Below are 288358 nucleotides of genomic sequence, written 5' to 3' on the forward strand. Positions count from 1 at the left end.
AGCCGTGCTTCAGCTGGCCCCTTAACAAAAATGTGTACTAGTTCAGTAATAATGGACGTCATACTAAACTCCGAAATATACAAAAGAAACTAAAATTAAAAATCATACAAGACTAACGAAGGTACCTAGAAGAAGAAAAAGGTATTTTTGTTCAAAGGGTGCCGGTGTACACTCTCTGTGTCCATAATTTACATGAAATATTTGCCGCTGTACCTTGTCTGTTCTATGAATTCTTACCCTGAGTTTTCTATCTGTTCCATGTCAAGAAATCTCCAATGGACCCCCTACGGCACCCATTAGTAGTGAAGTATTTGATTTCAACAAATTTATGACCTTCATGTACGTGTTGCTGAGAACACGACCATGTACCAAATGCTGTGGAATCATTTATTTTCGTGGGTACCAATTTTCGTGGATTAAGGAAAACTTGCATGTTCGTAGATATTTAATTTCGTGGTTTTGCCGAAGTCTGCATACAAGCCTATGGAAAATTTGTCATTCGTTATACATTTAATTTCGTGGTTTACCTATACCCACGAAATCCACGAAAATTGGTATCCAACGAATAATTATGAGTCCACAGTGGTCAATATTAATCGTCCGTGTAATTTTAAAGGAGGAGAAATTTTTTTTGTGGGTTCGTGTTGCTCATTCTTTAGTTTTATATACAAAAAAAGGTTATGTGGTATATGCCAATGAGACAACTATTGACAAAGTTCAAGTCAAGGGTTTAAGCAAAGACGTGCAACATAACGGCCTCTAACAATAAGTATAAAAGGCCCCGGTACGGAAAATGTGAACCAATTCAAACGAAAAATGAAACAAACGGCCTGATTTACGGGAACAAAATAAACGGAAATCAGTTATAACAGACAGAAACACAAGACAACTGAATAAAAGGCTGCGGACTACAAGCAGACACTTGCAGGATGTGGCGGGGCTAAACATATGTTTGTGAGCATTCAATCCCCTCATAGCCTGGGGCAGTGGGGTAACAGCACAACATAAAAAAACTGTAAAAAATAGCTTTTGAAATGGCTACGCAAATTAGCACGAATCCCCCCATAAAAAAAAATAGGTAAAAACATATTTGAATGCCCATCTGGTTTATTCTGTCTATAGTATCTTGTAAAGAATTTGTTACTGCATTCTTTATTATTTAGAACATTTTCTCTATTCTTTATACTTTTTTCCATAATTATCTGTCCTTTGTATTTCAGCACCTCATTATTTTCTATTCTTTACTTTTTTTTTGTTTCATTCTTTATATTTTTTTGTCATTGTTCTATACTCTGTAAACCCCACCCACGCCCTCGTATATATGTAATTTTTCGATAATGAAAGATTTCCAAAATTATAATGCCAATTTGCCTTTTGTGTATTTTTTAGCATTGCTCGCAAGTGTCAATGGTTTAAAATTAAGGCAAATGTATAAAAGTGATAGTTTAGCAGGTCTTAAAAATCCTTCAGATGTCTCTTTGACACAGGATATACAAAACAGAGTTCCCATCTTATGGTACTATTGCTGTGTTTCAAGCATAAAGTACATGTAAGAATCCCACACAAAAAAAAACTTTTGATATTTGTTTGGTTTTTATGGTTTCGAGGCTTGTTGAAATGACACCTTAAAACACTGAATATGACTTCCTAGTCAATAGTTTTTAATTACAACTCTATCCAAGCAAACATCTTAAAATTCAGAGTTAGTTGCAGCTGGTTCAATTGTTTACAAGAAGTTCTTAGAATTTTCTGTAAATCATCAGACATGGGAAGCATTATTTCACAGAAATGAATGAAAAAAATCAATAGAGTTTTTCATGTTTTTTTTTCTCTTTGAAAAGATACTTTATTTAAAAAATTTGGCTGAAATTCTGTCACGGATGATATCCAAGCGGGTAAAACGAACAATGTCCATTGCGAGTCATTTCTATTTTAACTGCATCTACAAAATTGTAGCTGCGGTAACTCATTTGAACTCTTTTTAATATTGAACACATTTCAGTGGGAGGGTTGAGCACTCACAAACATATTTGGCCTTTGGTCGGGTTGGTGTCTCTTTGACACATTCCCAATTTCCATTCTCAACTTTATTAACCGCGGCATATCTTTAAGTGCCTGTCACAAGTCAAGATTCTGCAGTTCAGTGGTTGTCGTTGGTTCGTGTCATATTTGTTTTCATAAACTGTTTTGTTATAAATTAAGCCGTTAGTTTTCTCAATTTAGTTGTTTAATATATTTCATGTCGGGGCATTTAATAGCCGACTATACGGTATGGATTTTTTTCTCATTGTTGAAGGCCGTATACGGTTGGTTATAATTGCTTACATCCACTTCTTTTGTACTTTGGCGGGTAGTTGTCTAGTTGACAAACATACCATATCTCCTTATTTTTATTTTAACATTAACATTATTCAATAATGAAGATTAGAGAAGAAATATTTAAAGACTTTACAATATCCCCCTCTTTGTAAAATTGACCACATTAACATTATTCAAAAATGAACATAGATTAAAAAAAAATCTCACTTAAAGATTTGCTCACCATCTGCTTAAACATTTAAACGAGTTTGTACAGCAAAAATCGTTTGTTGCATTTTAATACTTATATCAAAAACAGAAAAAAATACCCGGATAGTTTCTACAACTTAGTAATATTGTGGTTTAACAGAATGGATAGTTCCAGTAACTGCAATGGTAAAAAATGTATATAATTTAAATGTTCGTTGTTATAATTTTAACGTAGTATTAATGCATAGAATTTGAGGGGAGTGGATAAATTTGAATAAGGCATCTGTTAAATAATGGGAGCGCTTAATATTCAATTGTCGTCAGAACCACGTAACATAATCACAATTCCGATAACATGCATGTTGTTGTTGTACGTCCAGTGGCAAATATAACCGTTAATTTGGCAGTGAAAATGCCGGGGTTAATCATGCTTGAAATGTTTAAATGTAACCAAAAAGAAGTTTTACTCTTAAGTTCAAGACATACAATGCGGAATCCAGAAATGTTTTTAATTATACGGATCTTTTTTTAAACTTTTTTGTTTCCTTTCTGATGTATAATAGGAAAGAATGAAAAATACTTTCAGATTGCTTGAATTGCTATTTAACTCATTTAAAAAATTCATACAATTTTTGTTCGTTGTATCATTGACCAAAGGGGAAGACGAAATATGGTTTGTGCATGAACCACTGTTTTCTTGTTTAATTCTATCTCATCTATTAGAATGGTTTGGATAAAGAACCACATTTTGTTTCCGAAATGACTTATATAATTGAGCACATCCTTATTAGTTAAATAACTTAGACTAAAGTGTTACATGCCTGGTAAATAAATCTAGTTGTATCATCATTTCATTTTTCTACATTAATATTTATCAAACGAAAAACACACATAATTCAGGAAAATATATGCATAAATATTTTATTGATATCTCTCCTGAGGTACACAATAAATATCCTTTATCCCGCCGCAAGAATGACGAGTGTGTCGAATGGTTTAAAAAAATAAATTTTGTAGATTTTTTGTCTGATTGTTGATTCAAGTCGAGAAAATTGATATTTTTGTTCCTGATTGCTGCTTCTAGTATAGAAGATCGAAATATTTTTTTCCTTCTACTTATTGCTTCAAGTAAAGAGGAACGATAGAATTGTTTTTCCCTGATTGTTGCTTCAAGTACAGAAAACTGATAGATGTTTTTCTTCTTCTGATTGTTGCTTCAAGAAATGGATTATTTGTTTGATTGTGCTTCAAGTAGAGAAGATCGATTGAATTATTTTTTTTACCTACCATTACCAAATAAGGTTTCTCATTAAAACCGACCCATCATATCAGTATATTGCAATCAGTTCATATTATCGACCTTAGTATGCATGTTCGATAAATTCTATGCATGGTTATCTGACGTCTGACAGTTCTTTTCAAGACTATCATGTTGAAAAAGCATCGTATGTAATTCCCAACAGTGGCCGATATTAGAGTGTTAGAATGCTTGTTTTCCATGGCAGCTTATATATCTACAAATTTATCTTATAAAAAGTTTTTTTATGGACCTTGATTGGTAGTGTGGGACTTTTATTAACGACTTGTATAAACTATATGCACTTCTTAGAACTTGGTTTAGTGTTAATCAAAGTTAAACAGTATATATTATTTGGCATGAACATAATTATTATTTACCAAATTGAACTTAATTATAAGAATCTGGAAACAAACTACTTGTATATCTCATGTTTGTTGCTTAAGTTGTCATATCAATCCATTTCCTAATATTACCAAGCACATTTTATATGTTAAATACTCATGAATTAGAATGTATTGAAATAAAAAAAATATTCCACTAAATGTAAAAAAAAGTAATAAAAACCCCAATCAGATGCGGATCCAGGATTTTGAACCCTGAACAGTTGGGGCAGGTATGGACAAAAGGTTCAAGCTTGGTACAGCTCTGAATTTTGATTGTGATTAAATATTTGACATGCACAGCACAGGTTTCTGCCACAGAATGAATTAATGTGGTCAAAGAACTGAAAAATCTGAAATTGGATTTTACCTTTTATGGTCCAATATCCAAAATCTAAATCCATGGTTAGAATCAGCATATCCAAATGCACCAAGAATTTAATTTATCTATTTTGTAATGGACCATAATATCCAAGTATACCAAGAATTTAATTATAATTCATTAATGGACAATACATATTCACTTCATAAAAAAAATCGTAAGGGTTCGATGGAACCCAGTGTCTTGCCTTCTTTTGTGGATAACAACAGAAAGAAGGATCGCTATGTTTCGCTTTTGCAACAAAAGTCTCAGGCTCACCAATAATGGGGAAAAATTTTGTTAAAATTTTCCTCTAGATTTTATCTTTTGATTGTAAGAAGCTTCTGTCCAAGTTTGGTAAAAATCAAGGATTGTTTATGAATCTTATAAATGTTTTGAAAAATTTAACTGCAGACTGTATGTAATATTAACTGGAACAAAACTAAGTCCATTCATAAGTTATATAGGGAAAAATAGGAAATACATTTTTACAAAATTTCCTTCTAGATACTAGCTTTTGATTATAAATAAGCTTCTGTCCAAGTTTGGTACAAATCCATGATAGTTTAAGAAATTAATCAAAATTTTTAAAACTTTAACCACAGAGTGAATGTAATGTTAACTGGCAAAAAAACTAAGCCCATTTATAGGTAAAATACTGATAAACCGGATTTTTTTTTTACAAAATTTACTTCTGGATACTATCTTATGATCATAACCAAGCTTCTATCCAAGTTTGGTAGAAATCCAGGATATTTTAATAAAAAATATTAAAGTTTTAAAAACTTTAACCACAGAGTGAATGTAATGTTAGCTGGCAGAAAAACAAAGACCATTTATAAATAAAATACAGATAAACAGGTTTTTTTTTACAAAATTTACTTCTGGATACTATCTTATGATCATAAACAAGCTTCTGTCCAAGTTTGGTAGAAATCCAGGATAGTTTAAGAAAGTTATTAAAATTTGAAAAACTTTAACCACAGAGTGAATAATTGTGGACACCATCGACAACAGAATGTAGGATCGCTATGTCTTGCTTTTGTGACAAAAGTCGCAGGCTCAACAAAAATGTATATATAAATTAATGTGGATCTATTTGATAATGGGGCTAAAAATTCAATACACTACAAACTGCTCCGAGTCTGAAAAGACCAGTTTTTGTGCTCGACCAGTAAAGTCGAGCACACATTTTACTCGACTAGTCTCGACATTGTCTCGACAGTACTTAACTGTACTTAATTGTACTCGACTAGGTCTCCACTTTACTTAATTAGTCTGATTCAGTACTTGATGATCTTGGTGTAGTCTGAAATGGTCTCGACCAAGGCTCGACCAGTCTCGACCTATCTCAACCAGTCTCGACTAGTCTCGATTCAGTCTCAACCAGTCTCGACCTGTCTCGACTAGTCTGGACCTTCAAATTTAGTCTTCACTGGTGTAAATCAGCTCATCTTACTAAATTATACACTGTATATAGATCTTACAAAATACCAGTCTATTTGGTAGTTTGATTCATTACTGTGAAATGAAAGAATTTAATTAATAGGTAAAAAAAAAGATTAAATTCAGATAGGCATCTATAATTTTTTTTATAACTTTTTCAAATCAACTTGGATTTTCATCAAACTATGAAGCTATCTTAGTAATATATTGATCTTACTGAATCCCAGGTCATTATGTAGTTTGATGTATTGCTGTCAAATTTAAGATTTAAATTAATCTAGGTTAAAAAAGCTAGGATTTGCAGTTCGGACAAAATTCAGACAGTACACTTTAATATTTTTTATAACTTTTTCTAATCAACTAGGATTTTCATCAAACTATACAGCTATCTTAGTAATATATTGATCTTACTGAATCACAGGTTGTTATGTAGTTTGGTGTATTGCTGTTAAATTTAAGATTCAAATTAACCTAGGTAAAAAAAGCTAGGATTTGCAATTTTTGACAAAATTCAGATAGTACACTTTAAATTTTTTATAACTTTTTCTAATCAACTTGGATTTTCATTAAACTATACAGCTACCTTGGTAATATATTGATCTTATTGAATCACAGGTCCATATGTAGTTTGGTGTATTGCTGTCAAATTTAAGAATTAAATTAATCTAGGTAAAAAAGCTAGAATTTGCAGTAAGGACTATATTCAGATAGTACACTTTAATTCTTTTAATTACTTTTTCAAATCAACTTGGATTTTCATCAAACTATACAACTATCTTAGTAATATATTGATCTTACTGAATCCCAGGTTGTTATGTAGTTTGGTGTATTAATTGCTGTTAAATTTAAGATTCAAATTAACCTAGGTAAAAAAAGCTAGGATTTGCAATTTTGGACAAAATTCAGATAGTACACTTTAATTTTTTTTATAACTTTTTCAAATCAACTATGATTTTCATCAAACTATACAGCTATCTTAGTAATATATCAATCTTACTGAATCATAGGTCATTATGTAGTTTGGTGTATTGCTGTCAAATTTAAGGATTAAATTAAATTAGGTAAAAAAGCTAGAATTTGGAGTTAGGACTATATTCAGATAGTACATTTTAATTCTTTTAATAACTTTTTCAAATCAACTTAGATTTTCATCAAACTATACAACTATCTTAGTAATATATTGATCTTACTGAATCCCAGATTGTTATGTAGTTTGGTGTATTGCTGTTAAATTTAAGATTCAAATTAATCTAGGTAAAAAAAGCAAGGATTTGCAATTTCAGACAAAATTCAGATAGTATACACTTTATTTTTTTTATAGCTTTTTCAAATCAACTTGTTTTTTCATCAAACTATACAGCTATCTTAGTAATATATTGATCTTACTGAAACCCAGGTCATTGTATAGTTTGGTGTATTGCTGTCAAATTTAAGAATTTAATTAATCTAGATAAAAAAAGCTAGGATATTTGAAATATATCTTTTATTATAATTTGGGATAAAATATATATGATATAGTTATATAATTTCTTAAATGTTTTATCCCTTTTTTATATATATAATATGAATATATCAAAAAGGGATCAAACTTTAAAGAAATTATTAAAATATTTTTTCTGATTAGTGGTGATGTATAAAGCAATACCTCCTGCTTGGGGAAACTTATTAAAAAGATCACACCTACCAGAGAGTTTTAAATTCTAAATAACATTCATTCAAATTGCAACATCCTGTTAAACTTAAATTGCAGGGCTTTTTGAATTCACTAGATAAGTAGTACACAAGTTTAAGAAAAGTAGGGCTTTCTTTTTACCTGTAAAACTCACTTGTACTGAGGTAATTAAACCATATTAAAGTGGTTCTTGTATGCCATGTCTTTAAATTTGACAAAAATTATTTTTAGATATGATTAAAATACATTTTTACTGTAACTTTGGAACACATTTCCTTTTTCAAAAGGTTATCAAGGATTGTTATGAAAGTTAATGATATGAAATTCTTGTTTTAACAAAAAAAGGTGTCTTTTTTTAAAATTTCATAACCTTTTTCAAATCAGCTTGGTTTTTTATCAAACTTTTCAGCTATCTTTATTATATATTTATCATGCAAAAAAACAGGTTGTTTTGTATATTGGTGTATTACTGTCAAATTTAATGACCTAGTTAATAGGTAAAAAAAGGCCAAAATTTTCAGTTTTGACAAAATTCAGATAGATACCTATAATTTAGATATTTAAATTTGACAGCAATAAACCAAATTACCAAATAACCTGTTTTTTTGGAAGAATAATATATAATAAAGATAGTTAAGATTTGGATGAAAATCCAAGTTGCTTTGAAATAATCTAAAGTGTACTATCTGAATATAGTCAGAATTGCAAATTCTAGCTTTTTTGAACTAGATTAATTTAATCCTTAAATTTGACAGCAATACACCAAACTACATAATGACCTATGATTCATTAAGATCAATATATTACTAAGATAGCTGTATAGTTTGATGAAAATCCTAGTTGATTTGAAAAAGTTGAAAAAAATTAAAGTGTACTATCTCTATTTTGTCTGAACTGCAAATCCTAGCTTTTTGGACCTAGATTAATTTAATTCTTAAATTTGACAGCAATACACCAAACTTCTTAACAACCTGGGATTCAGTAAGATTAATATATTGCCAAGGTAGCTGTATAGTTAGATGAAAATCTAAGTTGATTTGAAAAAGTTATAAAAAGAATTAAAGTGTACTAACTGAATATAGTCCGCACTGCAAATTCAAGCTTTTTTGACCTAGATTAATTTAATCCTTAAATTTGACAGCAATACACCAAACTACATAATGACCTATGATTCAGTAAGATCAATATATTACTAAGATAGCTGTATAGTTTGATGAAAATCCTAGTTGATTTGAAAAAGTTATAAAAAAAAATAAAGTGTACTATCTCTACTAATTTTGTTTGAACTGCAAATCCTAGCTTTTTGGACCTAGATTAATTTAATTCTTAAATTTGACAGCAATACACCAAACCTCTTAACAACCTGAGATTCAGTAAGATTAATATATTACCAAGGTAGCTGTATAGTTAGATGAAAATCTAAGTTGATTTGAAAAAGTTATAACAAGAATTAAAGTGTACTATCTGAATATAGTCCGAACTGCAAATTCAAGCTTTTTTGACCTAGATTAATTTAATCCTTCAATTTGACAGCAATACACCAAACTACATAATGACCTATGATTCAGTAAGATCAATATATTGCTAAAATAGCTGTATAGTTTGATGAAAATCCTAGTTGATTTGAAAAAGTTATAAAAAAAAATAAAGTGTACTATCTCTACTAATTTTGTCTGAACTGCAAATCCTAGCTTTTTGGACCTAGATTAATTTAATTCTTAAATTTGACAGCAATACACCAAACTTCTTAACAATCTGGGATTCAGTAAGATTAATATATTACCAAGGTAGCTGTAAAGGTAGATGAAAATCTAAGTTGATTTGAAAAAGTTATAAAAAGAATTAAAGTGTACTATCTGAATATAGTCCGAACTGCAAATTCAAGCTTTTTTGACCTAGATTAATTTAATCCTTAAATTTGACAGCAATAAACCAAATTACCAAATAACCTGTTTTTTAAGTATAATAATATATAATAAAGATAGCTATAGATTTGGATGAAAATCCAAGTTGCTTTGAAATAATCTAAAGTGTACTATCTGAATATAGTCTGAATTGCAAATTCTAGCTTTTTTGACCTAGATTAATTTAATCCTTAAATTTGACAGCAATACACCAAACTACATAATGACCTTTGATTCAGTAAGAACAATATATTACCAAGATAGCTGTATAGTTTGATGAAAATCCTAGATGATTTGAAAAATTTATAAAAAAAATTACAGTGTACTATCTGAATATAGTCCGAAATGCAAATTCAAGCTTTTTTTACCTAGATTAATTTAATCCTTAAATTTGACAGCAATACACCAAACTACATAATGACCTGTGATTCAGAAAGATCAATATATTACTAATATAGCTGCATAGTTTGATGAAAATCCAAGTTGATTTGAAAAAGTAATAAAAAAATTAAAGTGTACTATCTGAATTGTGTCCAAAATTGCAAATCCTAGCTTTTTTGACCTAGATTAAATTTGACAGCAATACACCAAACTAGATAATGACCTTTGATTCAGTAAGATCAATATATTACCAAGGTAGCTGTATAGTTTGATGAAAATCCAAGTTGATCTGAAAAAGTTATAAAAAGATTTAAAGTGTACTATCTGAATATAGTCCGAACTGCAAATTCTAGCTTTTTTTACCTAGATTGATTTAATCCTTAAATTTGACAGCAATACACCAAACTACATAATGACCTATGATTCAGGAAGATCAATATATTACTAAGATAGCTGTATAGTTTGATGAAAATCCTAGTTGATTTGAAAAAGTTATAAAAAAAATGAAAGTGTACTATCTCTATTTTGTCTGAACTGCAAATCCTAGCTTTTTTGACCTAGATTAAATTTGACAGCAATACACCAAACTACATAATGACCTTTGATTCAGTAAGAACAATATATTACCAAGATAGCTGTATAGTTTGATGAAAATCCTAGTTGATTTGAAAAAGTTATAAAAAAAATTAAAGTGTACTATCTGAATATAGTCCGAAATGCAAATTCAAGCTTTTTTGACCTAGATTAATTTAATCCTTAAATTTGACAGCAATACACCAAACTACATAATGACCTATGATTCAGTAAGATCAATATATTACTAAGATAGCTGTATAGTTTGATAAAAATCCTAGTTGATTTGAAAAAGTTATAAAAAAAATTAAAGTGTACTATCTCTATTTTGTCTGAACTGGAAATCCTAGCTTTTTGGACCTAGATTAATTTAATTCTTAAATTTGACAGCAATACACCAAACTTCCTAACAACCTGGGATTCAGTAAGATTAATATATTACCAAGGTAGCTGTATAGTTGGATGAAAATCCAAGTTGATTTTTTTTATCTATTAATTAAATTCTTTAATTTCACAGCAATGAATCAAACTAACAAATAAACTGGAATTTTGTAAGATCTTTATTTAATTTAGTTATATGTGCTGATTCATACCAGTGAAGACTAAATTTGAAGGTCCAGACAAGTTGACAGGTTGAGACTGGTAAAGACTGAGTCGAGACTGGTTGAGACAGGTCGAGACTGGTCGAGCCTTGGTTGAGACCATTTCAGACTACACCAAGATCATCAAGTACTGAATCAGACTAATTAAGTAAAGTCAAGACCTAGTCGAGTACAATTAAGTACAGTTAAGTACTGTCGAGACAATGTCGAGTAAAATGTGTGCTCGACTTTACTGGTCGAGCACAAAAACTGGTCTTTTCAGACTCTGAGCAGTTTGTAGTGATATATGACTACACAGTTAGATTTGTTATTCTCATCAGATTTTGTCAAATGTCTTATCGTTTGTAGTTGTAAATCTTGTTTTTTTCTGATGTATTCATGTGTTATGGTAAAGATAATTAATCACCCAGTTTATTTATTAGATTTTAGTTTGGGTCAACTAAATTTATACGATATATTTGGTTTACAGTTTGATTTAGAAGAAACACCTACATAGCTAGATAATACAATTATTTATCTAATTACTACCACAATTTTATATTAATTAGTATTGTAATTTTTATTGTTATTAATAAATGTTATATGAGTATTACAAACCTAATCTTGAATTCTATCCTAATTCTATCCTATTTTGGGGAAATTTTTAGAAATTCAAATGTGACATCACTTTGTGCGTTGATTTCCTTGGCTAACTCGGCTGTAAATTTTTATGTGCTGGTTTATGTTGTTTTATGTATCCGTTTTTATTCTGTAGTTAGTCACCACTTCGGTGTTATCATGTATATCTATTATATAGTCATTTTTATAAATTTACTGTGCAAAAGTATGAATTATTCTAAATACTAAGGATTTTCTTATCCCAGACATATAACCTTAGCCGAATTTGGTACAACTTTTTGGAACTTTTGGTCCTCAATGCTCTTGAACTTTGTACTTGTTTTGGCTTTCGAACTTTTTTGATCTGAGCATCACTGGTTAGTCTTGTGTGGACGAAATGCGCGTCTTGCGTATTAAATTTTAAACCTGGTACCTTTTGTTAGCTATTATTCGTATGTTTCTCTGTCCTATATGTTCTCCCATTTATTTGTATTGTAGTCCTGTCATGTAATGTTGTCATTTTAATGTTATATTTAACATTGCCATAAAAGAGGGAGGTTTGGCTAGCCACAAAACCATGTTCAACCCACCATTTTTTTCTTAAAATGTCCTGTACCAAGTCAGGAAAATGGCCATTGTTATATTATAGTTCGTTTCTGTGTGTGTTACATTTTAATGTTGTGTTTCTGTTGTGTCGTAGTTCTCCTCTTATATTTAATGTGTTTCCCTCAGTTTTAGTTTGTAAACTGGATTTGTTTTTTTCTCAATCGATTTATGAATTTCGAACAGCGGTATACTACTGTTGCCCTTATTAAGATTCAGTATACCAAGGAACTCCATAAATTCAATTTTTGTTAAAATTTGGACCAACTTGAAAATTTGGCCAAAAATCAGAAATCTTAAGACATGTTTGGATTCAGTATATCTAAATACCATCAGAATACAATTTTAAAAAAAAAATATTAAGATTAGTAAGATTAATTTTGGACCTTAATGTGGACCAATTGGTAAACCAGACACATAATCCAAAATCTTAATTACATGGTTAGATCTAGTTTATCAAAAAATTTGTAAGGGTTCCGCGGAACCCAATGTCTCTCCTACTTTTGCTGTTGTCTATGTTTTCAGAGTGAATGTAGGATAGCTATGTCTCGCTTTTGCGACAAAAGTCGCAGGCTCAACAAAAATGGGGAAAAAATTATTAAAATTTTTCCTCTAGATACTATCTTTTGATTGTAAGAAACTTCTGTCCAAGTTTGGTAAAAATCCAGGATGGTTTATGAATCTAATAAATGTTTTAAAAACTTTAACTGCAGACTGTATGTAATGTTAACTTGAAGAAAAACTAAGTCCATTTATAAGTAATATAAGGAAAAACAGGAAATAAATTTTTACAAAATTTCCTTCTAGATACTAGCTTTCGATCATAAACAAGCTTCTGTCCAAGTTTGGTGCAAATCCAGGGTAGTTTAAGAAAGTTATTAAAATTTCAAAAACTTTAACCACAGAGTGAATGTAATGTTAACTGGCAGAAAAACAAAGTCCATTTATGAGTAAAATACAGATTAAAAGGATTTTTTTTTTACAAAATTTACTTCTGGATTCTATCTTATGATATCATAAACAAGCTTCTGTTCAAGTTTGAAGGAAATCCAGGATAGTTTAAGAAAGTTGTTAAAATTTCAAAAACTTTAACCACAGAGTGAATGTAATGTTAACTGGCAGAAAAACAAAGTCCATTTATGAGTAAAATACGGATAAACAGGAATTTTTTTTTACAAAATTTACTTCTGGATACTATCTTATGATCATAAACAAGCTTCTGTCCAAGTTTGGTAGAAATCCAGGATAGTTTAAGAAAGTTATTAAAATTTCAAAAACTTTAATCACAGAGTGAATATTTGTGGACGCCACCGGTGATGCCAGACAACAACGACAACGCCGGAATGTAGGATCGCTATGTCTCGCTTTTGCGACAAAAGTCGCAGGCTCGACAAAAACTCCAAGAATTTTATTTTTGTTGAAATCAAATAAAGTTTAGTTTGGGACCCGTTTGGACCTTAATGTGGACCAATTTGATAATTGGGCCAAAAATCAAATATCTGAATACACAGTTAGCAGTCTACACAATATACTTTTGAATCTAAAGGCCCAAAGCTAAATTTTAAGAAAATTGTAGTTAAAGATTATATTGGCCTGTGGAGATGATTTTTACAGGCCAGAAAGAAGTTTTATAAACCTGGGATGGTGGGCCTGTGATTGTTTGCGAAGATCAGGTTTGATCCAGCGTATACCAAAGAATATGAATTAATTCAATTTTTGTTGAAATGAATAATAAATTTAATGTTTGACCCAAAATCAAAATCTAAATACATTTTTATATTCAGCATACCAATAAAAGCCCTTGAATTTGTTTTTTATGCCCAGCCTAGGGGCATAATGTTTTTTGGTCTATGCGTCCGTTCATCCTTCTGTTCGTTCGTATGTCCCTCTTCAGATTAAATTTTTTTGTCAATATAGTTTATGATATGAAGTTGAAGTCCAATCAACTTGAAACTTAGTACACATATGCATGTTCCCTATGATCTATCTAGTTTAAATGCCAAAGAGTTTTGACCCCGATTTCGCGGTCCACTGAACATAAAAATGATAGTTGGTAGTACACATCTTTGTATTCTGGACACATTCTTGCTTTTTTTTTAAAAATCAAACTTAATTTTGGACCCTTTGGACCTTAATGTGGACAAATTAGGAAGCCAGGTCCATAATCTGAAATTTTAATTACATGGTAAGATTCAAAGAACCCCAAAAAATCAATTTTTGTTAAAATAGAATAAAGTTTAATATGGACCCTGTGGACCAATTTAAAGGTAAAAAATCCAAAATCTAACAACATGGCTAGATTCAGCATATATTAAAGATCCCCAAAAATTTAAAACCCCATTGAAATTGCTCAAGAAATAAGCAAAAATGTTAAAAAAGAATTGTTTTCAGCTCCTTTTCAACCCTCAAAATCATTCCTACCATTCCTTTTTTGTTATGGAACCTGTTGTACAATTTCATAAAGATCCATAGACTTTTGCTCAAGTTATGTTCCCCAAACATGAAAATCCTAGTTTTTGCCTCTATTCCTAAATGGTTTGGGCCATCACCCCCAAATTCAATCATAACCTTTATTTTGAAGTTTGGAACAATTTCAGAAGAACATTCACTTATACATCAGTTTTTGTCCTGAAATAAGAAAAATACTTGTTTTTGGCCCCTTATTCCTAAACAGTTAGGACAATAACCCCCACCCCCCTCTCCATTTTAATCTCTAGCTTTCTATTGTGGTATGGGACCTTGTGTGGTCTATTTCATAGAGATCCATACATTTATACTCGAGTTATTGTCTGGAAACCAAATGACCTCGGACGACGACACTGACAAGGCGATAACATTATACAACCGCATTAATTTAGAGGTTGCATGAAAGCAGGTAGAGTCAGATGCATCGAGATGTATCTTCAAGACACAAGCTTTACCCTGTTTTATAGAATAAAAATTAAACTATAAAAATAAATAATACAACTTATGATTCCCATTAATATGAGTCAAATGGCTGTGAAATGAAAATTCCAATGGAGACATTTACTTAGCAAAAAAAAAAATGCATCTACTGTACATGTACATGCAGCTGTAGCCTTTTGCTAAAGATGTTCATTGCCAGCATGATTTTCTGTTCTGCTAATCCACCAATCGTCTATGGAACTTTGCTGTATTATGCATACCAGTGGATTGAGAAAAGTGCAGCAGATTTTACAACAATACATGCTGACTGTCACCATGCTCAAACCAGTGAATTTGCATTTCATTGATACACAAAACTTCAAGTCTCACTCTGTTGAAAAAATTAAAATCATCATTATAAACAACTTATATACAATTAAAAGAAATACTGTAGAAGGTTCTATTTGTACATGTATAACAACAACACTTTAAGGAATGCTCCAGTAATTTATTGAGATCAACATGTTTTGATGGCTAGACCACCTTCATTAGGATAAAAACAAATAATAAAATCCTGCTGATGTACAAAATCAGGTTGAGAAATTAAAACCTCACAATCTTGCTATGGTGAGTAACGATATAAATAGCAATTGAAAGAGAAAGTGAAAGTAAGTTAGTATATATGGAAGTAAACTATAAAAAAAAAAATATAATGTTTTTGTTGTTAAAATGTTTTTTAAAATTATTCTGCCATCAGTGTGTTAGCACTCTTGCACAGTGGAACGAATAATAGAATTATTATCAGTTGTGTTCTGTGTAAACTTTGTATTCAATTAATGTCTTTATTTCCAAATATCATGAAGATAGACAACATTTCATTACAATTTAGACTGGCTTCCCTTAGCCAGAGGTACTACTCTCAACGTGTCTGGATTGCTGTAAAAGAGGGACGAAAGATACCAGCTGAAAGGACAGTCAAATTCATAAATCGAAAATAAACTGACAACGACATGGCTAAAAACGAAAAAGACAAACAATAGTACACATGACACAACATAGAAAACTAAACAATAAGCAACACGAACCCCACTAAAAACTAGGGGTGATCTCAGGTGCTCTGGAAGGGTAAGCAGATCCTGCTCCACTTGTGGCACCTGTCGTGTTGCTCATGTTATAACAAATCTGGTAAATAGTCTAATTCGGTAGGTCACATTCATGAAAGGGAAGGGGATTGTAGTTACAACGTAAGAAACGTATCCGATATCAACTGTGAAATGGTTATTCCATAACGGTCAACCAACTCGTGATGGCGTCTGTAAAATTTACGAAGGGATGATTTCAACTTCATGGAAGGGGGGATTTTCTATTTATCTATTTTTACTTCATTATAAAGCCAGGATATACATGTATATTCATTTTCTATAGTGCTTCTTAATAAGGTGCTAAATATAATATAATGTGCCAACATACACATGATACAGGTAGTCTAGCTATGACTGCAATTTTATGAAACATTTGTTTAATGATTTAATTAAATGAAAATGATGAATGTCTTGTGTGTGTTGTATAAAATGTGAGTTTTACTGTGTTTGTTTGTATTTTTCATTGGTATTATATATAGTGACCGTATATTGGGCATTTTTGGGAAGGTTGACACATGGTTGAAATCTTACAAAACATGTTTAAACCCACCACAATTTTTAATTCTAGTCAAATCGGCACCTGGTTAAATCGGCACCTGGTCAAATCGGCACCTGGTTAGGCTGGTATAGTCAAATCGGCACCTGGTTAAATCAGCACCTAATGTAGTCATTTCGGCACCCATGTAAAATATGTGGAATATGCCTATTTTTTTCATTAAAATGAAGGTGTTATCTACAAATATTGACTTTAAAACATCTTTGTGGATTTTAATATGTTTTTTTGTTGTTGTTCAACTTAATATGTCTTCAAGGTATTGGATATTTGTTATGCATGTTTTGAACAGTTGAGATCTTGCATGGCTGTTGGTTTTAATGCTGTTTAAACCTTCCTGACAGGGAAATGTAGGTATAAGAATTATTCATTTTGTCCGTTTTATTTAGAGATGAATATTTTGCATGCTCTTTGGTTCATGGTTAATTGAACTTTATAAAAGTTCCAACTTTTAGTTGAAGGGGATGTCACCCGTATTACAGGTTCTGTGCTACCAGCCTGAACATTTTTCACACTGTATTGCCTCTTGTCTTGGCCTAACTACTTTGGTATACTTAATACAGCCGTCGTCTGACATTGTGATAGTGATGAGGGGGGCTCATAGTTTTCCCTTTTATTGGTTCTAATTTTCTCATGATTTAATAACAGCTTGGGTAATGGCTTTATTGTTTCTTATTTAAGTTTTTGAAGAAAAAACATCAATAACTACCTGTTTAGAGTTAAAACAACAAACATGTTAATTGTTTAATTGATAAAAGTTATTACTTAATTAATTAAAAAGAAAACTAATCAAAACATCAGTCAAAGAATGTTGAGAAAACTTCAAACAAATTAACTTATGTATTCTAACTGCTTAATGATTAACATGTGATGATTTTTTTTTATCGATTTAATCACAGGCACTCGTCTCAGAAAAAAATTCCTATATACCTTTAAATAACAAAACGTACTTAACTCACGATTTAAAAAATGTCAGCCGGAGATTGACATACTTGGGTAGGATTGCTATGGATGATTCCGACAACAAAAGTAGGCGTGTTATACACCATTGTGAAGATAAATCAATTTAGATTTACGACATAACAAGTTTTAGTGGGGTTGACAGCCGAGAAATTGGCATATAACGGAATTTCGCACCGGCTGACATTTTTCTAAATCGCGAGTTAAGTACCTTGTGTTATCATGGTTATATAAAGGTATATAGGAATTTTTTTTCTGAGACGAGTGCCTGTGGATTTAATTGATGAAATAAATCCCACCTAAATTTTGTTAAACCTAATTAGAAATTGAGTTTATACATATGAATAATTATTTATATTATATCAATTATTATCTGATGCAGATTTGACTTTGAATAGTGCTGATTTGACTTTAAATAGATGCCGAATTGACCAGGTGCCGATTTAACCAGGTGACGATTTGACTTTTTCTTTAGGTGCCGATTTAACTTGTATCCCACAATTTTTTGTCTGTCCGATCAGAAGCCTCTGGTCTTTGTCAGTCTTGTATGATAGTTTTTAATTTTGGTTCATTTATGTGGCATGTGTATGTTTTGGAGTTTAGTGTGACGTCCATTTTGGCTAAACTATCACACACTTTTGTTTTGCCCGCCTCTGGATTTGCGATATTTGACATGTCTGATGTCTATGCCAATAACTAACAGTTCACTTCAATACACCTTATAGCTATTCCCGGCTGACCCTAGAATCTGTCCCACTTGAATTATTGACGTCAATCGTCATACAACATTGTACAACAATCACTTTTACATTTTGCGTCAAATATTTTGTATTAGGTCAAAATTTTACTGGAACCTGTGTGTAGTACAGTAATGGTGGACAAATAGCGATAAGGTATATGGTTACATAAAGACTATAGACTTTACAAAAGTGAAGTTCCCAAACTTCTTTCCCCTCCTTGTTTATCTTTTTTGGTACCTTCTCATGATCAGTTCTTGTCACTAATATTACATGTAGTGAGGCTGCAAAAGTCACAATGGGTGTGTATTTTGAGGTGTAAAAAGCTCCACGTGGACATTAGTCATTAAAAAATTATCATACATACATGTACTATAAATCATTTTCATATGAAAATATACGAACAGCCGACTGATCTTGAAATGTTTATTCCCTGCATCTAAAAATTATAGCTCAGACGATCACCTAGTCTTCTTTTAAATTGTCTACAGTTATAATTCGCAGATATACAAGCTCCATGTTGTTCCTCTCAGATCCAATCATGAAACTTATTCAACTTATGTGATTGCATCCAAAGGGAAATAACTCGAAATGGTATTACAATGTACTAAAAGATGGCTAGCAGAACCGATCTCAAATTACGACAATGCGTTTTAGCTATAAAAAAATCAGAGAGGGGGTATAACAATTTACATTTATTTCCCGTGCCTGAGTGATATATGAGTTTGTTTACCCAAGAAAAATCATATTTCACGAGGGCATTGCCCGAGGGAAATATGACTTTTCGAGGGTGAACAAATCTTCATATCTCACGAAGCCAAGGGAATTAAATGTTTTATTCCACTGCCTATACTTTTTTTTTACTTCTGAATATAAAATTTACATGATTGTTTTCTTATTCGTTTTGTTTAACTAAACACAACATACACAATGATAATGAGTACTGCTTTAAAGTTAATTAATTAATTATTTATTCTATTCTATTTGTTTTTAGATTTGAAATATTTTTTTAAATAAACCCTATCAAAATAATTTATTTAAACACTAATCGCAGGTAACGTCGCATAAGGCAATCCCGACGTTCAGAGGGGAATATGAAGTTTTGTTCGACATCACGTGTGATAGTTTCAACCAATCAAATGTTGATTTCGCTATCAAAATCAATATGCAGTGGAATAACAACATTTATTATAAAATACAAGTCATGGTTTCTAAATTCTAATTCAAAGCCAATTACAAATTGTAAATAAATCATGTACTCCTTGATAGTATCAATTATTGCATAGACATGTATAATGTAAGGGAATGACCATTCAACTTTAAAGGAATAAAGAGGTGGAGATGGGGGTATTTGGGTGTAATGTTTTTTTTCTTAAAAAATATATTCTGATCCCCAATATGATAGCTACAAGTACGTTGAAGCTAAACAGTAACAAAACATGATTGTTTAATTTCAGTTCAATTGTCAGAATGCAATTTAAGATCAGCAACCATAAATTACATTTATCAAAAAATTGTTGACTCCTGTCAGCAAATATTAAAAATAGAGTTTGTTTCGCAAAAAACTTACGATTAAGATTGATCGTAAGTCATGAACAATTCAGTATACTTACAAAGTTTTTTTTGTGAAACTGACTCCTGGCTTGTATAATTAGGTCTTTCCATTTTTCTGTCGAAAGACCTATTGTATTTGTTCTGATTTTTTTTCTTTCTTCAGCCTAATTTTGTTCTTGCGATAAATATTTGTTTCGCAATATGTTGCTTAGATATTTGTATATGATATCGAACAGTTTATGCACCTTTGAAATTTACCCTGCGTAAAAAAATACTTTTCTTTGTAGGAGTTATCTCCCCGAACAATGTTTTCCTTGTGACTGCATCTCCTCCATAACCGTAAAAGAAAGCGACAAATTTATTTTATAAAATTGCTCGTTATATCCTTGGCATGATTTGTCCTAAGCGATATGAACACTCCATATGAGAGTTATTTCCCCTTATGTATTTGATATAAGTGATATGCATTTCTATCTTGTAAACCATAAGTGATAGAGACCTAGGATCTTTTGATTTGAGGTTCTTGGTCCAAAAAAATGAAAATTAGGTCAAGGTAAAAGGTCAAGGTCATATTCTAATTTTTGAATTTGGATTATTTTCACTTATTTCCAAAAACCGTATAAGATATAGACAAATTAGTTTTACTAAATTGTTAGTTGCGACATGTCGTAACACGTAAATTTCGATTGCAATGGTACGTTGAACGTAAAAGGGAGTTTTCTCCCCTCTTGTATTTAAAAATATGCGTATCGTGATATAACTCATTAACCAAATATAATTAAGACCTATGGTCTTTCGATTTGAGGTCCTTGGTTAATGACCTTGAAATTGATCTCAAGGTCATAGCTTAATTTGACGTTCTAGATTTTGACCTTTGCTTTTACTTCATATGTTTATATGATAAAGCCATGAGACTTTTTGCAGTAGGTTTCAAACCATTTAACCTTGAAAAAAAACAACCGGATGTGACCTTGTGTTAACCGGAAGTAGTTTTTTTTTTTGTACTTTATTAATATAAAAGTATATAGAACCAGATATTTTTGGAATCAGTGTCAAGTAAATATTCAAATAGAATCGGAAGTAACATTTTTCAAACCGGAAGTAACAAATTATCTCCCTTATTTAAAAAAAAAATTATATAGAAACCATATATTTTTGGAATAAGCGTACAATAAGCTATCATTTGACGATTGAAATGACATTTTAAACCTAATTTTACTACTTTTAATATTAAAATACATGGTTTTTGGTGGAAAGACCTTCAATTGTTCTCTGAACAATTGGTTTTTAATTATGTTGTGCTTTTCCATTTCAGTCATAGGATATTGAAAGACAAATTGAACCATACATGAGTGATGGACATTAAATAGAGAATCTAAGCAGACAACATAATACCACTTCATATGTTTCCGACAAAACCATTGGAAGAAAACATAACAGTTTTGAAGATAAAAAAGCACTTTTCATCCAAAACATGGCAGTAACTGAAAGATTGCATTACATTCAAAAGAAAAGAGGAATTGTTTGGTGTTCAAAACCGACATTCACTAGCTGCCACATTGCAGTGTCATTTGTTTGCGATTGCTGCCTTACCAATAAATAGTGATCCTTGGATATTAAAAGATGAGTTGAAACTTATACCAGTAATGGACAGTAAATAGAGAATCTTAGCAAACAGCATAATACCACATCTTATGTTTTCAATAAAATGTTTGGATGGAAACAATACTATTTGGAGGATGAAAAAGTAATTTTCATCCAAAGCAAGGCAGTTACTGAAAGATATAATTAAATCATAAAGGAAAATGGCAAAGTGAAATGTTTGACTTGCAATTTAACCTACATCATGTACTGCCACATTTGTATCGGTTGTTCGTGATGACTGTCATTCCAGCAAATATTAAAACATATTATTTAGTAACCTATCTATAACGTAATTATTTTATGTTTTAATAACGTTGGTTGTTGTTGTGAATTTTAAGTAAAATTTTTAATTTACATGCAGCGTCATAATGATAAAATTGGTATTTGAATGAATTTATAGTGTTTAATTGATATGATAGAGTTTTTACCTAAATATCATTTTTGAAAAACATTAGTTTTTATAATATAAATTTAATGTTTAATAAAATCAACATATACTAATTCAATGTTTAATTACTACACATTCTATAACTTAATGTCCCACACTTGTGACATTATTTTTTAACCAAGAAACTAAGATAGCATTCATTTACAAGTTGTCTTATGTATAAATGCACAATGAAATATTTCCGCATTTTGATTTGCAAAAATAAAAAAAGTTAAGTAATAAGTAACACTGGCAAACTAACTCATTCAGTTGTATAAATATGCATTTCTTTCAAAATGTCAATCCTCATTACCTTGTTCTTATGTTGGTGCATAATTTTTTTTTATCTTTCAACATACAGCCATGTAGGTTTTTATGACTTATAAAAGAAGAAATTATGTACTCACTATGCTTAAAGTCTGCATTTTTTAACTCCCAAAGTATTCCATGATGCTTAAACACATTACATACATTGTATTAGTTTAAAATGACACAAAAAAACTTAAAATTTTTATGTTTTAATAACATAAGTGTAAAATTAAATTCATAATGTTTTATTAGCAATGTTGATCTGACTTAACCAAATGTAACATTAAAATATTAATTTTTCATTTATATAAAATTATTACTTTTTAAAAAATAGATTGACAAGTTCAACGACTAAATAAAGTTTTTTTTAAATATATTTTTAAAACAGTATGTCCCATCTTAAATAATAGTAAATCACACACTTATTTTGAAAATATAATTTTAAAAGCAAAATTTACATCAACTTGGGGAGATAATAAGCCAATTTCAGTATACCAAAGTCACCTTCAGTTTCAAATAATAGCTAACTTTACACTGATTCCAAAAATATATAGTTTCCATAACCTTTTTCTTCAAATAAGGGAGATAAGTTGTTAAAAGGTTACATCTGGTTGACATTTTCAATGTCATATGTCTTCCAACCTTATTTTTAAGACCCAATGGCTCTATCATGTATAAATAATGAGATAGAGTAAAGGTCAAAATATAGAACGTCAAATTTACCTTTGCCCTTGAATACATTTCATGGTCATAAAGCAGGGACTTTAAATCAAATGACCCCAAGTCTCCACTATAATATCGGAAATGAGTTCTATCCCAATACAGCTAATTTTAAGTATAAGAGGGGTGGAAAGTCCCATCAAAAGTTAACGCACCCTTTATAACTAAAATAACATTTTGAGACATGCTGCAACTAACAAAATAAGGAGAAAAAATTGTCCATACCTAATCATGCTTATGCGGTTTCTGAAAAGAAGCAAATTTAAGCCAAAATCAAAATTTATAACCTGACATTGACCTTTGACCATGAACTTATTCACTGAAATAGGGCAATAACTCCTTAAGTGGTCAATTGACAATTTTGGTCATATTAACGTTTTTGTAGATCTTACTTTGCTGAACATTATCGCTGCTTACAATTTATATATATATATCAATAATAATATTCAAGATAATAACAAAAAACTACAAAATTTGGTTAAAACTACCAATTCGGTTGCAGCAACCCATCAATGGGTTGTTCGATTCGCCTGAAATTTTCAGAGCTGATAGATCTAGACCAATTGAACAATTTCACCCCATGTCCGATTTGCTCTAATAGATTTAGTTTTTGAAATATAAGCGAAAAACTGCATTTGACCCCTATGTTCTATTTTTAGCCATGGCGGCCATGTTTGTCAATGGATCAAAACTTCGGATACAATTTATAAACAAGATACCATAAGGCACATTTATTTAAAGTTTGAAGGTAATTGGCCCAGTAGTTTCAGAGAAGATTTTTAAATGTTAGCAAGCTTAATGAACAAATTGTGTAAAATTGTCTTTAACGGGCAATAACTCCTTAAGGAGTCAATTGACAATTATGGTCATATTAACTTTTTTGTAGAACTTACTTTGCTGAACATTATTGCTGTTTACAGTTTATATCTATCTATGATAATATTCAAGATAATAACACAAACCTGCAAAATTTCCTTAAAACTACCAAATTTAGTGGCAGCAACCCAACAATGGGTTGTTCGATTCGTCTGAAATTTTCAGAGCTGATAGATCTTGACCAATTGAACAATTTTATCCCAGTTAGATGTGCTATGAAAGCTTTAGTTTTTGAGAAATAAGCCAAAAACTGCATTTGACCCCTATGTTCTATTTTTAGCCATGGCGGCCATGTTTGACGATGGATCAAAACTTTGGATACAATTTATAAACAAGATACCCTAAGGAATATTTAGTTTAAGTTTAAATGTATTTGGCCTAGTAGTTTCAGAGAAGAAGATTTTTTAAATAGTTTACGACGACAGACGACGACGACAGACGACGGACGACGACGGACGCCAAGTAATGGCATAAGCTCACTAGTGGCCCTTCAGGCTCTGGTGAGCTAAAAAAGCGTATTGGAGATGGGACAAGAAAAACAAACAATAACAACAATTTTGTCTCAATCATTTTCAGATTGATCATACGCATGTGTCCCCCCTTTTTTGTAATTGTTTATAGACAAGATTCGCCCCCATTTTATAGATTGTTGCCTAACTATTCAGGCTTATACATATATTGATGAGAACAATATATATTTTAATTATCTAACACTGAATTATCAATTAGAATGGATATAAAAGTCGTAGGATACAGATGTCAGGCAATTGTTAACGACGATCGTTGTTTCTTCTTTCAGGAATACTTTTGTTTGTTGAAGTCGTTATTTCATATAATTGAATAAAAACTTACATTAATTTACGTATTTCAATCATTGTAAACCATTATCCGACGGCTAAATGATGATATAGGTCATCGCTTGGACATCCTCCATTTTGTTTTAAAACGAAAACAAACATTCAAATGCCCGGATGTGTATATCTTTTTCAAGCCGATCGAAAACCATGCATATATATGTCAGGATCGATTATATATCTTAGACTATTTCTTAACGGATAAGTTCCGATGCTTGTTTGAAGTATCAAAAAATGAAAGATATATTAAACTATCATTTGAGTGCAAATTTCATAACATATATATGGGGGAACCAATAATTAATCGTGATTAAAGTTAGTGTACACTTTAACTCGGTTTGTACCGATTTGGTGCAAAGTGACATATATAGAAAAATGGGGGTATGTCACTTCAGAAATCAATATCTTTCTTATTCCTCAATAGTTTTTAACCACCAAGACCGTTTTGTGATCGCAATATATCGATCCTTCGTGTGGCATTAGTTTGACATTGCTAATATTTATACTTTTTTTTTTTACATATACCTAAAGTTAAGGTGTACAGCTCAACTGTACAGTATACTGAGGTGTACAGTTAATGTCCATTTGTACCCCCGAGGTGTGCATCTTACTACCCAAATGTAGGTATATATATATATATATATATATATATATATATATATAAATATATATATGTATTTTATTTGTGTAATTGAATTAATCTCTGTACTGATTAATCCACACTCCCATAGATTTGTATGTCATGTGCTGCTATTTATAGGCACTTATAATATATATACATATATACAAATCTAAATTGAAAACAACGTTCAAACCTATGATTGCGTTGGATAAAAACCGCAATTTTTATACATGTGCATGCAAAACAAAATTCTTGTTAGAGGGATCTAAATACAGCACAAACAACATTTTCCAAAAGACCAAAAAAGTGAAAAAGTATATTTTAACAAAACGCATTTGACTAACAGGTCGAACAACAAATGTTCTTAAATCCTGCTGACTGCCATTGGCGATTGCCAAATAAACGGATCACAAGGTGTAATAAATGGATCTCAACTATAAATTTAATACCAAACAGAAAACAATAAACTCGCGGCGAAGATGGTATACCGCAAACAAAGGTGCAAAGATTTTTTGTACACCATATCCAGATTTCGACAATTAATGTCTCTTCAGTGATGTTAGGAATCGAAACGGTTATTGGAAGGCCACATAATTTTCCTCAATTTAGGATAGACTCTTGAATTTTGAGGAGTCAAAATAGGATGAACGGATCATATGAACCCGATGGCAAATATTATACACGCCCAAACGAAAAAATATAAACAAGTCTAAATTGAAAACAACGTTCAAACCTATGATTGCGTTGGATAAAAACCGCAATTTTTATACGTGTGCATGCAAAACAAAATTCTTGTTAGAGGGATCTAAACACAGCACAAACAACATTTTCCAAAAGACCAAAAAAGTGAAAAAGTATATTTTAACAAAACGCATTTGACTAACAGGTCGAACAACAAATGTTCTTAAATCCTGCTGACTGCCATTGGCGATTGCCAAATAAACGGATCACAAGGTGTTATAAATGGATCTCAACTATAAATTTAATACCCAACAGAAAACAATAAACTTGCGGCGAAGATGGTATACCGCAAACAAAGGTGCAAAGATTTTTTGTACACCATATCCGGATTTCGACAATTAATGTCTCTTCAGTGATGTTAGGAATCGAAACGGTTATTGGAAGGCCACATAATTTTCCTCAATTTAGGATAGACTCTTGAATTTTGAGGAGTCAAAAAAGGATGAACGGATCATATAAACCCGATGGCAAATATAATACAAGCCCAAACGAAAAAATATAAACAAGTCTTAATTGAAAACAACATTCAAACCTATGATTGCGTTGGATAAAAACCGCAATTTTTATACGTGTGCATGCAAAACAAAATTCTTGTTAGAGGGATCTAAATACAGCACAAACAACATTTTCCAAAAGACCAAAAAAGTGAAAAAGTATATTTTAACAAAACGCATTCGACTAACAGGTCGAACAACAAATGTTCTTAAATCCTGCTGACTGCCATTGGCGATTGCCAAATACACGGATCACAAGGTGTAATAAATGGATCTCAACTATAAATTTAATACCCAACAGAAAACAATAAACTTGCGGCGAAGATGGTATACCGCAAACAAAGGTGCAAAGATTTTTTGTACACCATATCCGGATTTCGACAATTAATGTCTCTTCAGTGATGTTAGGAATCGAAACGGTTATTGGAAGGCCACATAATTTTCCTCAATTTAGGATAGACTCTTGAATTTTGAGGAGTCAAAATAGGATGAACGGATCATATAAACCCGATGGCAAATATAATACAAGCCCAAACGAAAAAATATAAACAAGTCTAAATTGAAAACAACGTTCAAACCTATGATTGCGTTGGATAAAAACCGCAATTTTTATACGTGTGCATGCAAAACAAAATTCTTGTTAGAGGGATCTAAATACAGCACAAACAACATTTTCCAAAAGACCAAAAAAGTGAAAAAGTATATTTTAACAAAACGCATTTGACTAACAGGTCGAACAACAAATGTTCTTAAATCCTGCTGACTGCCATTGGCGATTGCCAAATAAACGGATCACAAGGTGTAATAAATGGATCTCAACTATAAATTTAATACCCAACAGAAAACAATAAACTTGCGGCGAAGATGGTATACCGCAAACAAAGGTGCAAAGATTTTTTGTACACCATATCCGGATTTCGACAATTAATGTCTCTTCAGTGATGTTAGGAATCGAAACGGTTATTGGAAGGCCACATAATTTTCCTCAATTGAGGATAGACTCTTGAATTTTGAGGAGTCAAAATAGGATGAACGGATCATATAAACCCGATGGCAAATATAATACAAGCCCAAACAAAAAAATATAAACAAGTCTAAATTGAAAACAACGTTCAAACCTATGATTGCGTTGGATAAAAACCGCAATTTTTATACGTGTGCATGCAAAACAAAATTCTTGTTAGAGGGATCTAAATACAGCACAAACAACATTTTCCAAAAGACCAAAAAAGTGAAAAAGTATATTTTAACAAAACGCATTTGACTAACAGGTCGAACAACAAATGTTCTTAAATCCTGCTGACTGCCATTGGCGATTGCCAAATAAACGGATCACAAGGTGTTATAAATGGATCTCAACTATAAATTTAATACCCAACAGAAAACAATAAACTTGCGGCGAAGATGGTATACCGCAAACAAAGGTGCAAAGATTTTTTGTACACCATATCCGGATTTCGACAATTAATGTCTCTTCAGTGATGTTAGGAATCGAAACGGTTATTGGAAGGCCACATAATTTTCCTCAATTTAGGATAGACTCTTGAATTTTGAGGAGTCAAAATAGGATGAACGGATCATATAAACCCGATGGCAAATATAATACAAGCCCAAACGAAAAAATATAAACAAGTCTAAATTGAAAACAACGTTCAAACCTATGATTGCGTTGGATAAAAACCGCAATTTTTATACGTGTGCATGCAAAACAAAATTCTTGTTAGAGTGATCTAAATACAGTACAAACAACATTTTCCAAAAGACCAAAAAAGTGAAAAAGTATATTTTAACAAAACGCATTTGACTAACAGGTCGAACAACAAATGTTCTTAAATCCTGCTGACTGCCATTGGCGATTGCCAAATAAACGGATCACAAGGTGTAATAAATGGATCTCAACTATAAATTTAATACCCAACAGAAAACAAAAAACTTGCGGCGAAGATGGTATACCGCAAACAAAGGTGCAAAGATTTTTTGTACACCATATCCGGATTTCGACAATTAATGTCTCTTCAGTGATGTTAGGAATCGAAACGGTTATTGGAAGGCCACATAATTTTCCTCAATTGAGGATAGACTCTTGAATTTTGAGGAGTCAAAATAGGATGAACGGATCATATAAACCCGATGGCAAATATAATACAAGCCCAAACGAAAAAATATAAACAAGTCTAAATTGAAAACAACGTTCAAACCTATGATTGCGTTGGATAAAAACCGCAATTTTTATACGTGTGCATGCAAAACAAAATTCTTGTTAGAGGGATCTAAATACAGCACAAACAACATTTTCCAAAAGACCAAAAAAGTGAAAAAGTATATTTTAACAAAACGCATTTGACTAACAGGTCGAACAACAAATGTTCTTAAATCCTGCTGACTGCCATTGGCGATTGCCAAATAAACGGATCACAAGGTGTTATAAATGGATCTCAACTATAAATTTAATACCCAACAGAAAACAATAAACTTGCGGCGAAGATGGTATACCGCAAACAAAGGTGCAAAGATTTTTTGTACACCATATCCGGATTTCGACAATTAATGTCTCTTCAGTGATGTTAGGAATCGAAACGGTTATTGGAAGGCCACATAATTTTCCTCAATTGAGGATAGACTCTTGAATTTTGAGGAGTCAAAATAGGATGAACGGATCATATAAACCCGATGGCAAATATAATACAAGCCCAAACGAAAAAATATAAACAAGTCTAAATTGAAAACAACGTTCAAACCTATGATTGCGTTGGATAAAAACCGCAATTTTTATACGTGTGCATGCAAAACAAAATTCTTGTTAGAGGGATCTAAATACAGCACAAACAACATTTTCCAAAAGACCAAAAAAGTGAAAAAGTATATTTTAACAAAACGCATTTGACTAACAGGTCGAACAACAAATGTTCTTAAATCCTGCTGACTGCCATTGGCGATTGCCAAATAAACGGATCACAAGGTGTAATAAATGGATGTCAACTATAAATATAATACCAAACAGAAAACAATAAACTTGCGGCGAAGATGGTATACCGCAAACAAAGGTGCAAAGATTTTTTGTACACCATATCCGGATTTCGACAATTAATGTCTCTTCAGTGATGTTAGGAATCGAAACGGTTATTGGAAGGCCACATAATTTTCCTCAATTTAGGATAGACTCTTGAATTTTGAGGAGTCAAAATAGGATGAACGGATCATATAAACCCGATGGCAAATATAATACAAGCCCAAACGAAAAAATATAAACAAGTCTTAACTGAAAACAACGTTCAAACCTATGATTGCGTTGGATAAAAACCGAAGTTTTTATACGTGTGCATGCAAAACAAAATTCTTGTTAGAGGGATCTAAATACAGCACACACCAACATTTTCCAAAAGACCAAAAAAGTGAAAAAGTATATTTTAACAAAACGCATTTGACTAACAGGTCGAACAACAAATGTTCTTAAATCCTGCTGACTGCCATTGGCGATTGCCAAATAAACGGATCACAAGGTGTAATAAATGGATCTCAACTATAAATTTAATACCCAACAGAAAACAATAAACTTGCGGCGAAGATGGTATACCGCAAACAAAGGTGCAAAGATTTTTTGTACACCATATCCGGATTTCGACAATTAATGTCTCTTCAGTGATGTTAGGAATCGAAACGGTTATTGGAAGGCCACATAATTTTCCTCAATTTAGGATAGACTCTTGAATTTTGAGGAGTCAAAATAGGATGAACGGATCATATGAACCCGATGGCAAATATAATACAAGCCCAAACGAAAAAATATAAACAAGTCTAAATTGAAAACAACGTTCAAACCTATGATTGCGTTGGATAAAAACCGCAATTTTTATACGTGTGCATGCAAAACAAAATTCTTGTTAGAGGGATCTAAATACAGCACAAACAACATTTTCCAAAAGACCAAAAAAGTGAAAAAGTATATTTTGACAAAACGCATTTGACTAACAGGTCGAACAACAAATGTTCTTAAATCCTGCTGACTGCCATTGGCGATTTCCAAATAAACGGATCACAAGGTGTAATAAATGGATCTCAACTATAAATTTAATTCCAAACAGAAAACAATAAACTTGCGGCGAAGATGGTATACCGCAAACAAAGGTGCAAAGATTTTTTGTACACCATATCCGGATTTCGACAATTAATGTCTCTTCAGTGATGTTAGGAATCGAAACGGTTATTGGAAGGCCACATAATATTCCTCAATTTAGGATAGACTCTTGAATTTTGAGGAGTCAAAATAGGATGAACGGATCATATAAACCCGATGGCAAATATAATACAAGCCCAAACGAAAAAATATAAACAAGTCTAAATTGAAAACAACGTTCAAACCTATGATTGCGTTGGATAAAAACCGCAATTTTTATACGTGTGCATGCAAAACAAAATTCTTGTTAGAGGGATCTAAATACAGCACAAACAACATTTTCCAAAAGACCAAAAAAGTGAAAAAGTATATTTTAACAAAACGCATTTGACTATATATATATCATGAAAAGACATGATAAACAACATACCATGTAAATATGCAGGAAGCATTTGTAAGGTAAGAACTAAATGACAAAAGTGAAAGCAATTAAGAATCGATTTCTTCTTCTTAAGGTTAAAAAATTGAAAATGCAAATGCATATATGACACAGGTCAATTGGTTAACATATTAAGATTTTGTTAAAGAATAAAACACCACAATGTACTAAGAACAATACTAAATGGTCACTGAATCTATGAAAGACCAGAAGAAAGAACTATACAGCAAGCAAGCACATGGATTTCCAAAGAAAATTACAAAAGCAAAGGATATTACAGAAACAATAAATGAAAAATAGATGATGTTAAACCCCCGGGGATAAGTGTTCTAAAAAGTAAAATAACAAAAATACCGAACTCCAAGGAAAATTTTAAACGGATAGTCCCTAAGCAAATAGCAAAATCAAAAGCTCAAACACATCAAACACATCAAACACATCAAACGAATTGATAACAACTGTCATATTCCTGATTTGGTACAGGCATTTCATGTAGAAAATTATGGATTTAACCTGAACCTAGAAGACTCCTCAAAGAAATAAAAATATGTCCTGTCTATTCAACTGTGAGACAAACATAATCTTCCAAATGCAGAATTAGTGTGATGTTTTCTAAACAAAACATTATATACATTCATTTTGATGATAATTCATACCTATAAAAAGTCCCTCCGTAACAAAAAAAATAGTAAAATTAAAAAGGGACCCTTTACGAACGCCTAATTTAACTATCGTTTTTTTTTCTGCTTCTGCTGCACGCCTATAACATTACTGTAACAGATAAAAAACTGACAAATTGAATCATCAATGATTAGAAATTTATACTTTCAATCATGATTAAAAGTAGATTTATTTTATTTTTTTTTAAATGCAGAAAGCGATTTATTAAATTTATTCATCAGACGAACCATATGATTGGTAACAAGCCGATCGGTATTGTCTGAAAAATCGTCGTTGTAGGACTCTTCGCATGAAGATATAATGTCTTTTTCTTGTTTATTTTCCAACCAAAAAGGCTCAGATTGATGAGGTCAATTGTCTTAGGTTGTCGGTAATCGGGAAAATTGCTGTCAATACCGTCCATAGTGTAAATGTGCAAAAAAGTTATTGACATCATCCAGTTTGAGACATCTGCTCAGCTGGAAATCCGTAACGTAAGCACGATCACGTGATCGTTGTCTAATTAAAAATCATGAATTATGACAAGTGCTGGATTCTCTGATCTAAAAAAAATGCCGATTTATCAGGTTTTGACTTTTTAAGATTTATTTAAAAAAAAAATCATGTCACGTCTCCTTTAATCGTGCTCGTTTCAATAAAACTAGGAGGAGTCTAGTTAACAACGGATAACAAGTCAGGTTATCGACGAAATGCAATTCAGGATAATTCCTCTGTTCGAACCATTGACTGATAGATACTGATGCCTCTATGTTCATATCCTAAATTCAGCCGCATCGCCTATTACCGAAAACGTAGTCATTGTATTTAGTAACACCCCTAATTATAACAATACATAAGTCAAATTCTACATCGCCCAAGTAAAAAAAAAACGTTTCGAATAAATTGAACTCGGAATTTAGTATTTCTTAAATCTGTTATCAAATCAAAGTTCCTATAAAAACAACACAATTTAGTTCAAACATATTTATTGTCCAGAGAACAATGAATTTTACTGTCTAGAAAACAATGGCAATTGGGTCAGACACAAGTGTTGATCATATTGTCATTGTTTTTGTTACAATTCAATAAATCTGACAAACACACCATGATACCTGATTAGGAACAAGCACATGCACATATAATGCAGAGGGGTTTAACTGATTACAAACACCATCCTCTCTTTCATAATCTTAATCTCTTAAATAACAAATAATACGTAAATGAATATACTATTAAAATAAGAAAAAAAATCACGTTTGTCATACAATTAAAAAATAACGTTATAAATTTCAAGCGTCTGAAGCGCTTTTTGTGGAAATATCGGATAATAATAACACAAGTTGATTTAGTGTACAAATGAGATTTATCAACCAACAGGTATGAAGAGCTGTGATGCATTTGTGATAGTAATGACTCAAATGAGATGTATAGTAAATGACATGACTGCAACCAAGCAAGTCCACAGAATAGATATATACGGCAAACACGATGTTCCTCAAAGATAAACTTCTCCAATTAGAAATGTACGGGAAGCTATATTAAACCTGACTTTGTAAATTGGTAGCTCCAAGGGTTGAAATGTGCAATTTAAAATTATAGCATCAGTAGGAGCCATCTTTCCGACTAAGAAAAATTACTTGTGACACGGTTTGATTCTTATTCACTAGCAAAATACTTAAAAAATGGTTGAGACATTAAAGGTTGATAAGTCGTCATTTAAAAAGGTTATTATCCATAATTTGAATATCTTATAACTTCAACACGCTCTCAAATGTATCTGAATGGGGTCGTCAGTATTTAGCATAAAAAAATATATTTAAAGCGCTTATGTAGACTGTTATTATGATGAAAGAAAAACAACATCGAAGGAATTCCCCCCAAAGAGAATGATGTATTTGTAACCCTATACTATTTAACAAGTTCGTGAAACTGAAATATACATCTGACTCAAATATATTATATCTTTACAAAACCTTTCATATGGTTGAAAATGGAATCTGCAGTATGTTGATTAACTGATGGCTTTTCTACAGAAGAATGTGTCATACTTACAAATATCTCATTAACTATAGATATCGTAAAACGATAACTACACACCTGCATACCCCGTTATGATATCATTTAAATGCTAATTCTTTTTAAATCGTTTATCATATCATCTTATAAATAAGGCATTTCAAAAACTACAAATTTACTGGAAACAGAAATAGTTAGCGAAATTCATAACGTGCTGTTATCATTTTTTTTTTATATAAATCTTGTGATTTATGATTTATCGTTACATATATATATCACATGAAAATTAACTAAAGGTATTCGATGACAAATAGTCAATGGTTTGTTAATAATTTTGCAGAGTCAAGTTTATTTCGTCTCTAAAAGAGAATTGTGTTTTGTATTAGCAAAATATTAAGGTTTCTAATCTTTAATTTACAAAAAAGAAAACAAACAAAAGGGAATATTTACATATTTCAAAAATCACTACTAAAACAAATGTGTGATTTCCTAAAAAGTCGGTTAATGGAAAAATTTACTGAACCGTTTGTCGTATTAACTGTACTTTTCTACTTTTCTGCGCGTTTTTGTTATAATAATGCTTTATTGATTTTTTAAATTTTTTTGGGCAAACAAAAAGAAGCTATGCTGGAGTTTTGGAAATAACCTCTAAGATTTGTTTAACCAAGCATTTAAAATAATTGTGCAATTTTAAACGATATTTTCACAACTCCAATATCTATCTTTTTATAACAGGACGTAAACAAGAAATGTATCAAATTTAAGGTCTCCTTTGAAATGAAATGGTTGAATGTATGTTGCACACATATTGATTCAAACTATTTCTTATTGCACTTGTTTCGTACTCAAACGCTCATGCTGTATAATATTTTGTCATGGTTTATTTTCAACAATATTCATCAAATCAACGTCCTTTTTTTATCAACTTGTGAATACATCGGTCTTCCTGTTTATTATTTTCCGAGCATAAAGAGATGTCAGAAATGGGCATATGGAGCATGAAATTAAAGTATGTTTTATGTAATTTTGTAATACATATATAATGAAATTAGCACCTTAACAAATCAATCACAGTAACACTCAGAACAATATAAAGTGGAGGAGAAATTCTAGATCAAAATGTATGCTGTAGGCCATCATTCTTAAAGAAAAGAACTCCATCCTTAACTCCATATTATACACATTTTTTTTACGGATGTAAGTGCTAAACATTTGCAAAACGGACGCTTTGTACCCTGCACGGAAATTATACGTATAAAATCAGAGTTTTTTCGCATAAAGCGAACATTTTACGTACGTTATAATGATGATTAATGAATGTAAGAAATGTGCTTAACAAGCGTCAGACATATTCTATACAAACGTAAGACATGCGTTTAACAAACATTGAAATATACGCTTAATAAACATTGAAATATACGTTTCACAAACTGAAAAAATTGGTGGCAAAAATGTACGTTTTAATAGATATAAATAGGCATCCAATTTATTTAGATCATTGATAAAAAGTAAAACAACAAAAATACCGAACTCCAAGGAAAATTCAAATCAATCGGAAAATCCCTTAACAATTGACAAAATCAAACGCTCAAACACATCAAACGAATGGAAAACACTCGTCATATTACTGACATGGTACAGCTATCTCCATATGTAGAAAATTGATGGATTAAACCTGGTTTCAAAGCTAGCTAAAACTCCCACATGTATGACAGTCGCATAAATTTTGACAACAATGTGTAAACAAAACAAACATACATAATAGGTAAAAATGTCAAGAATAGGGGTACAGCAGTCAACATAGTGCTATATCTTAGTCATTATGAAAACAAACAAATATGTCAACAAAGAAAAACAAAATGACATACAGACAAAGCACATACGCAAAAATGATTTGATTTGATTTTTGATTTTTGGTGTTTTAACGCCACTTTTAAGCACCGCTTTTGGGCTATTTCGTGGCGGCCAGTTTTTTTGGTGGAGGAAGCCGGATTGCCCGGAGAAAACCACCGACCTTCGATAGGAAAACTGACAATCCTAGTCAATTAAGATTGGAGTCGAGTGCACCTGCACGAGCGGGGTTCGAACTCACAACCTCAGTGTTGACTACGCAAAAATGAAAGACAAGAATAAAAAAAATGACTACAGCACAACAACACAATGGGTATCTTCATGCAAATATCCAAGCTGTAATATGTCTGTTTTTTTGCATGTTAAACGTAATTTTCATTAGTGGTAAGAAATGTCTGTTTTATTACGAACTAAATTAAGACGACACCAGTTTATCGATTATCAAATCTCGTAGCTCTATTAATTTACGATAACAAACGAAAACTGGGGAACTCGCATTAACACACAAAGGAGCAAGACCGGGTGCGTCGACAGGGTAAGAGTTTCTTTGTATGCATGAATCAACCGCCGTAAGAATTCATACTCCGTCAAAATGTAACAATCGGGAATAGGACATAATCGGTTATCTTCACATCAGGTGGCTGTACAACTATTTAAATATATAAGACCGCGAAAACATGTCGCTAGTGAGATGGAACTAGTGCAACTGTGAAGACTGTCTCAATTGAGTACTGATAAGATATAATGGTATTCGTGCATTTAATGGGAGAAGGTATTAAAATTGAAAGTGGTATTATATATAAACTGGTCTGAGGTATAGACTAATCCATGAAGCAGCGCTCTTTATTTTGTTGTAGGTATAAAATTAAATTCAAACTTCACGCATTGATGCATACTTTTGTAATATCTTATTTTATGACCAAAAAGTAATTTTTATTTTGCATTTAAAATAAATTTTGTCCTTGAGAAGACACATCGAAACACGATATTTAAATACTTTGTGCATTTATTGTAATGCAGTCTGCTTACAACGAAATTATACTTGTATTAGGATATTTAAATGCAAATGACCGAGATTATACGTACTGTCAGCAAATTCAGATAAAAAAATTTTCATTTTGGTTCTTCCTTGAATTTATTTTTACATAAATCATTTGCATATGAAGTAATGGCTTCTTGAACAGGTTATTTCCCACATGAACAATTGTATTCATATAGATTCTACCACTGCATCGAGTGTGATACGATATTTATCCACTCTAGACAGTAAAATTTTCAAATTTAAAACGCGAGGCTCGCCGAGCGTTTTAAATATTTAAAATTTAACTGTCGAGAGTGGATAAATATCGTATTACACGAGATTTGGTGGTGGAATCTGTTTCTCTAATGATTTTCTAACAATATGCAGGCAAAGTTATTCCTTCTTTTCGAATGATCTGCAAAAAGATGTGTTCTTTCTATGTGACGTCATCAGACATGGTCGCCTTTTTTCATGCCGTCACAATAGGAAATTCAGAGGAAAGCAAGAACATTCGACGTCATAATCGGATTTTAACCGATGATGAACTGAGATTAAACGAACCACACGTTGATTAAATTTTTTTTATACAATGGGTGCAGAAAGGAATAAATTGACGAAGAATTAGAGAAACATATTTAATGTGATCTCAATGTAACTTATTATTCACATAAATGGTTTTTACCAATCACAATTTATATTTTCCAACCTTAAAGGGTCGCAAAGCAAGTAATTTTTTTCATATTAGTGTTATTAAAGTTTATTAAACTAAGATTCAGTTGAGACGATGTCAGTCATCTTATCATCGACTTTAATTTTCTCTTTTAAAGTTAGTCGGTGATTTTTTTTGATTTTTTTTTGATTATTTTTGTTGGCAATGAAATATAATTAAAGTCAAAATATTTTTAGGTTGAAATGAGAAATTCAGTTCTTATGATTGATCAAGCCATCAGTATCCGACATCCATTCCTATAACATTGAAATAAATTGTACATAAATGACACAGTAAGTAATTTTTTTCGATATAATTTAACAACTCTTTATAATTTCATGTACACTACAGTGATTATGCATTTTGCCATGACCACTCTCAATAATAGGCACAATTGCACACTCCACTCATTTTAGAATAATGTTGGGTCACTCCTTAAGTATAAAGCAATGTATACTAAAGTATTAAACAATGAATGTATTTAAATAGGCACTCGAGCTTGGTTAGTACTTGGATGGGTGACTGCCCGGGAATATATCAGGTGTTGTAGACATAAAGAAATACCGACCGTGCGAGGCCCTTATTGTTAGTCAATGTCGTTAAACACCCATAGCAGTTGTTTAACGCATAGCTCTGATTATTGTCCGGGTTTGGCTTTTCTTTTCGTCCTTTTTATAGTGCGTGATAACACTTTGCGACGGAATTCGATGTTTGCTGTACTACCGTTCATTTCAACGCACTTTATGACAACACCACTATACCAATCAGAATGCATTTTTTGCAATGTTTTAAGAAATGCTTTTACTTTGTATCCATGTATTATTTGTAAAACATTAAATGTTTTAAAAGGGCGTATTTTCTGAATAAAGTCAATAATTATGAAGACTTTTGACTCCCAAACTTTCTATTGCCTTAAATACGCAAATAAAAGTTCCGAATACTATACCAATATAAAACGACATGTTTTTAAAATTATAGCAAAACTTTTGGTTGACAAATTTTTTTTCATTATTGCAAAAAATTAACTAAAAATAATTGTCATTTTCTCCCTACCCAGTTTACCCCTATTACTTATTATGATGTGCATCGGTTATAGTTTTTGAAGCTTACGCAATTTGATTGAATTAAGTTATTATTAGTTTACCTTTAAACTGCTTATATTTTGATACACGTGTATTGATTAAATCAGAACATGCATGAATGTATACCGTAACTTAAATGACCTTCAAACTGGACACAGGACGAGTCCATATTATTTTTTTTTATCAATGAAACTAAAGGTATGAGAGGTAAGAATTGCCACTTCTAATATTTTTACAAAATTTTCCACGTAAAGAGTAGATAAGTTATTTTTAAAGGCCCATTCCAGAGAAAAAATGGAAAGTTTACACATCAGATGTTTTATTTTATTACACAAGTATTTTTCGAAGAGCAATGCCGAAATCATTTTACGCACGGCTACGCCAGGTAAAGTTATTGTTTATCTCAACAACAAAAAAACATTTTTCAATCTCATTATAATATTCTAATTACAATTATTCCCAAACAAAGGTAGTCAGTAAATAAAGTCAAAATATGTCCGATCTGCCCATTTTTGGACATCAAAATTCAATATGATCGTTTTAAGGTCAATTTCGACTACCTCACAAAATTTCTTAAGCCACTATAGTTGTATCAGTTCTTCAACGTTTGTATTAGGTTTTGGCCTTTCAAATATTTTGGCATCGAGTATCGAGTATAAAGAGACATGATTTGATAAAAGTGTACATCTGGTGCAATAAAATTGGTACCATTACTGTTAAAACAGATCAATATAACAAAAACAACATCCAAACTATATGCACTTGCCCATAATGGGCATGTAGAAAAAGCTGTATGTAAAAAATAATTTCAATTTATACATTGATTATGCATAACAATATTTCCAGTAAAGTATGCCAAAAGTCACTACACACAGAAGCCACCATTTTTTGTTGATGAAAACAACACATATCGTCGCAGAGCTTTTAAAATGTCGCATATGACTTGTTTTAATAAATCTTTTTTTTCAACCAACCGGCTTGGCGGAAAGAATCTCTGATATTCCAAAATACTAAACATTTAGGCTTATTAAAACATTTTAAATAATCATGTGACAAAATTGCCCATCTCAATTGCTTGTAAAGTTTGCTTCCAAAATGTTGTATAATGGCTTTGGAAATCAAAAACTTATTCATGTCTTTATTTCTTTGAAACTAATGTTCGTTTTTAGTGCCATCCAAATATTCTGAGTTTTATTTCAAAACCATTTACAAAAATGTTCAAGTTCACATACGACTTTTTGAAAGCAAACATCTCAACCAAATTTTCAAAGCCTATTTATGAGATTTTGTTGTTGTTGCAAAAAACGTAATTTACTATATTTGGAAGCCATATGCCTAAACTGTTCATTCAATATTTTCTAATTTAATTAAGAGGGATGTCCAAAAACAAACTATGTGAATTTAATTTTTTATACTGCATTTAATATTTGATGTGGTGACCAATTTTAGATATTCGATCTATCTAATATTACTCAAGTCGGTTCTTCCTTTAATAATTATGATGTTGTTTGCCTTTTACACTTATGATTGCTTTTATTTTTTTGCTGGTCTTTTATTTTATTATTACGAATGTGTCTGTCTTGTATTTTTTCTTTTTGGGATGTTCAATAGTCAAATTGCTTTCACTACAAATTTACCAGATTTTGAAATAATTTTTTTTGTAATATTTTATTTTTCATGATGAAACATGTACCAGATTTTGAAATGATCATTTTCATTGGATTTGCCTGAATTTTGTCTTACCATTATCAAAAGTATGAAAAATGTCTGACTTTGTCAGAGCAGATTATTAATATTCTAAATTGTCTGAACAGATTCTGAGCAAAGTCATTTTGTCTCGACATAATCTCAATGTACTTAATTCTTCTGAGCAAATTCTCAGCATACTAAAGTTCTCCAAATCATTTGCGGTGGACTCTGTATATTCTGTAGAACGGAGTTTAATAGAGGTCAAGATTTAATACACTTGTTTTAAGTAATACATGTATGATGAAATTCGGGAGTGCGGATTGCTGGATGAAAATTTAGGCGATCGGGAAATGATGGTAACCCTTTTATGTAATGAGCTCTTCCCATAGTTTTTAACCCTAGAGCTTTCAAACTTTGCAAAATATTTGTACCATGTGCTCTCCTTTTATTGATTCATTTCGGATTTATTTTACAGATTTGAAGAGGTTGAAACTTCGTGATTCACGTATGATGAACGTATGACCAATATGACACCGTTGTTTCACGAGTCCAAATGAAGCAGATTTAAGCAATTATGGTCACAATAAGAGCTTTAAAAGGCTCCGAAACTGCATGATGTGTAACGGCCTGATTCATAATAAAACAATAAACGAAATCCAAATATTGCAGAAACCAACACAGGACAACCACTGAACTACAGGCTCAAGAATCAGGACGGGCATATATAGCATGTGGCGGGGTTAAACGTGTTTGTGAGCGATCAATTCCCCCTAACCTTAGTCAGTGGTGTGACAACAGAACGTAAGAACAAACTAAAAAACAGTTGGGATTGTTTGAATCATCAGATCGACACAAAGCTCAAAAAAACAACTTGCATACAAAATAAAGACACACACCCTTTACATGAAAAGTTAAAAACTTAGTGTTTAACAACAAACAGAGAGATGAAAATGTAAAAAACTGAACATTCCATTATCGGAATTTCGGGTTTGTGTAGGACACGCTATAGGATGCTTAAACATATAAAAAAGAAGATGTGGTATGATTGCCAATGAGACAACTCTTCACAAGAGACCAAATGACACAGAAATTAACAACTATAGGTCACAATACGGCCTTCAACAATGAGCAAAGCCCATACCGCATAGTCAGCTATTAAAGGCCATGAAATGACAAATGTAAAACAATTCAAACGAGAAAACTAACAGCCTAATTTATGTACAAAAAAATAAAAAAAGAACGAAAAACAAATATGTAACACATCAACAAACGACAACCACTGAATTACAGGTTCCTGACTTGGGACAGGTACATACATACAGAATGTGGCGGGGTTAAACATGTCAGCGGGATCCCAACCCTCACCATAACCTGGGACAGTGGCGTTACGGTACAACATAAGAACGAACTATAAAAAATCAGTTGAAAAAGGCTTAACTCATCAGATGGATACAAATAGAAATACATCTAACAAAAATACAGAGTGGACGTGGCCCGGTACTTGTACATCCCAACAACAAAAAGACACTAAGTACAGATCTGAGAGTACTTGAAGTTACTGACAGCTAGTTCAAAGCCAATAACAACTATTAAAAAAATCATGCATCTATGACTTAATTATCAATCATTACACATCCAAAATCCAATAAATTTAGTGTAAAGACGTCATAAACAGTCAGAGAAAAACATGACCTTGTGCAATGCGACGATACAGGTACCGACAGATTGTAGATCCAAGAATGTGCATATGTATATAACAATAATATTTAGTTTGCTTTTAATTTACTGATAACAAAATCAATATTAATATTAATAAAACAATACTCAAAGATCTAATTACAGTGTTGAATTGATAACCTTCTAGAATACGTTTACTTAAATGATCGATAAGTTTACCAGGATCGTTTCTAAATTTCCGGGCATAGTAAGCAACATCTCCGTAAAAATGAGGATGTGCTATCCCGTTTGAAATAAGTTTTCTACAGGTACAGCCAAACTTCAAAACCTAATCTTTATATCTATGGAAGAATTTAGTAAAGGTTTTAATTAATTTGTGGTAACAAAATCCCGGACTTAATAATTTACCAGTAATACATAGATTCATTAAAATCGAAAACGTCACAACAGACACGGGCATAGCGAACGAGTTGTGATATATATACACCGTAAGATGGTGCAAAAGGAACATCACCATCCAAACAAGAGGCTCTCAAGAGCCTGAATCGCTCACCTGTTATTTTTTTTGCTTAAATCTTTCATCAATGATCATTTTTGCTGTTTACCCATATGTTCTTTTTTAGCCATGGCGGCCATGTTTGTCGATTGCATTAAAACTTCGGATACAATTTATAAACTAGATATCCTAAGGAACATTTAGATGAAGTTTGAAGGTATTTGGCCCAGTAGTTTCAGAGGAGAAGATTTTTAAATGTTAGCAAACTTGATGAACAAATTGTGTAAAATTGTCTTTAAAGGGCAATAACTCCTTAAGGAGTCAATTGACAATTTTGATCATATAAAACTTTTTTGTAGATCTTACTTTGCTGAACATTATTGCTGTTTACAGTTTATATCTATCTATAAAGATATTCAAGATAATAACAAACTAGAGGCTCTAAAGAGCCTGTATCGCTCACCTTGGTATATGTGCATATTAAACAAAGGACAAAGATGGATTCATGACAAAATTGTGTTTTGGTGATGGTGATGTGTTTGTAGATCTTACTTTACTGAACATTCTTGCTGCTTACAATTATCTCTATCTATAATGAACTTGGCCCAGTAGTTTCAGTGGAAAATATTTTGTAAAAATTTACAAAAATTTACAAAATTTATGAAAAAATTGTAAAAAAATGACTATAAAGGGCAATAACTCCTTAAGGGGTCAACTGACCATTTTGGTCAAGTTGACTTAATTGTAGATCTTACTCTGCTGAACATTATTGCTGTTTACAGTTTATCTCTATCTATAATAATATTCAAGATAATAACCAAAAACGGCAAAATTTCCTTATAATTACCAATTCAGGGGCAGCAACCCAACAACGGGTTGTCAGATTCATCTGAAAATTTCAGGGCAGATAGATCTTGACCTGATAAACAATTTTACTGAGTCAGATTTGCTCTAAATGCTTTGGTTTTAGAGATATAAGCCAAAATCTACATTTTACCCCTATGTTCTATTTTTAGCCATGGCGGCCATCTTGGTTGGTTGACCGGATCACCGGACACATTTTTTAAACTAGATACCCGAATGATGATTGTGACCAAGATTGGTTAAATTTGACCCAGTAGTTTCAGAGGAGAAGATTTTTGTAAAAGTTAACAGACGACGCCGGACGACGACGACGACGACGACGACGGACGACGGACGACGGACGCAAAGTGATGAGAAAAGCTCACTTGGCCCTTCGGGCCAGGTGAGCTAAAAAGGACAAATAACAATAGGGAACGAAAAATCGTCCCTTTTGTCGTAAATTTTAGTGTGGAGTTTTCCTCGAGCATCAGTGAAGAGACATTTATTGTCGAAATGCGCATCTGGTGCAGAAAAAATTGGTACCTTTAATGTTATTAAACATGTTCATTTGAAGCCTATGGAAACATTAGAGAGAAAAAAATGAACCAGACTGTAGGACTTTGTGCAGGTTACAGATAGAATTATATTGATAATTTAAGCTACCAAACATTTTTGGTTATTATTAGAAGGTAGTATGATGCAATAAATGCGAATAAACTTATATGTGAGTATTGATTGTAATTAAACGTATAATCAAGATAATGTACAAATGTTGTTGAAAAATGAAATTTTGTCTAATCAGCAAAATAATTGATATGACTAAACGTAGAAGTGAATTATTTGACCCTTCTTTTTCTTTACTTTGTATTATTTTAAAGATATAGTAAACCGTATATAGATGGAGTGAAATTAATCTTTGTGTTATAGCAGAGATAATTATCATAGTTCAGATTTTAGTCTCCTGTCCAAGGAAGTCCATGTGAATCTGTAATGCAAAAATTTGATCAATCCTACTTTTTATATTTTAGTCTCAGGTAATTATAAATTGATGAGACATTTATACACAGAAATTTCATACCCAGACACCTTTCATTGTGGTATGTGTCAGACTTAAATTATAAGTCTCCAACATAAGAGTATTATTTGTAAAATTATAGTACTGTCATGTCAAAACTATTTAATCGTTAACATTATATAATCAAAAACTACTTCAAGAGTATGGAATTACTTTTTAAATTATTCTGCTTTAGAGTATTCACGCGAATTTGTCATCTCATTTTGATCTAAACGTCGAACAGTTTGAAAATGACTCTTTATAATCTAAATAATGTTATTTTAGAATTAATGAAATGATATTGTGAGAAATCAGTTATGTCATACATAATTACGGATGTTGCGATATTATGTTGATCATTGAACTTGCAAATCATTTATTAATACAAGTATAACGATAAGTATGAAACCCCTTAGTTAATGGAAACTTTTACATACATTAGAATGTCATTCAGATCATTCAGATATTCTTTTTTTTTTTTGTATTCAGATATTCTTACAGACTTTGCAGCTGAATTTGAAATGTTTATATATATAAAGCAAATTAAAAGATCTTGTCATAATAACACTTTTCTTTTTCTATTTTATAGCTATCATTGTGTGCAATTACAATTTTTGAACAAATAGTTAGTGCTTTACGAAAATCTTGATATAATTGATAAAACAAGCTCGTTTTTTATATAGATTAGACTGTTGGATTTCCTATTTAAATTGTTTTACACTAATCATTTTGGGGCCCTTTAAAGCTTGCTGTTCGGTGTGAGCCAAGGCTCCGTGTTGTTTTCTTTTTACACATTGTGACTTGGATGGAGAGTTGTTTCATTGATACTCAAACAATATCGTCTTATTTCTATTTAACTTTATAAATTTCAAATTTTTTTATGACTGATTGATTGATTGGTTGTTGGCGTGTAACATCACTTTCAGTACTATTGACTATATCGTGGCAGTCAGTTGTTATTGGTTGGGCTTCCATCTACTTCATACGTTAAACTGTCCAGCCTGGATAATGCTCTACGCTTCCGGTGGGTGCAAGAAATCGAGTAATTTTATCAGATAAAACGAAAAATATAAAGCAAGTATTTAGGTATGAAAGGAAATAATAAAGAAAAATGAAAAAAGAAAAGAGGGTACTAATCCGGCTTTCATGGCGGTACCGGAGAAATAATTTTCGCTGCATAGCTTTAGTCAATCATTTGACTTATGATTTACTTCAAATTGAGGGTGGAGGTGGCTGAACAGATAAGAAAGAGAGTGATAAAATATTCCTCTTGAAGGATACAAAAGAGGGAGCATCCGCTACTGTCGCTTGTAAAGAGTTCCAAGTGTTCACTATTCTTGAAACAAAGCTGTACATGAAATTCATTGATATTGTTTGAATATTGCCGGAACTTCTTGGTATGTGATGATCTTGTTCTTGCAGACATTGGTGTGAGAAAATTGTGGCGTGGTATATCCTCAAGATCATTTACCAGTTTGCAGAATAAGGTAAGTTGTAGTTTCGTCCTTCTGTCTTCCCAGTCAAGTTCTTACATTATGCTACCCAAACTACAAAACTCAACATAGAAAACTGCGCAACATGCACACTTAAAAAAAATGGGATGCTTTTTTCATGCTGGTAAGTAAGTAGATCTTGCTTCACTTGTAACACCCCTCATGTTCCTCATGGTTAGTAGAACTTCCGCAATGAGTCTCATTCATTAATGTCATATATGAGGAAAAGAGAACGGGATAGCGGATATAAGACCTTGGCCATTATTAAACTTCCGATTGTATGACTTCAATTTTAACACTTGGAACCGTTGGTTCAATTACTTACCTGCAACCTTCAATCATGGAAACGCACGCTCTCGTATCAACTATGATATATATACTGCATATGCGCTGCTTGACTATAAATTATCACCGGTGTTGTACTCACTTGAAAATTACGACGTGTGCATCATGTGAAGCAGGATCTGCTTACCCTTACGGAGGAATATTACCTCTGAGATTTTCATTCTATACAAACTTGTTCTTCAATAATGCAATACTATTTCAAATCATTAGCTATACAATGCAATACTATTTCAAATCATTAGCTATACAGGCTTTGCCAATTCCACATTCAGTTTAAGATTATGTAATATATAATTGTCTTAAATAAGAAAAAACAGCTCAGGATATATACCATTTGCTGTTCCTTCTAAATAGAAGATTAAGATGGTCAACTATTATGTATTTAAAGTCATTTATCATAGATAAGGTAACCAAACTGTAATTTGTTTTGTTCCATTTACTTTTATAAGGATTATATCAAATTACTAACTTCAGTTCATGTTTGGTCAGTATTTATAAAGTACAGATTCTATGACACTACACATGAAAGAATAAACAAATATAATTTGGAGTTTTGGTCGAGTCACAAATTGATCAGGCAAATGGAAAATAGGGATACATTTAATTACATGATATGTTGACAATGAATTTTTACATGAATGTTGTTACATTATATTATATGGATGCACTTTAATACTGTCTTACCTGTATCATGTATCCAAACTAAAACTAAAACAACATAAAGTTACTCCTCTTTTATCATGTTCCTAAGGGCAGACCATTTTGTGTTGCCATTAAGTTTACATGTATATATGTGTATATATAAGTCTAGATTGAAAACAACGTTCAAACCTATGATTGCGTTGGATAAAAACCGCAATTTTTATACGTGTGCATGCAAAACAAAATTCTTGTTAGAGGGGTCTAAATACAGCACAAACAACATTTTCCAAAAGACCAAAAAAGTGAAAAAGTATATTTTAACAAAACGCATTTGACTAACAGGTCGAACAACAAATGTTCTTAAACCTTGCCGACTGCCATTGGCGATTGCCAAATAAACGGATCACCAGGTGTAATAAATGGATCTTATTTATAAATTAATACCAAACAAAAACAATAAACTTGCGGCAAAGATGGTATACCGCAAACAAAAGGTGCAAAGATTTTTGTACACCATATCCGGATTTCGACAATTAATGTCTCTTCAGTGATGTTAGGAATCGAATATATATATATATTAGAGCGTCTAAACAAGTGACAACTCTACGATACGCGGCTGAAAACACACATTATAATCATAATTACTCTAAATATCAGCACAATGTTAAATTTGCAAATTTGCAAAATCAAATTTTTGTTCTTAACCGGAATTCGAACTCAGGCTATTGGGATATCGAAACAACACTGCTTGCACTGTGTCCAGCGCTCTAGACCACTCAGCCACCTAGACTGAACTGAAAATTCGTTTTCGGTGGCCTAGTGTTACCTTTCTTCGTCAGTAGAATCTAGAGTTGTAACACAGTACATGATATATTAGGCATGAAGATGGACTTGATTGATATATATATATGTATATACTACCAAAAAAAAGAAAAAAACGATATCCAATCTTTTTACATAATAATTTTTATAACCAAAAGATTATGTATTGCCACTAGTTGTATTTACAAAAACAGTCGTGAGTCTTTATGTTACTGTACTGTTGTTTTTGTTTTACCGGAAAATAACGATTTTTTTTTTATTTTGAGCAGAACCTCATTTATGTCGTCCGACCAAGGGTTTTTGATTTAATGAGGGTGATTAAATATCCGGTAAACACAGGTAAACAAATGGTGATTGAAGGTGACATCCAAAAAAAGTCGGTTTCATATGCGTCGTCCACGCCAAAATGAGCGTGATAGAGCAGTGAGAATAATACAAGTAGGTATGTGTCATATTGACGTCGTAAACAACTTTGGTATTTTCAAATTGACAATATCATGAAAAATGAGTCGTATAAGACAGCTCGGTCCTGTAATGACATAAGACGTAGTGAAATGTCCGAAGGAAACGACATTATGTCAAGACTGTCGAATAGCATTCACTAATCTCAGAGATCGGTTTTTGCCAGCTACACTGCCGGACAAACACCTAGTAGCCATAATCCAAGAATATCAGCCCAAACTGTTCGTAATAGGCTTAGAGAGGCTGGTTTACGTTCACGACGTCCAGTCGTAGGAGTCATTCTAAAACAACGCCATCGGACTGCACGCCTCAGTACTGAAAACAACCTTTTCTCAACATTACTGAGAACATGCATATACATTATTCTATTTGGCGGCATTTTGTTCAAGGTTATGGTTAACTTTCTGAAATTATTATCTCACAGCGGTATACTACTGTTACCTTTATTTATTCACCCCTTATTTTATTGATTTTGTATTTACATTGTGTCATAGATCAAATTTATTCGTTCAGTGTATGTTCACTTGTGGTTATATGTCTTTTGATAGAGTTAAACCATTTCAATTGATATTTTATAGTGTGTCTTTCTATGCTGTGATGTTACACTATTGTTTTAGGTAAGGGTGAAGGTTGGTACATATTGAAACGTTTAAACCCGCTGCATTTGTTTGCACCTGTCAGGAACCTGATATTCAGTAGTCGTTTGGTGATGTGGTTCATGAGTGTTTCTTGTTTCTCGTTTTTTATAAAGATTAGACCGTTGGTTTTACCGTTTGAATGGTTTTACACTAGTCATTTTGGGGGCCCTTAATAGCTTTTGGTTCGGTGTGATTTGTTTTACAAATGGTGACGGAGAGTTGTCTCATTGGCACTCATACCATTATATCTATATAATTATATATACTGAAAAGGTATGGGTAAGTAATGTACTAATTGGCGATATTTTGTACCAGTGCTGTATATGTAGTGGCATTAAACGTACATGCAAAACGCTATTTCAAATTCCTGGTAATTTAGGTACGAGACTTTCATCTCATCGAACAGAAAACTCAAAATTCATTCTTTTCTGACTTACGCCACCGTATAGTAATTTTCTAAGTTGAAGCAGCTTATTAGAGGTATAGATGGAAAAGTAAGCACTTTATCCAACAAGCTAGACAATATAGAGGACCGTTTTTCGCGCATGATAACAGAAATAAAAACTGAGGTAGAGGTAATAAAAACTGATGTTATAAACCTGAGCTTAAAAAATTACGGGAGGACCATCTTGAGTTTGAAAAAGGTGTTGTACAATTTACAATAAATAAAAAAATAGAAATAAACAGGTTAGAAAATAAGAAGTTGGAGCTATTCAGACAAAGTCTAGACAGCAAAATTGCAAATCTGCATGAGCAAAGATTTTACTAGGAAATCATAAATGAAAAGACAACGCATTTATTTATGGAATACATGAATGTTATTATGAACATATGTGTGATGTGTTTAATACATTTTTCATTCAATACCTGAAAATTGATAAAGATAAGACTGATACCTTCGTTATTGTCAATACTCATCGTATTTTGTCAAGGCCTGCTCCTTTTATAATTCGCTGTATGTACTACGCAGACAAACAGTACGCCATGTCTAAAGGTTATAACTTGTCTGGCAAACGAATGCGCATTGTTAACGATCTACTTTCAATCATGAAAGAATCAAGGCATGGACTGGCAAAGATTGCTTACAAAATTAGGCATGAGGAACATCTGCAAGCAAGAACCAAGGTTATCGAGGCCCGTCTTCCCTTACAAATTCAAAATTTAATTGGTTAAATAAAGAGAGACTCTCTGTTGCTTACATGACTAAGCATTTTTTGGCGTCCAAGTTACCACCATTAATCTTATTTGTGAAAAATAAATTGAATATCTTTGAGATGTATTTAATTATTAAGTATATACAATGTTTACATTCTTTCTCTTGTTATTTATTTTACTTTTTACAGTGTTTTCTCCTCAACTAGTTAAGATTACAAATGTAAATGCATGTTTCTTACATACTCATTCTATATATTTTATGTTTTTTTTTAAAGTACAGTAAGTAAAAATGTGTTGAGTATACAATGTGCTAGTATTTATGCTTTCGCATTTTTTTTTTCTTGTGTTTTTGCTTAGTTTTGCTATTTGTGTGTTTGTATTTTCTTTGCTTTTCTGTGCGTAATTTTTTTTTTTGCTATCTGCTATTAGTTTATTTTGATTTGTTAATTGTTTTTGCTTTTGTTCTTTTTTAATCAGACTTATTTTGATTAAAGGGAAAGTCCGCGATTTTTTACTTATCATCTAAATATGTTCATCTTAACATAAAAAACACATTCACAAAGTTTTAAATTTATATTCTTTCTAATAACGGAGAAAATCAAGTATTTGTAACTTTTTTGGTTGACCTACGTCACTGGGTTGTGACGTTTTAACCCGATTTGTTGAATCATGGGAAAAAATAAAATCTGTTAAAGTCTTAATTGCTTATCAGAATTTTACGTAATTAAAAGCGCACAGATGACCGTTGGTCGTAGTTAATAACCACAATAAAAGAATGAAAGAAAATGAATATGTGTGTACCGTTTTGTATTGATTGAATAAAACTTCCTATATGAAGTTATCTAAATATAAATATTTTCGAATTAATTTCATAAATTATTGAGATTTTTTCATAAAATATCTATAGAACATTTTTACTGATATTGAATTGAAAATATTTTAAGTTTTATTTACCGTTATAACTTTGATAACCATTTCAATGCAAAATATTTGTGAACAGAGTGTGTATATTATTTTGTAAAGTCATTGTTTATTTCTCGATTTGAGGAGAATTCGTTTGAACTTTACCTTGCAGCATTTTAGCCTCAGGCGTACACAGGTGTGAATTCAAGCGTACACAGGTGTGAATATTGTCATTTTGAATGGATTAACAGAAAGAGTATAGCGTGTTTAATATACCCAGATGAAATACCCGATGACAATAGAGAAACAATAATTAAATTGTATAAATTAATTGAAAATTAATAACATTCAACTTTTTAATTCCGAAAGTATTACAATATTAAAATGGAACAATTTTCGATTACGTTCTATGCAATTAGCATAAAGTTAAGATATGAAGTCAAAAGAATAGTACTTTTAATCTTAAAAATTAAATGTTATATTTCCCAATTAATAATCATTGCACATCTGTTTAATTTACTTTACCGGAATTCTTTAACTTGTATTTAAATCTGGCGATGTTTAAATGCTAACAATCGTAAAACTATCGCAATTTTAAAGTTTTTAATTGAAAAAGTACAACAGTACAACATGTATGATTTTTTTAAATTTTCTTATTAACATTTCATTCTTACATAATTAAATTCATTTGAAAATCACTTAGACAAATTATTTGTGAAAAGAATACCAATTATCGTTTATTTCATTAATGAATATACATACATTATAAATCTAAGCTAATACATTAATTTATTTGAGGATTGTTTTTAGGATAGCCGTCATTAATTCAAATAAGTAATACAGTTGTTGTAATTAAAGGCATATCTTAGTAATGTATTACTGATATTGACGATTTTAGAACAGTTCGTCCAAACCTCGTTGTTCTTGAAACAATCTTTACTAGTATACTTGTAAGTTTCCTGACGCATAAACGCCATTGAGGATGAGCTCCAGAGATAGCAGACTAGTAGCGTATTTGTTTGTAAATTGGGGCAGGAGAGGCCATGCAACCACTTGTACAGATAAACAAGCTTATGTCGTCAACACTATCAGAAAGAGTTCCCATCGTCGGATGGGATATATGAAGGTTCCAAGAATGAACTATTGACATGTCTGACTCTGAACAGTTAGTAACAGGACTTAACAATGATCTATAGGCATCGACCGCTTGTTCTTGATATTTGAAACTGCATGCATATATACGTTTATGAGAGTGATTATTTATCTTGTGTCTGACGAAAACTAAATGCCTGCATGGTTATATCTTGCCATACGTTTGTATTGGTTTGGTGGGTGTTCACTCAGAATCGTAATTCAAAAATTGTGTTTGTGAGATGTAGATTCACTTCAATACCGAATTTCGTCTATATATTTCACAAGTGTATACCACGGAGAAGATCTGAAGGTATATTACTCCCATTTTGTTTGGGTGTGAACCATCGATGTTTACAGCAATATTTTATGAATAAGATGATGATGGTAGAAAGAACTATGAGCGTCATGTGGAAAATATTACATGCATGTCGGACCATGAGTTGTCAATCTGTATGAAAAGATTTCCAATACAACCATACTGAGTAGGAATTTTTACATGCTATACTCTCGTACTAGTATTACAGGGTACTTGTGTCGTTTAACTCAGACACACATCTTTTACTTTAAGAGGTATGAAAGGTTCTAAATGTATATATGTATCTTAAATGTAACAATAATCAAACGCATATAGGCAATCACTAAAATGGTATGAAGTTTTTATACAGATTTATTCTTATTTACACAATCATTAACAAACTAAATAAATTTAACAAAGTAACACCGTGACACTACGATATAACAAATGGGATACTAATTATTTTTTACCATGCTATGCAGAAACTTAACACATCAAGCAGGAACATATATATTTATATACTGTTCCCAGCATCAAGTTAGTGCACGTGAATACCAATAAGGAACGCGATGTGTGAATTTGTATAACTAAAAATATCAAAGCGAGCAATAACTTTGTCAAGCAAACATTTCTTTTCACTATACCTCTCTTTATCTCCGCTCCTTTACAATAACTATTTCGCTTTTCGTCGATCATTCTCTATATTGTTCTCTATTCGGTTAATTTTTTTTCACTATGCCACTCTATCTCCGCTCCTTTTTCCCCTGTCGTCCTAATCCTTATAAAGATAGGGACATTAGACATATATAGAAGGGGCTCTCTTATCTTCAATGAATTAATATGGATAGTGACTATAAGTGCTGCATTACTTTATATATCTGCATGTTTGCCAATCGACAAAAGCTTGTATTTGCGTGAAGAATTTTTTTTCTCAAAAATATGGTCCAGAATCATGACAAAACAATATTCATTTTACCAAAATGTTCAAAGGTCATGTTTATAGTTTTTTAAAACTTATTATCAGCAAAAATAGTGGATAATATTATTATAAGAACATCATTCATTAAAAGGTGGAATTATAATTTCAAACACACACACGATAAACAACGTTAGACACAAATATATGGTTCAATAAATGTTACCTGTGCACACCGGGTACCTCAATAAAGAGGCCATGCATGAACCTGTATTATACAATTGTGTAATACGAATTTTTAGTTGACAGGATGTCACTGGAATACCCAGGGACGTGTATCCAATATACGTCCTTGGAATACCTAACTGAATGTGTCGCTCTGACACGACATCTATCAATAATTCTGACATACCTATTATCAATTCGGGAGGAAGCCAAAATATATATATAATAAGATAACGTAAATAAAATTTAAAAAGAAAAAAAACCTATGAATTTTTCACCGAACATACCAGAAAGAGTCACACATTTAACTGTAAAGCTTAGTGTCTTTATAAGTGACCGTTCCGAATTGATCCCGTATCAATTTGATATAATTTAAAGATTAGTTAAAAAAAAAAACACTTTTAATAAAAAAAATTGAGATGTCCGATATTTCGATATTTACATATCTATAACCTGGGAATATTATACTATATCAACATATTATGTCCCAGCTAAAACCTCTTCCTAACATTGCTCCTTGTCAATAGCCGTTAAATATCATAATTAAAAAAATGTTATTTTATATCGTATAACTTTATTAATTGAAAAATTATCTTGTCTAAATACGGAACTATTCTTTATACAAATCAATGCACTTTATATAAAAGAGGCATACTAATGAATCTTCTGTAAATCAGTGATTGTTACAAGAACACTGCATTTGTCTTTCTTATAATTGAAACTGTTCTTCCTCATCAAATCTATATTTTTTTATTCAACGAGATCTTATCATATAAGGATTTGATAACTATAGCTATCAGAACTGCTAGGTTATTTTGTTATTAAAAAAGGATAATTACCATCGAATCTCCCTCGAAACAATATTGTTCAAAATGGTCTTCACACACCAACTTGTGCTTGCTATAGATGCAACTATTTGCTGTTAGTTTAAGGTTGTACAACCATGTCTGATACAATTCTTTCTTTTTTTGTGGGATTGGGAAATTTATGTAGACTTTTGTCATAACCTTGCCTGACAGAACAACCGTACGCTTGACAAGACATTTTGACACTGAATAACCGTCTACAGTAATTCCCAATTGATGATGGGAGTTTTTAACGCACGGTCGGTAAATCCCCGATTCTTTTTGTTCCTTGTGGTTTATAGATATCACGTGACTTTTTAGATCGAACATGCCGACAAGATGGCGATATGTCGAGAACTGATAGTGAATTTCAAAAATCGATTTTGATCTCTTTACATAGAGAATAAAAGTTTTTTATTTATGAACAAGTGGTTTTTTATGCTTAAAGAACAAAATATCAATTTTTCATTTTTTGGCGGAGTTTCCCTTAAACTTTACGTTTGCCTTTCGCATGTTTGGCATCAGTTTTGACAATTGGAGAACATTTTGATTTTATATTGTTCTCTATGATATATATGTACCATAGATAATAGATGCACTTATCGTTGTCAATACAATGGAATTTGATGCGACTGTCATACAAGTGAGAGGTTAAGCTAGCTATAACACCAGGTTTAATCCACCATTTTCTACATAAGAAAATGCCTGTACCAAGTCAGGAATATTACAGTTGTTATCCATTCGTTTGATGTGTTTAAGCTTTTGATTTTGCCATTTGATTAGGTACTTTCCGTTTTGATTTACCTTGGAATTCAGTATTTTGTGATTTTACTTTTTATGTATATAATTACTGTATTCTTGTCTACCATTTTTATTAATATGCCTTTTCGTGTTTCTTTGTTACATATGACGTGACTCTGTACGTATACATCCCTTCATTGTGTTATTGTATCATGGTAAATGTTTGTTTATATATTTGTTTGTTTTTATAGTGATTAAGGTAATAAGACAGTGTTGACTGCTGTACCCCTATTACTGACATTTATACCTATTATGTCTACTTGTTTTGTTCACACGTCGTTGTCAATATAATGGAATTTTATGCGACTGTCATACAAGTGAGAAGTTTAGCTAGCTATAAAACCAGGTTTAATTCACCATTTTCTACATAAGAAAATGCCTGTACCAAGTCAGGAATATTACAGTTGTTATCCATTCGTTTGATGTGTTTGAGCTTTTGATTTTGCCATTTGATTAGGTACTTTCCGTTTTGATTTACCTTGGAATTCAGTATTTTGTGATTTTACTTTTTATGTATATAATTACTGTATTCTTGTCTATCATTTTTATTAATATGCCTTTTCGTGTTTCTTTGTTACATATGACGTGACTCTGTACGTATACATCCCGTCATTGTGTTATTGTATCATGGTAAATGTTTGTTTATATATTTGTTTGTTTTTATAGTGATTAAGGTAATAAGACAGTGTTGACTGCTGTACCCCTATTACTGACATTTATACCTATTATGTCTGCTTGTTTTGTTCACACGTCGTTGTCAATATAATGGAATTTTATGCGACTGTCATACAAGTGAGAAGTTTAGCTAGCTATAAAACCAGATTTAATTCACCATTTTCTACATAAGAAAATGCCTGTACCAAGTCAGGAATATGAAAGTTGTTATCCATTCGTTTGATGTGTTTGAGCTTTTGATTTTGCCATTTGATTAGGGACTTTTCTTTTGAATTTTCCTCGGAGTTCAGTATTTTTGTAATTTACTCTTTATGTACACATGTATCTTTCGCTTTAAAAACCTGACTTACTTATCGAATGTGAAGAATATTGATCAGTTCAAAATGACGGATACATAAACAGTTACATTGTCCATTGACACATTGCCAAATATTGCAATATTACAATACATTGTTCGTGAAATACAGGTAGTAGTTTTAGTTTTTTTGTTATTGTATTATTTACAAATTCTACTTCTAGGACTACTCTTCAAAGATAACTCAGTATAGACTGCTTCTTGAGAAATGAAATACTTTTCTTTCAAGTATTAGAACAAATTAGCTAAGTAATATATCAAAAGGAAAACCAAACTTAAAGATACATGAAAAATACTGAAAAAAAGCCAGCAACAATGAAAAACTGAAAACAGAAACCTGAAAGGAACAAATTATATAAATGACTAGAATTATATATCAAGAACATATAAAAAAGGTATACAAAATTTTCTTCAATTTTTAATAATCGTATATACAACATGCAATCTGTAATGAAACATGCACATATTTGCAAGGGTGTTGTTTTTGTTTGTTTTTTTTTTTTTTTTTTTTTTTTCAGAAATGTCATATTGACAGGTATTTCATTGAATATATGCTCATAATGAAATTTAGATATTTATTCCAAACACGATCATAAATATATAATGACAATTTGACAGTGAAACTCAAAGATGAAGAAAAATCTTTCAACAGTATCCAAATTAAAAAAAAATGATTCCAGATATAAACACATTTTAACTTTCACCAATCGAAGGGAAACATTTCAAAAAATAATCATTGCAATTGAAACGTAAAGAGTGCTATACTAAAATTATCAACAAATTGAAATTCTAAAAGAATTATTGAAGAATGCAGCTTATAAACTCATGAATCTAGTTATGTTTTTCATTCAATGTTCATTTCATAATTTAAACCTTTTATCAAAGAATCATTAATACTCCAACAGAGCATAAATGGTACTTTCAGCAAACTGGTTGAGTGTGCTTTTTGCAGGTATAGATCTTATATTTTATACATAAAAACGGACTTTAAATAACAACTGCCATATTCCTAACTTGATACAGGACATTTTAGGAAAAAATGGTCAGGTTCAATCCACCATTTTTTCTTAAAATGTCCTGTACCAAGTCAGGAATATGGAAGTTGTTATCTAATAGTTCGTTCCTATGTAAGTTGCATTGTCGTTTGTTTTTTGTTGCACTTGTTCTGTTGTTTCGTTGTTTTCCTTTTATAGTTGATGTGTTTCCCTCTGTTTAAGTTTGAAACCCGGATTTGTTTTCTCTGAATCGATTTATGACTTTTGAACAGGGTATACTACTGTTGTCTTTATTTATGGCTCGCTAAATCTCCCGCTTAAATGGCAATGTTGAAAATACCGCTCAAATGACAACACTACGTGACAGGAATACAGTACAAACAAACGCATGATACTCAGCACTGAAAAATACATAAAGAAATAATAAAATAGTACATTACAACATGTAAACCGCAGAATATCAACAGACACCTCCCATGAATTTACGACAGCACACCAGGACACCACAAACGAAATATAAAACAGGCCAGACTAGATTTTTTTTAGTTTCACAGAGCTTTTACCCAAATATACCGGACATAAAGATAAAAAAATAGTTAGAGATCAGATCCCTCGCCTTATTATTTTACAACTAAAACTTAATACCTTCAGTATTGGGAGGGGTTTGTGGAAATTTAATAATTCTCTTCTGTATGATCTTGATTATGTCCATACTATTCAAGAGGTTGTAAGTAAAACTAAAGAGCAATATGCTGTTCTTGTATATAGCAGAAAAAACCTAAATTTAGTAGATTCTAGTGATAAATTGTCTATAATTAGTGATCAGTTATTTTTAGAAACAATATTAACTGAAATTGGGAAAATACAATATCAAATGCTTCATTTAAAACTAAAGAAACAATTAAATTAGAACATTTACTAGCTGAAGATATAAACAAATTGGAAAAAATATCGCAAAAAGATGAAATTTTGGAACAGATTTAAAAAAAGAAAACAGATCTAAAAATTCTCAGACAAAATAAATTGAGGAGTCAGTATTAAGGGCAAAACACAACAAATTGTGTAAATAAAACAATTCCTAAATTAATTGATGAATCAGGAAATATAATTGAAAACCAAAAACAAATTATAACTGAGGCCAACAGTTATTACAAAAAAGTTTCTTCCAAAACGGAGACAATGAAATCTGATAATTTGGATACTTCTATACCCCATAATGATAATCCAAAAATATCAGAAAGTATTAGAGAGTCATAAGAAAGGGACTTAACACTTATAGAGTTGACTGATGGAATAAAAAGAATGAAAAATAAGAAATGCTCTGGATCTGATGGATACACAAATGAATTTCGAAAAAATATTTAGATAGATATATGTAAATTTGTTCATGGATAAATTAAATATGGTTGTTATCAAGGTGAAATGTCTGTTACCCAAATACAAGGTATTATTACTGCACCTCTAAAGGTGACAAACCAAAGCAATGCATGAAAAATTGAAGTCCAATCAGTCTTTTAGATACTGTTTGAAAATATAGCATAAAGTTGCATTGCAGAAAGAATACAATCTGTTTTATTAATTTTCTTTATTAATGACCAGACAGGATTTATACCTGGTGGGTTTATTGGTGAAAATATCAGATTGATATATGATTTACAACACTAAACTAAAGAAAATGATATACCAGCCATTCTCCTTTTCATTGATTTTTTAAAAGCTTTCGATTCTATCTCCCGGATTTTTATAGAACAGGTTCTGGATTGTTTCACCTTTGGAAACTCCATGAAACACTGGGCTAAACTTTTTTTACAAAACCAAATCAGCAGTAACACAGAATAATTTTCTTTCAGATTTTTTTACACTTCAGAGAGGTTGCAGACAAGGAGATCCATTATCACTTTACATATTTTTGTTATGTGCTGAAATTTAAAAAAAAACGAAAATATTAAAGGTATTACTATTGAAGACTACGAATTTTTTATATCACAATATGCTGATGACACCACACTTACTTTAGATGGTTCCTTAGATGCATCTCTTTTTGTTTTAGAATTATTTGCTGAAGGTCTCAAGATGAATTTAGAAGAAACAAAGGAAGTACAGATTGGGGAAAAAAATTTAGCCAATATAAATTGTGTGTAAAGTTGGGATTGGAGTGGGGTTCCAACATATTTACGCTCCTGGGTATTAAATATTCGGTTGATTTACAAGAAATGGAAACCCTTATTTGTGGACCCAAACTAAAAAATAATAAGTTGTTGGTCAAATAAATACTTATCTCCAATTGGAAAAATTACTATAATTAAGTCTTATAGTTTCAAAGCTTACTCACTTATTTTTAACCTTACCAAATCTTAATAATGGGTTACTTAACCAATTTAATAATAATTTATTGACTGAAATCCAAACTAAAGTAGATGTTAAGAACGAATATGATTTTATCACATCTAATATTTGGAAAAATAAACAAATTAAGACTGGTTATCAAACCCATTTGTTCATAACTGGATTGAATAAAGGGTCTGGTTAAGTAATGATTTTATAGATAATGATTGGCATTTTAATGAACTGACAGGAATTTAAAAAACATATAATATTGATACCAACTTTCTTATATACCAGGATGTAGTTTCAGCACTTAATTCTTGTATGAAAAGTCTTGATATTAAATGTAATCAGATTTTAAAGCTTTATGGGTCAATTATATCAATTACTATTACACTATTTTTAAAATCTTCAAAAGATACAAAAGACATGTACAACGTTTTTTTAAGATAACAAATATCACATCACAGATAAAGTGGTCCTTAATCCTAAATAGACAAAATATTATCAGGAATAAAATGTATAGAATGCCATTTTATATAACTAAAAATTCAAAATTAAAGTGGCTTCAGTACAAGATCACTCACATAAATTTAGGGACAAAAGAATATCTAAACAAAATTAAAGTTATACAAAAAAATAAATGTACTTTCTGTACGGACTCAATAGAAACATAAAACACATATTCTGGACATGTCCAAAAATGTTTGACGTCTGGAAAGAACTTATGGATGGATATATACAAAAGTCTAAATTGAACTACCACATAACTTAGACATAGTCTTATTTGGGATATTAGAAAAAAATAAACGGAAAAAACTATATAAGAAACCTTTTTCATTTAATAAGCAGTCAACCAGAATTAAGTAATATTGATACAGAAATCATTGGCTACTGGAAATATCGAATTTTGCAGAAAGTGTCGATATTTAAATCTATTTAAACAAACTATATTTAACATTTTAATGTAAGCTTAATGTCAGGTATAACTTTGGCATTTATATATAGTGTCCGTTTGATTTTCTAAAATATCTTTTTTAATCTATTTCATGATATTAAAGAGAACAAATTCATATTTACCCTGATCTGTATAATTATGGTAAGTTTTCAGGTTACAAAGCAATGAACGATTTTCTATACTACAATTGCTACGGATGCATGAATTCAAAAAGATATGAACTTTAAATGACGAAAACGATTCACGTCTCTTGAGGTCCCGCCTTTAACATTTCCTTTTGGGACAACAATTTGAAGTTTTATTTGAAATTAGTTGAAGAGGATTCCTTCAGTCTCATTAATATATATAATTTCATAGTCTGCCTTTAATGAACAATGAAAGACGAATGAATTCAACATGTTTATCATAAAAACAACTTCTAAATTCCTTAAATGATCCATAGGAGATGCCTTGTGGACAATATGGCTTCGTTCAACGGAAAACCACCATCAACATTACAAAGTAGGTTTTTTCAAAGTTCTATTCTATGAACATAGTTATATCATCTGTTTGTTTGTCGATAAATTTGTCAGTCCATAACTCAAACTATGTGTTTAGGAATGATGTTGTATTTGGTCTTGGACTTTATTTAGAATAGGTCAACCGTGCCTGTAAGCAATTTCCTGATCGATAAGGTAGTCGTTTTTCTGTTTGAATATAATTTGCACATTTAATTAACTAAGCATGGATTTTGTTCTTCAATGTAATATAATGAGCGCTTTTTTTTTCTTTTTTTTTTTTTTTTTGTATACACAAAAGCATTGGTATTTTTTTAAGTGCATTGTCCTTCGTATTTCGATTATCAGATAAAGATGGAAATACTCTTTGTCTTTTATTTAAAGGTTTTCAAATGAAGACATTTACCATAGTGTAAGCACTTCTGATATGAATATTCAACTCGTTACTTTGTAGCGAATAGAAAGAAAAAAAATTCGTAAGGGTTCCGCGGAACCCAGTGTCTCGCCTACTTTTTGCTGTTAATCACAGGCTCAGCAAAAATGAGGAAAAAAATTAATAAAAATATTCCTCTCTATACTATCTTTTGATTGTAAGTAGCTTCTGTCCAAGTTTGGTAAAAATCCAGGATAGTTTATGAATCTAATAAATGTTTTAAAAACTTAAACTGCAGACTGTATGTAATGTTAACTGGAAGAAAAACTAAGTCCATTTATAAGTAAAATACGGAAAAAATGGAACAAAATTTCCTTCTAGATACTAGCTTTTAATCATAAACAAGCTTCTGTCTAAGTTTGGTACAAATTCAGGATAGTTTAAGAAAGTTGTTCAAATTTTAAAAAAAACTTTAACCACAGAGTGAATGTAATGTTAACTGGCAGAAAAACTAAGTCCATTTATAAGTAAAATACGGAAAAAATGGATTTTTTTTTTTACAAAATTTACTTCTGGATACTAGCTTTTAATCATAAACAAGCTTCTGTCCAAGTTTGGTACAAATCCAGGATAGTTTAAGAAAGTTGTTAAAATTTTAAAATCTTTAACCACAGAGTGAATGTAATGTTAACTGGCAGAAAAACTAAGTCCATTTATAAGTAAAATACGGAAAAAATGGAATTTTTTTTTACAAAATTTACTTCTGGATACTATTTTATGATCATAAACAAGCTTCTTTCCAAGTTTGGTAGAAATCCAGGATAGTTTAAGAAAGTTATTAAAATTTCAAAAACTTTAACCACAGAGTGAATATTTGTGGACGCCGCCGACGACGACGACGACGACGCCGACGACGCCGACGGAATGTAGGATCGATATGTCTCGCTTTTTCGACAAAAGTCGAAGGCTCGACAAAAATGGATTTTTTTTTTACAAAATTTACTTCTGGATACTAGCTTTTAATCATAAACAAGCTTCTGTCCAAGTTTGGTACAAATCCAGGATAGTTTAAGAAAGTTGTTAAAATTTTAAAATCTTTAACCACAGAGTGAATGTAATGTTAACTGGCAGAAAAACTAAGTCCATTTATAAGTAAAATACGGAAAAAATGGAATTTTTTTTTACAAAATTTACTTCTGGATACTATCTTATGATCATAAACAAGCTTCTTTCCAAGTTTGATAGAAATCCAGGATAGTTTAAGAAAGTTATTAAAATTTCAAAAACTTTAACCACAGAGTGAATGTAATGTTTCCTGGCAGAAAAACTAAGTCCATTTATAAGTAAAATACGGAAAAAATGGAATTTTTTTTTTACAAAATTTACTTTTGAATATTATCTTATGATCATAAACAAGCTTCTGTCCAAGTTTGGTAGAAATCCAGGATAGTTTAAGAAAGTTATTAAAATTTCAAAAACTTTAACCACAGAGTGAATATTTGAGGACGCCGCCGACGACGACGACGACGACGCCGACGACGCCGACGGAATGTAGGATCGCTATGTCTCGCTTTTTCGACAAAAGTCGAAGGCTCGACAAAAAACAGATAAATAAACTCATCATAGATACCAGGATTGAAATTTAGTATTTTCTAATCGGTGTTGAAGCGCTTTTTAATTTCTTGTAGGTATTATTGTTATTATTTAAAAAGCGACAGACGGCATTATTTTACAACATTTTATCTCATGATCAAATACCCATTTTTTATTTTTCATTTTCAAATTACTTTTCCTTGATAACGTACATAATTTTATTTACGGCTAAACATGAGTCTTGCCAATGGTTTTCCACAATTTAGTCAAAGAACAACTTATGAACATCAAGGTGTCAATTTTATTTATGTTTTTACTTTAGGGGCATTACAGACTTGATGAAAACTTAGACAGTAGTAGTTCTATCCTCATTTGATCTTGATGTGTTGATGCCCTGTTCAACAACCCTTGACAAACACCTTTTAGTTGAAGCCTCCTTCTCTATGATTGAAGCATATGGCTGTAGACATTTTGTATGGTTTATATTTCCAAATATAATTTAGTCTTACAGAACAGGTGTGTTACCTGCCTTCCCCAAATAATACAAGTAATAATGGCAAAATCAATATTTGGTATAGGAAACCCAAAATATTACACTGAACAATATCTTAAAAACACAATGTTATGTCCTGTGTAGAACCTGTGTGAGTTTGGTTGAATCATGTCAAACAGTTTGAAAGAGTTGAGGATTAACAAAGTAAGACGAACAACAATGACGACAAATGCATTCCTTCCTCACTCAGTGAGTGAGCCCCACCGTGTCACCCAAGCTGTAAGCTGTCAGACAACACAATAACAGGGACAAATACAGCAATGAACAGTGTGTATGGATTATATTTCACTTGACTGAAGCATATAAGTACATATGTCTTGTATAGTTTTTTTGTTACATACCAAAATCACACAGTTTAAGTGTTTTACGTACCAAAATCACACAGTTTAAGTGTTTTACTTACCAAAATCACACAGTTTAAGTGTTTTACTTACCAAAATCACACAGTTTAAGTGTGTCATTTTTACTGATCAATAGATTCTCTGGTTTTATATCTGAAATATAGAAAATAGACATATCATTATCATTTACTACTTTATATTTCAGTACATGTTAATTTTTCTATTCATATCAGCAATTAAACCAATACAATATACAACAAAAAAAAAATGTGTCTTGGCGCAAAATTTAAAAAAACAATGAAAATGAGAAGCCATAAAAACATACAAAGACTGAAGTCATAGCAAAACACATTAATCATACAAATAACTAATGATCTTTTCTCATTATAAATATCACTAAAGAAATTACTCAAAACTCTACGGAAGAACTAATGACTTTTCTAAATGTGGGGATGCAATAAGGGCCCTTTTCGCCCTCAATAATAGAATTTGTCAAACTTTAATGATTCATTCAGCTTTCATCTGTGAACATATAACAATGACTTTTTATCATCTTATTTCAAGGGATTCAATTAGTCTGATTGTTTTGGACATGTATATCTCTTCCAAAACAATAACTATACTAGGGTCAAAGAATTATATTATTTATTCCTTTCAAACAATTACTTTACTAAGGTGAAATGTACCATTTATTCCTTACAAAAAATTACTATTGAAGAGCCTAAGAAGTCAACCATGTATTCCTTACAAACAATAACTATCATAGGGTCTAAGAAGTATACCATTTATTTCTTTCAAACAATTACCATACTAAGGTCCAAGAAGTGTACAATTTATTCCTTACAAACAATTACGTATTCTATTAAAGGGTCCAAGAAGTCTACTTTTATTCCTTACAATTATCTAATACCATTATGTCTTTAACAAACAGTTACTATACTAGGGTCCTAGACCTAGATACAGGGTCCAGGACAAATCCCATTATGTTTCTAACAAACATTTACTATACTAGGGTCCAAGAGGTCCTAGATACAGGGTCCAAGATTATACCATTATCATTCTTACAAACATTTACTATACTAGGGTCCAAGAGGTCCTAGATACAGGGTCCAAGATGTATACCATTGTGTTTCTAACAAACATTTACTATACTAGGGTCCAAGATGTCCTAGATACAGGATCCAAGATGTATACCATTATGTTTCTAACAAACATCTACTATACTAGGGTCTAAGAGGTCCTAGATACATGGTTCAAGATGTGTACCATTATGTTTCTAACAAACATTTACTATACCAGGGTCCAAGATGTCCTAGATACAGGATCCAAGATGTATACCATTATGTTTCTAACAAATATTACAATACAACAGTTTTACACATTCCAACTGTTTTCATTGAAGATAAGTAATGTGACACTAACAATGTTTAACGATCAATATCTAACATGTTTAGTGAGATCATATGTTCACACAGAATTAAGTTTCTAATCAATTTACATCTACATTTAGTGAATAGAAGCAAGTACAAACAGATGTTATCATAAAAAATCATGGATTTTACAAAAAAGGAATTTAAAAAGCTGTCATTAGTTTTACAATGTATACATGGAGTAGTATTACATCCATAAAAATGCATTATTAAAATACCAATTACGTTTACATTTCAATCCAAACAATTTCAACTGTTACTTCCTTTTAAACATGAAGTGTTGTTGTAACTGTGAAGTTAAGACCATACACTTAGGTGTCCTTTCTGGTCTTTTTATTAAGCAGAAAAATGTCCATATCAAAATTTATGACAAATGTCCATATCAAAATTTTGGTATTGTTAAATATACATTCCTCCAAGGGGATTTCACTGAGGCTTCCTCTTGTGTTATCTTTATTTCTTAGATAAGTAAAAAGGAGATGTTGGGACAATAAAACAGCAAGTCAACAATAACAACAACAAAAAAATACATCTTAAAGTCAGCATATGGTGTTACATAAAAGACAAAAGTCCATACAATATGTTGAGATTTAGAGCACCCAAAGTCTTTTAAATGTGAATAACTTAAGAAAGATCTACGATCTATATCAACACCATATTTTATAAAAAAAAAACCTTTAGATGTAACTAACAAGATTCTTTTTTAACCCTTTCAACACTTTACACAGCATATGCAGCAATGAGGTGCACCGTCCCTATCTGCTATTCTTGGCACAAGTTTTTTTAAAATTTTTGTTCGGAATCGTTGCCCGGTATCGTGTATATATCCCCCTGGTGGTCTTTAGATTTTAGTTCATGTTAAAAGGGATATGTCCAGGTCACTATGGCACTTGAACCCAGGATACTTTCTTTGAGAAAATATCGTACCCAGCTAAAAATAAAATTGAAAAAAATATAAAGCCAAAATGGCTACATACCTTGATGAGATACTGAACGAGATAATTTTATACAAGGAAATCAAATTTTAAGGCTTTGACCTGGACGATATTAATAATACTTTGATATAATATGTAAATAAATTATAAAAAGGACGATAAATACATAAATGTTTGGGAAGATGAGAACAATGGTTGGTCCAGAATTGACACACACACAGTGACACACACTTTGTGCTCCGTCCACTGGAAGGCCGAGATTGCATAATATTGACATGGGAGAAGATCCACAACCACTTGATTTCTTTCAACTATTGTTTAATAATTCTATGTGGGACTTATTAGTGGAACAAAGAAACTTAAACACGGAGAGAAGACTTCAAAATGAGGAAATAATTAATTTGATGAAATTATCTGTAATTTACCTTGATATACAGGTTATAATATGACACAAAAGTAAGAATGAAAGTCATAATATGACTGTTGGGAATAAGTTCAACATTTCATACAGAAACCTTTTTTTTACGGAGTGTCATTTTTAATCTTTCCTCCGCATAACTCTGTTGGAGTAGTTTCTGCGTAAGGAGCACACTCCTGTATATGAAGTCCGTATAGTGTAAACATGCACGAGCATAACGTATCAATTGAGATATGTAAACACCATACGACGGAGCAGAGGGTATGTTACTGCTGAGAAAAGGGAAATTGATAATTGGGAAGTTGAAATCATCCCGTTTGTCATAGATTTTAGTGTGAACTCGTCCATCTGTGTCAACAGAGTTATGAGGAGGAAAGATTAAAAATGACACTCCGTAAATCTTATGGACACCATCACGAATTGGTTGATATATACGATGTGTCTGTTTCTAAACTAACCAATGACTTTTTTCCAGGTCTTAGATTGTGGTTTAACATCTATATCGTCTGTCTGCTAAGTACCGAAGGTGACCTATTCCCGAATATGACAGTTATAATTATTGTGAATTTCCATTTTTATACGACGTGTCTCGGTATTTTATACATCCAACATTCATGTATTTATTTTTGATGTTTCTGTTATGATTTCGGTTAGATAATGTGCTATGTCTTATCGTTTATAGACCAAATAATTATAAAATAGCCTTTCAATTCCGTCATTGTCATGATAATTTTTTTGGCTGATAATATGAAAATAAATGTATGAAGTTCAAGATTACATATTCGTTATGTAAGTGCGTCACTGTTTGTGATATCCTGTGCTTGTCTGTCGTTGATAGATGTTCGTAGTTGTTCTGCAGTTTGCATTTTGTGTCGACTATTATATTATGTGTTTGTGCGTTTCTCTGTGATGAGTGTTTGTGCTGTATTTCTGTCACGCAGTGTTGTCATTTAAGCGATATTTTTTAACATTGCCATATAAGCGGGAGGTTTGGCAAGCCATTAAACAAGGTTCAACCAACCATTTTTCTTAGAATGTCATGTACCAAGTCAGGAATATGGCATTTGTTATCAAACAGATCGTTTTATGTATATTGGCGTTTGTTTTTGTTTCACTTCAGTGTTCCTGTTGTTCCTTTGTTTTCCTCTTATTGTTGATGTGTTTGCCTAGGTTTTAGTTTGTAAACAGGATTTGTTTTCTCTCAATCGATTTATGACTTTTGAACAGCGGTATACTACTGTTGCCTTTATTCAATATTGAGGAAAAGATCAAGGTATGAAGCAGTCCTTCTAGTATCAGTAGTATCCTTAATTTCAAGTTCACTGGGATATATGAGATGCAAGTACTGACTAAAATATATAATGACAGACCTTGGAAAATATCTCTGATTCATTTGTGCACACAATTTTTATTTTTCATTGTAAGAAAACATGAGTATGTAGACTATAATAGGCATATGTTTGTGCAATGTGTTTTAGACTGAACAATAACAGAAAAAGAAACATCACCAGCCCAGTAGTCAGCACTTCTCTGTTGACATGGACCATCATTGGTATGATTATATTTAAAAATGGTTTACAAAACTTTTAATTGTACAAAATATCAAGGGCTTTCTACCCCATGAAAAGGTTTACATAAGCTGTAATTCGGGGTTTATTATCCTTAATGATCTTAAACTACGTATTTTAACTTGTTTTAGTCAAGCGTCACTTCTGAGTTTTTTTCATAGACAACACTACAGCAAAAAGAAAAACAATGGGAAGACAACAATCTAAAATGTAAAGAACGCCAAAATCAGGATGAACTTAAAATAGAACGGGGTCAGTAATTCTTGTGATTCTTGTTTTTTCTTGACAAACTCTCTATATCTCACCTGACCCAAAAAGCTAGTATGCATACAATTGTTGTCCCTCGGTTATGTTTGGTGGTCAATAACATTATAGGTACCAAATTTACTACACCATATGCACATTTTGACAATGTCTTTTTGGGCCAAAATATTTGAAAATCCAAAATCCAATTCAAACGCTGAAGAGCTAGAACAACCATAAGACGCCAAAAATATAACTAAACACTAACAAGGAATCAGAGCTATACATAAGAATGATACCTTCCTTTACTTTTTCATAATTTTAACAGCAAATTTCGATGAAGCAATATTTATCATTAATTTATAAATTGGTACGAAAATCTCCTATATACCAGACCACTTGAATATATTTGAGTAAATACTTGATTATATTTTTCTTACAGTTGACATAAGCGTTCCTTTATACTTAAGAGTTATTATGAGAGCTGTAAGCAGATATATGCTTGGGAACTGGGGGCAGCCAACCCTCGTGCCTCGTTTTGATGATCATCGTTAATCTGTTGTCAAGGGTCCTCATATTTTTCAGATATTTTTCATATTAAGTAAAGTTTCAAACTAATCAAAATTTCGGATTGGAGATTGAAAATCAGAAAAATGGAAGAGTATTTTTCTGGAGCTTCATAACGAGAAGCTATTATCAGTAGTCACTGCGAAAAATGCAACAGAAATGTGTTATTCAATGGATGAACCAGTAAACCAACATAGTAAACAGGCAGTAGAATATAAAAGAAACTAAGGACCAGTCACATGGTATGGAATAACCAGTTAATGCTACTTGAAATATATCAAGACGCTATAACTTGTAGTTGCTGGGGAAAATGCAACAGATATGTAAAACAGACAGACAGATGAACAGGGGTAAACTAGTGTTCTCCCTCTTTGGAGATTTGGTATAATAACATATGATTTATAACAATAAACTGTTGACACGGAGATACGTCTCGCCTGTCGACATTAAATTCACAAAAAGACAATATGATGGACAGCAACATTGCTAATTAATTCAGTCACTTGACCATGACCTAGGGGCAGGTACTCGAAATAGTCATCAAACTGATATGTGCTCTGATAGTTAAGCAACTTTATTGAAAATATCATTGACATATCATTAGAAGTTCCTATCAAACTAACTAAAGCAGAAAACTTAACATTGAAAATTGGTAATTATTTAAAAGTTGTTAGACCATGACCTGCAGGGAGCAGAGCCTCGAAATAGTCGTCAAACTGATGTGAACTGATAGTTATGCAACTTTTTAGAAAATATTTTTGATCTACCACAAGTAGTTCCTATCAAACTGATTTAAGCAGAAAACTTAACATTGTTGACGCCCCAATTGACAAAGACCCAGCCATCAACAGGAAAAGGGGCGAAAGATACCAAAGGGACATTCAAACTCATAAGTCGAAAATAAACTGACAACGCCAAGGCTAAAAAAGAAAAAGACAAACAGACAAACAGACAAACAATAGTACACAAAACACAACATAGAAAACAAAAGACTGAGCAACACGAACCCCACCAAAAACTGGGGGTGATCTCAGGTGCTCCGGAAGGGCAAGCAGATCCTGCTCCACATGTGGCACCCGTCGTGTTGCTCATGTTAGTACAAACACGGTAATAAGTCTAATTCGGTAGGTCACATTCGGGAAAAGGGGACGGGATTGTAGTTACATTAGGAACATATCCGCTATTATCTGTGAAACGGATATTCCGTAACGGTCAACCAACTCGTGATGGCGTCCGTAAAATTTACGAAGGGATGATTTCAACTTCACCACTTGGAACTCTTGGTTTAATAGCTTCCTTGTGAGCAGCAACCCTCTATCAAGGAAATCATGATAGGAAATACAAACCCTGGAGTATCGTATCAACTGGGAGATATATACTTTGTATGCAGGCGCTGCTGGAATGTTGCTACATAAAAATGGAAAGTTCACAATTGGGAAGCTGAAATCATCTCTTTTGTCATAAAGTTCAACCGACCCTCATTGTCAATTTCTAGATGTAAGTCAAGATATGAGGCAGACTTAACTGTATCTGTTGTATCCTTTATCTCAAGTTCGATGGGATAGATGCGTTCAACATAGTCACCAAATTTAAAATTATTTAGTTAGAGAACATCATCTATGTAGCGGAAAGTAAAGTTAAAGGATACTGCTAACTTCTTTTCTTTCTTCCTAAGAAGTTCCTGTATGAAGTCAGCCTCATATGAATAAAGGAACAAATCGGCAAGAAGAGGGGCACAGTTGGTTACCACGGGAATGCCGATTGTTTGTTGACAAACACGTCCTCCAAACGTAACAAATATGTTGTCAATCAAGAAATCAAGCATCTTGATAATGTCAGTTTCAGAGAATTTTTTGTTAGAATCAGAGTGATTTTTTACAAAGTAGGATTTTTCCCTCCCTACGAGCAGATACTTGTATCTACGCTGGCCATTCTTTTTTAAGAAACAAAGCAGGACCAACTCTTTCAATTTGTCTTTTAGTTTGGAATGGGGAATACTTGTGTAAAGATTAAAGAGTCTTAGATTGTATGTACTCTAAAAGATCTTTGGAATTTTTTAGTATCCACATCTGATTCATGCCACCTCTTGAAAAGGTAGTTTCACAATAACTATGAAGCCCGGCTTTGATTGCTGATAAAATTGATGTTAATAATTTAGAAAGAGATTTTGTGGAGCTCTTTGAAGACCCAGCAATATACCATTGTTTGTAAGGACACTTATGTAGTTTAGGTATCCAATACAGTGATGGAAGATCCAGTTCTTCATCTTTGGTTGAAATTCCAAAGGAACATAGAACAGACCTATGATTATCCAGGATTTCCTCTTTAGTAAGTGTTTTGGGGGTATATGTTGAGTTTCCAAGTGAATTGTCAATACCTAATTCATTTATCAAGCAGTTTATGTACTGTGATTTACACACAAAAACGATGTTGTTTAAGGCTTTATCTGCGGGGACAACAACATATTTGTCATGGAGGTAGGACAAGTGTTTAGCAACATTTGGGTCTTTAAAGATTGATGTAGCATGGGTATTAATAGACCCATTCAGTTTCTTAATTCTGATTTGTATCAACGACCTCACAGCCTTAATCCATTCGGAAAGAGTATCTACGTCTTCTTTCTCGCGTTTAACCCATTGCCTAGCATAATCCTCGACTGAATCCATCAGTATTTTGAAGTTGTGTATCCAATTGATGGATTTAGGCTCATGATGTTTCGGGCCTTTGGATAACACTTTTCGCAGAGAAGTGTTATTGACAATAGTTGGGTCACCAGTAATAACCTGGCCAGCCGGATTATATATGAATGGGGAACTAGCACAGGTGCAATAAGGAGGTTTAGACTTGAAGTCGTCAATATTGAGATCCTGCAACACGTGTTTGTAATTGAAAATTGCAGTTGCAATTGGTTTGGTATAGGTATAAGAAATGATAGGTACAGACTGATCTTTAAAATAGGGAGGTATTGAGTGAACTAATTTATGATGAAGGATATTGCTCAAATTGATGGCATCACGACCTTTGTTGGCAAAGGAAAGTTTAAGAAAGGATCTTTTCTCTTTTTCATCTTTTCCAACAGCTGCCTCAGACGCCGGAAAGCAACATCTATGTGTGGCCTTCAGGGAGACAAAATTAATACAACAAAAAATTAGTATCATTTTAATTTATTCATCCTTAATATAACAATGGCACATAAATATTTATGGACGGTTTCAATGTATAAATATTTGTATAGGGACAATGTTGCAGCATATAAATTAATCTAGTATGTATCAAAGTCATCTATTACAAGGTTATACTTTCTGGACTGTATATAGACATTTTTTTTTGCATTTAAAGAGAAAACTGTCAATGTATAAATTCAATGCTTATTTCCTTTCAAAACATCCTGAGATACTACTTCAACAAATGTATTGATGTTTTTACTCATTAGATTTAATGTCTTAAAAATAAAGAGATACCAATAATGTATATAGAGAATCAGTATAACATACCTAAATGATAATACATGGAAAATGCTGCAAAAGATACAACAGTTGTCACTGTGTTAGAAAACAGTTTACAGTAGTTCTAAGGTTTAAAGTGATATGTGTAACTGAGTATAAACTAAAGGAAAAAGTACTTGTAGAAATGTAATACTAAAATCTCATATGAAACAGAATAAGAACCTGAGTTAAATTCATTCGAAAATAATATTTCTTTCTGATTAATCTCCAATAAAACAAGTTGTAAAATGCTATCTCACTAAGTTATAAGTTTTTAGATAATATTAAAGCAATGGATCCTTTTTAACTGAGGTAGAATCACATACATATAAATTATAATACTGAAGATTTCCATAAACTGAGTATACTGTGTGTAAATATAATGCTTGTTACTATAGATCAGTTAGAATAGAGCCTTTTAGAAGTATCAGTCCATAAATGAATCATGCATCTATGAAATAAATAATAAACTGTTAAAAAAAATATATGTTACGAAGATGTGGGGTATGTGTCAATAAGACCGCAACCCTAGGGAAAAAAAATCTTGAGGGCAACATACAGTCTTCAACAAGACAGGTGACTTTACAATATGTCAAGTTCAAAACATCCAAGTCCTAAAATTAAAAAGAAACAATAAATGACCTGCCATTAACAGATATATTTTTCCAGAAATGACCTTGGTATCATTCAGATCTAGTATGTGTTAACTGATGAATATATCAAAACAATTTTATCACAATTTTCTTATGGCCTTTGCTTGTCATCAGATAACCTTAAAATAGGTTAAAAGTAGGTCAGCTATACTGAAAATATTATTTGATTTGTGACTACAAATATGTCAAACATGATTCATATATGGAGTGTATCTTCAAAATGATGCTGCTTAAAATTTGTCCCCAAGTTTGGTTCAAAGATTACAAACATTTTCAATCTATAACACTATCAGAATAAGGAAATTTATAAAACAATAAAATTCATGGCCATTTTACAAATAAATAAAAGCAACAATTTGATATGATAAAACAAAATATAAAACTGTATAAATTCTATATCACATATGTCTATTAGGTACTATTATCAAAACACTAGATGCTGTATAAAACTGATATCACAAGATACAAGTTAAACACTGGATGGTGTATAAAACTGATATCACAAGATACAAGTTAAACACTAGATGTTGTATAAAACTGATATCACAAGATACAAGTTAAACACTAGATGTTGTATAAAACTGATATCACAAGATACAAGTTAAAGCATTTCAGCAATAATGAAATAAAATGAACACAATTCATATATCTGTACAAATTATCTGCATACATGATGGTCAATGATGGTCAGTCACAGAAAAATTTAGTGACAATTTCAGTTCACAGGAAATCATTACACAATGTGGAAAGAACAAGTTCACTTTTGGGGATATATGGTTAGTAATTTCAACTTCATCATGTACCCGTATACCAAAAAGGCCACAATTTGGTTCTTAAATGAATCCATTTCAATAGCCACAAATTGATGCTATGTTAAAACAATCTCTTCAAAATATACATCATGGGATTCAAAACCAGCACATTTTGGAGATGTTGTCATTATATGTTGATTTTTTGCATTTAATGGACCTAAGAGCTTTAGAACCACAACCTAGGATCCAAAATGTTCTGTGACAAAATTTTTAATTGTAAGAATAATGAAACTCCACTATTTCATTATGAAATCAATAATATTTTTTATCAAGGAAGGAGAGACAATTTAGTCCACTTCATGACATTATCACTAATTTTACAGAGAGCTCCACATAAATAGCACTTTTTTCATTACCTAAAATAGCTCTCTATTTATAATCTTAAATAAAAGAACAGAGTTCCAATGTCCCCCGCATTGCACATATTTTATCTATCCAAGGTACAAGGGCAATAACTAAATAAAACACTTTTTTTTTGGAGCGTTATTGAGGCCATTTTCCATAAATTTAATATTTCCAAGGGACATTACTCTTTTAAAAAAAGTCGATCGGCCACCATTAGAGAACTTGTCCGAGATATTGCTGATATTTACCTAAGTATAAGTTTTATAAAAATCTGGCAAGAATTGTACCTGTGAGAGCGCTAATGAGGCCATTTTCCATAAATTTAATATTTCCAAGGGGCATAACTCTTTTATAAAAAAGTTGATCGGCCACCATTATATAACTTGTCCGAGATATTGCTGATATTAACCTATAGTACAAGTTCTATAAAAATCTGGCAAGAGTTGTCCCCGTGAGAGCGCCAACAAGACTGGACGGACGCCCGGTATTTCCATGTCCCCCGCCACACGTTATGCTGGGGACAATAAAGTGGTCAAAAATGCTCTCCTAAATATTTCAATTCAGCCTTTAACGACTTTGTTTATTGTGACTAAAAATGAAATAAAAACAGTTATTACAAAAGTATGAGATCACTTGAATTTTCTTCCTTCTGAGATTCACATGCCTTTACTTAAATGACCAAGGGGTTGTTCTCTTCAAATGAAAAAGAAAAGGATATGGTGTATAAATTTATGACACAAAATCACTACTCATACATAAAAACACCATAACAAGGAAACAGCATTATGATTGCTGTTCTTCATCTCAAAGTCACAGTCAGGTCTTCATCATAGAGCAAAAACAATCACTTCGCTGCAATTTTAAGACAGCCCCTACATTGATGCATTGGTTTGAGTAGAAGTTCTGATGTCAGGTATGCAGACAATTTTATACATTATATTTCAAATTTCCATCAAATGTTTGATACAAACCCAAATTGGATGTAGTAAAATAAATACCAGCATATAAAAGTATTGATATTTAAATAAAATAAAGGTACTTATCCATGGTAAGAATCTTAATTTAGGAAATTTTCTCTACATTCTTTTGTAGTGTGTATCAATCCATTAGATTTGACAATATTATTACAATATACTTTGGTAATATATACTTTATTATAGAAATGATATTCTCCCTCCAATCATCAGTCTATGATACAATCACTTTAATACTATCATACAATGAAGGCTGTTACAAGTCAATGTACTAAAGTACATAAAAAAGAGGCAAATATTTCCCATTTGTTGTTAAACTTTGATTCTTTCTTTTATAATCTCAATATAAGTGGTTCATAATATAGTATCAGTATACTAACATTGTTTTAATCACAGAAATTTACATTACTTTTACTCCAAATATGGTAGTGTTATTGTTAGTAATTGTCAAAAAAGGTTATCAAAGTTCCAATACTTGACCATCTCCAAATAATGCTGTACTTTCTCTCAAACAGAAAATAGCTTGACCATCTCCCAATGGAAAACAGCTTGACCATCTCTCAATGAAAGATAATTCTTTACCATCTCGGACCCGAAGATAGCTTGACCATATCCAAATGGAAGATAGCTTGAAAATTTTTAAATAGAATATTAAGGATTTTTATATTAACAGTTTTAATCAAGTTCTTTTTATTTCTCTTTACAAAATTTGGTAAATTGGGTCAGGCATTTACAAGAAAGATCAGTTTTATTTGATCTTATTAAGATTTCTTTCCTGAAACGACGTTCCTTCCTTCATTTGTCCTTGCTGAACATTCATTCTACTACAAAACATATGACATACATTTAAGTGTTATCCCTGCCTCTATAATCAATGTGTGGTTTGCCCTTTCCACTTTTTAAAGGTCTTAATTCCCCCGGTTCTCGTGGTGAGTAAAAGTCCTGATTATCGTCTAATACGGACCCAGGCCTAGATAACCAGCCTGGTCTAAGGTCCACCCCTGTAAGGCGTGTGTCTGATTCAGATTTATTGTGATGCCAAACTTGGTCCATCCCTGTCAATGTTGATTGATGGGTATTTAGATGTAGTAGATGAACTCCAGATGATTTTTGTAATGGTTGTAATCGAGGATTCTGTAAGTATAAGAATAATGGAATTCATTATAAATAATCATTGATGATACTGTTGATCTTTTGTAAATTTATACCAATGTAAATACAGGGATCATTATGAAAGACGATGGTCAGTCACTCCACGATGAATTTGAACACCAAATTGTTAGTTTCTTAAAACCTGTTATGAATACTCATACACGAACATGTGTTTAGTTCCTTCAGCATATTGAACAATTAAAACAATTCAATTTAAAATGAATTAATACTGTTCTTTAGTACTGTAATATGAATTAATACTGATCTTTAGAACTGTAATATGAATTAATACTGTTCTTTAGTACTGTAATATGAATTAATACTGTTCTTTAGTACTGTAATATGAATTAATACTCTTCTTTAGTACTGTAATATGAATTAATACTGTTCTTTAGTACTGTAACATGAATTAATACTGTTCTTTAGTACTGTAATATGAATTAATACTCTTCTTTAGTACTGTAATATGAACTGTTCTTTAGTACTGTAATATGAATTAATACTCTTCTTTAGTACTGTAATATGAACAAGCATTCTGAGAGTATTGCATGGCAATACATAGTCCCCTACCGGGTAAAAATTCATTATACTGGAACAAAAAGCTAACTTGTTATATAACTTGTCATGGTGTAAACAAAATCAAGTCAATATCTTCAATCATGACTAAAAACAGTGTGGAAAACTGATTAAATGAGTGAATTTTTCAAGTCCAAGGACCATAACTCTGCACAAAATTATCAGACCGAAACAAAATTTCGAACTTGATCTGTATAACTTGTCATGATAAAACTATATAGATATAAGAAGATGTGGTATGAGTGCCAATGAGACAACTCTCCATCCAAGTCAAAATTTATAAAAGTAAACCATTATAGGTCACAGCACGGTCTTCAACACGGAGCCTTGGCTCACACCGAACAGTAAGCTATAAAGGGCCCCCAAAATTACTAGTGTAAAACCATTCAAACGGGAAAACCAACGGTCTAATCTATATAAAAAACGAGAAACGAGAAACACTTATGAACCACATCAACAAACGACAACTACTGAACATCAGATTCCTGACTTAGGACAGGTGCAAACAAATGCAGCAGGTTTAAACGTTTTAATGGTACCAAACCCTTCACCCTTTTTCTGAAACAATAGTGTAACATCACAACATAGAAAGACACACTATAAAATATCAACTGAAATAGCTTAACTCAATCATATTAACACCATTGAACATACACTGAACAAATAAATTTGACCTATGATACAATGTAAATACGAAATAAATAAACTAAGGGAAGAATAATAAAAGTAACATGTTATATCGGTATGAAATGTTAAACAATTAAAGAAAAACAATCTGCTCGAACAAAAATATCAGCCGTTTGCAATAACTTTAAACACAGGTAAATGAAAATAATTTTGTTGTAAGGTATATGTATACAGTTCCAATAGAGAAAGGAAATATACCAATTATCAATCAATATCTTCAAGCATGATAAAAAAAAAGTGGGGAAAACACTTTAACATTAGATATGATTAATAGTTCTCTAAAATTAGATATGATGTAATACAGTGTATATCTATTTTTCAAATTATAATCAAATATAATTAATAGTTCCAAATATTTTTTCTTTTATTTGTCACAAACTAATATAGATTTGTAACTTATCTATAAAATGTCAACAATTTTTATCTACACAATGTAATGCAATATATACATTAATAAAAATAGATTATTATCTAATTAAAGGATTTCACTTCATAATTTTTTTTTATATATATATAGCATTCAGAAAATTAGTTTATACAAAATAAAAAACAAACCTGCCAAAAAATTCTTCAAATAATTTACCAAAGAATGTCTTTTAAAAAATGAGTTATCTCCCTTTGTACAGAAATATGGTTTAACATAGTACTCTAACATTAGATATGGTCCAGAGTTATGGTCCATAACTCTGGACTAAATCATCAGACCGGAACAAAATTCGAACTTGATCTATAACTTGTCATGGCAAAACTATATACCAAGTATCAAATCAATATCTTCAAGAACGAAGAAAAAAAGTGTGGACAGCTGATTTGCCGGACTGACGGATGGACAGACGGACGGACAGACAGACGGACAGAGTGCAAACCTAAAGTCCCCTTCGACTTCATCGGTAGGGGACTAATTAATACTCTTCTTTAGTACTGTAATATGAATTAATACTCTTCTTTAGTACTGTAATATGAATTAATACTCTTCTTTAGTACTGTATTACCTGAGAAAAGTTTGAAGGAAATATTTGTTTAAAGACTGGACATAAAGTGAATGTTATATAGCCCCCAATCCTAGAAATAAAATATCTTTTAATCTTAACAATACATGTATCATTTTTTGTTAGAAGCTTATGTAAAGTGTTGGGAATAAACATTTTGACAAATCAAGAATGCCACTAAAATTCTGTACAAAACTGGAGTTCTAATTTCAAAATGTTATCATATATGAGGTTTATCACTATGAGCCTTAATCATCACCTTGTCTATTGGTGTCTTTGTTCTTTTCCGTAGTGATATTTGTTTGCCGTATTTGCTTTCATACATATCCTTTGACATGTAATCTCTGTTTTGTAGAGGTTCTCTGGCAGATATCTGAGCCTCACAGGAATCCTCATCCATCTGATCAAAATCTATCCGACTTGTTGTCCGTGACGGATTAAACCGACTGGTTGGAGTTACTCTTCCCATATTATCATTGGCTAATATCTGAAAAATCAATACACAAATACTGTCTACAGGAGGCTAGAGAATTGTATTTATGTTCTCGTCACCTATCTCCTTGTCCTTCAACTAGTAGCGCCAAGGGGCAACATCTTCCCAAACATTAAGAAAGATGAACTTTCCTTAATAACAAACTCAATAGAACAGTATTGGTCCTAATGTACAAAACCAAATTCTATGCTCATGTTCATTTCAAAATATAAAATTCAAATTTAAATAAACTGCAGGATCCTAGTAAACTGAATCATTAATCTGCAATCATTTAGTGTAGCTTGTAATGACAAAGAAATCGTTCAACTCTAATTTAGATTGAACTGATTCAAGTATAAAAGAAGAATCTATTTCTTAGAAATTTCTAATACTTTATAGCTCTTGATAGTTTTACCATAAGGAAATTGGTAAGATAAAACTCAGTAAATTTTAACTCAGCAAATATATACCACTTTACAGTAGCCATTTTGATTGATTGCTGTAAACATCAGAAGATTTTTTATTCAAGACACCATATGTTTCTTGCCCAAACCTTTTTTAAAGTGCCACCTTAAAGGTTATAAACCAACAAATGAAAATGAGGGACACAAAGTTATGCCAATAATTACTAATGTTACTTTTAGGTCAAGTAAGCTAAACAGGACTGCCAAAGAAAACAAGATCATTTTCTAATCACAAGAATTGCTGATCCTTCCTAAGAATTAACTTGCGATGAATGTCACAAAAAAACTTAAAAGAGAAAAAATTCATGAACATTTCAGTACAAGTTATCTAGGTTTTTTTGTGAAAAGAGCCTGTGTGTTCATCTAGGTTTTTGTGGTATTTCCTTTTCTCAGTGTTTAGCTTTCAGTTTTTATTAGTGTATTCAGTCTTTTCATTATTTTATTTAGAGCTTTGTGCTGCCCATTTTCATTATTTTATTTAGAGCTTTGTGCTGCCCATTTTCATTATTTTATTTAGAGCTTTATGCTGCCTATTTTCATTGACTTAAGGTGTTTGATTGCACCTTTGGTATCTTCTCTGTCTTTTTTTGTCTACGAAAGTGAGAATCACGCTAGATAAAACAAATACCTGTAAAAATTTCTTTTTCTTTTTTTTCTTGGCAAGTTGATGCATAACAGAACCTGAATGTAGTTCCGTGTTTTCAACAGGTCGCCTAAAAATAGATATTGGTAAAAGTGTTATCAACAATTCGCCTAAAAATAAATATTGGTAAATAGTTCACAATGTACATTAATAGAAAATAAAATACCACACTATACTGTTTTCAATCACATTCAAATTTAAAATAAGGTTTTCAGATAATGTTTAAGTTAGCTGAAGCTTAATGGCACAATTTTACTGTAACATCGTTAGATAAAAAGTTTTAAAAAAAAATAAAATATGATTTTTTTTGTTTTTTATTCCAAACATTTATAAAAGCGGAACTGTGAAATAATATTTCCAGTATCTGCAGTCATTTTGGTTCAAATTTGCTTAAAAACATCACTGATGTATTATTGGCTTGCAAGTCAATAATTCAATCTCATTTGAATCTGTATTCATACAAACTTCATTTTGTTATAAATCAAATATGAGAATTTGAGTGGAAAGGGTGAAGATGAATTTGACAACTAATGGCCTTGAAAGTGATGTCATGATTACAATTTGTCAGATTTTAAGGGGGAAAAATAAAAGTTTATTTTCTGGCTCTTTGTTGCAAAATTAAAATAATACAGCACAAGTACTACACAAAACAAGTATTCAGTAGTTCGTCGTTTGTTGATGTGGTTCATAAGTGTTTCTCGTTTCTCGTTTTTTATATAGATTTTTTAAAACATCTTTTTTTTTAACCAATTTTGACTTTGCCTTTCTGTCATGATACATATATATTTTTATGCTATGTAACTGTCTGATTTATAATTTTTTATATATTTTAGTTATGCTGTGCAATCATAGCAAAAACTTGTCTGTTTATAAGATGTTGATATGTTAGGAACCTGTTGTTCAGTGGTTGTAAACCGTTTGTTGATGTGGTTTATGAGTCTTTCTTGTTTCTCGTTTTTTATATAGATTAGACCGTTGGTTTCCCTGTTTGAATGGTTTTACACTAGTCATTTTTTGGGCACTTTATAGCTTAATGTTCGGTGTTAGTCAAGGCTCCATGTTGAAGGCCGTACTTTGACCTATAATGGTTTACTTTTTACACATTCAATGGAGAATTGTCTCATTGGCACTCATACCACATCTTCTTATATCTATGATATGTTAGTTGTGTAAATAGCTACCATGAAGTCTCTTGACCATAAGTTCTATTATTATAGGTCGTCTGTGATGTCACTGGTTCAGGGTTCAGGTTCATGTATTTTGTATGTGGTCTAGCTTGAACTGCTTGATTGGTTGGTTCTCTGTGGAAACCAATATCTAGAACAAACAATAAACTATATCATTATGAAGCCTTATAAAAACTATGAGAAGGAATTTAACATAAGTAAGAGTTAACATATCTGTGTATTACATTCTAGCAATATATATACAAGTTATATATGACTATCATAACATAAAATTTAACAACAACAAAATATCATCAAATGCCAAAAGTGAAACAAAATAAAGTTTGCTAAACCCTGTCTTACACCTATGTATTATGTGATATAGTGTAAATCATGCTGTACAGCTCAGCATAGGCCACATCACATACTAAGTAATATGTGATGAGCTGTTGGAATAGGTCACTTTTCCAAGCTTCATAATTATATGAAAAGGGGCGAGAAATTTTGATTAAATACATGATAAGGTTGCTGATTATATCCTAAGTATCTGAAACTTTTTTGAAAGGATGTGAAAGGATGTGATTAAAATTATTTGTTAAATGATCTGACATTTATCAAGTCTATTTTAACTGTCCTTGGATATAGTAATATAGCTATGTGTTTATTTTATTCAAAAAATATATGATAAGGAATGTATTTTGGATTTTCTAAATCTGTGAAAAGGGTGGCATACCTGATTTTAAATCACTCTCCCACAAAACGATTAAAGTGCCCCCCCCCCCCCCCCCCCCCCTTTTACCCCTTATATTTAATCCTAAAGACAAATAGGGTTGATATGAACTCCTGCAAAGATTTCAGTAATCTGATTTCTTGCTTAAGAATGACATTTGTCCTATAAAGTGCATGCATATAAATATCTGGATATTTCTTCTACAGTTTAACAAAAAGATTACTAATTATCAACTAAATTACTTTGATGAAAAGTGACTACAACGATGATCCTATTAACATAGCATGGGTAATAATGTGTTGTCTGTCAATGTTTAAATTCTAAACTGATAAGTATGGATACTATACAAAAATATAATATAAATGCTCTAAAATAACTCGAGTATTTCATCTTAGATTAGCTAATATCTCATTGACATATTGTACAGCGTTGACGGCCCTCACATTCTGTTTACAATATTATAAATTAATATTTTTTTAAATGCTAGTTCTTGTAGTTCAAGAAACATAACAATTTTAAAAGGTTAGCCTGAAAAAGCAATATTTATGTAATTCCTTGAAGGCAATGTATTAAATGACTGCAGGCAGTAATAAATGGTAACTCCTAATTCTACAAAGCATCTATCAATATTTGGTGCAAGGCAAGATAACAGAGACTGGCCAAATATGTCATAGTAGTTCTGATCTACTGAAGCAAAGCATCAACATCAAGGATGGAGAGTGCATTATTAAATACAGTAAATATATAACCTGACTACTGCATTTTATTGTAATCAATAAAATATGTCTCTTCTAGAACTGGGCCTAGCTACATGATTGTAGGTAAACAGCCATAAAATGTAACCAAAAATAAATAAAAATTCTGCAAATGTAATCTGTTGTTTGAAGTCTTACATTAAAGTTAACCTTTATCATCAAAAAATTGGACTTTGACATACAACTTAACCTTTATCACCAGAGGATTGACCTCTTGCATTATACTTAGCATTGAACACCAGGAAACTGAACTATTACAAACAACTAAACCTTTAACACCAGTGGATTGACCTCTTGCACTAAATTTAGCCTTGAACATTCGATAATTGATCTCAGACAAACATATAAACTTTAACACCTTAAAACTCTAAATTAAAGATTACAAAGTATCAGAACCAGTAGCACTATGAAATATGATTCATGTAACTTTCTTATCTTATGTCACATAGTCATTCTCTCTGAAATACATTTAAAATCAGTATCTCAGAACAGCTTAAGGATGCTCATATTGAGATCGAACTTTTATAAGGCTAAACCAATGGCTCTTAGTCTGTAAAACTGACAAAGAAAAAGATGAGTAACTTTATCAAAAGGTGAACATTGATCATTCTCAATATAAAGATAAAATTCAAATTTTACAGAAAGAAATGTGCCATATATTATATATATAGTAAAGAGAACTTCTAAAAATATAAGGGATGTATCCAAGAAACAGAATATTAGTTCTCCCTGACAGTAGTGTTAAATTAATTATCCCCACTTCCAATAACTGATTGTAAGTCATCATTCAATAGTTTCTCCCTCTTTCCTTAGATACATTTCATATTTACCCACAATGCTAAGTGTTACAGATCCTGAAATTACCAAATAAACTACTGTGATAATTCATATCATTAGTATAACCCATGTCTTTGTTAATACACATAAATCTTACTCAAATAACTAACTCTTATTGATAAAATTAAGTTTGGTTAACAATCAACAGCTGTTATCAAAAGAACATTAAAAGTTAGAGTTAATTTGAACAACAAATCAATGTCTACAGAAGCAAGTCTGAGGTTAACTCAAATGAAGAGTTTTGTTGACAACAGTATGTCAGGTTAACTCAAATGAAGAGATTTTGTTGGCAACAGTATGTCAGGTTAACTCAAATGAAGAGATTTTGTTGGCAACAGTATGTCAGGTTAACTCAAATGAAGAGATTTTGTTGGCAACAGTATGTCAGGTTAACTCAAATGAAGAGATTTTGTTGACAACAGTATGTCAGGTTAACTCAAACAAACAAATCTTGTAAGCACAAGAAAGAGTAGGGTTAACCTAATCAACTAACTAACTTAAACATCTAACATATGTTAACATCAGTAAGTCTACAATTAAGTTGAACAATCTACTTTTCCTAACATAAATGTAAAATTATCCAACTTTACAAATCAAATCTTATCAGCAAAAATAAGCAATTTTAACTGAGACCATAATCTCCTGTTAACACAAGTTAGTATGTTAGTTACTTGAACACTTAACTTCTATTAACACTAGTAACACTGGGGTTTACTTGAACAAATAACTCTTATCAACACAAATAAGTTTGTGGTTAAACCGAGACTTTTTCTTGTTAACACATGTAAGTCTGTGGTTAACTCATATGACAGACGTTTGTTAACAAAAGTTAATCTGGAATTGACTCTTGTTTACAAAAATGAGTCTGTGGTTAACAAATAACCAACTCATGATAACAAAAGTAAGCTAATAGTTATTAAATTACTTAGGCATGTTAACATAAGTTAGTCTGTGGTTAATAAATAACCAAGTCATGTTAACATAAGTTATTCAGGGGTTATCAAATAACCAACTCATGTTAACATAAGTAAATCTAAAGTTACCAAACAACCAACTCAAACAGCATTAGCAAATATTGGGTAAAGAAATAACCAACCCTTGTTAACAGTAAACAAATAACCTCCTCTTAATAACACAAGTTAGCTTGTGGTTAACAACCAATCAGTTCTTGTTTAACCAAAATATCTAATTTGCTTGACCAATCAACACCTTTCAACACAAGTTAACCCAACAAATGACTGACTGCTGTAATCACAAGCTGGTCTGTTATATACACTAATGACTGACTGCTGTAATCACAAGCTGGTCTGTTATATACACAAATGACTGACTGCTGTAATCACAAGCTGGTCTGTTATATACACAAAAGACTTGACTGCTGTAATCACAAGCTGGTCTGTTATATACACAAATGACTGACTTCTGTTAACAACAGCATGTGTGTCATAAACTAGAACTACCAATTCTTGTGTACACAAGTTAATACAGTGAAACTTGAACAGTCAACTCTTGTGTACACATGTTAATACAGTGATAAACTTGAACAATCAACTCTTGTGTACACAAGTTAATACAGTGATAAACTTGAACAGTCAACTCTTGTGTACACAAGGTAATACAGTAATAAACTTGAACAATCAACTCTTGTGTACACAAATTAATACAGTGTTAACTTAAGCAGACAAGCTCTGTTGGCATGTGTATGGCAAAAGTTAGTTTATGAACAACCAACTGTTGTAAACCCAAGAATTAAATAACTTATTCCTATTGATTCATTGATAATGAATTGAATTAATTTATAAACTTTAAAAATAATAGCACAATGTATATATTCATTTGGAAACAGTCCTGAAAATCTAAACAAAAATATCTATATCTGATAAAAAGATCTAAGTTCCAATAAAGCAATTCTACAAAGCACAATCACATAACATCTATTTTGTTAAACTTATGTCATGTGATCTATCCCATAATCCAATGATCCTAACTGCACAAAACAGAGAGTAGAACAAAAAGAAAAGGAGTGAAGAGTTTCAGATCAATACTGTGCAGAAAACAGACCACAAAATGACTTCTTTTTTAACAATATATTCTGAAAAGGGATGTTACTGAGTGGTCAATCTTAATTTGAAATCAAGATAAAGAAAGAGAAAAAGATTATGCAAAATGCATTGTCTGATATTAAAAATTATCAACAACTTAATACAATATGATTTTTTAAAGTAAAATGTATAATATTATTCACTTTGAAGAAGTCATTGTTGTGAACAAACATCTGTCAAAATATACCTGGTGTTGGACTTCTTGGTGAAGTATATTCCCTCATTGTAACACTCCCATCTAAATAAACATATCAACCATTAACAATGTGCACTTCCAACTTCATGTGAAAAACGTTACTAGTGTAAAAGCTGTGAAACAATCTCTGACATTGATTGGTCCAGAGATTGAATAAGTTTCAGTCCCTTTCAATAGGCTCTGTGACAAACATTTAGACAAGGTCCTTGTCAAAAGATCCATGGCTACACAGTTTTGGTCATGTAACTTAAATTGTAGATATGGTATTGGTGATTCCTTTTGCTGTTAAAAGTTTCTGTCTATCTTAAATAGTTTTCAAAGATAATAAGAAGTAATACTATGATTTGATGAAAATTGTCATTTCAGTGCAAAAAGTCCCTCCTTAGGTCAATTGATGGTTTGAGTCATTTAATTATTTATTTTTAGATCTTGTATAATTACTTATTTCTTTTGCTGTTTACAGTTTATGCTTATCTTTTAAATTTACGAAAATAATAAGCAAACACACTGATTAGTGAAAAATCATCATTTAAGTGCATCAACTCCTGTAATAGAGTCTCCACTTTTGGTTAAAGTAATATTGTAAATTTTAATATTTGGAATACCTAATCACTTTCTTGATTATAGTTATTTTTCTATCTATTATATAGTTTTCAAGTTGAAGGCAAAACCACAAAAATGAGTAAAACTTTTTTTATTTAAGGGCTATAACTTCTATAGAGATAATTGTTGTAGAAGTGAATAAAAGGTAGATCTTTACATTCTTAACAATTTAAGCTTGTCATATTTTCTGCATCCATGAAAGTTTTCAAGATACTACATAACTACTAACATTGTACCCTTTTGTTAAATTTTTGGCCATGACTGTAATTTTCTTTTATAAACCAAATTTCAATTTACAGACAATAATCAAAACATTCCCATGATCAATCATGTCAAGTTTGGTTTAAACTGGTTCAGCAGATCCCGAGGAGATCTTTGAATAACTAACGAAGCCAAGTGATGACAATAGCTCACATGGCCATAAGCAGTTAAATGAGCTGGAAATGTCAAGTAAACCCTATTAGCTTGTGAATTCAACATGCCAATTGACTGAAATGTACCCCTGTATCTAGCCATTCACCATGCTGACAAGACATTGAAGTTAAAACAAATACACTCTTTACATTGTGCCTTTCAAGCTAGCCATTCACCAAGCAGACACAAAATGTATTATAAAATTAAACCTAGTGTTTTAGATCTGTTAAGAGCAGGAGGCTGGATTTGTTTTATAGACACTGCAGGCTGTGTACCTCGAGCTGTCTGGATATTCTGAACATTTTTCATTATAAGAATTTCACGAGCTTGCTGAAGGTTGTCGTCTATTTTGAAATACAAGAATAAATAGTGAAATCAGTTTCTCTAGGCAAATTAAAATTAAGCTATGTTTTATGTAATGAAAACAAGAGACACAAATTGTTGCAGTTGGCTTCATTCTGACTTCATAACTACAACTGTTTATTAATCTAAGTACTGTTTCTTTAAAAACAAATATAGGGTCACTGAACTTCTGTACATATTACTTACAAATTATTAGTCAACAGACAACTGACCTGTTGGTTTGTATCAATAGGTACTAGTGCTGTATGTAAGACATCCTTATTTCATTAGTATTATTAAAGGAATTAGGTCACTGGAATGTATTTGTTATGAAGGAACTAATAATAACTATATATGGCACTAGAAAAGTAGCAATTCAAATTTAATAAATCATATGAGCAAAATAATATAAAATAAATTAATTAAGGTTTTTTTGTAAATTCTAACTGGACAAAAAAAGATAATTTTCCAAAGTTTATCTGGTTTCCCCCACCTACCATAGTACTGGTTCCTGCTGCGTTTGTTGACCTGCATTCCATTCCCTCCATAGTTTATAAAGCTACTCTCTCTATACTTGGACTGTTGTATGTTTGTGTCTTGATTTTGCAACTAATATCAAATATAAAAAATCAGTATTTAAGGCAAAATATAGTGTAAATTGTTCTGTGGAACCCCTTGTCTTGCCTGCTATTGCTGCTGTCAAGGTAGAAGTGTAATATTCACTGCCAAAAACTAAGTCTTTTTTTTTAAGTAAAATAAGGAAATCTTGAAACTTAATACCTCAAACTCAATTCAATTAAAATGAAAGTGAGAATAAAATAAAACAAAAAAAACAATCCATGCAAATATGATGTTTTAAACAATTTACTGACCTAATTGCTGTTTCTGGCAAAAAATCGTCAGATTCTTAACTAATTAAATCTAGATAGCGATTATTTTCTATGCAATTAACTGAAAGGCCACTCTCACCTCACTGCAAAGTATTGTATGAAGTTTGGCCACTGGCTCTATACATGTTGCTGAGACACAGTTGTGTAAACAAATATCTAAAAGCAAGTTAGGACTGAGTGTGCAAAGATTTTTTTCATTGTGCTTTGTAAACCTAAAATGTATATACGTCTTTCAAATTCGTGCATTTTCCTGTAAATTTTCTGATGTAACAATGCTTTACGCACAGTAAGAACCAATTGTTCCATGAAGTTGTTTAGGCTGATTGACGTCATGTCAGCCGGTGTAACTCATTCATGAGATTGGTGTTATATTTGAAGGAATTTTTGAGTTATCTCCCATTGTCCACTGACTCCATGTACATTGTAAGAAGAACAAATAGATATTCATTCACTATGAAAAAGAAACTTTGTAATGTGTGTAATTTGGTAAACTCAGTATCTCAGTAGGTTTTAAACTGTATCCGCGTGAGAAAGAGAATAGAATGCTTCATATCAAAAGACGATGATGTCATGCTTTTGAATTTACCAAGAAGATCTCGAATTTAATCCTTTTTTTTATTTTTGAGGTAAGAGAGTCCTGCTTTGCCTTCAACATGTACTTACTTTATAAGATTTACAGATAATCTGTCTGTAATTGTCCGTATGAAAGATCCTTTACAACTTACATTAGCATCAGATAATCTGTCGGTTATTAACTGTATAAAAGATCCCTTACTACTTACTTTAGCATCAGATAATCTGTCTGTTATTGTCTGTATAAAAGATCCCTGGTGTGGTTTTTCCTTCTTACGACCTAATGTACTTGACTTTATTCTTTGGAGTTCTTCTTGCATAGCTTTGTCTAAGAACTGAAACAGAAATATAAATGTTAATATTTCTAAATCCTTTCATTTTGTTTTGAAATTATGTAATTGCTGAGGACTAAAATTGCAGTTCTCTCTGGCAAAAAAAAATCTTAGATAATTGTGGCTATACTGGTTAGACCTTTTTGGGTTTTGATGCTGTTCAATGTTTATAAATTTTGCTTTCTGATAGTTTATCTCAAGGATACCTGATGAAAGTTATTATTTTTTTATCAGTATCTGGCTTTTATATCTTATCTGTTAGCCAATGTATCACTATTGAGACTGTTGAGTCTATAAGGAGCCAATAAGACAACTGTCTATGGATATGTAACTTGATGGTTATGGTATCTAGATCTGGTAAAGAACAATACAAAACAAAATGTCTGAAATCTAAGTGTCTGAAATCTAGCAAATTGTAAATCCTATACAGCCAAGAGATTCAACAAAAGTATTTGACTTATCCGATGTTTAAGTCATCCAAGGTCACGAGCTCCTTCCATATTTTTCCCCCATTTCAATAGTAATTGTGTATTGTCAACCTGGTATGTTAAGATGGAAGACGTATTTTATATTTCAATCCATCTGCATAGATAGTACATGCTATATTAAAAAAAAATATTATTTCATAAAAAAGGAGACAAAATATACACATCAGATATTTACAAAGATGAGGAAATATAAAATACAGAAACAAAAATTGTGGAATGAAACAAACCTTTGCAGGTGCGTGTATTAAACTCTCCTTTGCCACTATCTGTTATAAAGTTTTGGGTCATATATTTTTTTTATCAGTTTTGTTAAAATTATTAAATTTATTTTCTTGGATTGGGTTTATAAACTCATGCCGTAATTATCTCAGGTAAAATGTGTTCCACAAATATAAATTTCCACATGATCAAACATCGTAGGTGTCCACAAAGAATAAGATTTAGTTGACATTCTGATTGTTATACAAACATATTGACTTACTTTTTTCCTTTCCTGCTGAGGACTGCCATGTTTGTCTGCCAGAGTATTCGGAGCTTGAACATTAACGGTATAAGTGGAGGGTTTATTAGTAGATATGTAAGTATTATTAGTCCTGCCATCTCTAGGCGTTGGGGGAGGCTGATCGGGAGGAGTACTGTCTTTAGGTTTATATATTCTAAAATCTAAATCTGGAGAAGTCTTTTTCTTGAGGTATTTAGATTCTGTAAATGAAATGTCTAATTCTTCAGTTGTTGGTGTACTACTGCTGTCCTTGGACATTGTTTCGTCTTCACTAACGTCCGTCCGTGATTCTAACGACACATTGTTGAAGTATTTGAATTCAGCATTAGTTCTATCTAACTGATACATCTTTTCTGTTTCAAACTTATCTACATTGGCTTTAGAATCCACATTTTCTATGGTAAATTTTTTATCTTTTGGTGTCCGTGGTATAATTGATTTTGCGGGAGGAGAGGCTCTCCCATTTTGCACTACTACAGACTTTTCAATGTTAAACATTTTTTCCTGTTCCATTTCTCCATTCATATTTTCTGATTGACTAGCAAATGTAATTCCTTTCTGTTTAGCAGAATTTTTGCGTTTATCGTCTTTTTCCATCATTTCTATATCAATTCTGACTTTGGGTTCACCATTTTGTTTATCAGCGTTACTTTTTGACACATTTTTAGCCTGTTTGATATATTTACTTTGTGCCGGTGTAGGAGTATATACATCTTCTTCAGTGTCCATTTTCTCTTCCTGTCGTTTGTTAAGGTCCTCATTATTTTTGGGTCCTGTTCCAGGTCTTGTCATACTTAAATTTTTCAAATTTTCACTACAAACACAAATATCAAATATTATATCTTACATAACATTAGGACTATAATGACAATATGTACATACCTATATTAGCTAGGGTTAGGGTTAGTTGTGTGGATACAACCTGGAATTTGTCAAATTTCCAAAGATAAATGGACAATTTCCCTGTTACAAACATCAATTATTTCAGTACAAAACCTGATTTCATCTACATTGTGGCCTTCAATTTCTTAAGGGGACCCAACCCATATGGGGCTGTAATATATTAACTACTATTCTCAGCCCTTACCTAACACTATCCTTAAAACATAACTTTAACTCTAAATTTAACCCTAACCCTAAACTCAACCATTACTCTATAGAAAATGGTTCCTGTAAGGAAATAAATGTCCGTATTATGATTCTGTATAACCTTAATACCTAAAATGACCTCTGGTTTTTATCTTTGGCAGAAAAGGATTAACTTTATCCTAATTTACACAAGTCAAAACAATAATTTTGCACTTTTTGGGTCAGGGTTAAAACAAGAGTGATAATTAATCAATAAAAGTTCCAGGGAAAACAGCAAGATAGTTGTTAAACTGCTTTTGCCTAAATCGGTAAACAATTTGTAGCTCCAAATAAGACTAAGATGGTCACAGAAAACTGTAAAATCTTAATTAATACATTGTATCTCTATTTGTAATCATTTGATGAAAAAAAAGATTCTATGTGAGACAACATTTATTGTATCCAATTATGATCATGTAAAATACTTAAAAAAAAAAAATAGAAATAATTCAATAATAAACAATTATAACTTAGTTGTTGAGATAAACTAAATAAAGATTAACGAATGAGTAGAAAGTCTGAATATTCTAAAGATGTTGACAGATGTTCTAAAGTGAAATAATATTCATATATGGACAAAACAAATATTTAGAAATTAGATTTGCATGTTTATTGGGCAAGTGACTTTCTGTTGCTTTTTCGTATATCATGTGTATAATATAAAAATAAGGAGATGAGGTATGATTGCCAATGAGACAACTATCCACCAAAGTTCAAATACTGTAAATTTAGAAATTATTGCAATGTTTTTATTATTGTGAAAAATGCGACAGGGTTGTAATCGCAATAATTTAAACTCACATTTTGGATTTTTTTAAAATGAATGAAGCGGAATTTGTCTCAGTATCCCAAAAATAATAATCGCATTTTGGTCTAAAATGACAAATTCGCAATAATAAATGCACACTTTAATTTCTGAATTTACAGTAACTATGTTTTTGTTGAATCAATTATTCTAATGCAATTTTTATGTAACAATTTTTTTCATTGGCTAAAAGTTACCGTCAAATCCACAGTTGACCAGTCGTAACTAAGGAGGGACCCGCCATTTTGAATTCATGGATAAACAAATGTTCGATTACTACAATATTATCGAAAATAAAACAGCACCTACCTCAAAATCGCCGTTTTGATGTGATTTTATCCAAATTTGAATCGTAGAAGTAACGAAATAACCTTCAGTTTGTAAGTTTTTATTTGTATGACTCATGTTTAGCCATGACGTCTTTGCGCCAAAATCATTCATGAAGTTTCGCGGAATTATTGTTTAAATTTCAAATTTATACATTTTTTCAAGCTCTAACGTATTATTTCTTTTTGTAATGCATTAGAATCGGAATAACAGTACTGTAGTTGAAGAGTTGCCACCATCAATTTTGATTTGACGGTCGCAAATATCCGTTTTACTGTCTCTGCTACGCGTCGCCAGTAAAACTGCGTTTGCGACCATCAAATCGCCAATTGACGGTGGCAACTCTTCAACTACAGTACAGTTATTCCTTAATTCACCTTTTTTCCTGTCTTGTATTTACATGTTGACTTTGTAAGGGGAAGCGACTCTTATTGCAACTGTTTTCTACTGAGCCTGATCAGTGAAGTGTGTTCGAATAAATCATTCTTGCATGCTATTACTAATTGTTAGTACTGAACCACTGACTTGGCTATCAAAGTCATTCTTACATATCGTTTCTAATTTCTTAGAAAATGCTTGGTCAGTTGAGCTACACTTGCATGACTTACTGAAATATTTAGCCGGTCACTTTTGCATGCTGTTTTTTTTTTTTATATTTTGAAGGGTTGATTCACTAACTTTAATAGTCAACTAAGTCACTCTTGCGTTTCTTTTGTTATAAATTTTATTTTCTGACCTCATCAGTGTGTTTTTTCTCTTTCTTTACTAAAATACAAATATTTACCTGTTAACTTGGTCAGTCAAGTCACTTTTGCGTTTTTTGCTAGCACTATGATTGTTTAAACGTTTAATGGTAATGTGTTGATTACGATTGAGAAGTTGCTGAGTACGGAAGGCAGGATGTTGAAGGCAGTCATCAATAGTATATCTATCTCCAGGTTCTAGTTTTAATGTATTCTGTTAACAAACAAGGAAATCATTTCATTACAAATCATGTTTTCTAAAAAATATGATCTTGAAATAATATTTATATATAAAGATTTGCGCAACAATATTAATACAAGACGGTAATATACGAAGAGGATGTTTATAGATTTTGTCCTTATCTGTACAGTATCCGGGGTTTATTTTGATGCATAGACTTGTTCCTTGACCTAATTCCACCTCCCCATTGCAACATCAACACCCCTGTCACATAACCTCACCTTCTGCAGCCAAATCAACATCCCTATGTCATATAACCTCCCCATAGCAACCAAATCAACATCCCTATGTCATATAACCTCCCCATAGCAACCAGATCAATATCCCTATGTCACATAACCTCACCTTCTGCAGCCAAATCAACATCCCTATGTCATATAACCTCCCCATAGCAACCAAATCAACATCCCTATGTCATATAACCTCCCCATAGCAACCAGATCAATATCCCTATGTCGTATAACCTCACCTTCTGCAACCAAATCAACATCCCTATGTCCTATAACCTCCCCATAGCAACCAGATCAACATCCCTATGTCGTATAACCTCACCTTCTGCAACCAAATCAACATCCATATCTCACATAACCTCCAAATAGCAACCAGATCAATATCCCTGTGTCACATAACCTCCCCATAGCAACCAGATCAATATCCCTATGTTGTATAACCTCTCCTTCTGCAACCAGATCAACATCCATGTGTCACATAACCTCCTAATAGCAACCAGATCAATATCCCTGTTTCACATAACCTCCACAAAGCAACCAGATCAATATCCCTATGTTGCATAACCTGCCCATAGCAACCAGATCAACATCTCTATGTCTTGCATAGGTTTTTTTTTTTTGGTAAAAAAAGTTTTGTAATAAAATTTTTATCTTATTATCAGATGAAAAGCTGACACTAAATTTGATCTTCTATAAAACAGTGAACTCTTGCTTTATTTATAATCTTACCTCCATAAAGTCTATCAAGACACCACTGAGTATTCCTTGGTAGCGTTTCTGTATCGTCTGTGGCCTGACTACAGAAGGAAACTGAAAGTACAACATAAATCATGATTACAGGTATCCTTGGTAATGTTTCTGTAATGTCTGCGGCATGACTACAGAAGGAAACTGAAAGTACAACATAAATCATTGTTTCATCTGTGGCAGTATCAAAGTTTATAGTATAAATAACATCCTTTTTTTGTTAGTTTTCTCAAACAATTTTTACAGGTTGTACACTTTCTTACCTTAAGACCAGAAAATCGAGGATTTGTGTAGAACATTTTCATCTGATCTGGGGTCAGCTGTCCCATGATTTTCTGTATAACATATAACTGGTCAATTTCACTCTCTCCTGGAAAAAGAGGTTGGCCATCACTGAGTTCCCCCAGTATACAACCTATGGACCATATGTCAACAGGTTTACCATAAGCAGCACTGAAAGATAAATAATCAAATATAACAGATTTATCTCTCCATAAAGCATAAGATAAAAAACGTTCAATGGGGTTTGTTTTTATAATTTAAAAACCAGTAATTACCATCTGAAATTCGTCTGCTAAATTGACTGAAAAGATAATAGACAAAATAATATATATTTGTAAGTGAGTGAAATCTACTCACACTGTTAGGTTGTACCTTTATTATTCGATTTGAAATTGTTTGAGTTAGACGAAAAATATTTCTTTTGGGCAAGCTTTATTTAGTTTATTTGTATGTGTATCTTTTGTATTGTGTTATATGAATATTTTTGTGTGTATATTATACTTATTTATTTATGCATGTATGTTAACTCAAGCTGCCAAAATTAAACTATTACTGGTTTATATCTTCTTTATTTGAAAAATTCATACTACCATATATGTTTTTAATCTTTCCAGAAATACTGCAATACTTGAATGTACCAAAAATATTTCTAGGGTATTGATTGTTACACCTCTTCTTCTATGTGATGACTTTAACAGAACTAAGTTTTCTTCACATTGAAATTATTACACTGGTTTAAATACTAGCGAATATACTAGTCAGTTACCCAAAAAAACAAATATTTCAATAAACTGGTCTAATTTCCAGAAGATGGCCATCAGTTTGTAAGCTTGATAAGAAATAATAACATGCCACATATTATTCCGACAGAAAAGGCTTGTACCATTGTGTAGAGAAATAAATGTAGATTAACGATTTATCATAAGTTTTATTGGGAAAGACGACCGTGAAATAGAAAAAAATCACACCAAGTGTCGTTTCAGTAAAATGCCAGATGAGTACCTTGTATTAAGTAAAAGGGATACAAGTTTGTACAAATAATAGATACACAAATATTTTTTTTGCTTTATTTGTACTTGTACAAATAAAGTTTCCTGTTACCCTGCTTCCATGTTGGGCAAGCGGTAATGTAGAAATTTCTTTTTGTGTTACAGTTCATAATGGGTTCTCTTCGCAGTTCGTGTTTAAGCTATGTCGATTTCTTTGAAAAATCCGACAAAATGATGTGGATTTAAACAAGTAAAGCTATAAGTGCAGGGTGTAAATTGCAAGATAAATATAAAATGTATTTTTACTCAGCAAGCCTCGTTTTTGGTCCTGTTTCTAAATATTGTACAAATAAATATTATACTTTCCGACAATGAACATATATTGTATATTAACAGAGATAATTGCCTGTGTTATATCTATGTAAAAGTTCTACAGACTTGTACCATACTGTTGTGTATGCAAATTCAAGTAAATTTTGTCAGCCTTTTCAATACTGTAAATTCAGAAATTATTGCAGGGTTTTTATTAATGTGAATAATGCGACTGTGTGAGTATCGCAATAATAAGAACTCGCATTTTGACATCTGATACATAAATAAAAAGTAAAATAACAAAAATACCAAACTACAAGGAAAATTCAAAACGGAAAGTCCCTTATCAATTGCAAAATCAAAAGCTCAAACATATCAAACGAATGGAAAACAACGGTCATATTCCTGACTTGGTACAGGGTGCTATAAACAGTTTCGTATAAAAAACTAGGGGTTATTCCCCGACTAAAAATAACCATGGAGGGAAATCCCTTTTTATTCATATAATTGGTGAAAAAGTATCATGTTTTTTGTATTTGATTGTATAAATTAGTTAATTAGCTTTCAATTTAAACAGGTTAAATGATTAAAATAATCTTAAAAATTAGATTAAATATACATGTTTTGAGGGGAGACAACACTGTAAACATCCTTTTGTTTTGGCAGTGAAAATTGAAAACTTATTTGCAGCCACTGTAGCTCTTTTCGAAGCAGGAAACCGTACCCTGAAACATGATTTTTGTTAAAGGCCAGGTAAAAACCTATGAATTTCATACAGTTTTGATTATGGGAAATGTGCCTGTATCATGTTTACATGGGTATGCACATGAGCTGATTTCAGGTTTTTTATGTTCAGATTAGGCAACTTTTTCCCCATTTTCTCTGGATAGAACTTTTTTACTATACTAAAAGTACACTATATTTTTATTTAAATATAAAGTAGAGACAATTCTGATTCCAGTGATATCTAGTTTTATACAAGTATCTTTATTAACCATTCCACCACTAAGGGTCACTTAGACATGGTCCCTTAAAATATGACGTCATAGAAAAAAACTGTTGATTGCACCCACAGGCATTTCCTTATGTAGAAAATGGTGGATCAAAGCTGGTTTCACAGCTAGCTAAACCTCTCACTTGTATGAAAGTCTCCTAAAATTCCTTTATATTGACAACAATGTGTGAACAAAACAAACAGACATAATAGGTATCTGTATACAAATTTTCCTGAAATCACAATAATGAATCTTGCATTTTAGTCCATTCTTAAAAAATCGCAATAATAAATGCACACAATCATTTGTGAATTTACAGTATTGTGGTCTATCAATACCTAAGTCAAGATTTGTCAGCCTTTTCGATATTGTGATCTATCAATACCTACGTCAAGTTTTCAGCCTTTTCAATATTCTGGCCTATCAATACCCAAGAAAAGTTTTGTCAGCTTTGTCAATATTCTGGCCTATAAATACACAAGTAAAGTTTTGCATCCCTGTGCCATATTGCAGCCTATACCTACTCAAGTAAAAATTCTGGAGACCTGTGCCATATTGCAGCCTATTCCTACCCAAGTAAAAGTTCTGGAGACCTGTGCCATATTGCAGCCTATACCTACCTAAGTAAAAGTTCTGGAGACCTGTACCATCTTGTGGCCTATACCTACCCAAGTAAAAGTTCTGGAGACCTGTACCATCTTGTGGCTACATAATCTGTATATACACCAACTAATCCTGCATTTATACTGCGAGCAAAACCTAAAACATTCAAATAGAGTCATCAACCTTTCCACCATTATTACTACAATATTATCTAAAATGTGACAGTTAATAAAATGAAAGAACAACTTATGAACATCAAGGTGTCAATTTTATTTATGTTTTTACTTCAGGGGCATTACAGACTTGATGAAAACTTAGACAGTAGTAGCTCCATCCTCATATGATCTTGATGTGTTTATGCCTTGACAAACATCTTTTAGTTGAAGCCTCCTTCTCTATGATTGAAGCATATGGCTGTAGACATTTTGTATGGTTTATATTTCCAAATATAATTTAGTCTTACAAAAAAGGTGTGTAACCTGCCTTCCCCAAATAATACAAGTAAGAATGGCAAAATCCATATTTGGTATAGGAAACCCAAAATATTACACTGAACAATATCTTATAAGCACAATGGTATGTCCTGTGTAGAACCTGTGTGAGTTTAGTTGAATCATGTCAAACAGTTTGAAAGAGTTGAGGATTAACAAATTAAGACAAACAACAATAACGACAAATGTATTCCTTCTTGTCGCCCCAGCTGTAAGATGTCGGACAACACAATAACAGGGACAAATACAGCAATGAACATTGTGTAATAACAATGACGACACATGTATTCCTTCTTGTCGCCCCAGCTGTAAGCTGTCAGACAACACAATAACAGGGACATATACAGCAATGAACATTGTGTAACAACAATGACGACACATGTATTCCTTCTTGTCGCCCCAGCTGTAAGCTGTCAGACAACACAATAACAGGGACATGTACAGCAATGAACATTGTGTAACAACAATGATGACACATGTATTCCTTCTTGTCGCCCCAGCTGTAAGCTGTCAGACAACACAATAACAGGGACATATACAGCAATGAACATTGTGTAACAACAATGACGACACATGTATTCCTTCTTGTCGCCCCAGCTGTAAGCTGTCAGACAACACAATAACAGGGACATATACAGCAATGAACATTGTGTAACAACAATGACGACACATGTATTCCTTCTTGTCGCCCCAGCTGTAAGCTGTCAGACAACACAATAACAGGGGCATATACAGCAATGAAAATTGTGTAACAACAATGACGACACATGTATTCCTTCTTGTCGCCCCAGCTGTAAGCTGTCAGACAACACAATAACAGGGACATATACAGCAATGAACATTGTGTAACAACAATGACGACACATGTATTCCTTCTTGTCGCCCCAGCTGTAAGCTGTCAGACAACACAATAACAGGGACATATACAGCAATGAACATTGTGTAACAACAATGACGACACATGTATTCCTTCTTGTCGCCCCAGCTGTAAACTGTCAGACAACACAATATCAGGGACATATACAGCAATGAACATTGTGTAACAACAATGACGACACATGTATTCCTTCTTGTCGCCCCATCTGTAAGCTGTCAGACAACACAATAACAGGGACATATACAGCAATGAACATTGTGTAACAACAATGACGACACATGTATTCCTTCTTGTCGCCCCAGCTGTAAGCTGTCAGACAACACAATAACAGGGACATATACAGCAATGAACATTGTGTAACAACAATGACGACACATGTATTCCTTCTTGTCGCCCCAGCTGTAAGCTGTCAGACAACACAATAACAGGGACATATACAGCAATGAACATTGTGTAACAACAATGACGACACATGTATTCCTTCTTGTCGCCCCAGCTGTAAGCTGTCAGACAACACAATAACAGGGACATATACAGCAATGAACATTGTGTAACAACAATGACGACACATGTATTCCTTCCTGTCCCCCCAGCTGTAAGCTGTCAGACAACACAATAACAGGGACATATACAGCAATGAACATTGTGTATGGATTATATTTCACATGACTGAAGCATATAAGTACATATATCTTGTATAGTTTATTAGTTACTTACCAAAATCACACAGTTTAAGTGTTTTACTTAACAGAATCACACAGTTTAAGTGTTTTACTTACCAAAATCACACAGTTTAAGTGTGTCGTTTTTACTGATCAATAGATTCTCTGGTTTTATATCTGAAATATAGAAAATAGACATATCATTATCATTCACTACTTTATATTTCAGTACATGTTAATTCTTTTATTCATATCAGCAATCAAACCAATATAATATACAACAACAAAATGTGTCTTGGAGCAAAATTTAAAAAAACAATGAAATGAGAAGCCATAAAAACATACAAAGACTGAAGTCATAGCAAAACACATTAATCAATAATAAAACCTGTCAAACTTTAAAGATTCATTCAGCTTTTGTGAACATATCACAATGACTTTTTATCATCTTATTTCAAGGGAATACAAATAATTAATGATCTTTTCTCATTATAAATATCATTAAAGAAATTACTCAAAACTCGACTGAAGTACTAATTTCTTTCTAAATGTGGGCCCTTTTCGACCTACAAAATTAAGTAATTTGTATCTCAAAAACAATTATTACTTATGTGGAAAGTTCAAACTGTAATCTCTTTGAAAGATCATGAATATTTACACAGATTTTATAGTCAAAAATAGCAAAATTTAATTTTTTTTCTAAAAAGAAATTACAAAATCTGCATATTTTCACCCCTGTTTGCTAGTGGGTAGTATCGATCAAATTCAAGTACCACAAAAATATTTACATTGTGATATGTAATTTATTTAGTTGGTACTTGCATGCGCTCTATATTGCAGGTGCAAAAACTATGTTTAAAACAATAAAAATCTTTGTTTTTCACAAATACACATAGAAGGGCCTTTTCCTGACATCAATAATCCTTAATAAAAGATGTAAAATAAAAGAACAGAGTTCCATTGTACCTCGCATTGCACATATTTATTTTTTTGGTTTTTTAAAAACTTTTTATAAATATCTTAGAGAAACGAAGGTTTGAAAGCTCTAACAATGTAACTTTCCATACAATTAATATTTCCAAGGGACATAATTCTTTTAAAATTGTTGATGGGCACTGATTTTCGAAATTCTCAGAGACATTGTTGATACAAAATAATAAACCTTTGATATAAATTAAATACATATCTGAGACAATACTGATTTAAACCTATGCTATAAGTTTCATAAAAATCTGGCAAGAATTGTACATGTGAAATGCTTACAATGCAATTTTCAATATCATTAATATTTCCAAGGGGCAGAACTCTTTTAAAAATAATTGATCAGCACTGATTTTTGTACTTGTCTGAGACAATGCTATTATAAACCTATGCTTCAAGTTTCATGAAAATCTTACAAGAATTGTACGAGTGAAAGCATTTACAATGCAATTTTCCATATCATTCATATTTCCAAGGGGCATAACTCTTAAAAATAATTGATCAGCACTTATTTTCGTACTTGTCTGAGACATTGCTATAAGTTTTATAAAAATTCGGAAAGAATTATACATGTGAAAGCACTTACAATGCAATTTTCCATATAAATAATATTTCCAAGGGCATAACTCTTTTAAAAATAATTGATCAGCACTGATTTTCGTACTTGTCTGAGACATTGCTATTACAAAACTATGACATAAGTTTCATAAAAAATTGTCATGAATTAAACATGTCAAAGCACTTACAATGCAATTTTCCATATAATTAACATTTCCAAGGGTCATAACTCTTTTTAAAAATAATTCATCTGCACTGAATTTCAAGCTTGTTCAAGACATTGTTGATATAAACCTATGATATAAGTTTCATAAAAAATTGTCAAAAATTGTACATGTGAAAGCGCTAACAAGACCATGACTGACACCCAGAATTTCTATGTCCCCCACAACGTGTCGCACAGGGGGAAATAAACTGATATCATGGCAGATTGACTACCATTAACAGTGGGAAAAAAATTTACTTATAAGAATAATGACCTAAAATTGTAATTAGGTCTGAAATTGTTTTCTTAAAAGACAAAATTTCTAGCAATAGCTTTTTTATCAAAGCAATCAGAAATCTCAAATGATAGACTTTACAATTTAGATGATGATGATGTTGGATGACTGTTTATTATTTAGACCTATAATAATGTATCTATGTTACTATCAATACACCGATGTTGACTAGCTGGTTTAACAATAGAATCAATAGAAATGGCTTCTAATTTCATTATTTTAGTCTGGTTGTAAAGTTAATTATCTAATGATGTAAATAATTAATCAATCAGCACATGATAGATCATCTTATCTGTAAAACCAATTGATTCAAGTCAACAACTAATTACTGAGGAATATCTATAAGTCATTCATTCAAATCTCTAAATTTCTACCACATTCTCAAATAAGATAAAATTGAAATGTATAAAATGGTCTGAAGGTCTATATAAGATGCCCTACATTGAAATACAACTGATTGACTAACAAAGAATGATGGGATGGATGAAAAAAGACAACATGGTCTAAGTAATATGCCCTGCAGCCTGATACAAGGATATAAATAGCATTGAGATAAATCCCGGTAAACACATAATAAGGAAATTCTAATATGACAGTATAGGGAGTGATTTTAAATACATTAGTTGTTTGTTTAACAACCAGTGGCTGCTGACATTTAAATACAAATGAAATAAGTTCTTTGAACTAGACAATTTTTTACTGGTTATATTGTTTGACTCAAACACAGGCACATTTTGGTTATGACATACTGCAACATTTCTGCACTTTTTCCAATTTTTTTTAACCACATACTAATTATAAAGAAGAAGTTTTATTTTCCATGAAGCGTCCAGTGCATATAACTTGAAAAATAACATCAGAATCTGTGTAATATCTAAACGGCAGCTAACAAAACAGGATATATAAAATCTGCCTTTTATAAAAGCTATTTGAAACTCAACTTGACATATAATCAATTTCACTTTTATGTTCGTCCTAAGGTATAACTGTATTTCCCATGATCCTCTGACAAGTATAACAAAGACACTTTATGAATTCAATACTTCAAAGAAAAAACAAAACCTAATAATCTAAAGATTAAATTCAAATTACACTGAGAAAGGATGTATAGTTCTTGCATTTAACAATATATCCTATGCATTTATTGGTATTTACAAATCAATAAACTTGTAACTTGCTAGTCATTATAATTATGCCCCATGTAAAGGAATTTAAATAAACCTGAAAAATGCACAGAGATTCTAAGTGCAAATAAGATATATTGTTCTTTACCTAACCTTAACTTGAGGAGCAAGTGTAAGTTCCTGCAATGTCTCAGTCATGTCAGTAGTATAACTTAGTGCAAATGAGATGTATTGTTCTTTACCTAATCCTAGCTTAAACAGCTAGTGTAAGTTCCTGCAATGTCTCAGTCATGCCCGTAGTATAACTTAGTGCAAATAAAATATAGTGTTCTTTACCTAACCCTGGCTTAAACAGCTAGTGTAAGTTCCTGCAATGTCTCAGTCATGTCAGTAGTATAACTTAGTGCAAATAAGATATATTGTTCTTTACCTAACCCTGGCTTAAACAGCTAGTGTAAGTTCCTGCAATGTCTCAGTCATGTCAGTAGTATAACTTAGTGCAAATAAGATATATTGTTCTTTACCTAACCCTGGCTTAAACAGCTAGTGTAAGTTCCTGCAATGTCTCAGTCATGTCTGTAGTATAACTTAGTGCAAATAAGATATATTGTTATTTACCTAACCCTGGCTTAAACAGCTTGTGTAAGTTCCTGCAATGTCTCAGTCATGTCTGTAGTATAACTTAGTGCAAATAAGATATATTGTTCTTTACCTAACCCTGGCGTAAACAGCTAGTGTAAGTTCCTGCAATGTCTCAGTCATGTCTGTAGTATAACTAAGTGCAAATAAGATATATTGTTCTTTACCTAACCCTGGCTTAAACAGCTAGTGTAAGTTCCTGCAATGTCTCAGTCATGTCTGTAGTATAACTTAGTGCAAATAAGATATATTGTTCTTTCCCTAATCCTGGCTTAAACAGCTAGTGTAAGTTCCTGCAATGTCTCAGTCATGTCAGTAGTATAACTAAGTGCAAATAAGATATATTGTTCTTTACCTAACCCTGGCGTAAACAGCTTGTGTAAGTTTCTGCAATGTCTCAGTTATGTCTGTAGTATAACTTAGTGCAAATAAGATATATTCAGTCATGCCAGTAGTATAAATCATTCATGATAGCTTACCTCGATGTATGATATCTTGAGTATGGCACCATTGTATGGCTTTACACAACTGGTATGTGTAAGTTTTAACTTTTTCAGCAGGTACACCATTTGGCATGTCTTCTAGAAGTTCTAACATATTCTATAAATAAACAACTGATTTTGTAAGACATGGGCATCAGATCTTTGAAGAACAATTTACTGTGCTGAACTTATGGATCCTTTAATATTACTGCATACAACAACTTGTAATTGGAATATTCATTATCAGGTATGCTATAGAACAAAAGTCTGGGAAGCCAATACCTAAAAAATGGTAAGAATATAAAAACTCAAGATACGGCTTTGGCGGTTGTGTCGTAGCATGCAAACCTCATATGTATATCACATTTACATGTTCCTTTCCTGATATGCATGTAATATTTACCACCAGACATTAATCACCAATTCATTATCATCAAATTTTAAAGGACAGATATAGAACAAATCCAGGCCATCTTTGGTCAACCCTATATGCCTGGAAAGTTACAACCTTAGTTTTAGAACAATAACTCATAATAAAATGAACAATATATGATTGAAGTTATGCCAATACCAAAGCATTGACCAGTAAACCGTACCCCTCACAACGTACAATCTATCATCATGTACCCCTCACAACGTACAATCTATCATCAGGTACCCCTCACAACGTACAATCTACCATCAGTAGTACAGATCAGGTGGTTGTAAACTGTACCCCTCACAACATACAACCTATCAACAGGTACCCTTCACAACGTACAATCCATCATCAGCAGTACAGATCAAGTGGTTGTAAACTGTACCCCTCACAACGTACAATCTATCATCATGTACCCCTCACAACGTACAATCTATCATCTGGAACCCCTCACAACGTACAATCTATCATCAGGTACCACTCACAACGTACAATCTATCATCAGCAGTACAGATCAAGTGGTTGTAAACTGAACCCCTCACAACGTACAATCTATCATCAGGTACCCCTCACAAGGTACAATCTATCATCTGGAACCCCTCACAACGTACAATCTATCATCATGTACCCCTCACAACGTACAATCTATCATCAGCAGTACAGATCAAGTGGTTGTAAACTGAACCCCTCACAACGTACAATCTATCATCAGGTACCCCTCACAAGGTACAATCTATCATCTGGAACCCCTCACAACGTACAATCTATCATCATGTACCCCTCACAACGTGCAATCTATCATCAGCAGTACAGATCAAGCGGTTGTAAACTGTACCCCTCACAACGTACAATCTATCAACAGGTACCCCTCACAACGTACAATCCATCGTCAGCAGTACAGATCAAGAGGTTGTAAACTGAACCCCTCACAATGTACAATCTATCATCAGGTACCCCTCACAACGTACAATCTATCATCAGCAGTACAGATTAAGTGGTTGTAAACTGCACCCCTCACAACGTATAATCTACCATCAGGTACCCCTCACAAGGTACAATCTATCATCTGGAACCCCTCACAACGTACAATCTATCATCATGTACCCCTCACAACGTACAATCTATCATCAGCAGTACAGATCAAGTGGTTGTAAACTGAACCCCTCACAACGTACAATCTATCATCAGGTACCCCTCACAAGGTACAATCTATCATCTGGAACCCCTCACAACGTACAATCTATCATCATGTACCCCTCACAACGTACAATCTATCATCAGCAGTACAGATCAAGTGGTTGTAAACTGAACCCCTCACAACGTACAATCTATCATCAGGTACCCCTCACAAGGTACAATCTATCATCTGGAACCCCTCACAACGTACAATCTATCATCATGTACCCCTCACAACGTGCAATCTATCATCAGCAGTACAGACCAAGCGGTTGTAAACTGTACCCCTCACAACGTACAATCTATCAACAGGTACCCCTCACAACGTACAATCTATCATCTGGAACCCCTCACAACGTACAATCTATCATCATGTACCCCTCACAACGTGCAATCTATCATCAGCAGTACAGATCAAGCGGTTGTAAACTGAACCCCTCACAACGTACAATCTATCATCAGCAGTACAGATCAAGTGGTTGTAAACTGAACCCCTCACAACGTACAATCTATCATCAGGTACCCCTCACAAGGTACAATCTATCATCTGGAACCCCTCACAACGTACAATCTATCATCATGTACCCCTCACAACGTGCAATCTATCATCAGCAGTACAGATCAAGCGGTTGTAAACTGTACCCCTCACAACGTACAATCTATCAACAGGTACCCCTCACAACGTACAATCCATCGTCAGCAGTACAGATCAAGAGGTTGTAAACTGAACCCCTCACAATGTACAATCTATCATCAAGTACCCCTCACAACGTACAATCTATCATCAGCAGTACAGATCAAGTGGTTGTAAACTGCACCCCTCACAACGTATAATCTTCCATCAGGTACCCCTCACAAGGTACAATCTATCATCTGGAACCCCTCACAAGGTACAATCTATCATCAGGTACCCCTCACAACGTACAATCTACCATCAGTAGTACAGATCAAGTTGTTGTAAACTGAACCCCTTACATTGTACAATCTATCATCTGGAACCCCTCACAACATACAATCTACCATCAGTAGTACAGATCAAGTTGTTGTAAACTGAACCCCTCACAACGTACAATCTATCATCAGGTACCCCTCACAAGGTACAATCTATCATCAGGTACCCCTCACAACGTACAATCTACCATCAGTAGTACAGATCAAGTGGTTGTAAACTGCACCCCTCACAACGTATAATCTACCATCAGGTACCCCTCACAAGGTACAATCTATCATCTGGAACCCCTCACAACATACAATCTACCATCAGTAGTACAGATCAAGTGGTTGTAAACTGTACCCCTCACAACGTACAATCTATCATCAGGAACCCCTCACAACGTACAATCTATCATCAGGTACCCCTCACAACGTACAATCTACCATCAGCAGTACAGATCAAGTTGTTGTAAACTTAACCCCTCACAACGTACAATCTATCATCAGGTACCCCTCACAAGGTACAATCTATCATCAGGTACCCCTCACAACATACAATCTATCATCAGGTACCCCTCACAACGTACAATCTATCATCAGGTACCCCTCACAACATACAATCTATCATCAGGAACCCCTCAAAAGGTACAATCTATCATCAGTAGTACAGATCAAGTGGTTGTAAACTGTACCCCTCACAACGTATAATCTATCATCAGGTACCCCTCACAACGTACAATCTATCATCAGGTACCCCTCACAATGTACAATCTATCATCAGTAGTACAGATCAAGTGGTTGTAAACTGTACCCCTCACAACGTACAATCTATCATCAGGTACCCCTCACAATGTACAATCTATCATCAGTAGTACAGATCAAGTGGTTGTAAACTGAACCCCTCACAACGTACAATCTACCATCAGTAGTACAGATCAAGTGGTTGTAAACTGAACCCCTCACAACGTACAATCTATCATCACGTACCCCTCACAACATACAATCTATCATCACGAACCCCTCACAACGTACAATCGATCATCATGCACCCCTCACAACATACAATCTACCATCAGTAGTACAGATCAAGTGATTGTAAACTGAACCCCTCACAACATACAATCTATCATCAGGAACCAATCACAACGTACAATCTATCATCAGTAGTACAGATCAAGTGTATGTAAACTGAACCCCTCACAACGTATAATCTATCATTAGGAACCCCTCACAACGTACAATTTATCATCAGGAACCCCTCACAACGTACAATCTATCATCAGGAACCCCTCACAACGTACAATCTGTCATCTGGTACCCCTCACAACGTACAATCTTCCATCAGTAGTACAGATCAAATGGTTGTAAACTGTACCCCTCACAACGTATAATCTATCATTAGGAACCCCTCACAACGTACAATTTATCATCAGGAACCCCTCACAACGTACAATCTATCATCAGGAACCCCTCACAACGTACAATCTATCATCTGGTACCCCTCACAACGTACAATCTTCCATCAGTAGTACAGATCAAATGGTTGTAAACTGTACCCCTCACAATGTATAATCTATCATTAGGAACCCCTCACAACGTACAATTTATCATCAGGAACCCCTCACAACGTACAATCTATCATCAGGAACCCCTCACAACGTACAATCTATCATCAGGAACCCCTCACAACGTACAATCTATCATCAGGAACCCCTCACAATGTACAATCTATCATCAGTAGTACAGATCAAGGGGTTGTAAACTGTACCCCTCACAACGTACAATCTATCATCAGGAACCCCTCACAACGTACAATCTATCATCAGGAACCCCTCACAACGTACAATCTATCATCAGGAACCCCTCACAATGTACAATCTATCATCAGTAGTACAGATCAAGTTTATGTAAACTGTACCCCTCACAACGTACAATCTATCATCAGGTACCCCTCACAACGTACAATTTATCATCAGTAGTACAGATCAAGTGTATGTAAACTGTACCCCTCACAACGTACAATCTATCATCAGCAGTACAGATCAAGTGGTTGTAAACTGAACCCCTCACAACGTACAATCTATCATCAGGTACCCCTCACAAGGTACAATCTATCATCTGGAACCCCTCACAACGTACAATCTATCATCATGTACCCCTCACAACGTGCAATCTATCATCAGCAGTACAGATCAAGCGGTTGTAAACTGTACCCCTCACAACGTACAATCTATCAACAGGTACCCCTCACAACGTACAATCCATCGTCAGCAGGACAGATCAAGAGGTTGTAAACTGAACTCCTCACAATGTACAATCTATCATCAGGTACCCCTCACAACGTACAATCTATCATCAGCAGTACAGATCAAGTGGTTGTAAACTGCACCCCTCACAACGTATAATCTACCATCAGGTACCCCTCACAAGGTACAATCTATCATCTGGAACCCCTCACAAGGTACAATCTATCATCAGGTACCCCTCACAACGTACAATCTACCATCAGTAGTACAGATCAAGTGGTTGTAAACTGAACCCCTTACAGTGTACAATCTATCATCTGGAACCCCTCACAACATACAATCTACCATCAGTAGTACAGATCAAGTTGTTGTAAACTGAACCCCTCACAACGTACAATCTATCATCAGGTACCCCTCACAAGGTACAATCTATCATCAGGTACCCCTCACAATGTACAATCTACCATCAGTAGTACAGATCAAGTGGTTGTAAACTGCACCCCTCACAACGTATAATCTACCATCAGGTACCCCTCACAAGGTACAATCTATCATCTGGAACCCCTCACAAGGTACAATCTATCATCTGGAACCCCTCACAACATACAATCTACCATCAGTAGTACAGATCAAGTGGTTGTAAACTGTACCCCTCACAACGTACAATCTACCATCAGGAACCCCTCACAACGTACAATCTATCATCAGGTACCCCTCACAACGTACAATCTATCATCAGGAACCCCTCACAACGTACAATCTATCATCAGGTACCCCTCACAACGTACAATCTACCATCAGTAGTACAGATCAAGTGGTTGTAAACTGTACCCCTCACAACGTACAATCTATCATCAGGAACCCCTCACAACGTACAATCTATCATCAGGTACCCCTCACAACGTACAATCTACCATCAGTAGTACAGATCAAGTTGTTGTAAACTGAACCCCTCACAACGTACAATCTATCATCAGGTACCCCTCACAAGGTACAATCTATCATCAGGTACCCCTCACAACATACAATCTATCATCAGGTACCCTTCACAACGTACAATCTATCATCAGGAACCCCTCACAAGGTACAATCTATCATCAGTAGTACAGATCAAGTGGTTGTAAACTGTACCCCTCACAACATACAATCTATCATCACGAACCCCTCACAACGTACAATCTATCATCATGTACCCCTCACAACATACAATCTACCATCAGTAGTACAGATCAAATGGTTGTAAACTGAACCCCTCACAACGTATAATCTTTCATTAGGAACCCCTCACAACGTACAATTTATCATCAGGAACCCCTCACAACGTACAATCTATCATCACGAACCCCTCACAACGTACAATCTATCATCATGTACCCCTCACAACATACAATCTACCATCAGTAGTACAGATCAAATGGTTGTAAACTGTACCCCTCACAACGTATAATCTTTCATTAGGAACCCCTCACAACGTACAATTTATCATCAGGAACCCCTCACAACGTACAATCTATCATCAGGAACCCCTCACAATGTACAATCTATCATCTGGTACCCCTCACAACGTACAATCTTCCATCAGTAGTACAGATCAAATGGTTGTAAACTGTACCCCTCACAACGTATAATCTATCATTAGGAACCCCTCACAACGTACAATTTATCATCAGGAACCCCTCACAACGTACAATCTATCATCAGGAACCCCTCACAACGTACAATCTATCATCAGGAACCCCTCACAACGTACAATCTATCATCAGGTACCCCTCACAACGTACAATCTATCATCAGCAGTACAGATCAAGTGGTTGTAAACTGTACCCCTCACAACGTACAATCTATCATCAGGAACCCCTCACAACGTACAATCTATCATCAGTAGTACAGATCAAGTGTATGTAAACTGTACCCCTCACAACGTACAATCTATCATCAGGAACCCCTCACAACGTACAATCTATCATCAGGAACCCCTCACAATGTACAATCTACCATCAGTAGTACAGATCAAGTGGTTGTGTATGATACTGATAATAATGTGTATGATATATGTTTCTGGATAACTGTCATCAGATTTACACAAGACAAAAAGTCCTTGGAAAAATGGTATCAAATCTCCAAAGTACCAAAATAGAACAACCAAAGAAGCCACCTAAGGTAAAATGTTACATAAAGTTGTAGCCATAGTTATAGTGCAGTTATTTACTTTATAAACTAATTAGTACAAAATGTATAATTTTAACCTTGACAGTACAAAGCACTGGCTATTGGGCAGATGGTGCTCTTTAAACCTTTCACATTCAACTAGGTTTTCAAGCTCCCTCCCCTGACCATCATAAATATTCAAATACTATTCATTGGTTGTCTCTAAATCGCTGTTTCAGAATCTAATGCATTCTGGGTAATATTTTTAAAAGCGTACACCAGAACATCCTAAACAATGAAAATTCAATCAATGGTGCGACATTATTTTCATTTTGGTGTAACAATAAAATTACCCATTGCCCTTTAGATTCTGAAACAGCAAATTCCACAATATTCTCCTGTTATAAGGTTCCCCAACTTACCCTCTCTACGTATTCAAACACAAAATACAGTTTCCCTCTTCTTCTGAAAGCTTCTCTTAATTCCACAATATTCTCCTGTTATAAGGTTCCCCAACTTACCCTCTCTACGTATTCAAACACAAGATACAGTTTCCCTCTCCTTCTGGCAGCCTCTCTTAATTCTACAATATTCTCCTGTTATAAGGTTCCCCAACTTACCCTCTCTACGTATTCAAACACAAGATACAGTTTCCCTCTCCTTCTGGCAGCCTCTCTTAATTCTACAATATTCTCCTGTAATAAGGTTCCCCAACTTACCCTCTCTACGTATTCAAACACAAAATACAGTTTCCCTCTTCTTCTGAAAGCTTCTCTTAATTCTACAATATTCTCCTGCTATAAGGTTCCCCAACTTACCCTCTCTACGTATTCAAAAACAAGATACAGTTTCCCTCTCCTTCTGAAAGCCTCTCTTAATTCTACAATATTTTCTTGTTTCAAAGTTCGCAGCATGTTCAGTTCTCTCTCTGTAGTTCTCTTAACATCATCATTATCTAAAATAACAAAGTTGGGGGAAGCCATCAGATATATACAATTCAGTATATTTAGAATTGATAATCAAATAATTGAAATGTGGAAAATCTCAAACGGTAATTGAAGAAACAACACATTAACTCACAATGCTTGTGGCACATGAGTGATTCATCAATGTTGTTCAGTCACAAGTTGAATATTTTTTTATAATTAATTTTTTGGCTTACTTATTCTTGTTATTACATAAGTTTTTAAACTAAATAAAGTAGTAAATACAAGGTTTCTTCATGTTCTCAGTTGGTTTTATTGCCACTTTCTTTTTAGAACATCTTGACAACTCATATTGTATAATGTTGTAGCAGTGAAAATACATGTGAAATATCAACCTTTTATTTGACTGAGGTACTTCATTTTAACCTATGTAATAAAAGCATTTTTGGGGGCCAGATAATATATTAAGTTTTATTAACCTAAGATCTTAACTATATCTTTTAAATGTAATTTATGGTTCATAAAATATTTTAAACACAAACAGTCCAAGTTTATTGGGTTTTTTAAAAGTTTGAAAAGCTTCCTATAAGCCTATGTACAAACAATGTTGTTATTTAATATTAGGAACAACCTCTGACTTACAACAGTGAGAAATACATAACATCAATAGAAAATCACTTCAAACAAAGAGACTATTAATCCAAAGAAAGTGATTGTGGTAATACAGTGTATAAATCTGATAGGTGACCTTTAAATCGTTGTTTTACACACAAATAATCAGACTGTTCTTTAGTTACTGGATAATTGACACTAAGGTACTCTGCTTAACTTCAGGCAAAAATCACTCATTATTTTCTTCCAAGATAGTCCCTGGTTACTCATTGGGACTACAGGAAAAATAACTTTCTTCAGTGAAAGGCAGTTAAGTTAACCTCACAGTAAACCACATACAACCATTGAAGAAAGACTATTACAGGAAAAATAACTTTTCTTCAGTGAAAGGCGGTTAAATTAACCTCACAGTAAGGCAGTTAAATTAACCTCACAGTAAACCACATACAACCATTGAAGAAAGACTATTACAGGAAATATAACTTGTAATAATCTGACAGGTAGAGTTAACACAGTATGAGTAAACCATATGCCACCTTTGATTGATTGATTGTTGGTTGCTTAATGTCCAGTGCATATAACACCACTGAAGATATACTACTATCATAGTATTCTACTAACATCCATTTACTCTTTACACTTTTTATAAAACGATGTAGTGATTTTGATATTTTCCATAAAAATATCTAATCTAAATGGAAGTCATTCTGGCATGATCTTAAAAAAAAGTTATTTTGACAAGTCCCCTATAAATACCAATTTAAATATGCTTCATGATCTGTACTTGAGAGTTATCTGTTATATTTTCCAGTGACATTAGATACAAATTATAGGGTATTAACTTACCTTCGCTGTCTTTAAATTTCTTTACTGCCACCATTTCACCTGACTCCTGGAAAGAAACATAATATACTCTCACAAATAAATAAAAATAGACAAGATTGCTAAAATGTCCTCTCCCCCCCCCCCCCCCTCAACTGTATGAATGAGGAATAAAACTGTGTGTACAATAGTCAAAATATGGTCTGAGTCCCTTAACTACCATGAAAATGGTCAAATCAAAATGACAGTATATAAGGATCAACAACACATGATGGTCAACAAAAACCTACAAAGTATGAGAGCTTTCTGTCAAATGGTCTCAGAGGAGTTGTGTTAACAAGGTGTCAATGTTACAATACTCAAATAAATATGAGAGGCTCCAAAGTATTTCATTCAAACAATCAATGTGTCTTAAAGATACAAAGTCACCTAAATAAATTGCATCAAAACCATCTGAAACAATCATCTGCTGTCATTTGGGATCCAAGATGACTATAGACTTGAGCTCTCATACTACCAAAAAGTGTTATTCATTTGTACTGTATTATTTATATGTGATATTCTGTTGTTCATTTGTCTTAGCAAAAAAGAAGTACTCCACATAAATAAACTCTTAAAAGAAAAAATCATTTTGGATATTCACCTACTGAACAAGGTCAGGCCGCAATTAAAAATATCTTTGTTTCCCCTTACCCTACCCACCATTTTGGAAGTGGGTAGGTAGGTAGGCTTTTTTTTTTTTTTTTAGAGAAAATCCCTGAAATATATCTAACACACAGGAAAACACAGAAAAACAACAAATTGAACTTTATTGATACTAAAACAACATACTGTATAACGTAATATGCATGACTAGAAGACCTTACAATTTCAGACTAGAAAATGTTTGTAAATATCAATGTCTTTGTGATTTAGAGTAGACCACATATAAATTGAGACACGGTTCTATATTTTTCTTATAGTTTTATTAATTCAATTGAAAATATAAAACCCCAACGAGACTGCTACCTAGTAACATTCGATGCAAAAAATATGTACACTTGTTTTTCATTTAAGGAAATACTAGAAGCCACAAACCGTGATCCAAGCGAGTATGACTACGTCTATTAAGACTTATTCTAGAAAACTATGAATTTACTTTTAACAATAAACTTTACCATGAAACCTTGGGTGTGTCTATGTGCGGATCAGTATTCGCTGAGTTAGCAGACCTTACAATGTTTGTTAATTCTTGAACACATTTTACAATGCTTTCAACACAGAGAAACAAAATGATAATGATAGTTAAAGTTCACCTACGAATTTTCCTGTAATGAAACAATATTCTTAGACACTGTCATAATTATACAAAGGAGAAAGATTCTTTAATGAAGGCATAGTATGATACAAGACATTAAAACCAATATCAAACCAACTGAAACATATCAATATCTGCACAGACACTGCTCACACCCAAAAAGTGTTTTCATTGAACATGTTGAAAGGATTTATCAAGGGTGAAGTATTGAGGTATCTCAGAAACACAAGCAGCAAAACTGATCTTAAAAAACAGTAAGAAGCTCAAACGAGGATATCAAATATCTGAAATCAACAATTTTTTTTATCAAACACAAAATACAGAAAGGGAAAACTTGCTAACACATCGCCCAGCGAAATGGGAGCAACCGCTAGTAATGTTAACAAAATTCAACCCATCTATACAGAAACTAAAAATATAATAATGAAACACTGGCATCTTATTTCACAAAACCCTGAATGTGTGACCATATTTAATCATCAGCCCATTATAGCTTATAAAAGACATAAGAACTTACAAGAACTTTTATCAAAGCATTATCTGGTATAGTCATCTCGACTTTTCACAACACAATATGATACTGAGCTCGATAAAAAATCAACTACTATTTTATCCAAAGACAACTAGTGTATGGTCCAATATCACTTACGAAATGAAACAAAATAGCATAAATAGCACGCCAATATACAACTTATTGAGTCAACCACTGATAAAGGCGAACTCAGGGATTTACCACAAACACGGCAGAAACACCAGGCCTAACATTTAAGCTCAAGGGTGAGCTCGGATGCGCAATCGTAACTACTCGGCCATTCTCGCAACGCATTTTGTTATTGGGAGGCGTAGCTAGAATGGAAGAGTAGTTAAGATTGCTCGGATGCATTTATTTAAAACATTATTCCATTCCAATTTCAGTATCCTTGCATACGTTGTTTACCCTTTGCTGCAAACACACGGGCGACAATGATTTCGCGGAATGTTGAAAATACAAGGAAACGAAATTGAAAAAAACGAACTTTTGAGCGAAACGAAAAAAAAAAAAAAAACAACAACGTGATTTTCGAAAAAAATTATTTCAGTCGGCAGATTTTTAGAGGGTCGGTCGGGTAAGGGGAAACAAACTTAATTTTAATTTTGGCCTCACATGAAAGTAAGTCTGTTGAAAAGTAAATATTCTATCCCAAGTGAAATCTTTACCATAGCATATTCTATATACATAACTACACATTTACCCAAGTGAAATCTTTACCATAGCATATTCTATATCCATAACTACACATTTACCCAAGTGAAATCTTTACCATGGCATATTCTTTATCCATAACTTCACATTTACCCAAGTGAATTCTTTACCATAGCATATTTTATTCAGATTAAAAGAACATCTGATTGACCATGAAGATTTAAAATTATTTAGTGTTGACAATCACTTCTTATAAATATTGTTGAATGATTTTAAACTTTCGTCTCCTGCAAAGAACTAGTTGATAACCTGTCATTTATCATCATGATCATGTTAAATAGAAAAGAGAAGGATTTAAAATTGTACTTGAAATACAAACTTTTTCAATTAAGTTTTAAAGAATTGTCATGATTTTCTTCATCCTTTGTTTCATTTCATAAAAAAATGATATAAATCTTGTGTAGCTTCCTCCCCTGAGCCTCCATTTCAATACCACTTTATTTACCTATTCTCAAACAATAAATAATTGGGAGTAAGAATGATCCAAGTTATAGATATGATCATAAATCATAAGTTTATTATAGTCACAATAAATAGGGAAACACCCATTGAGACATGTGTTCATTTTCATATTAAGTTGACACTTGTTAGGATATCAAATGTATTCTTTACTGTGATTTCTGATATATTTGGAGTAAAATTGTTTAATCTATGAATCGCATTAGAGGGAAAGGACATGTTCATTAATCTGATTGTATAGTAAGGATGGACATGTTCAATTAGTCTGATTGTATTGAAGGGGATGCACATGTTCAATTAGTCTGATTGTGTTGGAGGGAAAGGACATGTTCATTAATCTGATTGTATAGCAAGGATGGACATGTTCATTAATCTGATTGTATAGCAAGGATGGACATGTTCAATTAGTCTGATTGTATTGGAGGGGATGCACATGTTCAATTAGTCTGATTGTGTTGGAGGGAAAGGACATGTTCATTAATCTGATTGTATAGCAAGGATGGACATGTTCAATTAGTCTGATTGTATTGGAGGGGATGCACATGTTCAATTAGTCTGATTGTGTTGGAGGGAAAGGACATGTTCATTAATCTGATTGTATAGCAAGGATGGACATGTTCAATTAGTCTGATTGTGTTGGAGGGGATGGACATGTTCCATTAGTCTGATTGTGTTGGAGGGGATGCACATGTTCCATTAGTCTGATTGTGTTGGAGGGGATGGACATGTTCAATTAGTCTGATTGTGTTGGAGGGGATGGACATGTTCCATTAGTCTGATTGTGTTGGAGGGGATGGACATGTTCAATTAGTCTGATTGTGTTGGAGGGGATGGACATGTTCAATTAGTCTGGTTGTATTGGAGGGGATGCACATGTTCAATTAGTCTGATTGTATTGGAGGGGATGCACATGTTCAATTAGTCTGATTGTGTTGGAGGGGATGGACATATTCAATTAGTCTGATTGTATTGGAGGGGAGGGAATGTACCATTAGTCTGATTGTATTGGAGGGGAGGGAATGTACCATTAGTCTGATTGTATTGGAGGGGAGGGAATGTACCATTAGTCTGATTGTATGGAGGTGATACACATGTTCAATTAGTCTGATTGTGTTGGAGGGGAGGCACATGTTCAATTAGTCTGATTGTGTTGGAGGGGAGGGAATGTACCATTAGTCTGATTGTATGGAGGTGATACATATGTTCAATTAGTCTGATTGTGTTGGAGGGGATGCACATGTTCAATTAGTCTGATTGTATTGGAGGGGATGCACATGTTCAATTAGTCTGATTGTATTGGAGGGGATGCACATGTTCAATTAGTCTGATTGTAATGGAGGGGATGTACATGTTCAATTAGTCTGATTGTGTTGGAGGGGATGCACATGTTCAATTAGTCTGATTGTATTGGAGGGGATGCACATGTTCAATTAGTCTGGTTGTATTGGAGGGGATGCACATGTTCAATTAGTCTGATTGTATTGGAGGGGAGGGAATGTAGCATTAGTCTGATTGTATTGGAGGGGAGGGAATGTAGCATTAGTCTGATTGTATTGGAGGGGATGCACATGTTCCATTAGTCTGATTGTGTTGGAGGGATGGACATGTTCAATTAGTCTGATTGTGTTGGAGGGGAGGGAATGTACCATTAGTCTGATTGTATTGGAGGGGAGGGAATGTACCATTAGTCTGATTGTATTGGAGGGGAGGGAATGTACCATTAGTCTGATTGTATTGGAGGGGAGGGAATGTACCATTAGTCTGATTGTATGGAGGTGATACACATGTTCAATTAGTCTGATTGTGTTGGAGGGGATGCACATGTTCAATTAGTCTGATTGTATTGGAGGGGATGCACATGTTCAATTAGTCTGATTGTATTGGAGGGGATGCACATGTTCAATTAGTCTGATTGTAATGGAGGGGATGTACATGTTCAATTAGTCTGATTGTGTTGGAGGGGATGCACATGTTCAATTTATCTGATTGTATTGGAGGGGATGCACATGTTCAATTAGTCTGATTGTATTGGAGGGGATGCACATGTTCAATTAGCATGATTAGTCTGATGTATACTATTATGTTTCTAACAAACAATTACAATACTAGGGTCCAAGAGGTCCTAGATACAGGGTCCAAGATGTATACCATTATGTTTCTAACAAATATTTACTATACTAGGGTCCAAGAAGTCCTAGATACAGGGTCCAAGATGTATACCATTATGTTTCTAACAAACATTTACTATACTAGGGTCCAAGAGGTCTTAAGAGACAGGGTCCAAGATGTATACCATTGTTTCTAACAAACATTTACTATACTAGGGTCCAAGAGGTCCTAGATACAGGGTCCAAAATGTATACCATTATGTTTCTAACAAACATTTACTATACTAGGGTCCAAGAGGTCCTAGATACAGGGTCCAAAATGTATACCATTATGTTTCTAACAAACATTTACTATACTAGGGTCCAAGAGGTCTTAAGAAACAGGGTCCAAGATGTATACCATTGTTTCTAACAAACATTTACTATACTAGGGTCCAAGAGGTCTTAAGAGACAGGGTCCAAGATGTGTACCATTATGTTTCTAACAAACATTTACTATACTAGGGTCCAAGATGTCCTAGATACAGGGTCCAATATGTATACCATTAAGTTTCTAACAAACAATTACAATACAACAGTTTTATACAGTCCAACTGTTTTCATTGAAGATAAGTAATATGACACTACCAATGTTTAACGATCAATATTCAACTTGTTTAGTGGGATCATATGTTCACACAGAATTAGGTTTCTAATCAATTTACCTCTAGGTTTAGTGAATAGAAGCAAGTACAAACAGATGTTATCATAAAAATCATGGATTTTACAAAAAAGGAATTTAAAAACATGTCATTAGTTTTACAATGTATACATGGAGTGGTATTACATCCATACGAATGCATTATTAAAATACCAATTACGTTTACATTTCAACCCAAACAATTTCAACTGTTACTTCCTTTTAAACATGAAGTGTTGTTGTAACTGTGAAGTTAAGACCATACACTTAGGTATCCTTTCTGGTCTTTTTATTAACCAGAAAAAATGTCCATATCAAAATTTATGACAAATGGACAATAGTTCTTTTTGGTATTGCTAAATATCCATTCCTCAAAGGGGATTTCACTGAGGCTTCCTTTTATGTCATTTTTATTTCTTAGATAAGTAAAAAGGAGACGTTGGGACAATAAAACATCAAGTAAACAACAACAACAAAAAAAGAAAAGAAAAATACATCTTAAAGTCAACACCATATTTTAAAAAGAAAAAACTTTTAGATGTAACTAAATAAATTCTTTTTAACCCTTTCAACACTACACAGCATATGCAGCAATGAGGTGCATAGTCCCTGGCTGCTATTCTTGGAACAAGTTTTTTTTAATTTTTATTTGGAATCGCTGCCCTGTATCATGTATATATCACCCTGGTGGTCTTTAGATTTTAGTTCATGTTAAAAGGGATATGTCCAAGTCATGATGGCGCTTGAACACTGGACACTCTCTTTGAGAAAATATCATACCCAGGAACCCAGCTAAAAATAAAACTGAACAAGAATGTGTCCATAGTACACAGATGCCCCACTTGCACTATCATTTTCTATGTTTAGTGGACCGTGAAATTGGGGTCAAAACTCTAATTTGGCATTAAAATTAGAAAGATCATATCATAGGGAACATGTGAACCAAGTTTCAAGTTGATTGGACCTCAACTTCAGCAAAAACTATCTTGACCAAAAACTTTAACCTGAAGCAGGACAGACGGACGAACGGACGGACACACAGACCAGAAAACATAATGCCCCTACTACTATCCTAGGTGGGACAAAAAAAAATAAGAAGTCAAAATGGCTACATGCCTTGACAAGATACTGAACAAGATGATTTTATACAATGAAAGCAAAATTTTAAGGCTTTGACCTGGATGATATCAATAATAACTTTGATATAATATAAATTATAAACAGGACGATAAAGACATAAATGTTGGGGGAGATGAGAACAATGGTTGGTCCAGAATTGACACACACATGGTGACACACCCTCTGTTCACAGGAACTCCAAAGGTGGAGTTTGCATAATATTCACATGGGAGAAGATCCACAACCAATTGATTTCTTTAAACTATTGTTTAATAATTCAATGTGGGACTTATTAGAGGAACAAACAAACTTATACGCGGAGAGAAGACTTCAAAATGAGGAACTTATTAATTTTATGAAATTATCTGTAATTTACCTGTATAAACAGGTTATAATATGACATAAAAGTAAGAATGAAAGTCATAATATGACTGTTGGGAATAAGTACAACACTTTTCATACAGAAACCTTTTCTGTATCTTCAAAAATAAACTAGAGGCTCTAAAGAGCCTGTATCGCTCACCTAGGTCAATGTGCATCTTCAACATTGGACACTCTTTAACATTATGGATCAACTAGAATAGAATTAATTGAAAAAAGCCTACATAACATCACCATCAAGGAATTATCCTGTATTAAGCCTACATGACATCACCATCAAGAAATTATCCTGTATCAAGCCTACATGACATCACCATCAAGAAATTATCCTGTATCAAGCCTACATAACATCACCAGCAAGGAATTATCCTGTATCAAGCCTACATAACATCACCATCAAGGAAAGGAAATGTATCAAGCCAACATAATATTACCATCAAGGAATTATCCTGTGTCAAGCCTACATAACTTCACCATCAATGAATTATCCTGTATCAAGCCTACATAGCATCACCATCAAGGAAAGGAAATGTATCAAGCCTACATAACATCACCATCTAGGAATTATCCTGTATCAAGCCTACATAACATCACCATCAAGGAATTATCCTGTATCAAGCCCACATAACATCACCATCAATGAATTATCCTGTATCAAGCCTACATAACATCACCATCAAGGAATTATCCTGTATCAAGCCTACATAGCATCACTATCGAATGATCAAGGAAAGGAAAATAACAATAAGAAAGGAAAACTAAATGTTGGCATGACATGTAGGAAGCAAATCATGTTAAATTCTAATGATCATTTTCACAGAAAATAATTTCTGGTTGATAAAATGTCTTTTGAATATTATAAAAGTCTGAATTATTTACACAATATGGTGTCCATCATTGATCTTTCAAGCGCTATTTTTGGGGGTCTTTATGAAATAAACCATAGTTGTTTTCAAAGCATTATGTACTTGTTTATAATAAATATAATATTGTTATTACATGTACTTTCAAAACATGTAACATGCACTTCCTTAATAGCTTAAAAAGGAGCTAAGTGTCTATGAATCAAGACATGTAAATATAAATATTAATAAAAGAACAACCCATATAAATATAAATATTAATAAAAGATTGTTAATCTTACCTTGTGACGACATTTCAGTACCACTCCGTAGGCTCCTACAACAAAAAGATAAACCAATATATAATACCAATTCAGAGCGAACCATAAAAATAGAATTTCCATACTAATATATAAGCAAGCGTGCACATGCTGAAATATCTAGCCTAGGTAACTTTACTGATTATGATTTAATTTTATGATGAATGTTTTTTAAGATCAAAGTCTTACAACAGGTATAACATAAACTTTATATTATAAAAAATCCATTAAATAAGGTCAAGGTTCTTTTAATCCTGTGAGACAGACAAGTAGACATTATAATAATTCTATTCATCAAATATAGTTGATCTATTACTTATTGTATCTGAGAAACAGATCTTATTCACAAAAATGTTACATTGGCCAATGAACCATGAAAATAAGGTCAAGGCTCTATCAACTCTTCCAGATGGACATGAACATATTACAATCATTCTATTCATCGAATATAGTTAACCTAGTATTACTTATAGTATCTGAGAAACTGACCTAAATCACAAAAACTTAACTTGATCACTAGCTGAAATATGGAGTTAGGTCAAGATCTTCTTCCACTCCAAATATTTCCACCTTATAATACATACCTTCGCCTACGACTCCTAATATTTCGTACTTGTTCATCACATATCATGTATTACTGTCTAGCCACACCATGTGTAACATTTCAACATTCTGTAAAAGTGAAATAAAGCCTATTATGAACCCTCCTAGTAAAGATACATGTTTAATCATTAAAGGACCAAACTCAAAAAGGTACAGCCAAACACCTTTCAAGTTTGTTCCTAGTGCATGTTTAATCATTAAAGGACCAAACTCAATAATGGAACAGCCAAACACTGTTCTAGTTTGTTCCTAGTGCATGTTTAATCATTAAAGGACCAAACTCAATAATGGAACAGCCAAACACCGTTCAAGTTTGTTCCTAGTGCATGTTTAATCATTAAAGGACCAAACTCAATAATGGTACAGCCAAACACTGATCAAGTTTGTTCCTAGTGCATGTTTAATCATTAAAGGATCAAACTCAATAATGGTACAGCCAAACACCGTTCAAGTTTGTTCCTAGTGCATGTTTGAGGAGTTTTACATGTTGCCAGAATGAAATCTACAAGTTATTTGTAACCATTAATAACAACTCCCATTTCCCCCACCACCATGACCATACACAATTGCAGGTAGTTTTCAAGATTATAGTCAATAATGCAAAAATATGTATTTTAAAAGCAACATCTCCTGTAAAGCCATTAATATTTTCACCATAACTTATTTGTAGATCTCTTTAACAAGAAATCACCAAACAAAATTAGCACCCTTATTGTTTAAGGTTTTTTTTCAACTCATCATGACATGAATTTGAATGTCCCTTTGGTATCTTTCACCTTTCTTTTAAATATATATATAATATAAAAAGAAGGTTGTTTTACACGTCATTTTTGGGGCCCTTTATAGCTTGCTGGTTGGTGTGAGCCAAGGCTCTGTGTTGAAGGCCGTACTTTGACCTATAATGGTTTACTTTTACAAATTGTGACTTGGATGGAGAGTTGTCTCATTGGCACTCATACCACATCTTCTTATATCTATGTGGTATGATTGCCAATGAGACAACTCTCCACAAGAGAGCAAAATAAAACAGAAATTAACAACTATATGTCACTGTACGGCCTTCAACAATGAGCAAAGCCCATATCGCAAAGTCAGCTATAAAAGGCCCAAAAATGACAAATATAAAAAATTCAAACAAGAAAACTAACAGCCTAATTTATGTACAAAATAATGAACGAAAAACAAATATGTAACAGAGCAACAAACGACAACCACTGAATTACAGGCTCCTAACTTGGGACAGGCACATACAGAATGTGGCTGGGTACAACTCGTTTGAAGGTGCCAACCCTCCCCTAACCTGGGACAGTGTCAGTGGTGTAACAGTACATCATAAGAACAAACTATAATAAACAGCTGTGCCATGAGCGCATGATACACCCGTCATCTTGTGTGTGAGCTTTTATGCAATAATCATAAATAGTTTCTGACATACGACGCGACATGCGAAAACCCCCCTTTTTTTTTACAAAAAACTCAATATCTCCAAAATAAAATTTTGAATCAAAACCAAAAAGTATACAGATCTTAAAATTAATATAACTAAGAAGTGTGTAAAATTTTAAGCAATAATCATAAATTGTTTTTGAGATACGGCGCGACATGTGAAAAACCTCCTAATTTTTTTTTTTTAAAATCAATATCTCTAAAATAAAATTTTGAATCAAAACCAAAAAGTATCCAGATCTTTAGATTAATATAACTAAGAAGTGTGTACAATTTTAAGCAATAATCATAAATTGTTTTTGAGATACGGCGCGACATGTGAAAAACCCCTCCCCCTTTTTTTACAAAATACTCAATAACTCAAAAATAAAATTTTGAATCATCACCAAAAAGTATACAGATCTTAAGATTAATATATCTAAGAAGTGTGTAAAGTTTTAAGCAATAATCATAAATTGTTTTTGAGATACGGCGCGACATGAGAAAAAAAACACACACCTGTTTCAGTTACTAAGTCCTGTAACTCAAAAAGTTTTAATCTTATTTTCACCAAAAAGTATACAGATCGTTTGACCATCATAAGAAACAACTATGTTAAGTTTCAGGAAATTTGGATAAGTCGTTCTCAAGTTACGGTGCAACATGTTTATGCCAGACAGACGGACGGACAGACGGACGGAAGGACAGACTGACAGACAGACAGACGACATTTGTATACCATAATACGTCCCATCTAAATTTTGACGGGCGTATAAAAATCAGTTGAAAAAGGCTCAACTCATCAGATGGATACAAATAGAAATACATCTAACAAAAACAGAGTGGACATGGACGGGTACTTATACATCCTCACAACAAAAAGACACTAAGTACAGATCTGAGAGTACTCGCAGTTACCGACAGCTAGTTCAAAGCCAACAACAACTAATAAAAAAAAAATCATGCATCTAAGACTAAATAAGACAATATTTGCTATTTACCCTTATGTTATAATTTAAGCCTTGGCTGCCATGTTGGTTGGTAGGCAGGATCATAATTTTCAAACAAGATAACCTTAGAAATGGTGGCCTAGTTTTGTTGAAATTCGTAAAACAATTTATGAAGTGAAGATTTAAAAATATAAGTTAACCAAGATGGACCAAGACATGCAAATCCACAATGGACTACAGACATGACAGACATTAAGTAATGCCAATAGCTGCATGGCAATAGTTTGTGATAAAAAACTATCCTTGATAGCATCAAATACCAGTAAAATAAAACCTTAAAAGCCGAAAGGGAGGTCACATCTTTTTAAAAAGTATAGTGAGTTTGATATTGATTGATTGATTGATTAGTGATTTCTTTATGCCACATCAGTGAGTTTAATAAGTGAACAAAATGTTCCTGATTTTACAGGTTGTGAGGACTGCCAAAACTTACCCCAAGGGCCAATACACTTGTAAAAGGCTCTAAAAGACCTGACCCACAGAACTGACAGGCTAAGTTACTTAAAGTATGTTTAGCTTACCACAAAAGAGATAATAGCCTATTTAGGGTCCTGAGGAGTTTACAGAAAAGGTCCAAATACACTTGATTGTTTTGAGGATATAGTCCTAAGGGATGTGAATAAAGACATTCAATACCGTAAGAACATAACCAATTTAAACAAGTGAAGTCAATACAGATCTTTGAATGAGAGACAGAATATTTAATCCTGACCCCAATCAAACCTATACAATTATTATTATATGTATGACTGTAAACCTATACAATTAATATTATATGTATGACTGTAAACCTATACAATTATTATGTAAAACTATACAATTAATATTATATGTATGACTGTAAACCTATACAATTAATATTATATGTATGACTGTAAACCTATACAATTATTATTATATGTATGACTGTAAACCTATACAATTATTATTATATGTATGACTGTAAACACATCTTTCTTGATTTCAATTAAAATATTAATATAGTATCTCCAGCACGTCCAATATAAAGAACTACAACTGAGCGTTCAATGAAATATTCTATTCAGTCAAAGGAACAGTTCAATTGAAAACCTTGTATGTCTTGTTGAAATTGAAAGCTATTCACTGCTCTACTTTAGAACTAAGCACAGTTAGAATCAATTGTTAATCTACATGCACTGTGTCGATGTATCAAAAGAGTGAAATCATTAATAATTTAATAACTTTTTATTAACAACCAATATAAATAGTTGTCAGGGTATTATCTGTAAGAAACAGAGTCTTCTGGTTTGCATGGATAAATAGCCAATTAATTGATAACCTCGGTTAATTAATAATTTGCTATTATCAACAATTGAATCATTCCCATAAAATATTGTAAATAAATAATAGTACTTACATGTAAGAAGCTTTATTTAAAGTTGGTATTGTACGTACAAATCAAGTAGACACAACATAAAAGTCAGCTTTTAACCCACATATTTCAAAAAGATTTCTGAATTCTTATTTATTTTTTTATGACACTGTTTAAAAATGTTCGGTACTTAATTAAATCCTCCCAGAAAACCAAAACATTATAAATCATGTATAAAACATTAAAAAATAGAGGAAAAATCAATATTGAGTTCCTTTATGATACAACAGACATTTCATGGTAAATAAAGATTGTAATGTACATGTAAAGATTATATGTATGTTCATTGGCTATATAGAAATCTATGTAGAACACTTACTGTGATAAATATGTTTTTTAAACTGTTGTTCAAGCTTTGCTTTACCATAGAGTGGTAATTGTAGGAATACTTTGGTGCTGTGGTCGCATAAAACAAACATCAATCAATCAAGATAGAAGAGACGTTTATCTTTCAGGGTATAACTTTAAATAAGGAATGGTACTGACAACATAAATAAACTTAAGGATTTTCTAGGAGCTCTCAGGACAGTATATTTCTTCTCTTGCTTGTTAAAGAACAATTTTTAAATGGGAGACAATTCTAGCAAAGTAAAATTATACCTAGATCACCTGTGAATAAAGGGAGATGTCAGAGTGAGACAACAACCCTACAACACAGAAAATCAAAAGACAAACTAGGTAAACGTATGGTCTTCCACAATAAAAAAGTGTCTTTATAAGCTATAAATCACACCTAGTCAAGAAAAAGTTGTGAATAAATTTGACACAGGAGACTATCAAAGATTTGCCATCAACCAATGGTACATTTCCTTCAGAATAAAAAACATAAAAACATAATTATTGTCTGTTTGAGGTCTGTAAATCTTCAAATGCAAATTATGAAAAATCTTATTTTCATTTGCCATATTGTTCATAATTATTTCACAAAATTTTTAATTGTCATAAACTGTACCTCTCTCTGTATAGTTTGAATTGTGAAATACATGATATTTACTGCAGAAACCTTCATATGGGCATCTTTCTCATATAATAATAAAAAGTTGCCCATAAGGTTTTTAGAGTAAATACGTATTTCACAATTCAAGCTATGCAGAGGGAGGTACAATTTATGACCACAACAGCCAGTCAATTGTCACTTAGTTAGCAGTACCATTCAATCAAATTCAAATGAAAGACCTTTGACCAAGATGATTCACATTTTAATGATACTGTTAAGAATTAGAACAGGTGAACAATTGCTGTTATGGTCAATGCATTCATTCCTTTACCTTTCATTAACCTTGTTAAGAAATGTTCAACATCAGACCCAAGAACTAATGGAAAACTTTTTAATTACTAAAGCAAAATTCAGACATTGTCAGAGTATGTATATATACTACATAGATAAATAAACAGTGCAAAATAAGCAATATAAAAAAAATTTCTGATTTTAAATCATTTATTTAATAGATTTATAGAACTCTAACAAACTATATTGACAGACACTGACCTTCCAAATGGCATTTACCAAAATCACTATGTTATTAAAAAGGTTACAGGTTTTTATTTTCAAATACTCTCTAATGAATATGGTCCACCTTAATTACAAACTTAAGAACAATTTTTTGTTAAGTTGAACATCATGAACATGTAGACAATTTATAGTTCTAACATGAAATACAAACTGTATTGATATGAGACTGTTAAGTTTTAGATTATCTGCGATATATAAACAGTGGGGTAAGTATAGATAATAAATACAATATGTTCTGTTTACTGGGAGTAAACTTAACCTTTTAACCTCTATTCTTCAAGTTGTAAACCTTGTTCAAAATTAATTCTGAGATAAATTACACAAGTCCAGTTCTAACTTATAATAGAACTGGTAGAAAACAAACACAATTATTAAGAAGGTTCATAGGACATTGGCACATATTTAGGTCCAGTCATATCTAACTGGACCACATGCATGCATGTTAGGAAAAACATGATGTGTTTTTTTTGTTTGTTTTTTTTTTATCTCAACACGGTCACATTGTTGTTACTCTAAAATGAAACAATACCAATACCATATCTTGACCATATCTTAATTATGCTAAACAAAAGAACAATTTTTTTCAATTTTTTTATGATGCATTTTTGTGAAGCACTAACACTAAAAACAACAGTTTTAAGCTTTCAAATCAATTATACTTGACAGATGTTAATTTGACCTTTCTCACAGTAGTGAAGAAATCAGGAATGAGAATCTGGTCTTCTTTTACTTTAGGTTCCCAACCCTATATATATCTACATGTACATATAAACAAGTCTAAATTGAAAACAACGTTCAAACCTATGAATGCGTTGGATAAAAACCGCAATTTTTATACATGTGCATGCAAAACAAATTTCTTGGTAGAGGGGTCTAAATACAGCACAAACAACATTTTCCAAAAGATAAAAAAAGTGAGAAAGTATATTTTAACAAAACGTATTTGACTAGCAGGTCGAACAACGGACGTTCTTAAACCCTGCTGACTGCCATGGCGATTGCAAAATAAACAGATCACCAGATGTAACAAAATGGATCTTAATTATTACATGTACATATATATATACATACATATATATGTACATCAAGTCTACAACCTAACACCAATCCATAAATTGTTCCATAGGCATACATGTACCTAACCCTAACTGTTAACTGGAGTCAGTTTCACAAAAAAACTTACGACTAAGATTGATCGTAAGTCATGAACAATTCAGTATACTTTTGATCAATCTTAGTCTTAAGTTTTTTTGTGAAACCGACTCCTGAACCCTAACCCCAAGTGTAGGGACCACTAATGTAAAGAAGGCAGAGAAATAAAACCTTTTTGTGGTATACAATGTACACACCCAAACTCAGAGCTTGCAAAGGACAGCAGTCAGATAGTAAGAAAAACAGTCAAACATTTGTTAGTGTTCTCCCAGTATTTTAAAAATATTACCATACAATTATAAATAACACTACTTCCCAAAAATGGTACCATGTTTGTTTGACCAAAGTCAGTTCACCCTCATTTAAAATATAAATTCTTAATTATTATTATGGCAAAGTATACGCAATTCGACAATATTTTGGATTTTGATGAAATTTTTAATGTATATAGAACTAGTTGAACTGCATCTGAATATTGAAAAAATTAAACATATATCAGTGTTTTCCCAAGGATTTTTCTATAGCACTGTAGTAACTTAAGCACGGGCAAGTAAACTAGGTAACCTTTCAGGTAGAGACTTGATATAACATTTGTAATGCAATGTTGGCTATATTAAAACAAATTTAAAAAGATTTGTATTTATATTGATTGATATGCAATGCCAGATAGAAGACTGACATGTCAGTAAGGCCCTGCTTACACATTTTTGTGTGAAATACAGCAATTCATGTTCATGGGTTGTCACTTTTTATAAATTTTGACACCAGCAATTAATTCAGGATATGTTCTTGATAAATATCAGTTTTGTTAAACTCATAGCACCAGGGCCCATGCTACTGAAATCTTAAATTTCTTTTAGTATTCCAATTCTAGAAGGTGCACTGATTTTTTTACATTTTGTTGTATAAAAGTTTTCAATTTGATGACTTTGATATGGATGGACAGTGGAATCTGTAAAGGAGGAATCAAGATATACATGTAGTATGGTTTTTATGGAAGTTGACTGAATAATTTCCAGAGAGAGGCATTGAAAATGCACTTTTTCAAGAGGAAAAAAATAGTAACTCAGGGTTCTCACTAGGATATTTTTATGTTTTCTATGTTATTGTATATAGATATAAGAAGATGAGGTATGAGTGCCAATGAAACAACTCCCCATCCAAGTCAAAATTTATAAAAGTAAACCATTATAGGTCAAAGTTCGGTCTTCCACACGGAGCCTTGACTCCCACCGAACAGCAAGCTATAAAGGGCCCCCAAAATTACTAGTGTAAAACCATTCAAACGGGAAAACCAACGGTCTAATCTATATAAAAAACGAGAAACGAGAAACACTTATGAACCACTTCAACAAACGACAACTACTGAACATCAGATTTAGGACAGGTGCAAACAATTGCAGCAGGTTTAATTGTTTAAATGGTACCAAACCTTCACCCTTATCTGAAACAATAGTGTAACATCACAACATAGAAAGACACAATATAAAATATCAATTGAAATGGCTTAAAGACATATTAACACCAGTGAACATACACTGAATAAATATGTATGCCGACTTTGAATAAAATTTATTTACTTATGGGGAGTCCTGGGACTCATCACTTTTTGTAATGGTGAGTCCTAGCCAATTCTGACGAGTCCATAGCATGTCGTTTGTTAATATGAATCTTCTTATTTGGCTTATTGTGCTAATTGAAATGAATGGAATGATTTTTTTAACACCATGAACACTGATTAATTCAGATTAATAGTACATTATGATTATAATATATACAACAAACAAATCTTTGTTAACTGAATCCCGGCTCTAACATTAAATGTTTGGAGTTTTCAACCCGAATAAATCAGTCGTTATATTATGATCTAGGATAACTACATTAACGCCTGAATGCATAGACAATGAAAATTGTCAATCAATCATTCGGAATTAGCTCGGGACTTACCTATCTCGATAAAACTGAGCTGACTGCTGATTGGTCACCTCTCCTACAGGGCACCAATCAAAATCCAGAATTTGTGAAGAGTTTTTAGCGTGTAAGGAATTCAGGCCTTTGCTAGTAGGAGAGATTGATTACGATGAGGGGACTTCACTATTTGGGTTAGGGGTTTTCTCATTGTTGAAGGCTGTACAGTAAATTGTAGTTGTCTATTTGGGTTAGGGGTTTTCTCATTGTTGAATGCTGTACAGTAAATTGCAGTTGTCTATTTGGGTTAGGGGTTTTCTCAATCTTGAAGGCTGTACAGTAAATTGTAGTTGTCTATTTGGGTTAGGGGTTTTCTCATTATTGAAGGCTGTACAGTAAATTGTAGTCTATATATGGGTTATGGGTTTTCTCATTGTTGAAGGCTGTACATTTAATTGTAGTTGTTTGCATCTTTGCTCTGTCTTCTGAGGATAATTCCTACCACATCCCAATTTATTATTTCATATGTAGTTTTTTATAACTAACAAGTGCAACTGTTGAATTTACTGTGATTATTAACAAATTCTTTCATCTATCTACAGTGAAAAATGCTCAGAAATCTCCAAATATGATTGAGAAAAATCTTTTAGTTTATAAAAATAAACAAATATTTCAATTAAATATTTCTTAACCTCATAATGTTTCAAGTTTTTTTTTAATGAACATTTTCTCCTGCTAATTGCATCAAACTTGTTATAATCCCCTTAATCACCTACATTGTTTATGTTACATAATTTAATTATCCATTTGAATATATACATGTATATATTGGGTTGCAAACATTTGATAATAACTTGGCTTCTTCGACACATTTATTGCCAGTAAGAGGTAAATGTGCTTATGTAAACAGAATTCGATCTTCTTGGCATTTATCAAATTAACGTAATTCAATCATATGATCATAATCATTTTCGACTCAATCAGGATTATCATTATGCATAGCAATGAATGAAAACGAAAATAAATTTCCAGTAAAAATATTGACAAGGAGCAACTTTCAGCTACTTATGATAGTGAATGGATGATTCTGATAACAGGATCAGCTAGTGATATCAAGATGCGTCCTGCAGACACAGGGGTTCATGAAATAGCACGTCCAGACAGAAAACCATTTGTCCAGGACGTGTATATGCGCCTTAAAGTGAACCCAAAGTAACGAACTTTTATATAAATAGGTGTTCATTCTTCATTGCAAAAATTACATTTCCTGTATTCAAATATACATGTTAAAATACCTTATACTTTTAAGTGGCGATATAATGGGAAATAAACATGAACAAATACATTTTATAGTAGAAAATGCTAACGTTAGTTATGCATTTTTTTTATTATTGCTTCAAGCAAATCACTAATAATAGTAACTTAAATTAATGACTAATATCAGAAGATTAGGACAATGATTTTACAAGTAAAATTGACCCTGCTGGCATTTTTTATACAGTACATCGTATTAATCCTTAATCATTCATCTTTGACACATAATTTACTGAATAATTGTAAGTCATGTGGATCAAAGGTAATGAGTAAATCTATCATTTCTATATATCAACAATCTAAGATACTATTGAGGTCAATTATGTAATATAAGAGGTGTTGTATTAAATAACTGAACAGACACTTTATTACACAACTCAATGGACAATTCTTGACCTTAATTTGTCTTAGGAAAGAAAGGGAACAACAGTATTTCAAATAAGTGTGGGAATCCACTTTGTTATCAATACACAGCTTGTACCAAATTTTATTCAATTATTTACACATGCAAAAAAACTGATAAAATACTTTCCTACTTGTAATTAACTGCTTAAATCTGATATGTATTTCTTTACATTAATTCAAAAATAGTAATGTTTTACTGTGCGTATTGCTGTGTGTTTGTTTATTCTACATTAGCTAGAGGTAAAGGGGGGGGGGGGGGTTTGAGATCTCACAAAACCTGTTTAACCCCGCCGCATTTTTGCGCCTGTCCCAAGTCAAGAGCCTCTGGCCTTTGTTAGTCTTGTATGTTTTTTTAACTTTAGTTCATTTAAAGTTTCAGAAGTTTAGTGTGACGTCCATTTTCATTGAACTAGTACACATTATTGTTTAGGGGCCAGCTGAAGCCAGCCTCCGGGTGCGGGATTTTCTCGCTGTGTTGAAGACTCATTGGTGGCCTTGGGCTGTTTTCTGCTCTTTGGTCGGGGTTGTTGTCTCTTTGACATATTCTCCATTTCCATTCTCAATTTTATACATGTATCTTGTAAGTTTTGATTTACAAAATACGGGTTATGTACTTCTCGTAAATTTTATGATGGTATGATACTAAACCCCTACATGCCCTAACGGGAGGGATTGTGCTTGATTTTCATATGATGAAGACATAATCTTTCAATCAGTTTAATTGAGGTCTGGAACTGGCATGTCAGTAACTGCTAGTAGTCCTTTGTTAATTTATGATGATCATTGTCATTTTGCTTAGTTTCTTCTGCTACCTATTCTAACAAGGGACTCAGACTTCTTTTTAACTGAGTTTTACTGTGCGTATTGTTGTGTTTGTTTATTCTACATTGGCTAGAAGTATAGGGGAGGTTTGAGATCTCACAAAACATGTTTAACCCTGATGCATTTTTGCACCTGTCCCAAGTCAGGAACCTCTGGCCTTTGTTAGTCTTGTATGTTTTTTTAATTTTGGTTCATTAATATGTTTCGGAGTTTATTTTGATGTCCATTTTCTCTAAACCAGTATACATTTTTTATTTAGGTGCCAGCTAAAGCCTGCCTCCGGGTGCGGGATTTTCTCGCTGTGTTGAAGACCCATTGGTGGCCTTGAGCTGTTCTCAATTTTATTAAAGGTACTTTATGCAAGTGTATTTAAAATTAAGTAGCTGTTCAACCACTCTTTTTCTAACTTAAGGGCAAATATCAAAATGGTGTCTATTCTTCAAGTCATAAAACACATCAATACACCTTATCGCTAATCCCGCTTGACCCGAGAATCAGTCCCGCTCGAACTTTTGACGTCATACAACAATCACTTTTCCATTGTGGCGTCAGATATTTTCTATTATGACGTCAAAATTTTACGGGAACTTGTGTGATGTCCAGTAATGGCGGACAAATAGCGATAAGGTGTATAGTTTCATAATAATATGTCTTCTTCAGAAATCTGAACCATGTTAATGTAATACTAATAGAGAACCTATGTTTCGTGACAATATTACTACAGCATTACAGACATACTTTCAAAGGAGGATCAAGTAACCTTTAGTCCAAATGAACTGAAGTACCAACAGAACAATACTGTCCAGCATCTATAATTTTGCAAAAATTAACTGAAACCAAACTAAGTATGTTGTTAGCCATCCAACGCCTTTTCAAACAATGAAACCTGTATTCTTTCTTGTTGTCCCATATGGATTACAAACAAACATTGTGTGCGTCTACTTACAAATATTTCGTTTTGTTTCCTTCGTGTTTCAAAACATGTTGGAATACTGCACAGTATCAATATTTTTATTTAAACTTTCGCACTCGCAATATCTAGGTAAAATTAAAATTCAAGATAAAGCATGAATTTAACAATCGGCCTATAATCCTTAACGGCTACATTAGCTGATGAAGACTCTTATCCTTTTAAATAATACAAAACTTTTGCATACAACAGTAAATTTACTTTTTACGAACTTTCTTGTCACCTGTCCGCCATTAATATTTTCCTTGCCAACATACCCATAATGCAATGTGGTTTACACTTTGACCTTATGTCAGATAAGGTCATATTCTTTTTAGCTACGGCTTTTGGTACGTATATGGCATATTAATTACATAATAGATCATACATAATAAGTGTTGTAAACAATGACTATATTAATATGTAATATTATAAACAATGACTATGATTTAAAGACATATTGACAATTCTATAGAGTTTGCTCATCTTTACGCAGGATCAAACTGTCTGAAATGAAAGAGGAAGTCAATCTTAGGATTGTATATGAATTGTTATTTAATAAAAAGTTTATATTATTTTCATTTTTTTCAAATTTTGTAGGATCATCGATTATATTTGAAACTTTTTGGTAAAATATGGCCCTTTTAGTTGAGTATTTTTCACAATGTAAAAGAAAATGTTTTTCATTTTCAATTTGACCCGAATTACATACAGAGGAGTATCTCTCATTTCTGGGAATATTTAGATGTCTCCCTCTTTCAATCATCAGTATAGGAGCACTTATACGGATCTTACATATTGCAGCTCTGTCACTTCTGTTTCTTAAAATATCAACATAGGGTGGTCTTCGACCCAATATGTAGACGCTCTTGAAAAAGTTTAACTTCTTAGATTCAAGTATATTTGCATTTTGAACTTGCAAACATTGGTCATAGGAACTTCTTAAAGAAAAAAGATTTAAGGGGAGGGTTGGGCTCCCGCTAACATGTTTAACCCTATGTGCCTGTCCCAAGTCAGGAGCCTGTAATTCAGTGGTTGTCGTTTGTTTCTGTGTATCATATTTGATTTTCGTTGATTATTTTGTACATAAATTAGGCCGTTAGTTTTCTCGTTTGAATTGTTTTACATTTGTCATTTCGGGGCCTTTTATAAATGACTATGCGGTATGGGTTTTGCTCATTGTTGAAGGCCGTACGGTGGCCTATAGTTGTTAATTTCTGTGTCATTTGGTCTCTTGTGGAGAGTTGTCTCATTGGCAATCATACCACATCTTCTTATCTTTATAATTAGTAGCATTTTTATATGGTATGTCAGTTGTTTAATGTATTTGTTTCAGCTTTAAGTTAAATGAAAAATATTCTTTTTCATTTCATTAATAGTAATTTAATATGGGACAAAAAATATGTATATATATATATATATATATATATATATATATATATAGTATAATAGTCCCAGATTTAATACAGAAAAATTTCTTGCTAAATATATTGAGAATTGGGTCTTTCATCAGAAATGTTCTCAGATCTTTATTTTGAGTCCTTTGAGTCACCATCATGTATTACTTGTGAAGTTGATACGGAATATTTATCAACAAGGTCTTGGTATCTTCCGATGAACTTTTTTTTTTAAATACGAGACGTTCTTTGACATAACCCTGGTTCATCAACTTTCTGCTCAGACACTGATGACGTTTTATAAAGTCTGAGTAGTAGCTGCAAACTCTTCAATACCGAATGAGTTGTGAAATGTATATCCCATATGCAGGTAAAGTTGGTATATTACTGCTAAGATGGGGGAAATTTAAAATTTCAAAAAATAAAATCGCCTCGTTTGTCATAGATTCTGGTACTGAGATGACCATTGATGTCAAATTCGAGGTATAAGTCTAAAAATGAGGCGAAGGAAGCCGTATCTGTTGTTTCTTGTTCTGGAGGATATATCAATGGAACTCAATCAGAAAAGTCTGAATTATGAAAGAACATCATAAATATATCTGAATTATAAATTAAATAATCTGGCTTCTTTGATATTCTTGTTTTTTATAAGTGTATAAGTATGAATGCCGACAATTTGTTGAAAAAGTCTACCTCCAAATTCAACAAATATGTTGTCAATAAGAAACTCTACCATATTGATCACTTGTTCCTCTGTGTAGCATATGTTTTACCTTTTGTTCACTATTAACAAAATATGCCGTATGGTATTCCAAAGCAATGAATGTAAAGCGTATGCTACCATTTTTATATTGAAAAGCATTATGGATTATTTCTTTTACACGATTTTTCAATTTCACATGGAGAATGGAGGAATACAGGGTTGAAAAATCAAAATTTTTATTAAAATAAATTTCAGAGAAAGATCGATATTTAAAATTATCCAGAAGTTCTTTAGAGTTTTTCAGAATCCACATATGGTTTATACCACTACGAGAGTAAATAGTTTCACAGTATTTCTGAAGACCCTCTTTCACTGCGGACAGAATTTTTGTCAATATAATGGACGACTCCTTTGTAGAACATGCAGATGATTTGGTAATGTACCGTTGCTTGTACGGAATTTTGTGAAGCTTGGGTATCCAATACAAACAAGATAAGTCCTCAGATTTGTTGTTCAAATGTAATAGTCAATGAAGCCACGAAGGACATACGATTAGCCAAAATCTCATCCTTGTCAAATGATATTTTTTTGTATGTGAAATTACCTGAGTGCTCATTTATTCCTAATTATTTTACAAGACACTCATAGTAGTGCGATTTACATACAAAAATAATATTATTTGAAGCTTTGTCAGCAGGAACAACAACATATATATCGTGAAGAGATGACAGACATTTCATAGCTTCTTTGTCTCTAAAAACGGACTTTGGTCGATCATTCACACAGTTTTTCAACCTATGAATTCGACGTTTTAACAGAGACCTGATTGATTTGACCTATTCTGACAAAGTGTCCAGTTCAACTTCTTCTCGTTTAGCCCATGGCGTAGTCCTCAATGGAATCCATTATTATTTTGAATTTGTGGTTCCAATTGATGTGTTGGGGTTCTCTGAACTCAGGACCATGGGATATCACCTTTCGGAGATGGTCATGTTGAAATATGTTTAGATCCCGAGTAATAATATGACCAGAGGGGCAGAAAATATAAGGTGAGTGGGAACAGTCACGTGTCAGAGGTTTTTTTTTTTTTTGGAATTCTTCTAAATCAAGGTATTGCAATGCTTGCTTATAGTTAAATACTTTAGGTACAATGGTTTTGGTGTAACTGTAGGATACAATAGGAACAGACTGATTTTGACATCAATTCCTTTATTGAAAAAACGAACTGGAAGGAATTTCCTCTTTTCATCATGTATAGGTGCCGATCTTACTGGTTTAAAAAGACGGAAAAGAGCTATATCACAAATTATACTGACCAGTCTGTATATTGGATGTATTTATGCATCCCTTGTCAAGTGCTGCATAATCTATCAAACATTTAAGAAACTGGCAGTAAAAAAATAATAGTTCTAATGTTATGTAATCCTAGCGGACGATGAAGATGTGAGAGCAGGTCATCAAAGCTTCCAGAAGGCGATCTAAAAGAGGGACGAAAGATACCAGAGGGACAGTCAAACTGATCTAAATTTGGAAGCATTTTTCACATTGGGCCGATAATATTAAGCTCATGCGTTGAATTAAAAAACGAATTTCATCGTCGACAGAATTCTTACACAAATTTACTATTTAAGGAACGACTGTAATATTTTTTCTGTCTATGAAGAAATAACATCCAAATGGGGTTATTTAAAAGTGTGCACCACATTTTTGAGGTTATTTCGAATAGACGGAAAAAATATTGCAGTCATTACTTATAATTTATTTCAAAATTCCATTTTTATTGTGTAAATCATGAAAAAACGTTCGTGACGTCACGGTCACATGACAAAATTATGTCTATGAACTGATTTCAGCCAATCAGAAGACGTGTTACATCTAAAATTAAATTACCCACTAATATCTAAATAACAACATCTGTTTTGAATGCACCGAAATAAAAGAATTCGGAAAGAATTTTCAAATTGCTGGTATTGTTTTTTTTTAAATTAGAATATTTTTGAAAAAAGACCATGTAATTATTGATGTTTTCAATTCTGACAACCGTTAGTTTTAAATCATTGTATTCTACAGGCAACCCGAGACATATATACACATATATGTGAGAAAATTAATAAAAGATAATAACGGTTTCAATTCATCACATTTACTAGCGCTTTCACTGCTTTTGCAGATCTTCAGGTAATGTGACTTGTATACATAAATGTTATACAAAACAATTGATTGACGTTAACAATAGTATGACGTTAACAAATACAAGGGAGACTACTAATGTCATTTAAAAATTTGAGTAAAGTCTTTAAAATATTATTTAATGAAAAAATAGAATATTATTTATCATTTAATCCCGATTTGAGAATGTTTATCCTGACCGTCAATATATTACTATATATTATAAAAATCCTTATTATTTCTTAGTTGCATAACAACAATGTCAAATATTTAATTTACTTATGTCTTGTTACAATGCATTATGCGTTACGATGACAATACAATACAATACAATACAATATTTTTATTGTCGATCAAGGACGCCCTAAGAGAGCAGTATAATTACAAATAATTTATTACAATGATTATTATTAATTCTTAATGATATATAATGACAAAATATAGAATAGAGAAAAAATAAACACAAAAGAAAAAGCAAAACCCCAGATATGTATATGACATGTATACTCAGACACACGTATGTTTCAAGTTCTAGCGATAGAAATGTTCATTATTAGTACTTAAATCTTGTGCATAAATAGCCAGAGCCTTTCCTTTATCCAATGGAAAGGCTCTAAATCATTAAGCCCGATGTAAACAAAGCGCTATTTTCGAAAATGGCCGATGAATGAAAACAAAGTTGAAACCCCTGGTTAATGACTAGGTCTCTGCATTTTTTTCAGAGAAAAAGAGAGGGAAGTTATGAAAATAAAGCTTTGCGAGACAAAAACGTTGATTGTTTAACACATATATATTAGGAAAAGATTAGAAACCTATTAGAATGGCTGAGGATAAACCTGAATACTTGTCGGCAGAAGCACTTCGTAATCGACTGTATCACAGTCTTCGTGATAAAGGGGCTGTAGACACGATAAAGGTATACATTTGAATAGATGAACTCATGAACAAGCAATACACCAACTATACGTATGGAATGTTTAACTGAGCAATTTCAGGAAAGAAAAACCATTTTTTCAAATTTAGGCGGATCAACATGTGTGGACATGTTACTCCGTGCATTTATGACCCTTATTATGCAGAATTTAACCTAAATTTATCTGGTGCATTTTGACATAGTCAATATTGATATAAACCCTAGAAATATGCAGAGAAAATTATACCTTTATGACTTATTTTTTTCCTGGCAAGAATTTCCATAGAGCGTATATAATTTGAAGAGACATCTTGCCCTAATTACACATGTTCTCCCTGGGTCCATTAGCCCTAATTAAAAGATATTTATTAATATTGATGGTATCTAAAAAGCTATGCAGATATATTTTATATATATTAAAGAAAATAATGAAAATACAGATATCTTAAAATTCATGAAAAAAGCCATGGTACATTGTACATGTGTAATATTTAGAAATTAATTGGTTATTATTTCAGAGCAGTGATTGGTTTCATTGTTACATTTGTTTTTATTCAGAATTGATTTTGATGATTGTTGATTGTATTGCTAACCAGGTATAATTATGAAGTCTTTGATCGCCTTGGTTGTCTGGTGGAGCATGTTGGCCTCGAGTGTTGGGGGTTGTGGGTTCAAACCCTGGCCATGTCAGACCAAAGACTTTGAAATTAGTTTTGCTGCTTCTCCGCTAAGCATGCAGCATTAATGAGTAAGAGCAAAGGCTGGTCGGCTCCGAGTCAGAATAATGTCCCATACATGTGATGGACTGTGAAACTCAGATCAGGAGATTGGGAAATTTTGGTCAGGAGATTAGGACTCAGATCAGGAGGTTTTTTATTGACATAAATTTTGTTGTAAATGTGACCGTATGATATAGAAATTGTCTTTTAAAGTGTATTTTCTTCAACTTTCCATCCAAATGTAATATGTTTATAGTACCCTTGTAGCCTTTTTATTTGAATGATATCTTATTGCTGAAAAAAATTAATGAGAAGATTCTGTTTCTTGCTTTGTTTTTGATAATTGATTGTTGACTGCTTGTACATGTAAATACAGGGCTATGACATTTTCTTTGTGTATAGTTTTGAATTCATGTTTCCATCTCCTTACCATTGCCATTAGTATAGATAAATACTGTCAGTTTGGATCTTGTTGAGCATGATGAAAATTCGATTGGAGTGTGAAATAGCTAGTTAATTTTTTTTTGCTGAGTTGAAATTAATTAAATGTTTTTTTTTCGGCATCAAAACCACCCAATATTGGCAGTAATGTTGTGACAACAACATTCCACTTTTCTATCATTGCCGGTATTTCCCTTTAATCATCCTTTGAGTGTGCCATAGACAGAAGCCATATTGATTAATTAATATTCTATCACCTGAGCAGACACCTGTTTATTATTCAATCAAACTATTATCATTGTTACATGTAATTAGCCGCCGGTGAGGTCAAAATCAGTGTGTAATGTCAGTTACACCGGATATGTTTAGTACTCTTGGGTTTTTACCTCTTCAATAATAAACATAGTAAAAAATGATCAAAAATGGCAGTTGAACATTTTCATTCATGAAATATTTCATACACAGGATTTTTTTCTCTTCAACGGGAGGACGGGAGAAGACCCCTGAAAACGGGATTATTGTACTCCCGTCGGGAGGTTCACATGTATGGTGTCCGGGTAAGGTGACATGTCTTCCTGCAGACTGTTACCTTGTGAACTAGCACGTTAAAAATCCGGCTCAGCATGTCGGTTTAGTTCAAAGCAGGATTAACTTGGAAAATTGAAATGGAATAAACTGGTTTTTCTGAGGGGGTGGGCTTCCCTTTTGGTGTCTCATACATGCAGTTCAGAGGCCTAAAACTTCCAAAAATAGTGTAAACCCATGGGCGTATAACTACTGATTGTTTTTATTTTTGAAATACACATTGGGAACGACTGCTTATGGTTGCAGGTCCAGTTGAAGCCAAAAATCAGGAATAATCTGGAAATTTCGGATTTTTTGTGCAAATGACCTTCCATAGACTGCTTTACTCAGATCAGTTTCACTCGGACCTCAGCACTTGTGGTTTTTGTATTCACTGGGGTGTCGGTAAAACGTGAAGTACTAACATTGAACTATGGTAACGTTTAATTCATAGCGCTGTAGTGAATGACATTATTGTATAGATTTCATAACTATCACGATGATTAAACATATTTTACAATCACAACATATTTATTGAGATTCCACAACATAGGGTCTATTCTACATGCAGACTGCAGTGGGATACATCTATCAGCATCCCTCTGTCTTCCAGGTCAAGAAATAGGATGAAAATCATCAAAATTGACGCTTTTTGTACCTGATGACCAATAGAAACAGTGACCATGTCCATTCACTCTCTTATGCAACCCTATATAAAACCACTGAAAATGAAAAATTACTTTGAGGTGAGGAAAAAAATGTTCAATCAGATCATTACTTATAAATATCTCAGTTCCTTGTTACTTCCCAGAGAAGTTTTTATTGTCATAGGTGATTAATTTGGCAACAAAGTAAAATAAAGTGTTTTCATCCTGTTTTATGATACAAATATTAACCTAAACAAGTTTGTCATTTACTGACTTAGATAGTCCATAATTGTAAACACATTTTTACAATTATGCATAATTTGAGTTCTGTAAGTCGGAACAAAAAAGGCTTGTTTATGTCTGATCTCTGACTGATGAAATAGCATGTCTGCTTTTCACTCCTTTCAAATTCGGGGTATATCTTTCATCAGTTTTCAGATATATGTATTATGAAACTGAAAAAATGAAAATATTTAACTTTTTTTCAGAGTCAGTTGAGAAACAAAATAGTTGAAGAGTTACAGCAATCTTATAAAGGTCACTTATCAGTCAGGGATCTCAAACTGCCAGATGAAGGGTCTTTACTACATAGAGCAGCTAACAGTCTAGTTGCCGATCACCTCAGAAGTTGTCAGTATGATTACTCATTTAGTGTGTTCCTTCCTGAAAGTAGAACAGCTAAGGACAAGGTCAGTATAAATAGATCAATACTACACATCTAACAGTCTAGTCACTGATCACCTCAGAAGTTGTCAGTATGATTACTCATTTAGTGTGTTCCTTCCCCAAAAGTAGAACAGCTAAGGACAAGGTCAGTATAAATAGGTCAATACTACACAGGTAACAGTCTAGTCACTGATCACCTCAGAAGTTGTCAGTATGATTACTCATTTAGTGTGTTCCTTCCCGAAAGTAGAACAGCTAAGGACAAGGTCAGTATAAATAGATAAATACTACACATATAACAGTCCAGTGGCTAATCACCTTAGGAGTTGGCAGTATGATTACTCATTTAGTGTGTTCCTCCTGAAAGTAGAAAAGCTAAGGACAAGGTCAGTATAAATAGATCAATACTACACATCTAACTGTCTAGTGGCTGATCACCTCAGGAGTTGTCAGTATGATTACTCATTTAGTGTGTTCCTTCCTGAAAGTAGAACAGCTAAGGACAAGGTCAGTATAAATAGATCAATACTACACATCTAACAGTCTAGTCACTGATCACCTCAGGAGTTGTCAGTATGATTACTCATTTAGTGTGTTCCTTCCTGAAAGTAGAACAGCTAAGGACAAGGTCAGTATAAATAGGTCAATACTTCACAAGTAACAGTCTAGTCACTGATCACTTCAGGAGTTGTCAGTATGATTATACATTTAGTGTGTTCCTTCCTGAAAGTAGAACAGCTAAGGACAAGGTCAGTATAAATAGGTCAGTACTACACATCTAACTGTCTAGTCACTGATCACCTAAGGAGTTGTCAGTTTGATTACTCATTTAGTGTGTTTCTTCCTGAAAGTAGAACAGCTAAGGACAAGGTCAGTATAAATAGATCAATACTACACATCTAACAGTCTAGTCACTGATCACCTCAGGAGTTGTCAGTATGATTACTCATTTAGTGTGTTCCTTCCTGAAAGTAGAACAGCTAAGGACAAGGTCAGTATAAATAGGTCAATACTTCACAAGTAACAGTCTAGTCACTGATCACTTCAGGAGTTGTCAGTATGATTATACATTTAGTGTATTCCTTCCTGAAAGTAGAACAGCTAAGGACAAGGTCAGTATAAATAGGTCAGTACTACACATCTAACTGTCTAGTGGCTGATCACCTTAGGAGTTGTCAGTATGATTACTCATTTAGTGTGTTCCTTCCTGAAAGTAGAACAGTTAAGGACAAGGTCAGTATAAATAGGTCAATACTACACATCTAACAGTCTAGTGGCTGATCACCTTAGGAGTTGTCAGTATGATTACTCATTTAGTGTGTTCCTTCCTGAAAGTAGAACAGCTAAGGACAAGGTCAGTATAAATAGGTCAGTACTACACATATAACAGTCCAGTGGCTGATCACCTAAGGAGTTGTCAGTATGATTACTCATTTAGTGTGTTCCTTCCTGAAAGTAGAACAGCTAAGGACAAGGTCAGTATAAATAGATCAATACTACACATCTAACAGTCTAGTCACTGATCACCTCAGGAGTTGTCAGTATGATTACTCATTTAGTGTGTTCCTTCCTGAAAGTAGAACAGCTAAGGACAAGGTCAGTATAAATAGGTCAATACTACACAAGTAACAGTCTAGTCACTGATCACTTCAGGAGTTGTCAGTATGATTATACATTTAGTGTGTTCCTTCCTGAAAGCAGAACAGCTAAGGACAAGGTCAGTATAAATAGGTCAGTACTACACATCTAACTGTCTAGTGGCTGATCACTTTAGGAGTTGTCAGTATGATTACTCATTTAGTGTGTTCCTTCCTGAAAGTAGAACATTTAAGGACAAGGTCAGTATAAATAGGTCAATACTACACATCTAACAGTCTAGTGGCTGATCACCTTAGGAGTTGTCAGTATGATTACTCATTAAGTGTGTTCCTTCCTGAAAGTAGAACAGCTAAGGACAAGGTCAGTATAAATAGGTCAGTACTACACATATAACAGTCCAGTGGCTGATCACCTAAGGAGTTGTCAGTATGATTACTCATTTAGTGTGTTCCTTCCTGAAAGTAGAACAGCTAAGGACAAGGTCAGTATAAGTAGGTCAATACTACACATCTAACAGTCTAGTCACTGATCACCTAAGGAGTTGTCAGTTTGATTACTCATTAAGTGTGTTCCTTCCGGAAAGTAGAACAGCTAAGGACAAGGTCAGTATAAATAGGTCAATACTACACATCTAACAGTCTAGTCACTGATCACCTCAGAAGTTGTCAGTTTGATTACTCATTTAGTGTGTTCCTTCCTGAAAGTAGAACAGCTAAGGATAAGGTCAGTATAAATAGGTCAATACTACACATCTAACAGTCTATTCACTGATCACCTAAGGAGTTGTCAGTTTGATTACTCATTTAGTGTGTTTCTTCCTGAAAGTAGAACAGCTAAGGACAAGGTCAGTATAAATAGGTCAATACTACACATCTAACAGTCTAGTCACTGATCACCTAAGGAGTTGTCAGTTTGATAACTCATTTAGTGTGTTTCTTCCTGAAAGTAGAACAGCTAAGGACAAGGTCAGTATAAATAGGCCAATACTACACATCTAACAGTCTAGTGGCTGATCACCTTAGGAGTTGTCAGTATGATTACTCATTAAGTGTGTTCCTTCCTGAAAGTAGAACAGCTAAGGACAAGGTCAGTATAAATAGGTCAGTACTACACATATAACAGTCCAGTGGCTGATCATCTAAGGAGTTGTCAGTATGATTACTCATTTAGTGTGTTCCTTCCTGAAAGTAGAACAGCTAAGGACAAGGTCAGTATAAATAGGTCAATACTACACATCTAACAGTCTAGTCACTGATCACCTAAGGAGTTGTCAGTTTGATAACTCATTTAGTGTGTTCCTTCCTGAAAATAGAACAGCTAAGGACAAGGTCAATATAAATAGGTCAATACTACACATCTAACAGTCTAGTCACTGATCACCTCAGAAGTTGTCAGTTTGATTACTCATTTAGTGTGTTCCTTCCTGAAAGTAGAACAGCTAAGGATAAGGTCAGTATAGATAGGTCAATACTACACATCTAACAGTCTATTCACTGATCACCTAAGGAGTTGTCAGTTTGATTACTCATTTAGTGTGTTTCTTCCTGAAAGTAGAACAGCTAAGGGCAAGGTCAGTATAAATAGGTCAATACTACACAGGTAACAGTCTAGTCACTGATCACTTCAGGAGTTGTCAGTTTGATTACTCATTAGGTGTTTTCCTTCCTGAAAGTAGAACAACTAAGGACAAGGTCAGTATAAGTAGGTCAATACTACAGGTATCAGTATAGTCACTGATCACCTCAGGAGTTGTCAGAATGATTACTCCTTAGGTGTTTTCTTTCCTGAAAGTAGAACAACTAAGGACAAGGTCAGTATAAATAGGTCTATACTACACAGCTAACAGACTAGTTGCTGATCACTTCAGGAGTTGTCAGTATGTATTAAAGGAGATATATGTCAGGAGTTGTCAGTATGTATTGAAGGAGGTATATGTCAGGAGTTGTCAGTATGTATTAAAGGAGATATATGTCAGGAGTTGTCAGTATGTATTAAAGGAGTTATATGTCAGGAGTTGTCAGTATGTATTAAAAGAGATATATGTCAGGAGTTGTCAGTATGTATTGAAGGAGGTATATGCCAGGAGTTGTCAGTATGTTTTAAAGGAGGTATATGTCAGGAGTTGTCAGTATGTATTAAAGGAGATATAGGTCAGGAGTTGTCAGTATGTATTAAAAGAGGTATATGTCAGGAGTTGTCAGTATGTTTTAAAGGAGATATATGTCAGGAGTTGTCAGTATGTATTGAAGGAGGTATATGTCAGGTGTTGTCAGTATGTATTGAAGGAGGTATATGTCAGGAGTTGTCAGTATGTATTGAAGGAGATATATGTCAGGAGTTGTAAGTATGGATTAAAGGAGATATATGTCAGGAGTTGTCAGTATGTATTAAAGGAGGTATATGTCAGGAGTTGTCAGTATGTACTAAAGGAGGTATATGTCAGTGTTTTGGCAAGATTTTGCATATGTTGGATGATAATTAAGCATTCAAAAAAAAGTAAAATCACAAAAATACTGAACTCCGAGGAAAATTCAAAAAGGAAAGTCCCCAATCAAATGGCAAAATCAAAAGCTCAAACACATCAAACGAATGGATAACAACTGTCATATTCCTGACTTAGTACAGGCATTTCCTTAAGTAGAAAATGGTGGATTGAACCTGGTTTTAAAGCTAGCTTAACCTATTAGCATGATTAATGAGTAACAATCCTGTAACCCAATGTAATTTTTTTTCTTCACTCAAAACTGATCTCCTGGTAGCATGTTCGTATCGAGTGCGGGAGGTTGTGGGTTCAAACCCTGGCCTGGTCAAACCAAAGACTTGAAAATTTGTATTTGCTGCTTCTCCGCTAAGCACGCAGCATTAAGGAGTTAGAGCAAAGACTGTTAGGCTCGGAGTCAGAATAATGTGTCCTGGTAAGGTGATATGTCTTCCTGCAGACTGTTACCTTGTTAACTAACACGTTAAAAATCCGGCTCAGCGTGTCGGTCTAGTACAAAGCAGGGTTGATTTTCATATTACAGTAACATGTTCTCATCCTGTATATGCATATTAATTTGCCGCTAGACGTAAATCAGGCATCCATCATCCATCATCTTCATCAAAACAATTATATTGATGCAATAAATTAGATAATCTAGATAAGGGAGAAATATCTCTTTACTTCCAAAAATTGTAAATACGTTGACTGACATGAAGGAATCTGTTATCTTTCTTTTCGTGGACATTGCAGTGTTATTTACATTTGTGATATTCTTTGAATATGACCCCCAACAGCTGAAGCACTGTCATATAGTAATAAACCCTGAGAAAATAAAACCCAGATTTATAAACACACACAATCACTCACAGAAATTAACTGTTGTTTGCTTGACAAATTGCAAGTTTTATTGTAATGCAAAGTCCTGTCAGTGAGACTATATATAATCAATATAATATTTATCTTTAGATATTTCCCACAGAAGATATTCTCCAATTACTTGGTATAAGTCCTTCATCAAGGCTTTACAAAAAAATGGTAAGTTGAATTAAGTTTAGGTAAACAAAATTTCTGTAGAATTTTCCAATTAAAACATAAAGATCTGATTATCACAATGAATCCTACCATGTCTGCCAGATTGTCATATAGACATGTTTGTCTGGTAAAACATTTGTCTGGTCAGGAAAAAAAAAAGAGTTTGGGAGACTGATGTTCTAATTTACAGTAATAATAAAAGGGAATCACATTTATCTGTACATATAATTGGTGTTATACACTTGCATTACAGCAAAATAGTATTAAAAGTATGAAAACCTTCTTAACATCAGAACAGTCACTGCATACAATACATTAAGTGCTTATAGCATTCAAACATGTTAACATCAGAACAATCACTGCATACAATACATTAAGTGCTTATAGCATTCGAACATGTTAACACCAAAACAATCAGTGCATACAATACATTAAGTGCTTATAGCATTTGAACATGTTAACATCAGAACAATCACTGCATACAATACATTAAGTGCTTATAGCTTTTGAACATGTTAACATCAGAACAATCACTGCATACAATACATTAAGTGCTTATAGCATTCGAACATGTTAACACCAGAACAATCACTGCATACAATACATTAAGTGCTTATAGCATTCGTACATGTTAACACCAGAACAATCACTGCATACAATACATTAAGTGCTTATAGCATTCGAACATGTTAACACCAGAACAATCACTGCATACAATACATTAAGTGCTTATAGGATTCGAACATGTTAACACCAAAACAATCACTGCATACAATACATTAAGTGCTTATAGCATTCGAACATGTTAACACCAGAACAATCACTGCATACAATACATTAAGTGCACATAGGATTCGAACATGTTAACACCAAAACAATCACTACATACAATACATCAAGTGCTTATAGCATTAAAACATTACAAAACATGTTAATATCAGAACAATCAATGCATATAATACATAAAGCACAGGAAATGTTTATATTACAAGTTATTGATGTTCTATCTAATTTCAGGTGTCTGGTAAAAAAGATCATGCAACAAAAGGTAAAACAAATTACAGCAATGTCAAATGTATTGAAACAAAATTTAACAAGTTATAAAGCCATACCATATTTTAGATCAAAGAGGTACTGGCATAGCCAAGAATAACCTTTTAATGATGTTACTATGCTAAGGGCCCAGACATAACACTACTTCCGAATCATAAGCAGAAGTGACTTATATTTTTGAAACTGATAGGGAGAAGTGCCGAGACTTGAAAGAGAAGTGCTTGTTTGCTCCCGGCACTACAATGTTTGGTTTGAACAATAATACAAAGAGCCATATGTGTCCCATTTATTTAATAATTTTTTATATTGTTCAATTCATTCCTGAGAATGCAATTTAAGTAACAGTTGTCTCAGTTTATGCCTTAAGTAACCATGTATAGTTACACAATTATATGTTTTCCTCTTGTCAGAAAATGTTTGTTATTTTAGGATTTTTGTGGCAGATATTGTGTGAGTTATCTGCCCTTCATTCCAATGCTTCGAATGAGACAGGTGTGCAAACAGATTTAATCAGAGTTGCAGCAGTATCGTCTTTAGGTAAGTATAAGTTATCTCCCCTTTATTCTACTGCTATTTAATGAGATACTTGTTCAAATAAACCAAATAATTCAGTCGTTTCATTATGCTTACTACGATCACTTTATTAACATCTGAACAGTAAAATTGAGAATGGAAATGGGGAATATGTCAAAGAGACAACAACCCGACCATAGAGCAGACAACAGCCGAAGGCCACCAATGGGTCTTCAATGCAGCGAGAACCTCCCGCACCCGGAGGCGGATATACTTAATTTATGTTAACATACAATACAAAAAAAAAACTTGATAATATAACCTTGTCCCCTCACACTGGAATGTCTTGATTTACTTCATATATATATATATGTTAATTGCAATAAAAATGAGATGTTCGAAGTTTTCAATCTTATCTTGATATATGAAATGATATTTTTCTTAGACGAAAGGCTAAATGGTGTAGATGATTTTTACTCCTCTAAGAAAGATGAACACTTTAGAACAAGTTCAGCTGCTGTAGAAGACAGACTGATGTCATTTCAGAGACAGTTAGAGGAAAGATACAGAACAGATCTAAAATTAGAGGTACATATATTTTATCATTGATATGCATTGAACCAGAAATAGTGTGATCCCTCTCCTAAAGGAACTTAACTCATTTCTCTTGTTAGAACTATTGGAAAAGATGTCAAACAAAGCAATTGAGTAAATATAAGAATAATTGGTTTCACTGTGTGCAATCATTCAGAATTAAGAATAATTCAGTAACTTTCTATATTAAGCAACAATATTTTAAAAGACACATTTATAGCTCTGAGACAAATCCCAAAAGTGTCTCTCATCTGTATTGAGGGAAAGAAAGAATTAGTTTTGAATGTTCTTTGCCTACTCATAGTCAAATAAGTGTAATCTGGTTAATGATTTCATTGATTTGTACTGAGAAAAAGTTAGTAAAGGGATGTTACATGCCTGCTTTGAGGGAAAATAAGAGTTATGATGTTACAGAAAATGTCACTCACCTGCATTGAACCAAACAAATACAATGTCACATTATTTTTTTCACTCATGTAATGAATAATAATAAAAATTATGTGACCCATCTGCCTGGAGTAAAAATTAAGAGAAATGTATATCTGTTGCCTACACTAAGCCAAGTCTCAAGTGACTTTGACTATTAAGAGTAATGGATATCTGTTGCCTACACTAAGCCAAGTCACTTTGACTATTAAGAGTAATGGATATCTGTTGCCTACACTAAGCCAAGTCACAAGTCACTTTGACTGTTAAGAGTAATGGAGATCTGTTGCCTACACAAGCCAAGTCGCAAGTCACTTTGACTATTAAGAGTAATGGATATTTGTTGCCTACACTAAGCCAAGTCACTTTGACTATTAAGAGTAATGGATATTTGTTGCCTACGCTAAGCCAAGTCACAAGTCACTTTGATTGTTAAGAGTAATGGAGATCTGTTGCCTACACTAAGCCAAGTCACAAGTCACTTTGACTATTAAGAGTAATGGATATATGTTGCCTACACTAAACCAAGTCACAAGCCACTTTGACTATTAAGAGTAATGGATATCTGTTGCCTACACTAAGCCAAGTCACTTTGACTATTAAGAGTAATGGATATTTGTTGCCTACACTAAGCCAAGTCACAAGTCACTTTGACTATTAAGAGTAATGGATATCTGTTGCCTACACTAAGCCAAGTCACTTTGACTATTAAGAGTAATGGATATTTGTTGCCTACACTAAGCCAAGTCACAAGTCACTTTGACTGTTAAGAGTAATGGAGATCTGTTGCCTACACTAAGCCAAGTCACAAGTCACTTTGACTATTAAGAGTAATGGATATCTGTTGCCTACACTAAGCCAAGTCACAAGCCACTTTGACAATTAAGAGTAATGGATATCTGTTGCCTACACTAAGCCAAGTCACTTTGACTATTAAGAGTAATGGGTATTTGTTGCCTACACTAAGCCAAGTCACAAGTCACTTTGACTGTTAAGAGTAATGGATATCTGTTGCCTACACTAAGCCAAGTCACTTTGACTATTAAGAGTAATGGATATTTGTTGCCTACACTAAGCCAAGTCACAAGTCACTTTGACTGTTAAGAGTAATGGAGATCTGTTGCCTACACTAAGCCAAGTCACAAGTCACTTTGACTATTAAGAGTAATGGATATCTGTTGCCTACACTAAGCCAAGTCACAAGCCACTTTGACAATTAAGAGTAATGGATATCTGTTGCCTACACTAAGCCAAGTCACTTTGACTATTAAGAGTAATGGGTATTTGTTGCCTACACTAAGCCAAGTCACAAGTCACTTTGACTGTTAAGAGTAATGGATATCTGTTGCCTACACTAAGCCAAGTCACTTTGACTATTAAGAGTAATGGATATTTGTTGCCTACACTAAGCCAAGTCACAAGTCACTTTGACTATTAAGAGTAATGGATATCTGTTGCCTACACTAAGCCAAGTCACTTTGACTATTAAGAGTAATGGATATCTGTTGCCTACACTAAGCCAAGTCACTTTGACTATTAAGAGTAATGGAGATCTGTTGCCTACACTAAGCCAAGTCACTTTGACTATTAAGAGTAATGGATATCTGTTGCCTACACTAAGCCAAGTCACTTTGACTGTTAAGAGTAATGGATATCTGTTGCCTACACAAAGCCAAGTCACAAGTCACTTTGACAATTAAGAGTAATGGATATCTGTTGCCTACACTAAGCCAAGTCACTTTGACTATTAAGAGTAATGGATATCTGTTGCCTACACTAAGCCAAGCCACTTTGACTATTAAGAGTAACGGAGATCTGTTGCCTACACTAAGCCAAGTCACTTTGACTATTAAGAGTAATGGATATCTGTTGCCTACACTAAGCCAAGTCGCTTTGACTATTAAGAGTAATGGAGATCTGTTGCCTACACTAAGCCAAGTCACTTTGACTATTAAGAGTAATGGATATCTGTTGCCTACACTAAGCCAAGTCACTTTGACTATTAAGAGTAATGGATATCTGTTGCCTACACTAAGCCAAGTCACTTTGACTATTAAGAGTAATGGAGATCTGTTGCCTACACTAAGCCAAGTCACAAGTCACTTTGACTATTAAGAGTAATGGATATATGTTGCCTACACTGAGCCAAGTCACTTTGAATATTAAGAGTAATGGATATCTGTTGCCTACACTAAGCCAAGTCACTTTGACTGTTAAGAGTAATGGATATCTGTTGCCTACACTAAGCCAAGTCACTTTAACTATTAAGAGTAATGGATATCTCTTTCTTACAATTTGCCTTGTCTTTAGTCATTTTGACTGGGTGTTTCTATAAGAGAAAAGTTTGTTCTTACCTACTTTCAACAAAAATAATAGTAATGGATGTCTGTTGCCTACTCTAAGCTGCCAAGTCACAGGTCACTTTGACTGTGTTTCTATTAGAGAGAAGGTTTCACTTACCTACTTAAACAAAAATTAAGAGTAAATGATACCTTGATTACAATAAGCCAAGTCATAAGTCACTATGACTGTGCTTCTATTAAAGACTGGTTTTCATTTATCTGCCATGAGAAAATTTGAGAAATGGTGTCAATCACCTGTAATTAGGGTAAAAGTAGTCTGTTAAATTTATTTATGACTCCTGTAACCATTTTGTTAGATTTTAGACTATTTTCTATTAATTCAGCTGGCAAGAATGAAAGATAATGAGATAGCTAGGATTAAGATGGAAGAGAAAGAAACTTCAAGGAGAGAGCTAGAACAGCTCAGAAGAGAAGTATGTATTAAGGTTAATAAAGACAAAGAAGTTAGTATTCTATAAACACCTTATTGTAGTGGACCAGGTGATTACTGTCCTGGACCATCGTATTCCCATTTATCCAACACAAGAGAAGTTAGTATTCTATAAACACCTTATTGTAGTGGAGCAGGTGATTACTGTCCTGGACCATCGTATTCCCATTTATCCAAGACAAGAGAAGTGAGTATTCTATAAACACCTTATTGTAGTGGACCAGGTGATTACTGTCCTGGACCATCGTATTCCCATTTATCCAAGACAAGAGAAGTTAGTATTCTATAAACACCTTATTGTAGTGGACCAGGTGATTACTGTCCTGGACCATCGTATTCCCATTTATCCAAGACAAGAGAAGTTAGTATTCTATAAACACCTTATTGTAGTGGACCAGGTGATTACTGTCCTGGACCATCGTATTCCCATTTATCCAACACAAGAGAAGTTAGTATTCTATAAACACCTTATTGTAGTGGACCAGGTGATTTCTGTCCTGGACCATCGTATTCCCATTTATCCAAGACAAGAGAAGTTAGTATTCTATAAACACCTTATTGTAGTGGAGCAGGTGATTACTGTCCTGGACCATCGTATTCCCATTTATCCAACACAAGAGAAGTTAGTATTCTATAAACACCTTATTGTAGTGGACCAGGTGAGTACTGTCCTGGACCATCGTATTCCCATTTATCCAACACAAGAGAAGTTAGTATTCTATAAACACCTTATTGTAGTGGACCAGGTGATTACTGTCCTGGACCATCGTATTCCCATTTATCCAACACAAGAGAAGTTAGTATTCTATAAACACCTTATTGAAGTGGACCAGGTGATTACTGTCCTGGACCATCGTATTCCCATTTATCCAACACAAGAGAAGTTAGTATTCTATAAACACCTTATTGAAGTGGACCAGGTGATTACTGTCCTGGACCATCGTATTCCAATTTATCCACTATTACTGGATATCACAGATATGAATAGCTGTCAATAAATGTAATTTGAGCAAGAGTTATTTCCCTTTTGACTCATGTTTGAGGATGAGGTGCACATATTCCTTCATGAATCAGCCAAATAGAACTGGTTATACTGACTGCTAGACTTCAGAAAAGATATTTTCTGAACAAATTTAATTTATTTAAGTTGTGCTGAACCTATCACTACGATCTAGTACGAATCTCTGACTTGTTGGTTCCACATGATCAACCAGTTACATCTACAACATTGGGACAAAGGGAAATAATTCAAACTTAAATTACATCAAATGGAAACCTACATGTTTCTGAAAATTTTTGACAGATTGTACTGTAATTCAGAAATTTTTGTGATGTTTTTAATATTTACAATATTGAGATGTAATAGGTTTCGAAAAATATAAAAACTCATATTTTAGATTTTGATAGCATTATTTATATGCAGCATTTCCTGGAATCACAATAATTAATCTCACAATTTTTGTCCATTGCTCAACATCACAATAATAAATGCACACAAAAATTTCTGGTTTTACAAACTTCTTAATTACATACTTAAAAGGTCAAACTAAGAAATTTGTACTTAGTATATATGCCAGTGAGAATACTAAGAACCTAAAACAATTTCAATCTGATACTGCAAGAATTGATACCTACCTCACAATTTTTAAGGATATTTTTTTTTCATTTTAGTTGGAGAGACAGTACCAAACTAAGACAGATGCACTGCTTCTGAAGGAAAGAAATACAATGGAAAGAATTCAAGCTGAACAAACGGTAGATAATTGTTTATTAAATAGTCGATGATAAATTATGATAGTATCTTATCAATATCTTATGATTATGGAAGAAATTATATAAATTTCCCATATTTTTTTAAATAAACACAAATGGAGACAATTCAATCTCAATTATTCAAATTATGATTTTCATTTTAAAACTGTTGATAATGTTTCATTTAAATAACAAATTCTGCTAGAATAAGATCTACAAAAGTCGGAGACTTTCTAACCAAGTCACTGATAAACTCCTTTCAATACTTAAAAAGGGAGCTTCCAACAACTGCCAACAACTGCTAGGAATGACACTTTTGTAAAGAAATTAATGTAATAATTTACATGTATGGAAATGCTGCTTTTTGTGATCAAGTCAAATTTGACAGGTTCACAGCATCATCGGTACTTTAATTTTGATTTTCCTGACAAAAGGTAGGCAATTTTGCATCTAAACACAACATAATCAAGTAAGACTTGTAGGATTGGAAGACATGCAGTTTTCCAATATACCTGACATATGTCTTTGTAGGATTGGAAGACATACAGATTTCCATTATATCTGACATATGTCTTTGTAGGATTGGAAGACATACAGTTTTCCAATATATCTGACATATGTCTTGTAGGATTGGAAGACATACAGTTTTCCATTATATCTGACTTATGTCTTTGTAGGATTGGAAGACATACAGTTTTCCATTATATCTGACATATGTCTTTGTAGGATTGGAAGACATACAGTTTTCCAATATACCTGACATATGTCTTTGTAGGATTGGAAGACATACAGTTTTCCATTATATCTGACATATGTCTTTGTAGGATTGGAAGACATACAGTTTTCCAATATACCTGACATATGTCTTTGTAGGATTGGAAGACATACAGTTTTCCATTATATCTGACATATGTCTTTGTAGGATTGGAAGACATACAGTTTACCAAAACTAATTGTATCAGTGGTATTTATTGTTAATATTTTTCAATATATACTTTTAAAAAACCATCACTGACTGAAAAGCAGTGCAACATTATTAGTATTAGTTACAACGAAATTTTAAATGATTTTATACTTTCTACAGATGCATGACAGAGAGATATATGCACAGAGACAGTCTTTACTGGACGAAATAGAAATCCTACGTAAAAGAGAAGCTGAAATCAAACGAGAAGATGAGATCAATCACAGGTTTGTTACATTCTCATTAGAAATAACAAGTCATACAAAGTTTTGTTAAATTCTGATTATAAATTAAAGGTCAGAAACAGAAATCAACCACATGTTTGTTATATTGTTATCAGGAATATAAGAGATTTATCCTGCAATTGAGGAATGAAAAATGAGGCACAAACATAAAATACAGTTTTTTACTGTCAAAAAATATTTGATAAAAATAACATATTAGTTGTGATGCTAAGATTTTAAAAATAAAAAGTTCATACTACTTTTTAGTTGTCAAATTTTTTTCATGGAAACATATTTCAAATTTATCAACATTATGCTATCATTTTTATAATCATGAATAATAAATATAACGAAAACCTTTACCGCTTACAGTTAATTCTATAAATAGATATAAGGAAAACCTTTACCACTTACAGTTAATTCTATAAATAGATATAAGGAAAACCTTTACCACTTACAGTTAATTCTATAAATAGATATAAGGAAAACCTTTACCACTTACAGTTAATTCTATAAATAGATATAAGGAAAACCTTTACCACTTACAGTTAATTCTATAAATAGATAAAAGGAAAACCTTTACCACTTACAGTTAATTCTATAAATAAATATATGGAAAACCTTTACAATTTACAGTTAATTCTATAAATAGATATAAAGAAAACCTTTACCGCTTACAGTTAATTGTACAAGAAGATTTACAGAATACCTTTAGAAAAAATGTTACCATTTAAAATAAAAGGTACTTAGATTTAAGGAAAACAGACAGTAAGGGTAGTATTTCATCCTGCACAACAAAGGAAAACAGACAGTTAGGGGTGTTATTAAACCTGCACAACAGCTTTAATCCTATAAGTTAGACTGTCTATGCTTAGAGAAAGCTGGCATCATACAGCTGATTTCTTACAAGAAAGTGTCTAAGATGTTCATGCCTTGCTATTTATACTGTGTTTGAATCATTTTAATTTCATTTTATCATTTTAACAGAGAGGCCAAATTAAATGAAGATAGAGTGAAAACCAAAGAAGAAGGAGTTCGTCATCGAGAACAGGAAGTTAGAAAGATGGAGGTTGAACATGAACAGAGGCTGAAAAATGAAATGACAAAGTAGGTATACAATATGATGGAGGTTGAACATGAACAGAGGCTGAAAATTGAAATGACAAAGTAGGTTTACAATATGATGGAGGTTGAACATCAACAGAGGCTGAAAATTGAGTTTACAAAATAAAAAAATGTGTTCATGTTTTCATTTAGAAGAAAGTGAGTATTTTGTATAAAGTCCACAATGCTATGTTATAAAAGGAGTTAAATAGTAGGTTAGGTCCGGTGTTAGGGGTTCCATATCACACAAGGTCCACAGCAATGTTATATTGGTAAAAGGAGTTGTTTAGTAGGTTAGATTGGGTGTTAGAGGTCCCCTAGAGAGTGACTTTTCTGTATTAGGTCCATAGCTATGTTATATTGGTAAAAGGAGTTGTTTAGTAGGTTAGATTGGGTGTTAGGGGTCCCCTAGAGAGTGAGTTTTCTGTATTTGGTCCACAATGCTATGTTATATTGGTAAAAGGAGTTGTTTGGTAGGTTAGGTTGGGTGTTAGGGGTCCCCTAGAGAGTGACTTTTCTGTATTAGGTCCACAATGCTATGTTATATTGGTAAAAGGAGTTGTTTAGTAGGTTAGATTGGGTGTTAGGGGTCCCCTAGAGAGTGACGTTTCTGTATTAGGTCCACAATGCTATGTTATATTGGTAAAAGGAGTTGTTTGGTAGGTTAGATTGGGTGTTAGGGGTCCCCTAGAGAGTGAGTTTTCTGTATTTGGTCCACAATGCTATGTTATATTGGTAAAAGGAGTTGTTTGGTAGGTTAGGTTGGGTGTTAGGGGTCCTCTAGAGAGTGAGTTTTCTGTATTAGGTCCACATTGCTATGTTATATTGGTAAAAGGAGTTGTTTGGTAGGTTAGGTTGGGTGTTAGGGGTCCTCTAGAGAGTGAATTTTCTGTATTAGGTCCACAATGCTATGTTTTATTAGTAAAAGGAGTTGATTGGTAGGTTAGATTGGGTGTTAGGGGTCCCCTAGAGAGTGACTTTTCTGTATTAGGTCCACAATGCTATGTTTTATTGGTAAAAGGAGTTGTTTGGTAGGTTAGGTTGGGTGTTAGGGGTCCCCTAGAGAGTGACTTTTCTGTATTAGGTCCACAATGCTATGTTATATTGGTAAAAGGAGTTGTTTGGTAGGTTAGGTTGGGTGTTAGGGGTCCTCTAGAGAGTGACTTTTCTGTATTAGGTCCACAATGCTATGTTATATTGGTAAAAGGAGTTGTTTGGTAGGTTAGGTTGGGTGTTAGGGGTCCCCTAGACAGTGACTTTTCTGTATTAGGTCCACAATGCTATCTTATATTGGTAAAAGGAGTTGTTTGGTAGATTAGGTTGGGTGTTAGGGGTCCCCTAGACAGTGACTATTCTGTATTAGGTCCACAATGCTATGTTATATTGGTAAAAGGAGTTGTTTGGTAGGTTAGGTTGGGTGTTAGGGGTCCCCTAGGGAGTGACTTTTCTGTATTAGGTCCACAATGCTATGTTATATTGGTAAAAGGAGTTGTTTGGTAGGTTAGGTTGGATGTTAGGGGTCCCCTAGGGAGTGACTTTTCTGTATTAGGTCCACAATGCTATGTTATTTGGTAAAATGAGTTGTTTTGTAGGTTAGGTTGGGTGTTAGGGGTCCCCTAGGGAGTGACTTTTCTGTATTAGGTCCGCAATGCTATGTTATATTGGTAAAAGGAGTTGTTTGGTAGGTTAGATTGGATGTTAGGGGTCCCCTAGAGAGTGACTTTTCTGTATTAGGTCCACAATGCTATGTTATATTGGTAAAAGGAGTTGTTTGATAGGTTAGGTTGGATGTTAGGGGTCCCTTAGGGAGTGACTTTTCTGTATTAGGTCCACAATGCTTTGTTATATTGGTAAAAGGAGTTGTTTGGTAGGTTAGGTTGGGTGTTAGGGGTCCCCTAGAGAGTGAGTTTTCTGTATTTGGTCCACAATGCTATGTTATATTGGTAAAAGGAGTTGTTTGGTAGGTTAGGTTGGGTGTTAGGGGTCCCCTAGAGAGTGACTTTTCTGTATTAGGTCCACAATGCTATGTTTTATTGGTAAAAGGAGTTGTTTAGTAGGTTAGATTGGGTGTTAGGGGTCCCCTAGAGAGTGACTTTTCTGTATTAGGTCCACAATGCTTTGTTATATTGGTAAAAGGAGTTGTTTGGTAGGTTAGATTGGGTGTTAGGGGTCCCCTAGAGAGTGAGTTTTCTGTATTTGGTCCACAATGCTATGTTATATTGGTAAAAGGAGTTGTTTGGTAGGTTAGGTTGGGTGTTAGGGGTCCTCTAGAGAGTGACTTTTCTGTATTAGGTCCACAATGCTATGTTATATTGGTAAAAGGAGTTGTTTGGTAGGTTAGGTTGGGTGTTAGGGGTTCTCTAGAGAGTGACTTTTCTGTATTAGGTCCACAATGCTATGTTTTATTGGTAAAAGGAGTTGTTTTGTAGGTTAGGTTGGGTGTTAAGGGTCCCCTAGAGAGTGACTTTTCTGTATTAGGTCCACAATGCTATGTTATATTGGTAAAAGGAGTTGTTTGGTAGGTTAGGTTGGGTGTTAGGGGTCCCCTAGGGAGTGACTTTTCTGTATTAGGTCCACAATGCTATGTTATATTGGTAAAATGAGTTGTTTGGTAGGTTAGGTTGGATGTTAGGGGTCCCCTAGAGAGTGACTTTTCTGTATTAGGTCCACAATGCTATGTTATATTGGTAAAAGGAGTTGTTTGGTAGGTTAGATTGGGTGTTAGAGGTCCCCTAGGGAGTGACTTTTCTGTATTAGGTCCACAATGCTATGTTATATTGGTAAAAGGAGTTGTTTTGTAGGTTAGATTGGGTGTTAGAGGTCCCCTAGAGAGTGACTTTTCTGTATTAGGTCCACTTAGCTATGTTTTATTGGTTAAAGGAGTTGTTTGGTAGGTTAGGTTGGGTGTTAGGGGTCCCCTAGAGAGTGACTTTTCTGTATTAGGTCCACAATGCTATGTTTTATTGGTAAAAGGAGTTGTTTGGTAGGTTAGGTTGGGTGTTAGGGGTCCCCAAGAGAGTGACTTTGCTGTATTTGCTCCACCATGCTATGTTATATTGGTAAAAGGAGTTGTTTGGTAGGTTAGGTTGGGTGTTAGGGGTCCCCTAGAGAGTGACTTTTCTGTATTTGGTCCACAATGCTATGTTATATTGGTAAAAGGAGTTGTTTGGTAGGTTATATTGGGTGTTAGGGGTCCCCTAGGGAGTGACTTTTCTGTATTAGGTCCACAATGCTATGTTATATTGGTAAAAGGAGTTGTTTGGTAGGTTAGGTTGGATGTTAGGGGTCCCCTAGGGAGTGACTTTTCTGTATTAGGTCCACAATGCTATGTTATATTGGTAAAATGAGTTGTTTGGTAGGTTAGGTTGGGTGTTAGGGGTCCCCTAGGGAGTGACTTTTCTGTATTAGGTCCACAATGCTATGTTATATTGGTAAAAGGAGTTGTTTGGTAGGTTAGATTGGATGTTAGGGGTCCCCTAGAGAGTGACTTTTCTGTATTAGGTCCACAATGCTATGTTATATTGGTAAAAGGAGTTGTTTGATAGGTTAGGTTGGATGTTAGGGGTCCCTTAGGGAGTGACTTTTCTGTATTAGGTCCACAATGCTTTGTTATATTGGTAAAAGGAGTTGTTTGGTAGGTTAGGTTGGGTGTTAGGGGTCCCCTAGAGAGTGAGTTTTCTGTATTTGGTCCACAATGCTATGTTATATTGGTAAAAGGAGTTGTTTGGTAGGTTAGGTTGGGTGTTAGGGGTCCCCTAGAGAGTGACTTTTCTGTATTAGGTCCACAATGCTATGTTTTATTGGTAAAAGGAGTTGTTTAGTAGGTTAGATTGGGTGTTAGGGGTCCCCTAGAGAGTGACTTTTCTGTATTAGGTCCACAATGCTTTGTTATATTGGTAAAAGGAGTTGTTTGGTAGGTTAGATTGGGTGTTAGGGGTCCCCTAGAGAGTGAGTTTTCTGTATTTGGTCCACAATGCTATGTTATATTGGTAAAAGGAGTTGTTTGGTAGGTTAGGTTGGGTGTTAGGGGTCCTCTAGAGAGTGACTTTTCTGTATTAGGTCCACAATGCTATGTTTTATTGGTAAAAGGAGTTGTTTTGTAGGTTAGGTTGGGTGTTAGAGGTCCCCTAGAGAGTGACTTTTCTGTATTTGGTCCACAATGCTATGTTTTATTGGTAAAAGGAGTTGTTTGGTAGGTTAGGTTGGGTGTTAGCGGTCCCCTAGAGAGTGACTTTTCTGTATTAGGTCCACAATGCTATGTTATATTGGTAAAAGGAGTTGTTTAGTAGGTTAGATTGGGTGTTAGGGGTCCCCTAGAGAGTGACTTTTCTGTATTTGGTCCACAATGCTATGTTATATTGGTAAAAGGAGTTGTTTAGTAGGTTAGGTTGGTTGTTAGGGGTCCCCTAGAGAGTGACTTTTCTGTATTTGGTCCACAATGCTATGTTATATTGGTAAAAGGAGTTGTTTAGTAGGTTAGATTGGGTGTTAGGGGTCCCCTAGAGAGTGACTTTTCTGTATTTGGTCCACCATGCTATGTTATATTGGTAAAAGGAGTTGTTTAGTAGGTTAGGTTGGGTGTTAGGGGTCCCCTAGAGAGTGACTTTTCTGTATTTTGTCCACAATGCTATGTTATATTGGTAAAAGGAGTTGTTTAGTAGGTTAGATTGGGTGTTAGGGGTCCCCAAGAGAGTGAGTTTTCTGTATTTGGTCCACAATGCTATGTTATATTGGTAAAAGGAGTTGTTTAGTAGGTTAGGTTGGGTGTTAGGGGTCCCCTAGAGAGTGACTTTTCTGTATTTGGTCCACAATGCTATGTTATATTGGTAAAAGGAGTTGTTTAGTAGGTTAGGTTGGGTGTTAGGGGTCCCCTAGAGAGTGACTTTTCTGTATTTGGTCCACAATGCTATGTTATATTGGTAAAAGGAGTTGTTTAGTAGGTTAGGTTGGGTGTTAGGGGTCCCCTAGAGAGTGACTTTTCTGTATTAGGTCCACAATGCTATGTTATATTGGTAAAAGGAGTTATTTAGTAGGTTAGATTGGGTGTTAGGGGTCCCCTAGGGAGTGACTTTTCTGTATTTGGTACACAATGCTATGTTATATTGGTAAAAGGAGTTGTTTGATAGGTTAGGTCAGGTGTTAGGGTCCCCTAGAGAGTGAGTTTTCTGTATTAGGTCCACAATGCTATGTTATATTGGTAAAAGGAGTTGTTTGGTAGGTTAGGTTGGATGTTAGGGGTCCCCCAGAGAGTGACTTTTCTGTATTAGGTCAACAATGCTATGTTATATTGGTAAAAGGAGTTGTTTGGTAGGTTAGGTTGGGTGTTAGGGGTGCTCTAGGGAGTGACTTTTCTGTATTAGGTCCACAGCTATGTTATATTGGTAAAAGGAGTTGTTTGGTAGGTTAGGTTGGATGTTAGGGGTCCCCTAGAGAGTGAGTTTTCTGTATTAGGTCCACAATGCTATGTTATATTGATAAAAGGAGTTGTTTGGTAGGTTAGATTGGATGTTAGGGGTCCCCTAGAGAGTGACTTTTCTGTATTAGGTCAACAATGCTATGTTTTATTGGTAAAAGGAGTTGTTTGGTAGGTTAGATTAATGTTAGGGGTCCCCTAGAGAGTGACTTTTCTGTATTTGGTCCACAATGCTTTTTTTTATTGGTAATATGAGTTGTCTGGTGGGTTTGGTTGGGTGTTAGGGGTCCTCTAGAAAGTGAGTATTTTGTATTAGGTCCACAATGCTATGTTATAAAAGGATTTATTTTCGTAGGTTAGGTTAGGGATGGTACGCTACATAAGGATCTGGTGGAGCCATCATCAAGAAAACAAAATTATTTGATTTATACAAATGTCTCATTTATCATAAATTTTGGTATGAAAACTGCCAAAGATTGATAATCCTTATACCATTGTCTAAAAATGGACATCAGGTAAATAAAGACAAATCTGGATTGTGTACAGAAAATTTCTGCAGGTATTGTTTGAAATGTCATTATTGTTTGAAATGTCTATCAAGTATTGTTTCATGTGCTCTTTATAAAGTTTTACCATAATCTGATTCATAAAAGTAAAGGAATGACTTCTATGTCATTTGGTTTCTAGTGGAGAGTTGTCTCCACATCTTCTTATTTTTATATAAATCTACAATGGTTTCAGGGTTTACTATAGAGAAGATGATATACTATTCTTTTCAGTTATAGATTAGCAGAAGAGGAGCACAATGGTTTCAGGGTTTACTATAGAGAAGATGATATACTATTCTTTACAGTTATAGATTAGCAGAAGAGGAGCACAATGGTTTCAGGGTTTACTATAGAGAAGATGATATACTATTCTTTACAGTTATAGATTAGCAGAAGAGGAGCACAATGGTTTCAGGGTTTACTATAGAGAAGATGATATACTATTCTTTACAGTTATAGATTAACAGAAGAGGAGCACAATGGTTTCAGGGTTTACTATAGAGAAGATGATATACTATTCTTTACAGTTATAGATTAACAGAAGAGGAGCACAATGGTTTCAGGGTTTACTATAGAGAAGATGATATACTATTCTTTACAGTTATAGATTAGCAGAAGAGGAGCACAATGGTTTCAGGGTTTACTATAGAGAAGATGATATACTATTCTTTACAGTTATAGATTAGCAGAGGAAATATTTGTTTATTCATTGATTTAATTATGAAATAGCTTTGTTCATTGATAAGCTGGCTATTCATCTTTCTTTCTATTTATAGATAAGCTCGCTATTAATCTTTGTTTCTAATTATAGATTTAAGGTAGAAGAACAAGCTAAATACATGGAAAGAGCCCAGAATATAGAAATACGTGAGGCCAGAGTCAAAGGTAAAAAACATATTAAGATATCATTAACAGTTAACACTGTGATTGGTTGATACAAGCAAATACGTCAAGTATCCCAAACATTGACTATTTTGACTTACAGGGGATTAGAGAATATGGAAATGCTGATGTCCTTCCAACATTGTTTGTGATCTCACACCTACATTTTGGCTGATATTTCAATCAAATTCATGACAGTGGTCAGTGGGTTGCTTCAGCAAAATCTCTGACAAATTGGAAAAGCGGATATGATCCTTTCCTGCTGGAGTAGATCTGAGTAGTCATTGGAATGTAGACAGAGTTATTGTTGGTTGTGTTTTAATTGAAAAAAACATGTTTAATTTATAAAAAAAATAAAATGCTCATTAAACCTTGCAAATCAAGACTTGAAAAATTCAAGTGTCAATGGAGAAATGTCTCTTATTTTAAAACCTGCATACATCCACCCATACTTATATTCATTAACTTTTCTTTTATTTGTAGATGAGGAAAGAAGGGTAAGGGATGAAAAGGACAAAATACAAGAAATCAAGGACCAATTGAGGGATAAAACACTCAGAGTTAATGAATTAGAGGTAAAAGGAATGAAAAATCTAAAAAATTTATCATATTTATTCTAGTATCAAATCTTCACTTATAAAATGTAAATCTAAATAATTGGGTTTATATCACAAGTGGACTGTTTATTGTCCCAAGGATTGCCATAAGCCACTGGGTTCATTTTGCAACTCGTGTAATTTTAGTACTAGTAGGTGTTTAATACAACTGGGTTCATATCAGTAGTAGTGGGCTGTTCTAAGAAGGTATCATATACAGCAGGGTTCATGTCACTAGTAGTGGGCTGTTAGTCTAAGAGGGTATCATATACAGCTGGGTTCATGTCACTAGTAGTGGGCTGTTAGTCTAAGAGGGTATCATATACAGCTGGGTTTATATCACTAGTAGTGGGCTGTTAGTCTAAGAGGGTATCATATACAGCTGGGTTTATATCACTAGTAGTGGGCTGTTAGTCTAAGAGGGTATCATATATACCTGGGTTTATATCACTAGTAGTAGGCTGTTAGTCTAAGAGGGTATCATATACAGCTGGGTTCATATCACTAGCAGTAGGCTGTTAGTCTAAGAGGGTATCATATACAGCTGGGTTCATGTCACTAGTAGTGGGCTGTTAGTCTAAGAGGGTATCATATACAGCTGGGTTCATGTCACTAGTAGTGGGCTGTTAGTCTAAGAGGGTATCATATACAGCTGGGTTCATGTCACTAAAAGTGGGCTGTTAGTCTAAGAGGGTATCATATACAGCTGGGTTCATATCACTAGTAGTGGGCTGTAAGTCTAAGAGGGTATCATATACAGCTGGGTTCATATCACTAGTAGTGGGCTGTAAGTCTAAGAGGGAATCATATACAGCTGGGTTCATATCACTAGTAGTGGGCTGTTAGTCTAAGAGGGTATCATATACAGCTGGGTTCATGTCACTAGTAGTGGGCTGTTAGTCTAAGACTAAGAGGGTATCATATACAGCTGGGTTCATGTCACTAGTAGTGGGCTGTTAGTCTAAGACTAAGAGGGTATCATATACAGCTGGGTTCATGTCACTAGTAGTGGGCTGTTAGTCTAAGAGGGTATCATATACAGCTGGGTTCATGTCACTTGTAGTGGGCTGTTAGTCTAAGAGGGTATCATATACAGCTGGGTTCATGTCACTTGTAGTGGGCTGTTAGTCTAAGAGGGTATCATATACAGCTGGGTTCATGTCACTAGTAGTGGGCTGTTAGTCTAAGAGGGTATCATATACAGCTGGGTTCATGTCACTAGTAGTGGGCTGTTAGTCTAAGAGGGTATCATATACAGCTGGGTTCATGTCACTAGTAGTAGGCTGTTAGTCTAAGAGGGTATCATATACAGCTGGGTTCATGTCACTAGTAGTGGGCTGTAAGTCTAAGAGGGTATCATATACAGCTGGGTTCATGTCACTAGTAGTGGGCTGTTAGTCTAAGAGGGTATCATATACAGCTGAGTTCATGTCACTTGTAGTGGGCTGTAAGTCTAAGAGGGTATCATATACAGCTGGGTTCATGTCACTAGTAGTGGACTGTTAGTCTAAGAGGGTATCATATACAGCTGGGTTTATGTCACTAGTAGTGGGCTGTTAGTCTAAGAGGGTATCATATACAGCTGGGTTTATGTCACTAGTAGTGGGCTGTTAGTCTAAGAGGGTATCATATACAGCTGGGTTCATGTCACTTGTAGTGGGCTGTAAGTCTAAGAGGGTATCATATACAGCTGGGTTTATATCACTAGTAGTGGGCTGTAAGTCTGAGAGGATATCATATACAGCTGGGTTTATATCACTAGTAGTGGGCTGTTAGTCTGAGAGGATATCATATACAGCTGGGTTTATATCACTAGTAGTAGGCTGTTAGTCTAAGAGGGTATCATATACAGCTGGTTTTATATCACTAGTAGTGGGCTGTTAGTCTAAGAGGGTATCATATATACCTGGGTTTATATCACTTGAAGTGGTCTGTTAGTCTAAGAGGGTATCATATACAGCTGGGTTTATATCACTAGTAGTGGTCTGTTAGTCTAAGAGGGTATCATATATACCTGGGTTTATACCACTAGTAGTGGGCTGTTAGTCTTAGAGGGTATCATATACAGCTGGGTTTATATCACTAGTAGTGGGCTGTTAGTCTAAGAGGGTATCATATACAGCTGGGTTCGTGTCACTAGTAGTGGGCTGTTAGTCTAAGAGGGTATCATATACAGCTGGGTTCATGTCACTAGTAGTGGGCTGTTAGTCTAAGAGGGTATCATATACAGCTGGGTTCATGTCACTAGTAGTGGGCTGTTAGTCTAAGAGGGTATCATATACAGCTGAGTTCATGTCACTTGTAGTGGGCTGTAAGTCTAAGAGGGTATCATATACAGCTGGGTTCATGTCACTAGTAGTGGACTGTTAGTCTAAGAGGGTATCATATACAGCTGGGTTTATGTCACTAGTAGTGGGCTGTTAGTCTAAGAGGGTATCATATACAGCTGGGTTTATGTCACTAGTAGTGGGCTGTTAGTCTAAGAGGGTATCATATACAGCTGGGTTCATGTCACTTGTAGTGGGCTGTAAGTCTAAGAGGGTATCATATACAGCTGGGTTTATATCACTAGTAGTGGGCTGTAAGTCTGAGAGGATATCATATACAGCTGGGTTTATATCACTAGTAGTGGGCTGTTAGTCTGAGAGGATATCATATACAGCTGGGTTTATATCACTAGTAGTAGGCTGTTAGTCTAAGAGGGTATCATATACAGCTGGTTTTATATCACTAGTAGTGGGCTGTTAGTCTAAGAGGGTATCATATATACCTGGGTTTATATCACTTGAAGTGGTCTGTTAGTCTAAGAGGGTATCATATACAGCTGGGTTTATATCACTAGTAGTGGTCTGTTAGTCTAAGAGGGTATCATATATACCTGGGTTTATACCACTAGTAGTGGGCTGTTAGTCTTAGAGGGTATCATATACAGCTGGGTTTATATCACTAGTAGTGGGCTGTTAGTCTAAGAGGGTATCATATACAGCTGGGTTCGTGTCACTAGTAGTGGGCTGTTAGTCTAAGAGGGTATCATATACAGCTGGGTTCATGTCACTAGTAGTGGGCTGTTAGTCTAAGAGGGTATCATATACAGCTGGGTTCATGTCACTAGTAATGGGCTGTTAATCTAAGAGGGTATCATATACAGCTGGGTTCATGTCACTTGTAGTGGGCTGTTAGTCTAAGAGGGTATCATATACAGCTGGGTTCATATCACTAGTAGTGGGCTGTTAGTCCAAGAGGGTATCATATACAGCTGGGTTTATATCACTAGTAGTGGGCTGTTAGTCCAAGAGGGTATCATATACAGCTGGGTTCATGTCACTAGTAGTGGGCTATTAGTCCAAGAGGGTATCATATACATCTTGTTTCATACCACTGATTTTGTACTTTTAGTACTAGTGGATGTCATTTGCTTCTTGGTTGTTATCACTTCTATTGGATTATTCCCAGAAGTTATCATCTGCCACTTCTATAAGGATTATTTGTCCCAGAGAGTATCATATTCCTCTGGGTTTATATCACTGATAGTGGGCTATTAGTCCCAGGGGATGTAAAATGACTCTGGGTGTATATCACTGATAGTGGGCTATTAGTCCCAAAGGGTGTAATATGGCACTGGGTTTATATCACTGATAGTGGGCTATTAGTCCCAAAGGGTGTAATATGGCACTGGGTTTATATCACTGATAGTGGGCTATTAGTCCCAGGGGGTGTAATTATATTATATACCTCTAGTAGTGGACTGTTAGTCCTGGAGGGTTTCAACTGTCACTATATATATAGATATATAATTTGTCTAAACAACAGCCCAACAAACGTACTTATATATATATGTAACACAATCCTAGGTTTGAACATTGTTTTCAATTGAGACTTGTATATATATATATATATATATATATATATATATATATATATATATATATATATGTAACACTCAGAAACGTGTCCTTCCCCCCAAACGTGTCCACATGACGTCACTGAACTGCAAAACATGTCCTAATGTAAAAGGGCACCAAAGCGTGTTATTTGTATAAACACCCAAACGTGCCCAATACCCCAAATGTGTCCAATCCCCCAAACGTGTCCATATCAAGCTTAATTTTTTTCCTTTACTGGAACTATCATTCGTGTCCATATTATAAATTCGTAGGTTATTTGGTTATTGCTTTTTCATTAACGTATACTCATTTTACTATTTCATCAAAAAAATAGAAATAAATTGCTTTAGGTCTTTTTTTAACCGGCAGTATAATCTGGGTAAAAGTGCCAATATGTTCGGCTATGTTGGATGTAAATGTAAGCAGCCATACTCAGTTAATTTGTAGATATTAAATCAAATACCTCGTGTAGGGAGAATGTCACTCTCTCTGCGCATTAAAACCTGTGTAGCAATTCACTCTTTCATGGTGCCATCAGTTGTATTTTGGAAGGCAACATTCTTTTTTTTCCGCAACTTTTATTTAAAACGGCCTCTTACATAACGGAGATTGAAGTAGTTTCTTACTGAAGTCATAAAAAAATTGGTTGTTACTGGCTCTTAAATTTTTTTAGATTAAAACCCCAACTAGTGTTAATCCCGAATAACCGTAAAAATTTAGGCCTAATCCTAAATATTTCCCGGTATGATAATAAAACCTATGTACAGTATTTATTGTTAACATGATGTCGTTCAAATAATGCATTAAATATTTGGCACTGGACGTTATGTCTCTTGTTTGTGTGTCTTTAGTGATGCTCGAAACCTAAAATTTATTAAAAAACCTGATAAACAGTAAACTTTTGATTTGAAGAGTTTTTAAAATACCAGAACTGTTGAAAAAAGGGAAGTCAATTCTGCGGAAAGGCTGCCGTGCAATATTCGGTTTAATATAAAAGGCATCATCAGAATTTATTAGTACAAAATAATTCACTTGGTAAACGATTAATTCAACTGTACTAAAATTATTTGTATGTTCGCTCTAAATCAGAATGCAATACTTGCAACTTGCATTTCAGTCAAAAGTTAATTCATATGTTACAGATTAAATTTGCAATTATGATAATCATTAACAACCGGCATTGAACAAACTAATGATAATAAATGACCACTTCATCAACTGTGTCCCCCATCATAGAATTGCCGTAAACGTTATTGATGTCATTTGTACATGTATTAGCGCTAAAAGACGTGAGACGTTCTGGCGTTTAACAGTGGACACGTTTTGGCGAAAAACAATTATCGGACACGTTTGGGGGTTATGAAATCGGACACGTTTGGGCAATATTGAATATAACGGACACGTTTGGGGAGAATGGACACGTTTGGGGGAATCGGACACATTTGGGGGGATGGACACTTTTGGGAGTGTTACATATATATATAGAAGTCTATAAAAAAGACCAACCAGCAAATTTACTATGTACCAGATCGTCTAGAAAAGACGATACTGTGCAGATAAGGAAAAAATTATATAAGTCTAGAGATTTGCACGATACTAATATAAGATGGTATAATAAGAAGATGTTGTTATTAAATCGTGTTGACAAATATTTCGGCTTATACTGAAGAAGGCTATTTGTTAAGCCGAAATATTTGTCAACACGATTTAATAACAACATCTTCGTATAATACCATCTTATATTAATATCGTTGTGCAAATCTCTAGACTTATATATTATACAAGTCTAAATTGAAAACAACGTTCAAACCTATGATTGCGCTGGTTAAAAACCGCAATTTTTATACGTGTGCATGCAAAACAAATTTATCGTTAGAGGGGTCTAAATACAGCACAAACAACATTTTCCAATAGACCAAAAAAGCATTTGACTAACAGGTGGAACAACAAATGTTCTTAAACCCTGCTGACTGCCATTGGCGATTGCCAAATAAACGGATCACTGGTGTAATAAATGGATCTTAATTATAATTTTAATACTAAACAGAAAAAAAATAAACTTGCGGAAAAGATGATATACCTCAAACAAAAGGTGCAAAGGTTTTTGTACACCATATCCGGATTTCGACAATTAATGTCTCTTCAGGGATGTTAGGAATCGAAACAGTATTTGGAAAGCCATACAATTTACCTCAATTTAGGATAGACTCTTGAATTTTGAGGAGTCAAAATAGGATAAACGGATCATATAAACCCGAAGGCAAATATAATACAAGCCCAAACGAAAAAATATAAACAAGTCTAAATTGAAAACAATGTTCAAACCTATGATTGCGTTGGATAAAAACCACAATTTTTATACGTGTGCATGCAAAACAAATTTATTGTTAGAGGGGTCTAAATACAGCACAAACAACATTTTCCAATAGACCAAAAAAGTGAAAAAGTATATTTTAACAAAACGCATTTGACTAACAGGTGGAACAACAAATGTTCTTAAACCCTGCTGACTGCCATTGGCGATTGCTAAATAAACGGATCACCGATGTTATAAATGGATCTTAATTATAAATTTAACACTAAACAGAAAACAATAAACTTGTGGAAAAGGTGGTATACCTCAAACAAAAGGTGCAAAGGTTTTTGTACACCATATCCGGATTTCGACAATTAATGTCTCTTCAGTGATATATATATATATACAAGTCTAAATTGAAAACAATGTTCAAACCTATGATTGTGTTGGATAAAAACCGCAATTTTTATACATGTGCATGCAAAACAAATTTCTTGTTAGAGGGGTCTAAATACAGCACAAACAACATTTTCCAAAAGACCAAAAAAGTGAAAAGTATATTTTAACAAAACGCATATGACTAACAGGTCGAACAACAAATGTTCTTAAACCCTGCTGACTGCCATTGGCGATTGCCAAATAAACGGATCACCGATGTAATAAATGGATCTTAATTATAAATTTAACACTAAACAGAAAACAATAAACTTGCGGAAAAGATGGTATACTATATATATTTCTTTAAGGCCATTCTTTTAAATTTGCTCTCTTTAAATAATAATATGACACAATGTGAAATTTAGGTATATTTGACTGATTCTCTTGTCATTTCAGACGCAGCTGCATGAGGAACGACATAAAGACATATCGGCTACGAGACAAAATGAAGTTCTTAATGCTAAACTCCGAGATGTAAGTAAGATAGATGAATAAAATATGAAATTCTTAATGCTAAACTCAGAGATGTAAGTAAAATAGATGAATAAAATATGAAATTCTTAATGCTAAACTCAGAGATGTAAGTAAGATAGGGCTGTTTCAACTGTGGCCAATCTTTCAAAAATACAGATCCTTTGTCTAAGCTTTTCTGACAAAGATCTTAAAACAATCCGATCCCATTTCTGTTTTTAAAGAACTTTTGAGATCTCTGGTTTTGTCGGATTAATATATGCTTTCAAAAAATTGAAGGCTGAAATTTCATTGGCTGATGAAATAATTACCAGAATAGAAAGTAAAACAGAGTGTTGTTAGATTCTTGTAACCAATGCTTAGACACAGGATCTTCATTTTAATCAGATTGTTTCAGACATTGCCTGTTTGTAAGAGGTATACATGGGTTATTTCAACTTTACTTGGTGTTTCAGGTCTATTTGATTGTTTTTTCCTGAGCTGTCTCAGTACTTCAAATTGTGTACTGTGTATTCTTTTATTTTTGTGGGTTCAAATTTTCATAGATTAAGGATGAATTATATTTTCATTGATATTTGATTTTGTTGTTCATCATATTTTCTATACAAGCCTGTAGGACATTTGTGTTTTGTTAAACTCTGAAATTCTTGGTTAATCTTTTAAAAATGAGTACCCCATGAATAAAGATGAACCCGCAGTATATATATTGTCAGAAAATACTGATACACAATGTTTGTATTTTAGATGTCTGACTACAAAGTATTAAAGGAACAGAGTGTTGTTATGAAAAATGAAGTGGAGACATTAAGAACGTATGTATCCTCATTGCAATTCTACTTATATATCTTTTACAGCTGACCTAGAGACCTGACCCTAGAAATTGTTTAAGCTATTACACTCATTTGTCATCCTCTTGTCATCTTTGAACTTATTGGAAGAGGATTTCCTTTAATCCATTGTTACATTATAAATCAAATGAAGTCACATTATTGGTAGGGATTTTGGGTTTTTCACTAATGTCAGATATTTTGACCAAACAAATTAGTTGCTGTTATTAAAACAGGATAAAACATTTATAAAATATTTTGAGAAGACCAATTGCTACTGAATACTAAAGAAATATGATACAGTTTATTTTTTCTGTGAGAATTCAGGGTTGATAACCCGAGCAGACATCAACAATGGCTACCACTTTAACTAAATTACAAAATGTGAACAAAATTCAATAAATATTCTGAATTATCCTTGAAGGAACACTTAACAAAAAACCCTAGGGAGAATGATACACTTGTGATTATTGTTTAGAAGTATGGTTTATGACTCCTTCCACCACCATACATGGCTGTTATGGTTGTTAGAAGTAGAAAATGTAACAAAACAATTCAATAATTCTGGAAAATCATCCATGGTCAGATGACCATAAAACTTATTTGTGATCTTTAATAGAGAATGGTTTAGGATCCAACTGAAATTTCCAAAGTTCTATAAAAAATGGCTGCTGATGTAGTAAAGGGACATGATACATTTATATTATGGTCTTATTCTGATTTGTTTTTGAATACTCAAGCCATGATGGTTGCTGCAGTAGATGTTATTGACTCAAGCCATGATGGTTGCTGCGGTAGATGTTATTGACTCAAGCCATGATGGTTACTGCAGTAGATCTTATTCTGATTTGTTGTTGAATACTCAAGCCATGATGGTTGCTTCAGTAGATCTTATTCTGATTTGTTGTTGAATACTCAAGCCATGATGGTTGCTTCAGTAGATCTTATTCTGATTTGTTGTTGAATACTCAAGCCATGATGGTTGCTTCAGTAGATCTTATTCTGATTTGTTGTTGAATACTCAAGCCATGATGGTTGCTGCAGTAGATCTTATTCTGATTTGTTGTTGAATACTCAAGCCATGATGGTTGCTTCAGTAGATCTTATTCTGATTTGTTGTTGAATACTCAAGCCATGATGGTTGCTTCAGTAGATCTTATTCTGATTTGTGTGTTGAATCAAGTCATGATGGTTGCTTCAGTAGATCTTATTCTGATTTGTTGTTGAATACTCAAGCCATGATGGTTGCTTCAGTAGATCTTATTCTGATTTGTTGTTGAATACTCAAGCAATGATGGTTGCTTCAGTAGATCTTATTCTGATTTGTTGTTGAATACTCAAGCCATGATGGTTGCTTCAGTAGATCTTATTCTGATTTGTTGTTGAATACTCAAGCCATGATGGTTGCTTCAGTAGATCTTATTCTGATTTGTTGTTGAATCAAGTCATGATGGTTGCTTCAGTAGATCTTATTCTGATTTGTTGTTGAATACTCAAGCCATGATGGTTGCTTCAGTAGATCTTATTCTGATTTGTTGTTGAATACTCAAGCCATGATGGTTGCTGCAGTAGATATTATTGACTCAAGCCATGATGGTTGCTGCAGTAGATATTATTGACTCAAGCCATGATGGTTGCTGCAGTAGATCTTATTCTGATTTATTGTTGAATACTCAAGCCATGATGGTTGCTTCAGTAGATCTTATTCTGATTTGTTGTTGAATCAAGTCATGATGGTTGCTTCAGTAGATCTTATTCTGATTTGTTGTTGAATACTCAAGCCATGATGGTTGCTTCAGTAGATCTTATTCTGATTTGTTGTTGAATACTCAAGCCATGATGGTTGCTGCAGTAGATATTATTGACTCAAGCCATGATGGTTGCTTCAGTAGATGTTATTGACTCAAGCCATGATGGTTGCTGCAGTAGATGTTATTGACTCAAGCCATGATGGTTGCTGCAGTAGATGTTGTTATTTGTTGTTGAATACTCAAGTCATGATGGTTGCTTCAGTAGATGTTATTGATTTGTTATTGAATACTCAAGCCATGATAGTTGCTTCAGTAGATGTTATTGATTTGTTGTTGAATACTCAAGCCATGATGGTTGTTTCAGTAGATCTTATTCTGATTTGTTGTTGAATACTCAAGCCATGATGGTTGCTTCAGTAGATGTTATTGATTTGTTATTGAATACTCAAGCCATGATAGTTGCTTCAGTAGATGTTATTGATTTGTTGTTGAATACTCAAGCCATGATGGTTGTTTCAGTAGATGTTATTGACTCAAGCCATGATGGTTGCTGCAGTAGATGTTATTGACTCAAGCCATGATGGTTGTTTCAGTAGATGTTATTGATTTGCTGATGTTGGGATAATACTCATAAATGTCTTATCTGTTGAATAGTTTGTCTACGTCCAGAAAGAACCTAATTGACCAATACAGGATCCTCAGAACAACTAACCAGTTATATAAATCAAATATACTATTGCTAGGTTACTATTTAGGTTAAGTATTGTTATGAATAGAATGCATAGTTTGAGAAAAGTCAAACATTAAACTGTGGTAAATTTTGTTATATTTTTACATTAATTTTGTTCTGCATTAAAAGGAGTAGTAATATTCTATTTATAGGAGGTTGGCTGAGGTTTTAAATATGAATGAAAGAGAAAGAGGTCGTAAGTACTTGTATATTTGTATAGATTAGCTAAGTTATGTAATGGAAAAGAAAGGGACCAAGTGTAAAATCAGCATTGTACTATCCAATCTTCTCTTGAAATCTATATCTCCTCTTAAACACTTTGGTGGATTTCAATGTAACATTCAAAGCACCTTTACAACATAATTATTAAATTCCATCATGAAATTGCTATTTTGTATTTGATTTGATTAGTTTTGGAGTATTCAGTAGTATAACTAGGACTAATGGACTTCAGGGGAATGGGGGAAGGGGGTACAAAACTGTCAGCAAGTTCAGGGGGAAGGGGGTACAAAACTGTCAGCAAGTTCAGGGGAATGGGGGAAGGGGGTACAAAACTGTCAGCAAGTTCAGGGGGAAGGGGGTACAAAACTGTCAGCAAGTTCAGGGGAATGGGGGAAGGGGGTACAAAACTGTCAGCAAGTTCAGGGGGAAGGGGGTACAAAACTGTCAGCAAGTTCAGGGGAATGGGGGAAGGGGGTACAAAACTGTCAGCAAGTTCCAGTTAACAGTTAGAAAATTCCACTTTTTATGAAATTCTTTAAATTTTAGCTGCTTTTGTTGCTTTTCAAAAGAAAAAGGTCTATCAGCAGGTTTGCATCTCAAGTAGTGTTTGACATATCCATTGTTTTGTTATTTGGAAACTATTGACATCTGAACGGCTTTGGTCTTTGTTATAATGGACTACACAGCTATTCCTTTGTGCAAGTTATAGCTGACATCTGAACGGCTTTGCTCTTTGTTATAATGGACTACACAGCTATTCCTTTGTGCAAGTTATAGCTGACATCTGAACGGCTTTGCTCTTTGTTATAATGGACTACACAGCTATTCTTTTGTGCAAGTTATACTTGACATCTGAGCAGGTTTTTTTTAAGCAATAACTGATATCTGAATTTGTATGGGTTCCTTATAAATGTCAAATGGGCTGTTTTGCTGTGCATGTAACAATTGACAAATGTTGTAACCACTTTTCTGTCAGACACCTAAATGCTTAGCGCAACAAGGTGTGCATTATTGTTTTTTATTATGATGATTCAATATGTTATTTAGGACAAGAAGAATTATTACGAGAGTTAAGACGACCATCACCAGAAACCTTGATGTTACAAAGAGATTTAGAGAAGGCTAGGGAAAACTTACGTCAGGAACTGGTTATAGCTGGTAGTCAGAAAACACATCTAGAAAATAGACTACAAGAAGAGGTAAGGATCTAGTCTGGGTAGTTGTAATCAGTCAGGAACTGGTTATAGCTGGTAGTCAGAAAACACACCTAGAAAATAGACTACAAGAAGAGGTAAGGATCTAGTCTGGGTAGTTGTAATCAGTCAGGAACTGGTTATAGCTGGTTGTCAGAAGACACACCTAGAAAATAGACTACAAGAAGAGGTAAGTCTCTAGTCTGTGTAGTTGTAATCAGTCGGGAACTGGTTATAGCTGTTAGTCAGAAAACACACCTAGAAAATAGACTACAAGAGGAGGTAAGGATCTAATCTGGGTAGTTGTAATCAGTCTATGACTATGCGGTATGGGTTTTACTCATTGTTGAAGGCCGTATGGTGACCTGTAGTTGTTAATTTCTGTGTCATTTGGTCTCTTGTGGAGAGTTGTCTCATTGGCAATCATACCACATCTTCTTTATATTTTTATACGACCGCAAAACAATTTTGGGATCATATAATGGTATGATGTCGTCGTCGTCGTCCGAAGACCCATTTGTTTCCGGACAATAACTTTAGTTTAAGTGAATGGATCTCTATGAAATTTTTCTTAGAAGGTTCAATACCAAAAAGGAAGGTTGGGATTGATTTTAGGGATGATGGTCCCAACCGTTTAGGAATTAGGGGCCCAAAAGGGGCCCAAAACAAGCATTTATCTAGTTTCAGGACAATAACTTGTGTATAAGTATTTCAATTGCTCTGAAATTGTACCACAATGTTAAATACCACAAGTAGAAGGTTGGGATATATTTTAAGGCTTATGGGGCAAACAGTTTAGGAATTAAGGGCCAAAAAGGGGCCAAAAACAAGCATTTTTCTAGTTTCCGGACAATAACTTGTGTTTAAGTGTATGGATCTCTCAGACATTGTACCACAAGGTTCCATATAACAAAGGGAAAGCTGGGATTGAGTTTGGGGTTAATTGCCCCAATCATGTAGGAATTAGGGAGCAAAAAGAAGCATTTTTCTAGTTTCGAGACAATAACTTTTTTTTAAGTGTATGGATCTCTCTGAAATTATACTACAAGATTCCATACTACAAAGGAAAGGCTGGGATTGAGTTTTGGGGTTATTGCTCCAAGGGGGGTTGCAATAAGTTGGGGGGGGGGGGGGATTTTTTGTTTACAATTTTTTTAAAGAATTCATATTTTTTTTTTCAAAATTTTTCAAATTTCGAATTTTTGAAAAGTTTCAAGAAGAAATCTTCAATTGCACAGTATTGCGCAATAGATTTGTAAGATCTTTGACCACATTTATTTTGTGTCAGAAACCTATATTATGTTAAAAATTTGATCACAATCCAAATTCAGACAGTATCAAGCTTGAATATTGTGTCCAAATTTGCCCAAACTGTTCAGGGTTCGACCTCTGCGGTCGTATCAGGCTGCGCTCAGCGAAGCATTTTATTATATTGTAGACTATTGCTATAATGATTGTATTGTTTATTTAGATGGACAGAAACCAAGACTTAGTGAGAAGATTTGAAGAGCAAACAATTACTATCAAAGAAATGAACAGGGAACTAGTAGACCTAAGGTCACAGTTAACAGTTACTCATCAAGGTCAGTTAGGATGTATTATAAAGAAAATGTGGATTCATTTATTTTGTAGACATCAATTTTTCTGGATTGAGGAAATTGTATTTTGTGAATATCTGATTTTGTGGTTTGTCCAAGTTTGCATTCAAGCTTATAGGAAATTTATACTTTGTTGAACACTTGAATTGATGGTTTACCTGTATTGATGAGATCCACAAAATTTGTTAGATAACAATGAATTCCCAGTATACAGAATACATAGTTTGTGATGTCAACATGACTTTTATATATGTACCAATTAAAGTTAAACAACACTATACAAATAAATTTTAAGTGTAATAGTTTTGTATAGATAGATCTGATTGGATATGTCACTGTGTAAGTTTTGTATAGATGGATCTGATTGGATATGTCACTGCGTAAGTTTTTCAGTCTACCTCTCCATGTAACTAAATGAGGTACCATTTTGAATACCACAATTTACTGGTATGTTTCGTTTTGTAAAACTGTATCCTATTCTGACCCAAGAACTATATTTCATAGAATTTTGGATTAATTAGATTTAATTTACACATCAATAACCACTAAGATGGAATTATTTGTTAATTTTGTATGATAATGAAGAGAACCTTTTTGTATTTTAACCCTTAATACGCTTAAGAATATGGTAACTTTTTCTCTGATGCTAAATGAAAAAAAGAATCAATAAATTGAAGTAAAAAGGAATTTCAATCATAATTTAAGGCAGAATCTACAAAAGACATGCATACAAAACCTATATGTTTATTGTAGCAAATTACTGTCTATCTGAAACCATGTTTGGTTCAACCATATCAGGTAATGGTTACCTGAACAGGTAACAACAGGTGTGAGGAATAATTTTTATATAAGTTAATTAATGAGTGAAGAAACAGTTCAGACAAGTAAATAAGAAGTGAAAAATCATCAAAATGTATGTTTTCTTAGGAACACATTACTCAATTTGGAACAGTAAATCCAATGTTTTGAATAGGCCAGACTTATTATACATTACAGTTGTTGCCTGAAAAGTATTTTCATATAGATATTATTTCTCTATTTTCAGCATTAACAAATGAAGTATACAGAAAACCTGCAGATGATACAGGGTAAGTTAAATACTATACACAGGTAATACAGGGTAGGTTTTACACAATACACAGTTGATATAGGTCAGGTTATATACTATACACAGGTGACACAGATAAGAGTATATACTATCCTCAGTTGATGAAGTTTAGGTTGTACACAATACACAGGTGATACAGTAACAACAATAACATTAATGTACTGATTTTACTGGTCAGGTTATATACTATACATAGGTGATACGGGTCAGGTTATATACAGGTGACACAGGTCAGGTTATACACTATACACATATGACACAGGTCAGGTTATACACTATACACATATGACACAGGTCAGGTTATACTACACACAGGTTATTCAGGTCAGTTTATGCACTAAACACAGGTTCTAAGGTTTATAATACTATACACAGGTTATTCAGGTCAGGTTATACACTACACAAAGGTGATGCATAACAGGTTTTATACTATACACAGGTGATATCTGGTAATATAATACACACTGTTGATAAATGGTAGATTGTACACCATATACATGTGTTAGAGGGTAGCTATTAGACAATACATTAATTTCAGAAGGTATTTTGTGAGTGTATGTCTCAAATTTAGACCAGTAGTATTTTTAATGGCTAAGTTCATCTCCACTCAATTTTAAAAAAAATCTTGATTTGCTGAACCAAAGTGTATACTTATATGTACATGGATCATCAACATGATTATTTTTCATACACATCATAAGTATTGCAATGTCATGACATACACACAATCTTTATGTTAATTTCAGTGCACAGGGAGTATTTCAAGGATCACGCTCCATACCTCACCTGAGGACATACACACAATCTTTTTATTTATTTTAGTGCACAGGGAGTATTTCGAGGATCACGCTCCATACCTCACTGAAGGACATACACACAATCTTTTTATTTATTTTAGTGCACAGGGAGTATTTCGAGGATCACGCTCCATACCTCTACCAAGGATGGATTCAGATGATGACTTAGATGATGAGTTTCAGAGGTTACCGGGTAGTCAGTATGCAAGTAAACTGGCCAGTCCAAAACGACGATCACACAGACAATATGAGGAGGATGATATTATGCAAGAAATAGAGGCAGAGTATGACTTACCATCCTCTAAGCAAGGGTGGAAACTTTATCCAGGTTTTTCTGAAGATGATAGATCATCTACTGTGTCAGCAGATGTTGTAGCAGAGGCTAAATATAGATTAAAAAGTCTTGAAAGAGAGGCTCAGGTGAGAAAATAAAATAAAAAAGAAAATTTTAAAGAGAGGCTCAAGTGAGTGAAATAGATGGGAAAAAATTTTTAAAAAATAAAGAGGAGAGTCTGAGGTGGGTTTTATACATGAAATAACAGTTGAACGAGAATTGCTTAATGAGTATTCAAAAATCATGATATAAAGATTGTAAAGTGCCTCCTTATTAAGGCCCTATTATCTATGCTGGTTGTAGTTATCAGTCTGTCCATTGGTCATGTCTGTATTTTGAGTACCTCTTGGAATAATTAATGATACCTACTAGTAAGTGTTTCATGAAAAAGATTTGAATTTGATTTTTTCCTGTAAGGTCAACGTTTAAAACTTAATTAAAAATTGGCCAAAACTATTTCTGTAATCATAAATGGTTTTTAGAACCCTTGAGAGTTCACTCATAAAAAAATGCTAGTAATTTTAGCAATTAGACAGTTAGAACTTGAAAAACATTTTTTATCAAAAAAAATTCTGTTTGTTTTTGTTTTTACAATTTAAGGACAAAATATTGTGGAGTTGGAATATTTTGTATTTACATGCATTCTATACATTTGGTCTTCAATTTGCCTGTTGATGAATTTGCAACATCTCTGATAAAGGTTAGATCTGATTTTTAATATTCAGATATGATTGAAGTTACATGTGTATATTGCTAAAGCCATATAATATTATAGTTTGTTGATTGATGACAATTAATTGTTAAACTGAAGGTATGAAACCAGAGAGATTTCAGTAGGAAAAATAACTTGGTAATCAGGTAATGTCTTTACAAAAATTTATATATCATAGAGATTATCATAATAACTTTATCCATCTAATCAACCGACAAGGTCACATGATAATCATGTGATATTTAATGAAAAACTTTATATTGTAGAATTTAGATAAAGCATACAGAGATTTCCATTACAATTTAACTAATCCATCAGCTGGTCCAGACGAACAGTCAAGGTCACATGGTAGAAATGTGATAGAAAAAGAAGGTATCAATTTTATTCCCATAACAGATTATATATAAACCTAATACTTCATTGCACTGAGGGCCATATATCAGTAAATTAACTGAGCCATTCTTTTACAAAACTTCATGGCTCTAAGGGAATAGAAACATCGGCATCTAATAAAAGTAAAGACATAAGCAAAGTTGAAGTCCATATATATAGACATTTTTAAATATGAATAATCAACTTCAATCATTATCTATATGTAAATTTTATGTCAGAATTTTGCCTCATGACAAAATATCAGCAATTGTTTGACCTATATATTATCAATGAGTATCTTTGCCTGTCAATTTTACCTTTATGATCGTATCACAGAAACCTATGGTTGTCAATGAAACAGCAACCCAACATAACAATAAAACTGCATGAAAAAGATTAGAAATTTTTGTCAAGATAAAAAATATATAAAATTGACTACATTTAATACAATGTAATGTCATTTATGTTGTTCGATAAAAAACTTTAATTAGTTTGATTGTTAATCTTCAATTTTGTTTCAGTTGTATCTGAAAGTCAGAAGAGAGTAGCTTCGCCTGGTGCTAGTCCAATCCACAGACCAATGTCATCAACACCATACCAGGGTCGTCATTCCAGTCAGTTAAATGGTAAATTAAACAAATAATGTCTTTAAGAATGTTAATAAGTACAGATGATATGCAGCTGTAAAGATTCAGTTAATCATTATGGCAAAGAGTAGGATTCTTAAAATCTTATTTGATATGCCTGAATGAATACCAGTTGAAGGGAGGGAATTCAGATTCAAATTGTATTGGATATCCATCTTTGTGAAATTTTTGTTTAGAATTCTGGTCTATCCGCACTTTTCTATTCATGCATTCTGTATCTGGATAAAGGTTTGGTTACCATGCAGTTGTTCATCAACTTAAAACTTAAAATATTGATGTGAACTTTTAAAATTATACGCCAAATTAAGAGTTTTTGAAAAACTCATCGAAGATACAAGGCTTATAATTTAGTACACCAAATACTAGTTGCTACTACTGGCTGATGACACCCTCATAACAAATACCAGTCTCATAATTTAGTATGCAGACCAAGATTTCGTATTTAATTATGGATTGTATATTATATATATCATTATTATAGAATAACTTATCCAACAATTCATATATAGAAAAAAATTCAACAATTGACCGAACAACTCATAAATTCACGAATGTGCTTAACTCATGAGTTTATTATCAGTGTTGTTCGATCAGGAGTTGAATATTTTTCGATATTTTAATTCTTGGATTAGTTATTCTTTATATTACATTGGCCATGGACTTTTTGATGGAAATAAAGTAGAAAATGAAAGGAACTATATCTTTTACTACCCATTCTCAATTGTTTTGATGCAACGTCATCGGCAATGTCGTGACAACACCCATTGTTGTATGATGTCTGGGGAGTGAAATTATCAGATTTATTTCACCTGTGAAATTATTGGTTTTTATTTCACTGGAAAATTACTGTAATTCATAGCAATCAATGTAATAAATGCATACATTGTTGTTCTTTGTATCCTTTGTTATTCCTCTTTTTGAAGTAATAGTGTATTGCTGATTATTTTATAAATAGTTTACGAGAAAGACCAATCATTTGTTGACTATATTTTACAGATAGTTTACGAGAACTTACAGAGCAATCCACATCCAGGAAGGAACCACCACCCAGATTTGATATGTCTAATATGTCCGATGAATTAAATGACAGGTACAATATATATCACATGGCCATTTTTGTTTAATATCTTCTCTCGTGTAAACAATTTGATTTTCTTTTTATGCCCCACCTACGATGGTAGAGGGGCATTATGTTTTTCGGTCTGTGCTTCCGTTCATTCGTTCGTTTGTCTGTCCGTTCATCCGACAGTCCGTCTGTCCAGCTTCAGATAAGTTTTTGGTCAAGGCAGTTTTTGATGAAGTTGAAGTCCAATCAACTTGAAACTTAGTACACATGTTCCCTATGATATGATCTTTCTAATTTTAATGCCAAATTAGAGTTTTGACCCCAATTTCAAGGTCCACTGAACATAGAAAATGATAGTGCGAGTGGGGCATCCGTGTACTATGGACACATTCTTGTTTTTTTAATATTTAAGAGCAACATGATATTTTAACAATCATTGGGTTCTGGCATCTTTTAAATTTGTATAGATTGGTTATTTTTGAAAAGTTTATTCAACTCAAATCGTTGAATTTATTAAAACATTAATGGATAATTCCTCACAGAAGGAGGTATGCAAAGGGCCCTATTTAACCTGCTAAAGTTGAAGTATTACAAAATACTGGAATCTTACTGTTTAAAATAAGAATGGAATTATTTGTATTGTTAACAATCAGAAGGAAATGAAAAATAATATTCTGTCCATGTATTTTATTTTTTCAAATTCTATGGTTTTACAATATTGATGACAACGGCATAGTCTAGTGTAATATCATATTGAAGGATCAACAAAAATGTTGTCTTGAAATGTAAATAAATATATTTGAAGTTTATTATAAAAAAGAAAGCCTTCCGCTATTTGCTTATTTTTCTTCAAATTTACATCCCACCTTTTATAAGAACAGGATCTGTCCAACATTAAACAGTCCAATGATGACTAATAATGGTTTATTTTCAGGAATGGAGATGAAAGAGTTGAGAGACCAAGACCTATAACAGTGGCAGACTTAGAGGCCAGACCTGGATCACCTAGTATTGTAGTAGTCCCTGGTTCAGAGTCCAGTGCAGCTACATCAGCAATGGAAATAGGTAACCAGAAAAAGGAAATAGACCTTGTACCCCAGTTTGATGGTGGTCTCTTTATCGGATTAAGAAGCTAGATTTTAATCCCTTTTTTGTCTCAGAGCCTACATTTTTATGGCCCCGAAACAAATTGTTGGGGCCGTATAGTTTTACCTTTATCCGTCATTCCGTCATTCTTTCATTTCTCAACGAACAGTTATACAGACTTTTTTTCTAAACCTCTTTACATATTGATCTGATTTTTAGTTTGTGAGTCTACTATGATGAGTTACAGATCGAGTTTTTGTTTGGTTCTGCACTTCTGATTTTTGCCCAAACAACGGGCTATGGACTTTTGAACATTTTGTGAAAATAACAGTTATACAGACTTTTTTTCAAAACGCCTTCACATGTTGAGCTGATTTTTAGTATGTGAGTCTACTATGATGAGTTACAGATCACGTTTAAGTTTGGTTCCACTCCATTGATTTTTGCAGAAATTACGGGCTTTGGACTTTGAAAATTTCGTGAAAATAACAGTTATACTGACTTTCATTCTCAAATGTCCACTCCTAAAAATGGCTTCAAGCTTTTTTTTTTGTTAACGGGGCCATTCATGTCGTTCTGACACATCTAGTTTTTAAAGATTCTTATGAAATTTATATCAGAGGTTTATATCAGTAAGGTCTTGAATGAGTTCTGATAATAAGCGATGATCAACATTTTTTGCAGGAGTTATGCCGCATGGAAATTTAAATTTAAAGAAAAATTGCATTGTAAGCAATCTCATGCTCATATTTCTTGAAGGATATTAATAAAAAGGTTAAAAGCTTACTCTAAAAAAAGTATTAGAGTTATTGCCCCTGGACAGATAAAATATGTGCATTTGTGGGACATTGGAACAGTTCTAATATTATCTAAAGGTGCTTGAATCATATTAAGAAATCAGTTGATTATTTGATGGGATTTTCTTATCCAGTGGAAAATATTACATGATTTGAGGCAATTTCAGATCATTGAGGTTGGCTTCAAAAGTAATACCTTGTTTTGTTTGTATATTAGGTTTGTATATTAGTTTTGTATTTTAGGTTTTCAAGGTTCCAATGAACAAATTTGGTTCCTTGATGATTTGGGAGCTTTAGGTTTAGTTTTTTGTCGAGGGTTCCTTGATGATTTGGGAGCTTTAGGTTTAGTTTTTTATCGAGCCTGCAACATTAATGTTGCGAAAACGAGACATAGCAATTCTTGATTACGTTATCTGTGGCTTCAACATTTAGGTTCAGTCTGTGGTTAAAGTTTTTTTAGACATCAATAACTTGGTGACAAGATAAATTAGTTAACCTTCATTGATTGTTATGAATCTTGGACAGAAGCTAATCTTCAAGAGCAAGAAATAGCATATAAAAAAAAAGTTTTTAAATTCTGTATTTTGCGGATAAATGAACATTACACTTTTACACTGACAGCAGCAATCGCAGGCAAGACACAGGGTTCTATGGAACCCTTTACAAATTTTTTAATTCAGCTTTCTAATGGTTCCAGATTTAAAATTATGAACTCATGCCATGGTACCTTTATTGGAACAATCTACCTCAAGAACAAGTTTTTCTTTTAAAGATTATAAAAAATATATTTGCTGGAACAATAAGAAGTGGTGTATATTATTGACATATTTGTAACATTTGTGTTAACTAATCAACTAAGAAAATTTGTGAGGCAATTTGAATGATGTCAATTTTGATAAATGGTTTCAAGTTTTAAATTCAAATTGATAACCCACATTGGTTTTAGGCCTAGAATTAAATTGCTTTGTCAGATTTTTATAAAAGTTCAATAGAATACAAAACCAAATTTATGTATATTAGTTTGTAAATGGTTTTAGATTTAGATTTGGAAGCCATTATTGATACCTCAGTGTGTAAATTGTTCCACATTAAGATTAAGTATGTCACTTAAGATAATTCAGATTACCTCAGTTTGTGATTGGTTAATAAGAAGCCAGATCTTTCCAGGTTTAGTTTAAATAATTTTTCAATCTGTTTATTGTTTATTGCTATAACTGTCAGTCTTGGCTTAACATATTGTTTATTGACTATAACTGTCAGTCTTGGCTTAACATAATGAAGAAATCGGGTTTAGATTGCATCATCAATGTCATTTATAGAAAATAAACCTGACAATAATTATATTTTTCAGACAGAAAAGATATGTACCAAACCCCAACTGGTCCTGCAGGAGGGAAACTTGCTCCAATATCATTGGATAGTGCATGGAAAACACCTACCTTGGAAGAGGAATGGAAATCTAAGGAAACCAGTAATCTTCCACCATTAGGAGGCAAATTACCTCCCTTATCTTCTGATAAACCATCATTAGATGATAATTGGAAATCAAAAGAAGGTTAGTGACTTCATTCAACAAAAAATCAAAAAAAAGATGCAAACCTGTCTGTTTAATTTATTTACAACTTTTAAAGACTGAGAACAAGTATGAGCTTGACATATTTTATCATCACTGTCTTTAGTGGATTTGATCCATGCCTGTGTCAAGCAATTTATTAATAATATATCCTCAGATATTGAAAACTTTACTTGTCAAGATAAATCAAAATAAAACAAACTTTTATATACATGCATCAGAGACAAAAAATGTAAATTGCAAGAGAGTCTTCTGGTTCTTACAAAAACCAACTTTAATAATTACAACACAGAGGCAATAAATGTATATGATGAACTGGTTTGCAGTGTTTACCTTTACAGTTTTTGATTCTTGACTAGGTGATCTGAAAAAAGCTAAATTATCTATATGAATTTTAACAGATGAAATTAAAGAAGCAGAAGAAAGGCAAAGAAGGGAAGAGGAAGACGAAAGGAGATGGCAGGAAGAAAAAAGGACAAGAGAAGAAGAAAGAAAGAAACGTGAACATGAAGCTTGGGAGCGGGAGCAGCAAGAATTAAACAAGTTACAGGTTTGTTTTTAGACTTAGGAGAAGGTGATAACTTTGCAAGTAACTTGATTATTGGGATTATCATAGGAGGGGGTCCTATGATAATATCACATTTTATAGAGAGGCCAAGGAGAGGAACCTATGATAATGTCAAATCTTATAGAGTCCTAGGAGAAGGGTGTATGATAACTTCATACTTTATAGAAAGGCCTAGGAGAGGGACCTCATGGTTACTTCACATTTTATAGAGAGTCATGTGAGACAGACCTATGTTAACTTCACATCTTACAGAGCGGTCTAGGAGAGTGACCTATGATACCTTCACATATTATAGAGAGGCCAAGGAGAGTGACCAGTGTTAAGTACACATGTTACTCATTTATCTACAGGTCTAGGAGAGAGACCATATGATTACTTCACTTTTTATAGAGAGGCCTGTAAGGGACCAGTGTTGAGTTCACATCTTACTTGTTTATAGAGAGGTGATAAAGCACACCTATGAAAACTACATATAAATACTGGTTAAGAAAGGCCTAGAAAATGGACCTATGAAAACTACATAATACTGGTTAAGAAAGGCCTAGAAAATGGACCTATGAAAACTACATAATACTGGTTAAGAAAGGCCTAGAAAATGGACCTATGAAAACTACATAATGCTGGTTAAGAAAGGCCTAGAAAATGGACCTATGGAAACTACATAATACTGGTTAAGAAAGGCCTAGAAGATGGACCTATGAAAACTACATAATACTGGTTAAGAAAGGCCTAGAAGATGGACCTATGAAAACAACATAATACTGGTTAAGAAAGGCCTAGAAAATGGACCTATGAAAACTACATAATACTGGTTAAGAAAGGCCTAGAAGATGGACCTATGAAAACTACATAATACTGGTTAAGAAAGGCCTAGAAGATGGACCAATGAAAACTACATAACACTGGTTAAGAAAGGCCTAGAAGATGGACCAATGAAAACAACATAATACTGGTTAAGAAAGGCCTAGGAAATGGACCTATGAAAACTACATAATACTGGTTAAGAAAGGCCTAAGAGATGGACCTATGAAAACTACATAATACCGGTTTAGAAAAGCCTAGGAGATGGAAAACTACACACAATACTTCTTATCTTCAATTTTTATTGGCCAAAAATGTGACTTATCATACCTTCTCCTTTTAAGAAACATCTTTTGTGCTTTTTATGTTTTTATTTGAATAATTTCTCACTATTTTCCATCAGGGCAAAGATTTTGATGTGTTTGATGGTGGTGCTCTAGATCTAGAGGAGGAGAAGAAGCCAGAGTCAGAAGACAACATTGACCCAGTGATGAAACAGTACATGGAAATGGTCCAGCAGCAAAAAGACAAAGAAAAAGAGGTAAGAATCATCCGACCAACAATATCAAGACACAAACCTCAGCAGAACACAATATTCTATTTGATTAGTAGAATACTTTGCATTGTAACCCTCATATTTATGAAAAATAGACTTGTTGCATTTTGATAGTGTCATTCTTGTTGCCAGTATAATACATTTCATGGATTAAACTATTCTCCGGAAACTATATTGGCAGTTATTTATTATCAACATGTTGAATAGGTCAGATTATCAGAAAACTTATGTAAAGTGGATCTTAATGAATTATAAATGTGTGTATATCCCTTTTCCCTAGATCTTATTGAGTCTTTAATGGATGTAGGATAGATTTGATCTCAGAAACTGACAAGTGAGTTATTCTAAGATTTCCCATTTAGAATGTTTCCAACTGATATTTGTCTGAGGCATTCATGTGATGATTCTAAGGGTTAGGGTTTGGTTTAATGGAAAAGTACTGATTAATTGCTTAAACCGTGTAATAAAAACTACCTGCCTTACTATTCTATTTCAAATTTATTTCTTTAATTGCTAGGTTTTTCTTTTTTATCAATATATTATTTTTTATCCAAACAGAAGACGAAAGTAAGTAAACAAGTTGTGTTGTCATGGAAATATAAATCATTATGTATGTATCATTTGATTGGAGCTTGGTATAGTTTGTATGTCAAAGCATGTACATTACGATATAGATCATGCAAAATCACCAGTCATTGTGTGTGTCAACATTAAGCATGATTAGTATCAGTAAAGCAGTATTTTGGCTGTATAGCAAATTATCCATAGTTTTTTCTTTCATATATAAGGGCTAGCTATTCATAAATTTAATTTTGCAACATTTTCAAGGTTCATTTAATAATGTCAGAAAGCATGTATGAAAATATCATCATTGTTTTGGTATCTTAGAAGATAAAATACTTTAATTCATTATATAATAAGAAGATGTGGTATAATTGCCATTAAAACAATCGTCCACCAGAGACATAATGACCTAGATATTAGATGTCGGCAACTATAAATACAAAATGTGTGTGAATGTGAACTGAAAGTATTATGTGTGTAAATGAATTTGAATGTATCATGTGTGTAAATTTGGACTGAAAGCTTAAAAGTATCATGTGTGTAAATGTGGACTAAAATTTGTGTGTGTAAATCAGGACTGGAAATATTATGTGTGTAAACCGGAACAATGTATCATGAGTATAAACAAGGACAAAGTTTCATGTGTTTAAATCAGGACTGAAAGTATCTTAATTGTAAACCAGGACAAAGTATTATGCCTGAAAATATGGACTACAAGTATGTCTATATCAGGACTGAAAGTTTCATATGTATAAGTTAGGAAAGAAGGTATCAGGTGTGTAAACCAGGACTGACAGTATCATATGTGTAAATGTGGACTGAAAGGATTATATGTCAACCAAGACAGGATATCATGTGTGTAAACCAGGACTGAAAATTTCATGTGTGTAAACCAGGACTGAAAGTATCATGTGTGAAAACCAGGACTGAAAGTATTGTGTGTGTAAACCAGGACTGAAAGTTTCATGTGTGTAAACCAGGACTGAAGATATCTTGTAAAATGTGGACCGAAAGTATCATATTTAAAAATATGTGGAATTAAGGGTATCATGTGTTTTAGCTAGGACTGAAAGTATCATGTGTGTAAATTTGTAATTCTATAGAATCTGCACTTTAATCAAATTATTGTTTCTGTCATTAAGTATCTTTACTTTAAATAAATCAGACTTAATTTGGCTGGTACAATTATATTTTTAGTAGTACAACTAACAGTAAATAGCTGTGCATTTCCTAATATTTAGCTATTTAGTAAGACTATTCAGATTATGTATGTAGATCCTAGTACCAGCATTTTATCTCATTTGTAAGAATGAAAATGAATGATTTATTTTCTACATTTCAACATTTGGAATGGTAAAAATTGATAGCTCTTTTTCCCATTTTGTTAGGTTCTTGGGCTGTATCTACCCTTGTGAAAAACATGATATATGAAGGAGTAATTATAGTTTGTCACACAGAAACATTTTTATACAGGTGAAAGATACTACATTTTTGTAATAACTAAATATTTGTAAAATATATTGTAAGTCCATCTGAATTTGTTTGAATATAGTCAGTAAATGAAACTTAGAAGAATGTCAATACATGTATTTAGTATGACTTGGTAGTATACTTTAACTTATTTTGATGAGGATATCAAAATAATTAGGATCCTTAGATATCCCACAAGTTCTATGCACAGGTAGATTATTACATCATTTCTATTTTTAGGTAGTGAAGAAGTCAGTAGATGTATGGTCCAAAGGTCACAGACTAAGTCAGGTCAGTTTATATTGATATCATAATTATCTTCAATAATTCACAGTTTGAAGCTTTGAATTGTCTAAGCAAATAAATATTTCATGCTGTAACAACTGATATTTTTCTCTAATTCTCTAATAGGTACTTTGGTCGTGCCCCCTTATTTTTAAGATCACCTGACACTGCAGTCAAGTGTGAGCTTTTTGCCATCGATTGGCATCATTCTTTCTGTCTTTGCCGAACGGTTCATCTGTCATAAACTTTTTCTAAATCTTATCTGAAACCAGTTGACCAACTACAAGCAAACTTGGCCTGCATCATACATGGGATGTCCTCTACAAATGCTCCTTTAAATTTTGTGTGATCGGATAAAGAACTTCAACCCGCCAAAATTATAAGGTTTGATATTTTTTTAGAAATAAGGGAATGATGATCCTCTACAAACTTTCTCCTTTAATGTTGATCAGATGGCAGCCTCAGTGGCACAATGTACAAATTAAAACCATATGGAAAATCACATTCCTATAGTTGTTCATCATCAGATGAAAAAAAACATGGCTGCTAGAGGAAATCTTTGATTGTGATAGATTAGTTTTCAAACATTTCATTTTTGTCGAGCCTGCGACTTTTGTCGCAGAAAGCTCGACATAGGGATAGCGATCCGGCGGCCGGCGGCGGCGGCGGCGGCGTTAGCTAACTTCTTAAAAGCTTTATATTTTAGAAGATGGAAGACCTGGATGCTTCATACTTTGTATATGGATGCCTCATGTTACGAAGTTTCCGTCAGTCACATGTCCAATGTCCTTGACCTCATTTTCATGGTTCAGTGACTACTTGAAAAAAAAGTTCAGATTTTTTGTAATGTTAGATTCTCTCTTATTATAAGTAATAGGATAACTATATTTGGTATGTGCGTACCTTGCAAGGTCCTCATGCCCGTCAGACAGTTTTCACTTGACCTCGACCTCATTTCATGGATCAGTGAACAAGGTTAAGTTTTCGTGGTCAAGTCCATATCTCAGATACTATAAGCAATAGGTCTAGTATATTCGGTGTATGGAAGGACTGTAAGGTGTACATGTCCAACTGGCAGGTGTCATCTGACCTTGACCTCATTTTCATGGTTCAGTGGTTATAGTTAAGTTTTTGTGTTTTGGTCTGTTTTTCTTATACTGTATGCAATAGGTCTACTATATTTGGTGTATGGAATGATTGTAAGGTGTACATGTCTAGCTGGCAGGTGTCATCTGACCTTGACCTCATTTTCATGGTTCAGTGGTCAAAGTTAAGTTTTTGAGTTTTGGTCTTTTTTTCTAATACTGCATGCAATAGGTCAGCTATATTTGGTGTATGGAATGATTGTAAGGTGTACATGTCTAGCTGGCAGGTGTCATCTTACCTTGACCTCATCTTCATGGTTCAGTGGTCAAAGTTAAGTTTTTGAGTTTTGGTCTTTTTTTCTAACACTATATGCAATAGTTCAACTATATGCAATAGTTCAACTATATTTGGTGTATGGAAATATTTTATGATCTATATGTCAGTCACGCAGGTTTTATTTGACCTTGACCTCATTTTCAAGGTTCATTGCTCAGTGTTAAGTTTTTGTGTTTTCGTCTGTTTTTCTTAAACTATAAGCAATAGGTCAACTATATTTGTTGTATGGAAGAATTGTTAGCTGTACATGCCTGCCTAGCATGGTTCATCTGACCTTGACCTCATTTTCATGGTTCATTGGTCAATGTTTAGTTTACTTGGTTAATGTTAAGTTTATGTGACAGTTGTAATAAAGCTTTATATTTAGGACTATCAACATAATATCAATGATTAGTAAAGAAGGCGAGACATTTCAGCGTGTGCACTCTTGTTTAACTCTAAGGCAAATGTTTTGAAACTTTAGGTGATTTAGGTGAAAAGCCATTCATACCTAAATTTATGAGAAGTTATCTGCCGTCCAGTAAATATGGACTACATCTGTGAGTGATGCAGGCTTCCAGAGCCTCTTGTATTCTTTTTGCAATAAATAATCAGCCTTTGGAATAATTGGTTGATTGCCACTATTTAAATAGACATTTTTTTAAATAATAAAACCCTGATTAAGTCTAGATCTCTTTAGATGTCTCATAACCACAATTTGGCCATTGAAGTTTTCTGTTGTCCTGTCTGTTGACGGAGAGATATCAGTACATAATGTTTTGTTTTTGCAAGGACACTCCCATTTAATCATGACAATGTCTTTGTTTTACTGACAATGTCGTCTTTGTTTTACTGACAATATCTTTGTTTTACTGACAATGTCGTCTTTGTTTTACTGACAATGTCGTCTTTGTTTTACTGACAATGTCTTCTTTGTTTTACTGACAATGTCGTCTTTGTTCTACTGACAATGTCTTTGTTTTTATGTCTTTGTTTTACTAACAATGTCTTTGTTTTACTGACACTGTAGTCTTTGTTTTACTGTCAGTCTTTGTTTTACTGACAATGTCTTTGTTTTATGTCTTTGTTTTACTGACAATGTCTTTGTTTTACTGACACTGTCGTCTTTGTTTTACTGACAATGTCGTCTTTGTTTTACTGACAATGTCTTTGTTTTACTGACAATGTCTTTGTTTTACTAAGTAAAAGAGAAGGAAACCAAATTATTATGGTATACATAACCTATTACTTATTAAAAGTAATGAAAAGTCTCTCCCTGTTAATGAACATCTAAGAGATCCACAAAATGGCTGTTAATTCAAAAGTGAAAACTAATTTGTTAGTGAATGACTCTCTTATGCGATATATATATAAAAAAAAAAAATGCTTGTACTGTTTTACACAAAGCATTATTAAACACACATTTTATTTTGGGTTTCTTATATTGTTGTATAATATATTTTTGTCAAATTTAAAAAAAAATCATTTACAACAACAACAACAACCCCTTGAATATGTTGTAAAAGTCAAACATACAATAAAAATCCTGCACCTCGAAAAATATTAAACGAGTGACTGAACAACACATTAATTCACTAATGCATGCAGCGCATGAGTTAATTATCATTGTTGTTTGGTCAATTGTTGAATATTTTTGGATGTTTGAATTATTCGATTAGCTATTCTTTTTATTACATTGACTGTGTGGTTTTTAATGGAAATAAAGTAGAAAATAAAAGGAACTTTATTTTTTTGTACACATTCCCTAATATTTTGATGTTATGTCATCAACAATGTCTTGACAACACACATTGTTGTATGACATTAGAGGAGTGAAATTATCGAAGTTGGTTTTTATTTCACTGGGAAATCACTGTAATTCATTACAACCAATGTCATGATGATATTTATTTTGTAGGACACAAACACTCAATAACAACAATGTCTTTCTGTTACTGAGTAATTAAATATATTTATTTGCATTTTTTTAACCCACCTAGTTAGGAATATTTTTTTTCTGTTACTGAGAATACAATCTCACATATTTATTTGTAATTATTTTTGTAGGACACAGTCACCCAATCAGAACAAGATATTTCTGTTGCTGAGGAAATCAATAGGTAAGTATTGAAATAAATTTATAAATTTATAAATAATCCTAATGTGAAAAAATTTATAAATAATCCTAATGTGAAAAATGGCCCATAGGGCTATCTTCAAATTTTCAAATCTTTTCACTGAAAACAGTCTAGATTTTTGTGTGTATAGGGATTCCCTCTACAGAGATGTATCATATTGTGTTTAGAAATCTACTGAAAATAACATTTTTCTCTTACTTTGCCAATCTGAATCAATTTAAGCAGATGAACAGAATTGAAAGTAATTTATGCAATATTCATGTTTATTGTGCTCAAATGAAAGACGTAATCACCAAAATCAGTAAAAATTTTAAGATTTCTTGTTTGCTGAATTTTATAGTCCATATCTCTGCATACATTATAGAAATAAAAGGATTCTGATGACAAAAAATAACTTTAATAATATTGAATAATTAATATATAAAAAAAAAAATCAATCACCTGATTGGTTATGTTATAAGATCACATGACTTGTATCTTATTGTAAGCTTCAAATTATTATTATTTAACAGTTGTCATTAATTAGATTAAACCTATAGGAAATGAGGAAATTGACAGTTTCAGACACTAGAGTTGAAGAGACTGATATTTTTAAGATGTAAGGCCAAAATTCAAGCTGTTCTTGTCTAGCATGAACACAGCCAACGAATCAAGATTGTTTTATAATATAAGTAGTAAAGATTTAGCTATATCACCATATTCCCTAACATAAACCTTCATATATCAAATTTTTAGGGCCAATTAAGATGTTTACATCCTTATCCTTTTCATCCCATGCCATTATACCCACTGCTTGACATTTACTTAGAACAGGACAATTGAGATGATTTGAAAAGATATAATTAAAAACAGTAAATGTTAGAAGTACATATAATTCAGGCATCAAACTGTTAAAGTAAATAGTGAAACAGGAATTTTGTGAGATCAACTCCTGCCACCAAAAAATGTGGTACAATTTTTGGAATGATCTGAGTTGATTTTAATGTTTTAATGTGTTACATCACGTAATACTATTAATCTTCCTGTTTATATATGTATAGCATGATACACAGTATAAAGGATACAGGGTATGCTATATGGTACCACAGGTTGGTAACACGTGTGACACAATCACCAATAAAATCACAAATCTAATGTCCTGGTCAACATTGTAAATCACAAATCTAATGTCCTGGTCAACATTGTAAATCACAAATCTAATGTCCTGGTCAACATTGTAAATCACATCAGTCATTTTTGTCTGTGTTAGGAATATTCATTACACCATGCAAATAAACTCATCATAGATACCAGGATTGAAATTTTGTATTTGCGCCAGACGTGCATTTTGTCTACAAAAGACTCATCAGTGACAACATTTACAATCAAATAAATATTCATAACAATATGCAATCAATATCATGAATCAAATGTGGGACCTTGGTGTCCTAGTGGTCTAAGTAGTTCATCTACAGTGATCAACACAGAGGTGAATTCAAACCATGTTTTGTCAAGCTGAGTTCAACTCCCAATTTATTTACTGTGATTGCCAGTTTTCCTGGTGGTTCTCTCCTGGTACTCTTGCTTCCTCCTACAATAAAATCTGGCTGTTATGATATAGCCAATAGTGCTGAAAGTGGTGTAAATCACCAATAATCAATCATAAATCGATTGAAAGTTCATTTCACCCTGCAATCAACATCATTTAAGATATTGTCATTGTGCTCTTCCATTTGATATATTTTGGTCATATTGAATTTTAAACATTTGTTTTTTGCCAAAAAAAAATGGAATTTATAATGTTCGCTCTGCTGACTGTATATTTAATAAAATATTTTCTGGGTAGGCAAATATGACCAAAATGATTATAGTAAAAATTCAATTGTGTTCTCATGATAATTTCTGGTCACTGTTAATAGACAATCATGACCTAAATGATTGTAGTTAAAATTCAACTCTGTGATTGTCACAGGCTCTTGTTACATTCAATTTAACTCACAGATTGTGTTAATATCTTAAAAAAGATCATCAGTGTGTATCATTAATAATAAAACTGTCATTTTTATATTAGTACATCATCACAGTAATAAATGCAAGTAATATAAATCATGACGTCACATACACATCAAGTTAAATATATGCTTTATTAAATGGAGTTTAGACACATCATTAATGAATTTAACAATAAACTGCATTTCATAATATAAAACTAAGTCTGCTATTAAAGAGGTGCAATTGGTTCCCTTAGGAATGCAACATAATCTTTACGACTTATTGTCAAGAAGAACATTCAACATTCTAAATTTTACATATTGTTAAGATACTCAACACACACAGGTCATAGTAACATCTCTTAGGAAAATGAACTAATTTGAGATTTCTGCTCAGTAATAAAAACATGCATTCAAAAAAAATTCAACTGTTTGCCAGAAACATTTAATTGGCGGTTGACCTCTTATTTGACATTTTTTTAAATATTTTTCATACATCTTATCTGTTATTCCCTCCAATACAACAAACATGAAGTTTCCACTCAATATCTTGAGTATTCTTCAAAAGATTTATTAAATAACAATGCTGAAACTATTGAAGTTAATTATGAATTTCACATATTTCTTTGTTCATTAAAAATAGATAAGGCCTTGACTAATACCTAATTTTTCCGAAAAAGGAGTATAATGTCTGATTTAGGTCAAATATGTCAATTCCCACATGTTTCTGACACAAAGGAAATTTCTGCACTAAAGTGTCCATCATCCTATTTAATTATCTATACAGTTTTTACTAGTAATTAAAGAACCTTAGTGAGCGCGCTCACATACCCCACGTCCCCACATTGTCACTGGAGAAATAAAATAACTGTAAGAAAAAAAAATTGTATAAGAAAAAAAAATTGAATCATAATTTCCTGTCGATATGCACATCTACATAGTATGTCCTTATTATCTACAAAGTTTCATGAAATTCTGTTGTGTGGGTTCAGAGGAGTTGCGATGACAAACTGTTGCAGAGGTATATTGAAGCAAATAAGTTCAAAGGGGCGTAACTCCTAGAAAAAAAATTGAATCATAATTTCCTGTCGATATGCACATCTACGTAGTATGTCCTTATTATCTAAAAAGGTATCATGAAATTCTATTGTGTGGTTTGAGAGGAGTTGCGATGACAAAAGGTTGCAGTAGTGTATTGGGCAAATAAGTTCAAAGGGGCGTAACTCCTAGAAAAAAAATTGAATCGTAATTTCCTGTCAATATGCACATCTACGTAGTATGGCCTTATTATCTACAAAGTTTCATGAAATTTTGTTGTGTGGTTTCAGAGGAGTTGAGATGACAAACTGTTGCAGTAGTACATTAAAGTAAATAAGTTCAAAGGGGAGTAACTCCTAGAAAAAAAATTGAATCATAATTTCCTGTCGATATGCACATCTACATAGTATGTCCTTATTATCTGAAAAGGTTTCATGAAATTCTATTGTGTGGTTTGAGAGGAGTTGCGATGACAAAAGGTTGCAGTAGTATATTGGGCAAATAAGTTCAAAGGGGCGTAACTCCTGGAAAAAAAATTGAATTGTAATTTCCTGTCGATATACACATCTACGTAGTATGTCCTTATTATCTACAAAGTTTTATGAAATTTTGTTGTGTGGTTTCAGAGGAGTTGAGATGACAAACTGTTGCAGTAGTACATTAAAGTAAATAAGTTCAAAGGGGCGTAACTCCTAGAAAAAAAATTGAATCGTAATTTCCTGTCGATATGCACAACTACATAGTATGTCCTTATTATCTAAAAAGGTTTTGTTAAATTCTGTTGTGTGGTTTGAGAGGAGTTGCGATGACAAGAAACAGGACTGACAGACTGACGGACGGACAGACAGACGGACGGACAGACGGACAGACGGACAGACGTACAGACGGGTCAAAAACATTATACCCTCCGCAACTCATTGCATGGGGTATAATAAGTAAAACTAATGGACAATAAAGTGACTGACTCTTATCATATATTCTCTTCAAATTATATACATTTTTTAGAAAAGAACTCATTGTTTGTTTGAAAATGTAACAGCGTTGTTTAGAGCCACTTTGTCCTAATTTTTAATTGTAATATGTTTATCTTCTTCAGCAACAACTCAGAAGGAGGGTTCTCAGACTGGTGAGGTTACATTGTATATAGAATGGATTGGTTACCATAACTACTTAGTAAGGTGTCTGCAACATAAAGACTTTATGACAGAGGGAGAGAGAGAGAACTTGCAGTGAACAAAAAAAAACTGTGATAAAATTATTGTAGTGTTAAGTCAGTTAATTTTTAACATTTTATTTATATCATGAATAAATTAAATTATAAGGAATATATGCTTTATTTTTATTTTCTTAGAGTTACTGTTGATTAATTTATTTTTCTATATTGAGGAAAACATGCATTTTTTTTGTAGATATTGGATTTTGTGGTTTTTCCAAAGTCTGAATACAAGCCTACAGAAAATGTATACTTTGTTGAACATTTAATTTTGTGGTTTTGACAAAGTCTGAATACACGCCTACAGAAAATGTATTTTTTGTTGAACATTTAATTTTGTGGTTTTGACAAAGTCTGAATACAAGCTTAAGCCTACAGAAAATGTATATTTTGTTGAACATTTAATTTTGAGGTTTTGACAAAGTCTGAATACAAGCCTACAGAAAATGTATACTTTGTTGAACATTTAATTTTGTGGTTTTGCCAAAGTCTGAATACAAGCCTACAGAAAATGTTTACTTTGTTGAACATTTAATTTTGTGGTTTACCTATACCTATGAAATCCACAGACACTAGTTTCCCACAAATTACATTAATCCACAGTAGGAGAGAAATCCACGGACATTAGTTTCCCACAAATTACATTATCCACAGTAGGAGAGAAATCCACAGACACTAGTTTCCCTCAAATTACATTAATCCACAGTAGGAGATAACAGTATTATATTTGAAGATTTTCTGGCATTAAAAGAGAGGCGAAAGATACCAAAAGAACATTCAAACTCATAAGTCGAAAATAAGCTGACAATGCCATGGCTAAAAAAGAAAAAGATCAACAGACAAACAACAATACACAAAAAACAACATATTTGTTGATTTCATGGTCACAAATTGATTTTACTGGAGACATATTTATGGTCCTCTGTAAGAATCATATTTACCATTATGCACATTCTAAACCTACCTTCCACTGTAGAACCCTGCCAGAGAAACCACTTTCCCCACATCAGAAAGTGGTTAGGACTGGAAGTCTCACATGTTATGTCATGGCACTGAATAGTTTTGTGACTTATCACATCTATCTGATCAAACTTTTGAAAGGGAGGATACAACAGATACAGTTAGGCATGCTCCTCATCTTGACTTAACATCTAGAAATTGACATTGAGAGATGATTTCAATTTTCTCATTGTAAACTTTTATGCAGCAACATTCCAGTTGTTGGAGTAGTTGATCTCCCAGTTGACACAATATTTTAGATTGGACTGCTTCTTACAACTCTTAGAAAGTTTTATGAGTGCAATCTCAATTTTGTAATGAGATGAATAAGTTATATCCACCACTCTAGAAGTGAGGGCTATATAATGCACTCCCATTGTCCACCCATGTCAATCAGTTCATTCAACAAACATTCCTGTCACTCTTTTCTAAGGTACAACTTTACAGAATGACTTCATATTTGATCAGCAGCTAATCTGTAACGAGTTGTAACACGAGCATTTTTTGGATTTGTCTGTCACCTCCTTCCTGTTTGCTAACACTTTGAATATTTAAATATGTAATTGAACTTCACTACACACTGTTGATTACGATATTTATCCAATCGAAAAATTTGAACTTTCAAACTTTAAAATTTGAAATTAACTGAGTCAACATGCTCCTTTTGTATATAGCGAGAAATTAAACAAGACAAATTAAATCCATGGGTGTGATTTTTCACTTGATTTTTAATTGTAACACCACTGGTCCCACTAGTAATGCAGGAACTACTTACCTTTTAGGAACACCCAAGTTCACCTTCAGTTTAAGGTGGGGTTTATATCTAGTGTGATTTTTCACTTGATTTTTAATTGTAACACCAGTAATACAGGAACTCCTTATCTTTTCGTATCACCCAAGTTCACCTTCAGTTTATATTTAGAGCCTCCAGTTCAACTCCTCAAAACCTGATGTAAACTCCTTACATATTGATGTGTCTTGTGTTTTGCATAAGTAATTGGAATTCATTAGATTGTTCTGTTTTTTATTCCATCAGTGACAAATGTGGCATTATGCTAGAGATAGGGATACTAATTTAGGTGCAAACTATTTGTTTTAGCTAAATATTCGAATGGGAAAAGAGCTGGTAAATCCATATCTTGTATATAGGTGCCTTATGGCCTGAAGTTTCCATCTATACTCTGTTATCCATGACCTCACCTCATGTCATTGTTTAATGACTACATAAAATTAATTGTTTATGCCCCGCCTAATTGTAGGGGCCATTATGTTTTCTGGTCTCTGCACCCATCAGATTGTCTGTTCTGTATAAGGTTTAAGAAGTTTACAATGTAGTTGTATAAAAATAAGATGTGGTATGATCGCCAATGAGACAACTCTCCACCAGAGACCAAGTGACATAGAAGTTAACAACTTTAGGTCACTGTATGGCCTTCAACAATGAGCAAAACCCATACCGCATAGTCAGCTATAAAAGGCCCCTAAATGTGGTCACATCAACTTAAAACTTATTTCACATTCATTATGAGGTGAACGCTTTTAAAATCTGGAACCATATTTCATGGTTCACTGAATATAGAAATTTGATAGTGTGAATTTAGAAAATTCACTGGTTATAGTTGCAGGTTATGGAAGTTTACAATGAAGTATCCGAGAAATAGAAAAACCACAAAAACTAAACATTGTCCAGTGAACAGTGAAAATGAGGTCAAGGTCAGATGAAAACTGCCAGTTGGACATGTACACCTAACAATCATTCCATACACCAAATATAGTTGACCTATTGCTTATAGTATCTGAGACATGGACGTAACCACATAAGCTTAACCTTGATCTCTGATCCATGAAATGAGGTTGAGGTCAGGAGAACCCTGTCTGACAGACATGTAGACCTTGCAAGAATCCATATACCAATATAGTTATCCTATTACTCATAAGTGAGTATTTCACATGACAAAAAATCAGTCTCTGAACCATGGGACATATGACAGACACAAACTTCGTAACATAAGGTATCTACATACAAGGAATGAAGCATCCAGGTCTTCTACCTTCTGAAATATAAAGCTTTATACAAATAGTTTACACAGTCACCCCGCCAACAGATTGTCAGATGACAGATTGACAGATGGTTGCAGGCGAGACAAAATCCATATCTAAGAAATTTATATTGCAGCCTTCATAAAATATTTTGTCTGATTCCGGTCATAGTTTTACTCAAATCATCAATCTCTGTGTGTGTTGCTCACCTAGCTCTCTGTGCATTTCTAACAATGGTAACTCTCCAACATTGTGGACTAGAGTATAATTCATGACAAAAAATCTCTTTTTTGTTGATCTTGTATTGCTGATAAATTTGTTAAGTTAACTGTAACAGCTTCTCTCCATCTTCTTTAGTTTTTGCCCAAAACACAAAAATTTAAGGTCAATCATTCCTATAAATGGGCTCCTAATGATTTCATTAAAAGGAGTAGGTTATATGAGGCCCTAAAATGGCCTCTATTTCTAGCTAAATTTTCAAACTAGGATTTATTGACCAATATCACGATGAATCATAGCTAATACAATGACTAGATAGGAAATGTGTCTTTTTGTTAAAAATTTACCTACTTGTTCTATTCATGATGTCACAAATAGCACTCATTTTTTTTTCCACGAAAATTTAATGAAAACAGGTAAATTTCCATTGATTTTTTATCAGGAAACATATAGCGCAAGCGTCAACAAAAAAGATCTTGTAACGTAATTTTTGTTATGACATTTTACATATCTGACTTGAATATTTAGTTTGTCAACGCCTTCGCTCTATGTTTCCTAGGCCTTAATTTAGTTGAATTCATGAAGATTATGTCAAATTTTGTAGAAATCTCTATTTTTGACCTATTTGGGATGTAAAAATCAACGCTTTAAAATAAAACTTTATCAAAAATAGTTCTATTTAAGTTTCTCTCGTGTCTTTTCTGCAACTTAAAACATTATTTATCTTGAAACAATGAACTTATCAGGGCAAAATATGGCCCTTACAAAACTTACTCCTTTGACTAATTTTGGATCCTGTCTGCCATTTTTAAAGGGCAATAACTCCTTTAAGAAGTTGTCTTGACAGTTTTGACTCAAATGGACAAAAGGTCAATCTCAACATTCAAAACATTTTTGCCCCCCTCCCCTGTCAGATTTTCTAGATAATAGACATTTAACTTGCATTTTACTCCTATATTCTACTTTTAGTTGGTTGGCAGGCCGGATCATCGAACACATTTTTATACGACCGCAAAAATTGAAAATTTTTTGGTCGTATATTGGTATGACGTTGGCGTCGTCGTCGTCGTCGTCGTCGTCGTCGTCGTCGTCCGGCGTCGTCCGAAGACACATTGGTTTTCGCACTCTAACTTTAGTTTAAGTTAATGGATCTCCATGAAATTTTACTATAAGGTTCAATACCACGAAAGGAAGGTTGGGATTGATTTTGGGGGTTATGGTACCAACAGTTAAGGAATTAGGGGCCAAAAAGGGGCCAAAAATAAGCATTTTTGTAACTTCCAGACAATAACTTGTGTGTAAGTGTATGGATCTCTCTGACATTGTACCACAAGGTTCCATATCACAAAGGGAAGGCTGTAATTGATTATGGGGGTAATTGCCTCAAAATTTTAGGAATTAGGGGCCAAAAAAGGGGCAAAATACAAGCATTTTTCTAGTTTCATGACAATAACTTGTGTGTAAGTGTATGGATATTTCTGAAATTGTACTACAAGGTTCCATATCACAAAGGGAAAGCTGGAATTGAGTTTGGGGGTAATTGCCCTAAACGTTAAGGAATTGGGGGCCAAAAAGGGGCCAAAAATAAGCATTTTTCTAGTTTCCAGACAATAACTTGTGTTCAATTGTATGGATCTCTCTGAAATTGTACTGCAAGGTACCATACCTCAAAGGGAAGGCTGGGATTGAGTTTGGGGGTGATGAATCATAAGGGGGTTCAAAAAATTTGGGGGGGGGGATTTTTTTTTTTTCTTTTTTTTTCTTTTAAAATTTTCCATTTTAAGTTGGTTATTTCTGATGTATATTTAAAAGCAAATAATAATGATATGGTAGGAGATACACACCAAACAGGATGTGTAAATTATTATATAATAAGTATTGTGCAATAGCAAGAAATTTTCAATTCCACAGTATTGCACAATAGCAAGAAATCTTCAATTGCACAGTATTGCGCAATAGCAAGAAATCTTCAATTGCACAGTATTGCGCAATAGCAAGAAATATCCAATAGCACAATATTGCGCAATAGCAAGAAATTGTCAATTGTACAGTATTGCGCAATAGCAAGAAATATTCAATTGCACAGTATTGTGCAAAAGAAGATACTTTGTATAAATTGCTTATTTCTTGATCAATTTCAATGGGGTTTTATTCTTGAATTCTTGGGGTTCTTTAATATGCTGAATCTTACTGTGTATTAAGTTTTTGGATTTTGGGCCCTGTTTTTAAATTGGTCCACATTGAGGTCCAAAGGGTCCAAAATTTAACTTTGTTTGATTTCATCAAAAATTGAATTATTGGGGTTCTTTGATATGCCGAATCTAATCGTGTATTTAGATTCTTAATTTTTGGTTCTGTTTTCAAATTGGTCTACATTAAGGTCCAAAGGGTCCAAAATTAAACTTAGTTTGATTTTAACAAAAATTGAATTTTTAGGGTTCTTTGATATGCTGAATCTAAACATGTATTTAGATTTTTTATTATGGGCCCAGTTTTCAAGTTGGTCCAAATCGGGGTCCAAAATTAAACTTTGTTTGATTTCAACAAAAATTGAATATATGGGGTTCTTTGATATGCTGAATCTAACTATGTATTTAGATTTTTGATTTTTGGGCCCCGTTATCAACTTTGTCCACATTGAGGTCAAAAGGGTCTAAAATAAAACTTTGTTTGATTTCATCAAAAATTGAATTCTTGGGGTTCTTTGATATGCTGAATCTAACCATGTATTTAGATTTTGGATATTGGACCATAATAGGTGAATGTCCAATTTAAAATTTTTAAGTTCTTAGACCACATTCATTCTGTGTCAGAAACCTATCCTGTGTCAAATATTTAATCACAATCCAAATTCAGAGCTGTATCAAGCTTGAATGTTGTGTCCATACTTGCCCCAACTGTTCAGGGTTCGACCTCTGCGGTCGTATCAAGCTGCGCCCGGCGGAGCATTTTATTTATACTAGATACCCCAAATGAGTCATTTGATGTCCACTGTGTTAATGGTGTATGCGGTAGGTATAAACTATTATCATAAATGCATAGCTGTCTCATTGGCAATCATACCACATCTCCTTATTTTTATATAGGTATTTCACGAACACAACGAGGTATTATATGGCCAAAAAAAAAATCTGGTCTGTTAAACTAGGTCACTTTTTTGTCAGAAATCTGTAAAAAGGGACATTTTGGAAGACCAGGCTTGCAATTAAGTATTCCCTAGTAAGACAATCAAGTCAATATCACTTTGAGTCTGCATGGATTGGTTGCTGTAGCTACAGGGTAAAAATTGAATGACAAAGAAACACAGTTTTGACAAGTTTTTCACTTCTCACGGTCGTATTAAAATTGGAAGCACAAAAAGACAATAAACATGAAAACAATAGACACAGAGCACTGATATAAGTGTACTTGTAGCTACTGAAAGCTAGTTCAAAATCAATAACAACTAATAAATAAATAATGTTCTCCCAGACTGAAATATCCTCCTTCATCTCAATGTCATATAATTGTTGGTGACTTCCATTAAAACATAGTATATTAAATTAATCAATTTTATTGTTAAAATATCACAGATATGTAAAACACTAGCATACCATTTACATTGTTTTCAAACTTATTTACTTACAAATCAACAATATCAATATAGACATACCGGTAAGTTTTTATTGGCTGATTTTCTGTGAATCGGGAAATTTTGGCCATAGACATTCACCCTGCACAAACAATTCACTCTTCGTTTAAAGGCATTATTAAAGTTCCTGAAATGCAAGAAATGAAAAGCTATCCCTTCTTAGGTTCAAACCTGTGAGCAAGACCCAGCATGAAATAACTCAATAGATGATATTCTTCAAGATAATCATTAAATAAATCAATAGATGATATTCTTCAAGATAATCATTAAACTAAAATCATTGACTAGGAACTAACTGACTTCTGTCATGTAAATCAGTTACGTCACATTTATATCAATATAATTTGACTTAGATCTGACTGACTTCTGTCATGTAAATCAATAACTTCACATTTAAATCAATATAATTTGACTAAGATATGACTGAGATCTGACTGACTTCTGTTGTGTACATCATATTACTTCACATTAAATAATAAAATGCTTCGCTGGGCGCAGCTTGATACGACCGCAGAGGTCGAACCCTGAACAGTTGGGGCAAGTATGGACACAACATTCAAGCTTGATACAGCTCTGAATTTGGATTGTGATTAAATATTTGACACAGCATAGGTTTCTGACACAGAAAGAATGTGGTCTAAGAACTTCAATTTTTTTAATTTACCTATTATGGTCCAATGTCCAAAATCAAAATACATGGTTAGATTCAGCATATCAAAGAACCCCATATATTCAATTTTTGTTGAAATCAAACAAAGTTTAATTTTGGACCCCAACTTGGACCAACTTGAAAACTGGTCCCATAATCAAAAATCTAAACACATGTTTAGATTCAGCATATCAAAGAACCCCAAAAATTCAATTTTTGTTAAAATCAAACTAAGTTTAATTTTGGACCCTTTGGACCTTAATGTAGACCAATTTAAAAAACAGGACCCAAAATTAAAAATCTAAATACACGGTTAGATTTGGCATATCAAAGAACCCCAATAATTCAATTTTTGATGAAATCAAACAAAGTTTAATTTTGGACCCTTTTGACCTCAATATGAACCAATTTGATAGCGGGCCCACAAATAAAAAATCTAAATACATGGTAAGATTCAGCATATCAAAGAACCCCATATATTCAATTTTTGTTGAAATCAAACAAAGTTTAATTTTGGACCCCAATTTGGACCAACTTGAAAACTGGGCCAAAAATCTAAAATCTAAATACATGTTTAGATTCAGCATATCAAAGAACCCCATATATTCAATTTTTGTTGAAATCAAACAAAGTTTAATTTTGGACCCCAACTTGGACCAACTTGAAAACTGGTCCCATAATCAAAAATCTAAACACATGTTTAGATTCAGCATATCAAAGAACCCCAAAAATTCAATTTTTGTTAAAATCAAACTAAGTTTAATTTTGGACCCTTTGGACCTTAATGTAGACCAATTTAAAAAACAGGACCCAAAATTAAAAATCTAAATACACGGTTAGATTTGGCATATCAAAGAACCCCAATAATTCAATTTTTGATGAAATCAAACAAAGTTTAATTTTGGACCCTTTTGACCTCAATGTAAACCAATTTGATAGCGGGCCCACAAATAAAAAATCTAAATACATGGTAAGATTCAGCATATCAAAGAATCCCATATATTCAATTTTTGTTGAAATCAAACAAAGTTTAATTTTGGACCCCAATTTGGACCAACTTGAAAACTGGGCCAAAAATCTAAAATCTTAATACATGTTTAGATTCAGCATATCAAAGAACCCCATATATTCAATTTTTGTTGAAATCAAACAAAGTTTAATTTTGGACCCCAACTTGGACCAACTTGAAAACTGGGCCCATAATCAAAAATCTAAACACATGTTTAGATTCAGCATATCAAAGAACCCTAAGAATTCAATTTTTGTTAAAATCAAACTAAGTTTAATTTTGGACCCTTTGGACCTTAATGTAGACAAATTTAAAAAACGGGACCCAAAAATTAAAAATCTAAATACACGGTTAGATTCGGCATATCAAAGAACCCCAATAATTCAATTTTTGATGAAATCAAACAAAGTTTAATTTTGGACCCTTTGGACCTCAATGTGGACCAATTTAAAAACGGGGCCCAAAATCCAAAAACTTAATACACGGTTAGATTCAGCATATTAAAGAACCCCAAGAATTCAAGAATAAAACCCCATTGAAATTGATCAAGAAATAAGCAATTTATACGAAGTATCTTCTTTTGCACAATACTGTGCAATTGAATATTTCTTGCTATTGCGCAATACTGTACAATTGACAATTTCTTGCTATTGCGCAATATTGTGCTATTGGATATTTCTTGCTATTGCGCAATACTGTTAAATTGAAGATTTCTTGCTATTGCGCAATACTGTGCAATTGAAGATTTCTTGCTATTGTGCAATACTGTGCAATTGAAAATTTCTTGCTATTGCACAATACTTATTATATAATAATTTACACATCCTGTTTGGTGTGTATCTCCTACCATATCATTATTATTTGCTTTTAAATATAAATCAGAAATAACCAACTTAAAATGGAAAATTTTAAAAGAAAAAAAAAAGGAAAAAAAGAAAAAAAAAAAAAAAAAAAATCCCCCCCCCAAATTTTTTGAACCCCCTTATGATTCATCACCCCCAAACTCAATCCCAGCCTTCCCTTTGTGGTATGGTACCTTGCAGTACAATTTCAGAGAGATCCATACACTTGAACACAAGTTATTGTCTGGAAACTAGAAAAATGCTTATTTTTGGCCCCTTTTTGGCCCCCAATTCCTAAACGTTTCGGGCAATTACCCCCAAACTCAATTCAAGCTTTCCCTTTGTGATATGGAACCTTGTAGTACAATTTCAGAAATATCCAAACACTAACACACAAGTTATTGTCATGAAACTAGAAAAATGCTTGTTTTTTGCCCCTTTTTTGGCCCCTAATTCCTAAAATTTTGAGGCAATTACCCCCAAAATCAATTACAGCCTTCCCTTTGTGATATGGAACCTTGTGGTACAATGTCAGAGAGATCCATACACTTACACACAAGTTATTGTCTGAAAGTTACAAAAATGCTTATTTTTGGCCCCTTTTTGGCCCCTAATTCCTTAACTGTTGGTACCATAACCCCCAAAATCAATCCCAACCTTCCTTTTGTGGTATTGAATCTTATGGTGAAATTTCATGGAGATCCATTCACTTAAACTAAAGTTAGAGTGCGAAAACCAATGTGTCTTCGGACGACGCCGGACGACGCCGGACGAAGACGACGACGACGACGACGACGACGACGACGACGACGCCAACGTCATACCAATATACGACCAAAAAATTTTTAATTTTTGCGGTCGTATAAAAATGACTTAAAAAATCTTTTAAAATATTGACAAAGATCTGACTTAATAATTCACTGTCTACTGTCATGTACATCAAATTACTTCACATTTAATTAAGATCATTAAAATATTGACTAAGATCTGACTAAGAGCTAGCTGACTTTCGTAGTGTACATCAAGTTACATCACAATTGAACACATAAATCTGATTAAATGCTGCCAATGGTGTAATACTGATGTAAAGACCGATGTTTTTCCTGGGTTAACTGATGTAAAGACGGTTAACTGATGTAAAGACCTATGTTTTCCCTGGGTTAACTGATGTAAAGACCTATGTTTTCCCTGGGTTAACTGTGATATTTTCTAATCTGCTCCGTAAATGAATCAGCAATAGCGTGCCTGAAATATACAAACATTTACCACATAATTGCATGTTTTAAAAAATTAAATTTTCATACACATTATTTTTTTTTTAAATAAGGTAATTGTAGTAAAACTTAAGGCAAAGTTAACAAGAAATGGCTTTTGTTAATTTGTTTCAGTTTTTTTCACTTTATTACTTTCTACCTCTTTAATTTTTATGCTCCCAATGTTAAATATACCTAAATATGGTCTACACTATCTTATCAAAGTATAGATAAACAAGGAAGTACAGTGTTTGTAGATCAAAAAACAAAAATGTTAACAGATAAATTATCACTGTCAAACTGTTTACCAAATATGAAATCTGTTTAATTGTACTTGAGAAAAGTGTGACACAAATTTCTAATTTCATTCAACATATTGAAATTTTAAAAGTATCGGCAAACAGGAAGTATGTGCCTGAAAGATCTGAAAAGTGGTCACATGTTACACTCCTTACTGTCAAGATGCTGACTAAATATGAAGTCATTCTGTTTAGTAGTACTTAAGAAAAGTGTGACAGAAATATTTGTTTGAAAAACAGGCAGACAGACAGGCAAGGTGAATGGAATATATTCCCCTGAAAGATCTGAAAAGTGGTCACAAGTTACAGCTCCTGTGTCTTTTGTGGCTGTTGTTGCAGGTGAGACTAAAATGCTTTAAACAAACATGAATTTTACATGACAAAATACCTTGATTTATCTAGTTTAGACACAAGTGATTTGAACACAACAAGGTTTGACTGAATCTGTCATTAGAACAACATAACAGGGTTTGACTGAATCTGTCATTAGAACAATACAACAAGGTTTGACTGTCTCTGTCATTAGAACAATACAACAAGGTTTGGCTGTATCTGTCATTAGAACAATACAACAAGGTTTGACTGTATCTGTCATTAGAACAATACAACAAGGTTTGACTGTATCTGTCATTAAAACAACATAACAAGGTTTGGCTGTATCTGTCATTAGAACAATACAACAAGGTTTGACTGTATCTGTCATTAGAACAACATAACAAGGTTTGACTGTATCTGTCATTAGAACAATACAACAAGGTTTGACTGTATCTGTCATTAGAACAATACAACAAGGTTTGACTATAGTTGTCATTGGAACAATACAACAATGTTTGACTGTATCTGTCATTAGAACAATACAACAAGGTTTGACTGTATCTGTCATTAGAACAATACAAGGTTTGACTATAATTGTCATTACAACAATACAACAAGGTTTGACTGTATCTGTCATTTGAACAATACAACAAGGTTTGACTATAATTGTCATTGGAACAATACAACAAGGTTTGACTGTATCTGTCATTAGAACAATACAACAAGGTTTGACTGTATCTGTCATTAGAACAATACAACAAGGTTTGACTATATCTGCCATTAGAACAATACAACAAGGTTTGACTGTATCTGTCATTAGAACAATACAACAAGGTTTGACTATATCTGTCATTAGAACAATACAACAAGGTTTGACTGTATCTGTCATTAGAACAATACAACAAGGTTTGACTATATCTGTCATTAGAACAATACAACAATGTTTGACTGTATCTGTCATTAGAACAATTCAACAAGGTTTGACTGTATCTGTCATTAGAACAATACAACAAGGTTTGACTGTATCTGTCATTAGAACAATACAACAAGGTTTGACTATAATTGTCATTACAACAATACAACAAGGTTTGACTGTATCTGTCATTTGAACAATACAACAAGGTTTGACTATAATTGTCATTGGAACAATACAACAAGGTTTGACTGTATCTGTCATTAGAACAATACAACAAGGTTTGACTGTATCTGTCATTAGAACAATACAACAAGGTTTGACTATATCTGCCATTAGAACAATACAACAAGGTTTGACTGTATCTGTCATTAGAACAATACAACAAGGTTTGACTATATCTGTCATTAGAACAATACAACAAGGTTTGACTGTATCTGTCATTAGAACAATACAACAAGGTTTGACTATATCTGTCATTAGAACAATACAACAAGGTTTGACTGTATCTGTCATTAGAACAATACAACAAGGTTTGACTGTATCTGTCATTAGAACAATACAACAAGGTTTGACTGTATCTGTCATTAGAACAATACAACAAGGTTTGACTGTATCTGTCATTAGAACAATACAAGGTTTGACTGTATCTGTCATTAGAACACTACAATAAACATTCCAACTTAATAACTGAGTGGAAAAAGCTTAACTACCAAAAACTTACCTAAATTGAACATTGTGGAAAAGAAAAGCATTGATATGTCCTGAGTCTAATATCTGACTCGATGAAACTCACCTAAATTGTACATTGTGGAATAGAAAAACAGTGATATGTCCTGAGTCTATATACAGTGTATCTGACTTGATAAAACTCACCTAAATTGTACATTGTGGAAAAGAAAAGCATTGATATGTCCTGAGTCTAATTTCTGACTCGATGAAACTCACCTAAATTGTACATTGTGGAATAGAAAAGCATTGACATGTCCTGAGTCTATATATCTGACATGATAAAACTCACCTAAATTGTACATTGTGGAAAAGAAAAGCATTGAAATGTTCTGAGTCTAATATCTGACTCGATGAAACTCACCTAAATTGTACATTGTGGAATAGAAAAGCATTGATATGTCCTGAGTCTATATATCTGACTTGATAAAACTTACCTAAATTGTACATTGTGGAATAGAAAAGCATTGATATGTCCTGAGTCTATATATCTGACATGATAAAACTCGCCTAAATTGTACATTGTGGAATAGAAAAGCATTGATATGTCCTGAGTCTATATATCTGACATGATAAAACTCACCTAAATTGTACATTGTGGAATAGAAAAGCATTGATATGTCCTGAGTCTATATATCTGACATGATAAAACTCACCTAAATTGTACACTGTGGAATAGAAAAGCATTGATATGTCCTGAGTCTATAAATTTGACTTGATAAAACTCACCTAAATTGTACATTGTGGAATAGACAAGCATTGATATATCCTGAGTCTATATATATCTGACTTGATAAAACTCACCTAAATTGTACATTGTGGAATAGACAAGCATTGATATGTCCTGAGTCTATATATCTGACATGATAAAACTCACCTAAATTGTACGTTGTGGAATAGAAAAGCATTGATATGTCCTAAGTCTATATATCTGACATGATAAAACTCACCTAAATTGTACATTGTGGAATAGAAAAGCATTGATATGTCCTGAGTCTATATATCTGACATGATAAAACTCACCTAAATTGTACATTGTGGAATAGAAAAGAATTGATATGTCCTGAGTCTATAAATCTGACTTGATAAAACTCACCTAAAATGTACATTGTGGAATAGAAAAGCATTGATATGTCCTGAGTCTATATATCTGACTTGATAAAACTCACCTAAATTGTACATTGTGGAAAAGAAAAGAATTGATATGTCCTGAGTCTATATATCTGACTTGATAAAACTCACCTAAAATGTACATTGTGGAATAGAAAAGCATTGATATGTCCTGAGTCTATATATCTGACATGATAAAACTCACCTAAATTGTACATTGTGGAATAGAAAAGCATTGATATGTCCTGAGTCTATATATCTGACATGATAAAACTCACCTAAATTGTACATTGTGGAATAGAAAAGCATTGATATGTCCTGAGTCTATATATCTGACATGATAAAACTCACCTAAATTGTACGTTGTGGAATAGAAAAGCATTGATATGTCCTAAGTCTATATATCTGACATGATAAAACTCACCTAAATTGTACGTTGTGGAATAGAAAAGCATTGATATGTCCTAAGTCTATATATCTGACATGATAAAACTCACCTAAATTGTATGTTGTGGAATAGAAAAGCATTGATATGTCCTGAGTCTATTGTCTGACTTGATAAAACTCACCTAAATTGTACATTGTGGAAAAGAAAAGCATTGATATGTCCTGAGTCTATATATCTGACTCGATGAAACTCACCTGAATTGTACATTGTGGAATAGAAAAGCATTGATATGTCCTGAGTCTATATATCTGACTCGATGAAACTCACCTAAATTGTACATTGTGGGAAAGAAAAGCACTGATATGTCCTGAGTCTATATATCTGACTTGATAAAACTCACCTAAATTGTACATTGTGGAATAGAAAAGCATTGATATGTCCTGAGTCTATATATCTGACATGATAAAACTCACCTAAATTGTACATTGTGGAATAGAAAAGCATTGATATGTCCTGAGTCTATATATCTGACATGATAAAACTCACCTAAATTGTACGTTGTGGAATAGAAAAGCATTGATATGTCCTAAGTCTATATATCTGACATGATAAAACTCACCTAAATTGTACATTGTGGAATAGAAAAGCATTGATATGTCCTGAGTCTATAAATCTGACTTGATAAAACTCACCTAAATTGTACATTGTGGAATAGAAAAGCATTGATATGTCCTGAGTCTATTGTCTGACTTGATAAAACTCACCTAAATTGTACATTGTGGAATAGAAAAGCATTGATATGTCCTGAGTCTATATATCTGACTTGATGAAACTCACCTGAATTGTACATTGTGGAATAGAAAAGCATTGATATGTCCTGAGTCTATATATCTGACTTGATAAAACTCACCTAAATTGTACATTGTGGAATAGAAAAGCATTGATATGTCCTGAGTCTATATATCTGACTTGATAAAACTCACCTAAATTGTACATTGTGGAATAGAAAAGCATTGATATGTCCTGAGTCTATATATCTGACTCGATGAAACTCACCTGAATTGTACATTGTGGAATAGAAAAGCATTGATATGTCCTGAGTCTATATATCTGACTTGATAAAACTCACCTAAATTGTACATTTTGGAAAAGAAAAGCATTGATATGTCCTGAGTCTATATATCTGACTTGATAAAACTCACCTAAATTGTACATTTTGGAAAAGAAAAGAATTGATATGTCCTGAGTCTATATATCTGACTTGATAAAACTCACCTAAAATGTACATTGTGGAATAGAAAAGCATTGATATGTCCTGAGTCTATATATCTGACATGATAAAACTCACCTAAATTGTACATTGTGGAATAGAAAAGCATTGATATGTCCTGAGTCTATATATCTGACATGATAAAACTCACCTAAATTGTACATTGTGGAATAGAAAAGCATTGATATGTCCTGAGTCTATATATCTGACATGATAAAACTCACCTAAATTGTACATTGTGGAATAGAAAAGCATTGATATGTCCTAAGTCTATATATCTGACATGATAAAACTCACCTAAATTGTACATTGTGGAATAGAAAAGAATTGATATGTCCTGAGTCTATAAATCTGACTTGATAAAACTCACCTAAATTGTACATTGTGGAATAGAAAAGCATTGATATGTCCTGAGTCTATTGTCTGACTTGATAAAACTCACCTAAATTGTACATTGTGGAATAGAAAAGCATTGATATGTCCTGAGTCTATATATCTGACTCGATGAAACTCACCTGAATTGTACATTGTGGAATAGAAAAGCATTGATATGTCCTGAGTCTATATATCTGACTTGATAAAACTCACCTAAATTGTACATTGTGGAAAAGAAAAGAATTGATATGTCCTGAGTCTATATATCTGACTTGATAAAACTCACCTAAAATGTACATTGTGGAATAGAAAAGCATTGATATGTCCTGAGTCTATATATCTGACATGATAAAACTCACCTAAATTGTACATTGTGGAATAGAAAAGCATTGATATGTCCTGAGTCTATATATCTGACATGATAAAACTCACCTAAATTGTACGTTGTGGAATAGAAAAGCATTGATATGTCCTGAGTCTATATATCTGACATGATAAAACTCACCTAAATTGTACATTGTGGAATAGAAAAGCATTGATATGTCCTGAGTCTATATATCTGACTCGATGAAACTCACCTGAATTGTACATTGTGGAATAGAAAAGCATTGATATGTCCTGAGTCTATATATCTGACATGATAAAACTCACCTAAATTGTACATTGTGGAATAGAAAAGCATTGATATGTCCTGAGTCTATATATCTGACATGATAAAACTCACCTAAATTGTACGTTGTGGAATAGAAAAGCATTGATATGTCCTAAGTCTATATATCTGACATGATGAAACTCACCTAAATTGTACATTGTGGAATAGAAAAGCATTGATATGTCCTGAGTCTATAAATCTGACTTGATAAAACTCACCTAAATTGTACATTGTGGAATAGAAAAGCATTGATATGTCCTGAGTCTATTGTCTGACTTGATAAAACTCACCTAAATTGTACATTGTGGAATAGAAAAGAATTGATATGTCCTGAGTCTATAAATCTGACTTGATAAAACTCACCTAAATTGTACATTGTGGAATAAAAAAGCATTGATATGTCCTGAGTCTATTGTCTGACTTGATAAAACTCACCTAAATTGTACATTGTGGAATAGAAAAGCATTGATATGTCCTGAGTCTATATATCTGACTCGATGAAACTCACCTGAATTGTACATTGTGGAATAGAAAAGCATTGATATGTCCTGAGTCTATATATCTGACTTGATAAAACTCACCTAAATTGTACATTGTGGAAAAGAAAAGCACTGATATGTCCTGAGTCTATATATCTGACTTGATAAAACTCACCTAAATTGTACATTGTGGAATAGAAAAGCATTGATATGTCCTGAGTCTATATATCTGACATGATAAAACTCACCTAAATTGTACATTGTGGAATAGAAAAGCATTGATATGTCCTGAGTCTATATATCTGACTTGATAAAACTCACCTAAATTGTACATTGTGGAAAAGAAAAGAATTGATATGTCCTGAGTCTATATATCTGACTTGATAAAACTCACCTAAAATGTACATTGTGGAATAGAAAAGCATTGATATGTCCTGAGTTTATATATCTGACATGATAAAACTCACCTAAATTGTACATTGTGGAATAGAAAAGCATTGATATGTCCTGAGTCTATATATCTGACATGATAAAACTCACCTAAATTGTACATTGTGGAATAGAAAAGCATTGATATGTCCTGAGTCTATATATCTGACTTGATAAAACTCACCTAAATTGTACATTGTGGAATAGAAAAGCATTGATATGTCCTGAGTCTATATATCTGACATGATAAAACTTACCTAAATTGTACATTGTGGAATAGAAAAGCATTGATATGTCCTGAGTCTAGTATCTGACTCGATTAAATTGTACATTGTGGAATAGAAAAGCATTGATATGTCCTGAGTCTATATATCTGACATGATAAAACTCACCTAAATTGTACATTGTGGAATAGAAAAGCATTGATATGTCCTGAGTCTATATATCTGACTTGATAAAACTCACCTAAATTGTACATTGTGGAATAGGAAAGCATTTATATGTCCTGAGTCTATATATCTGACATGATAAAACTCACCTAAATTGTACATTGTGGAATAGGAAAGCATTTATATGTCCTGAGTCTATGTATCTGACTTGAGAACCGGGCCATAATTGCTCCAAACTTATAACATTGGTCCTCGGTACATAGGCATCATGGTTGGCTGCTACAATAATTATCAGACTTGGGTCCACTGGAACAGAAAAATTTCCTAAATGTGTGCACTCATCCATAACTCCTCTCATAAAATCCAGGGCATTATCTTTAAGACTTTTCCTGTCTATAGTGGATTTACCCACGGTCTCATTATCTCCCTTACATCCAGATTTCTTAACTAAGTAGTCTTCCATTGAATCTATATCAGCTTGGACATCCATTTTATCACCATGATCGTTGAAAGTATGACTGTTTCTTTCTTTCAAGATATTCTCCATTTCTGCAGGAGACTGGTTTAACTTTAAATCTTCAAGCTTGTCAGAGTAGGTTTTGACAAATTCATGTCCCATGTTATAAGTGGAACCTAAAACCTACATTAAAATATAATTCAATTTTAATATAATTTACCTGTGACTATGTTTTTTAAGTTCATCCGTTTCAGCAACATTGAACAAACAATGTTAAAAACAAAATCAAACTGTCAAGCCTTGTAATGATAATGTTCTTGAATTTACTGCAAAAAATATTACAGAGTGCAATCAATACTACTTAATTATTAATTATTTAGTCGATTAATATCTGCATTATCAAGTTATAGCCTGTTTTTCGAGTTGCAACTTTTCTCAGAGGACCTGTCACAAAACTTATGCAGATTAAACAATCAGCTTGTGTGAATGTTTCTCTGCCACAGAAACCTGTGGAAAATACCAGGGATAATGTACTCTTATGTTGTTTCAATGCTAAACATATGGAAATTTTATAAAAAATCTGCTGCCTTTCCTTTTGTACTCCTATATTTGACCATTTGGTGCTTAATACATGGAGGATTATTGCATGCAGTGCTAGCAACGATATCCCTAATGCAAGTATGTAAATAAAGATATTGGTTATAGAAATGAACTTATTCAAGAACACCTTCTAGGGTGCTGGAATTTAGTGGCTCAGCACTAGGTATTTTGGATTGTAAAAGTTGTTTAGGACATTTTGTAGACAATAAACGCTAGCACATCATGGACAAACAAGTGAGTAATCGATGTTTAAATTTTTTAACGAAAATCTCTGTAATAAATTCTGTGGGTTTTTTTTGCAAAAATCTTAGCTTTAGTAGCCACCAAATCCTTATTTTCTATTAAATGCAATGAAACATTTAACAGTACATGTATTGCTTTGAACAATGTTTCCCTTTGGTATATGTACAAAATGGCACGTCACTTTTCTTCTGTATTTTTACTGTTTTGATATTGTAGCACTTTGAATATTTTGTAATACACATGCCTACAGAAGGGGTCATTAACCTTAAATCAGTGATGAAAATGTTCAACCAAAACTTTTAACCAGGAGGGCAGGGCATAAAAATGTGATTTAAAACTTTGAAAATAACTTTTAACATTGCAATGTTTTTTTTAATGATTATATAATTTTGATAATAGAATATCTAGTTCTGATAATAGGAAACAGTCTATATTAAATGCCTCCAAAACAGAAAAAAATTATATCGCTGAGCGCAGCTAGATACGCCCGCAGAGGTCCAACCCTGAACAGTTGGGGCAAAAATGGACACAATATTCAAGCTTGATTCAGGTCTGAATTTGGATTGTAATTAAATATTTTACATATTATAGGTTTCTGAATAAATGTAGTCAAAGAACTTGAAATTGGTTATATGAATTGAATTTATATTCAATTAAAGATTTCTTGCTGTTGTGCAATAGTCCCCAATTCTTAGTAAATCTGTTGTCAGACTATAAACAAATAAAGTTCAATTAATTCTCGATGTCATATTAGAAATTTATGGAAATAAAATATCAATAGATATAAACGATTCACCAAAGTTTCATGAGAATTGGTGACAGCATTATTGAGTTATTGTCCGAAAACTGGAAAATCACCCCTTTTTTTAATGAATAAAACCCCATAACTCAGAAATGTAAAATGTAAAATTTATAAAATTCTAAAGGGAGCTTACATCAATACATACAAACAATTCACCAAAGTTTCATACAAATTGCTGAAAGAATTTTGGAGTTTTTGTCCGAAAACTGGAAAATCCCCCCTTTTTTTATGAATAAACCCTGTGACTCAGAAACGTAAAATTTAAAATTTATAAAAATGGAAAGGGAGCTCATGTCAATAGATATAAACAATTCACCACAATTTCTTGCAAGTTGGTGAAAGCATTCTTAACTTTTTGTCTGAAAACTGGAAAATCCCCCTTTTTTTAATGAATAAAACCCCATAACTCGGAAACGTAAAATCTAAATTTTATAAAAAACGAAAGGGAGCTCATGTCAATAGATATAAACAATTCACCAAAGTTTTATGCAAATTGGTTAAAGCATTTTTGAGTTAATGTCCGACATGTTGACGACGGACAGACGGACGGACAGACGGACAACGGTATACCATAATACGTCCCGTAAACGGGCGTATAAAAAATAATATAAGGCACCCTTAAGGGCATACAATACAGTTTTGATCCCACTGTGATTTTTTTACGACAATTTGCCAAAGTTTCATACAAATTGCTGAAAGAATTTTGGAGTTTTTGTCCGAAAACTGGAAAATCCCCCCTTTTTTTATGAATAAACCCTGTTACTCAGAAACGTAAAATTTAAAATTTATAAAAATGGAAAGGGAGCTCATGTCAATAGATATAAACAATTCACCACAATTTCTTGCAAGTTGGTGAAAGCATTCTTAACTTTTTGTCTGAAAACTGGAAAATCCCCCTTTTTTTAATGAATAAAACCCCATAACTCGGAAACGTAAAATCTAAATTTTTAAAAAAACGAAAGGGAGCTCATGTCAATAGATATAAACAATTCACCAAAGTTTTATGCAAATTGGTAAAAGCATTTTTGAGTTAATGTCCGACATGTTGACGACGGACAGACGGACGGACAGACGGACGGACAGACGGACAACGGTATACCATAATACGTCCCGTAAATGGGCGTATAAAAAATAATATAAGGCACCCTTAAGGGCATACAATACAGTTTTGATCCCACTGTGATTTTTTTACGACAATTTGCCAAAGTTTCATACAAATTGCTGAAAGAATTTTGGAGTTTTTGTCCGAAAACTGGAAAATCCCCCCTTTTTTTATGAATAAACCCTGTGACTCAGAAATGTAAAATTTAAAATTTATAAAAATGGAAAGGGAGCTCATGTCAATAGATATAAACAATTCACCACAATTTCTTGCAAGTTGGTGAAAGCATTCTTAACTTTTTGTCTGAAAACTGGAAAATCCCCCTTTTTTAATGAATAAAACCCCATAACTCGGAAACGTAAAATCTAAATTTTATAAAAAACGAAAGGGAGCTCATGTCAATAGATATAAACAATTCACCAAAGTTTTATGCAAATTGATTAAAGCATTTTTGAGTTAATGTCCGACATGTTGACGACGGACAGACGGACGGACAGACGGACAACGGTATACCATAATACGTCCCGTAAACGGGCATATAAAAAATAATATAAGGCACCCTTAAGGGCATACAATACAGTTTTGATCCCACTGTGATTTTTTTATGACAATTTGCCAAAGTTTCATACAAATTGCTGAAAGAATTTTGCAGTTTTTGTCCGAAAACTGGAAAATCCCCCCTTTTTTTATGAATAAACCCTGTTACTCAGAAACGTAAAATTTAAAATTTATAAAAATGGAAAGGGAGCTCATGTCAATAGATATAAACAATTCACCACAATTTCTTGCAAGTTGGTGAAAGCATTCTTAACTTTTTGTCTGAAAACTGGAAAATCCCCCTTTTTTTAATGAATAAAACCCCATAACTCGGAAACGTAAAATCTAAATTTTATAAAAAACGAAAGGGAGCTCATGTCAATAGATATAAACAATTCACCAAAGTTTTATGCAAATTGGTTAAAGCATTTTTGAGTTAATGTCCGACATGTTGACGACGGACAGACGGACGGACAGACGGACGGACGGACAGACGGACAACAGTATACCATAATACGTCCCGTAAACGGGCGTATAAAAAATCATATAAGGCACCCTTAAGGGCATACAATACAGTTTTGATCCCACTGTGATTTTTTTACGACAATTTGCCAAAGTTTCATAAAAATTGCTGAAAGAATTTTGGAGTTTTTGTCCGAAAACTGGAAAATCCCCCCTTTTTTTATGAATAAACCCTGTGACTCAGAAACGTAAAATTTAAAATTTATAAAAATGGAAAGGGAGCTCATGTCAATAGATATAAACAATTCACCACAATTTCTTGCAAGTTGGTGAAAGCATTCTTAACTTTTTGTCTGAAAACTGGAAAATCCCCCTTTTTTTAATGAATAAAACCCCATAACTCGGAAACGTAAAATCTAAATTTTATAAAAAACGAAAGGGAGCTCATGTCAATAGATATAAACAATTCACCAAAGTTTTATGCAAATTGGTTAAAGCATTTTTGAGTTAATGTCCGACATGTTGACGACGGACAGACGGACGGACAGACGGACGGACGGACAGACGGACAACAGTATACCATAATACGTCCCGTAAACGGGCGTATAAAAAATCATATAAGGCACCCTTAAGGGCATACAATACAGTTTTGATCCCACTGTGATTTTTTTACGACAATTTGCATACATGCTATTTTTTACCCAGTCAATTCAAATGTATAATATACAATATACCTTCATGTGCTACTTTTAGAGATAAATGGGAATGAAATTTTAGACATTTGGCCAAAATTTGGCTTTCTTGGAAATTTCTATCCTTTGGACAGACATACCTAACTTTTTTGTTTCAAAGATAGACACAAGCGTTTATTTGTAAAAACATCTGGAATATCTTCATTATATAAGTATGCTTTAAATATATGAAGCAATTCTTTGTAAATAATTCATTTTCATTAAATTTTCATGATTTTAGAAAAAAAAACGCAATTTTTGCTTTATATTTATTTAATTTAAAAAAAATACATCGGAGATTTGTTCATAAAAATTGGTACAAATTATCTTCATAATACTCATGCTAATGATTAAAATCAGTAGAAAAATGTATCTTTTCCCGATATGTCACAGTTTGACATCTCAAAAATAACATTTTATGTTGGCAACGTCATTATCTCCCCTGTAACTGTATCGTATGCTCTTAAGACCAACTTTCATGTTTACAAGAGATAATCATGTGTTAGATCTCTTCATAAAAAAATGTTGACCGACTATTACACTGAACATTGATTCTTTGCCAATCAGTTTATATCATGCTTCCAAGTAACATTTAATTTACTTGTTCAGGGGAGATAAGTGTGCATATTTACCTGTTCAGGGGAGACAAGTGTGCGTTTGATCTCATCAGCATAAACAGTGTCCACTGAATATTGATTTTCAAGAACCTTCCATGGTATTGACTCGCTCATTACTCCCTGAAAAAAGAATTAAATGCATCCATGAATTAAAAACAATAAGGTACTTCCATTATTACTCAATTTACTTACATTCATTCATCATAAGTTATTAAAGAGTGATTTATTATATGTATACTAGGCTTTGGATATACAGACACAGCAAGGGAGGCCATATTACCTTTGTGAAGACAGTGGAGGCTGTTGTCCATGATAAACATGGGATCAATGATATTGGCTTTGGATAAACTGATGCTGCAAGGGAGGCCATCTAAAATGGAAAAGAAAATATATTAATAGAAAATATTATTATCTTTGATTAATGGATACAAACATCAACTCAACAAAACTGTAAAAAATACAAGAGGCTCCAGGGAACCTGTATCCTTCACCTGTCTACTAGAGGCTCCAAGGAACCTGTATCCTTCACCTGTCTACTAGAGGCTCCAGGGAACCTGTATCATTCACCTGTCTACTAGAGTCTCCAGGGAACCTGTATCCTTCACCTGTCAACTAGAGGCTCCAGGGAACCTGTGTCATTCACCTGTCAACTAGAGGCTCCAGGGAACCTGTATCCTTCACCTGTCTACTAGAGGCTCCAGGAAACCTGTATCCTTCACCTGTCTACTAGAGGCTCCAGGAAACCTGTATCCTTCACCTGTCTACTAGAGGCTCCAGGTAACCTGTATCCTTCACCTGTCTACTAGAGGCTCCAGGGAACCTGTATCCTTCACCTGTCTACTAGAGGCTCCAGGGAACCTGTATCCTTCACCTGTCTACTAGAGGCTCCAGGGAACCTTTATCCTTTACCTGTCTACTAGAGGCTTCATGGAACCTGTATCATTCACCTGTCTACTAGAGGCTCCAGGAAACCTGTATCCTTCACCTGTCTACTAGAGGCTCCAGGTAACCTGTATCCTTCACCTTTCTACTAGAGGCTCCAGGGAACCTGTATCCTTCACCTGTCTACTAGAGGCTCCAGGGAACCTGTATCCTTCACCTGTCTACTAGAGGCTCCAGGGAACCTTTATCCTTCACCTGTCTACTAGAGGCTTCATGGAACCTGTATCATTCACCTGTCTATGCATTATACTAACTAATATTTCTATTAGAATTCAATACACAGTATAAATATTTGGAAGTTGAATGTTAGCATTCAGAATATAAATGTATTTAACAAGGCAAAAGTTACAGCATTTCCAAGTGCCATAGAAAGGCAGCAGATTTCCTTTTTGATACACATCCAGGAAAGGTCAGTCCCAGCTGGTTGAGCAGGAATTTAACCAAATAATTTTTTTTAGTTTTCAAATTCATGCAAGTGAAATCAAGACATAATTTTTTTTTAGTCCCAGGATCTTATATATTTATGTGACTGAAGACTCCTAGCAACTGGAATCTCTCCCTTACCAGATATTTACTCCGTCTTACTTCTGATAAATTTAGATTTGAATTTATTTAGAGAACATTGCATACATTTCCCCTGACAAGCTTTGTTCATATTTGCCAAGCTTAAGAAGCTAAAAATGTAATTTGCTTTTAGTTCTGAACAGTAACTATGTTTGACTATTGTCGCAATGATTGCCACTTGATTAAAATGGCTATTGTCTGTTTTTTAATTGTCAATGCAGTGTGGTTAAAGTATCTAGTAGTTTAAGCAAATTCTTTATGAAAAATAGTCAATATCTATACAAAAAACCCTCTGCTGCCATATTTTTCATCAATACTTAATGAAACAAATAGGTCTTTTTAGAGGACTTTTCATACAAAATCATTCCAAATTAGTTCTTTGTGTTGATCTCAAGATGTCTTTTGATTAATTGTGTTGTTGGGTTACTGTCTCATTGAAGTTATGCCCCACATGTCCTTTAATTCAAAAATGTATGATGCATATGGGATGATTCACATCATGTGTGGTCCAAATTAAGTAAAAGAAATTTTCAATAGTGAATAACGAAAGTACTTACAAATCCACCCATAGATATGCCTGTTACACCTAATGGTCCAAAGCCATGTCGTTCACACCAGTTAAATAACACTAGGGACTCTAACATGAGGGCTCCTCCCATCACAAACAGGTCACAGGTATAATGTAGACTGGACCTCCTGAAACAATACTCAGTAGTTATTAAACCTTGAAAAGCAACTATAAATACACATATATGTTTAGTAAGCAATATAGATGTAAGATATTTGTACTGAAGAGTCACTTGAAGTTTAATATTTATTACTTTTCAAAAATTTGATAAAGAATATTTTTACCCGAAAAATTGAACATCCAAATGAAATCAAAAATAAATGTATTATTGTGGCAACAACATTTCATTTTGTTAAGAAAAATCCTTGAAATATTTTTGAAATCCCCATTCAACTTTTACCATCCTTGAACAATTAAAAAAAATAATTCTTTCATACTTCTAAATAAATAAAAGTTCTAGTTGTATTATTCTTTTCCACTTAAAGTTCATCATTCAAATATTGCAAAATTTTTTCAAAATCTGACATATCACCCAAAATACATTTACTTGCAAACAAAAATGACTACAGGTAAAACTTACAACTGTCTTTTAGGTTTCCTTAAACCATCTTATCTTCAGTTAAAGAAGCCATTTATATGTAGAAGAATATGTTACACCCCACTTTGGTATACGTGTAATAGATAAACCTGTATTGCACTACTAATGTGTATCAGAAAGAATGCCTGACTGGTATCAGTCCTTAAATGAAAATTCATCAGGGGCCAAGTCTTTATTTTCATGACCTTTTCATTTGGCCTTTATTTACTTTAGGGGACCTTGTACTTTTGGGTTAGAGTAGGAATTATTTTACTATAGCCCTTTATGGGATAGGTCCCATTAAGAAAAGGAAGCCTATTTATTTTTACTTAAGTGAATAATAAAATCAACATATGTCCCACAAATGCATATAATAAATGAATCAATGAAGAAGTAAAGAAAACTGATACTTATTCATTCAAAACTTCATATCTTTCACATTTGAAAAAATGCTTCCCTGATGAAAAGTTTGTTATTTCAAATTTTGGAGGTATAATATAAAATAAAATGCAATGTCAACTTATTTGTCACATATTTTTGTTTCAGCAGCTTGGACAGAGTCTTTAGATACATAAGAAACATAAATAAGTATACAGTCCAGTGCAGGAAAAATCAGTAACATATTGTACTTGGCTGTGTAATTTGTTATTCTAATATGACGACCTATTATCTTCAACCAGTATAATTACAATATATCTACCTTAAGCGCAAACGCAGTAATACACATCAACGGCTGTCCCGCGTTACGACCAACTTATTTATACTGCCAGATATTCTCAATTTTCGACATCAAAATCCCCAGTTTACGAAGGCCAAGCTTCAGATACAATATATTTATCTCTATTCCACAGCAAAATAAACAAATCAGTCCATTTCAATTTATTTTTCATGGTAAAATTTCATAAAACAAAAATTCCGCGAAATGATGTTATTGTCTTGACATGGCAACGAAACAAGGTGACGTCACAAATATGTTTCCGTAAACAAAAAATCAAATGTAAATACCGGGCGTTTTAAAGCTTCTTGTACGCCTCAGAACGAATAAAATTACATTGGAAGAAAATATATATGTCAAAAATGCGTTTAAAAAAAAAATCATTGAATTATATAATATTACTAATATTATCAAAATTGGGTAAAACGGAACAGCCAAAACAGTATCGTATGTATAGGGCTTTCATGGTTAACAAAATTACCGAATTTGTCCTATTAGAATCGAAATAGTTCATGGCAGCCGTAGATTTGTTTTCATTTAACCATGGGTTGGGCATTTATATTCGTATTTTACCCCTCGCTAACGCTCAGGGTAAAATAATCGAATATAAATGCCCAACCCATGGTTAAATGAAAACAAATCTATGGCTGCCATGAATTATTTCTTAAACATAAGACCTAGACCTCTATAGAGGATACAAAGACTTATCACTGTAGCACAATTTCATTGTAATGTAAAGATACAAGGATACAATATGGACTTTCAAGAATTATAGATGCAATTCCACTTTCTTTCAACAAAGGACGAGCTACAACTGTTCTCCTCCTCCAGTAATACTGAAAAAAAAGACACTGAGATTCAGAAAACAGGTCTTATAACATCCTTACTGATTTTATTGTGACATGAATAGATCCATTACATGTTTTAGTCTTATATTACTTCAAATTTATAATTCACATAAATATAAATCTATCATTAAAAGTTTCAGCTTAAGAAAAAATTTAGGCCAAATAAGGCCCTTGTTGCACCTTCCTTCTCTGTATGATATATCCTACAATGAATGTCTAAAGTGAAGGTATAGTACATGGATGTTGATACATAATTAACAGTTACTGCCTTTTTGAGTGTGAAAAGTAGGTACAATACAGACATTGGGGTGTGTGTGTGTGTATAAGAGGGGAGGAGATAATACATACATGATCACCAATTCCTGTCAGTTGTTAACAAACAGGTTTATGACATCTTTAACACTCAATTGTTGTGTATGTGTAAGTTTTTGTTATTTTAGTTGTTGCTTTATGTTTTTTTTTTTTTTTGGGGGGGGGGGGGGGGAAGGGGGGAATATAATGCATACATGATCTCCTGTGCCAGCCAGTTGTAAACACACAGGTTTATGATGACTTTTCCATTCTTTTGGTAAGACCATTTGAAATCTACAATGTAAAATATACAAGCTCAGATTGTCCTGAACATGCATGAAATATTTGCCACTGGACTTTACCAAACAACATTCAATCAATAACAAGTTTAGATACAGGCTGTGCAAAAACCTCATATAGTGAGGATTACATAAAAAAGTACTATGTAAAATTTAAAGATAGATTTTTTTTTAATAAAGTGTGAGAAGATTGCTCTTATAAAATGATTTAAGAAAAAATAAAAAATAAAAATTGGAGTCAGCATACCTGTTTTCTTACAAAATATAGTGTTTTATAAAATGAAATTATCTGAGTAATCTCCCCTTATAAAGCAAAGTTTTAACATTATTGAATCAATTAAATTGTTTCCTGTTTTTGTATAAAAGTGATTACCATAAGATAAAATCATCTATTTCTGTTTCCTATTAGAATTATACAAATTATAAACATCATTATATAATATCTGGTAATTTCTATTTCTTTTGACATTTTACCAAATAAAAAGATCATTAATACCTAGCAATTTCTGTTTCCAAATGGCACTAAATTAATAACAAGCGTCATTAATACCTGGCAATTTCTGTTTCCTTTGGCATTAGACCAGGTACACACTTTTTAAATGGTGATACAAAATGTCCTTCCAGTATTCTAACATCACCTTGGAGCTCATCCTGTGAAATACATTAACAAAATAAGTCACTCATTATGGTCAGAAAAAGACATATTGCTATGGCAAAATAAGCATTATTTTTAAAGGTATAAAGTGTTTTTTTCTTGTGTCAATATCAGGAATTAAAGTATGTGGCAATTGGAACCAATTTAATACTGATATTTTTGTGGTATAAAAATATTTTATTTACCAGCTGTAACATTATGAATAGTTTTGAAAATAAAATAACAATGTAGTTATAGTGACTAAGTCTATCCACACCCTCTGGTCTCTGGTAGATAGGTGTATCATTTGCAATCATACCTCATCTCCTTATTTTTATATAAGTATCATTACAACAGATCTTTATGCAACCAATAATGTAAAGCCTTACAACAAATCTCAACACAATGATTTTAACCACTAATAAATTATGTTGTCAACAAAAGTTACCTTTTTGACTGAATACTGAGCTGGTAACAGGCATGCAAGTCAACATTTCTGCTTTTTTTATTAACTACTGTTACTTAAATAACTCTAGAATCATGTACAATTCCAAAACATATTCCCTGTTTCATATATTACCTTGTCTATAGTAACTGGGTAATCAGGAGGAACCAGTTTGTAACAGGCATCTCTATTTCCTAATACTTTCCTGAAGTCAAATATTCTTCAAAACAAAAGACAGGAATTAAAATGGATCTACATGGTCAATAAAACAAAAAACTCGGTACTGATTATTTGAAATACAAATAAAATGCTCAGCAGGGCGCAGCTTGATACGACCGCAGAGGTCAAACCCTGAACAGTTGGGGCAAGTATGGACACAACATTCAAGCTTGATACAGCTCTGAATTTGGATTGTGATTAAATATTTGACACAGCATAGGTTTCTGACACAGAATGAATGTGGTCTAAGAACTTAAAAATTTAAAATTGGACATTCACCTATTATGGTCCAATATCCAAAATCTAAATACATGGTTAGATTCAGCATATCAAAGAACCCCAAGAATTCAATTTTTGATGAAATCAAACAAAGTTTAATTTTGGACCCTTTTGACCTCAATGTGGACAAAGTTGATAACGGGGCCCAAAAATCAAAAATCTAAATACATGGTTAGATTCAGCATATCAAAGAACCCCATATATTCAATTTTTGTTGAAATCAAACAAAGTTTAATTTTGGACCCCGATTTGGACCAACTTGAAAACTGGGCCCATAATCAAAAATCTAAATACATGTTTAGATTCAGCATATCAAAGAACCCTAAAAATTCAATTTTTGTTAAAATCAAACTAAATTTAATTTTGGACCCTTTGGACCTTAATGTAGACCAATTTGAAAACGGAACCAAAAATTAAGAATCTAAATACACGGTTAGATTCGGCATATCAAAGAACCCCAATAATTCAATTTTTGATGAAATCAAACAAAGTTAAATTTTGGACCCTTTGGACCTCAATGTGGACCAATTTAAAAACGGGGCCCAAAATCCAAAAACTTAATACACGGTTAGATTCAGCATATTAAAGAACCCCAAGAATTCTAGAATAAAACCCCATTGAAATTGATCAAGAAATAAGCAATTTATACGAAGTATCTTCTTTTGCACAATACTGTGCAATTGAATATTTCTTGCTATTGCGCAATACTGTACAATTGACAATTTCTTGCTATTGCGCAATATTGTGCTATTGGATATTTCTTGCTATTGCGCAATACTGTGCAATTGAAGATTTCTTGCTATTGCGCAATACTGTGCAATTGAAGATTTCTTGCTATTGTGCAATACTGTGCAATTGAAAATTTCTTGCTATTGCACAATACTTATTATATAATAATTTACACATCCTGTTTGGTGTGTATCTCCTACCATATCATTATTATTTGCTTTTAAATATTAAACAGAAATAACCAAAAAAAGAAAAAAAAAAGAAAAAAAAAATCCCCCCCCCCCCAAATTTTTTGAACCCCCTTATGATTCATCACGCCCAAACTCAATCCCAGCCTTCCCTTTGTGGTATGGTACCTTGCAGTACAATTTCAGAGAGATCCATACACTTGAACACAAGTTATTGTCTGGAAACTAGAAAAATGCTTATTTTTGGCCCCTTTTTGGCCCCCAATTCCTAAACGTTTCGGGCAATTACCCCCAAACTCAATTCCAGCTTTCCCTTTGTGATATGGAACCTTGTAGTACAATTTCAGAAATATCCAAACACTTACACACAAGTTATTGTCATGAAACTAGAAAAATGCTTGTTTTTTGCCCCTTTTTTGGCCCCTAATTCCTAAAATTTTGAGGCAATTACCCCCAAAATCAATTACAGCCTTCCCTTTGTGATATGGAACCTTGTGGTACAATGTCAGAGAGTTCCATACACTTACACACAAGTTATTGTCTGGAAGTTACAAAAATGCTTATTTTTGGCCCCTTTTTGGCCCCTTATTCCTTAACTGTTGGTACCATAACCCCCAAAATCAATCCCAACCTTCCTTTTGTGGTATTGAACCTTATGGTAAAATTTCATGGAGATCCATTCACTTAAACTAAAGTTAGAGTGCGAAAACCAATGTGTCTTCAGACGACGCCGGACGACGACGACAACGACGACGCCAACATCATACCAATATACGACCAAAAAATTTATAATTTTTGCGGTCGTATAAAAACTTAACAAAGAAGAATGCTAGAGTAGCCATTTTCCCTACTTGCAAACAGAATTTTCCAGAAAACTTATATTTCGAAGAGGCATAACTCTCATAAATAATAATCAATTTGCTCAATTTTCAAATTCATCAATGTAAAATTTCTATATCATTTACAAGTCCCCCTAATGGATCATCCCAGATGTTGACATTCTCCTAAGGTATTGCTAATGTGAACCTTTGACATAAACTTAATCACACTATAGTGAGAACTGTGGGTGGGAGAGCACTGTTAATGTTGATTTTCCATATATCATTTACATTTCAAAGGACACCAGTCCAAAAAATTTAATCTATTGGACTTTGAAATCTTACAAGAACTGTAGGTATAAAATGTAAGATTGTCAAAGACATTGCTGATGTATACATGTACTTTTTTCATAAGGCCCAGGTGTTGTATTTATACGATCAAAATTGTGAAAGTAAACTCAACAGATTGCAAAAAATCAAAGAACTACTATGCAGAAGTTGCCAAAAGATATAGGATAAGTCTTCTCCTCTGAGCTTCTTGGGTAAGAACTAAGTAATGTTTATCATTTAACTTGGCAAAATTTGAATAAAAAATTTGATAAAACAAAACAATCCTGAACATTTTTGTATTAACTTTTACAAACAAATTCAACATCCAAGAATTATTGCTTAATGTCTTTTTTTCTGAAAAGTACTGAGTTTGAATGCTCCTTTTTAAATGAGCAGTCACTCCATAAAATGTAGATGTCCTTCCTAAGGCAAACTATTGAAATTATAAACAGTCAAAACAGAGATATGTATTGCCTGTGTAACTTAACTTTTTACAATTAAAACAGACCACCTAACTTAAGTGTAGCTTCTGCAACTATCTTAAACTTTACATACATTGTAGTTATTTTTGGGACCTGGGTTCAGCTAGACATAAACTGGGTGGATTAGTCCTTATTTCAACCCATGGCTTACTGAATGCACAATTTTTCTTCACATTTTCTATTTTAGCTCACTCTCCACAGAATATGCACACCTCTTTCAAGTTTTCTAGCTTTCCTCCACTCTTACAAATTTTATGAAACATTTGATTTCTGATCTATTAAATACAAACTTTTTCAAGTTTTCTGGTTCTCCCCAGCCTCTAGTGAAGAACTTGGTCACTATAAGTTTTCTGTACAGCTGATCAAATCTACTCATGTTTGGACAACAGTATCTCCAGGAATAATTTGGTTCAGAAGATGTTTACTTCGGTTGGGTTGACACTTCCATCAATCATGTCAATACCTGAAAATACACATCATAAGTCCAAGTTATTTTTGGGGGGTTAAGATTGCCTGTTGTCACTAACTCTACCGCTATATCTTCCAGGACTCATCTCTACCTTTGAGAGTTCATACAGTATAGCTACAAAATGATGTGTATGTGTAAAACTGTACTTTAGTTATTCTAAAAATAGGATCTACTACAGTTACAGTTGGGGGTAATACTTATAAAATGGCTTTTATATACTGTGTGTACAGGTCAATTATTTTGGTCATCTAAGGATAATCATCCTGAGTTATTCAGATTTTTTTTTAATTTCTTCTTTTCTGATAACTTTTACCATTCATAAAAGTATAACTTTGTGGACAATAAAAATCACATTTGTTTCATATATGTATTTTTAAAATACAGCCTATTTTCACGCCTCCAGGAAAAAAATTTTGAAGGTTGTTCACAGTTACTTAACATCAGTGTGCAGTACATTGATTGATTTGTCCATAATGCCACTTCAGCACTATTGTGCTATTTCGTAGAGTGAGAAGTAAGGACGTTTTACTCAAAATCATTAAAAGACTAATCAAGCAGAAAGACATATTTACAATGTTTTACATTTCCCAGGGGGAGAACAAATCATAATAGATTAGACCCTTGTAGGGTTTTATTACTGGGCTTTAATTTACCTGACGATCCACCTGGTAAAGTTATCTTTAATGCCTTTATCTTAATTACAATTATCATAATTGGTCTAAATTTTACCGTTCAGTTAATGATTTTGACTTTGTGACACCAGTGTTGTACCGAACTATAGTTTTTTTTAGAATAAGAATCATTCATTCATCCTGAAAATGTATAAAATATTTGCCACTGGAAGTTAAGCAACCACAATCAATCATTCATACATTCTGAAGAAAGATTTGAAGATGGGACCGGCTTCTGAAATTTTCATGAAATGCATGTAATATTAGTTATATTACTGTTCATTAACATGTGAACTTGCTCATGATTTACCCCTTTCGTTACTATTGATATAATCATACCCTTCCAAACCTTCCTCCTGAAGGAAACACAATTTCTGAGAAACAATACGACTCGGCCATGGAGCCAGTTCGCCATGGTCGTTTAGGCCATACTACTTTGGCCATGTAATAAAAGTCGTTTTGGTCATACTTTTATTTTATATTAAACATGTTACAAGAGATTTTGTTGTACATTTTTCAATTGATATATCTTTCATAACTTTAAAAATAACTTTATTGCACTTTTTTATTAATGATGTTATATCAAAAATAAATGGGGAATGTGTCCATAGGACACAGATGATGCCCCCACTTGCATATCATATAAAGTTATAAAGGGACATAACTGAAGAACAGTAAAAGTGACGCTACCCAAATTTGTACTTGATCTGAGTTTTGTGGTAATAAGCATTGTGTATGAGTTTCATAACATTTAGTTGAGGCAAACTTAAGTTAGAGAACGGAAACGAAAAATTCAGCAATTTTTCCATTTGTAAAGGGGCATAACTCTAGAACAGTAAAAGTGACACCACCAAAATTCAAACTTGATCTGTATTTTGTGGTAATAAGCATTGTGTATGAGTTTCATAACATTTGGTTGAGCCTTGGGGCAAAATTAAGTTAGAGAATGGAAACAAAAAATTCAGCAATTTTTCCATATGTAAAGGGGCATAACTCTAGAACGGTTAAAGTCACACCACCAAAATTCAAACTAGATCTGTATTTTGTGGTAATAAGCATTGCGTGTACGTTTCATAATATTTGATAGAGGCAAACTAAAGTTAGAGAACGGAAACAAAAAAATTCATCAATTTTTCCATTTGTAAAGGAGCATAACTCTAGAACAGTTAAAGTGACACCACCAAATTTCAAACTTGATCTGTGTTTTGTGGTAATAAGCATTGTGTATAAGTTTCATAACATTTGGTTGAGGCAAACTTAAGTTAGAGAATGGACACCAACTTTGGGACGTACGTACAGCCGGACAAGGGTAAAACTTGATGCCCCCTCCATTACAGCGGGGGCATAAAAGTTGTAAAAAGGTTCTGTAAGTCTTTTGTTTCTCTTTTCTATTTAGTTGACCGCCATAAGAGGCAACTGCCTACATGCCTCCACGTAATTTACGGTGCTGATCTTCACCAAATGAAATGAGCAAACAGGTGACAGTCTTGTATTGAAATGATTAAATTGAATAACAATCAAGTTGATTGGTTCATTATGAGTGAATCACTTAGACACTAATTTTATCACTTAGCTAATCCAATTATCTAATTAAATATACAAAGGTATCTGTAGTGGAAAAGATTATTTATATATAATAACTATTCTTAAGTCCAGTTCAGTCATTATTTTAATATTTTAAGCAAAAAAATGCATTAATTTTCTGTTTTAAAATCAATTTTTTATTGAACATTTGGCATATTAGATGTGGGGGTATATATTTCGAAGCAAAACAAAACATTAATTTTCTATTTTCAAATCAATTTTAATCAAGATTACACAATTTACTGATAACAAATAAGAACATTTCTTTTTTTGGCTGGCTCTGACGACTGTGACATTTTCTAAGTTTAATCAGGTATAATGAAATATTTACTTATCTCTTATTTTTCTATTCAAAATATTGATAGACACGGACATTAAGAAAAAAAGACATTATGAATAGAAACGACCAAGGCCAAAATGGTATAGGCCAAAACAACATGTGGCGAAACTGGTTTTTGAAAGTGATTAGCTGGACTCAACTAAAGGAGGGTCATAATGGGGGTACTTTCATGACGAATAATGGTAAAAACTCTTGCCAAATGACATTAACGGTAATTTTTGGTACATGACGAAAAAATGTACACTTTCTTTTAGAAGATAAAAAAATCGTCTGATTTTGACGAATCACATGATGAACTTTTCGAATCACAATAAGGATATTTTGACAAATAACGTTAAAATTTTCACCAATTTGACGCTAACGGTAGCCGAAAATGACCGTTTCATGCTTGACGGTAAAGGGCATTCCTACCCTCCTCTTAAAGTACTGTAACAATGAGTCTCTATTTTCAAAATTAACCATGTGCACACCCAAAAATGACAGAAGAGTCAACACGAATACTCAGCGGTAGAAGAAGCAGCATACTGGACACAAGGACACGTAGACTCGTAGTTACGCAAGATTGTCTACTGTTAAGAGTTCAGTGAAAACATATTATATATTTATCTTTTCACTTACAATAAGATCCAATAACTTGCAAAAGTCAGGTTCTCGAAATATGTTGCCATCGACAAAACACCTCTTCGCTTTAAAATGTTCAACTACAATCAATCATTTCTTTAAAGAAAAATAAGACGATTGCGGTTTGAAGGTTGGTGTAATCAATTTACAACTTCATCCCTTTCCTTAAATAAAGGCAGAAATTGCTTTCTTCAAACGTTCAAGCGATCCATGTAAGTTTTTGTCACGTGACTGACATGTGGTTGAGATGTAAACAGGAAACACATGTTACAGCAAGGCTGTCGGCTCTCCGAACTTTACCGATGTCCTGCGTTTAACTGCCGAGTTTATGAGCTTCGGTCCTTGCTTGGAAGTTGATGTTACAGAGAGATCACAAAATGTTGCAACCTATTCTTCATAATTTGAATTGTAAAAGAATTGTTTTAGCCAGTAGTTCACCTAGACGTAAACAAATACTTGAAAATATTGTAAGACTAATACAGATGACACTATGATTAGAGTAATAGAGACATAAATAAATAGAGGGTATAATAATTATAGTATATTGACAAATATATATACATGTCACGTATCATGAAATATTGTGCTCATCTATGAAAAATTTCCAGAGAAGGACAAATTTTCATTATGAAATTTTGACAATACTTACCTGTATCTGTATCTGTATTGAGATAAATTCTGCCAAATTATGTAGGCACACCTACAATGGAGTTGAATATATATAATATCCTTTACCACACAATATAATAATACGCAATGAATGTCTAATCCAATTATGAATACTTAGTAATATATCAATAAAAATGACTTCTGTACCGCCACCGTTATGTACAATTAATATATGATTTGACAATAAAAAGATAAAATTTATCTTTAATTTTAATCTGTATGCACCCATATAATAACCAAATTTATTATTGGTTGATAACCGTCTATTTGATTCGATTACAACTGATGATACCTGTGGAGATTCCCACCCTGATCATCAGCTTAATGTCATATAAAGTTTACTTTATATTTACTCCTCATGAAATATTGTTTTTCTTTTCACATTTTTGTTGTTTGGTTAGCAGTTCATACCGGTTCATATGCAGAATGTTAATAAGCTGTCTACACACACTGTCTAGTTGTCCAGTAATATTTTGAACAATTTCATTGTTACGTTTATCCACAGTATAGTAGAAAGGATTAACAATTAGCTGAACTAAGTCTACTTCCTCTACAAAGCAAGATTTTGCTAAAAGTTCACTTCCCATATCAATTATTATCTCCATCAGTCTTTTCCTGTCGGTTTCAAGTGACTCACATGTTAGTAAAAAATGTGACAAGATTTCCGGACTCTTATTACAAAGTTTACATGTTGGACTGACTTTGTTTTTATTGAATGATGCTCGATTCGATTGAAATATATATGTTCCTGTAGCAATTTTGGTTCTTGTAGGAATCCTTACAATGTCTCTATTGTTGGCTGTTTTTGTAGTGATCAATGGGTGTATTTTCCCAATAGAATATTGACAATTTATATACCGAAGAGTTGAGTACATCTTTGAGTCATCAAGAATTTTATTGGTCCAGTAGCTTTGCACTTTATTGTTTATAAAGGATTTCCATTTTGTTTTTGTTAGTGGATTGTCCAATAAGTTTTCTATAATTTCTATATTATATAACAAACAGAGTTTTTTAATATCAATGAACCAACTGTTACTATTGAAAGATTTTAATTTAAGCTGCCTTTCCGCTATTCTCCACACATTTGAAGTTTTTTCTGAACTCGTGATGGTCCCAAATAATGTCAAAATTTTGATATGTAACTCAGCTTCAATAGGTATCATGCCAGAGAGTATATAAATGGCTGGGTCTGCTGTATTTGTAGATAATGATAGTAGCTGTTTTAATAATTTCTTGTGGTATAGATTAAGAGTTGTTAGAGATTTTCCTTTTGGGATCAAAATTTCTAGTCTATAAGTAAGAATAGGTAGTACACAAGTTTTAACTAGTGAGAGAATTGTTTCTGGGTCCAAACCGTTGGTTCCATGTTGACCTGATCCCATTAAACTATATAAAGTGCGTCTTGCTTTTTTGATGTTTTCTTCAACTGTTAACTGGACTGAGTTTTTTTCTGATTTATGTATTCCAATGTGTGTTGCTGTTTTCACTACTGGCATTGGCTTATCATCCATATTCCAAAATCCTTCTCCAGTTTCTATTGTTTTCTTTACGTTTATACAGTATAACATGGTATAATGCAGTACAATTTAACATGCAGTAGACAATTTCTTTAATCTATTAACCAATGAGTATTGACAATTTTTAAAAGTAAAGATGCAAATTTGAAACGAGTGTATGTTAAAATGAATATTAGTTTGTAATATAAAATACTTACTAATAACAAAATAATTTCAGTTATGAATAAAAAAAAGTGTGCATGTGTAACAAGTTTCTGTGATAACAGTTTATGATTGCAGACTTTTGATAGTTTCTTGATTTTTTTTATTTATTCTTAGCTTTTAGACGGGACCTTTACAGCTTGTCAAATTGTTTAAACACCTATCTTTTGTTGAACACAATATGTTGCCCTCTATTTTACAAGTCCCAAAACCCTCAACAAATATTCTATGAGGTTGGTAGGTCCTGGTTTGACAAGTTGAGAGGTGTTTTTGGTTTTAAGCCACAGATTCACTGTTTAAAACAAACCCTGTGGTCAAACTGATGAATTATCTGAATTTAAACAAGAATTTTTGTTTTATTTGCCAAAAACTCATGCAATATACAGTCAGAGTTTCTGATTTTCATTGCAGGGATTAAAGTTTGAAATTGTGAAGTCAAACTTTGAAGAAAATTTGGAAAAATCTAGCTTCAGAAGTCCTGTTGATTATGTTAAAGAAACGGCTAAACAGAAAACTATTGAAGTGGCATCCATTCTTGCTGATAAACAGGTAAAGTAAATGTACATGTACCTTATCACTTAATCAGGTTGAATAAAAGTACCATATCTCACAAACAGCAGAGTTCTCTATAACTGGGGGTCATGTAGGTCCTAGCACCAAAAGGTCAATTTTGAGTGTAGTCATTGAAGTAATGCTTCTTATGTCCAACTGAAAGTTTGTGGTGGTTTTATTCTTTTTAGAGCTTTATGGTATTTAGTATACATGTAGCTCCATATCAATATTTTATATGGACCTTATATATTGACCCCTCAATTTATTTTGTCTGAAAATTCTCAGACAAAATAAATTGAGAGGTCAATATATAAGGTCAAAAACACAATGGGTAGAAGAAGGAGAGAAACCATCAAAATATTTCATGAATTTAGAGACAAAAAAATCGGTAAATAAAACAATTCCTAAATTAATTGATAAATCAGGAAATATAATTGAAAACCAAAAACAAATTCTAAAGGAAGCCACAAATTATTACAAAAATCTATATTCCAAAAATGAGACAATAAAATCTATTAATTTGAATAATGCCATACTCCATAAAGATAAATCAAAATTATAGGAAAATATGAAAGAGTCCTTAGAAGGGGAAATATCATTAATAGAGTTGACTGATGCAATTAAAAAATGAAAAATGAGAAAAAACCTGGATCTGATGGATACTCAAATGAATTCCTAATTTTTTTTTGGATAGATATAGGTACATTTGTACATAGATCAATTAAATATGGTTATAATCAATTCAAGGGCAAATGTCTATTACCCAAAGACAAGGTATTATAAAGGTGACAAACCAAAGCAATACATAAAAAATTGGCGTCCAATCAGTCTTTTAAATACTATTTACAAATTAGCATCAAGTTGCATTGCAGAAAGGATAAAATCAGTTTTATCAATCTTAATTAATAATGATCAGACAGGATTTATACCAGGTAGATTTATTGGTGAAAATACCAGATTGATATATGATTTACTACACTACACTGAAGAAAATGATATCCCAGGCATTCTCCTCCTCATTGATCTTGAAAAAGCTTTCAATTCTATACAAATACCAAATCAGCAGTAACACAGAATAATTTTCTATCAGACTTTTTTACAATTGAGAGAGGTTGCAGACAAGGGGATCCTTTATCCCGTTACATCTTTTTGTTAATTGCTGAAATTTTAGGAATACTACTTAGAAAAAACGAAAATATTAAAGGTATTACTATTGAAGACTCAGAATTTTTGATATCGCAATATGCTGATGACACCACACTTATTTTATTTTAGATGGTTCATCAGAATCCTTAGATGCATCTCTTTGTGTTTTAGAATTATATGCTGAATGGTCTGGTCTCAAGATGAATTTAGAGAAAACAAAGGTAGTTTGGATTGGGAAAAAGAAATATAGCCAAGATACAATGTGTGTAAAGTGGGGATTGGAGTGGGGTTCCAACAGATTTACGCTCCTGGGTATTAAATATTCGGTTGACTAACAAGAAATGGAAACACTAAATTACGGACCCAAACTTAAAGAGATAGAAAGAACAATGAAAAGTTGGCCAAACAAATACTTATCCCCAATTGGAAAACTCAATCACTTATTTTTAACTTTACCAAATCTTAACAATGGATTAATTAATCAATTTGTTAAAAATTTTTATTTGATTTGAAATGGTAAACCAGACAAAATTAAAAGAGAAACAATTTCTCTAATATATGAACTGGGTGGACTTAACATGTTAAATCTAAAACAATATATAAAAAGATTAAAACTAACTTGGATAAGAAGAATAATTAAACAGACTAATAATTATTGTAAGTTATTAACTTGTTCTGAAAAAATTAAATTAAATGAATTGCTCTTTGTAGGTCCAAGAACAAAGTAAGAAATCCATTTTGGCAGGAGGTTTTTAATGCTTGAACTGAACTCCAAACTAAAGTAGCTGTTAAGAACGAATACGATTTTGTCACATCTAATCTTTGGAATAATAAACAAATTAAGATTGGTAATCAAATCCCTCTGTATAAAAAATGGACTGAAAAGGGAGTGTGGCTAATAAATGATTAAATTGGTAATGATGGGCATTTAATGAACTGGCAGGAATTTCAAAAAACATATAATATTGATACCAACTTTCTTATATTTCAAGTAAACCAAAAAATGAATTTTTGTAGGGTTCAGAAATGGAAAGTGTAAAATCAATATAAGTATCACTTTTTACTACTTAAAGGTTTACAACTCACAGCGATAAATGCTTAAATCATGAAAATCAAAATTGACCTTCATTTAGTCACAGGAAACAACATATCTAAATTTAAAAAGATTTCATCAAAGTGTTTTCCAGTTATTGCGTGGACAACACTCTAAATATCAATTTTTCGCTACGAAAAGGTCTATAACTCAACAATGATATAAGGTAAAATCTTGAAAATCAAAATTGACCTTCTTTTAGTCACAGAAAACAACACATCTAAATGCATCTGATGCATCAGACTAGAAACATTTTATTAGAACTTGTAAGTTTTTGCAAATCTTTATTTAGACACATATAAGAAAAATGTCGGAAAATAGGTCTTCCGAGTAGTAGTTGGAAAAGATTTTAGTGCAGACTGTCACAAACTGATTAAATAAATGTCCCATATTACAGGAACATATAACAAAAAAATCATGAAAATTCATAACAGCATTCCTTATCAGCCATTCCTGTTACAGTGTGGCTAATACACCATATCAAGTTTAACAGACACCTGCTGACCTGGTTATAGGAGCTGATACCATAGTTACCCATGATAATGTTTGTTTTACAGACACCTGCTGACCTGGTTATAGGAGCAGATACCATAGTTACCCATGATAATATTATTTTACAGACACCTGCTGACCTGGTTATAGGAGCAGATACCATAGTTACCCATGATAATGTTATTTTACAGACATCTGCTGACCTGCTCATAGGAGCAGATACCATAGTTACTCATGATGTTTGTTTTACAGACACCTGCTGACCTGGTTATAGGAGCTGATACCATAGTTACCCATGATAATGTTTGTTTTACAGACACCTGCTGACCTGGTTATAGGAGCAGATACCATAGTTACCCATGATAATATTATTTTACAGACACCTGCTGACCTGGTTATAGGAGCAGATACCATAGTTACCCATGATAATGTTATTTTACAGACATCTGCTGACCTGCTCATAGGAGCAGATACCATAGTTACTCATGATGTTTGTTTTACAGACACCTGCTGACCTGGTTATAGGAGCTGATACCATAGTTACCAATGATAATTTTTGTTTGTTTGTTTAACAGACACCTGCTGACCTGGTTATAGGAGCAGATACCATAGTTACCCATGATATGTTTATTTTACAGACACCTGCTGACCTGGTTATAGGAGTAGATACCATAGTTACCCATGATAATTTTTGTTTGTTTTACAGACACCTGCTGACCTGGTTATAGGAGCTGATAGATATAGGAAGATGTGGTATGAGTGCCAATGAGACAACTCTCCATCCAAGTTACAATTTATAAAAGTAAACCATTATAGGTCAAGGTACGGCCTTCAACACGAAGCATTGGTTCACACCGAACAGCAAGCTATAAAGGGCCCCAAAAAACCATAGTTACCCATGATAATTTTTGTTTGTTTTACAGACACCTGTTGACCTGGTTATAGGAGCTGATACAGTAGTTACCCACAATAATGTCATATTTGAAAAACCCAGGGACAAAACTCATGCTTGTGAAATGTTAAAGCAGTAAGTCTTTATAGATGTTAACTTCTATATCATTTGGTTTTTGGTGGAGAATTGTCTTGTTGGAAATCATACCACATCTTCTTATTTTTATATGACTGTAAGATGAAAAACAATATTATTGCTATTATAGTTTATCATTTTTTAGACAGTAAGTCTTTATAGATGTTAACTTCTATGTCATTTGGTCTTTGGTGGAGAATTGTCTCATTGGAAATCATACCACATGTTCTTATTTTTATATGACTGTAAGATGAAAAACAATATTATTGCTATTAAAGTTTATCATTTTTTAGATTTATTTTTAAACTTTTGTTTCTATAAATGATGAAGCATCTCTGGATTCAACTGTTCAGAATTTATGATGCATTCAGACACATTTTTCAATAAGTCCAGGACTAATGGTATTAGTGAGAACCCTCTATATTTGATAAACCATACATTGATTACATTTGTCTTTGTTTAGTTTGCACCCAATTCCATTCAGAAAATTGCCCTCAGAATTTTCCATTAGATCATTTGAAAATCTGATTTGACCTCAAAATTTATCCACTTTGACAGTTCAAATTTGAAATTTTGAAAACAAAATACTCATTATTTATTGCTGTCATAGTCTAATTAAAAATGCTCTGTTTCAATAATATTTTCCTTTATATGTTGCCCTCCATACTTTAAAATTTGACATCCACTAAAAAAAGAATGCTATAGGGTAACACATGAATGATTTTATCTGTTAAGTACTATCCCCCTCTGATATTATCACTTTGATATTACAGGTTTAGTGGTAGTATTCACACAGTATAGAAAGCTATAGAGTAACACATGAATGAGATTATCTGTTAAGTACTATCCCCCTCTGATATTATTACTTTAATATTACAGGTTCAGTGGTAGTATTCACACAGTATGGACAGCTGTAGTATTAATAACACCTATTAACTCAACAGGTAATATCATAAGTCATTACTTAGTTTCATTTCCTTTTTTATTACAGCTAGCTCGTGGAGCAATACCATAATACTGTAAGTTGACAAGATAACTATTATTAGGACCATGTATGATAGTCAGCACTTCTGTGTCGTATGATAAGCCTAGATTGACTTAACCAATTTCAAAATTATCATGCACAGTATTTATACCAGTAAAAGGAATGTCCCTTGTGTTTTTTGTGAAATCTTGGAAAAATAATTGTGGTAAAGAAAAAAAGTATAACAAAAATACTGAACTCCAAGGCAATTCAAAAAGGGGAATTCCATAAAAACTGACAAAATCAAATGCTATCAATCAACAGAACAAGTGAAAAACAACTGCCACATTCCTGATTTGGTACAGGCATTTTCCAAATGGAAGAAGAAACTAAAGAAATAAGTTTTTGTTAAAAACTCACAAATTTTGAGAAACATCTTTTTGTGCTATAATTTAAAAAAAAAAATGCTGTTTAGGTTATGCTATTCAAAATTGATACTCAATGTCAAAGTTGTCTTTTTTATAATTCAGGTGTAGAATTTACCATGATAAATTTTGAGAGACATTTTTTTTACCTAGGATTTCATTAAAAATTGATATATCAGATTGATTCCATGTGTTAACTTTTTTATTTAATGTGGTAAAAACTTAATGTCTGCTAAAAAGTCACAAAGAGAAACATCTAATTATGCTAGGATTTAAAAAAAAATGATATATAATCCAACTTTTACAAAAAAAGAAAATGTTTTGATTAATTCTAAATTAAAAACTGTTATATTAGGGGAGATAACACAGATAATTTATTTCTATAAAAGAATGTACCGTAAATTTACCTATCTTGATAAGTAGCAAGAAAACAAGTCTGTAAACCGTTTTTTTATTTACCTTGTAAAAGCTTATTTTAAGAGCTATATCTTATCATATTCTATTTTAAAATTCTCAAGTATGATTTTCTTTCTATTCACAAAAAGTGCTTTTTCCGTGTATAACCCTCACAAAATCTGGTAATTTTGCACAGCCTTTAGCTTCAAAGAAATTTTGGCAACCCATATGTTTTATTATATTTTTGAGGTAAACTACATCTTGGCAAAGTTAGAAAACATTCTATCATTTTTAATTTAGACCCCCTCCCCCCCAAATCTCCCTTAAAGAAATTTTGTCAGAATTTTTTTGTCAGAATTTTTCATTTTTTTATGTAAAGTTGTGAAAAGATAAGATTTGTCATGGAGCATTTCACACAACTGAATTTGTATCTGTCTCAGTATTGAGAGAAGAGAAAATTTAAAAAAACAGAATTTGTTCATTTCAGTATTTAAAGGAGATAGATTGTGTCGAGAAGATGAGAGATTTTATATAACAGAATTCCAAGAATCTACAGATGTTATGATGACAAAACTTACGCCAGAAATCATTTCATCTTATGTGGATACAGGGGAACCATTGTAAGTTGGTTAATAGATGTTATATTTACAGCTAAGGATTTCGTGGGGAAATTTGGAAGTTTGATTTTTCAATCTGATTAAAATCAGATCTTTGACTTTGCTCCATATCTTTCGGTTGGCTTAAGTCTCTTAACTTTTTTACACCACTGGACCAATTTTTATTTAGTTAGGCTACTGGTGTGTAGATTTGTTTTAAAGAATATAAGTCTGCCTTTTAGGTGTCAGACCACCATTCACTCCCTCCAATTTAGAACGTATGTAAAAGTAGCCCTACTCGGAAAGAAAATAGTGCTTTTGATGTCATTGTTTACTTAAACTAACCAACAAATTTGCAGAAATGAAACTTTTGGTGAAAGAGAAATATATTGAGACCAATTTGAGCCAAAATTTATTTGTCTGAGTTTGCATTAAAAATTTAGGATTAATGCGCTCCATAGTATACTAATTTAAGATTTCCAGAAAACCAGCAGTTATTATTTGTAGTACTCGGCTGTCGAAAGGCAGTTCCTTCTTACAAGACTTTAAACATGGGTTGAAAATTGGCATGTAGAAAGGTGATACATGTACAATTCAGGATATATCTGGTTTCTATGAAGTTAAACTTAAGGTAAAATATTAAGAAAGCTGTGAAAATTGCAAAATTTGGTTGAAGAGATAGGGATTTTGAATTGGTGGTCTGACACTTATAAATTATAAAAGATCTTGTCCTCATTTTAATGCTACTGTTGTGATTTTAAAGTTTTCAGATTAGGCCTGTTCCTCAGTTACTACAAATGATATGGGACAACGTTATTTGGTGTGTAGATTGTTCCCATTGTCATTCTCAAGAGGTCAAGTGTTAGGTGTGCTTTGCAGTTACAATTCATGGAAGAATTATAGCAATTTTTTATATATGCATTCATTATGACAATATATGTCTGTCTTCCATAATGTCATATGGCCTTGATCTCATATTATGACCATGTTAAGTTGCAGGATTATTATTATTCTTCGTAGGTTATCAATACTTTTCATTCACATTTGGTGACCTAATTTGCATGCTGTACTGGTCAGGTTATGTTTTTATAATAAGGTTTAGTTCATGCATGGTAAATGTTCATGGCAGGTCAACAGTAATGAGTATTTGGATTTGTGTTAAACCCCTCCTTCCTGAAAAATGTATTATAGCCTTGATCTTGTTTCTAAACACAAGTTGTCAACTAAAGTGTTCATGTGATGCCATCATGGTATGTATTGTCTATCAGATACTGATTAATTCATTTTGGTTTATGGATTTTCATCGATGCAAAAATTTACAAAACATGTAAAATGTTTTATGAAAATTGCCTTTAAACAAGGAATTATTTGAATCTGGAATAATTTTGAATTCTGGAAAATTGATAAGAAATATGTGCTGAAAACTAACCCAAGTAAATAGAGGTAGCCATGCACACATGGCTATGGGGGGTTAGTTAGTTCATACTGAAATATCAGTGAAAGTGAAATTAACCTTAGCCATGGCTAACCCTAAATAGTTGGGTTAGTTTTCATAATACATTTCTAAACAATTTTCCAGAATTTAAAATTATTCCAGATTGAAATAAGTCCTTGTTTTAGTGTGTAGCACTGAATAACATTTGTACACATGTAAGTGTTGTCTTGTATTTACAAATTCAAAGTAAGATGTAATGGTATACAATCTGTTATAGAATAGTATACAAACTGTTGGATGGGAGATAACTTTAATGTTATGCGATTACATATTTTAAAGTACATGTATAATTATATTTTACAGGGATAAAGCAGGAGGTTAATGTATACAAAATGTTGGATGGGAGATAACTCTAATGTTAAGGGATTACATATTTTAAAGTATAATTATGTTTTACAGGGACAAATCAGGAGGTTTATGTATACAGTCTGTTGGATGGGAGATAACTCTAATGTTATGTGATTACATATTTTAAAGTACATGTATAATTATATTTTACAGGTATAAAGCAGGAGGTTAATGTAAACAGGCTGTTGGATGGGCGATAACTCTAATGTTATGCGATTACATATTTTAAAGTACATGTATAATTATATTTTACAGGGATAAAGCAGGAGGTTAATGTATACAAACTGTTGGATGGGTGATAACTTTAATATGATGGGATTACCTATTTTACGGTATAATTATATTTTGCAGGGACAAAGCAGGAGGCTATGGTATACAAGCTGTTGGTGGAACATTGATCGAAGGAATTAAAGGAGACTATTTTAATGTGATGGGATTTCCTTTGCACAAATTCTGTTGCAATGTTTCAAGAATATTTTGTCATCAGACATCAGAATAAAGTTTCTATTTTAAACAGTAGTCTATTTAACAACCTGCCAATAGCAAAACAGGATAAAGAATGATATAAAGTAGAGCAGCTTCCTCTTTTTCATTTATGCATTTTTATAGTACAAAATGTACTCTGTAAATATGCATAGAATTAATATCCTTTGGCATATAGCTGACTAACTGTGTACCAAATCAATAGACTTAACTGTGTACCAAATATGTGTACAATAAGCAATTTCTTTACCAAATTATAAGACTAACCATGATATCAAATCCCAACTCTGAAAATGATGTTTTAGAGACTAGTAAATTTAGATACTGTTGATTTGTTTATTTTCGTGGGTACCAATTTGCGTGGATTGAGGATAATTTAGAGATAACTGTATTGTATTTGAAGCTTTGCTGACGTCCATCTGTAGTTTTACTGTCGCAAATTTAGTTTACCTGGCGAAGCGTAGCGGAGACAGGTAAACGGTTATTTGCAACAGTAAAACTACCGATGGACATCCGCAAAGCTTCAAATACAATACAGTTATCTCTATTCTAATGCAAAATAAACAAATTATTCAATCTCAGTCGTTATTTCAGTGTAAATTTTCATTAAACGAAAATTCCGCGAAATGATGTTATCTTATTTGGCACCATAGCTAGCTAGGTGACGATATATGTATGCTTCCGGCATCAAATGTAAACACCGGGCGTTTTCTAGCTTCTTGCTTCAAAATGTAATAAAATTTGATAAAAAGAAGATTTCTAGGTGCAAAATGTGAGTTTTTTGCTTATTATTGGAGAAATTACATGTCAATACATTCCGGAATTCAAAATGTCGGCTTCCTTAGTTACAGACAGGGAAATAGAGAATTTCACGCTTATTGTCATCCAATCAGAAACATTTATACAGAATAATTGCATTAGAATTGTTTTTTGTTGTTGTGGATATTTGATTTCATGCTTGTGCCAAAGTGTGCATACAAGCTATAGAAAATTTGTTCTTGGTTGGATATTTGATTTCCTGGTTCACCTTTTCCCACCAATTCCACAAAAATTGTTGGTATCCAATGAATAATTATGAATCTGCAGTACAATCCATATAAAGTCAGTGATCCTTTGAGTAAACCCATGTAAAGTTAGTGATCCTTTGAGTAAACCCATGTAAAGTCAGTGATCCTTTGAGTTAACCCATGTTAAGTCAGTGATCCTTTGAGTAAACCCATGTAAAGTCAGTTATCCTTTGAGTTAACCCATGTAAAGTCAGTGATCCTTTGAGTAAATCCATGTAAGGTCAGTGATCCTTTGAGTAAACCCATGTAAAGTTAGTGATCCTTTGAATAAACCCATGTTAAGTCAGTGAGCCTTTGAGAAAACCCATGTAAGGTCAGTGATCCTTTGAATAAACCCATGTTAAGTCAGTGAGCCTTTGAGAAAACCCATGTAAGGTCAGTGATCCTTTGAGTAAACCCATGTAAAGTTAGTGATCCTTTGAATAAACCCATGTTAAGTCAGTGAGCCTTTGAGAAAACCCATGTAAGGTCAGTGATCCTTTGAGTAAACCCATGTTAAGTCAGTGATCCTTTGAGTAAATCCATGTAAGGTCAGTGATCCTTTGAGTATGAAAAGTCAGTGATCCTTTGAGTAAACCCATGTAAAGTCAGTGATCCTTTGAGTAAACCCATGTAAGTCAGTGATCCTTAAGTAAACCCATGTAAGGTCAGTGATCCTTTGAGTAAACCCATGTAAGGTCAGTGATCCTTTGAGTAAACCCATGTAGAGTCAGTAATCCTTTGAGTAAACCCATGTAAAGTCAGTGATCCTTTGAGTAATCCCATGTAAAGTCAGTGATCCTTTGAGTAAACCCATGTAAAGTCAGTTATCCTTTGAGTTTAACCATGTAAAGTCAGTGATCCTTTGAGTAAACCCATGTAAAGTCAGTGATCCTTTGAGTAAACCCATGTAAAGTCAGTGATCCTTTGAGTAAACCCATGTTAAGTCAGTGATCCTTTGAGTAAACCCATGTAAGGTCAGTGATCCTTTGAGTAAACCCATGTTAAGTCATTGATCCTTTGAGTAAACCCATGTTAAGTCAGAGATCCTTTGAGTAAACCCATGTAAAGTAAGTGATCCTTTGAGTAAACCCATGTAAAGTCAGTGATCCTTTGAGTAAATCCATGTAAAGTCAGTGATCCTTTGAGTAAACCCATGTAAGTCAGTGATCCTTTGAGTAAACCCATGTAAAGTCAGTGATCCTTTGAGTAAACCCATGTAAAGTTAGTGATCCTTTGAGTAAACCCATGTAAAGTCAGTGATCCTTTGAGTAAACCCATGTAAAGTCAGTGATCCTTTGAGTAAACCCATGTTAAGTCAGTGATCCTCTGAGTAAACCCATGTAAAGTCAGTGATCCTTTGAGTAAATCCATGTAAGGTCAGTGATCCTTTGAGTAAACCCATGTAAAGTCAGTGATCCTTTGAGTTAACCCATGAAAAGTCAGTGATCCTTTGACTAAACCCATGTAAAGTCAGTGATCCTTTGAGTAAACCCATGTAAAGTCAGTGATCCTTTGAGTAAACCCATGTAAAGTCAGTGATCCTTTGAGTAAACCCATGTAAAGTCAGAGATCCTTTGAGTAAACTTACTCTTAAATGGTATGAATTAAACACTGTAGTAATCTTTGAATATTGTTTGATTCAATATTTACATTGATTTTGTTTTTGATAAATAATAGCGTAACTAAATATGTATTGCTTTTGGTTCTATAGCTTGTCCATATTATGTACTTATATTTTGGTATTGCGATAGGTCATGCTTTTTTCATACTGTCTTTACACTCAATCTATTGAATGTGTGCTAAATGATACTTTGGTCTGGTTTATTTGTTGGTTGTTGTTGGCTTTGGACTTGATTTTGGTGAATCCTGAGCAGTTTCCAAAAAAATAGTGGTTTGTTCTTGTGTTGTGCTGTTTCAAAGCTTGACCAAGTTGGAGAGGGTTTTGAATGATTATCTCCTTATTTTATACAGTTGACAATTTCTGTACCAAATAGTAGACTAATTATAAAAAGAAGAAGATGTGGTATGATTGCCAATGAGACAACTATTCATAAGAGACCAAATGACACAGAAATTAACAACTATAGGTCACTGTACGGCCTTCAACAATGAGCAAAGTCATACTGCATAGTAAGCTATAAAAGGCCTCAAAATGACGGATGTAAAACAATTCAAACGAGAAAACTAACAGCCTAATTCATGTACAAAATAATGAATGAAAAACAAATATATAACCCAGCAACAAACGACAACCACTGAATTACAGGCTCCTGACTTGGGACACTCTGTCCAAAACAAGAAAACAATCTCTGTTGAAAACCACCATACAATTTTCATACCAACAAATAGACAAATTATACCAAACCATAAGGCAAACTTTTTACCTAACCTTTAGAAAATTGCTATGCCAAATAAGTAGACAAATTCTGAATCAAACCAGTGTACAAACTCTACCATACTATTAGACAAACTCTACCAAACCAGAAGACAAACTCTATCAAACCAGTAAATTCTACCAAACCAGGAGACAAACTCTTATCAAACCAGTAAATTCTACCAAACCAGTAGACAAACTCTACCATACTATTAGACAAACTCTACCAAACCAGTGGACAAACTCTACCATACTATTAGACAAACTCTACCAAACAAGTAGACAAACTCTACCATACTATTAGACAAACTCTACCAAACCAGTGGACAAACTCTACCATACTATTAGACAAACTCTACCAATCCAGTAAAAAAACTCTTCAAAACCAGTGGACAAACTCTACCAAACCAGTAGACAAACTCTACTGATCCATTAGACAACTCTATCAAACCAGTAGAAAAACTCTATTAAACCATTTGACAAACACTATCAAACCAGTGGACAAAATCTACCAATCCAGTAGGCAAACCCTACCAATCCAGTAGACAAACTCTATCAAACTAGTGGACAAACTCTTATCAAACTAGTGGACACACACTATCAAACCAATAGACAAATTCTACCAATCCAGTAGACAACTCTATCAAACCAGTAGAAAAACTCTATTAAACCATTTGACAAACACTATCAAACCAGTGGACAAAATCTACCAATCCAGTAGGCAAACCCTACCAATCCAGTAGACAAACTCTATCAAACTAGTGGACAAACTCTTATCAAACTAGTGGACACACACTATCAAACCAATAGACAAATTCTACCAATCCAGTAGACAACTCTATCAAACCAGTAGAAAAACTCTATCAAATCAGTACACAAACTCTATCAAACCAGTAGACAAACTCTTTCAAACCAGTAGACAAACTCTACCAAACCAATGGACAAACTCTATCAAACCAGTAGACAGACTCTATCAAACCAGTGGACAAACTCTATCAAACCAGTGGACAAACTCTACCAATCCAGTAGACAAACTCTATAAATCCAGTAGACAGACTCTATCAAACCAGTGGACAAACTCTACCAAACCAGAAGACAAACTCTATCAAACCAGTAAATTCTACCAAACCAGGAGACAAACTCTATCAAACCAGTAAATTCTACCAAATCAGTGGACAAACTCTACCATGCTATTAGACAAACTCTACCAAACAAGTAACGCTCTGTTCATTACCGGTTAATAAGTTAAATAAATTTTAGAGGATTGCAACACCATTTCATATAGCAGTCCTAAGTATGAAATCGTTCAAATTATAATGGCATATTGTTATTCTAAACTGTTTCCCAAAATTGATCGCCCTGAAGATCATAAAAAACGGTTTATTGAAATAAAGTATGTCAATAAAGGTTTTGATTTTGTAAATATTGCCGGTATTTTTAACGACCATTCTGTTAAAGAACAAATTCCGGGATATTTTGATAATACTGAGCTCCCTCTTATTTGTTATATTTACAAGAAATCTACCCGGAAATTTGTGTTTAATTATAGCCAATTGTGTAAAGATGTTAATATCAGTGAAAATACACCTACTTCATGTAATTGCAGTAATTCCGAATACATTTATGGACCCATTTCCCATGTTATAACAGGAGATCTTAACATCGTTCAAGACCGAGAGTTAAAATCAATCCTCAGTAAAGGACCTAAATATCGTCCCCCGTCAATTATTAATTGGAATGAGTGTCGTAATATCATCCACGACTCACTCCATACTTACTGTTTGAAATGGATAAAACGGGAAAAAGCTGACAAAAAATCTTTGGACTCTTTTTTTAAATCAGTAATGAACATAGTTGATATACGTATTCAACATTTTAAAGAACATTTTACTCTTAACAATAACCACAATAAACCTATTTCTCGTATCAAACATAAACTAAAAGAACTAGCCAAGGAATTTGTTTTTGTCCCGGCCGATAAAGCTGCTAATAATATTATTATTGTTTGACGTAAATTTTACATTGAGGTTCTGAAAAAAGAAATCACCAATTCACCAACATTCCAACTGACTCCATTTTCAGAAAACGACATCTGTAACAAACATAAACTTTAAGCTACCGCTTTACAAGCAGAACCAAATACAATGAAAGTCCCAACTCAGGGCCTAATCTAGGATTTTGAAGAGGGAGAAGTGACTTCTCCTTCCATGAGAGAGAAGGGAGAAGTGGTCAACTTCTTGGAGAAGCGAGATTCCATTACCGTTTCGGTTGCATCGTGTTTTCAAGCTTATCACTAAGCCTAAGGAAATTGTTTTATATTCAATAAAAGATGTACTTGCAGTTTTTTCATGTTATTGTACACAATGTATATATAGAAAGTTCTTAATAAAAAGGTTTAGACAATATATAGTTGTTATTTATTTATTGATACCATAATGTGTTCTAAATAAAATTTGTTGATTGGGACATGAGGGAGTAGCCTAGTAATATTATCAAGATTATGATGCATTAAATTCATGTGCATCTGCCTCAATTTATTTTTAAAACTCCAGAAAAATATGATGAATTTCACATGACTGGGAATTTAATTTATATCACCACTTGTCATTGTTTTGTAAAACATTATTGAATGTCCAGGACATTTATGTTAGTTGTAGTAAATTGAGATTATCGTTAAAGATTTTAAGTCTATATATGAAAATATCTTTCAATCTCCAGTTAATTATCCGATAAAGAGCTAAAATTTCTATCATTTTTTTAAAAATATCATCCATATCAACGAAGTGGTCATGAGAAAAAATCCACTGCTGATCACAAATTATCTGGTCGAGTGTCGTACGTTTGCAATCACATTATCCATCAACTGTCTTTCTACCTTTTATATTTCAATTTTTATTCAATAAATATAAAATACCTACCGTTAATTCCCACCCTTTACCTACCGAATAATAAAATTGATCGACTCGTGTAGGTATTAAAAATAAAACAAATCAGCTGAGTGATTACGTAACATCCTCAGATGAAAATCATCGTAAAACGATAACTTAAACAGACGGTCAGTTTTCCGTTTGAACAGTTTTGAAAGTTATATCCGAGGATGTTCAAAGTCGCCGTTGTATTTATTTAATTTGATCGTTTACAGTATTAGTCCTGGGTCGTTTCGAAAATCTCGATTTTTTTTTTTCCTTGTCAGCCGCCATTTTTTTTACCTGTGACACTTGTCAATCACAAGTTGTCTCCCTTTTACCGATTTTGATAGCGATTTGACTTCGCTATGAAGTCAGTCGGCCGGCGAGATTTAGCGATTTTCAAAATTCTTTGGCGACTTAAATCGTCATTTCGCCGGCAAGATTATGGCCTGGCCAACTATGTATTGGCTTCCGAAGCTACACAAAACACCTTACAAATATAGATTCATTTCGTCTTCAAGCCATTGTTCCACTACTAAATTGTCTATTCTTCTTACCAGTACACTTGGTACAATCAAAAACCTGATAATAAATTGTTCAAATAAGGCCTTCGAAAATAGTGGAATTAATTACTTTTGGAGTGTCAAGAACTCGTTGGAAGTACTTGATAAATTGCATGCATATATTGGTGATTTTGAATCTGTTCAAAGTTTTGATTTTTCTACCCTATATACCACATTGTCTCACATTCTCATTAAGAAAAAATTCACACACCTAATAAATGGGCATTTAAAAAGTCAGAATGTGAATATATATGTTCAAACTCTTTTAGGTCATTTTTGAGTAGCAATAAACAAAAAAACTATGTCAATTGGACATGCTTTGATACTATATATGCCCTTGAATTTTTACTAGATAACATTTTTGTTCGCTTTGGAGATTCCGTATATCGTCAGGTTATCGGAATTCCAATGGGGACTAACTGTGCACCACTTATTGCGGATCTTTTTTTGTATTGCTATGAGTTACAATTTATGACACAAATCAGTAAAGACCCATCGAAACAACATCTGATACACAAATTTAATAATACTTTTAGATATTTGGATGATATTTTGGCTCTCAATAATGACGACTTCAGTATGTATACTAAAGAAATTTATCCTGTTGAACTTACTTTAAATAAAGCTAATAATAACAATGACCACTGCCCTTTCCTCGATCTTGATATCTATATCATTAACGGAAAGCTTAATACTAAAATATATGATAAAAGAGATGATTTTTCATTTCCTATCGTTAATTATCCATTTTTAGATGGTGACGTTCCCTTGTCACCATCTTACGGTGTTTATATATCTCAACTTGTACGATTCGCTCGTGTATGTAACAATGTTTTAGATTTTAACGAGAGAAATTTATGTATTACTGAAAAATTATTACACCAGGGTTTTCGATATCACAAACTAGTCAAAACATTTACTAAATTTTATCATCGGTATAAGGACATCATTCGTAAATATAGCTCAACATGCAGACTTCTTATACGTTCAGGTATTTCACATCCAATTTTTTATGGAAATATTCTTTATAAAGCACAAAAATGTCAGTATTCACCTCTGAAACTAACAAAACCTTTAAATAGACTTATTAAGAAGGGATATAGTTACGATACTGTTGTCAGGTCATTAAAGATTGCATATTTTGGCGTTAATATTGATTCACTTATAGGGTCTTTGCATCGGCACTAAACACATTTATTTAAAAACCAGTTGTTGGCATGACACGGGTTATGTTCTTCTCATATATGTTATGATGGTATGATACTAAACCCCTAACGGGAAGGATTGTGCCTGATATTCATATGATGAAGACATAATCTTTCAATCAGTTTAATTGAAGTCTGGAGCTGGCATGTCAGTTAACTGCTAGTAGTCTGTTGTTATTTATGTATTATTGTCATTTTGTTTATTTTCTTTGGTTACATCTTCTGACATCAGACTCGGACTTCTCTTGAACTGAATTTTAATGTGCGTATTGTTATGCGTTTACTTTTCTACATTGGCTAGAGGTATAGGGGGAGGGTTGAGATCTCATAAACATGTTTAACCCCGCCGCATTTTTGCGCCTGTCCCAAGTCAGGAGCCTCTAGCCTTTGTTAGTCTTGTATTATTTTTAATTTTAGTTTCTTGTGTACAATTTGGAGTTTAGTATGGCGTTCATTATCACTGAACTAGTATATATATTTGTTTAGGGGCCAGCTGAAGGACGCCTCCGGGTGCGGGAATATCTCGCTGCATTGAAGACCTGTTGGTGGCCTTCTGCTATTGTCTGTTCTGTGGTCGGGTTGTTGTCTCTTTGACACATTCCCCATTTCCATTCTCAATTCTAAACTCTACCATACTATTAGACAAACTCTACCAAACCAGTGGACAAACTCTACCATACTATCAGACAAACTCTACCAATCCAGTAAAAAAACTCTTCAAAACCAGTGAACAAACTCTACCAAACCAGTAGACAAACTCTACCAATCCAGTAGACAACTCTATCAAACCAGTAGAAAAACTCTATCAAACCATTTGACAAACACTATCAAACCAGTGGACAAACTCTACCAATCCAGTAGGCAAACTCTATAAATCCAGTAGACAGACTCTATCAAACCAGTCGACAAACTCTACCAAATCAGAAGACAAACTCTATCAAACCAGTAAATTCTACCAAACCAGGAGACAAACTCTATCAAACCAGTAAATTCTACCAAACCAGTAGACAAACTCTACCATTATATTAGACAAACTCTACCATGCTATTAGACAAACTCTACCAAACAAGTAGACAAACTCTACCATACTATTAGACAAACTCTACCAAACCAGTGGACAAACTCTACCATACTATCAGACAAACTCTACCAATCCAGTAAAAAAACTCTTCAAAACCAGTGGACAAACTCTACCAAACCAGTAGACAAACTCTACCAATCCAGTAGACAACTCTATCAAACCAGTAGAAAAACTCTATCAAACCATTTGACAAACACTATCAAACCAGTGGACAAACTCTACCAATCCAGTAGGCAAACCCTACCAATCCAGTAGACAAACTCTATCAAACTAGTGGACAAACTCTTATCAAACTAGTGGACACACACTATCAAACCAATAGACAAACTCTACCAATCCAGTAGACAACTCTATCAAACCAGTAGAAAAACTCTATCAAATCAGTACACAAACTCTATCAAACCAGTAGACAAACTCTTTCAAACCAGTAGACAGACTCTACCAAACCAATGGACAAACTCTATCAAACCAGTAGACAGACTCTATCAAACCAGTGGAAAAACTCTATCGAACCAGTGGACAAACTCTACCAATCCAGTAGACAAACTCTATAAATCCAGTAGACAGACTCTATCAAATCAGTGGACAAACTCTATCAAACCAGTGGACAAACTCTATCAAACCAGTGGACAAACTCTATCAAACTAGTGGACAAACTCTACCAAACCAGTAGATAAACTCTATCAAACCAGTGGACAAACTCTACCAAACCAGTGGACACACTCTATCAAACCAGTGAACAAACTCTATCAAACCAGTGGACAAACTCTATCAAACTAGTGGACAAACTCTACCAAACCAGTAGACACACTCTATCAAACCAGTAGACAAACTCTATTAAAACCAGTAGACAAACTCTTCCAAACCAATAGACAAACTCTATCAAACCAATAGACAAACTCTACCAAACCAATGGACAAGCTCTATCAAACCAGTAGACAGACTCTATCAAACCAGTGGACAAACTCTACCAATCCAGTAGGCAAACCCTACCAATCCAGTGGACAAACTCTATCAAACTAGTGGACAAACTTTCTTATCAAACTAGTGGACACACACTATCAAACCAATAGGCAAACTCTACCAATCCAGTAGACAACTCTATCAAACCAGTAGAAAAACTCTATCAAATCAGTACACAAACTCTATCAAACCAGTAGACAAACTCTTTCAAACCAGTAGACAAACTCTACCAAACCAATAGACAAACTCTACCAATCCAGTAGACAACTCTATCAAACCAGTAGAAAAACTCTTATCAAATCAGTACACAAACTCTACCAATCCAGTAGACAGACTCTATCAAACCAGTGGACAAACTCTATCAAACCAGTGGACAAACTCTATCAAACCAGTGGACAAACTCTATCAAACTAGTGGACAAACTCTATCAAACCAGTAGATAAACTCTATCAAACCAGTGGACAAACTCTACCAAACCAGTGGAAACACTCTATCAAACCAGTGGACAAACATCTATCAAACCAGTGGACAAACTCTATCAAACTAGTGGACAAACTCTACCAAACCAGTAGACACACTCTATCAAACCAGTAGACAAACTCTATCAAACCAGAAGACAAACTCTATTAAACCAGTGGACAAACTCTATCAAACCAATAGACAAACTCTTCCAAACCAATAGACAAACTCTATCAAACCAATAGACAAACTCTACCAAACCAATGGACAAACTCTATCAAACCAGTAGACAGACCCTATCAAACCAGTTGACAAACTCTATCAAACCAGTGGGCCACCTCTACCAATCCAGTAAACAAACTCTATCAAGCCAGTGGACAAACTCTACCAAACCAGTACACAAACTCTACCAAACCAGTAGACAAACTCTATCAAACCAGTAGACAAACTCTACCAAACCAGTAGACAAACTCTACCAAATCAACGGACAAACTCTACCAAACCAGTGAACAAACTCTATCAAACCAGTAGACAAACTCTATCAAACCAGTAGCCAAACTCTATCAATCCAGTGGACAAACTCTCAAACCAGTAGACAAACTCTCAAACAAGTAGACAAACTCTCAAACCAGTGGACAAACTCTACCAAACCAGTAGACAAACTCTACAAAACCAGTGGACAAACTCTATCAAACCAGTGAACAAACTCTATCAAACCAGTGAACAAACTCTACCAAACCAGTGGACAAACTCTACCAAACCAGTAGACAAACTCTACCAAACCAGTGCACAAACTCTACCAAACCTGTAGACAAACTCTACCAAACCAGTGGACAAACTCTACCAAACTAGTAGACATACTCTACCAAACCAGTAGACAAACTCTACCAAACCAGTGCACAAACTCTACCAAACCTGTAAACAAACTCTACCAAACCAGTAGACAACCTCTACCAAACCAGTAGACAAACTCTATCAAACCAGTGGACAAACTCTATCAAACCAGTAGACAAACTATATCAAAGCAGTAAACAAACTCTAAAACCAGTGAACAAACTCTACCAAACCAGTAGACAAACTCTACATTTAACCAGTAAACATACTCTTCATCAAACCAGTAGACAAACTCTACCAAACCAGTAGACAAACTCTACCAAATCAACGGACAAACTCTACCAAACCAGTGAACAAACTCTATCAAACCAGTAGACAAACTCTATCAAACCAGTAGACAAACTCTATCAATCCAGTGGACAAACTCTCAAACCAGTAGACAAACTCTCAAACCAGTAGACAAACTCTCAAACCAGTGGACAAACTCTACCAAACCAGTAGACAAACTCTACAAAACCAGTGGACAAACTCTATCAAACCAGTGAACAAACTCTATCAAACCAGTGAACAAACTCTACCAAACCAGTGGACAAACTCTACCAAACCAGTAGACAAACTCTACCAAACCAGTGCACAAACTCTACCAAACCTGTAGACAAACTCTACCAAACCAGTGGACAAACTCTACCAAACCAGTAGACATACTCTACCAAACCAGTAGACAAACTCTACCAAACCAGTGCACAAACTCTACCAAACCTGTAAACAAACTCTACCAAACCAGTGGACAAACTCTACCAAACCAGTAGACAAACTCTACAAAACCAGTAGACAGACTCTATCAAACCAGTAGACAAACTCTACCAAACCAGTAGACAAACTCTATCAAACCAGTGAACAAACTCTATCAAACCAGTAGGCAAACTCTACCAAACCAGTGGACAAACTCTACCAAACCAGTAGACAAACTCTACCAAACCAGTAGACAAATTCTATCAAACCAGTAGACAACCTCTACCAAACCAGTAGACAAACTCTATCAAACCAGTGGACAAACTCTACCAAACCAGTAGACAAACTCTACCAATCCAGTAGACAACTCTATCAAACCAGTAGAAAAACTCTATCAAACCATTTGACAAACACTATCAAACCAGTGGACAAACTCTACCAATCCAGTAGGCAAACCCTACCAATCCAGTAGACAAACTCTATCAAACTGGTGGACAAACTCTTATCAAACTAGTGGACACACACTATCAAACCAATAGACAAACTCTACCAATCCAGTAGACAACTCTATCAAACCAGTAGAAAAACTCTATCAAATCAGTACACAAACTCTATCAAACCAGTAGACAAACTCTTTCAAACCAGTAGACAGACTCTACCAAACCAATGGACAAACTCTATCAAACCAGTAGACAGACTCTATCAAACCAGTGGAAAAACTCTATCGAACCAGTGGACAAACTCTACCAATCCAGTAGACAAACTCTATAAATCCAGTAGACAGACTCTATCAAATCAGTGGACAAACTCTATCAAACCAGTGGACAAACTCTATCAAACCAGTGGACAAACTCTATCAAACTAGTGGACAAACTCTACCAAACCAGTAGATAAACTCTATCAAACCAGTGGACAAACTCTACCAAACCAGTGGACACACTCTATCAAACCAGTGAACAAACTCTATCAAACCAGTGGACAAACTCTATCAAACTAGTGGACAAACTCTACCAAACCAGTAGACACACTCTATCAAACCAGTAGACAAACTCTATTAAAACCAGTAGACAAACTCTTCCAAACCAATAGACAAACTCTATCAAACCAATAGACAAACTCTACCAAACCAATGGACAAGCTCTATCAAACCAGTAGACAGACTCTATCAAACCAGTGGACAAACTCTACCAATCCAGTAGGCAAACCCTACCAATCCAGTGGACAAACTCTATCAAACTAGTGGACAAACTTTCTTATCAAACTAGTGGACACACACTATCAAACCAATAGACAAACTCTACCAATCCAGTAGACAACTCTATCAAACCAGTAGAAAAACTCTATCAAATCAGTACACAAACTCTATCAAACCAGTAGACAAACTCTTTCAAACCAGTAGACAAACTCTACCAAACCAATAGACAAACTCTACCAATCCAGTAGACAACTCTATCAAACCAGTAGAAAAACTCTTATCAAATCAGTACACAAACTCTACCAATCCAGTAGACAGACTCTATCAAACCAGTGGACAAACTCTATCAAACCAGTGGACAAACTCTATCAAACCAGTGGACAAACTCTATCAAACTAGTGGACAAACTCTATCAAACCAGTAGATAAACTCTATCAAACCAGTGGACAAACTCTACCAAACCAGTGGAAACACTCTATCAAACCAGTGGACAAACATCTATCAAACCAGTGGACAAACTCTATCAAACTAGTGGACAAACTCTACCAAACCAGTAGACACACTCTATCAAACCAGTAGACAAACTCTATCAAACCAGAAGACAAACTCTATTAAACCAGTGGACAAACTCTATCAAACCAATAGACAAACTCTTCCAAACCAATAGACAAACTCTATCAAACCAATAGACAAACTCTACCAAACCAATGGACAAACTCTATCAAACCAGTAGACAGACCCTATCAAACCAGTTGACAAACTCTATCAAACCAGTGGGCCACCTCTACCAATCCAGTAAACAAACTCTATCAAGCCAGTGGACAAACTCTACCAAACCAGTACACAAACTCTACCAAACCAGTAGACAAACTCTATCAAACCAGTAGACAAACTCTACCAAACCAGTAGACAAACTCTACCAAATCAACGGACAAACTCTACCAAACCAGTGAACAAACTCTATCAAACCAGTAGACAAACTCTATCAAACCAGTAGCCAAACTCTATCAATCCAGTGGACAAACTCTCAAACCAGTAGACAAACTCTCAAACAAGTAGACAAACTCTCAAACCAGTGGACAAACTCTACCAAACCAGTAGACAAACTCTACAAAACCAGTGGACAAACTCTATCAAACCAGTGAACAAACTCTATCAAACCAGTGAACAAACTCTACCAAACCAGTGGACAAACTCTACCAAACCAGTAGACAAACTCTACCAAACCAGTGCACAAACTCTACCAAACCTGTAGACAAACTCTACCAAACCAGTGGACAAACTCTACCAAACTAGTAGACATACTCTACCAAACCAGTAGACAAACTCTACCAAACCAGTGCACAAACTCTACCAAACCTGTAAACAAACTCTACCAAACCAGTAGACAACCTCTACCAAACCAGTAGACAAACTCTATCAAACCAGTGGACAAACTCTATCAAACCAGTAGACAAACTATATCAAAGCAGTAAACAAACTCTAAAACCAGTGAACAAACTCTACCAAACCAGTAGACAAACTCTACATTTAACCAGTAAACATACTCTTCATCAAACCAGTAGACAAACTCTACCAAACCAGTAGACAAACTCTACCAAATCAACGGACAAACTCTACCAAACCAGTGAACAAACTCTATCAAACCAGTAGACAAACTCTATCAAACCAGTAGACAAACTCTATCAATCCAGTGGACAAACTCTCAAACCAGTAGACAAACTCTCAAACCAGTAGACAAACTCTCAAACCAGTGGACAAACTCTACCAAACCAGTAGACAAACTCTACAAAACCAGTGGACAAACTCTATCAAACCAGTGAACAAACTCTATCAAACCAGTGAACAAACTCTACCAAACCAGTGGACAAACTCTACCAAACCAGTAGACAAACTCTACCAAACCAGTGCACAAACTCTACCAAACCTGTAGACAAACTCTACCAAACCAGTGGACAAACTCTACCAAACCAGTAGACATACTCTACCAAACCAGTAGACAAACTCTACCAAACCAGTGCACAAACTCTACCAAACCTGTAAACAAACTCTACCAAACCAGTGGACAAACTCTACCAAACCAGTAGACAAACTCTACAAAACCAGTAGACAGACTCTATCAAACCAGTAGACAAACTCTACCAAACCAGTAGACAAACTCTATCAAACCAGTGAACAAACTCTATCAAACCAGTAGGCAAACTCTACCAAACCAGTGGACAAACTCTACCAAACCAGTAGACAAACTCTACCAAACCAGTAGACAAATTCTATCAAACCAGTAGACAACCTCTACCAAACCAGTAGACAAACTCTATCAAACCAGTGGACAAACTCTACCAAACCAGTAGACAAACTCTACCAATCCAGTAGACAACTCTATCAAACCAGTAGAAAAACTCTATCAAACCATTTGACAAACACTATCAAACCAGTGGACAAACTCTACCAATCCAGTAGGCAAACCCTACCAATCCAGTAGACAAACTCTATCAAACTGGTGGACAAACTCTTATCAAACTAGTGGACACACACTATCAAACCAATAGACAAACTCTACCAATCCAGTAGACAACTCTATCAAACCAGTAGAAAAACTCTATCAAATCAGTACACAAACTCTATCAAACCAGTAGACAAACTCTTTCAAACCAGTAGACAGACTCTACCAAACCAATGGACAAACTCTATCAAACCAGTAGACAGACTCTATCAAACCAGTGGAAAAACTCTATCGAACCAGTGGACAAACTCTACCAATCCAGTAGACAAACTCTATAAATCCAGTAGACAGACTCTATCAAATCAGTGGACAAACTCTATCAAACCAGTGGACAAACTCTATCAAACCAGTGGACAAACTCTATCAAACTAGTGGACAAACTCTACCAAACCAGTAGATAAACTCTATCAAACCAGTGGACAAACTCTACCAAACCAGTGGACACACTCTATCAAACCAGTGAACAAACTCTATCAAACCAGTGGACAAACTCTATCAAACTAGTGGACAAACTCTACCAAACCAGTAGACACACTCTATCAAACCAGTAGACAAACTCTATTAAAACCAGTAGACAAACTCTTCCAAACCAATAGACAAACTCTATCAAACCAATAGACAAACTCTACCAAACCAATGGACAAGCTCTATCAAACCAGTAGACAGACTCTATCAAACCAGTGGACAAACTCTACCAATCCAGTAGGCAAACCCTACCAATCCAGTGGACAAACTCTATCAAACTAGTGGACAAACTTTCTTATCAAACTAGTGGACACACACTATCAAACCAATAGACAAACTCTACCAATCCAGTAGACAACTCTATCAAACCAGTAGAAAAACTCTATCAAATCAGTACACAAACTCTATCAAACCAGTAGACAAACTCTTTCAAACCAGTAGACAAACTCTACCAAACCAATAGACAAACTCTACCAATCCAGTAGACAACTCTATCAAACCAGTAGAAAAACTCTTATCAAATCAGTACACAAACTCTACCAATCCAGTAGACAGACTCTATCAAACCAGTGGACAAACTCTATCAAACCAGTGGACAAACTCTATCAAACCAGTGGACAAACTCTATCAAACTAGTGGACAAACTCTATCAAACCAGTAGATAAACTCTATCAAACCAGTGGACAAACTCTACCAAACCAGTGGAAACACTCTATCAAACCAGTGGACAAACATCTATCAAACCAGTGGACAAACTCTATCAAACTAGTGGACAAACTCTACCAAACCAGTAGACACACTCTATCAAACCAGTAGACAAACTCTATCAAACCAGAAGACAAACTCTATTAAACCAGTGGACAAACTCTATCAAACCAATAGACAAACTCTTCCAAACCAATAGACAAACTCTATCAAACCAATAGACAAACTCTACCAAACCAATGGACAAACTCTATCAAACCAGTAGACAGACCCTATCAAACCAGTTGACAAACTCTATCAAACCAGTGGGCAAACTCTACCAATCCAGTAAACAAACTCTATCAAGCCAGTGGACAAACTCTACCAAACCAGTACACAAACTCTACCAAACCAGTAGACAAACTCTATCAAACCAGTAGACAAACTCTACCAAACCAGTAGACAAACTCTACCAAATCAACGGACAAACTCTACCAAACCAGTGAACAAACTCTATCAAACCAGTAGACAAACTCTATCAAACCAGTAGACAAACTCTATCAATCCAGTGGACAAACCCTCAAACCAGTAGACAAACTCTCAAACAAGTAGACAAACTCTCAAACCAGTGGACAAACTCTACCAAACCAGTAGACAAACTCTACAAAACCAGTGGACAAACTCTATCAAACCAGTGAACAAACTCTATCAAACCAGTGAACAAACTCTACCAAACCAGTGGACAAACTCTACCAAACCAGTAGACAAACTCTACCAAACCAGTGCACAAACTCTACCAAACCTGTAGACAAACTCTACCAAACCAGTGGACAAACTCTACCAAACTAGTAGACATACTCTACCAAACCAGTAGACAAACTCTACCAAACCAGTGCACAAACTCTACCAAACCTGTAAACAAACTCTACCAAACCAGTAGACAACCTCTACCAAACCAGTAGACAAACTCTATCAAACCAGTGGACAAACTCTATCAAACCAGTAGACAAACTATATCAAAGCAGTAAACAAACTCTAAAACCAGTGAACAAACTCTACCAAACCAGTAGACAAACTCTACATTTAACCAGTAAACATACTCTTCATCAAACCAGTAGACAAACTCTACCAAACCAGTAGACAAACTCTACCAAATCAACGGACAAACTCTACCAAACCAGTGAACAAACTCTATCAAACCAGTAGACAAACTCTATCAAACCAGTAGACAAACTCTATCAATCCAGTGGACAAACTCTCAAACCAGTAGACAAACTCTCAAACCAGTAGACAAACTCTCAAACCAGTGGACAAACTCTACCAAACCAGTAGACAAACTCTACAAAACCAGTGGACAAACTCTATCAAACCAGTGAACAAACTCTATCAAACCAGTGAACAAACTCTACCAAACCAGTGGACAAACTCTACCAAACCAGTAGACAAACTCTACCAAACCAGTGCACAAACTCTACCAAACCTGTAGACAAACTCTACCAAACCAGTGGACAAACTCTACCAAACCAGTAGACATACTCTACCAAACCAGTAGACAAACTCTACCAAACCAGTGCACAAACTCTACCAAACCTGTAAACAAACTCTACCAAACCAGTGGACAAACTCTACCAAACCAGTAGACAAACTCTACAAAACCAGTAGACAGACTCTATCAAACCAGTAGACAAACTCTACCAAACCAGTAGACAAACTCTATCAAACCAGTGAACAAACTCTATCAAACCAGTAGGCAAACTCTACCAAACCAGTGGACAAACTCTACCAAACCAGTAGACAAATTCTATCAAACCAGTAGACAACCTCTACCAAACCAGTAGACAAACTCTATCAAACCAGTGGACAAACTCTATCAAACCAGTAGACAAACTATATCAAAGCAGTAAACAAACTCTAAAACCAGTGAACAAACTCTACCAAACCAGTAGACAAACTCTACATTTAACCAGCAAACATACTCTTCATCAAACCAGTAGATAAACTCTTCGTCAAACCAGTAGTAGACAAACTCTTCAACAACCCATTAGACAGACTCTATATTAAATCAATAGACAAACGTTTCATCAAACCAGAAGACAAACACTTCATCAAACCAATAGACAAACACTTCGTCAAACCAGTAGACAAACTCTTCACCAAACCAGTAGACAAACTTTTCATCAAACCAATAGACAAACACTTCGTCAAACCAGTAGACAAACTCTTCACCAAACCAGTAGACGAACTTTACATTTAAGCAGTAAGCATACTCTTCATCAAACCAGTAGACACACTCTCTATTAAACCAGTAGACAAACTCTTCAACAACCCAGTAGACAAACTTTATATTAAATCAGTAGACAAACTTTTCATCAAACCAGTAGACAAACTCTACATCAAACCAGTAATCAAACTCTTCACCAAACCAGTTCACAAACACTATATTAAACAAGTAAATTAACTCTTCGCCAAACCAGTAGGCAAACTCTACATTAAACCAGTACACATACTCTTCATCAAACCAGTAGTCATCCTCTTCACCAAATCAGTTCACAAACTCTACTTTAAACCTGAAGACAAACTCTTCACCAAACCAGTTCACAAACTCTACATTTAACTAGTAGAAAAACTCTACGTCAAACCAGTAGACAAACTCTACATTAAACCAGTAGACAAACTCTTCATCAAACCAGTTCACAAACTCTACATTAAACCAGTAGACAAACTCTTTACCAAACCAGTGCGCAAACACTATAACATAGCAGTAAACAAACTCTTCACCAAACCAGTGCGCAAACACTATAACATAGCAGTAAACAAACTCTTCACCAAACCAGTGCGCAAACACTATAACATAGCAGTAAACAAACTCTTCACCAAACCAGTGCGCAAACACTATAACATAGCAGTAAACATACTCTTCACCAAACCAGTGCGCAAACACTATAACATAGCAGTAAACAAACACCATAACATAGCAGTAAACAAACTCTTCACCAAACCAGTGCGCAAACACCATAACATAGCAGTAAACAAACACTATAACATAGCAGTAAACAAACTCTTCACCAAACCAGTGCGCAAACACTATAACATAGCAGTAAACAAACTCTCCACCAAACCAGTGTGCAAACACTATAACATAGCAGTAAACAAACTCTTCACCAAACCAGTGCGCAAACACTATAACATAGCAGTAAACAAACCTGATTATAACAAACCGATAAACAATATCTGGCAAACCAATGGACAAGCTCATTACCAAACCAGTGAAAAATCTCAATACTAAACAAGTGGAAAATCTCAATACCAAATTAGTGGGAAAACTCAATACCAAATTAGTGGACATACTCAATACCAAATTAGTGGACAACAAGCACAATATCAAATAAGTGGACAACTCTATGACTAAAGAGTTTTGCCTATTTTAACTGATTTTTATAGTTTTTTCTTATGTTCTTACGACAACCACTGAATTACAGGATCATGACATGGGACAGGCACATACAGAATATGGCGGGCTCAACATGTTTGCTGGCCTCAAACCCTCCCCCTAACCTGTTACAGTGGTGTAACAGTACGACATGAGAACAAACTAAAAAAATCAGTTGAAATGGGCTTAACACATCAGATCAATAAAAAGCACATAAAAACCCTAACACAAACACAAAAGACATAAAGAACAGATCTGAGAGTAATCGCTAGTTCAAAACCAATAACAACTTATAAAAAAATCATTTGTCTGAGGCGTATATATCAATCAGTAACTGTGACATCCAACATCCTATGGATTTAGTGTAAAGACGTCATAAACAGTCAGTGAAAAACATGACAATGTGCAATGCCAAAGAATTGTATCGACAGATTGTAGAACCGTGGATGTACTTATGTGTATAACGTTGATATTTAGTTTGGTTTTACTTTACCGATAACAAAAATAATATGTAGACCAATAAAAACAATGTTTAAAGAACTTATTACAGTGTTGAATTGGTAACCTTTTAAAATAAATTTAATTAAATGATCGATAAGCTTACCTGGATCGTATTTAAAATTAAGGGCTTGGTAAACAACATCACCGTGCAAATTAGGATGTCCCATCCCGTTTGTAATAAATCTTTTACAGGTACAGCCAAACTTCCAAACCAAATAGTTGTACCTATAAAAAGGATGTATTTAAAGTTTTAAGTTATTTCTAGTAGCGAAATCCATGACTCGATAATTATATTTTTGTTCATCGGCGTAGATAAACATTAAAAAGTGTTGCTTATGTGGCCATGCTATGATCCTTTTAACATTTTTCAATAAACTTCTAAGAGTATCGCTTACATCACCACATCGATACCATGGTGTAGCAGTTATCGATAAACATTTTAAAAAGAAAACCGCTTACGTCTTAGCCTCGCGTAAAAATAAGGAGATGTGGTCTGATTGCCAATGAGAGAACTATCCGCAACCATATATACGGCCTTCAACAATGAGAAAGCCCATACCGTATAGTCGGCTATAAAAGGCCCCGACGTAAAAATTGTGAAACAAATCAAACGAGAAAACTAACGGTCTGATTTATAACAAAACAACTTACGATAAACACATATGACAGACATGAACCAAAGACAACCCCTGAATTACAGGCTCTTTCAACAGTATAATGTAGCACTTCTCGAATAACAGCATATACATGTAGGAGGGTCGTAATGGGGGTACCTTCATGACGAATACCGGTAAAAAATCTTACCAAATGACGTTAACGGTAATTTTTGGTGCATGACGATAAAATGTACACTTTCTTAAAGACGATAAAAAAATCGACTGTTTTTGACGAATCACGTTAATATTTTTCCAAAAATAACGGTAACGATAATTATTTGAGACCTCTGACGAATCACGATAAGGATATTTTGACGAATCACGGTAAAATTTTAACCAATTTGACGCTAACGGTTATCGAAAACATCAAAGAGTAGGGTGTGGGATTTTTTATTTGTAAAGAAGTTTCTTCACAGACGGAAGAAGTACAATTTGATAGATATCGATATTTGCTACGCTATGCTGTTGAACGAAAAGGACTGCTTGACACATTTTGAAACATTTCAAACGAGAAAACCAAGTTTAACAGACTAATTTATACTAAAACCGGGTTTCATCCTAATTTTATCGTTGGGCTCTGTTGAGCAATGTTTTGGGGCTCCACACTCCACCGATAGGGCTCTAGGTTACACTAATGGGCTCCCGGCTCAAATCATAGGGCTCCCAGCTCCGTTGGTAGGTGTCCGGACTCAAAGTACGTGGGCACCAGGCTACTAAGGAACTGTGAAGCCCGTGTTATTATCCCAAATAAGAAAAAAAGCAAACATGACAGACGGTCATTAACGACAACCACTGACTTACTTGCATCGGAATTGGGACAGGCACATGAAGAAAAGGGGGAGGGGATACATATGACTATATCTAATATACCCCCTCTTTAAATATATCTAAGGGTAACAGCTTAGAGGGTTTTGCCTGAAGTGGCGAGAAATTTGACCTCCTTGATTAGTTTTTCTGTCTCATTTTATCGCTGGAAAAGGCTAATGCTCATTTTTCTAATTTTGAATAAAAAAATCTATTAAATGATATAGTAATTGGTAAAAATGAAACTGTTCATATTATACATATTATAAGTTAAAAAATGTCAAAATTTGTCCCTAAAAATTACAATTGAATTAAATATGATATATCTAATGCATAACTACAGTAGAACAATCATCTGTCAAGCTGGAAATTTTTTTAATGTAATAGCGTTATTCAAAATTATTTCCTTCCTATTATACAATATAACTCATTAGTTGCATATGTTAAATCATGTTATATATAAATATGATTTTTGTACCACTTCCAAATGAATTAATATATGAGTTTCAATTGGTTTTCTATATCTAAATGTTCAACGGTTCACATACTATTATAGAAATATACGATGGCGTTTTGAACTCGCTGGAAAAAGCAGAATTATAGTTTAGTTTTTCCGATTTTTCCGAAGCCTTTGATAAAGTTTGTCATGATGGGTTATTACATAAAATGAAGACCTATGGTATAAATGGTAATGCATTGAAACCGTTTAAAGCTATACTTGAGTGATAGAAAATCAAATAGTTGTTATAAAAACTTTGAAATATTTTAGCTGAAGTTCCTCATTGGTCTGTTCTCGAATCCTTGTATTTTTATAACATATATATCAACATGATCAATGTCATTGAATTTGGAGGTAGAATTTTGTAGCAGGTTGTCGACATTCCTATTGGAAATTGAGCCAACTGTGCGTCTCTCGTGGCTGGCCTTTACTTATTTTCATATGAGTCGGAGTTCCTTCAAACACTTGTAAAAAAAACAAGAAGATCAAAGAAGCTAGATCATTTAATTTCACATACAGGTATATTGATGATGTTCTTTCCATTAACAATCCAAACTTTCTGATTGGGTCCCATTGATATATCCTCCTAAATTAGAGATTGGAGAAACCACAGATACAGCTTCCTTCACCTCATTTCTAGACATATATCGAATTTGACTATAACAGCGGTCATCTCAGTATCAATCTATTTCAATTTTGAAATTATAAATTTTCCTCGCTTTAACAGCAATTTACAAACTTCACCCGCGTGTGGACTATACATTTCAACTGCATAAATCTTTCTGATGGCGTCTTTGTCATATCTGATCATATCTATTTGTATGTTTGTTTGAATTGTTTAGTCAGTTGTGTTGTATGTCTGTGATGTCTGTTTACACAGTTATGGCTGCTGTACCCCAGTTATTGTCACATTAACCCGGACAAAATCAAACGTTATCAACCAACGGAACGAGTGAAAAACAACTGTCATATTCCTGACTTGGCCATGATGTTACACTTGTCTGGTGGAAAGACATAAGCCAGTCTTGTTCCCATTGTATGGCAGCTTCTAGATCTTCTTGAAGCTTGAGGCAGTCGTTTTGAGATTTAATTTGTCGATAACTGACATCTGCGAAGAGTCTGATTTTGCTATGTTGGATGTATTCTGGAATGTCATTTATGTAATTTAGGAATGGTATGGGTCCTAGCACTAAACCCCGTGGGACACCTGAAGTGACTCGAAAAGTACTGTTTGACAGTATTCAACCCAGTTTATGCCAAAGTATTTCATTTTGTATAGTAATCTTTTGTGTGGTACCTTGTCAAAAGCTTTAGCAAAATTCATGGGATCTGTTTGTATTTTCTTGTCATTGTTTAGTGATAATTCATGTATCAGAGAGATAACTTGGGACTCACATGATCGTTTTGCCCTAAATCCATGTTGTAATTCATATAGTGTGTTATTGGTTTCTAGATGTTGCATCATGCTGCTTGCAAAAATATGTTCGAGTAATTTGCGAGCTATATATATGCATGTGAAGGATATAGGTCAGACTCTGTAGTTGCCTGTGTTGTGTTTATCCCATTTTTGAATACAGGTGTGATGTTTCCATGGTTCCAGTCAGATGTTACTTTGCCTGTTTGTAATGATCTAGTAAATATTAAAGTGAGTATGTCTGATGTTCAGTAGTTGTCGTTTGTTGATGTGGTTCATAAGTGTTTCTCGTTTCTCGTTTTTTTTATATAGATTAGACCGTTGGTTTTCCCGTTTGAATGGTTTTACACTAGTAATTTTTGGGGCCCTTTATAGCTTACTGTTCGGTGTGAGCCAAGGCTCCGTGTTGAAGACCGTACTTTGACCTATAATGGTTTACTTTTATAATTTTGACTTGGATGGAGAGTTGTCTCATTGGCACTCATACCACATCTTCTTATATCTATAAAATTGAGAATGGAAATGGGGAATGTGTCAAAGAGACAACAACCCGATCATAGAGCAGACAACAGCCGAAGGCCACCAATGGGTCTTCAATGCAGCGAGAAACTCCCGCACCCGGAGGCGTCCTTCAGCTGGCCCCTAAACAAATATGTATACTAGTTCAGTGATAATGGACGTCATACTAAACTCCAAATTATACACAAGAAACTAAAATTATGTCTGTAAATATTTCAATGTTTTGTTTTAGTACTCTGCCTGCGATGGTGTCAGGACCAGTAGCTTTATTATGGTTTAGGTTTTGATTAGTTTGTAAACACCATCCCTAGATGTTGTAATGGGTTCCATTTTGGGATGTATACTAGGACCTTTATCTGGGATGTTAGTGTTTGCTTCAGATGTGAAAGCAGATTGAAATTGTTTGTCAGTAATATAAAAATAAGGAGTTGATGTATGATTGCCAATGAGACAACTATCCACCAAAGTTCAAATAAAGTGGATGTAAGCAATTATAGGCAACCGTACGGCCTTAAACAATGAGAAAAACCCATACCATATAGTCGGCTATAAAAGGCCCCGACATGAAAAATATGAAACAATTCAATCGAGAAAACTAACGGCCTAATTTATAACAAAACAATTTACGAAAAACAAATATGACAGACATGAACCAACGACAACCACTGAACTACAGGCTCCTGACTAGGGACAGGCACATCAAGAGTGTGGCGGGGTTAAACATGTTTGTGAGTGCTCAACCCTCCCCCTAACCTGGGATAGTGGTGTAACAGCACAACAAAAGAACAAACTATAAAAATAAGTTGAAATAGGCTTAACTCATCAGATCGACACAAAGCAGAAAAAACATCAAACATAAACACGGACCGGACGTGGCAGGTTATTTGTCTATCCCTCATCCCTAACAACAAAAAAGACACTAAGTACAGATCTGGGAATACTGGCAGTTACTGACAGCTAGTTCAAAGCCAATAATAACTATTAAACAAATTCATGTATCTAAGACTAAAACAGCAATCAGTACACATTCAACATCCAATGGATTTAGTGTAAAAACGTCATTAACATGCAGTCAGAGAAAAACACGACCGTGTGCAATGCCAAAATGAAGGTATCAACCGTGAGATTGTAGTACCGTTAAAGTGCATATGCGTATAACAAAACTATTTAGTATGATTTTAATTTACTGTTAACAAAATCAATATTTATACCAATAAAAACAATATTTAAAGATCTAATTACAGTGTTGAATTGGTAACCTTTTAGAATAAGTTTATTTAAAGGATTGATATCATAAGTTTACCCGGATCGTATATAAATTTCCGGGCTCTGTAAAGACTATCACCGTAAAATGTAGGATGTGCTATTCCGTCTGAAATAAGTGTTTTACAGGTACAGCCAAACTTGCAAACTCAATCTTTGTATCTATGGAAGAATTTAGTAAAGGTAAGTATGTTTGCTTTTTCAGATGGACTTGAGTACTAGTGCAGTGTACCTTCACTTCGCAGAGGAGCTATGTCGGTGTTTTCATTTTTCTGGCTTTTAAAGTAAGAATATAGTTTTTAGGTGTATTTTTGAAGCATGGTTGATCTGGCTACTTTATTTCAATAGCAAAAATCATATTTTCTATATATTGCCGAGTTTCTCATTTCTTTCTGGAACTTGGTTTTAATTTCTTGGTATTGTTTTTTATACTTGGGATTTTCCTTTTTCTTTTTATATAGTTTGTTTTTCTTGTTGATCAGCCTTTTTAGTTGGTTATTTACCCAAGGTAGTTTTGATTTTTTACCAATCCCTTTTCTTGGAATATGCTTAGCAATACATTTTTGGGTGTTGGTTTTGAAAGCTTTCCAAAGTTCATCGAGAATCATTTCATTTTGATCTGTTAGCTGTTTGTAGGTTTCAGTGAGGTCTTTTTTTATATGGTCCCAATTTGCCTTTTTGTAGTTTAGTACTTTATATGAGCCTGTTGTTTATTTTGCGACAGGGCTAAGTTTATTTCACTGTAAACAATGTCGTGATCGCTCGCTCCAATTGGTTGTAATGTTTCTACTCTATTGACAAATGATGGGTCATACACAACAGGTCTAGAGTTCTGTCGTTTCTGGTGTTCTTGTTTACAACATTTCATGTTACACCGTATTAACTTTCCGGAAATTCAAATAGATATAGGAAGATGTGGTATGAGTGCCAATGAGACAACTCTCCATCCAAGTCAAAATTTATAAAAGTAAACCATTATAGGTCAAAGTACGGCCTTCAACACGGAGCATTGGCTCACACCGAACAGCAAGCTATAAAGGGTCCCAAAAATGACTAGTGTAAAACCATTCAAACAGGGAAACCAACGGTCTAATCTATTTAAAAAACGAGAAACACTTATAGCACATAAAAAAAACTCGGACTGTCGTTTTGTTTTAAAAAAAAACAATTCGTTTTCTATGGTTCATCAAAACTCAGTTAAAAAATTGTCAGATTTGCTAGAAGTGGGTCTCATAGAGGTCTAAGCGTGATGCGGGATTGGCCGATTTTTTTGTAAGTGTGACACGTGAAAGTCAAATTTTTTTGCGTAAAAAACATAAACGATGTCAGGCGGGACACGTGAAATTACAAGCGCTATTATTACAATGATAAGCGGGATACGGGATTCTGACAAAACAATAAGCGTGATCCGGGATCAGACCCCCCCCCCCTCCAAGAACAGTTCGTTATGATATATCGGATCGTATCCAGCCCGGTATAAGCATATTGCAAACCCACTGGACTGAGTCAATTATAAGCAGGAAAACAAATATAAATCAAAATCAAATTATTTTATGGATTATTTTATGTAAGTCGCAAGCACTGATGTAGAAAAGATTATAATTCAGCCAAGAGACAGCGCGCCGTGTAGTATAATTTCAATCTGGGACTTTTATAATTAATTAGTACATTTTATATATATATATTCAGTGGCGGATCCAGAACTTTTTGTAAGGGGGGGCCCACTGACTGACCAAGGGGGCCGCTCCAGTCATGCTTCAGTGATTCCCTATATAATCAACCAAATTTTTTTTGCACAAGAGGGGGGGCGGGCCCCAGCCCCCCTGGATCCGCCTATGATATTGGTCCCAGTTTACAAGCACTGCAAAACATTTTTGGCCACAAGAAGTCATGCAAAGTCAGCCTGGATTTCACTTGAGATTCATGTCCATGGATCTTCCAGAGAAACCAAATAGTTCTTCTATATAAAGCCTCTGTGTCTTCTTCATGAGTTTTCGAGATTTTAATATTTGTTGCTCGACATAATATTACAGCAAACATATCAATCAATCAAGATTTAACGTGTTACATAAAAGAATAGATTTCACGATTATGTAAAACAAATCACTGAAAATTTGCAAGGACTTGTTTTACGATTTTCGCTCTAAATTCTATTAAAGGTCCTCCCGAGGAAACAAAGTGATCACTGGTCAAGTTACTTCACGTCAGCAAGGTGCTCGTTGTGTTAGTAGAGGGCGCATTGATCGTAATTAATTCAATCTCATATTCATTTCCATATCGAGGCAAGTAATCTTTATTTGTCATGGCGGGACACTGAAGCGCACATGTCTACCCATCAATCACAGTTCAGAAAGCCAGATTACATGTAAGTATGAATTAGATAGAGGCCTTTTTCGATACTTTGTGACTTATTTTGTCAATTTTTTAAAAGTTTTCTGTCAACACTGTTGTCGATTTCCCATGAGGAATGTAAGTTTCACCGGGTCCATTGTGCGTTTTCAAAACATGGCGTTTTTGTTTTGTGAAGAAACAATGATATTAAGCGAAAAAATATAGTTATTCTTAGATCGCGTACTGTTTCTTAATGTGATGTTGTGGAGAGGAATACAGAAAAGCTCATTTACAATTTTCTATGATTTTTTCTAGGTTTTCTTTGTTGTCTTGCAGAAATTTATTTTTAAAATTAACAAGTTTTAGACATGACCGAGCAGAGTTCATCTCTTTCGAGACATTTGATTGGTCGAGACAAGTGTGTCACTGGATGTTTATACCGACTATTGTCATACATTTTAGGTCGTTATTTAATTTAGAACAAAAGATCATGAAAGTTTATCTACTGTTTCATTCTTGAAACACTATCAAAACCAAGTTATGAGGTTTGACAATCAGAGAATGATAAATCTAGATTAAACCCTATTCCCTAATCATAAAAATGATTAATCAGCTGATTCAGTGAGATGAGTCATTGATCCACCCAAATGGTCAGTAACCGTCCAAACAACAACCCCCACATTGTAGGTTATTGTTCACCAGGGCATTTCATAACTATTTGTTTACTATATTTAAATTTGATCTTTCAATCAGTGAGAACAATGTTAAAAGGTGGTTTCCTTTGTCACAACAAACTAGGTTAAATTTAGAACGTAGTGCTTCCTGTCTCTAATAAACAATAAACAAAGAACAGCATCAGTCATTAAGGAATAATTCATTTGAGTTAGGGTTGGTAAAGATACTATGGAAATTGTAAAAGGATAGAAATGAAGATTTATGAACTGGATGCACTATTAGTTATTGAAAACAAAAATGGTTGACATTAATTACATTGTTGGTAAGTCGATTTCAGAGAAAGCACATTTTGTTGGTGACATAATCCTAAGTGATTAAATAATGTTAATGTATAACATTGTAATATCCAAGTCAATGATGCTTGTATAAACATACCTAAGGAAGTCATCAGTGATCAGGACTAACAGTAACTTAAATGAATAAGTATAAAAATAAACACTTTTCGTCATCTATATTTGTTAGGTTGCTGAAGATCTTCATAAATGGTTGTCTTCATTATTATTGGAATCAGGAATTGATTAAAATGATAAATTACAATTTTTAATTTCTTTTTCCATTTAAAATTAATTAGTATATTTTCATTAACTCTTACCCTGATTTTTATGCCCCACCTATGTTTTTTGGTCTGCATTGTCCGTCTGTCCGTCTGTCTGTCCCGCTTCAGGTTAAAGTTTTTGGTCAAGGTAGTTTTTGATGAAGTTGAAGTCCAATCAACTTGAAACTTAGTACACATGTTCCCTATGATATGATCTTTCTAATTTTAATGTCAAATTAGAGTTTTGACCCCATTTTCACGGAATTCTAGTCACTCCGGCACTTGGTTAAATCGGCATCTAGTCAAGTCGGCACCGGGTATAGTCAATTCGGCATCTAGTCATATCGGGACCTGGTTATTTCGGCACCCATGATTATCATTATGATTTGCAAGTAAACTATTGAAGACTCCGGGTTGATTTCATATTTTTAAAAGGGGATTCCCAACCTAGGATAAAAAAGGGGGGGTTCCAACCATATGTCCCCATGGCCCATTCAAAAGCATTGATCGTAAAAAAAAAGGGGGGGTTATAATAGTAGACAGGAAATGCAGGAAAAAAACAACTTGAATAACAATGATAAAATTTGTTTTTATCCTCATCTGTGCACGGATTAAACAACAATTTGGGTAATGTCATCAAAAAATACCTGAGAATGGTTAAAACAACAAAAGGTTATTGTTTTTAATTTAGGTAAGTTCATAAGTTTTTAAATTGATAACCAATCAAAACATTATTACTTAGATATGGAGAAAACTTCAAACAGCAAACCAACTGATTATTTTTATTATATTTTTTTTTTCACTGCTTAATTACGTGTGCTTATTTCTTAACGATGTGCAAAATGTATCTTTTTTTTAACACTAAAAATAATGTTTGGTGCCAAATTGACTAGGCAAATGCCAAAATGACTTTAAAAAGATGCCGATTTGACTAGATGCCTTTTTATGCAGGTGTCGATTTGACTTTTTCTATAAGTGCCGAATTGACCAGGTGCCGATTTGACTTGTACCCGTTTCACGGTCCACTGAACATAGAAAATGATAGTGCGAGTGGGGCATCCATGTACTATGGACACATTCTTTTTAGCACTGTTAAAGGGGCATTAGCTGTCAAGTTCAAGTTCACTGATTTGACTCCAATTCTCATATTTGATTTATAACATACTTAAACTTATATCCAAATTATAAAAGTATAAAATAAACATTTAATATGCATGGACTTGATAGCGTTTGTGTGTATTTTAGTCGAGACGCCATCTATTTAACCGTCAAAGTGACCTCTGAAAACTGCCGCTCTGAAGACTGCCGACGGTCATATAACCTGATATAGACATAAATATAGATATAAATAGATACATGTGGCGAACACATGCAATTGGATTTTTCTAGGTCTGTTAGATTTCATCTTGTAGGTTAAAAAATATGCTAATCATTGTTTTTACATGTTGAAGAATGAGTTTTTGTGCATCAAATCAGTCAACCAAATGGTTTACCCTTGTTTCACTTTTAGTGTCGAAATTCTTTTCATTTTGATAGCTGAACACACCTAGTTTATGTGTAACCCATCTCTAGCTAAGGGGTTAAATTGAAGGTCCCCAAATTTTAACCTTTTTATTCCTCATATTCTTATATATATTTTTTTTAGTCTTAAATATGAAAATGTAGAAAGTCTTATAACAACAACACTTTAGGAACTGCTGCAGAAAATATATTGATCAACATGTTGCGGTGCCTAGGGCACCGTCATCAGGCTAAAAACAATACAGAAAATTGCTCCTGAAGTACAAAATTGGGTATGCATAAATTACGTCGCAATGTAATGACGGTGCCTAGGGCACCGAAACATGTCGATCAATAAATTTTCTGCAGCAGTCCTTAAAGTGTTGTTGTTATAAGACTTTCTACATTTTAATGTGCTTTATCATAACGACCAAGGGTCCGGAAACGGTCATATTTGCCAGTCATGTCCTAAGATGAAACTATTTGTCCTAAACGAGTAATTGGGATTTAGGACAAATTTTATTTTTTTACAGAAGTAATTTCGGTCTTTTCATTGACTCAATGTTTGAAATCGGATTTCTTAATCGCCATTTTGCACTTGTGATCACTTGTTATACGACCGCAAAAAAATTTTGTGGTCGTATATTGGTATGACGTTGGCGTCGTCGTCGGCGTCGTCCGGCGTCGTCGTCCGAATACATATTGGTTTTCGCACTCTAACTTTAGTTTAAGTGAATGGATCTTTTTGAAATTTGACCATAAGGTTAAATACCACAAAAGGAAGGTTGGGATTGATTTTGGGGGTTATGGTACCAACAGTTAAGGAATTAGGGGCCAAAAAGGGGCCAAAAATGAGCATTTTCTAGTTTCCAGACAATAACTGTGGAACGGTGTATGGATCTCTCTGAAATTATACTACAAGTTTCCATACCACAAAGGGATGGTTAGGATTTGCTTTGGGGGGTTATGGCTCAAACCGTTTAGGAATTAGGGGCAAAAAAGGGGGAAAAACAAGGTTGTCCTGGTTAATGGACAAATACTTTAGTACAAAACATAATTTAAAGCAGTGTAAGGGAGATAAATCAAATACATCATTGAAATTATCTCCCTTACACTGCTTTTAAATTATGTATAAAGTAATGGTTAATGAACAATAAAGATAATCTTAAACAGTGTAAGGGAGGTAATCCAAATACAACGTTTTGGTTACTTCCCTTACACTGCTTTTTAATTATGTTCATGATGTTTAAAGAAATGCATATTTATAAAGGAAGACCAGTAAAAATATCTGCAAATGTTTTCATCTTTTTTTTTTACAAAAAAATCCATATGAAAGATTTGACACTATATTTTTATTAATTCTATTATAAATTAGATTAAGTTAGCACTATGGTAAATTTAAATGGGTAATTATGGTTGCCAACTCCATTGGAAATTTGAATTGAGATTATGACCATATCTTGAGGGAAAGAATTTTTGGGGGGGAAAAAGAGGGGGGGGGGGGGGGGGGATAAAAAGAAATTGTGGGGGGCCAATTTTTTCTCATTTCAGATTTCAGAAATTAAAAAGAATTATTCTTCAAATATTATTTTTTTTTCAAATTTCAAATATTGAAAAATTTCAAGAAGTAATCTTTAATTGCACAGTATGGCACATTAGATTTGTAAAATCTTTGATCACATTTATTTATTTGTTATGCCGAATCTAACAGTGTATTTAGATTTTTAATTTTGGGTCCAGTTTTCAAATTGGTCTACATTAATGTCCAAAGGGTCCAAAATTAAACTTTGTTTGATTTTAGCAAAAATTGAATATATGAGGTTCTTTGATATGCTGAATCTAAACATGTATTTAGATTTTTGATTTTTGGCCCAGTTTTCAAGTTGGTCCAAATTGGGGTCCAAAATTAAACTTTGTTTGATTTCAACAAAAATTGAATATATGGGGTTCTTTGATATGCTGAATCTAACCATGTATTTAGATTTTTTATTTGTGGACCCCGTTATCTAATTGGTTCATATTGAGGTCAAAAGGGTCCAAAATTAAACTTTGTTTGATTTCATCTAAAATTGAATTATTGGGGTTCTTTGATATTCCAAATCTAACCGTGTATTTAGGTTTTTAATTTTGGGTCCTGTTTTTTAAATTGGTCTACATTGAGGTCCAAAGGGTCCAAAATTAAACTTAGTTTGATTTTAACAAAAATTGAATTCTTGGGGTTCTTTGATTTGCTGAATCTAAACATGTGTTTAGATTTTTGATTATGGGCCCAGTTTTCAAGTTGGTCCAAGATAGGGTCCAGTATTTAAACTTTGTTTGATTTCAACAAAAATTGAATAAATGGGGTTCTTTGATATGCTGAATCTAAACATGTATTTAGATTTTTGATTATGGGCCCAGTTTTCAAGTTGGTCCAAATTGGGGTCCAAAATTAAACTTTGTTTGATTTCAACAAAAATTGAATATATGAGGTTCTTTGATATGCTGAATCTAACCATGAATTTAGAATTTTTATTTGTGGGCTCCGCTATCAAATTGGTTCATATTGAAGGTCAAAAGGGTCCAAAATTAAACTTTGTTTGATTTCATCAAAAATTGAATTATTGGGGTTCTTTGATATTCCAAATCTAACCGTGTATTTAGATTTTTAATTTTAAGTCCCGTTTTTTAAATTGGTCTACATTAAGGTCCAAAGGGTCCAAAATTAAACTTAGTTTGATTTTAGCAAAAATTGAATTCTTGGGGTTCTTTGATATGCTGAATCTAAACATGTGTTTAGATTTTTGATTATGGGCCCAGTTTTCAAGTTTGTCCAAGTTGGGGTCCAAAATTAAACTTTGTTTGATTTTAACAAAAATTGAATATATGGGGTTCTTTGATATGCTGAATCTAACCATGTATTTTGATTTTGGACATTGGACCATAATAGGTAAATTAAAAAAATTCAAGTTCTTAGACCACATTCTTTCTGTGTCAGAAACCTATGCTGTGTCAAATATTTAATAACAATCCAAATTCAGAGCTGTATCAAGCTTGAATGTTGTGTCCATACTTGCCCCAACTGTTCAGGGTTCGACCTCTGCGGTCGTATCAAGCTGCGCCCCAGCGAAGCATTTTATTTTTGTTTATAATCCCTTTCCTGTAATAAAACTGCCACTACAGTAGTTAGATAATCCTGAGGGCCCTCCTAATATTTATATCAATGCCTCCGGGAAACATAGGCTAATGATCACATTGGCTAATGATCGCTATTCATTTTTTACCTGTGGTTTTAATTCACACCTGACAGTGATCACAAGCTCAGAATAATATCTTTAAAACATTAAAGTTCACTGACAAGTGTATTCATTATTTATTTACTTTTCATCAAAGACAGTCATCAATTCTGATTTAAAAATTAAATCTAAATTTACGTAGAAAAAAGTATTTTTTTCATGAGTAACACATGTGCTTTATTTACTATGTAATACGCATGCGTGAAATTGTCTTCAGCAAATTTAATATTTAATCGTAAAATGCAAATTGATTTCATGCTAAATTAAACAAGTGCAACTATTATCTGTTATATTCAAACACTTTTAAAGGTAATAAAATAAAAAAGCCATAAAAAGCCGGTGATTTCCTGTCAATTTGATAAACAAAACAAATCCCGGAAATGAATCCGGAATTATTCGTACTTTAAAATATCGCAAACTTCCAGTTTTAACTTTTGTCAAATCGAAAAAAACGCAAGCAATGTCTAATAACCATTTTGAGTCATTAAAATCATTTCAATTTTAGACTGTTGCCTTCCCTAAACTGTCCTTCATGGTAATGGTAAGACATTTACTTAGTAAATGCGATGAAACAGCAATACAAGTTTGTCATGTTCGTTGATGCTATGAATATAGTCAAGTTGATATCGACAATTTGAAAAGGGGCACCAACTTTTCAAACATCTCAAAATGACCGAAATTGTCTGGAAAAATTTCCGGATCCTTGATAACGACCCTGCATACCTGAGGTATCCACTTAGGGACTCAACCGTACTACAGATTCACCAGGCGTTGGTTCACTTTGTTTGTAAATTAAATATTAAAAGTTTATTCTCTGACCCTTCATTGTCACTTTCATTAATGTTGTTTAAAAAAGCCTATAGATCATTTTTCTGCAAAGCTTTTTTCAACTTTAAACTTCCCTGTGTATTCGTGAAGGCCTTTTCAACTTATCAATGTTTTACCTGGGATAGCTGCCTGTTTCCATTTCAGCATCGAAAGCCTTGATTGTTTGTTTACATTGAGTGGTATTTATAGATTGTGTTTACAGTGATTTTCCTACCCTTTTTCAAATGGGGCCTGGGCCCTAGGCAATTGGGAAAAATGTGTCGTATAACGTATGAATTGGGAAAAAATAAATCATTGTATTCCAACATATTTTAAGGATGTAGATATAAGAAGATGTGGTATGAGTGCCAATGAGACAACTCTCCATCCAAGTCACAATTTGTACATGTTATTTATTATTTCAAAAATCCAATTTTCAAACATATCAACTCAGTCATACAACCCTGAGATTTATTGCAAGTTTTCTTGTCAGTAAGATTTCTCTAACCGAAATTATATGGCATGGTATAATGTTTTCAGTGCTTAGTTCTGAGCTAGAGTCGACAACTGTCACTTATTATGGTCGCACTCAGAGTGGGATTGACGGTCAGTCTCTCTTTGTACATGAGCAGAGTTCATTTCAAGTGAATTATGCTCAGATGTTTGGGTAGAAACAATTTGTTTAGTGTTAGTACTTGAGTTTGTGGTGATTGCTTATGTGCCTTTATCCGCCACAACCACGGCTTCATCCTGTTCTACATCCGTAAAAGTAGAAACATTTTCGTTCAAAATATATCAGTCCCTGTAGTATCTTCAGTACTAATTTTGGATTTTTTAAAGCTCAACAAGTTTTTTTACAATCCGTGGCATCTTTACTTTTCTTTTATTTGCGAACATAATATTTTGAATAATGAGAGGACATGTTGTTTGTTTGTGCATGCTCAATTCACAGCAAAAAAAAAAAAAAACCCAAACTGGCAAGTCTTTGCTCAGTATGACATTGCCTGTAAAAAAACATGTACGTGTGAGAAAATAATGAAATTTTTTAGTTTTTCATGTAGGCATGTATTTACAATGTTATTCAGATAATTAAACAGCATCATCACTTCATATTATTCCATATTCTTACCGTTAACCACCACACGTCATCCAAATGCTGAACTAAGCTTACCCATTGTTAAAACTGGTTTACGGTCGAAATATGATAGTTACCTGTCTATATTCAACATGATTACACCGGGAACAGTACAACAACCTATATTTTGAACCAAATCATACGAACAATAAAATTATCAATTACCTTTCCGCTACAACTTGATTGAATTGGGAATTTTACAGGTTCAATTGGGAAAAATGTTAGGTATTTTCTGATTGGGAACGGGGCCGATATTCGGACCTAAAATAAAGGCAGGAAAATCACTGGTTTATTGCAAGCGCATGGTCGAGCCTTGTTCTTGATTTCATTGGTTTCAAGCATAGGGAACACATGTCCACCAGAGGCGATCATCAGTTAATAATACTTGCCCATCTGACAAGTACACAGCAGCTGTTACTTTCCTGAGAATGACTTTCACTTGTCCCGGGCAACTAGACAACCTTTAATTCATATCCTTGTTATCCTCCGACTTTCACTTGTTCTGAGCAATCAGACAACCTTTGATTCATATCCTTGTTTTCCTCCGACTTTCACTTGTCCTGGGCAATCAGACAACCATTTACTCATTTTCCTAGCTATCCTCTGACTTTCACTTGTCCTGGGCAATCAGACAACCTTTGATTCATATCCATATACATTTGTAATCCTCCGACTTTCACTTGTCTCAGGCAATCAGACAACCTTTGATTCATATCCTTGTTATCCTATTACTTTCACTTGTCCTGGGCAATAAGACAACCATTTACTCATTGCCTAGCTATCCTCTGACTTTCACTTGACCTGGGCAATCAGACAACCATTTATTCATTGCCTTGTTATCCTCCGACTTTCACTTGTCCGGAGCAATCAGATAACCTTTAATTCTTTGCCTTATAATCCTCTGAGTTTCACTTGTCCCAGGCAATCAGAAAACCATTTATTCATTGCTTTGCTATCCTCCAACTTTCACTTGTCCCTGAGGCAATCAGACAACCTTTAATTCATATCCTTGTTATCCTCCGACTTTCACTTGTCCTGGGTAATCAGACAATCAGTTACCTTTAATTCTTAGTCTTTTTATCCTCTGACTTTCACTTGTCCTGGGTAATCAGACAATCTTTAATTCATATCCTTGTTATCCTCCGACTTTCACTTTTCCGGGGCAATCAGACAACCTTCAATTCATATCCTTGTTATTCTCCGACTTTCACTTGTCCTGGGCAATCAGACAATCTTCAATTCATATCCTTGTTATCCTCCGACTTTCACTTGTCCTGGGCAATCAGACAATCTTTATTTCATATCCTTGTTATCCTCCGACTTTCACTTGTCCTGGGCAATCAGACAATCTTCAATTCATATCCTTGTTATCCTCCGACTTTCACTTGTCCTGGGCAATCAGACAATCTTCAATTCATATCCTTGTTATCCTCCGACTTTCACTTGTCTGGGGCAATCAGACGATCTTTAATTCATATCCTTGTTATCCTCCGACTTTCACTTTTCTGGGGCAATCAGACAACCTTTAATTCTTAGTCTTGTTATCCTCCGACTTTCATTTGTCCCGGGCAATCAGACAACCTTTAATTCATATCCTTGTTATCCTCCGACTTTCACTTCACTTGTCCCGGGTAATCAGACAACCTTAAATTGATGCCCTTGTTATCCTTCGACTTTCACTTGTACGGGGCAATCCTTTATATTTTCAAAAAAAATTGTTCAGAGATTATACTATTTATATTTTCACGGAGTGTGGTTCAGAGATTATACATGTACCCTTTATGATCCTTTAGTTTATATTTTCACTAAGTCTGTTTAAGACATTATACCCTTTATATTTTCACTAAGTCTGGTATAATCTCTGTTATATTTTCAGTAAATCTGGTTCAGACATTATACCTGTTACATGTATATTTTTTACTAAGGGCCAATATAGATAAATTGTGTGTTTCCTATTTCACCTCCAAAAAAATTAGGTAGGGTATGCAGGTATAACATTTTATTTTATAAAAACATTTTTTTTTTTCCATTGATGACAGCAGAAAAAGGTTCGATCAAATCGTTTGATGTGCCTGCTGCTTTGATATTTAGAATAGTACTTAAGTCTACAGCTTTTTTAATTTTCTGTTTTAGTTCTGTGTCAGAAATATGAAAATAAACTTTAATGCAAATTTTATGCATTTCATGGGTGGTATTAGGAATATGTTCTTGCCAATTAATTATCTTAAACCAAAAATGGCAGTGAAAAATCTGGCATTGGTATGTTATTATTGGATTGATTTAAGCAGTAAATTGAACTCATCTTACTCTAAAATTGTCAATTAACCAACAGATACAGTCTGTCCAACCTGAAACTATTCTGAGTTTTGATCCAAAGAAGCACAGGTTAAAGACGAGATTTTGTTCATATATGTACATGTATACATACTGAATACACTATTCATTACTTATACAAATATTTGAAAAATCTCGTCTTGTGTCTGTGCAAAGAAGTTGAAACAAAAACGCGTAAACTTCGTAATTTTATTCATCTATGGGTCCATCATAATGTTCTTCAAAAAGATTCATCGTGTTGTAACAAGAATCGATTTCATTCTATTTCTATGTTATATATAAATGTGATCACATTTCGCATATTTGACAGTGTTGTCGAAAAGCCTTGATTCTTGAAGCGCTTTACTTATCCATATAGGTCGTTTTGAAGATCTGTAGTATTCTAAACGAATAATCTGATCTGTACAGACAAAAAAAAATCCTGATTTTGTCAATAAATTTTTAAGGGTCGGCATCGGAAACAGAAGTAGGGTCGGGAAACCGGAAACACAATTAATTTATTTTGGCCTACGTCTGGTGCAGACATTATACCAGTTATATTTTCACTAAGTCTGGTTCAGACATAATACACTTTATATTTTCACCAAGTCTGGTTCAGACATTATACACTTTATATTTTCACTAAGTCTGGTTCAGACATAATACACTTTATATTTTCACCAAGTCTGGTTCAGGCATTATCCCCATTATCCAAACTTCAGCCATGTTCACTTTGTTAAATGAACAAATTCATCATGTTTACATTTACATTCGTGTTTTTTATGCCCCATTTAGGGGCATTATGTTTTTTGGTCTGTGCGTTCATCCATCTGTTCGTCTGTCTGTCCTGCTTCAGGTTAAAGTTTTTGGTCAAGGTAGTTTTTGATGAAGTTGAAGTCCAATCAACTTGAAACTTAGTGCACAATTTCACGGTCCATGGAACATAGAAAATGATAGTGCGAGTGGGGCATCCGTGTAATATGGACACATTCTTGTTTTGTCAATTTTGTCATGTATATTAATAAAACAAGTTAGAGGTTACAATAACATCAATATAAGTGAATAGTTTTTGAAGGAGTTCTAATAAAAAATGTAATGGTCAGTGGTCAGGATCAACATTTTATATGTTGTTTTCTCTTTGACACATTCCCTGTTTCCATTCTCAATTTTATATATGTCTTTTTAATGAGCCTTAGGTTTTGTCAGTTGTATAGATTTTGTGGCTCAGTTTATTCATCTTTTTTTCTAATTATGATTTTCTAATTATGAGAATATGCAATTTTTATATCAAAATAAAAAGATATGAAAAAATGCCAAGGATTTTTAAGCTTTAATTTTACCTTCTGTAAAAGGGTCATCTATGGCTTTGAGATGAAGAACAGTAATCAAAACACTGTATCTTTACTTATATATAGTTTTGTCAAGTGTGTGTAAGGATTTTGTTTTGTGAATTGATAAACCATCTTCCCCATTATTACATGTCCTAAAACTTCCATTCTGTGGTCTTTGTTCAATAAACATCAGGCAACTTTCCTAATAATATTAATTATTGATAAATGAGAACATGTAATTATTCATAAACATTGTCACTTGATAAAAAAATCTTTAGCTAACTATGTCTTGATGCTGTTGGTGAATCAGAAAATTCTAAACAAAGAATCATGACTCACTCTAGCTCCTGAAAATAGCACAAAGAAAAATTGAGTCATGATTGTAGTAAAAATGGTTAGAAATGTTTAATCATAAAACGGCTACTTTTACACTTAATATACTTTAATTGGATAAAATAATATGTTTTAACAGGAACAAAGACTGCTTATTTAACAATTGAAATTGAAGTGATGTTACCTTGATTAGTTGTACTGTTACCTTGATTAGATATACTTTATGCCATTTGTACAATTATATACATTTGTATTAGAAGAAGCCAGGTTTTGCATATATGGAAAGTTCAAAAAATGGAAATTAGAAAAAGAAAACATAAGCATGATTGGGTTGTAAATGCATTGGGAAAGGGCCACTGTATGGTGTTTAAAAACATGGAATATATTAATTCTTCATGTAATTTCTATATATCTGAATTGGGATTTATTGTGCATCAGTGTTCCACAGTTCAAGCCAGGGAGTAAGTGTCCCTTGTTTAAATGTCTTCCATGTCATTTGTTAAATTTTTTGCTGAATTTCAGAAACCAAAATACATTGTAAGCTGCTTTACTTTGAATATTTACCTAATTGAAATATGTGTATACCACTAAGTATTAACTTCTAAAGATTGTTGTTACACAGTGTCGGTGGCTTAAATCAAAATTAGGGGCATGTAATGTAACCTCAATTTGACCAAAACATTGAGTGAAATTTGAATGAAGTAAATTCAACTGCATTATGATTTAACCTAAAACCAAATCACATAATTTTGAACTATAAGTCGTGATAATAAACATTTTAACCGTAAGAGAAGTTCAACTATTTGTTTAAAACTAGTTACATTATACTGACCTGTACATTAAAGAAACCAGGACACTGACCTGTACATGCAAGAAACCAGGATCATTAAACTCGCACATTTTTATGCCCCCGCCGTAGCGGAGGGGGCATTAAGTTTTACCCTTGTCAGCTGTTTGATTATGATTATGTTGGTTATGGCCTTTATGGTTTAGGTATGAGGGGCCAAAAATAATACTTTTCTAATATTTTGTATGAATTGCTTATTTCTTGACCAATTTCAATGATTTGTTATGCCCCTGCCATAGCGGAGGGGTCATTAAGTTATACCCTTGTCCGTACGTCCCAAAGTTGGTTTCCGTTCTCTAACTTTAGTTTGCCTCAACCAAATGTTATGAAACTTATACACAATGCTTATTATCACAAAACACAGTTAAAGTTTGAATTTGGGTGGCGTCACTTTTACTGTTCTAGAGTTATGCCCTTTTACAAATGGAAAAATTGCTGAATTTTTCGTTTCCATTCTCTAACTTTTGTTTGCCTCAACCAAATGTTATGAAACTTATACACAATGCTTATTACCACAAAACACAGATCAAGTTTGAATTTTGGTGGCATCTTTTTTACTGTTCTAGAGTTATGCCCCTTTACAAATGGAAAAATTGCTGAATTTTTCGTTTCGGTTCTCTAACTTCAGTTTGCCTCCCAAATGCTATGAAACTTTTACACAAGGCTTATTACCACAGTACTCAGATCAAGTACACATTTGGGTAGCGTCACTTTTACAGTTCTTGAGTTATGTCCCTTTATAACGTTATATGCAAGTGGGGGCATCATCTGTTTCCCATGGACACATATTCCCCATTTATTGTTGTCTCTTATTAAAATTTTATACATGTAGTTTTTGTCTTGCTTGCAACCTTTGGAATGTATGCAGACTTTCAATATACATTGCCAGACAAACTACAATGACTCATCTGAATGAGCAAACATCAGCCCAACAAAAAGTATTTGAAAAATCTTTCATTGGTAAAATCTAGAAATATATCAGGTTTTCCCAAAAACGGGTCCTGAATTTCAATTCTTACAAGTGCATGCTTGTAACGTTAGTAATAAGGTCAAAATCTTGTGGTTTTTAAAGAATTTTGTAGGTTTTTATTGTCGTGGCTGCGACGTTTATGAAAGCAAGACATAGCAATCCTAGATTCAATAACTTCTTCAAATTTCTAGGGGCCCCATGGTCATGGTCTATTAACTTGCTTAGTTTACATGGTAAAGTTTGTGATTAGGTCAGTTGAAGGAGAACCACTAGTGGTAGGTCAATGATATTTTGTGTGCAGTTGTATAAGAATGGGAATGTTTCCATGGAGATTATATGGCCCCTATACTCAGACATGTTTAAAAA

The 288358-nt window shown here is 33.4% G+C and overlaps 5 protein-coding genes and 4 long non-coding RNA genes across 28 annotated transcripts in view; 6 read left to right on the forward strand and 3 right to left on the reverse strand.

Annotated features, from left to right (window-relative positions):
- Positions 1-72147: 72147 nt before the first annotated feature.
- On the reverse strand, positions 72148-134403 carry LOC127726180 (cyclin-dependent kinase-like 5). Of its 11 annotated transcripts, XM_052233450.1 has the most exons (20): positions 134118-134395; positions 122211-122298; positions 121609-121643; positions 113203-113248; positions 111637-111773; positions 103895-104015; positions 99731-99790; positions 97649-97739; positions 94666-94855; positions 94385-94465; positions 93226-93398; positions 90161-90995; positions 89069-89194; positions 87894-88005; positions 86029-86079; positions 83733-83756; positions 81433-81568; positions 80237-80321; positions 78932-79159; positions 72148-76402 (listed from the first exon to the last, which is right to left on the reverse strand). In XM_052233450.1, exons 2-20 carry the CDS (start codon positions 122245-122247, stop codon positions 76115-76117), a joined length of 2856 nt encoding a protein of 951 aa, XP_052089410.1. In that variant the 5' UTR covers positions 122248-122298; positions 134118-134395; the 3' UTR covers positions 72148-76114. The 11 variants fall into 11 exon arrangements, with proteins under 11 accessions (XP_052089410.1, XP_052089408.1, XP_052089409.1 ...); XM_052233448.1 differs by lacking the exons at positions 83733-83756; positions 86029-86079 and adding an exon at positions 87264-87398 and having other exon boundaries at positions 134343-134403; XM_052233449.1 differs by lacking the exons at positions 83733-83756; positions 86029-86079 and adding an exon at positions 87264-87398 and having other exon boundaries at positions 134354-134401.
- LOC127726182 (uncharacterized) lies at positions 83763-86002 on the forward strand. Its single transcript, XR_007993355.1, has 2 exons — positions 83763-83960; positions 84128-86002. It is a non-coding gene; the product is annotated as an uncharacterized LOC127726182 (long non-coding RNA).
- On the forward strand, positions 106952-108719 carry LOC127726181 (uncharacterized). Of its 2 annotated transcripts, XR_007993354.1 has the most exons (5): positions 106952-107024; positions 107144-107174; positions 107294-107407; positions 107889-107919; positions 108458-108719. It is a non-coding gene; the product is annotated as an uncharacterized LOC127726181 (long non-coding RNA). The 2 variants fall into 2 exon arrangements; XR_007993353.1 differs by having other exon boundaries at positions 107144-107407.
- A 4613-nt stretch (positions 134404-139016) lies between the features above and the next one.
- Positions 139017-198332, forward strand: LOC127726183 (centriole and centriolar satellite protein OFD1-like). 2 transcript variants are annotated; one of them, XM_052233460.1, is made up of 29 exons: positions 139017-139305; positions 142162-142362; positions 147387-147455; positions 148470-148500; positions 148935-149042; positions 149464-149606; positions 152725-152814; positions 154503-154586; positions 155668-155774; positions 156759-156878; positions 163648-163721; positions 164202-164293; positions 171329-171406; positions 172148-172215; positions 174864-174907; positions 175981-176132; positions 177598-177709; positions 178770-178812; positions 179731-180049; positions 180942-181047; positions 181569-181673; positions 182691-182784; positions 183695-183825; positions 185995-186198; positions 186618-186766; positions 187989-188126; positions 190416-190466; positions 193929-193981; positions 195040-195268. In XM_052233460.1, the coding sequence occupies exons 1-29, from the start codon at positions 139210-139212 to the stop codon at positions 195131-195133; spliced, it is 3156 nt and encodes a 1051-aa protein (XP_052089420.1). In that variant the 5' UTR covers positions 139017-139209; the 3' UTR covers positions 195134-195268. The 2 variants fall into 2 exon arrangements, with proteins under 2 accessions (XP_052089420.1, XP_052089422.1); XM_052233462.1 differs by lacking the exon at positions 195040-195268 and adding an exon at positions 198104-198332 and having other exon boundaries at positions 139018-139305.
- A 10143-nt stretch (positions 198333-208475) lies between these two features.
- LOC127726186 (protein ABHD18-like) lies at positions 208476-234524 on the reverse strand. 3 transcript variants are annotated; one of them, XR_007993356.1, is made up of 13 exons: positions 234372-234524; positions 230980-231152; positions 227780-227864; positions 227116-227216; positions 226482-226560; positions 225879-225963; positions 224416-224443; positions 223825-223963; positions 222042-222131; positions 221777-221881; positions 216360-216850; positions 208740-208854; positions 208476-208687 (listed from the first exon to the last, which is right to left on the reverse strand). XR_007993356.1 is itself a non-coding variant. In XM_052233474.1 (13 exons), exons 2-12 carry the CDS (start codon positions 231063-231065, stop codon positions 208803-208805), a joined length of 1341 nt encoding a protein of 446 aa, XP_052089434.1. In that variant the 5' UTR covers positions 231066-231152; positions 234372-234524; the 3' UTR covers positions 208476-208753; positions 208787-208802. The 3 variants fall into 3 exon arrangements, 2 of the variants coding, with proteins under 2 accessions (XP_052089434.1, XP_052089433.1); XM_052233474.1 differs by having other exon boundaries at positions 208476-208753; positions 208787-208854; XM_052233473.1 differs by having other exon boundaries at positions 208476-208854.
- Positions 222273-223056, reverse strand: LOC127726188 (uncharacterized). Of its 2 annotated transcripts, XR_007993357.1 has the most exons (4): positions 222899-223056; positions 222810-222860; positions 222544-222657; positions 222273-222315 (listed from the first exon to the last, which is right to left on the reverse strand). It is a non-coding gene; the product is annotated as an uncharacterized LOC127726188 (long non-coding RNA). The 2 variants fall into 2 exon arrangements; XR_007993358.1 differs by lacking the exons at positions 222810-222860; positions 222899-223056 and adding an exon at positions 222734-222784.
- A 95-nt stretch (positions 234525-234619) lies between the features above and the next one.
- LOC127726187 (probable bifunctional dTTP/UTP pyrophosphatase/methyltransferase protein) lies at positions 234620-245955 on the forward strand. The gene is made up of 6 exons (XM_052233475.1): positions 234620-234841; positions 237173-237310; positions 240968-241071; positions 241951-242015; positions 243344-243476; positions 245647-245955. The coding sequence occupies exons 1-6, from the start codon at positions 234731-234733 to the stop codon at positions 245792-245794; spliced, it is 699 nt and encodes a 232-aa protein (XP_052089435.1). The 5' UTR covers positions 234620-234730; the 3' UTR covers positions 245795-245955.
- Positions 245956-246713: 758 nt separating this feature from the next.
- Positions 246714-247573, forward strand: LOC127726189 (uncharacterized). Of its 4 annotated transcripts, none has more exons than XR_007993360.1 (4): positions 246714-246910; positions 247066-247096; positions 247221-247251; positions 247492-247573. It is a non-coding gene; the product is annotated as an uncharacterized LOC127726189 (long non-coding RNA). The 4 variants fall into 4 exon arrangements; XR_007993362.1 differs by having other exon boundaries at positions 246853-246941; XR_007993359.1 differs by lacking the exon at positions 246714-246910 and adding an exon at positions 246932-247003.
- A 26584-nt stretch (positions 247574-274157) lies between these two features.
- Positions 274158-288358, forward strand: part of LOC127726184 (brain tumor protein-like) — a 19536-nt gene continuing 5335 nt past the window's right edge. Inside the window, exon 1 of one of the 2 annotated variants that reach the window (XM_052233463.1) lies at positions 274158-274245. The gene's annotated coding sequence lies outside the window, so the exon portion shown is untranslated. Of the gene's footprint in view, positions 274246-274685; positions 275209-288358 lie in introns of those variants that run through there. The other variant, XM_052233464.1, reaches the window with a different exon arrangement.

The sequence above is a fragment of the Mytilus californianus genome, unplaced genomic scaffold, assembly GCF_021869535.1.
Source record: "Mytilus californianus isolate M0D057914Y unplaced genomic scaffold, xbMytCali1.0.p SCAF_17, whole genome shotgun sequence".
NCBI lineage: Eukaryota > Metazoa > Mollusca > Bivalvia > Mytilida > Mytilidae > Mytilus > Mytilus californianus.

Coding starts and splice junctions, on each gene's coding strand:
- LOC127726186 (XM_052233474.1), bottom strand. CDS start 231,065: ATGAGTAGATTTGATCAGCTGTACAGAAAACTTATAGTGACCAAGTTC. Junction 227,865..230,979: donor GAACCAGAAAACTTGAAAAA/GTTTGTATTTAA, acceptor TTTGTTTTGAAG/AATATTTGACTTCAGGAAAG. Junction 222,132..223,824: donor GCATATCTATGGGTGGATTT/GTAAGTACTTTC, acceptor TTTCCATTTTAG/ATGGCCTCCCTTGCAGCATC.
- LOC127726183 (XM_052233460.1), top strand. CDS start 139,210: ATGGCTGAGGATAAACCTGAATACTTGTCGGCAGAAGCACTTCGTAAT. Junction 156,879..163,647: donor CTGAAAAATGAAATGACAAA/GTAGGTATACAA, acceptor TTCTAATTATAG/ATTTAAGGTAGAAGAACAAG. Junction 188,127..190,415: donor AAAAAGACAAAGAAAAAGAG/GTAAGAATCATC, acceptor TTCTATTTTTAG/GTAGTGAAGAAGTCAGTAGA.
- LOC127726187 (XM_052233475.1), top strand. CDS start 234,731: ATGTTACAGAGAGATCACAAAATGTTGCAACCTATTCTTCATAATTTG. Junction 241,072..241,950: donor GCTTGTGAAATGTTAAAGCA/GTAAGTCTTTAT, acceptor TTAATATTACAG/GTTCAGTGGTAGTATTCACA. Junction 242,016..243,343: donor AACACCTATTAACTCAACAG/GTAATATCATAA, acceptor TGTTCATTTCAG/TATTTAAAGGAGATAGATTG.
- LOC127726180 (XM_052233448.1), bottom strand. CDS start 122,247: ATGAACAAGTACGAAATATTAGGAGTCGTAGGCGAAG. Junction 104,016..111,636: donor TTTTTGAATACGTAGAGAGG/GTAAGTTGGGGA, acceptor GTTTATTTATAG/AATATGTTAGAACTTCTAGA. Junction 76,403..78,931: donor CAAAGACACCAATAGACAAG/GTGATGATTAAG, acceptor TTATACTTACAG/AATCCTCGATTACAACCATT.